Raw genomic sequence first — 288,358 nt, forward strand, 5'->3', positions numbered from 1 at the left:
TACAGCAAAGAGCTGGGAGAAGAGCGCAAGGTGCATCTGGAGGGGCAAACAGAAGGTATCCCGCTGAAATCATAGTCCATTTGTCAGCTTTTAGATTAACAATTATTTTAAAGTTTGGCATGTGGAAAAACAAGTACAGTTGACCTTTGAGCAATAAGAAGGCTATGGGCACCAGACCTCCACCCAGTGGAAAATCTGAAAATAACTCTAACAGTCACCACCCCTGCCCCTCCCACTCAACCAACCACCAATCACATAAAAGCCCCTGTGTAAGTGGACTGCGCATCTCAAACCCCTGTTGTTCAGGAGTCTACTGTACTCCACACACTATAAGCAGGAGTGTAAATTGGTGTACCCTTGAAGGCACATAAATTTTGACATAGCAGGTCTACTTCAAAGAAATTATCCTACAGATGTGCTTTCTCATGTGTTCAAAGAAACACAAAATTTATTGTATTGCTATAAAATTAAAAAAGGAGAGGAAACAACATCTATGTCCATCCAAGGGGACTGGTAAATAAAAGATGGTATAACCATGTAATAAAATACTATGCAGCTATTAAATAGAACAAGATAGATCCATAATGTTGGTAAGGAAAGATGCCCAATATAAGAATATTCTGGATAAATACAGTAAGCTAAACTGTGCTTTAAGAAGTGGGATTAAAAGTTTGAGAGTAAGAGAAATTTAAAAAAATTTTTCCTTATTACTCGTTGTATTGTTTGAATTTTTACTACTAATACATATTATTTTCATAATATAAAACAGAAAAAAGTTATTTTAAAGTATTATTTTAAACACACAAATATGTTAAAACATAACAGGAGGATAAGATATTAATATACATTTTATTTTCCTATTTCCTTCATATCCTTTTTTGAAAAAGACTCTGTAAGTTCAAAAACATATTTATAGAAAGAGGAGAAATTGAAATATTTTATTGGCAATAGTGATTTCATTATCCTCTTCATTAACACAACAATATCTGGATATTCTATTTTAGGAAAGATGCTGATGGGATAGCAAGATATTAAAGGTGGTGAGAACTAAGACAAGGCCCCATGAGGTGTGGATGAAGGAAGATGTTTAGTTTGCTGAAGCCAAAACCAAGGAGAGACATGATGGCTGACTTCATAGCATGTCTGTCCTAAACAATAGGTGATGGCTGTGTGAATATGTGTTCCATAGGACGGAATTCCTTGGCTGTCCAGTGGTTGGGACTAAGGTCTTCCACTTACGGGGTATGGGTCCCATCCCTGATCGTGGAACGAGGATCCCACATGCTACGCAGCCTAGCCAAAACTGTGTTCCATGAGGTAGTAAAAAAATCAATGGAAAGATTTATTAAAAGGTAAATGTTGGCTCACTATGAGAAATAGTTTAAAAACAATCAGATTTATATCAGTAAAATTGGTTGCCCCAAGAATAATTGGCTTACCCTTCCTTGCCATGTCTATTACAGTGCAGCCTGGCTATTTGACCAATTGGGGATGATGCTTATATTACATATCAGGTAGGAGTGTGGATGTAAGACTCGTAATTTTTTATTCAATGATTTTATGACTACTCAAGTCTGAGCTCATGCCAAAGTCATCCTCCACCATTAGCTTCTCTACACTGCCTCCTTCAGAAAACTCTTCCTCTCCTCTGATGTCACTCACTCATTGTCACTGCAAAGCTGTCAGCTCCTCATGTCCCTTGTCCCACTGGACAGCACGGAAACAAAAGGGGCCAAGCCACGAGCTGTGGGACACCCTATTGCTGAGGAGCTGATTCCATGCTGCAGAAAAGCAGTTTGACAGCCTGCAGTGATATGCTAAGAGGGGTGGTATTATATAATAAAGGATTTTGGCTGACATTTTTATTTCTGGTTTCTAGGAGGTAAACTCTAAATCCTTGGAATTTCCCAAGGCATAGAAGTGTCTTTGATATTCATGGTGGATATTTTGGACTATACCTGAGTCTTTTGCTAATGTAATGACTTGGGACAGAAACTTGTCATGCCAGAAAAACCAACCTTATAATTAGAGGGCTGGGGCTTTGAGCCAGGTGGTATCATTCCCAATCTCTGGGGAGGAGAGAGGGACTCGAGATTGATCCAATTATTCGGTCAATGAGTTAATTAATCCTGGCTTTCTTCTTAATAGCTTTCTTCTTTATACTTTGTAGAGGCAATTTAGGGAATAGTTCAGTGTGGACTCTGGGAATATCCTGCCTGAGTCTGAATCTCAGCTCTGTTGTTTAGCAGCTGCACGTCCTAGGGACCCACTACCTTTCCTCTGAGTCCCAGGGTTCAGATCCAGATTCTCCTAGGTGTGTGTCCACCCTCCCTTTACCTTCTTCATCTAAAGAGCATCATGTGGAACTTGATCATTTTCTTTCCTAAAACAAAGTTATAACATATGCATGGCAAGGCTCTAATTCATCAGCTTTGTTTTCTCATGAGAAAACTCAATGAGCAAATTAAAACCATGCCGTTTGCCGTGATTGTTTTCCTAGTAAACCAAGACTTCAAGCAAATTACTTAGCCCCTTGATGCCCAAGATTCTCATTTGCAAAATAAAGGCAGTAAATAATAGTCCTTACTTTATATTATGATTGTGAGGATTAAATGAGTTAATATAAATAAAACCCTTAGAATAGTGCCCGGCATATAGAAAGCATTCAACAAATATTAGCTATTTTTAATCTCTTTATGTGTCATTTGATTTGTATTTACTACATATTACATACTATATATATTATATATTACACATTATACTATACATTTACATATATATTATCTTCATAAATAGAAAAAAATAAAATTAAAACATGCAAAAATTCAAATTTTCTACTGTGTAAAAATCACGTTAATGTGTTTTCAATTCTCATCTAGACAAACTGGCCAAATTTTTGCTTAAAGTCTTAACATCTCGTAGTCATCATATAGAGAAATGGAATTAACTTTACAGAAAGTATTTGAAAATTTCAATGGCTATCTTAGATGAATATATACGTATACAAAATAGATATATGTATATTTAAAATGTACATATATATATAATTTTAAATTATTTTAAATTCTTCAACCGCCTTCCAAATAATCCACAATTCACATTTTGTTCTCATATACATTTAAAGGAAGAACATTAGATGCTTATCATGTTTTATCTGTGGAATTCTGGATACTTTTTTCTTTATACCTTTATTTGTGTGTGTGCTAAGTCACTCAGTTGTGTCCAACTCTTTGTAACCCCATGGACTTAAGCCCACCAAGCTCCCCTGTCCAGGGAATTTTCCAGGCAAGAATGCTGGAGCGTGTTGACATTTCCTACTCCAGGAGATCTTCCTGACCCAGGGATTGAACACATGTGTACTGCATTGGCAGATGGATTCTTTACCACTAGCACCATCTGGGAAGCCCTTACACCTTTATACATGGTCTAAATTCAGTTAAGTCATCATATATTACTTTTTGTAATTAGAAAAAAAAATTATACTTAACTATTAAATTATTTTCATCAGAATCCTCTTTGCATTATATGTAGAAGAAAGCAGAAACAGAAATCACTTGAGAATTCAGTGACATGAGAGATTGCTTTTAAAACATTCTGAAATTATATTTTTATTGGTTTTAAAAAGATTTACAGCCTACTCAAAAATGCAATAGAGAGGGCACCACAAAACAAATTTGTTCGAAATCACTAGAACCAGCACATGAATAGTCATGACATTCAGTGGCATGTCCCTTGTTGAAAAATAGTTTTTATAATCTTTAATGGTGGATACTTTACCAACAGGGTAAGCTGCAATATAGAATAAAATGAAAAGATTTTGAAGATTAAAGATATTAAAGATTAAAGATGAGAAAGTATTTTAAACTTCGTTCTACTGTGTTAATACAAATTGCAATCCTATATGGACTTGAAGAATATCAGCATTTATATATATGGATACTAAGAATATGGACTTTAGAATCAAACAGACTTTGAGTCTTCTTGGCCCTGCCAGATAGCCTAGATAAGTTACTAAATATCTCTGAGCCTCAATTTTCTAGTCTCTAAAATGTGAATAATAATACCTTAAGAGCTTGCTATAATAATTAAATGAATATAAAACACTGGTACCTTGCAAATGCTTAGTAAATTCTTTTTTTTTTTTTTTGTATGAAAGACAACTGTCAGTTTTTTGCTTCTTTTACTGGCATGAAAATTAACTGCATTCTTCCTACTCCTTTTATAATCAGCTGCATAAGAGGAACGGTATAAATGGAAAAGCAACATTAGACTATGTAAGAATTAGAGAAACTGACTTCAAAGTTGTTTCTAAAATGCATTCCTTTCCTTTAAAGCATCCAAGACCTTTGAGAGTTTTACACAGAGGGATACTAGGCCAACTCTGTGATCTTATCAAGTGTAAAAGGAAAGCAAAAACAGAGAATCTAACATACAAATACAAAATGTTTTCTACTTTGCCCAGTGATCTCCAAATCCTTCTGGACTGCAACACTGCAGTCTCTTCCATCCTTAAACTGGTCTGCAGCTCATCACTGACCTGTGGATTTATCACACAAGTGCCAGAGTAAACTCCTAGCATTCAAAGAGCGCCTTTTCTTGCATAAAAGGCTCACGTCAAACTTCAAAGGGTTTTGAAGATCTCAAAATTGACCTCAAAGGTTGCTGCATGAGTTAACTGAGGCCTTAAGAGCACATTGGGCTTCCCGGGGGCGCTAGTGGTAAATAATCCATCTGCCTATGCAGGAGACACAAGAGATGGGGGTCTGATGCCTGGATCAGGAAGATCCCCTGAAGAAGGGAATGGCAAATCACTCCAGTGTTCTTGCCTGGAGAATCCCATGGACAGAGGAGCCTCGAGGGCTACAGTCCATGGGGTCGCAAAGAGTCGGACACAACTGAGTGAGCACACGCACATGGGGTACCTATTACAGTTTTTAGCTTAACTTCCACAAAACATTTTTCCTTAAGGGGAAAGTCTCTCTTCATTGTTCTTCTGCACTTCTCATTCAAGAAGACTTCTCTGGAAGGACAGAACATCCCACAGTTTGGAGCCAGAGAGAAAGTGGTCCGCCTCTACCCTTTGCCCAGTATCTACTTCAGGGTGAACTCTGGGACTGTAGCTCTATGGAGCATTCCTCTATGACATTTCCTTACCTATCAGCATCTCGCTGAGACTTACCCCTCTAAAAAGGAGGTCAGCACTCCTGGATGTGAAGTGTGTAGAATGAGAGTTTCTGCCTTTCTGCCTACATACGCAAACTCTTCGGTTTTTCCTATCATTTCTCCCACAGTTATTATATTTTCTACTTGAAGGAACTTAGTATCATCTATGAACCTGATATTCTGTCTTCCAGATTGCTTAGACAAATTTCAAACAGGTTTTCCTCAGCACAGAGGCATCTCTGAAACCCTTCAGTTTATGCTTTTCCACCTTAAGCCATGTTTACTGATTCATATACTGTTTACTCATTTTAAACCTGGTCCCTATCCTTATTTTATTTTTAAAGTAGTGCCATTGCAGTGTTGACCTCATCAAAATTTCTTCTTAGATAGTAGGAAATGTCTCGGCATTTAAGGATTTGAGGGAAACCTTATAATTATAAATCTTACCCACTAGTTTTCCCTTTGGCACGATAGTCTTTACTTCACTCAAGACCTCAGAGTATTTCTTTGTGAATTTCCCTTGCAAGTTATGGTGCCTTTTCCACAGTAGATTGTTTATACATTTTTCATTGGTCCTATCATTTAATTACAGTTTCAACTGGTTTATTCAGTATGGTGTGATAGTATCTATAAGTTTCCACAGCTATGCCTGCAATTCTTCATTTAGATAGAATTCAGATAGGCAATCCATCAGTCCTTGGAAAAGTTTGCCATAGCAGGGTACACAATTCTGCCAGCAGCTGCACCATTTAACCCTTGATGTTCTTTAAAAACTAAGTAGCTCAAGTTCTGTTGATTCATTTCTTTTTGGTGTGTTAACCAGGTCTCGGGCACCTCAATATTTATTTATAAGAATACCACCTTGTATCTGCGCAGAGCTTTATGCTTTTCAATTATTTTCAACTTTTCAGTCGGCCCAGTAGTACTAATCTCTGTGAATCCAAAATAAATGACTCTAAAAAATAAAGCCTATTAATAAAAAAATTTTTTTAAGTGGGAGTCTTGGGCATGTTTCCTTAGTAAAGATGAAGGAGAAAAAAGAAAACCAATTCATTTACAGTTAGGACTGTCTATTGCATTCATTTCCACTCCAATTTCCCTTATTTTCCACTTTACTTCTTCTGATTGACTTAAAGTTTCTTTTCTTTGTTTAGAGTTCCCTGAACAGTGCTTCTCCAATTCTTATTGATCATCATCTATAAATAATTATCAACTGATTTTCAAAGAAAGCTACTGTATAGTAGCTTTTATTTATTAGACAAGTACTGATGCCAGGCATTGTACTGAACATTTTATATTTTTTTAGTCCACCCACAACAATTCTAATGGGGTGGATATTCACCCCAGCTTTATAGAAGAAGGAACAGCAGTTAAGTAGGAATTTATTTGTTATTTGCCTACAGTCTGACTGGATTTAAACACAAATCTACCTAATTCCAAACCTTTGCCTTTAACCGTTGTTTTCTTTTGCCATTTAATTGGAGCTAAATCGAGCATTTCTTGGTGGCTCAGAGGTTAAAGCATCTGCCTGCAAAGCGGAAGACCTGGGTTCGATCCCTGGATTGGGAAGATCCCCTGGAGAAGGAAATGGCAACCCACTCCAGTACTCTTGCCTGGAAAATCCTATGGACAGAGGAGCCTTGTGGGCTACAGTCCACGGGGTAGCAAAGAGTTGGACATGACTGAGCGACTTCACTTTCCACTTTCACTTTCCTAAAAATCAAGCATTTCTAGAACTATGGCCAGATTAGAATGTTGACAATCTGCATTCCAGGCTGGTTCTGCTGCAACCAACTATTTGGTCAAGGGCAGGTGACTTGTGGGAGCTTTTTATCCGTTAAAAGTGTTTGCAGATTACAAGACCTTTAATGTTCTATCATTCTATTTATGCAAATATTCATTAACCCTATGTGATCATGGGTGGGCACCAAACAAAAGGAAAAAATGATAAGATGTGACTCATAAATTTAAAGAGAACAGTTTGATATTATTCATAATAATTCTTCCACACAGGAGGATCATTTGTGTTCTATTATTTTACTTCACAGCTACCTCCCTAAAAAACCCAGAGGCACTCTCGTTAAGTACACCCCCCACTTTTGAGTGTAATGGCAGTTATTTAGGCAAATGAATTTTATTCATTGCTATGAGTGATGGATATATGCATTCATTGCTTGACTTGAAACTGCTATAATTGAAAGTTTGAATGTAACAGAATGTTTACTCTCTTATTTAGATTGTATTCAGAGTGATCCAGTGAAGAAAATTAACATCAGGACTTAGTTTTTCCCCACGTAATTTTTAGATTTCTCAGCTTCCCTTATTCTTTACATATAACTGAAACTTTTTTCCTATTTCCACGTATAATGAGAACTTTCTATGGGGATTATTTAGCATAACTGCCCTCCTAACCATGCCCTCCCAATCCTGCCAGAGTCTTTGCCACACAAATCTTTCTCCACTGTTCTCTGCCCTGCCTAGCAAATTGAAATTTGCTGACTATATTTCCATGACTCCTTGTGAGCTGGAACACATAGGAGATTTGAGGGTGGAAAGCAGGGTATTTTTCCCTGCCTCCTGCTGTATTTTTCCCACCTCTTGCTCATCACTCCTCAATCACATTTTCTGCCAGACTGGTCTTTTTTTCCCAGCTCCACTTCTCACTAGGTTCTGCTAACTCTACTTCCTTTCTTTGCTTCTTCATCCCAGGGAGAAAATGGCTCATTCTCTGTAGTTGACTCCAGGTGCCTCACCATACTTTCTTTCTTTTCTTATCCTTGCCTATATATAATTGTTTTTTTGTTGTTGGTTTGTTTTTAATTTTCAAGTCTTTATTTTTAGGGCATGCCATGTGGGATCTTAGTTCCCTGGCCAGGGGTCAAACCTGTACCCCTTGCATTGGGAGTATAGATTCTTAACCACCAGAGAATTCCATCCTTGTCTGTATACCTTTGAAGTAGTCTTTTCATTAAAGTCTCTTCATCTGAACTACCTAGTGTGATTTTATGTTTTCCCTAGGACCCCAGCTGATTCACCATCTCTCACCTAATACCCATTGATTTGGAATTTAAGCACTCCAATCTAAAGATGCCATTGACTTCAGTGAATATGTATTGAACATCTCAATATGCTCAGGATTATATTAAGTGCTATGAAGGGTACCAGAGTCATTGGTGATATGATTCTTATCCTTGAGAAGTTTATAATCTAGTCAGAATGTCTGTGGTCAATGTATTAAACAATTAACTTGTAACACAGGACTTTAAATTTTAAATTAGGTAGTTCATAAGACAAGATAAAATTATCACAGGATATGCTCACCCTCCCGATATGCCATACTTCTTGTATGTTTTAATTTTCTGCTTTGAAAACATTAAAAAAAATTTTTATTGGAGGATAATTGATTTACAATATCGTGCTGGTTTGTGCTATCACCATGCTATCGTGTCACCATGAATCAGTCACAGGTGTACATGTGTCCCCTCCCTCTTGCACCTCCCTCCCAAGTCCCACCCTATCCCACCCCTTTAGGTTGTCACAGAGCACTGGGTTGAGCTCCCATGTCACACAGGAAATGCCCACTGGCTATCTCTTTCACCCACGGCAACGGACATGTTTCCGTGGTCTCTCAATTCGCCCCGCCCTCTCCTTCCCCTGCCGTGTCCACAAGTCTGTGCCCTCTGTCTGCGTCTCCACTGCTGCCTTGAAAACAGGTTCATCAGCACTGTCTTTCTAGATTCCATACATGCATTAATGTACAGCATTTGTCTTCCTCTTTCTGACTTATTTCACTTTGTGCAATAGGCTCTAGGTTCATCCACCTCATTAGGACATTGTATTAGACTGATAAAGGATATTATTCTGAATGGGAAAGTATTAGTGGAATTTTAACTAGCCATGGAATATTCATGCATGAAATATCCTGAGTAGGTGAAATGTAGTCAGAAGTACCTGCTTTATAAACACCATGAGGGCCATGAGGTCATTCTTGTGTACACAGGAGGGATTTGTTGGTCAAGTAAGAACATGGTAGGGTATTTGGCACTGATCAGTTTGAAACTGTCCCCTATTCCCATACACTAATTGGGTAAGAAACGGATCGACTGCAGCTGACTCTGACTCTCAGTGGGACTCCTCTGGCAGGTCCAGAGGTCTGTACCAAAACCCAGCTTTGCTCATTGGTGTATCTCCTGAGTTGGTTCAGAGAGAAGGCCCCAGAGGTGGGAGAATGTACTTTGGTGTCTAATATGATTATTGCAATCCAATAAACAGGTTCCTATTTTAAGAGCTTGAATGTCAAAGTACCAACTTGATATTTCAACCACAGGTTGGGAAGGGAAAGACAGAATGTGCAGATAGGTGTTGAGTTTCTCTGGGTACAGACATCAGTGGGTTCTCTTATCATAGCAGGAAAGGATTTATCAGAACATGGGGGCTTATTTTAAAATTCAGTTAGAATTCGGTTAGGCAAGAGAGGAGAAAGACTTGTAGGAGAGAGGAAAAAAGCATAAGGTTGGGCAGAACAGTGGAAATGAACTAAGTATTACACATGCGACAATGAACAAAAAACCATCCTGACTTGACAGTCAAGTATACTTTGAGAAGTACAAAGTAATGTTGGACAAATGAAATAGAGGCAGATCAACTTCCTAAAATCGTGCTGATGAGAACAGAATAGTAGAATTTCAAAGCATTATCAGCAGTGTGATTTTTTAAAAAAATCTTTATTAAAATATAGTTGATTTACAACATTGTATTAGTTTCTGCTGTACAGTACAATGATTGTTATACATATATCTATTCTCTTTCAGATTCTTTTCTCATATAGGTTATTACAGAGTATGGGGTAGAATTCCCTGTGCTATACCAGATGTACGATTATCTGTTCTCCATATAGTAGTGTGTATGTGCTCATCCCAGCAGCCAGTCTACAGAATCATGGTTGGTTTGAAATGCTATCATTTTCAACAATCAGGGGTTGGAGTGGACATGATCTCATGAGATTGCAGACCTGGAAGCCGCTTTTGAGGTCCTGTGCATGTTACAGTAGATGTAGGAAGAGGAAATTCAGAAGTCCATTCTCAGCTACCTTAAGGGTGGGGATAATCACTAATGAGGCCACATACATTTGTAGCTACTGCAACAATAGCCATTCAAGATTGCTTCCTTTCCCCAAGCTGGAGGCAATATAGCAATGATTTCCTTTCCCTGCAGAGGAGCCTGCTCCCACAAGGAGTGTGGGAAAACAGAAAAGCACCACCATTTACTGCCAGCCCATCCTGATGGGTACTGGATAAAGGAAGGGTCGTAAACATACAGAAGTGATAATCAGTGGAGAATAGAACTTCCAAGTTTCAGCAACACTGTCTGATTGCTGCTGCATTCTGCAGACTTTCCTTTTCTCCCTTAACTCTCAGCTCTCCTGATTTCAAATGAGGTACAGTAGCACTGAGACTCATCCATCTTTAACAACGGCTGCATAAATGTCTTTTAAATTCTTGGTTTTGGAGTAGCAATTATTGGAGCACTTCGCTAATCAACGCCTGGTGAGTCTAATCTCTGGATATCAGACAATTAAATAAAAATGCCTGAACACTGGATGGTAAATTAGCAACACCAGTTATTGAAGTGATACATAAGTGTTTTTTCACATTAAGGTACAGTATTCCCTGGTGGCTCAGATGGTAAAGAATCTGCCTGCAATGCAGGACACCCGTGTTCCTTCCTTGGGTCAGGAAGATCCCCTGGAGAAGGACATGGCAACCCACTCCAGTATTCTTGCCTGGAGAATCCATCCCATGGAAGAGGAGCCTGGCGTGCTACAGTCCATGGGATTGCAAAGAGTCAGATGTGACTGAGTGACTAACACTATGATATAACACTTATTATGACAGTGGCCTTGATTCCTTGAGTTACCAGAACAAAGGACTGACACCATATGACTATTTCAAGCAGTGAAAAATTCCAGGTCTGCGCCATTTCCTCCTATAAACCTGCGCTGCACACATCACATTGATGTGAAATCAGATGAGATAATTATGTGAAGGTGGTTTGTAAACTGAAGTTATAAAATGCTCAAGAAAACATTATTACTATCATTCAATGAATCATAAAAGAATGTACTGGAAGGTCACTCATAGGTCAATATTTTCAAATTTTAGAAAAATATGCTTATTCTTTGGAACTAAATATACTGAATTACATTTTTGAAATGTTATTTATTACAAGTTTGGTATACTGATAACAATAATCTGAAGTGCCCACCAGAATGAAATACATGCATGAAAATAAAATTATTTATCTCTTTGTAATGCCTTGGAGAAGGAAATGGCAACCCACTCCAGTATTCTTGCCTGGAGAATCCCAGGGACGGGGGGATCCTGGTGGGCTGCCGTCTCTGGGGTTGCACAGAGTCGGACACGAATGTGCAAAACAGTGTGTATTGTATGATTAGTATGTTTTAAGAGCTATATAATTGTCAAGGTATTACTGGGGAAAAAGTCTCTGTACCATAATACATGCTAGTAAACAGGAAACCATTCTGGCGGAATACCTGCTACTCCTCTGGTAATAATGGCTCTCCATATTCCAAGAGCTTGACTTTCTACAAACAATTTCATAACGTTTGGACTTCTTTTTATAATGAGTTTATTCTCTTTTCATGAGCATAAACAGTCAAGGCTTTTACAAATGAATAAAACACCTGTGCATCAAACAAAACCTAAATACACTGATGAGCAGGTATGATTGACTTTGAATCATATATTGAAAGAAATATTGAAAGTTTGAATTGCTAACTCCAAATAGAGTTTAATTCCACTTCTTGAGACCAATTCAGAATTATGGGGCTTTGGAAAAAAATGTTTCAAAATATTGATCCCACTGCTCGAAGGCACCAGGCGATAAGTTCAAAATAAGCTCCAAAGTCTCCATGAGTCTAAAACATCTTTTCCTGCTAACATAAGCTGAAACAAAGATGAGCTTTATCCTCCTGGAAGAGTTTTAGGTTTTGTTTGTGACCAATAAATCAAAGGCCCACATGTCTGTTGAATGCACTCTAAGCGCTGAGAGAAACCGGCACAAATGGCTTGAACATAAGTTGAACAGGGTCCACTTGGACTTGCACAAAAGGAAGCACTGGTAGTGACCAAAGTTAGCTTTGCTGTTTGCCATCAGGAGCAAAGCTCCGAGAGTGGGAACTGCTTGCTAGGGGAGACATTTGAAAGATTCAGTCACTTTAGAGATGAAAGATTACATTTCCTTCGTTTGTCCATTCCCACACCTGTTAAAATGCCTGGTTGATGGCTGAATATAGAGAAAACCATGATTGCTGTTAAAATTTTTCTGGATATGTAGCAGTATTCAAAACAAATCTCATGCAGACACAGAAAACAATAAAATCTCAGTCTGTGAAGTCTGTGTGGTTGCACGCCATTAAATAATTTTCCCATTATGGTTTTTAAACTGGGCAAGCCACACACTTAAACACAAACATACTTTTGAAAAACAAGATGATTTCACAAAAGCTACGGTTTCCTTTTACACATCAAAGCATGCACATGAGGGAAAAATTTCTTCAAGACTATTTGCAAAAATAGTTTGGTTCTAGATTGACTCTTTGAAATCTTCAAAATTAGTTATAAATGTAGAGAGGAAATTATTCTTTCGGTATCCTGTGACTGCTTCAGCTGGTTCAATAGACTTTCATTATAGGCAAAGATTCACAATATAAAATGTCTTTTGGAATTTGGAAGTTAGGTTCCATAAATTCACTGTCTCCTCTGCATTATCATATGAAAATGTAAATATAGGGGAATTAAATAATATCTCTTTCTAAAAGGATAAAGATTAAAATAGAAAATGAAAGCTCATATCCTCTAATAAGTATTTACCACAAGTTCCTAGAAGCCTCCTAGGAAATCTGAGATCCAGGATCCAGTAATAAAAAATACTGTAAACACCAATATGTTTATAATTTAAACATCTAAATGAAATCACATCTAATCATCTTAGAATGGCATAAATAAACTTCAAACTTTAATTTAAAATACAGTTACTTAAGAAACCAGTCAATAGACAGCATAAGCTTAAGTTTTGCTTTAATTCAAGCTAAATAAGTAACATTTCTAACAGCTAAAATTACATGAATTGGTGGATTTGAAAAGCTGAAGAAATCGACTGCTAGGTGAGTTACAACATAATATGACAGAGCTATACTGGTTTTCAACTAATTTTAATTAAAGACTATTCAACGTAATTACTTTGCTTTCATCCTTGCAAAAAACAGTGAACTGTTTACATTATGTTGCATAAATGTATTTGCTTCTATGTGTATAATTGTGCTACAACACAGCACCCCTAGGTTATGGTGTTTATATATATGTAAAACACTTTATACTCTGTACAGTGACATTCACTTCATAGAATTATAATGAGGAATGACAGTGTGTAGAGAGCAAAATAAAAGAGCAAGGATACATTTGTTGATTTCGAGTTGATTTCACGTAACTCTTAAAAACTTTGAGTCAAAAAGATTTTAGAGTGAACAGTAAATAAACATGAATAGCCACATGGTTATTAGTGTTAGAAGAATGGGTGACAAATATGCCATGATACAAAGACTACAGTTCTTTAGAATAAACGCAGGTAAGTTACTCTATATGTTTTCATACTCGGTATTTCAAATAAGAGAAATTTTATAAGAAAATTAGTGTTCATGTAACTCCAGAAATTTCTCTCATATTAAATTTTCCTGATCAGCCAAAAAAGGCATTTCACATAAAAGAAATCTATTTAAATGTTTTCCTAAAATACAGTTCAATGAACATTTGTTCTTTGTTGACTTTATTACACAAGTGCACACATGAAGAAAAATATAGATCCTGTCCTACTGAGCAGGGGTCATAAGTGAGATACTCAAATAATCACAGTGCAGAGTGATGAGCGCAGTCATAAATACATGTATTGATGCAGGAGTAGCAGAGGAAGTAGTGAACTCCTGGGTTTTTAGGGATGAATAAGAGTACAACATGAAGATAAGGAGAGGAAAAGTATACCTCCTACCATCTGTCTCATTGTTTAGTCACAAAATAAAATATATTATAATTCTATAATAATTTTTGAAGGAACTAATAATTAATTAAAAAATTTTTTAAGCGTACAAATCACCTTAGCATTAAAATCAATTATTGTAAGTCATTTTGATTCAACAAAAGAGACTTTTAAATCTGCATATTTGGAAGTTCTATTGAAAAAGTTGGTCAAAATAAAAAGGCACCTCCTAACTTGTAGACAGGTGGAAGAGGGAAATAAAGGCACAGACTCTAGTGCCAGACTGCCAAGGGTTGATCTCATGCTCTGCCTTTTACTTGCTGTGTGAGTAATGTGTGTGTGGCAAGTTACTTAACCTCACAGCTCTTCAGTTTGCTAAAACAGGGATGATAATTACTGTAGCTGATGATTGGTTCAAAACCAACCTGCTATTCTATCTAAGGGGCTGAATTTTCCTTGATAAAAGTCCCAGGAAAGAACACCCAGGGCTTTCACCTTGGTCTCCGACCAATGATTCCAAATTTGTTGAGTTGAATCCATTCAGCAGAAAAGATGATCAATGAGTCAGCTGGGAAGGGAATCCACCTCTTCTCTGCTGGCTGCACAAATGCTGAAGGACTGTTTTATAAACTCTCTTGGTGCTGAGGGGCAAGTTTCCCAATATGGGGAGTAAGGCTGAAGCCACTTAAACTCTCACACACACACACCATGCTGCTGCTGCTGCTGCTGAGTCGCTTCAGTCGTGTCCGACTCTGTGCGACCCCATAGATGGCAGCCTACCAGGCTCCCCCGTCTCTGGGATTCCCCAGGCAAGAACACTGGAGTGGGTTGCCATTTCCTTCTCCAATGCATGAAAGTGAAAAGTGCAAGTGAAGTCGCTCAGTTGTGTCCAACTCTTAGCAACCCCATGGACTGCAGCCTACCAGGCTCCTCTGTCCATGGGATTTTCCAGGCAAGAGTACTGGAGTGGGGTGCCATTGCCTTCTCCGACACACACACCATATATATATATTTTTTTTTTTTTCCCTCCTCCTAGAGAGAAGGAAGATTAACCAAACCATTCTAAAGTCAGCTAATAAAGCACAAGCATATCAAAATGAAACACTGCCATAAAGAAGCAAAGCTCAGCATTAGAATTCTGAGACTTACCTAGCAGGTAACAAAAGCAAAACGCCCAGTGAGATTTCCGGGCACTGTTTCCTTCTGCCCGGTCACTGACCTTGACACATTAATAACACAGACCTCAGTGGGACTGCCAGACTACATCACTTTCTCTGCACACAATTTAATATGGACCAGCAAGGGACTTCCCCGGTGGTCCAATAGTTAAGAATCTGCCTTCTGATGCAGGGGACAAAGTTCGATCTCTGGTTGGGGAACTAAGATCCGACAAGCCACAGGGCAACTAAGCCCGGTTGAGGCAGCTAGAGAAGCCGGTGTCCTGTAGCTACTGAGCCTGCGTCCTCTAGAGTCCTTACTCCACAGCGAGAGGAAGAGTAGCCCCTACTCACTGTGACTAGAGGAAGCCACACGTAGCAACGAATACCTGGGGCAGCCTATATACATGTGTATGTGTGTGTGAGAGAGATAAATGTGGTAGAGCAGGCGGGAGTCACCAACAGCCACTTGCAGGCATAGCATAGCACACAGGTAGCTCCTTTCTGCTTCTTGAATGCTATTGTCAGAATAAGAATAGTAGCTAAGATTAACTGAGCATTAAATATATGATGCTCATTGTGCTAAAACCTTTTTCCGTATTGCCTCATTTAATCTTCAGTCCCACGTAGTAAGCACTATTATTATACCTATTTTACAGAGGAGGAAATTAAGGCACAAACGTGTGCCAAGGCCATATAATTTTTAAGGTCCCATCATTTTTGAAAGGAGCATCTGGGACTCATACCATGGTCTGTCTAACACCAAAGAACACACATACCATTTGCCCTCTACTACAATCTTCTCCGGAGAAGGCAATGGCACCCCACTCCAGTACTCTTGCCTGGAAAATCCCATGGACGGAGGAGCCTGGAAGGCTGCAGTCCATGGGGTCGCTGAGGGTCAGACACGACTGAGCGACTTCACTTGCACTTTTCACTTTCCTGCATTGGAGAAGGAAATGGCAACCCACTCCAGTGTTCTTGCCTGGAGAATCCCAGGGACGGGGGAGCCTGGTGGGCTGCCGTCTGTGGGGTCGCACAAAGTCAGACACGACTGAAGCGACCTAGCAGTAGCAGCAACAATCTTCTCCACTGTCTAATCCCAAAGGACACACATATCTTTTGCCCTCTACTACAATCTTCTCCAATCTCTGGAAGGAAAGAAAGATTTTTCTGTTGTGAGGGAGAGACAAGATGTGAGTAAGTTTAAAAGGAAACACCACTGGTTTTAGGCAAACATATAAAAAAGATCTATTTCTCTTTGGTTCCTGTCTGCTTCCATTTCTAAAACTTTCTCCTACATTGTTTTGTTTCTTTTCTGATTTGGAGTGCAAATTTAATACTGTTGATTCTGTTATAAAATTTGGTATTGCAAAATAGTATTTGATTTTCTAATCATGGTCACAGGTCTCTAATTTCCCATATGTTTTATACCAGATTCCTTACTGCCCTTCCTTCCTGTCGTCGGTGACAGACTCTGGTGCTGGTTAGCAGAGAAAGGAAATCTTCCTGCCGCCCCAGATGGCCCTAACACCAGTCCCTTCTTCACTCTTTCACTGCTCAGCAACAGCCTTCTTGGCTCATCTCCAAAATTTCTTGAGGACATAACATTGATGTTGTGATGGACTCTGTGCCAAGTGTATCAGGCTTTAGGCTTGTTTCTGATTACTGACAGGTATATGTGAATGGATGAATTATCTAAAATCCTGACCTCTAAAGACTTTAAGTTACAGTGACAACCTACATGGTCTTGAGTTCATATCTGCATACAGCTTCTTAGAAACAGAATTCTTGGGCAAAATGACTGCAATGTATTCTGATGTTCAAACCAACATGTTTGATGATCACATAAAATTAGAACTTAAAAGATCATTCAGTCCAAGGCTTTTAGAGATGAGGAAACGAAAACCCTGGGAAGTTAAGAACTATCTCAAAGTCACACAACTTATTAAAGCTTGTACCAAATTAGAAAGCAGATCATCTTATCATAGCTCTTCTAGTAAACAAACAGCAAGACTGAAAGCAGTGTGGTGCGGAAGGACCACCTGCCTAGGAATAAGGAGAGCGGGGCTTAGCTGATTCTTCCTCTATGTGACTTTAAACTAGTAACTTCTCTGGACCAATCTCAACTATAAACTGACGGATTTGGCCTAGAATTGTCCAGTAAGATAGTCATTAGCTACAGATGTGGTTACTGAGCACAAGTTCAAATTAAAATTATCTGTAAGTATAAAATGTCTGTATAATTTCAAAGACCTCATACTATAAAAATGTAAAATATCTCATTACGTCACTTTTATATTAATTACGCATTGAATACTAATATTTTTAATATTTGGGATTAAATGAGATGTATTACTAAAATTATTTTTGTGTTTCTTTTCCTTTTTAAAATGTAGTTACTAGGAAATTTGAAATTACATATATGGTTTCCTTTATCTTTCTACTGGGCACACTACAATAGGAGATCTCTCAGGCGGTTCTTAGATCAAAAGTCAGCACACTTTTTTGTTGTTGTTTGCAAAAGGTCAAATAGTAAACAATTTAGGCTCTGGGGACTATATGGTTTCTTTTGCAACTGTTCAAGTCCACCCTAGCAGCACTAAAGCAACCACAAGACAATACATGTAAGCTTGGCTATGTTTCAATAAAACTTTATACATACATACAAATGGGTGATTTATACAATCCATACACCAAAAAATGTGGCTGTGTTTCAATAAAATTGCTGTTAAAAAAAACAATGGGCCAGATGCGGTCCACAGATTTGCTGTAGCTTGCCATCCATAGGCTATGAGTCGATTCCGTCTTTCTCCCACCCAGCATTTCCTGAGAAGCTATTCTGTATGGAAGATAAAGATCCAGCCTCTGCCTCTAGTCTAGAGGAGAGCCAGGAGCATAAACACATTAGTCGTCGGATACAGTGAGAACAACACTGTAATCAAGGCAGTTAGAGAAGGCTTCTTAGGAGCTTCAGTTAGGGGCCTGAAGAATGAGAAAGGAACTTTCTGAATTAAAGAAACAAACCGGCATATCTAGGGAGGCGTGAAAATGTAAGGGGAAGAGTGTGTGTGCGCGTGTGTGTGTATATGGGGGCTAAGGAGACGTATTGTGGTGGTCGAGGCAAGTGAGGTGGGAAAGAGACCAGGGGCCAGATGATGAACACTTCTGAGAGTATCCTAAGACGCTGCTGCTAACAAACGTCGTCAGTCGTGTTCGACCCTGTGCGACCCCATAGACGGCGACCCACCAGGCTCCCGTCCCTGGGATTCTCCAGGCAAGCAAACTGAAGTGGGTTGCCATTTCCTTCTCCAGGGCATGAAAGTGAAAAGTGAAAGTGAAGTCGCTCAGTCCTATCCAACTCTTCGTGACCCCATGGACTGTAGCCTACCAGGTTCCTCCGTCCATGGGATTTTCCAGGCAAGAGTACTGGAGTGGGGTGCCATTGCCTTCTCTGTCCTAAGACACTACGACAGTACATATTCCACAGGAATTCTGAGGGCCAAAGCTTTCCACCTTGGGGGCCAGCTCTGTTGGAGCACCAGCCGTGGAGGGCCGCCAGGCTGGCGGGGGTGGAGACGGAACCACAGAAGCAGCTGCAGAAGTGATGAGTGGACAATCTGCAGGTAATTAGATCAGTGTGTTTTGCATCAGAGAGCTGAAAACCTAGCTCAGTGCTGGCCATCAGTAGGGCCAAACAACCTCACCAGGTACTGTTGGCTGGCCTGAGGCTGAAGCCGAAATGAAGGGGACAAGAAGGAAAGGAAAGGTAGGAAAGTAGTTGAAAGGAAGAGCAAGTGAGGTGAGAGCTGAGTCTCTGTGGAGATAATAAATAGCTAAAGACCTTAGAAGACCCTCTGAAGTGCTGAGGAGGAGGTTGCTAGGGGCTGATAGGTTAGTGCAGAGGTTCTTGACCCAGACTATGCATTAGAACCTCTTGTGTAATTGGAATTTATATATATATATATACATACACACACACATACATAACTATGTAAATACACATATCTATCTATATATATATTGATGCCTGGGCTCCATCCCCAGAGATTCTGATTTAATTGGATCAGGAGCCCATGCATTAGGAATTTTAAAAAATGATTCCAGTCACAGCCAGGGTTAAAAGCCACTGGTTTGGCTGACTGGAAGCTGAACTGAGGCCCTGTGACTATTTGGTTGTTAAGAATGATGCTCAAGAGAATCAAGGCAAAGCAAGACTGAGAACTGAAACCTATTTTCATTTGTGGGAAAACAATGCCAATTACTTGCTATCTGTGTATGTGCTCAGTTACACAGTCATGTCCGACTCTTTGTGATCCTATGGACTGTAGCCTGCCAAGTTCCTCTGTTCATGGGACTTTCCAGGCAAGAATACTGAAGTGGTTTGCCATTTCCTTCTCCAGGGGATCTTCCCCATGCAGGGACTGAAATCGCATCTCTCAAGTCTCTTGCAGGCAGGTTGTTTACCGCTGAGTCACCAGGGAAGCCCATTACATGCCATAAATGAAAAGTGAAGTCGCTCGGTCCTGTCCGCTCTTTGCAATCCCATGGACTCTAGTCTATTAGACTTCTCTGTCTATGGGATTTTCCAGGCAAGAGTACTGGAGTAGGTTGCCATTTCCTTCTCCAGGAGATCTTCCTGACCCAGGGATCGAACCCAGGTCTCCTGCATTGCAGGCAGATGCTTTACCCATAAGCCATACTAATACCCAAATATTTATAGATAATTAGTACCGTTGTTTGACATATATGCATGTAAGTTTTTTCTACATTTCCTGAAATAGCTAAAATCAAGTGGCTTCACCAGGTTGCTTTTGGGCTCTCTTTTTGTGGGATCATTGACTCTGAGAGACAGGTCTTCTGATGCCCGTGATTGCTATTTACTTCAGAAAGTGGAATGTTGCTATAAAGCAATCAATTAATGTAGCTGCAATCAGCAAATCATAAACTCTGGTTTAGGATTTTTTTCTGGCAGAAGATAGAACCGCACAAAAATAATTAATCAGTGGTGCATAAATTCAACAAAAGTTAAAAATAGTATTTCATCTTTTTATAGAGGGAGAATTATATAGAGGGAGAATTATAGAGGGACATTTCTTTGCTTTTAAAGTTAAGAGTAGAAAACAGGAAAGAGTTTCAAAGAACTCCACCTACCCGGTCACTTTACTTAATATTCCCACTCTCTATCAGCCTGCCTTTATTTTTTCCACAGCATTTCACCTTTTAACATAGTACGTAATTGTTACTTACTTTGTTTATTGTCCCGTCAATCCTCAGGAGGATTTACTCTCCATGAGGGCAAGGATTGTTGTTGTTGCCTGTTTTATTCAGCTGTATTCCTAGTAACCAGCCCCATCAGGGCTTCCCCGGTGGCTCAACTGGTACAGAATCTGCCTGCAATGCAGGAGGCCTAGGTTCCATCCCTGGGCTGGGAAGATCCCCTGGAGAAGAGAAAGGCTGCCCATTCCAGTATTCTGGCCTGGAGAACCCCATGGACTGTATAGTCCATGGTGTCGCAAAGAGTTGGACACGACTAAGCAACGTGCACTTTCACTTTCAGCCCTAGCAGGGGCTCAATAAATGTTTGTTAAAAAAATCAAATGAGTGGCTTCCCGGGTAGCTCAGTGGTAGAGTCTGCTGCCAGTGCAGGAGACAGGAGCTCAATTCCTGATCCGAGAAGACCCCACATGCTGCAGAGCAACCAAGTCCGTAGGGCACACCTTCTGCAGCCCAAGTGCCCTAAAGCCCGTGCTCCCCAAGAGAAGACACAATGAGAAATTCTCGCATCGCAACTAGAGAGAATCTCCCACTCCAGACAACCAGAGAAAGCCTGCCTGCAGCAATGGAGACCCAGCACAGCCATAAATAAACAAAAATTAAAAATCACATGAATTGTTTAAAAAGTCAGTTATCTAAACATACTGAAAATGTTTTTAGAACATGAGAGGGAAGTGTGTGATATTACTTTAAGAATGAGTTTCTTTAAGAAGCAAGTTAAAATGAGATTTTGAAATTCTACTAAAGCCGTTTGAAACGAGTTAATAATATGTACATGGCAAGTGAAGGTATGAAATCAATTATGAGGCTGGGAGAAATTGGATGATATTAGTCAATAGTTATAGAATGACCTGTTGACTGAGAAAGGATCATACTACGATTTTTTTTCAGGGGTGTGTGTGTGTGTACGCTAGACCTCATTTGTGGGGGACTCTTTGCAACCCCGCGGTTATGTCCCCTGCATTTCAGGTTCTTTACCACTGGCGCCACCTGGATTATGCTAAACGTTGTCTTTCTCTCTCACTGAGGCCCAAAAGATGAGGTCAGAAACACGGGAGAGAAAAAAAAAAAAAGAAACACGGAGAGTAAGAGAAATTAACTGATTGTTTTCTTTCTATAAGTTGTAAGCAAAACTTATAGAGCTGGGAAGCCCGGTGGTTCAGTGGTAAAGAATCCACCTGCCCATGCAGGAGATGTGGGAGATGTGAGTTGGCAAAAAAAAAAAAAAAAGTCTGTATGACATAGTATTCTTGTATCCCCTTGATAGGGCTGTCTCCTTCTGTCTGCTGGTCATCTCTCTCTTCCCGACCCAGATATCACACCTGCATCTCTTAGGTCTCCTGCATTGGCAGGTGGGTTCTTTACCATGGTGCCACCTGGGAAGCCCGTAGGGCAGGGTGCTTAGTTCTATCTATGTTAAGTGTTAATGAGAAAGCTTCTTACCTGTAGAAAGATGTTAGAATTCCTTGACATTGTTACACGTTGGCCTCTCTTTCTAAAAAAAAGAGGCAGGCCTTCACTTCTCGCCTGTTGATGGATGACTGAGTTCTAGGTCCACTACCCCATGGGAATCCAGTCTGGAGGTGTCTGTCTCCACACCCACTTAGGAAGTGGTGGCACCAGTATAAAGCGTTGACTTTAGGTCTATGTGTCACCTAAACGAGAGACAACAGACTCAGGGGCTGTGGGAAGAGGAGGGAGAACAAGATAAAGAGGCAGGGGAGAGAGAGAGAGAGGGCCAGCAGACAGAAGGAGGCAGCGCTATCAAGGGGAAACAGAGCACTAGGTCATACAGACTTGTTTTTTGGCCATACCCCGAGACGTGCAGAACTTCCACAACCAGAAATCACTCTTGGGCCCCTGCATTGGAAGCCCAGTCTTAACCACTGGGCCACTAAAGGAGTCCCAATGCCACATAGACTTTTGTGTACACACACACACACACCTGTACACATAAACATATTGATCTCAGAGAGAAAGGGAGACTCACAAAGGAAGATGGATTTGGGGCTTTTGAAGTCATTTCTTTCCCCCACCCCAACTATAGATATAAATGGGAATAACAACATCTAGTAATTGCAGAGTGAGCTGGTACACATTAAATCAAGAGTAGAAAGTTATCCATCCTCCCTTGGGTTACACTACTCAGGCATTAAAAAACATTACAGACCCTAGACCCTTTCAAGATTACACATACTTAGGAGATTTAAGAATGCATTCAGACATCATGGTGGCCTTGATGGATCAAAGAAGATCAGATCAAAAGAATAAGATTAAAACCACATATGAGATATTTAAGATGTGAAGGAAATAAGGGGATATGAGTAGGAAAAAGGAGGTTCAGACTAAAACCGCACCAAAGTCTCCATGCCTGCACATCCCTCCTTTTAGGGACTCTGCGATGCTCAATTTTTGGTGACCAGGTGGCCACATTTTGTACATGACCCTGCCTCCCGCAGCCAGCCACAGAGGATGGTGCTGAAATGTGGCATCTGATCTAAGGACAGCCGGCTCAGGGACTTGCCCGTCACCAACAGCAAGTGAGCTCTGTGGCAGCAGAGATTTTTTATGTCTCTTCCACTGCTTTTACCCCAGCACCTAGAAGAGTGCCTAGCATATATTAGGTGTTCCATAAAAATTTAACGACTGAATGAATGTGGCTTGGCCCAAGGAGATGAGCTATTAAGAGTCCTCTCGTGTGGATCTGAAATTTGAGAAAAGACAGAAAGTAGTCAGGGCAAAGGGCGAAGGGATGTTGGGGATCCGAATTGTAGCCAGAATTCAGAGACAAGTTATCAGGAAACTGAAAACAGATGGAGCTGGGAAAAAAGGACTACAGAAAATGTATGGGATGATGTGAAGACGAGACGCGAGACCGAGAATCTGCTCTGTTTCTCTTGAGGCTTCCTCTGGGATCCCCACGCTATCCCTGCAGAGTCTGAAGAACAACCCCAACCCCACCCGTTCCCTTGCCTTAGCTTGAGTAATCCTCTGTTCCTCCTAATTATAAAAACCCTAGCTTAAAGAGCAATGCTGTATTTGATGCAGTAATGCTGTCCCAAGATAAGCTTGTTGTAATTAGTAAGATGTATAAAGTGAAGTTGGTCCGGAGCTAAGTGTACTAGAAAGTAGTCATTCAAGCAACAACAATAAAATGTTACATTTTATTTAACAGGTTCAGGCATTGGGTAATATGAAAATAGGTGATCCATCCTCTTTAGGGATCCACATTCTGAAAGAGGAAGAGAAGTACAGTAAAAACTCTGAAAACCTCAACATAGAGCAAAGGGAGCATGTGAAAGGGAGAGTGTTTGAAATAAGAGGTGAAGAATAAGTAGAATGTTACCAGCAGTTGGTGAGAAGATTCTGCAGAAAAATAATTGTACTAGAGTCACTAGGAGGAGGAGGAGGTCCTGTTTGGCAGGAGAAATACATGTGCAAATGCATGGAGGCAGGGAAAAAAGAGACAGTTATGGAATTATGAACCTGCAAAGTGCCAGAAAGGACCCGCAGAAGATACAGTGCAGCAGGTAGGCAGGGCTGGGTGTGGAGGAATTGAGATTTTATTCCTCAGGGATGGAGCTTCCCAGGTGGCTCAAGTGGCGAAGAATCCGCCTGCCAATGCAGGAGATGATGGTTTGAACTCTGGCTAGGGAAGATCCCCTGGAGAAAGAAATGACTACCACTCCTGTATTCTTGCCCGAGAAGCACTGGAAAGGTGCAACCACATTTTCCCCGGAGGAATGTCACCCTGTTGGTGGAGTGGTTTCACTGGAGCTGGGAGAGAGGGGTGGGCTTTAGGGAGGCGTGGGGCCATGAGTAGAATGTTCCTGGTGAAACCCAAGGCAGAAGTTGTGGGAGTATAGGGGAAGAGCGGAGTGAGGGTAAAATCATCAAGACTTGATAAAGACAAGAGGGATAAGTTGCGTAGACAAATAATAACAAATAAAGCTATGAAAAAATCATTAACATTGGAAATAGCAGTCACTAAAGAGAATTTATGCACTCTTAATTACAGCACTGTGGGGGAGCTACTGCCGTTATCAAAGCTCTATTTTATAGAAAATAGAAAAGAGTGAGTCCCAGAGAGCTCAAGGGGCTCACCCAAGGTCACTTCTAATTTAAAGAGGTGGAGCCAGAGCTGCAGTGTAGCTTCTCTGATTTGAAGCTCATTCTTTCCCCCTCAATGGGGCCGTCTCTGTGAGAGTCAGGTGAGCAGATTAGAGAGAGCACAGACAAAGATTTCTTCAGGCGGCTCCACTGTTGAAAAGACAACAACAGAGAAACAAAAATTACACTTCTAAGTATCTTTATATAATTAAACTTATTTTCCATTTATTCATTACAATGCCAAAAGGACAAAAACATTCAGGGCTCAGAGCCTGATTCTTTTCTTTTATATATTGATTTGATGTTTAAATTCAAAGGTGAGAGTCTTCAGTCTTCGTTTTTCTAATTCTCCTCTCTTTGAAGAAAAATTACATTTTCTAGTTTTGTGAGCAGGGCTATTTTTCTTGTTGGAATTTTATACTCTATTTCAAAAATGACACGTAATACATTTTGTAGTGCCCTTGTAGCCAGTTTCTGATGTTACTGACCTGAGTCTTTACATAACACTGCTCTATAAGGAATATGATATTCTTTAATAACATTATATTTACTAATTTTTATGATGTCCCTGTCATTTCAACAAGCATCAGGAATTTTATTCCCTCCTTGCAAATAAATTTAGTGTTAAAAGTGGTTAAGTCTGTTCCCAAGAGTTTTACAAAATCAGTTCAGTTGAGTTCAGTCACTCACTCGTGTCAGACTTTGTAACCCCATGGACTGCAGCACACCAGGCTTCCCCTGTCCTTCAGCATCTCCCAAAGCTTGCTCAAACTCATGTCCATTGCATCGGTGATGCCATCCAACCATCTCATCCTCTGTCATCCCCTTCTCCTCCTGCCTTCAATCTTTCCCAGCATCAGGGTCTTTTCTAATGAGTCGGCTCTTCGAATCAGGTGGCTAAAGTATTGTGGCTTCATCTGAAGCATCAGTCCTTTCAGTGAATATTCAGGACTGATTTCCTTTAGGATGGACTTGTTGGATCTCCTTGCAGTCCAAGGGACTCTCTAGGGTCTTCTCAAACACTACAGTTCAAGAGCATCAATTCTTTGGCACTCAGCCTTCTTTATGGTCCAACTGTCACATCCATACATGACTACTGGGAATACCATAGCTTTGACAGGAGGGATCTTTGTTGTCTCTGCTTTTTAATATGTCTCTGCTTTTTAATATGCTATCTAGGTTGGTCATGGAGATGGCAACGGCCCCCTACTCCAATACTCTTGCCTGGAGAATCCCATGGGTGGAGGAGCCTGGTAGGCTGCAGTCCATGGGATCGCTAGGAGTGGGACATGACTGAGAAACTTCACTTTCACTTTTCACTTTGATGCACTGGAGAAGGAAATGGCAACCCACTCCAGTGTTCTTGCCTGGAGAATCCCAGGGACGGGGGAGCCTGGTGGGCTGCCATTTATGGGGTCGCACAGAGTTGGACACGACTGAAGTGACTTAGCAGCAGCAGCAGCAGCAGGTTGGTCATAGCTTTTCTTCCAAGGAGCAAGCATCTTTTAATTTCATGGCTGCAGTCACAATCTGCAACGATTTTGGAGCCCAAGAAAATAAAGTTTGTCGCTATTTCCATTGTTTCCCCATCTATTTGCCATGAAGTAATGGGACCGGATACCATGATCTTAGCTTTTTGAACGTAGGGTTTTAAGCCGGCTTTTTCACTCTTCTCTTTCATTTTCATCAAGAGGCTCTTTCATTCTTCGCTTTCTGCCATAAGGGTGGTGTCATCTGCATTTCTGAGGTTATTGATATTTCTACTGGCAAACCTTGATTCCAGCTTGTGCTTCATCCAGCCCAGCATTTCTCATGATGTACTCTGCATAGAAGCTAAATAAGCAGGGTGACAATATACAGTTTTGACGTACTCCTTTCCCTATTTGGAACCAGTCCATTGTTCCATGTCCAGTTCTAACTGTTGCTTCTTGATCTGCATATAGATTTCTCAGGAGGCAGGTAAGGTGGTCTGATATTCCCATCTTTTGAAGAATTTTCCACAGTTTATTGTGATCCACACAGTCAAAGGCTTTGGCATAGCCAATAATGCAGAAGTAGATGTTTTTCTGGAACTCTCTTGTTTTACAAAATAGATCAATGCCATTCTCTTTTACTTTCAATCCACTGGACAACTCAAGTTGCAGCTGGAAAGAAAAAATGTGTTATTGTTTTTTCTCAGTTGAAGATTCACACCCATTTAACCTGTATTGAATGTCTGCTATGGGCAGGGTACTATGTAAGTTATTTTCTTTAATCTTCAGTAACTTTCTGGTCTTTCATCTACTTAAATAAAAATTAATGGCATTAATTTAGTACAAGAGAGATGCAGTAACTGATTTCTTTTTACATCTTGGGGGATGAAAGCAGAACTTTTTTCTCATTTTGTATTTAAAGTTATTAAAATTAATGCAAAAATTTTAAATTTATAAATCAAGGATATTATTAATAAAACAAAATATTAATTCTTGTCAATGAAAACCTTTTTTATTTGTGTGTTTCAAAAAATTTGATAATTTCACAAAAAGCTTCCTTTCATTTTCATGCCTTTTAATTATAATGCCTAAAATATACTGTACAGGGATGTTTTTGAGAGGCGATCACCCGTTTTAAATCGGTTTCTGCAGTTGCAAGGCCAGAAGAAACCACTAGGGGGCGAGCAAAGCTGTCGTTTCCCAAAGAATTTAAACTCACTGAACCAGAATAAGAGCAGGAAGTGACCCAAAGGTCATTGAATCCAAACTCCATATTTTATGGACATGAAAATGGACAATCGGTGATAAAACCTAATTTTCTCAAAACCACATAGCCATCTATAGATAGAAGCAGCTTAGAAGTCAAGCTTTCTTAGTCCTATCCAGCCCATATTTCTTCCCCATAAGCAGTCAGTTCTTGTATCAATATTTGGCAAACATTTACCATCAACTGATAATCTCTTCATTAAGCCTTCCATCCTCTTAGCTCTTGTCTCTATCTGGGAAGACCTGGGGACTTGTGCTAAGTTTCTTGAAACTTCTTTCTGTGAGATCAGTGACATTAAGGACTGGAGCTGGAACTAGTAAGCAAAGTAAGGACTCTCCTATTTCTGTCATTATTCAGCAAGTAAATCATCGTCATCGAACGAATGTTCTGTGAATACTGTGGTTTGACATTGTTTTGATTTCTTCACCTATTTTGTATTTTGATGAATACTAAAACTCTTCACTTCTAAGTTTATACTCTAGAGAAGCTTATGCACGTGTACACAGGAGATGTGAATCTTAAAATCCCAGAGCAGCATCGCTCATAAAAAGGCAAAAACAGAAAAACGGAAAACGGTCCAAATACCCATCGGTAGTAGAATGGATAACTAGATTGTGGTCTACTCATACAAAGGAATACTGCAGAGTAGCAAAACTGAATGAATTGCAGCTTTGTGTATCAATGGATGGTAAATTTCAAACAGAAAAGCAAATCATACACAAATATATGTGTTAGATTTTTTTTTTACATCAGTTGGAAATGAAGGCAAAATTAGATGGTATATTGCTTAGGAATACACATATATGATAAAGCAAATAATAGAAACATTAGAATTATTAACAAACATAGAATTATTAACAAAGTTTCAACATATGGTTACTTGTGGTGAACAGGGAAAGGGGCATCACCAGGGAGAGGTAGAAAGGAAACTTCTAGGTATTGGGTATGTTCTATTTCTTAAGATGGATAGTAGATACATAGCTCTTCATTTATTCTTCTTCTCTGAATAACACGTATCCATATACACACTATTGTAAAGATATGGTATATTTTACACTAAGAAAGTTTAAACGGTAACAGGCTACATTTTAAAAAATAATTTGGATATTCTATATTGCAATTACAAAGATATATCTTAAAAACTGTTTTCTTTTTTATTTAGAATTAAAGCTTGCTTTTAACTTAAATCTCAGAACATATTGAGAATTAAACATAGTACAAAATATTGCAATAAAGACCATGTTTTAAGAAATACACTTTTACTAAGGGCGGGGAGACTAAAAAATGGCTAGGTCTGATGTTGTTGGAAATAGCTGTATTTATATTGGGCCAACCCATTTGAAAAACCAAACTTTCTCTTTTCATTGATGTTTCAGGAAATATGACATCATATCTAGTGAGTGTTACACTGAAAAACCAAATCAACTTTATACTATTTTCCTCTTGTTTTACATGTGATATTATAAAAGCTGAAGTTGGCAAAGAGAGCAGCAGATACAATCTATTATCCCATTTCATACTTCTTCAACCATTTGGATAACTGAAATTTGTTCTTACTGAAATTAACATGGCCTTAAAATAAGCAACAACTATATATGTGTGTATCTTAGCAACTTTAAAAGGAAATTATTTTCTATTACCATGTGTGTGTCTACTGTGTAGATTATTATATTATATGGATATCTAGTTATATCACTAAGCTCTGCAAAAGTAAAGTCAAGACCTCTTGGCTGAAGGGTGAATCAATTCTCTATGTTAGTTGCTAGAGGAAGACGTAGGCCCTTAGACAGGAGATGGGAACTGAAGGAGTAGGCTCTAGGTTTGGGGTAATAGGCCAGAGAGACAGAACTCTCTTTCTCTTTCTAGACTTTAAATATTCTAGATGCCCATAAGCAAACTCTGGGAGATGGTGGAATGGCAGTTAAGTATCTTGTTACATAGTCAGTATTTTGTGACACTTTCATAATCATTGAAAGTAGACCATCTTGAAGACCTGGGGACAGGGTACCTTTTCCACTTTGTACACATGTATGATGTGAGTATGGAGGCCTGTTGGACCAGTCCGTTGTTCCATGTCCGGTTCTAACTGTTGCTTCTTGACCTGCATATAGGTTTATCAGGAGGCAGGTGAGATGGTCTGGTATTCCCATCTCTTTCAGAATTTCCCACAGTGTGTTGTGATCCACATAGTCAAAGGCTTTGGTATAGTCAATGAAGCAGAAATAGATGTTTTTCTGGAATCGTCCTGCTTTTTTTATGATCCAACGGATGTTGGCAGTTTGATTTCTGGTTCCTCTGCCTTCTCTAAACCCAGCTTGAACATTTCAAAGTTATCGGTTCACATACGGTTGAAGCCTTGTTTGGAGAATTTTGGACATTACTTTGCTAGCATGGGTTTCCCCTGTAGCTCAGCTGGTAAAGAATCCACCTGCAAAGCAGGAGACCTGGGCTCGATCCCTGGGTTGGGAAGATCCCCTGGAGAAGGGAGTGGCTACTCACTTCAGTATTCTGGACTGGAGAATTCCATGGACTGTATAGTCCATGCGGTAGCAAAGAGTCGGACATGACCGAGTGACTTTCACTTCTCTTGCTACCATGTGAAATGACGGCAATTGTGTAGTAGTTTGAAAATGTTTGGCACTGCCTTTCTATGGGATTGGCATTGAAACTGACCTTTTCCAGTCCTGTGGCCACTGCTGAGTTTTCCAAATTTTCTGGACCATCTGTGAATGGCTGCAAAAAAAAAAAAAAAAAGAGAGAGAGATTAATGCGTCCCTTTCAAAGGCTGGCCCTTCCTGGAGATGTTTTGCTAGACTGAAGGCTCTTTTTGCTTTACTTCCTCACTGCCTCTCTCCCTCTCTAGTCTGCCTTTTGACTTTAGTTTCTCCTTACTTCTCTCTGGTTCTACAAAAGAATCTGGCACCCATACCCCCATAAGACGGTTATTTTAAGACATTATTTTGCCATCTTCTGGGTCAGCTGGCTTTCCAAATAGTCATATTCTTTGTCTTGTCTCTTGGAGGATTCATTGGCCTGCCGTGCAATGAGCAGACTAAGCTTATACTCAGTAACAGGAAGGTTTCAGAGATCCACTTGGAGAGCCTGGCGTGTGATTGGGAAGAATCAGAAATTAGTTCCTGTCCCACAAGTGAAAACTTTTGAGTGGAAAGAGACTTGTTAAGGGGGCTGTGGTGGGAGGGTGAATGGAGTTGGTGTGATGGTGAATTTTATGCATTAGCTTGACTGGGCTGTGGGATGCCCAGACTTTTGACTAAACATTATTCTGGTTGTGTCTGGGTGGGTTTTTCTGGATAAGATTAACATTTGAATTGAAGACTGAGTAAACTGGATTGCCGTCCTTAAAGTGGGTGTGTCCCACCCAGTCAGTTGAAGAAGAAATCCTGAAAAGATCAAAAAGTCTGACCCTCCCACAAGTAAGGGAGGATTTCTCCTGGCTGACTGCCTTAGAGCTGATACATTATTTATTCCTGCCTTCAAACTGAATTGAAACCTCAGTTCTTCCCGGGTCTCAACCTCCTAGTCTTCAGACTAGAACTACACCATCAGCTTTTCTGGGTCTCCAAATTGTTGAATGTAAGTCTGGGATTCATCAGCCTTCGTAATTGTGTAAGTCAATTCCTTATAATAAATGTCTTGTGTTAAATAGCGCCCTGGGAGTTCAAAAAAATAACAGTGGAGGTGAAACAGGAGGGAAGAGGGTAGGACACAATCTTTAAAATAATGACAAAACTTTTTAGAATTAACTAGATCCAAGATGGTGAAAGATTTGACTTCTAGTAGACCTTGAGCTTTGGTATACACTCATTGTAACACATAAGCAAAACAACACCCGCATGGGTGCTATGACAGTTTCAAGTGAAAGTGATAGTCACTCAGTCACATCCGACTCTTTAGGACCCCATGGCCCGTAGCCTGCCAGGTTCCTCTGTCCACGGAATTCTCCAGACAAGAATAGTAGAGTGTATAGACACTCACTTCTCCAGGGGATCTTCCTGACCCAGGGATCAAACCTGCGTGCTTTATGTCTTTTGCATTGGCAGGCGGGTTCTTTACCACTAGCGCCACCTGGGAAAACCGATGGAGTGTGGTGGTTTAGTTGTTAGGTTGTGTCCGACTCTCGCGACCCCATGGTCTGTAGCCCATCAGGCTCCTCTGTCCATGGAATTCTCCAGGCAAGAATACCAGAGTGGGTTGCCATTTCCTTCTCCAGGGGATCTTCCTGACCCAGGAATCAAACCCAGGTCTCCTGCATTGCAGGCAGATGATTCAATCACCAACTGAGCTATGAGGGAAGCCCTCTCATATTTAGAGAGAGTGTTTCTCTCTAAATAAGTCCACTTTCTACCTACCACCTTGTATCTCAGTGAGTTCTTTCTGTGATGAGACATCAAGAACTTCATTAAATCCTGAGACCAGGCGTGACCTCAGTTAAAAGACCACAGGTTCAAGTTGCAGGCTGGGTTTTGGCTAGGTTTGAGTCCTGGCATGTGGGTTCAAGTCCCATTTTGAGTAACATGTTTTCAAAGGGAACATTATATTTGAAAAGACATAAGAAATATCAAGTAATCACATTGTATGACCTTTTGTGGCTCCCCATTCAAATAAACCTTAAAAAATATAGGAAAATTAGGAAAAGGTAAATACTGACTGGGCATTGCACGGTATTAAGAATTCTTTTGTCGATTTTTAGTTGTAGCAATTTTGATTGTGTTTTTTATTTTAAAAATCTGTATCTCTTTGAGCTATATAATAAAAAAAAGTGATTTACATAAAAGTGATATGATAACCTGGGATTTGCTCAAAATAGTTCTGGGGTAGAAGGACAGGGATGCTGGTGGCTACGGGCCTAGATGAGACAGAAATGACAGCATGTTGATGATTGTGGAAGTTGTATACATCAGTTCATTTTAAATTATTTCCTCATCTTTCATATATGTTTTTAAATGTCTATAATAAAGTTTTTTAAAATGTGAAAAAATTTTCTGTATATAGCTACATTTATCTTTCTCTCTCACACTGTTTCTGTTTGTTTGGAGAACTCTGATTGATGCAATTAGAAATAAGGGTCTGAGGACTTCCCTGGCAGTCTAGTTGTTAAGACTCTGTGATTCCACTGGTTCGGGAATGAAGATTCTGCTTGCAGTGCAGTGTGGCCAAAATATAATAATAATCATCTTTTTAAAATGTACCAGCAGATCTTGTGTCTGGTGAGGTGCTTAAAAAAAATTCACTTTGAAAGAAAAAGAAAGAAGGATTTGAGGGGGGTAATAAAGAGGTTGCGTGGGGTGCGGCTATGGTTTAGTCACTCAGTCGTGTCCGACTCTTGTGACCCCATGGACCACCAGGTTCCTCTGTCCGTGGGATCTCCCACTCAAGAATACTCGAGTGGGTTGCCATTCCCTTCTCCAGGGGATCTTTCCGACCCAGGTATCGAACCAGCTGAGCCACCAGGGAAGCAGCATGTAGGTTACATCAAAAAGAACTGGATTTGGGTCATCTTAAAAGAGACTCCACCACAATAGTTTTTCTAAAGGCAGGGTCGTGAGCCATCTAAAGCCTCAAGCTGAGATGCAGTGGTTGGAGTGGGAGGTGGTGAAAATCCTGGTCATCAATCTGAAATACTTTTCTGTGAAAGGAAACTGGAGATTGGAGGCCCACCATAGTAAGAACTCACAAAGTCAACTGTACCAGGCAGAGAACACTGCCTTTGTCCTGGAATCACCTCCTCCATTAATCAGACCATAGTGGAGCCACAAAGAGCTGCTGCTACTGCTGCTAAGTCGCTTCAGTCGTGTCCGACTCTGTGCGACCCCATAGATGGCGGCCCACCAGGCTCCCCCGTCCCTGGGATTCTCCAGGCAAGGACGCTGGAGTGGGTTGCCATTTCCTTCTCCAATGCATGAAAGGGAAAAGTGAAAGTAAGTCGCTCAGTCGTGTCTGACTCTTCGCGACCCCATGGTCTGCAGCCTACCAGGCTCCTCCGTCCATGGGATTTTCCAGGCAAGAGTACTGGAGCGGGGTCAAAGAGCAGATAGAAAGTGTAAAATTCAGTGGATCTAGGAAGAACCCCCTCCATCACCCAACCCTGCCCCATTTCACACAAACCCACCGAGCCATTTCCCATTCAGGGCTTGTAAGCCTGGTTCAGGCCTGAGGATGGAGGCAGCAGGGGTGGATAGGGACATAAAGTGAAACTTAGAATCGAATGAGACCATAATGTTTTAATATTAAATGGTACTGAGCTTTTAAATACATGAAATGACCAGAAAGACCCGAATCTCTGCCTCAGATTTCATCCAAGGTTGGAGAAGAATAATTTGACAGAGGAGATTTGAAAGAGCAGCGGAAAAAATGAACAGAGTGAGTTTCCTTTGCCCCTGAGTCCAGCTCATTCACGTACCCAGTAACATGCACTTACTCCAAAAAAAAAAAAAAAGACAGAAATTTTGGGCATGCCATTTTATAAGACTCCCTTATGCCTACCCTCACTATTTTATTCCTGAAAGTACAGTGGAAAGCCAAGAGTTCCCTTCAGATTTAAGCCCCAGGGGGTTCACTTTCCCTTTTGTTCTTCCAATGACTGTGTAACAGGCCAGGGAACTCATTTCCTGAATCAATCGGATGATTCAGTTTCTCATCTCCAAAGTATAGCCTTAACATCCTTTAAGCCGATTGAATATTGTAGCTTTGTATGTATTGTTGTCATAATATATGCATCAAAATGACACTGAGACTTAATGAGCAAACAAGGTGTGTGATTAATTCAGGGTGGTAAGAGTCTGTTGAAAAGGAAGGGGTGGTTCCTGGCTGGAATCTAATTTTTTTCTTTTTTATCGAGGAAAGATACCTGCTTATGAGATGCAGATCCTGAAAGTTTTAGGGCTACAGCCTTCAAACACTGCCCCCTTTTCCAGGAAATAATGCCTTCCCCCTTCAGTGTTCATAACAATTTCTCAGTGTTTAGCAACTCACTGCTTTTTGCCAGTCAGCAAAGTTCTCTGCTAAATGTTGTCAGATCATCAACCCACAAGCTATAAACCACCTACCCACTAGCTCTGTTCTTCAATACTAATTTTCTTTTAATGCCTGTTTGTTTGCCCGGGAGGTGGGGGAATAGGGAACTATTTTGATGATTTATAGCATCTGCTTGATCTCTAAGATTTGGTTTGTTTAAATATGGAGTCTGGTATTCAGAAAGCACTTGGAAAGTTTTGCAAATAAATGAATATCTTTTTCTTGAAATAAAGCCAAAGGAATGATTTAACCTTTTGGTTTCTTCTCGTTTGCCTAAAAGTGGAAAATTAGAAACAAGCATCAAAATGGAGGACGACCTTGATTTAAATCCTCAGAGTATAAAACCTCCTGCATTATTAGTAGTCTGGTTTTCCAAAGCATCCTTTGCATTCTCAGGACCTAATGAATGGGAAGAATTTTAGGACCACCAGTCTCATCTTGAATTTTCCACATTATGGTCCTTTCAGATTTCCACATCCTATTTCTGTTCTTTCAAGAAAATCTTTCTTCTGCTTCTACTCTGAAGTTTCAAGTCTCAGGGAAACTTCCCTCTACACTTCTGCACATTGATAAAAAGCTAACATCTCCTGGTTATAAGTCCTTTTTTTTTTTTTTCTCAAAATGGGAACAAGAGAACATTAGTATTAACAGTAATGACTAGAACCTCATCAAGTGCTCAGTGGCTGCTATCTCCAACATATTGGAAGCTCAAAGCCTGGAAAGAGCATATGACTTTATCTCTTTGGGTCACATTATACTTTGTTGTGACTCAGTTAGTAAAGAATCTGCCTGCAATGCAGGAGACCTGGGTTCAGTCCCTGGGTTGGGAAGATGCCCTAGAGAAGGGAATGGCTACCCACTCCAGTATTCTTGCCTGGAGAATTCCATGGACAGAGGAGCCTGGAGTGCTGCAGTTGATGGGGTCACAAAAAGTCAGACACAATTGAGCAACTAAGCACACACACACACACACTTTGTCATAATTCTAGCTCAGGAACTAAAGGAAGTCTTTCTGCTTACTCTTACTTCAGTTTAGACATGCCATCAGTAACTTTTTTGGCTTAGCAGGTGACAATGAAGCTATTGATGGGCTTAAGAGGCAGGCAGAGAGAAAAATGAAAAAACAGAAGGAAATGAGATGAAGAGAGAGCAAGGAAGAGAGGCAAGTCCAGAGAAAGAGAAGAGCAAGAGAGGGAATGAAGAGAGAGATGGGAAAGGAGTTTCGGAGGAAGACTGGCACATTAAGAGTATCAGACATGAGATGCGTGACTAAGGATGACCCATGACCTCATGTAAGTAATAAGAGGCATGTGTATTGTACCAGCCTTTTGTACTTCCTAGTAACACAGAACTCACCAGAACATTTTATTTTCCTTGGTATATTTGATATTTTTGACCCCAGTCATTTTATTTTTGAAAGAGCAGGTGATACCTACTCTAGGTTTTGAGGAAAATTATATTAAATGGATAAAGTAGAGGTAGCATTTAGCTGAATGCCTGGCATCTTGCAAATGCTTGATGAAATGTTAGTGTCCCTTCCCTTTAAACAATAGGTAAAAGTTTTCTTGCGAAAGAAAAAGAGCATGAAGAAAAAGTAAAAATAAGGATAAAATGTATAAATAATTACATAACCTCTTTTATGTATGACTTCTAACTCTTCCTCCATGACTTCTTCTACTCAGGCTGTCAGTGAATAATTAGTATCGACTGATTTGTGTATCTCTTCTTCTGCTTCCTCTATTAGACGTGGTGTTTGTTTTGCTTTAAGGGTAGGGGAGAGTTATTTTCACAGAACATTTTAATGCTCTGCTAAGAAGAGTGGACTTTATTTCACAGGCAGAGGAGCCAACTGCATTTTTCAAGCTGGAGAAGAGGGTGACAGGCTTTTCACTTAGAAATCCTCATCAGGTGTAGGCATGGAGAGTGAGGCTGAAGGCTAGAAATCATTGATTCAGTCAACAAATATGTCCCAAGTGCCTGTTTTATGTTAGGTCCTCGGTCCCTGATCTCTTGGAGCTGACCACGTAGTAGGGGAGGCCGACCCACAAATAATTAAGAAATATGTACTTAGGTAAATGTTATGAAGGAAAATAATAGGTGCTATGGATGAAAGGAAACGCTTCTCTGAGGAAGTGATGTTTGTGCCTGAGGATAAATAAGATTAAGTCAGATGGAGGAGCAAGGTCTCAAAGGAAGGCCATATTTGGGAAGGGAGGACTTCAGCCTGTCAAGTGCTGAGAAGAACAATGAGGTGCGAGTGGAGGGAGCAATTAAAAGGTGGGCAAAAGAGGGGGCCATTTATGGTAGAAGTGATGGAATGTCACCTCCAAGATTAGGAGAGTGGTTGAGACAGAAAACTTCAGCTTCCATCTTGGGTTCTGTGTCTTTCTCTCAGATTTCCCATTCTAAGCAACCAGCTACCAAGTTTTATGAGGAGAAACTGAACTCTCTTAGCAATAGCCACGAGTGAACGTGGAAGCCGACTGTCAGCCCCTTCACATGACTGCAGCCCTTGCCCACGACCTGACTCCGAGTTCATGAGAGACCCTGACCCAGAACCACACAGCTAAGCAGAAATAACATGAGATAATACATGTTTATTGTTTAAGCTGAAAATTTTGGGGGTAATCTGTTATGTAGCAGTAGAAAAACTAATAAAAGTTTCCATTTTAAAATTTTTTCTCAAAAAAGGAAAAAGCACCTCCAAATAAATTTATGTCAATAAAGCTTTGAAATAAAAATCATACAATAATAGTAGTGCAAGCCTCATAGTTTTACTGTGAAGATAAAATGTTAATCAACATACAGAAAACAATTAGAAAAGTGCCTGTTCTAACACAGTGAACATGTTTCACATGTAGCTATTATAATTTTGACTATTGTTTGATTAAAAGGGAACTTAAAGATGATCTAATTCAGTCCCTTTATTTTGGAGAAGGAAATGGCACCCCACTCCAGTATTCTTGCCTGGAGAATCCCATGGATGGAGAAGCTTGGTGGGCTACAGTCCATGGGTCGCAATGAGTCAGACACGACTGAGCGACTTCACTTCACTTATTTTGCAAATGAGGAAAATGTAGGCTTTTACTCACAGACCAAGCGGTAAAGCCAGAATTGAAGCTTGGGTCTTTTGATAACAGAATGAGGGACACAAGAACTTTTTTAATTGTTAAAGATATTTTACAATGGAATCTTTTGACTACAAAGGTCTTACGGACTTCTTTGCCTATGACCTTATAGGATTCTAGAGCAGATATTTTCTTTGTATTTCTGTTTTTGAAGTTTATTATGGTCACTTTCATGCTTTTCTAGGGATAATCAAAACTGGGATCTGAATTCATCTTTTCAAAGAATAAGTCTTATTTCCACAGGATGCAATGATCCGTCTATTTGATTTCAATAATACTCTTCTACTTGGTTCCCTATACTGTGTTCAAAAGAGGAACATTTCAGTCACTACTGAAAATTGGAAGTCATGTAATGAGATTCAGCAAATCACAAAAAGGCTCAAGAAATACCCCTATTCAGCTAAAACTAAACTGAAACCTAATATTAAGCAATTGTGATGCTTCAGTTTTGCCATTTGATTTTCATAATTAACCCTATGAAACACACTGAGATTTTTCCTTCTCTTACAGATGAAATAAAATAATCTCATGGAGTCAAAGTGACTTGCTCAGAGTATTATAGATTAGAAGTGGCAGAATCAAGCCTAGTATTTTGACTTTCCTAACTGAATGTCCTTTTCAAAACATCAGTATAAGTTTCACAGTAATTCTACACTTGGGTCCCTAACCTTTAAAAGTATCACCAAGGTGTGCAAGAATATATGTACCAGGGTTTTCATTGTAGCATTATTTATAACAGTGAAGACTTGGAGACTATCTAAATATTCAACTATAGATGGTTATTTTAGGAAATTCATCCTATGGAAGGGACAATATGGAAGCAGCCATCTAAAACAATGAGGTACATGCCACACACAGTGACGTGAAAAAACAGACCAAAAAATTGTTTGAAAAAGGCATGTTGCAGAACAATGATTCATTTTTATTCATTTCTTCAAATGAACAAAATTTTTCATTTGTTCATTCATAATTGTTCAAATGAACAATTATTCATTTTTATATGATTCATTTTTAAAATTATTTAATTTTTAAATTTGTTTTTAATTGGAGGATAATTACTGTACAAAATTGTGTTGGTTTCTGCCATACAGCAACATGAATTAGCCATATATGATTCACTTTTATGTAAGGAAAAAAACCTTATAGATGAATATGTCTGTGCAAGTAAGAGGTCTGAGAACACACAAAAAAAGTGTTAACAATTATAATCCTTCAGCAGAGGTAGTTAAGAGTGTGGGAGGAAAAAAAGCACATGAATTCCAACTTGTATTGTTTACATTTTTATGATGGTTATGTGTTCCTTTACACTTAAATGTTTTAGGTTGGACTATTAACAGTTTTTAAGAAGTTATTCAACCTCTCAAATATTTACTGAATCCTTGTTATGTGTGTGTTCAGCACTCTGCCAGGGGTTAAAGAATTCACAAGGAAGTGATCTTGAGGAAGTTAGCAACTGGTTAGAGAGAAAAAGCAGAACTTAGAAAATGACAGGAGACAGTTGATACTTAGAAGTAGAGGAAATGACCAATTAGTATAAGGAAGAGTCACACAGATTTCATTCTCCATTGGACGTTGTATACAAGGGAAGTTGCCTCAGGCCCCAAATTTCCCTACTTGGGACAAAGTGCAACTCTGAGTATCACTAAAAATCAAAATTTTCTCACTATTACTTAGGCTCATTAAAGTGGAGTAATTTGTCCTTTACTCATCTGTCATGTGTAGGTCTCAAAGAGACGGTTTGATTGGCTTCTCTTTTGTCACTTGACATCCACAGAAATTGGGCCAGTAGACAACGGTTGGGTGAAGCCACAGCAGAGGCACCTGGTATCTTTCACTGCTACCCCACGGAGGTCGTTTCTGGCTCGTACACCAGTTTTACATCCAAGCCAAGCTGAATCATTATGGCTTGGGTGTCTGGGTTGCTTTACTGACAAAGCATGAATTTGAGCCACAGAACTTAAAAGAATTGACTGGTGCCACTTTTCTTCATGGCAAATAGTACGGACTTCTCCTACAGTCTGTTTAGTGCAACAGATAAAAGAGAGAATAACAGAGGTGAAGGGAGAGCATCTTTGAGTATAGCCAGGTTCAGAGAGAGTTCAAGAGAAATTTGCATCTATCAGCTAGCTCTCTGGGGCAGGGCTGCTCTATACAGTTGAACAGGTTGTCCCTGCAAAGGAGTGTCTGCTGAGGCAGTGAGAGGACTGAAATACAGGCTGAGCTCTGCTCACCAAGGACCACGCAGTGCCGGCTGTGTACAGCCCTGTCATGTGATTGGATACGTTTTCCAACTAGCATAAAAGCACATTGTGGGCTGGCAGGGGCCTTATTCTTGGGATAAGACTGGCTTGTAAAGTATTAATAATAAACTGAAGGATCAGAACTAAGGGCCATTATGTAGGATAGGGAGGGAAGAAATTTCAGAGGAAATCTCAAGGAAATGTTTCCAACTTGACCTTGGTACATAGTAGGTACTCAATAAATATTTGTTAGATGAATAAATGGTGCTGGGGTGAGTAGTGAGAAATATAGAAGACATCTTTGAGCTTTTGTAATATATTAAAGACGTAGACGGAGAAGGCAATGGCACCCCACTCCAGTACTCTTGCCTGGAAAATCCCATGGACGGAGGAGCCTGGTAGGCTGCAGTTCATGGGGTCGCTAGAGTCGGACACGACTGAGTGACTTCACTTTCACTTTTCACTTTGATGCATTGGAGAAGGAAATGGCAACCCACTCCAGTGTTCTTGCCTGGAGTATCCCAGGGACGGGAAGCCTGGTAGGCTGCCGTCTGTGGGTCGCACAGAGTCGGACATGACTGAAGCGACTTAGCAGTAGCAGCAAAGACGCAGAACAATATGTACTCTTTGGCATGATTTATATAAAAGGCATAATAAAATAAAATTGAGATATAGAAACTCTGTTACTCAGCAGATCTACTTCTAGATATTACCTAGATAAATTTGTGTAATTTGTACACCAGAAGACTTGTTTAAGACTATGCTTATAATAGCAAAAACAGAAAATGCAAACAAAACAAAATCTCCTAAACTGGAAATAACTCAAGTGTCCATTAACAGAATAATGGATACACTGTAGTATATTTGTAGAACAGAATTCCATGCAATGGTGAAAATTAACGATCTATTGCCACACACTGATTTGTGAATGATGGATACCCTGCTTGGAGCATGGCAGCCAACTTGACATCACTAAACCAAAGCTAACAGCTGCCTTGTTGTTGTTCAGTCATTAAGTTGTGTCTGACTCTTTGCAACCTCATGGACTGCAGCACTGCTTCCCAGTCCTTCACTGTCTCTTGGAGTTTGTTCAAACTCATGTTCACTGAGTCAGTGATGCCATCTAACTATCTCATCCTCTGCTGTACTCTTCTCCTTTTCCCCTCAATCTTTCCCAGCATCAGGGTCTTTTCCAATGAATCAGCTCTTCACATCAGGTGGCCAAAGTATTGGAGTTTCAGCTTCAACATCAGTCCTTTCAATGAATATTCAGGGTTGATTTCCTTTAAGATGGACTGGTTTGATCTTGCTGTCCAAGGGACTCTCAAGAGTCTTCTCCAGGACCACAATTTGAAAACATCAATTCTTTGGCAGTCAGCCCTCTTTATGGTCCAACTTTCACATCTGTACATGACTACTGGAAAAACTGTAGCTTTGACTGTGTGGACCTTTTTTGACAAAGTGATGTCTCTGCTTTTGAATACACTGATTAGGTTTGTCATAGCTATCCTTCCAAGGAGCAAGCACCTTTGATTTCATGGCTGCAGTCACCATCCACAGTGATCCCAAAAAAATCTGTCACTGGTTCTACTTTTTCCCCTTCTGTTTGCCATGAAGTGATGGGACCAGATGCCATGATCTTTGTCTTTTGAATGTTGAGATTTAAGCCAGCTTTTTCATTCTCCTCTTTCACCTTCTTCATCAAGAGGCTCTTTAGTCCCTCTTCACTTTCTGCCACTAGAGTGGTATCATCTGCATATCTGAGGTTGTTGATATTTCTCCCAGAAATCTTGATTCCAGCTTGTGATTCATCCAGCCTGGCATTTAGCATGATGTACTCTGTGTAGAAGTTAAATAAACAAGGTGACAATACACAGCCTTGTCATACTCCTTTCCCAATTTTGAACCAGTCCATTGTTCCATGTCTGGTTCTAACTGTTGCTTCTTGTCCTGCATACAGGTTTCTCAGGAGACAGACATGTAGGGTGGTCTGGTATTCCTATTTTTTTAAGAATTTTCCACAGTTTGCTGTGACCCACACAGTCAAAGGCTTTGGTGTAGACAATGAAGCAAAAGTAGATGATTTTCTGGAATTCCTTTGCTTTCTCTATGATCCAACAAATGTTGGCAATTTGATTTCTGGTTCCTCTGCCTTTTCTAAACTCAGCTTGTACATCTGGGAGTTCTCAATTCACATCCTGCTGAAACCTAGATTGAAGGATTTTGAGCATAACCTTACTAGCATGCAAAATGAGCACAACTGTATGATAGTTTGAACATTCTTTGGCATTGCCCTTCTTTGGGATTAGAATGAAAATTGACCTTTTCTAGTCGTATGGCCATTGTTTTCCAAATTTGCTGGCATATTGAGTGCAGCACTTTCACAGCATCATCTTTGAAGACTTGAAATAGCTCAGGTGGACTTCCATCACCTCCACTAGCTTTGTTCATAGTAATACTTCCTACGGCCAGGATGTCTAACTCTAGGTGAATGACCACACCATCGTGGTTATCCTGGTCATTAAGACCTTTTTTTGTATAGTTCTTCTGTGTATTTTTGCCACCTTTTAAAAATCTCTTCTGCTTCTGTTAAGTCCTTGCCATTTCCGTCCTTTATTGTGCCCATCCTTGCATAAAAAGTTCCCTTGATCTCTACAATTTTATTGAAGGGTTCTCTAGTCTTTCCCATTATATTGTTTTCCTCTACTTCTTTGCATTGTTCATTTAAGAAGGCCTCTTATCTCTCCTTGCTACTCTCTGGAACTCAGCATTCAGTTGAGTATATTTTTCCCTTTCTCCTTTGAATAGCTGCCTATCAAACTCAAATTAGCTTAGGTCATTGATTGTCAGGTTTTCTTATTATTTGTTGATGTAAACATTCTGAATACATAATAACTGAGAGGAAGTTTCAAGAATTATTAAGGGTGATTAATCAGGGGAACTTTCCAGTTTGCATTGTTGAAAATTTTTATTTTAAGAATATATTCATATATTATCTGGATAATTTAAATTTTTAAAAAGTTTAAGTGCAAGTCTATTTACAGTAGCCAAGACATGAAAGGAAGGCAAATGTCCATTGACAGATGAATGGATAAAGAAGATGTATATATACACAATAGGATATCACTCAGCCATTAAAGAGAATAAAATAATGCCATTTGCAGCAACATGGATAGACACAGGGATAATCATACTAAGTGAAGTAAGCCAGAGAAAGACAAATATCATGTAATAGCACTTAATATGTAGAATCTAAAAAAAAGATACACATGAACTTAAATACAAAACATAAATAGATCTACAGACATATGTATAAAAGGGGAAGGGAAGGAGGGATAAATTAGAAATTTGGGGTTAATATGTATACACTTCAATATATAAAATAGATAACAAACAAGGACCTACTGACTAGCACAGCAAACCATATTCAATATTCTGTAATAATCCATAAAGGAAAAGAATCTGAAAAAGAATATGCAACTGAATTACTCTGCGGTACATCTAAAATAACACAATACTGTACATCAGCTATACTTCAATTTTTAAAAAATTCAATGCAAGAAAGCCAAGAAATAGAGTGAGACATAATAAATCACATGGGCCAGCTTCTCAACCCTTCTCAACCGAGATTTTGTAATATTTACTTAACTTGCCTTCCAACCATCCACCCTTTCTTTACTTAGGATAAAGACTGAGCTCCTTAATGTAACCGATGATGCTCTTGTTTTCTCTGATTCACAGCTCTGTCTCACAAACCATTCTCTCTTTTGCTAATAGAGCTCTGGTTACATTGGCTTTATTTCAGTTCCACAAATGTTTCAGCTTCCCACTTTTTGAGCCTTCGACATGTTTCTATTTCTTGAAATGCTCTTTCTTTTTCTCCTCCTCTCTGGACATGATTTGCATCTGCAGCTACCACTCCATTCTTTACTCATCTTCTCTGCCTTCTCTTCCCATTCTTTCCCCTTCTCACACAGGTTGAGAAGAAGGTCTTTTAGTAAAATAATACACCCAAGTTATACAATACTATAATAAGATAGCAATATTTTCAGGTAAAAAAAAGTCACTTTAAAAATGTGTTTTGTGTGTTTCTTTTGTAGGTCCTTCACCCTAAAGACCCTGAAAGGCCTTGTGAATTAAAATGAACGTTTCATGGGTCTCACAAGTGCCTTCCTAGGACTGTACTAAGGACTGGAATTTCCAATTTCCACACTTGATCACTGACTAGATAGAGAGGATACTGGGATATGGCAGAAAGGAAGATAAGGGAAGATGAGATGAGAGGAAAAAGGGACCCTGCCACATCTACTGCTGTGTCTATATGGAGATAATTTCATGGAAAAAAAAATGAAGAAATAGTCCCACCATCCTTTGGACACTGCTTATGATTGGCTAGTTGGAGGGCCTCTCTCTGGGGAGAGACTACACAATTACTCTTCCAGACATTCTGAGAGCAAAAGCAGGTTCACAGGGTCAGGATTCCATGCCATGCAGCATGTGGGATCTTAGTCCCTGACCAGGGATTGAACTCACATCCCCTGCGTTGGAAGCACAGAGTCCCAACCTCTGGACCGCCTGGAAAGTCCTACAAGGTCAGATTCTTTGACAGCCTGAAGAAGTGAGGGAAAGAAGTGATCATTGGAACACACAGATGGAGAAGGCTTGTGGAAAAAGCTGCTTGAGACCTCGGTTATGAGCACAGTCAGCCTACATTAACAACAGAGGAAGAAGCCTGAGGAGTAAACAACCCAACCTCTCTTTCCTCCCTTACTCTAATCTCCTAAGGCTCTAAGGCATTGATCCAACTCAGTGGGAAGCCCAGTGGGCAAGGGAGCCAGGTAATAGAGGCTATATAGGTCAATGTCTCTGGTAGAAAGTGGGGTGGGATGGGTGGACTGGATATGCAGGTCCAATGGAAAATATCCAGCACAGTGCTGGTAGGTATGGTCATCCTCTCCTTGCAGGGAAGCAAAGCAGGAAGTCGAATTATAATCACAAAGTTGCTTAAAGAGTAAGAAATCACAGCAAGGAAAACTAGTTGGCTAATATTAAGTCTGATAGCCTCATATATACATTCCTGAGATTAGTGATCTTGCTGGGAGCTTGAATAGGTATATCAAGAGAATTGCTGCTTCGTAAGCACAGTCATGAAATAATCTTTCTATAATTTCTTCACTCTTCATTCTTAGGGTACATATCTTGGCGCCTTTAGAAATCTTCAAATCACAAGTATTTCAGTAGTATGTCCTCTTTTTGGATAAAACTTCGAGTTAGGAAACACTTCTTAGTTAGACTGTTCTCTTTTTCCACAGATCCAAACCAGCACAAAAAGTTGGCTTTCTGGTGGGATCATTTTCATAAACAATAATTTAAAAAAATTAATTCACAAGTTTCCTCTTTATATACAGATAAGAAGAGAAAAACAAAGTTAATTTTTTAGGTATATTCCAAGCCATCCTCAGTAGGCTCATTCAGTAGCCAGAAATTCTGTGAAATTAGAATTTCTGTGTATAGAATTCAAGTTCTTACCACAGAAGAATTACACATCATTGAAAGACCAAGGATCTACTGAACAGGTTATGTTCATATTACTTTGGCTGGATTTTGGATGTTTGTAAAGCTTTTAAATTTCACGTTAATTTAATATCTCTTATAATGTATAAGTTTTGACTTTTAAGAATTTTGTCATTATTTATAACATATATAAAAGTATTATCATTTATCACAATAAGTAAACACCCAGGTACCTGCCACTTAGTTTAAGGCATAGAATATTATCACTCTAAGTCCTCTTCTCTGTCCTTCCACTATTTCATCCTTGTCTTTCTTTCTTTTCCCCAAAGACATCTGCTACCCCTGAATTTTGTGTTTATCATTTCCTTGCTTTTCTTTATAGTTTTACTATATATGAATATATTACCAAATAACAAATTATTTAGTTTTTCAGATTTTGAACTTTGTACAAATGGAATGTGCTTTTTATTTTTCCTCAGCATACAGATTTCTGAAGTTCATCCATGTTGACATATATAGCTACACTTTATTTTCACTGCTGTATTTAGTTTATAAATAAACTGCAACACACTTTCTTGTCAATAGATATTTAATTTTTTTTCTGTTTGAAACAATATTGGGATTAAAATAATTGTATAGATTTCCTAGGTAAGAATTTCTTTACGGTTTATACTTAGGAGAGGAATTGCTGGATTGCAAGATATATACTTCTTCAATTTTATTTGAAATGCCATAGTGTTGTCCAAAGTGTTTTTAAACAAAGTGGTTTTAAATACCAGAAGTATTTAAGGTTTTTCATTGTTCTGCATCCTTGTCAACACTTGGCATTGGCATATTTTAAAATTTTTGCCAGAGAAGTCATTTTACAGATGGCTGAACATATCTTCATATTTTTATCTTTATATAATTCATTTTTGAGTTAAATTTAACCTCAATTGAAAGGTAACTTGTCCTTCCTTGCATCACTTATATTTCTTATTTATAATTTAAAATAAATCTACTTTGTAGCTGCTAAATAAAGAGCTGGATGATATTCAGATTGATTTAATAAATAATATTATTTATCAGAGTGGTACCATCTGGGTAGTGCATTGGTACATTCTGATATATTCAGCATCCTTTCTATCCCTTTTCCCTCCCACCCATCCAACCCCCAAGAACAACAAGTCATGGTGTGGGGGAATCAAGCTTCTGTGATTTTGATGCTGAAATACCTAAAAGAGGTTGGCCTCTAAAGTTCGTAAGTGTAATTTTAATATCATGATACATAACTCTGTTACGTGTTTGGAATTTGGAGCTACCTGCTGAATTCTGTGACTGCTAAAACTAAAATCTAAAAATTCAATAGATATTTCTTACAGACCTACTTTATTATTATTAATGCTGAAGTTCAACGTAGGGTTCTCTCCTTATGGTAGCAACCAAGTGTTTAGGTTGCAGGGTGAATCAGAAAGTACTTCTTATTCAGCGATCCTCAGTTTCATCTAAACATATTCTCAGTTTCACCTAAAACAAAGGGTCTGGTAACTTTGTTTCAGGGCAGGTGGAGGTGGGAGGGAAGGAGTCCTGGCTATTAGTAGTAGTTAGGGCTAAAGATGATGATACTCAGGAAAAGATGAAATGGACAAGAATCTGAGTTTAAATTGAACCATTTTAAATAACTACTAAGAATCAAATCCTCACAACCAAGAGGCAGGCAGATAAGGAAACTGAGATGTGGAGATGTTTAAAATAATTTGGCCAAGAATCTCATGGGACTGGAAAGATGTAGCTAATATAGAAGCAAAAGAAAGAGAGAAAGGGTAGTAGCTCTGTTGTGTCCAACTCTTTGTGACCCCATGGTCTGTAGCCCACCAGGCTCCTCTGTCCATGGAATTTTCTAGGCAAGAGTACTGGAGTGGGTTGCCATTTCCTTTTCCAGGGGATCTTCCTGACCCAGGGATCGAACCTGGGTTTCCCGCATTGCGGGTAGAGGCTTTACCATCTGAGCCATCCTAGAATCCCATGGAAGCAAAACACATAGGCAAATAGACATTTTGTTTTTGAAGAATACCAAGACTTATAAGTTATTTTTCTTTTAATTACATTTCTATTTTCTGTAAACCAGAAGCCCCACTCCAAAGCTTTATTCTTAGATTTCTGGCAGCTTGGACATCTACCCAGATGATTGGAATTTCAGTCATTTTTCTTTTCAAAGTACTTACTTGTAGGTGGCGGTGTTACTTTCAAACCCTACTTTGATTTTATTTTCCCCCAAGGAAGATTAGAAAAAGCCATCTGGTTAACATTTCCCTGAAAAATTCTCTGACTGGAGCTTCCTAAGAAGAAACTGCAAGAGAAGAGAGTATGGTATAGAGCTAGTTGGAATGCAAACGGAAAAATTTAGAAGCTGAAGCATTACATTCTGATACCTATGAGAAATGATCAAATCAGTCAATCCTAAAGGAAATCAATCCTGAATACTCATCGGAAGGACCGATGCTGCAGCTGAAGCTCCAATCCTTTGGCCACCTGATGCGAAGAGTTGACTCATTAGAAAAGACCCTGATGCTGGGAAAGATTGAGGGCGGGGGGAGAAGGGGACAACAGAGGATGAGATGATTGGATGACATCACTGACTCAATGGACAAGAGTTTAAGCAAGCTCCAGGAGATGGTGAAGGACAGGGAAGCCTGGTGTGCTGCAGTCCATGGGGTCGCAAAGAGTCAGACATGACTGAGTGACTGAACAACAACGAGAATTAGCTTTTTGGACAATAAGTGCACTTTAAAAAATAACTTCTTTTTGGTTGCACTGGGCCTTTGTTGCTGCTGCATGTGGGCTTTCTCTAGTTGTGGCGAGTGGGGGGGCTACTCTTCACCGTGGCGCTTCTCGTTGCAGAGTCCTCTTTAGTTGCAGAGGACAGGCTGTAGGCATGAGGCTACCGTAGTTGCAGCACAGCCTCATTAGTTGTGGCTCACAGGCTCTGGAGCCCCACAGACTTAGTTGCCCCAAGGCATGTGGTATATTCCTGGAGCAGAGATCAAACCTGTGTCTCCAGCATCGGCAGGTGGATTCTTATCCACTGTACCACCAGAGAAGTCCAATAAACTCACTTCTCTTCTAGCCCTCATCTTTACTTTTCCTTTTGAGGAAAGACTCTTTTGAATGAAATCCTGTTTTTCGATAACGTTTTTTTTTAGCTTTTGTTGGCACTTAATCTTGCTCACATACTGCTTGTTTGGTCTTGAAGTTTGGCTCTTTTTCTAATTAGCTGTCTATTTTATTCAGGTTTTCATTACTACCATACTCAACCTCCCAAGTATTGACATTCTTATTGTAACTATTTACCTAGAAGACAATGGGTGATCAATAAATATTTGTTGATTGAAAGACTGATTAGATGAATATACAAATGAGTTAGTGACTGAAACCCTCCCAGGAGGGAAAGAAACAAGATTAAGAGAGTAAATGTGAAACAAATCCTCAGTGATGAACTACGTAAAGAAGTGTTTGCAATATTGATTTTATTCTTTTACATGTCCCTAGAATTTGTCAACCTTTACATATCTTTGAAAAGTCTACATATCTACATAATTTCAGGACTCAGGTTAGAAAAATCAGATGCTATTTTTAAAATTACTCTTGAGTCAATAAAAAAAAGGAGTTTTGGGGTTCTAATTGACTCATTTAACTGTTATGCTATTGAATTATCTGGAAAATATCACTGAGATTTTTTTAGATCCTCATTGTCTAGTAAATTACTCTTCCATTCACAGAAATTCTTTTACTTTGAATCTCTTACAATATTATTTTAGGTTGTTCAGTTCTTTTGTTTTCAAAGTAGTAAAAGTTAAAGAGTGTGATATTAGTCTGGGCCATATTGAATTATATCTGTTAAACATTTATGATGATGAAAATTGAGATTCTGATTGGCATTTCATTCTTATATTTGTCTTCATAAAATTAGCCTTTTAAAAGCCAGCTTTCAGGTCATACACACAGTTATACTGTATCCCATCAATTTTATTTTTTACTTCCTTCTTAATACATTTCTGTATTTTCTAAAATTTCTCCAATAAGCTTTCATTACTTGTATAATCATTGAAAGCAGCAAATTTGGTTAACTCCTCTCCCCACTCAGTTAACCTCTCCCCACTAAGTTTATTACTCTGAGCAAATTGCTACTCAAATTTATATTTTACTAGAGTAATTTCTGAAGGCATAAGAATGAATGGCAGTAATTTCAACTTGAAATTTCCAAGAGCTTGATCCAGGTGAATGAATAGCAAACTACGTTCACAGTGTATTCACGTAGAGTTTGCAATTGTCTTGATTGTTCTGTCTATTCTCAGGCAATATCAAAGTTGAAATTACATGCTTATATATTCTAGATGATTTAGTACACATGAATTTATTTCCTTTTTCTCCATTGTTTTTTTTCATGTAAAATGAGGAGCATGGATAATTGCTAAATTTCATTTTAGTCCTAGTTCTCTACAATCATCTGCAAAGGTTATTCTACAATGACTTTATTAAGAGATAGAATGATGGACTAGTGTATTTTTGAGTTCCCAAGAATACTGTTCAGTAGTCAGTACATGTTCTCTGCTGCTGCCGCTGCTGCCGCTGCTGCTGCTAAGTCGCTTCAGTCGTGTCCGACTCTGTGCGACCCCACAGACGGCAGCCCATCAGGCTCCCCTGTCCCTGGGATTCTCCAGGCAAGAACACTGGAGTGGGTTGCCATTTCCTTCTCCAATGCGAGAAAGTGAAAAGTGAAAGTGAAGTAGCTCAGTTGTGTCCAACTCTTAGCGACCCCATGGACTGCAGCCTACCAGGCTCCTCTGTCCATGGGATTTTCCAGACAAGAGTACTGGAGTGGGGTGCCATTGCCTTCTCAAGTTGCACCCAAAAGAATGCACTTTGAAAGTGTCCCCATGACACATAAAGGATCACACTGGATAGTGAGAAGTTGATAAGTTTGAAGAGTTTTAATACTATAAACAATCATCTAACTCTATCCTGTATCTCTGGTTTCGGTCACTTCTTCCTAATCAGAAAGACATCTGTGTATCTCCATGTAGCATTACTTTAAGAAGAGAAACTTCCTAGGGTTTCTTTCAACCTCTGCTTCTCCAACTATGGAACTCAGTTTACAACATGGACTCCATTAATGACATCCTATCCAGTTACTTCATGACTTTCATACACACCACCAGGGCAATTCAGGATGTCTCTGGCCCTGTTTTTAGAAGAGGCAGTGCCCTTTAGATGGATTATGAATTTTAAAAAAATTTATGCATATTCTTTTCAAAGCCCTTTTCAACTCCTCTGAGGAGAGTCAACATAACTGGGTAGCTAAGCAGTTAAAAATAACAGGCTTGGAGACAAACAAACCTCAGTTTGTCTCCTAGGTGTACTTTTCAACTGCTGCCTGACCTTGGGCAAGGTACTTTACAGTTTTGCCTCAGTTTTGTCATTTGTAATAGCGGTGATAATAATAGAACTCCCTTTGTAAACTTGTTTATAAGGAACAATTTCTTGCTCTACACAAAGCACTTGCACTCCATTTAGTCAAGCAATGTCTACTGAGCACTAACCAAGTGCCAGGCATTGTGCCAAGTTTCTGTCTAATTCAGGGCTCTTCTCTTTCTTCCTTCAAATTTTCATCTAACTTCTATTCCTTTGTGTGCAAGCTCAGTTACGTCCGACTTTTTGTAATCCCTTGGACTGTACCCCACCACGCTCCTCTGCCCATGGGATTTTCCAGGCAAGAATTACTGGATTGGGTTGCCATTTCTTCCTCCGGGGTCTACTCCTTTAGATTTCGGCTTAAATGGCACTTTCTAGGGAAGGCTTCTATGTTAGTTCAGGTATTCCAAGAAGTGAATGTCAACACAGGATTAGACATGAAAGAGATTTACTAGAGGATCCCTGTGGAAGATAAGGGAGGAAGCAGGAGTAAGCAGGGAGAGCCTCAGGTTCCAATGCACATTTGACATCTATTGAAGGAGAAGAAGGAAGGAGAACTGGGTAGAAAAAGACTGCAGCACTCTTCTAAGAGAGTTCTGGCTAGGCAAAGGGGGAGTTTTCAACTCAGAATTGCCCTTTACAAGGGTTCTTTGTCCTACAGGAAGGCTGGCTCTAACACGTCTGCAGTGTTCAGTCACTGGCTGGCTGCAGTTCAGGAGGGGCAAAAACAGAAGATGCACTCAAGCCCCAGTTTTGGGGCAGAGTCAGGGAAGAAGGAAAGCAGAAAGGGACTTAGGGTGTTTTGATGATGTGGTTTTCATGATTGTTAAGGCTTCCCAAGCAGCTCAGTGGTAAAGAACCTGCCTGCCAACGCAAGAGACGCAGGAGACACAGGTTCCATCCGTGGGTCAGGAAGATACCTTGGAGGAGGAAATGGCAACCCACTCCAGTATTCTTGCCTGGGAATTCTACACTATCCCTGTCATTACAAATGACAAAACTGAGGCAGAACTGTAAAGTTCTTTGCCCTGGTATTCTTACCAAATGTGATGGTAGATCCACAGAGGCAGCAGCTGGGGTTGTCAGTCAACTATACTCTCCCTCCAGGAGATCTGAGTAGCACACATCCCTAATCATCATGCCCTCTGGTTATTTGCTCATATAGAAACACGCATTTTCTTTTTCTTGGTTATTATTATTAAAATTACATTTTTGTTTTTTTAATTTGCAAAGGCTTTTTTTTTCTCTGAAATATATGCTACAGGAGAGTATGGACTGATGGACTGTGTTGTTTACTACTCCATCCCCAAGAAGCCCCAGAGGAGATGGCATGTAATAGGTACAAAATACAACAGGCTTGTATCCATTCTCTCTATTCTATTCCACGTTACCATATCCACATGGAGAATGTAGAGAATATGCTACACACAGGCCTGTGCTATAATTAACAGGGCCTCTTTGAAAAATAAAAATGACTTTCTCATCACCCCCAGGCGAAGGGCTGGGAGCAGTAAAAAGTACATCCTGGAAAGACATCTTGCAAACAAGATGCTGAAGTACTGATGTGACTCATGGAGAACTATTAGTGACTGTTCGGTAACCAGAGCCTTGAGGGAGTTGCTTGAGAAAGGGTGTTACTAGCCAAAGGGCTAAACAAAGTCATGAAAGGCCTGAAGGTTTGACATTGAGGACTGTGCATTGTATATCTTTATCCCCAGTCTGAGATTGTAAAGAACAGATATCTCTGAAGTGAAGTGAAGTCACTCAGTTGTGTCCGATTCTTTGTGACCCCATGGATTGTAGCCCACCAGGCTCCTTGGTCCATGGGATTTTCCAGGCATGAATACTGGAGTGGGTTGTCATTCCCTTCTCCAGGGGATCTTCCTGACCCAGGGATCGAACCCAGGTCTCCCACATTGTAAGCAGACACTTTACCATCTGAGCTACCAGGAGAACACGAATAAGGAAGTAGAAGTTAACAATAAAAGGCACGAAAGGATGAGGATCTGGGCTTTTGCCTGCGAATGGCATCAGCCACCTCACCCCCACTTTATTTCTGAGTCTCATTCTTCATTCTTCTGCAGCACGGCTCCCTCAGGTCGGTTCGTTGTTGGGATGGTACCAACAGTAGAAGTTGCAGATGACTCCACATGACAGAACAACTCATGATGCCAATCACATGCCAAATATAAAATTGTGTTGTGTGGTGTTGCATTCAGTTGTGTCTGATTCTTTGTGACCCTATGGATTGTAGCCCTCCAGGATCCTCTGTCCATGGGATTTTCCAGGCAAGAACACTGGAATGGGTTTGCCATTTCCTCCTCCAGGGGATATTCCCAAACTAAGGATTCAACTCCTGTCTCCTGCACTGGCAGGCAGATTCTTTACTATTGAAGCACTTGGGAAGCCGTAACAATCTCAAAACCCACATCATCAAAACACCCTAAATCCCTTTCTGCTGTCCTCTTTCCCTGACTCTGCCCCAAAGCTGGGGGTTGAGTGCATCTTCATTTTTGCCTAGTCTTTTCATTTTCTTAAGTGTCTTGAAAAGAAATACTTAATTTTGATGAAGTTCATCATTTTTTTCTTTTAAGGATAGTGCTTTAGGTATCATACCGAAGAAATCTTTGTCTAGCCTAAGATCTCAAATATTTTCTCTTGCTTTCTTTCAAAAATTTAAAGTTTATATCTATAATCCATTTTGTGTTTTCACATACAGTATGAAATTTACTTATTTTTTATATGTATTTTTAAATCAAAAGAGAATTGCTTCACAGGATTGTGCTGGCTTCTGCCAAACATTAACCTGAATTAGTCATAGGAAATTTACTTATCTGTATTTACATATGCATATCCAAATGTTCCAGCATCATTAGCTGAAGTCTTTCTTTTCACCACTGAATTTTCCTTGGCCTTTGTTGAAAATCATTTGGCCATACAGATGTATGTGACTTTTAAAAAACTTACTATTTAATTTCATTGATCTGTTTGTCTCCCTTTACACTAATTCTATACTATCTACGGGTTAATGCAGCTTTATAATAAATATTGAAATCAGGTAGTATAAATTTTCCAATTTTGTTCTTCCCTTTTAAAGTTGTTCCAGTTATTCTAGCTCTTTTGAATTTTCATATACATTTTAGAATCATTTGTCAATTACTTATGAGATCCTCTGGGGATTTTGATTTGGGTTGCATTGAAACTATAGATCAACTTGAGGAGAAATTGACACTTTTACTGTATTGTCTTCTAACCCATGAACATGGTGTCTTTTTCTGTTTATCTGTCTTCTTAAATTTGTGTATTTTGTAATTTTTAGTGTATAATTTGTATAAACAAATGTATATTTATCAAACTCATCCATAAGCATTGGTATTTTTAATTTCAATTTCAGCTTGTTTGTTGCTAGTATAATAAGATGTTTACTTTTGTATATTGATTTTTATATAATGTAATCTTGCTGATCTCATTTGTGTTCCAGTAGCTTCTTATAGATTCTATAGAATTTTGACTGTATATAATATCAGTATATAAAACTGTATATAATGTCAGTATATAATGACTGTATATAAAACCAGTTTTACTCCTTCCTTTACGATTTGGATGCTTTTTATCTCTTCTCACCTTATTGCACAGGCTGGAAATTCCTCAGTACGGCATTGAAGAGGTGGTGAGTGCAGATATTCTTGCCTTTTTCTGATGTTAGGAAGAAAACAGTTCTTTCCCATGAAGAACTACTTTTTACAGATGTTTCCATCAAGTTGTATGTATTCTCTTGTATTCCTAAGAATGGATACTGTGTTTTTCCAATTCTATCATTGCATTTATTGAAATGATCATGTAGTTCTTCTTTCTTAGTTTTAGTTAATGCTGTATTATATTGTTTGATTTTCCATGTTAATTCAGTCTTGCATTCCTGTGATAAGCCTTCATCTGGACATAATGTACTATCCTTTTCAAATATTGTGGAACTAAAATAGGCAGAATTCTGTTAAGAATTGTTGCATCTATGTTTATAAGGCTATTGGCCTGTGGTTTTCTTTTCTTGCAACATCTTTGAGTTTGGGTACCAGAATAACGCTATCCTTACAGAATAAGCTGGGAAGTATTTACCTCCTTCAGTTTCCTGGAAGACTTTTGTAGAATTTGAATTATGTTTACTCTTAAAATTAAATGTTAATGTTATAAAAAAGCTGTAGTGAGTATATTACCACCAGACAGAGTACAACTAGAGAAAAGAATATTACCAAGAAAAAAAAGGGTGATTTATAAAGTGAAATTATTTAATGACAAAGTAATTTTCATATTAATTTCATTAAAGGTAAATTCACCTAAATAATAGAAAAATTCTAAATGTTTATGCGACTATTCGCGGAGCTTCATAACACATAAAGCAAAAACTAATAGAACAGCAAGAACTAGAAAAATTTGTAATTACAGTCAAGGATTTCAGTGTTCCTCTCTTAAATAATAAAATCAGTAGACAGAAAAATCAGTATGTTCTAAATTCCTTGCTCCACCCCACCCCACCCCACCCCACCCCAGGATTTAGATTTAAACATGTGGACTTACTAAGCTGCTTCAGTCGTATCTGACTGTGCGACCCTATGAACTGTAGCCCGCCAGACTCCTCTGTCCACGGGATTCTCCAGGCAAGAGTACTGTAGTGGGTTTCCATGCCCTCCTCCAGGGTACCTTCCTGACCCAGGAATCAAACCCTGATCTCTTAACATTTCCTGCATCAGAAGGTAGCTTCTTTACAGCTAGCTCCACCTGGGAAGCCTAGTATCAGGCAAGTTGGTGTGATTGACGTTTGTACATTTCATCCAACAGCTACAGAATAAACTTTTATTTTAAACGTACACAGAGCACTTACCAAGACAAACCCACCACACTGTGGGCCACAAGACAAATTTCAATAAATTTAAAATGATTTAAATTATATGAAGTAAATTCTTTGATGATAATGGTATTAAATTAGAAATCAATAACAGATATTCTAGAAAAAAATCTGATACTTGGAGACTCAAGAACACACAAATAACCAAAGGATCAAAGAAAAAAACTCATAGGGAAATTAGAAAAGTATTCTGAAATGAAGTCAAATGAAAACACAATATATTAAAATGTGTGGGATGCAGCTAACAGTATTTTGAAGGAAACCTGTACTACTGAATTCTTGTATTACAAAGGAAGAGATATCTCAAATCAATGACGTCAGTTTCCAAGAACCTGGCAAATTATTTTAAAAACAACAACAAAAAAGAAAGGAAATAAACATAACAGCAGAAATCAATGCAAAAGAAAAACGGAGAAAACCTACGCAACCAAAAGCTGATTTTGAGATTTGAAATCAGTGAGGTTAATATGCCTCTTACCAGATCGATCAGAAAAAAACAAACAAGACATAAATCACTAATTTCAGGAACCAGGGAGTGAGGTCCTGTGTATTTTAAAAGGACAATAAATACTGTTAACAGCTTTATACGAGTAAATCCGACAGCTTATATTTTCACAACTATTAAAGCTCACTCAAGAAGAAATACTAAATACTTTTTGAATTAGTGAATGCTAGCTACTACGGACAGGGACTAGTCCAGGCTTTATAGATAAATAAGGGTCCCCAAGCAGCTCTCAGATCATTAACGAGAAAAAAAAGAAATAAAGCTTAATACTGATCGGTGAAGAAGGGTGAGGGAAAAACTTGGTCAGGAGGCCAAGAAAAGCTTCTCTGGCAAAGAGTCACTCCATGCAGACAGGAAGGACCGGTAAAAAAAAAAAAAAAAAAAAAATGCTTATCAGAATGTTAGCTTAGGGATGGGGTTCAGGGAAACCCTCTGCCTTTCTCAAGGAAGTCCCAGCCTCAACGCGCTCGCAGCTACGACCTTCCTCCAGCCTAACCGTGACGCCCCCAGCCGCGCGCCTGCACACTCGAGCGCCTGCGCATTCGAGCCAAGAGCTCGCAGGAGTGAGCGAGGCCGTTGCCGGAAGTATGACCTCCCGCTGCCTGTTCGCTGTTTCCATCCGGGTCACGTCGGTCTTCCGGGTATTTCCGATAGGGCTTTCTACGCCTCTTTTTTTCGGTTTCTTTTTAGTCTTCCGTCTCTTGCCACCGCCCCTGAGCTCCCACACCCTTGCCGGCCCTGCCTTTTCTTGTGTCGCTCCTCCCTGCTGCCGAGGCCGAGACTTGGCGCTCAGCCCGAAGCCAGGCCTATCCATTCCGCGTGGGCACTACCTCCTTTGGCTCGGGAGGAAGCTAGGACCAAGCGCGCCAGGCCGTCGCTCCTGGAGCTCCTGGGCTGGGGGTGCCGGTCGACCCTCCTGCGCAGTCCTTTCCCGAGGACACTTGTGAGTTAGCGGGTTTAAGAGAGGGAAGCCTCCCTGTAGGCCCGTTTGGGGGGCGCGGGGCGGGGCGCCGCGGCGCGCCGGAAACTTTTTCGAAAACTAGTGTTTTGTGTGGGAGGTTCCGGCGGTATCTCCTCAATATCCCAGAGGTCTGGGCGGCCCCCGGACTGCTGAATTTGCTGAAGCATTTTAGGAACTGTGACATTCTTCACTCATTTGTCTTCCTCGCGTCCCGTCCTCAAGTCTAGGACCAAACGAGGAAGAGCGTCTCGAGACTCTGCATGGGGTTTCAAAGGGTGGTGAAGAGCTAAGGTAAATACTTTGAAACTTAAGACTTTTCACTGAGTGGTTGTGAAATTGCCTCAGTTCTTCGAGTTACAGGAAAATGCACAGATTAGGACTCTGTCCGATTGTTGTGTACCCCCTGTGTTCTGTTTTTGCCCCCTCTTCAACTCTCTAGGCCAGAACGCGAAGGGGTACATGTGTCTCCCAACTTTTGAATCGTCCACGTTCCCTGCCTTGTTTGATTCTGTCTCACCTCTTTGTCTGAAATACCAGTTGTTTGTTTATATTGGTATACCAGTGAGGGGAACAAAAAAGAAACTGAAACTCAAGCTAAATTGGCAACTTAACAGGTGTGTGGTGTGTGGTTTTCTACGGAAAGATCATAAGTGAATACTAAGTTCTATGTGTTTGTATTACAGGTAACATGCTACTTTTGTAAATACTCTCGTATGTTTCATTTCCGTAAGGCTTTTTAACATGGCATCGACAGCCTTGTACTGACAGTAACAATACTTTAAACAGTAGGAAATGTCCCGTAACGGGCTCTGTGTGGAATAGGCACTGAAGAAATGTTCCTTTGGAATCATGTGGCTCGATTATTTTTCAGCACTTGGATGCGATCTAATTCTTAATCAAATGGACGTCTCTTTCACAACCTATGGATGGGTTGACAAAGGGTGAGCAGGATTTAGGAGTTAGACTTTTTGTATTGTGAAGAAGAGTAGTAAGTTTAGGGGATCAGAGGCATTTGGACAAAGTGGACAGATAACTGCAGATTCCACTTCCTAGGAAATCTTGATGAAGGAGTTTATGTAATCTTGAGTGTTCTGTAATTCTTTGGAGGAGGTCAAGTTTAGGATAGAAATTCCGATTTTTAAGTTACAGGACCAAAGGTTATGTCACTAGGAATTACTTTGAAAACTACTCCATTACAGCCTTGTTTCATGTATGATTATTTACAGATAGACCTGTATAATTTCCCAGTAGGCTTGCTTAGTCAAGAAGTAATCCTTAAAAGTGTCTCTTTAATCTCTCCTTAAGGCAGGAACCAATGCAACAGTTTTAAAGCAGTTCAAAATTTATTCCATTGTGTAGTCAAGACAGATTGAGAAGTTGATAACTTTCAAACTAAGAAAAATAGGATACCACTAACATCTGCATTTTCTTTATCATAAAATTTCTTATACCTGGTACTGTGGATAATGTGGAGTAATCTTCTTTTTCTCTACTTGCTGAAAAAGCCTTTTATTCAGAATATAAGAAAAAAATTTAAAATTTTGTGGAAGTCCCCTTAAATCCGGTGTGATAGTAGTTTTGCTGGATTTTATTCTCAGAAACTTTGTTTTGTTTAAAAAATGATCCCTTATATTGTCTATTGTTTGTGTTTTTTTTTGTGAAGTTGCTTGGTAGTGTTTGACTCTTTGCGATCCAGTGGATGCTTTACCATCTAAGCCACCAGGGAAGCCCGATATTGTTTATAATAGGTTATTATTTTGGTGTCATTTTTATCTTCATCAGAATTAGTGTTGGAATGTATTAAGGGAGTAGATTTCCTTGTGGCGCGGGTGGGAAAGAATCTCCCTGAAATGCAGGAGACCCAGGTTCGATCCCTGGATTGGGAAGATCCCCTAGAGAAGGGAATGGCAATCCACTCCAGTACTCTTGCCTGGAGAATCCCACAGACAGAGGAGCCTGGTGGACTACAGTCCTTGGGGTGGGTTGCAAAGAGTCAGGGACGACTCTGTGTGTGTACCTTAATATTACTATCTTTGCGTGTCTGTTAATATTAAGAGAAATATTAGAAAGGAATAGAAATCCATGGGCTTTTGGTTTACTTCCTTATCTCTAGATGATTATGCAGGATACCTATTGGAAAGCATTGAATGTCATTGGTTAAATTCCCTAGGAATGATTCTCCCCACTTCCAAGGTGGGCCTAAATAAGCTGGACTTGAAGGCCAAAATTCATCTGAGGAGAACTGACAGATTCTTTGCTTTGGTGGTGCTCCAAAACCTTTGATGCTTATCTGGAATTTGGGATACACTGATTTAGGTAACTGCTCTAAAGTAACTAAGTATGCAATCATTCTTAGCTTTTAAGAGTACTTCTTTAGCTTTGAAGAGTACTTCTGGGCCACAAGACATCTTTTGACTTATTCTGTCCTTATTCTGACCTTATAATAGGATAGAAGTAAGCCCATAATCTGGGCTATTATGTCATTTTGGGTCTCAAGCATGAAGAAAATACAAACATATTTATACACATAAACAAAATATCTGGAGTTTTACCTATGGACTGGTTTAAATAAATCTGAATATAGAGTATTTTAATTCTAGTTTTTCTGAATACAAATTCCTTCTCTTATTTGATCAGATCCATATTGTATTGTCTGTATTACAGTAAAATTAAATATCAAGCACAGTTCTTTATAATGAATTGTATTTAATGTCATTTTCTCATGAATCCTATGACATAGTAATTGTTTTTTGGGAAGTTGGATCAGAGAAGCAGAGTCAGGGAGGCCAAGAAAGAGTATGAACCCAAGTAAAGGGAGAAGGTGGCATTAGTGACAGCCTTAGATCTGGCATTCTACTGTTATTGAGAGTACTTTTAATAAAGAATGCTGTGCAATCCTGCTTGGTTCAAGATATTGTCTCTAAGCAGCAAACAACAGGCTGGAGAAGGAAATGGCAACCCACTCCAGTGTTTGCCTGGAGAATCCAGGGACGGAGGAGCCTGGTGGGCTGCTGTCTATGGGGTCGCACAGAGTCAGACATGACTGAAGTGACTTAGCAGCAGCAGCAGCAAACATCAGAGAGTATAGTTTGGCAAACATTATAGGAATTAAAAAAAAAATCAGTCTCCTATAGCTGGAGAAAGGCATTCTGAAGAAAGCTGACAAACTCTCGTTTTCTGGAGGTAGCACCTTGTCTCTGGCACCTGGGTTGGGATCTGATGGTGGCTTTTCTGCACAATCTCTTATGAACTTTAAACTGGTGAGTCTCACTATGTATGGCTAGCCTAGGAAATTTTAATCTTTCAGAATTGAAAAGGAATAAAGTTTCTGTGAGTGGTTTATTTGTTTCTTCCCAGAGCTTTCTTTTTTTCCCTCTCCTGTTGTCTCCTGTTCTAGTTTTTCAAGCCATCTGGTCCCAATCTCCAGAGGCAATTATTATTTCTTTTAGTAGTATATATATTGTTTTCCTCTGTTGTTCTAAAAAAAAAGAAAACACAACTTTTATAACTTGTTTTTTAGATTGACATCTATTGAAAATGAGGATTTAGCACTTTTATGTAGCCTCTCTCATCATAAATTATGATGTATATAAACATGTAAATAATATGTAAAATATAATATAATAACATGTAATTATAAATAAATACAATGTAGTAAGTAATATATAAATATATTATAATTTTGGGCTTCCCAGGTGGTGCTAGTGGTAAAGAACCTGCCTGCCAGTGTAGGAGACATAAGAGATGTGGGTTTGATCCCTGGGTTTGGAAGATCCCCTGGAGGAGGACATGGCAACCCACTCCAGTATTCTTGCCTGGAGAATCGCCTGGACAGAGGAGCCTGGTGGGCTGTAGTCTGTAGGGTCTCAAAGAGTTGGACATGACTGAAGCAACTTCACCTGTATACATGTTATAATTTCTGTTTAAATCAATATGTTAAATATTCATGTTATTTTAAGAACTAGGTAACTGACTATATTTTCTTTTTTATATGACCTTTTGAGTGTGTTTTGTCTGTAGTTTCAGTAATTTATTTTTAACTTATTGCATTTCTTTCTAAGACTTTATTTCTTTATTGACTGGTGGGTCTTCAGTGCTGCACACAGGCTTTTTCTAGTTGCTCAGAGTGGGAGCTACTCTTTATTGTTGTATGCGGGCTTCTCATTGCAGTGGCTTCTCTTGTTGCAGAGCACAGGCTCTAAATGCACCAGCTTCAGAAGTTGCAGTGGGTGGGCTCAGTAATTGTGGCGCATGGGCTTAGTTGCTCCAAGACATGTGGGATCTTCCAGGACCAGGGATTGAACTGACATCCCTTGCATTGATTGTAAAGTTGATTCTCAACCACTGGGCCACCAGGAAGCCCCCACTTGCTACATTTCTGTTCCTGTAATTAATTTTTTCTGCTCTGTTGGCCAAACTCTTCTCTGGTCAAATATATAAGGTAAACTATCAGTTCATTTTTTTTCCACCTTGGGTGTCTTCTTGTAGCCCTCTGTTTATGTGTTCTATTTTAAGCTGTTGAGCTTCCCTTCACCACCATCCTGGGGAATTTACTGTCTCTGACCTGTGTGAGAACTCCCTTTTCCTAGATCTGGGATTTTCTTTTACTTTTTTCAATACCTTACATGTCTTGAAAGGGTTTTTATTCTCCTTTTGCACTGATACTATAATTGGGTATAGAATTATAGCTTGAAAGCATTTCCTACAGAAGCCTTGAAGGCATTCACTTCTTTGTCTTGTTTCCACTGTTGCTATTGAGTGGTCCAAAGCCATTTTGATTACCATCCCTTTGTGTGTTTCTTTTTTTTTAATTGTACAGTTGACTTACACTGTTGTGTTAATTTCTGCTATACAGCAAAGCGATTCAGTTATACATATGTATATACATTCTTTTTTTTTACATTCTTCTACATTATGGTTTATCTCAGAATGTTGAATATAGTTCCCTGTGCTTTACAGTAGGACCTTGTTACCTATTCACCCCATCCCTTTGTTTATAACATTTTCTTTCTCTGTAATATTTATAAGCTTCTTTTACCTGGTATTCTGAAATTTCACTGTAATATGCGCTTATATATATATGTGTATATAGACGTGTGCGTGTGTATCTTGTGCTCTTTACTCATTGGATCCTTTCAGTCTAAGGCTTGGTGTTCTTCAGTTCTGACCATGTTCTTGTTTTATTTTCTTGGTAATTCCTTTTCTGTTCTTTCTGGAACTTAAGTTGTGTTGGATGTTGGACCACCTGGTTGCTTATATTTTTCTCTTACTGTTTTGCCTCCTGTCTGCCCTCACCAGCTTTTCTTTCTTGTTCATTCCTCAGTGTTCTTTTAGCTTTCTGCTGGATATTTCTGCTTTTAATTTTGTAATTTCCAAGAGCCTTTCTTGCTTTTTAAACAACACATTCTTGTTTTACATATACAGTATTTTTTTCATTAATTATGAAATTAATGAGTTTTTTTTTCCTCTCATCTTTCGTTTGTTCCAAGTGTTTCTATTTATTACTAGGCCTTTTTAAAATTTTTAACTTCTGATGATCCATGACTGTTGTTTTTCTAGAAATCTAAATTGGAAGCTTCTGTGTGCCTAGGTAGGCAGTTCCGTAGTAGACTTCATTGTAGGTTTCTAGCAAGCTTAACATTTTCTTGGTGAACGACTGCTTCTATGTTACAGATTTCTTTGTTACCATATTATATGATTTCTCTTTCCATTATTTCATAGATGAATTTTTTAATTGCTTGTATTGGGAATATAAGCTGGGAATGCTATTTTTACTTTGTAGACTTTAATATTTGTTTTCAGTTTGTTTTTTTATCCCACTCTGTGAATTTACAGCCTTTTGGGGTCAGTCATTGCAAAGAATACATATCTAGTCTCTTGGCAGGGGCAGTGAACGATTCTGATTGCGTTTTACATAGGTTTTCTCGGTTCCTGCAGAACAAACTCTCTTATTGGCTGTTGTTTTTATAAGTTGTTTAGAATTTGAGGGGAATCTCAGAGTTTTATAAATAGTTATTAGGTAATAAAATTCCATCCCTTGTTTGATCAGATCTGTAAGCTCTAAATCCTGGGACTTGGGTTGTCATATGAAGAAGGCTTATGCTTTTGAATAAATTAAAATGGGGATAAATGTAAGAAATTGTAGATTTCATTAAATACATCTCTTGGGTGGTTTCTTTTTATTATCAAAGTATAATGGTGTTAACTTGATTTATAAGAGAGTTGTTGATAAGTTTATGACAGTAATTTATCATGAAGTTAGAAATTTGCATAGATTTTAGTGTCATTTGAATAATAGAGTTAATCTAGATTTAAAATTCATCATTATTATTTTGTTATGTATTTTGTGACTTAAGAGATCTATTTGAGAAAATAAATTTATAAATGAAATTTGTAACTTGGTAACTTTATTAAATAGTAGATACTGGTTATCAAAAAGTTCAGTGTCTTTAATCTATAATAATTTGTCTTTAAAACTATTCTAGGTAGAAGAATACATGTTGTCTTTTAGTGAACAAGAGCATGTTCCCAAACTCAATTTTGGGTCGCCCGCCTTTCACTCCAAACCATCAACAACATAATAACTTCTTTGCCCTGTCACCAAGTCTTTACTCACACCAGCAGCTTATAGATGCACAGTTCAGCTTTCACAATGCAGAGTAAGTGCACTGCTGTTTTGGCCCATGGTATTTGTAAGTTTCAGTTTGTGCTTGACACAGATCCTTTTTATATGAAACATTTGGAGTTAGAGGAAATGTTATCATGTTCTTTCTTTGTTTTTGGTAGCTTGTCTAGAGCTGTGTCATTACAACAGTTGACGTATGGAAATGTCAGTCCAATACAGACCTCAACTTCCCCATTATTTCGAGGAAGGAAGTAAGTATTTCTTACTTATTTGAAAAGAAAAATGTGCAGTTTTGGGAACTGTTTAACACTGTATCTTGTATTAAGTTAAATGGACACTAACCTACATTTTGTTTCCTGGGGTCTGTGCAGTCAGTCATGTAACAGCATTTTCAAACTTCTAAGTATTTAAAAAATTTTAGGGGTAACTATCTTCAAATAACTACTTTTAATTGTGTTTTTAACTAAAGTAGATGGGTTTCTGTATATTTGCTAGGGCTGCCATAACAGTACAACAGATTGGGTGACTAAAATAACAGATTAATTTTCTTAAAATTCTGGGGGCTAGAAGTCTGAGACCAGGGTGTTAGCAGGTTTGATTTCCTCTGAGGCCTCCCTCTTTGGCTTATAGATGGCTGCCTTCTTTCCTAATACTGTCATCCTTCTCTGTTTTCTGTGTCCTAATTATTCTTCGGAGGATACTAGTTATGTTGGATTAATAACCCCAGTTTAATTTAATTACTTCTTTAAAGGCCCTGTGTCCAAATAGATTTTGAAGTACTAGGGGTTAAGACTTAAATGTGAATTTGAGAGGACGTAATTCAGCTTATAACTCTATTAAAGTTTACTGTTTAATTTATCTTACACAGGTTCCACAATAAATATTATTATAGTGAAAGTTTCTATATGACATAAAGCTTTCTTTAGAGAAGTCAGGACTCAATTCACTTGAACCAATTTGATTAAAAGAAATTGATGTATCACAGGGTAATTTTGATAGAACTTTAGGGGTGAGTATTAAAATAAGCCTTGGCAATATTAGCAAGATACTGCTTTTTAAAGCCTGTATAAACATTCCATAACTTTTATGTACAATTAGAAATAACACTAGATAAGAATTACTGTTCACCCACTATGGCCTTCCCTCATACCTCAGTTGGTCAAGAATCCACCTGCAATGCAGGAGACCCCAGTTCCATTCCTGGGTTGGGAAGATCTGCTGGAGAAGGGATAACCTACCCACTCCAGTATTCTTGGGCTTCCCTTGTGATTCAGCTGGTAAAGAATCCGCTTGCAATGCGGGAAGCCTGGGTTTGATCCCTGGGTTGGGAAGATCCCCTGGAGAAGGAAAAAGGCTACCCACTCCAGTATTCTGGCCTGGAGAAGTCCATGGACTGTACAGTCCATGGCATCACAAAAGGTCGGACGTGACTGAGCAACTTTCACTTTGCTATTGTGTTAGTTTCTGCCATACATCAACGTGAATCGGCCGTCGGCATACGTATGAGTGAGCTCCCTACATCACAGAGCAAATTCCCACTGGTTATCTATTTTATTCTTTACCCTGATAGCTAAGTTGGTAAAGAATCTGCCTGCAGTGTGAGACCTGGGTTCTATCCCTGAGTTGGGAAGATCCACTAGAGAAGGGAAATGCTTCACACTCCAAAATTCTGGCCTAGAGGATTCCATGGACTATACAGTCGCAAAGAGTCAGACACAACTGAGCGACTTTCAGTTTGCAGCTTCCTTGGTGGCTCAGTTGGTAAAGAGGCTACCTGCAATGCAGGAGACTTGGGTTCGATCTCTGGATCGGGAAGATCCCCTGGAGAAGGGAATGGCAACCCACTCTAGTATTCTTGCCTGGAGAATTCCATGGACAGAGGAGCCTGGAGCAACTAACTCCTGGAGCAACACAACTGAGCAACTAACACTTTCACTGTGTTCAGTTCAGTCTCTCCTTTGTGCCCAACTCTTTGCGACCCCTATGGACTATAGCATGCCAGGCTTCCCTGTCCATCGCCAACTCCCGGAGCCTACTCAAACTCATGTCCATCGCGTTGGTGATGCCATCCAACCATCTCAGCCTCTGTCGTCCCCTTCTCCTCCCGCCTTCAGTCTTTCCCAGCATCAGGGTCTTTTCCAGTGAGTCGATTCTTTGCATCAGGTGGCCAAAGTATTGGAGTTTCAGCTTCACCATCAATCCTTCACTGTGTAGAGTAGGCATTGTTCTAAGGACTTTGCAAATAATGGTTTGACAAAGTTTTACAACAATTTGTGAGGTAAGTACTGTTACCCCTCTTCTGTTGAGAAAGTTGAAGCACACAGAGGTAATGAATTGGGTGGAAAACTGTATCATGATGCTTAACATACTGACTTCATTTAAATTTTTGTGTTCTAGAAATTGTCTTGATAGCCCCATTTGTGAATCATGAGTGAAAATAAATTCCATTAGTTCATAATTATATATATATTTAAACTTAACATTGACATTCTCAATAGAAATATTCATTATGTAAAGCTCTGAATTTTATGTTTAAAAATATTAAATGTGTACTTATGTTTTTAGCACTTGTATACCTTTATTGTAAGTAGGAATTCTAGTTATTTTGTGGGTCTGTCAGAGAGAGAGTAATTGACGTAATCCCAAAAGAATATTAAAAACCTTCAGGTGGCTATGACCCATAAAATTTTAGAGTTAAACAAAAGGATAATTTCTTGTGGTTTAAACAACTTAGTAATATTCATTTAAGTAAATACTATTTTTCCCAACAAATAATTACTTTTAAGTTGTTTTCTCTTTTTTATTTTGAATATTTTTAAGCTTCCAGAAAATTTTGAAAAATAGTACAGCGAGCACCTGTATGTGGTTTTCCTAGATTCATCAGTTTTGCTAAATTTTGTTTTATTCTTCCTGTTTGCTTCCCTACCCCACCACTTTTTTCTGAACCATGTGAAAGAAAGTTGGTGACATTGTTTCACTTTATCCCAAAGCACATCAGTGCATTTCTCCTAAGGACAAGGACATTCTCTTGTATAACTAAAAATATATCAGTCATGACCAAGAATTTAACATGAATACAAGACTGTTATATTGTATATAATACTGTTATATTGAACTATATAAGTAGAGTTCGTTTTCAGACTAGTTTAGTTATCTAGTGTTTTTATAGTTAAAAAAAACAAAAAAACAAAAAACCAGCTCTCTTAATTTGGTCTTTCCTGCTGATAAACCAGAACATAGGTGGACTCCCAAGATCCTTTTTTTATGTACAGCACTCAGTTCACTTAATCTTATCCTCCTTATGTTAGAGTTTGGATCTTTTATTGTTAGTGATTCTATAAATAGAGATTTTCCTACCAAGTTTTTGTTGCTGATATGAAATATTGTGGTAGTTCAAATGCAAGAGACTAATCTTGATATATATATTGGTTTGTTTTTTTAAAAATATGCATTATTATACATTTTTTCTAAAGGTGTCTCTTTTAAAAAAAAAAAAGGGCGGGGGAGGGAGAGGCAAAAAATAAATAAATAAATAAATAAATAAATAAAGGTGTCTCTTTATACTGACAATATTTTATGGTTCATTTAGAGCTAATAACATGGCCTTGCTGAAAAAGTCAGTATTTTCATCTATTATTTATATATTTTAAATTTTTTTCTATTTGTTATGAGAAAGTTATATCTTTAATCACTAAGGTATGTTGCTTGTTTTCAGGAGATTAAGCGATGAAAAGAATCTTCCTCTTGATGGTAAACGGCAGCGTTTTCATTCACCCCACCAAGAGCCAACTATAGTTAACCACATAGTGCCTTTATCAGATGAAAGAAGATACTCAATGTCACCATTGTTTCATACACACTATGTACCAGATATAGTCAGATGTGTTCCACCTTTTCGAGAAATATCAATTTTAGAACCTAGAGAAATCACACTGCCTGAGGCCAAAGATAAGGTAATTTTAATATAGACTTTAGTTTTATCTTTTGAGAAGTTAATATAAATAGTATATTAAAAGTGTCAGAAATATCTAATGTCTTGGATTAGGTAGAACATGCCCGTTTTCTGTACTATTTAAAAGACTATTCAACATAGTTTCCTATCTAAATTTGATTCTTTGATTTTTGTGAGCTGTTCTTTGGAAATGAAGCTTTCATATCAGGATGTCAGATTTTCTCTGATTCATAAAAATCTGGGATAAGAGCCTAAAAGAGTTGATTTCTTAGTTTAGAGAATTCTCTTGTTACCTATTCTCTTATAGTAAAATAAGCTTTCATATGGATACTGTAGTAAAGTATTAAAAAGCATGTTTTTCCTTGGTATATATATATATTTTTTTTGGTATATTTGTTTTTATCATGAGGTTTTTAATGTCAAGAATAGAGAACCCAGGAGTCAGTGAGAAAATAATACTTTCTTATATTACTGATATGATATGTGATATGATCAAGGAAGATTTATCAAAAACATTATTTGGAAAACAATTTAAAATAAATGAAGCTATTTCAGTAATACTTCTTGGAAAATGACATCAGCATTGGGGAATAATGAGTTAATACCAATATTAGAAGCATGTCTCTTCTGCCCCCCCCATATTTAGTGAAACTCTTAAAAAAGCATTCTGGCTAATTTAGAGGAGTTTATAATGTAAAAATCTGCATTCTTTTGAATTGTCTGCAGCTTATATTTGTTGTTTTTGCATTTTCAAAGCTGCTTTACCTTTGAGAAATACCACATTTGTAGACTAAGGAGAATGGGCCTGGAGAGTGTAGTGATTTTGTTTTACTCATCTTTCCATTCCTAGCAAGCAGCATAGGTCTGAAACATAGTAAATGTTCAGAAAATGTTGGGTCAAAAAGGGAATACTCTCTTCATTCCTTGCTTGTGCCACTTTTTATTCTGCTATCATTCTTTTTTTCTTTAATTGAGATGCAATTTTATCATAAAATTCACTCCATCAAAGTGTATAATTCAGTGGTTTTTATTATATTCAGAAGGCAGTGCAGCCATTACCAATTTCTAATTCCAGTACATTTTCATCACCTATAGAAGACACTTTGTACCCAGCAGCAATCGCTTTCTTATCTCTGCCTGTCTCCCCCAGCCTCTGGCAACCAGTACTGATTTTTTATCTCTATGGATTTGCTTATTTTGAACATTTCATATAAATGGAATCATACAGTACGTGGTGTTGCTTCTTTCAGTTAGCATGTTTTCACGACTCATCCTTGTCATAGCAATTCTCAGTTCTTTATTCCTCCTTATAGCTGAATAAGAGGACACTTACCTGGTAGCTCAGTTGATGACGAATCTGCCTGCAGTGCAGGAGACCTGGGTTTGATCCCTGGGAACAGAAGATCCCCTGGAGAAGAAATTGGCAACCCACTCCAGTATTCTTGTCTGGAAAATCCTGTGGACAGAGGAGCCTAGTGGACTACACAGCCCATGGGGTCACAAGAGTCGAACACAACTTAGTGACTAAACCACCACCATAGGGGAATACTATTCCATTGTATAGATATACCATATTTTATTTATGCATTCCTCAGTTGATGGGTTTCGGAGGTATTTCAGAATATTGCTGCTGCAAGTATCTGTGTATAAGTTTTTGTACATGATGTTTTCATTTCTCTTGGGTCTATACTCAGGTGAAATTGCTGAGTTATGTGGTAGCGCTATGTATAACTTTTTGAGGACTTGCCAAAGTGTTTTCTAAAGTGGCTGCATCATTTTACATTTCTACCAGCAGTGTGTGAGTGATCCAGTTTCTCTTCATCCTTGGCAAAACTTAATATTTGTCTTCTTGATTATAACCATTGTAATGGGTATGAAATGGAATCTCATTGTGATTTTGGTTTACATTTCCCTAATAACTAATGATGCTGATCATCTTTTCATTTGTGTGTTAGCCATTTGTATATCTTCTTTAGAGAATTGTCTATTCAGATCCTTTGTCTGTTTTAATTTTTAATTGTCAAGTTGTAATAGTTCTTTATATGTTCTGAATACTGGACATGTACCAGATATATAATTTGCAGATATATTCTTGTGTTCTGTGCTTTGTCTTTTTACTTTTTTGATGATGCACTTTGAAGCATAAAAGCTTTTCATGTTAATGAAATCCAATTTATTTGTTTTTCTTTGGTTTCCTGAGCTTTTGGTATTATATCTAAGAAAACGTTGCCTAATCCAGGGTCACAAAAATTAATGCCTCTGTTATTCTAAGAGTTTTATAGTGTTAGCTCTTAGATTTAGGTCTTTGATCCATTGAATTAATTTTTATATATGATATTAAGGTAGGGAAGTATAAGTTCTTTTTTGCTCTTGGTCCAGTTGTCTCAGGACTATTTATAAAAATGGCTGTCATTCTTTATTCTTACTATGAAGTAGGAGAAGCATTTAGGCGATATCAGTGGGAGGAAAGAGAAAGCAAACTAACTTCAAAGTTTTGATACCCCATTTCAGCACCTCTCAGTTCTTTGTCCTTTCTTTGCTTTCTCATTTTAAAGAAACTTACGTAATATTGTATTGTGAAAGCCTGCAGTAGAAATCAAATCAGGGCAATACTTTGAATGGAGATATAACAACCTTTTACTCTATGTGGGTTTTTGATATATGTATGTAGATAGGGCCATATAAAAATTTTTAATAGAAGGATAATTACTTTACAATGTTGTGTTGGTTTCTGCCATACATCAACATGAATCAGCCATAGGCCCATTTTTTATGGAATATATTATGCATAAGTATTGAAGCTCTCAATTTCCACTCCAGTATTCTTGTTTGGAGAATCCCATGGACAGAGGAGCCTCGCGGGCTACAGTCCGTGGGGTCACAAAGAGTTTGGACACGACTAAGCAACTAACACACACACATATTTGTAAATAGTTAAATATTGGAACTGACTTCTGCATATGGATAAGGTTTATTAATATATTGAGTCTCAGTAAATTTAATAACATTAGTCAGGATAAATCATCTAGTAAAATATGGTTCCATATCAATAACCTTTTCTTTGCTTAGTAGCATAGAAAAAAATTCCCCTAAATCTTATGCTTTTGGCATAAGCATTTAACCTCAAGGGATAAAGATTATTAGTAGTATTCTATTGTTAAGCCAGCTTCTTTGAGTGTTACTCTTACTTGCCAGTTCTGGGAGAAAGAAGGCAAGTTCATTTCTGTGTTCATTCTTTAAATGAACACTTTTTATGAAAACTAACATTTATTAATGTCTCTTCTCTTCCAGGCATTCTACATATGCTATGTCATTTAGTCTTTTCAACAACCCCATGACATGGATATTATCCTAATTTTACTGAGGCTCAGAAAGCTAAATAACTTGCTCAAGGTCACAGCTAGTAAGTGACACAATGAAGATTTGACCTTTGTCTCTAATAATATAAAGGGAAGGAACTTAAGATGCTTAAAATGAAGGGTAGGGAGATGACATTCTTAGAATTGACTATAAAAGTAGGTCATCTGTGAGAGTAAAATCTAATATTTACTGAGTGTCTTTCTTTGTCAACAGTTTGTATGGTTTATCTCTGCTGGATTTCAAGATGCGTGGGAGGTTCAATGAGAGATAAAGTGGAGCAGCAGTTTGAGACCTTGAATGCACAGTAGAAGACCATTGAAGGTTTATGAGTAGAGGACTAGCACAATTAGATTTGCATTTGGGAGAAGATAATTCTTGCAGTTTAGTGGAGTTTGGTTTGGAATAAGGAGGGCCTGGAAAGAGGTATAATTACCTTGAAGGCTATTAATTGTTAAATTTTTTTCAGATGAGAGATGCTGGAGATTTCGGTTATGGTGGATGGTGGTAAAAAAGATGTGAGAGACCATGCATAAGGAAAATTGATACCTGTGTGGAGTGATTGTGGGGGAGAGGGAGAGAGAGAGATCAGCGGCTTTAATGATTTGGACTGTTAACAGAGATGAGGAACCCAGATTTTGAGTGTTCAAGCTGATTGAGGAAGTAGTAGTCAAGAGTTATGTTCCTCAGCGCTTGGAACTATGGGAAATCTGCTGTAACATTTGTCTTCTTGAATGGCCTCATGTTCTGCAGATTGCATGCTAAGGCCATGGGAAATAGGGCTTGAGAGTACACTATGCAAAACCTAAACAGTTTTGGAACCAGAACGCTCTGAAGAACAATAATCAGTCCCTTAGAAAATGACCTGGATAGATCAGGTATGTGGCTTAGCCTGGTTGGGTGCTATTGCAAGGGATATTAAAAAATATACAGTACACAGTTGACATATGCTGCCTTGGGGGGGTCACTGAGACAAGGCAGTTAAAGTGGAGCTGTGAGTGAGTGAGTCAGCTGTTAAGTAAGTCTCTGAAGGAAATATACCAGCGGAGAGCTCCGTGAGGGTTGGGGTATGTTTAGTGCTTTTCGAGTGGGGATCCTAGATGTAGACACTTAGCTTTAGTTGATTTAGATCTGTAAGGACTCCTTCTTGTGAGCAGCCAAGCTAAGGGTTTTTGTTGTTTTTTTTTTGTAAAGGTTACAATTCCACAATTTCTGCTCCACATACAAATCAGTCCAATTAATACATTAAATTGATACCATTGCCTTATTTATCCATCGTCTGTAAGCTAATTGGTATTGAAGAAAAACGTGTTGTAGCTGAGCTGTCCGTATATATTTCAGAAGCACGGTTGGGGCCCGAGATATGAATACCTGCAATAAAAGTGACAGTTGAACTCCTGAAGTAGATTAGATTCTGTATTTTTTTTTTTTTTTAAGTAATCAACAAAAATTTATGAGTGCTGGCTATATGCTAAAATGTTGTTACAGCATTTTTCTAAATATTCATGGTCTCTTTACCATGCACATACATCATAGTGAGAGGGAGAGCCATTAGAAATAGTCATGCGAATTGCAGCTTTATATATTTATAAGTGTTATAAAGGACAAGTGCAGAGTTATCTCCATGATGGTGTGGAGATAATATTTGAGCTGAGATCTGAAGGGTGAGTAGGAGTTAATCAGTGAAGAGTGTTGGAGGTGGAGAGAAGGAACAGTGAGTCTGAAGGTTTACTGTGTGATAGAAAGGAGCATGCAGTCTGCGGAGAATTGAAAGGAGGCCATATGGTGGCTAGAGTTTGGTTGATTTAGGGGGAAAATTGCTGAAGTGTGGTAGGAGAAGTGGGGAATCAGGCAGATCATGCAGGGACTTTTGTATATCATTTTAGTTTTCACCTAAGAACTTTGATAAGCTATTCAGGGTCATCTTTTAAGCAAGAAAGAGATGAGTTAAAAATTGTTTTGACTTCATTTTAAGCAGTTGCACAAATGCGGAAGTAGGAAGTTATTATTGGATACTAGGTAAAAGGTAATGGTGCTTTGAATTAGGAAGTGCTGATAGTTAAGATGAACAAAAATTGATGGGTTTAAACTGTGTTGGGGAAAGTGAAATTGATGGGATTTCATGATGCGTTATTAGATTAGGTCATCTAAGCCTGTGTACTGTTGATGTTTTAGACCAACTTTGGTATGGAGGGACTATCCCCTGCATCTTAGGGTGTTTTAGCCACATTTCTGACTTCACTCACTAGATGCCAGTAATCCTTGGTTATGAGAACCAAAAATGTCTTAAGACATTAACAGATGTCTCCTGGGGGGCAGAAGTGCCTCTAGTTGAGAGAGAACCACTGGTTTAGATAGAGAAGATACTGAGGATTACTCCCAAGTTTCTGGCTTCTATAACTGGGTGTATGGTGGTACTGTTCACTGAGACAGAACAAAAGGCAAGAGGAGCCAGATAAAGGAGTATGTGTGTTTAATAGGAATTGGAGGGTGAGCAGGTATCTTTTGAGTTCTGTGTACATATTGTTTTAAACATACATTTGGAACATCAAATTAGATATTAGGAGTTGATAGTTGAATGTATATTGATCTGGAACTCAAAGGAAAGGTATTGACCAGAAGTGTACATTTGGTGATCATCGGCATATAGATGATAATTGAAGCTAAGAGTATGGATATGATTGTTTAGGGAGAGAGGAGACCGTGGATCATTGAAATAGGTTGAGGAAAGAGTGGGAAAATAAATGGAAACTAAGCATGTTTACAACTGTTTGGGGAAGTTTGGCTGTGAAGGGGAGAGCCAGAGATGGAAAGGTGGAACAAAGGAGTTTTTTTTAATTTTGTTTTTGAGGTGGAAGAAAGTTTAAGCACATGTAAATATTTATTGGAAAAATTCAGTCAAGAGAGAAAAATTGATTACTGTGGGAAAAAAAAGTATAATTATGAATAAGATTCCTTAGAAGGTGGAAAGGGTGTGGGTCCCGCTTATATGTGGAGACATTGGCTTTAGGCAAGAGAGAATTTTTTTGAAACTGGAAGATAGGAGGAAAGGATAGGTGTAGTTACAAGAAAGTTTGTAGATATGGTATGGAAGAGTTCCCATAGTTGAATGGCTTCTTCATATTTTCTCTTTGAATTACTGTTGCAAGGTCATCTGTTGAGAGTAGAGAGGATGAAGTGGGATATATGTGGTTTAAGAACAGTGGAGATGGTTTGAAGTAGTGTTTACTACTTCAGGTTAATCAGAGAAGCAGAGTGGAGAAGGTTTGACACAGTATTTGCTAGGTAGTGTAGAGGGCTCACTCAACATTGGTGATAATGAATTTATTATTAATAATAATGAATCAGCTGCTTTAGTAAGTTCTAGGGGAATGTATTAAAAGTTTTGATTAGTTTGAAAATTAATTCTGTTTTGAAACCTAAAAAATTAAGATTATGAAAATGAATATGTTTTAAGTTTAAATTGTTTCTCCATTTTAAAGTCTTCTCTATTTTTGAAGTCATTGTATTAGCAAACAAAACTTTTAAAGTAAAAAAATTCAAATACTTTTCTGAATTTTAACTTTTGTTTCATAGTATCTTTAGATGGAGATGTAGTTGCCTGGACAAAAAAAAATGGAGGTTTAGAGGAATCAGAGTTATCTGAGCTCCTGAATTTCATCTATTAAAAATGTTCTTCAGAAATTCTGGGTAGTTCGAAGATAACAATGTGAATTGAAGTAATTGATTCTGAATTTTGAGTTGAGATGAGGATAGGCTGAGGTTTTCTTGGTACTGACTGTAAAGTAAAAATATAATTATGAGTGAATTGTTTAAGATATCTTGTGTAATTTTAATTTTGGAAAGGAGTAAGTTTTATGGAGCCTCTTGGCACCCTGGGGAAACATTTGTTTGGGGACAGTTACCTTACAGATTTCTGAGAGGCTTTATCTTTAAAAATTTCAGTATTTGACCTTATTTAGAAACAACAAATTGAAAAAGGGGATAAAATATTTGTAAATTATTGGTTCACTGAATTTCAAGCAGTTGAAGTATGTATTTGCCTGCATCTATCATTTTTTTTCCCAGCATTACTTAGATATGAGTAATATCTAAGGCAAATAAAAATCATAAATATTTAAGGTATACATGATGCTTTGATATATGTATACACTGAAATGATTACCATAATCAAGATAATTAACATTCATCACCTCACATTTTTTTTTTGTGATCAGAACATTTAAATTTATTCTCTAAGCAAATTTCAAGTGTTCTGTACATTGTTATTAACTATATTCACCATATTGTACTTTATGTCTCCATATCTAGTTTATCTTATAACTAAAAGTTTATACCCTTTGGTCAACATTTCCCCGTTTTCCTTATCCTGCTCCCTTCCCTAATAACTACCATTGCACTCTCTGCTACCATGAATTTGACTTTTTTAGATTCCACGTGTGAAATCATACAGTGTTTATCTTTTTGTGTCTAGCTCATTTCATTTATCTTAATGTCTTCCAGATTCATCCATGTTGCAAGTGGCAGAATTTCCATTTTTTTTAGGCCAAATAATATTTCATTGTGTAGGTGTATACAGACACCCCACATTTTCTTTGTCAGTGGACAGTTAAGTTTCTGTATCTAGGCTACTCTGAATAACACTGCAGTGAACACGGGAGTGCAGACTCCTTGTTGAGATAGATACTCTTTTCCTTTGGATGTGTACCCAGTCCTGGGGTTGCTGGAACACACGGTAGTTCTGTTTTTAGTTCTTTGAGGAGGCGTCGTGCTGTTTTCCGATATGGTTGTCCGATTTACATCCTACCCGTGGTGTATAAGAATTCCCTTTTCTCTGGATCCTTGCCAACACTTACCTTGTGCTTTTTGGTAATTGCCATCCTAACAAGTGTGAAGTGATATCTCATTGTGGTTTTGATTTGTGTTTTCCTGATGCTTGGTAACGCTGCACATCTTTTCACGTACCTGTTGACCATTTGTATGCCTTCTTTAAAAAAAATGTCTCTTTAGGTCTTTTGTCCTTTTTTAAATTGGATCATTTGTATTTTTGTTAGAGTTGTGTGAGTTTCTTATGTATTTTGGATATTAACCCCTTTTCAGGTACATAGTTTGTAAATATTTTCTCCCATTCTGTATGTCACTTTCTCTTTTCTTTCTCGCTCTTTTTTAATTGTTATTTTACAGAAATATTTTTGTTTTACATAGTTCCACTTCTGGTTTTTGCTTTTGTTGCCTGTGTTTTTGGTATTAAAATCCAAAAAATCATTGTCAAGACAAACATCATGGAGCTTTCCCCTTATCTTTTCTTCAGGAGTGCACTGTTTCAGGTTTTGAATTTAAGTCTTTAATTCATTTTGAATTAATTATTGTGTATGTTGTAAGATAAGGCTCCAATTTCATCTTTTTGCATGTGGATATCCAATTTTCTCAACATTGTTGAAGACTGTCCTTTTTCTGTTGTATAGTCTTGACACCCTTTAGTTAACCATATGTGTGTGGGTTTCTTTCTTGGACTCTCTGTTATGTTCACTGGTCTGTGTGTTCATTTTTATGTCAGTACCATACTATTTAATGATTACTACAGCTTTGTAATAGAATTGGAAATCAGAAAGTGTAATTTCTCCAAGCTTTGTTCTTTTTGCTCAAGATTGCTGTAGCTGTTCTGGGTCGTTGGTGGGTCCATAGGCATTTTAGGATTGCTTTTTCTATTTCTGCGAGAAATGCCATTGGAATTTTGATAGAGATTGCGTTGAATCTGTAGATTGCTATAGATACTATGGACATTTTAATAATTTTAATTCTTCTGATCCATGATTGGGTATCTGTCCGTTTATTTATAGTCTTTAATTTCTTTCATCATTGTTTTATAGTTTTCAGTGTACAGCTTTTTTACCTCAGTGGTTAAATTTATTCTTAGGGCTCTATAATGTATGTGTCAGTCAAATTTTTAAAGCCACTGAGATGTAGATTCACGTAAAAAATTTAGACCAATGTCAGCCCAAGAGATCCTCAAATGAAAGCTTGCTTTGTTTTCTCCGTCCTCCTTTTATTAGGCAGTTTTCTCTTGACTAAGGTCAGGTGATTGTATGTGCCTAAAAACAATCAGGCTTCAGGGAAAAAAATCAGTTATTCAGACTGCCTAATCATTGTATTAGTTGATGAATTAGGAAGGCTCTAATTTGTGGCCATACAAAAAAACAGTACTTTAACATGCTAGTGAGGAGTGGGTTGTTTTCAATATGATGTTTTCCTGATTCTGTTTTACTTACTTTGAAGAGAAAAGGAATTCAGCATCAAGAATGAATTTAAACTTTTAATTCATATCTAGCTTTATTTTACTCAGTAATTAGTACCAGCTTTTCCTACAGTTTCATGTGTAACAAAGAATGAGACAATGAAGAACCTGAGGAATTGTCAGTTTTTGTTGAAGTGTTTGTGACCTAACGGCCTGTTTTTTGTACCATATTTAACTTTATTTCTTCTGTCTTGAAAGCTCATTGCTATTTTGTGTTTGTTGTTTGTAGATAGCACTTACGTTTAGCCAAAACCTGTTGCTCTTTTTCATGTATTGTAGAAAATGATCAAGTTTTGATACTCCCAGCTGAAAGGTTTATTTACTTTATTTTATATGCGGACCCAGCTTCTAGGGACAGATGGAGAATCTACTGAGAATACCATGCAAAAGTTATACCTGAAACTTTACTGGCTCATTTAAAAACTTTTCTGACTCTAAATCAATACCTAACTTGTCTTTAGTGGCTTGTGTTGATCTCAGACAGTGATAGCCTTATTCGTAATTTGGTTTGAGTTTGAGGAGCTTCCCTGGTGGCTCAGATGGTAAAGCGTCTGCCTGCAATGTGGGAAACCTGGGTTCGATCCCTGGGTTGGAAACATCCCCTGGAGAAGGAAATGGCAACCCTTGCCTAGAAAATTCCATGATGGAAGAGCCTGGTAGGCTACAGCCCATGGGGTTGCAAAGAGTCGGAGATGACTGAGTGACTTCATTTTCTTTCTTTCTTTCATTTGAGGATAGGTTATAATATTTTTTAGGAAAATTGAATATTGATATTTGGAAAAAATATTTTAATATTTTAAATCTGTATTAGGAAACTTATTTTCTTATGCAATTTTGCAAAGATATAATTTTTACATACAGTGGGAAATATATCTTGTACAAGTAATTTAAAAGTAATAGATCTGGCAGGCAGCCTAAACTGTAGTATTATAGAGATTTAAGCAAATTTAAGAATAATTTGTTTTACAGATACTTTGTTGCAATAGGTTTTTTTTAAACTAAGGAAAACAAGGAACGTTTTACTTTTGAATGAAACAAAAGTTTTTGAAATGCCATTATGCATAGTCAGCTTGTTATTACATATACGATCTAAATATTTTTTTGCTTGATTTTTAGCCAGGATTTCATATCAGACATTCTTCTTTTTTTCCCGGTTATAAGGCCATTGAGACATCTTTTGAAATATTTCTCTAAGTCTTGTTTCAGCATATATGTACATTTCTTTTTGTGTTTTTTTCTCATCTGGACTCTATATATCTGTTCTAAGATACAGTAGCATAATTTGACAATGTGAATCCATAATGTGACTAGACAGGAAGGAAAATTTATTTGTATAAAAATCTGTTAGATCTCCATTATAGTACTTGAGAGAGAAGAAATTTTCCCAGACCGTAGAAAAGGGAGAGGAGCAAATATGTGGAATTTCATATTTTCTACCTAATAATAATTTTTTTCATATGTGAGTGTTTCTACATGAACATAGTCATTCTAATGAAAGAATTTTATTTTTTGGCTGTGCTATGCAGCTTGAGGAATCTTGGTTCCCTGACCGGGGATTGAGCCGAGCCCTGGGCCCAGCCATGCAGTGAAAGCACCAAGTTTTAATCACTTGATCTCCAGGGAATTCCCAAGAAATTTTTCTCTTTGTTATTCAACAGATGTAGAGTATATGTTCTGACTTATAGCAGTTTTGATCTGCCTGATTCTCTAGATCAAGGAGTTGACACAACTTTTTTGATAAAGGGCCAATTAATAAATTCTAGACATGTGAACTACGTGGGCCCTGTCTCCTTTTCTTTCTTTTTTAAGCAATGCTTTAAAAATGTAAGAATCAGTTGGTTAGTCCTACAGAACAGTCCAGAGGCAGTTTTTGGCCTACAGGTCAAGGTTTGCCAACCCTGCTCTAGGTAGATAAAACTTGATTATTTAAGTGCCATTTAAAATTTTAGATTAACCAGTTTAACTGGAGACCTTTTAAAAATCTCTTTGTAAATATGAATGCCTTAAAAAGCTTTTTATTATGGAGAGTATCAAATATATAAAAAAATAGAATGTAGTATTGTAAATCCTCATAAGACCAAGCTTGAACAGTTACCAACATTTGACCAATCTTTTTTTATCTATACCTCCCTCCCTTAGTAGTTTGAAGCAAATTCCAGGTATCATAGCATTTCATAAATATTTCAGTATTCTCTTTTGTTATCTTTTTCATCTGTCCTTTTCCTAGTGCCATACTGTTCTGATTACTGTAGCTGTATGGTTAAGTTTAGAAGTGTCAGGTATGTTAAATCCTCTTAACTTTTTTCTTTTATCTGTTTATTTAGATGTTTTAATTTCTCTCAATATTTATAATTTTCAGAGTATAGGTTTTACATATCTTTAATATATTCCTAGGTATTTCATGTTTTTGCTGCTTTTGATAATTTTTAAAAATGTAAACTTCCAATTATTTTTTTCAGGTATGTATGCTTTATAGTCAGTTATCCTTTTAGGAAATTAATAATGAGAGAGAAAACCTTGGTTCTGCATATTATATTAAAATATTCATTCGTTTTGTGAACATGTCTTTCTGGTGTGCTTCATGATCTGTAGGAATGTTACTCTTTGCATTTTTCTTATAAAAACTTTGTATAAGAATTGAATTGAATCCTTTTTAGGCATTATTTCTTCAAGTATTTTTTCTGTCCTCCCATTCTCACCTCTCTTTTTGAGATTCCAATTCTTTTCTGTTAAGTTTAAGGAAGATGGCTTTAGGGAGGCCCAGGTGGCTTGGTGGAAAGAATCCACCTGCCAAACAGGCGATACTTGTTCAATCCCTGTGTCAGGAAGATCCCCAGGAGAAGGAATGGCAGCCCACTCCAGTATTCTTGCCTGGGAAATCCCACGGACAGAAGAGCCTGGCTAGCTCTAGTCCATGGGGTCTCGAAGAGTCGGACACAGCTCTCAGTGAGTAAACAGCAACAATATACTACTTTTAGATGAGGGTTGGGTAAGCTAGCTTTTTGCTGGGTTTGTAGCTGGGGGGAATCCTCTCCTGTGATGTAGTGTTCAAAAATACATCTTTTGAGACCTTTCCTCCTTTACTTCTCTGCCTTTATCTAGATCAGGGTTTTTCACTTTTGGCAGTATTAGCACTTTTGGTCGGATATCTTTGCTGCGGGGAGTTGTCCTGGGCATTGTAGGATATTCAGTGGCCTTCTGGCCCACCCTGTGGTGCCCACTCACCCAAGTATGATGACTGATAACCAGAACTGTTTCTCAGCATCGTCAAATGTCCTCTGGAGGGGCAGAATCATTCTTGTTCTAGATTTTCTTTCCTTTACCCCAGTGACTCTGTACTGCTTCGTTTAGATACCTCTTCCTGGCAGTTTCTGCTTGGTATGTTGCTGTGTCTTAGAAGGGAGTTTCAGTTAGTTTTGAGATTCCTGATGTTTGTGTGATTTTCTTGCTTTTCTTGCCTTGTGAGTTGTCGCCTATGAAACCCCTTCCGAGTTTCAGTTGCTGTTTTACACTGAATTGGAACTGTCCATTTAAGGGAGGGGGTGGGAGGTAGTACTTCTAGGGAATTTGATTTCTGTTTGTTCTGGCTCCAGGGCTGTCCCAGATCCCTTTCCTCTTCTTGTTACGTTTCTGATACCGTGTGGGTCTTGCTGCTGTTGGTATTTGGTCCTAACTTGCAGTATTTTAGAATTCATGAGTAATATGTAGTCAATTGTGCTGTATTTTTTGGCCATTTTTATTTTGGACGGTTTGATCTGTTTGTTTTCTCCTAGTTGCTTAGTCTATTTTTGTCAGTCTCTCAGTCGTGTCCGACTCTTTGCTATTCCCTTCTGCAGGGGATCTTAATGACCCAGGGATCAAACTGGGGTCTGTAGCATTTTCGAGGGATGGTTATTCAGGATATTAAAAAAATATGTCTCTTTTATTGCCATGTTATCCTGACTGCCTCTGCTTTCTTAAAATTAGTGTTCTAAACATGATAAAATATTTTAAATGATGAGTGAGACTTGTGCCTGGTCATGGACTTGGAGAAAGACTTGGAGAGGGAGAGGTTGAAAATGCAAAAGACAGGTCAAAAAACTGATGGAGTATTTGTGCCCCATAGGTGACCAAAAGGGGTGGATACAGAAGTATTTTTGATAGAGGGATTAGCTTTGGACCAAGAAACAGGACAGTTTATCTGACAGGAGAGGTAGGGAGATGAGGTTTCATTCAGATAGTAGTTGGCAGGTTTGTAGTTGGAAACTGAGGAATGTCACATTTGGTTTCTTCAGTTTTCTTAGTAAACTTTAATGTGAAGTTATCTGCTGAAGGAAGTGAGATAAGTATAGGAAACTTGAGGAAAGGTATAAACATTTTGGAATGCTGATGGTGGAAAATGGAAGCAATATCTAACCAGAGACATTGAAGTAATTGCTGAGAGATGCTACGGGTTAAATCTTAGGTTCGTTTTTAAATTGTAAATTTGCAACATACCAATTTTGTGATTTTTAAATTTTTTTCCAGTTAGCAACTCACAAAAAAAGAGCAGAGACAGTGGTTGTTTATAGTGAACCTAAAATTAGGATTTTGTTAGAGCATGACAGGGGTATAATGTTAAGGTATGATAAAAGAGAATGGTTCAAGGGATGCATTGTGGAGTATAGACTGGGTAGGGAAGGAAATCATGCTATTTCAGGTGCTGTTGGGTTATCCAGGTTTGTGTGGTTCTCAAGAAGATGTGAGAATTGGACAGGAGATTGAAGCCTATCTTGTATATTGGAATTTAAAATTTCAAAGCTAGAGAAGTTCTGTTTTATTGTAATAATCATGTTATGTCTATGTAGCACTAATGAAAAATAATAGAGTAAAAGAAGTTAAAATGGTGGGAGTATGTCATGATACTTACCCACTGTAGGTAAGGGAGTCACCTATGGTGATGGCAAGAGGTCATTTGGAGGGGAAAGTATGAACTGGAAAGGGGGATAAAGAGGGAGATCTGTCCGTAGATGGCCACAGGAAAGCAGGGCTCAGGGCAGTGCTATAAGCTGAGGAAAGAAGGTGGTTTGCATGAGCATAGACAACCAGGGACTTCTCTTCTGAAGTCTGTTTTATTTGGTATTTATGGTATGAATACCAGGGGTTGGGTAACCTTCTTTAAAGGGCCAGAAAGTAGATTGTTGTAGACTTTGTTTCTGTTGCATATTTTTGTTTTGTTTTGTTTTTATAACCCTTTAAAAATATAAAAACCATTCTTAGTTCATGTCCCATGTAAAAACAGGCAGTAACTGAAGGTTATAGTATGAGGACCTATGAATTATACTCATGAATTCTCTGATTTGTCAGTGATACTTTGTATAAATTGTAAACTATTTCAGATACTAAGTAATTATTATTACTTGAATAGTGGTCATTTTGTATTATAAAATGTTAAGGAGATAATATATATTTATTTTAAAAATGCTGTCAGTAATTTTATACTTCTCAGTATGCTAGTAACTTCTACATTTCTGAATGAAATTTTTACCTTTTTTGTGGTGCATTCAAGTTGAGTCAGCAGATACTGGAGTTATTTGAAGCATGTCAGCAGCAAGTAAGTGATTTAAAGAAGAAAGAACTCTGTCGAACAGAGCTGCAGAGAGAAATTCAACTGTTATTTCCACGTATGTTTCCCTATTTTGCGTGCTCTTTAATTATATGCATTCCTATTTTAATTTTAACTAAAACCTTATAATTCTCTTCTGTTTCTCTAGAAAGCAGACTTTTTTTAGTTGGGTCTTCTTTAAATGGATTTGGTACTCGGAGCAGTGATGGTGACTTATGTCTAGTTGTTAAAGAGGAACCAGTAAGTAATGAAACTTTTATTCTAAGTGTGCTTTTCATGTTAAGTCATTTAAGAAATTTCATATAAAAGTCATTGAGGGAAAAAACCCTACTTTGTTTTAATTGCTTCTTTAAATTCTTTGTTTATAGTAATTCAAGGAAAGTCAGGAAATGCTGCTTCTATGTTTTTTAAGGCATGTACAAAAAACAACAAATTATAGTATTAATTTATTTCTAAATTGTTAAAGGGAGGCAGTTTCACTGTGTGTTTTTAAAGAGCTCTATCTTTATTTTGAAATGCCATTGGGTTGGGTATGTTACCAGGATGCAGCAGAGGAAGAGCTTGTCTTATATTTGCTTGATTTATTTCCTTCTATTTGAATTCTCAATGATTCTATTTTTAATCTGTATTATTTTTCCCTTGGAAGTACTATGGGATTTGGAGTTCTTATTTTGGAAATTAAAAAAGAGAGATTTCTCTGAAATGTAAAATAAGACTATTGTGATTTAAAATAATTATCTCTGATATTTTGACTTTGTTTCTTCATACTTAGCAACCAAATTTTATTTTTTATTTTATTTATTTGAATTTCCTGTTTACTGATACTCTTGTATGTCCTTAGTTCCACAAAAATCGCTGTTTATTAAACTCACCTGAACCAGGGAAGAGCAGCCTCTTGAATATGCTGAAGTCTCTTCTGAATTATCAAAGATTAATTTCAATGTAATTTTAATATGCCTTGTATTTCACCTCTTAAAAAATAAAAAAGCCTCTTTTGAATGGTAATATTATTCCTATTAGTCCAGTAACAAAAGTGACTTCTAGTTACTGCAAATCAGGAAGAGATTTATTCCAGGAAAGAAACTCCTGATACTTTCTAGGCTTTGAAATCATATAAAGGAAAACTGAAAAAAGAAAAGCCTCAGAAATAATAAAAATAATGAAGAATACTAGAGTTTTAATTAAAACTTTCTCTCATGCAGTTAGATTATACTTCAGTTCAGTTCAGTTGCTCAGTTGTGTCTGACTTTTTGCGACCCCATGGACTGCAGCACGCCAGGCTTCCCTGTCCATCACCAACTCCTGGAGTCCACCCAAACCCATGACCATTGAGTTGGTAGTGCCATCCAACCATCTCATCCTCTGTCCTCCCCTTTTCCTCCTGCCCTCAATCTTTCCCAGCATCAGGGTCTTTTCAAATGAGTCAGCTCTTCGCATCAGGTGGCCAGAGTACTGGAGTTTCACCTTCAACATCAGTCCTTCCAATGAACACCCAGGACTGATCTCTTTAGAATGGACTGGTTGGATCTCCTTGCAGTCCAGGGGACTCTCAAGAGTCTTCTCCAACACCACAGTTCAAAAGCATCAATTCTTCTGCACCCAGCTTTCTTTATAGTCCAACTCTCACATCCATACATGACTACTGGAAAAACCATAGCTTTGATTAGACGGACTTTTAATCCTCCATTCTATTCACGTGTCTGAATCATGTTTGTCTCAACTTATAACGAAACACCATGGATTTGAACCTTATTTTTAAGCAACTCGCAATCTAGATAGGGAAATAAAACATGCTACAGAAAGTTAAAATTCTGTTTATATTGCCTTGCAGATTATTTTTTGTACATTTATACTAAAGGAAAAAATGACATATAGCTGTTAAAATATTTCTTTTAAAGTTGTGCTTTTAAGTTTAAAATCAGAAATTGATTTAGAAATATTAATGTTAAAGATAGCATAAAGGTTGACTTTTAAATAGTGTAATTTACTGTATATTGAAAAATAACTCCAATGAAAAGTATACTTTATATGTGTTCTTTTTGTTGAGATACATTAAGAAAATAAAACATTAAGTTTAGAAAGATAATGAAAAAACTTTATTTTTAACTTTTCAGTGTTTTTTTCAGGTAAATCAGAAGACTGAAGCACGGCATATACTCACCTTAGTCCACAAACACTTCTGTACTAGACTTTGTAAGTCTGACATGCCTCACGTTCATATGTCATTTGACATAACTTTATTTAAAATGTCTCTCACTGTGCTTATTTTCTGATAAGAATTGTTTTATTTTCTGGTGAGATTAGGTATAATGCGGATTCTTTTTCCCAAGTGAATTTAACTTTTAATTAAAGTAACCATTTATTTGACAGTTCTTTGTAGTTGCAAGCTGTCCCACTGAAGGTAGTCAGGAATTCAGAGATGTGTAAGTTTTAGTTTATCCTCAAACAGCTGAACGCTGTTAGGAAAGTTAAAGCATGAATGTAAGTAACTGCAGTGCAGAGTATCTCAAAAGCCAAAAGAAATATACAAGTCTTACTTATATGTGAGGAAGAGAGCATCTCATCTGTTTGCAATGATAGACATCTTTACTTGGTTTAAAAATATGATCACTGAACCCAAAGCCCAAATACATCACTCCAACTGAAAGCAAAATTAGTGACTTAGGCCATTTTATTGTAAGATTTTACTCTTTGAATAAGCTGACAAAGCAGATTTTAATCCACAAGTTAAGCCATCTCAAATAATTTAAACTTGCGCAGAATATTGTGGACATTTGAAGTCACACTAACTGTGTGATGTTGGATAGACTATTTGTCCATTTATTTAACAAATATTTCTTATGTGTTAGACTTTAAGATGGAAAATACAAAGTTACTTAACAGGTTATTGCCCTTGAACAACAACTTTTATCAGTTGTAGGAAAGAAATCAAGAGATTTATTTCAATGGACTTGAATTTTGCATTTGTAAAATAAAGGAGAAATTTGTACTTTAAGTGGATTTTTAATAATTATTATTAAAATCATAAAATATAAACAGTGAAAAGGACCTTAGAGATCATGTAATTTAAATGAAAGGTTTCTTTTTTTTTTTATTAGTGTTTTTAATAATAGAGTAATCAGATTAAGGGGTAATCAGTGAGTTTGGTGACTTGCTTGAGGAGTATAGCTTGTTGGTGTCTGAGCCTTTACTATTTTTAACTCTTAATCTTATTTTTCATTATACCTCATTGAATTCCTGCACATAATTGTATTTGAAGCTTGATGTATATTATAATTTTGGTGGTAAAAGCATTATAACAAAATTTTTAGTTTTAACACGTGATATTTAAGTTTGGTGGAGTACAAAAATTTGATACATGTTTTTTTCATACTTATTTGAATTTTTCACTGTCCCATGTATTATGTTGCCAGCATTTCTACGTTTAACATTTTTTGTAAATATGATTCCATGACTGCCATGGTATCTTCCATGTGCTGTAGCAGAATTTAGCTATCCCCTTGCTGCTGGCCTAGATATTTCTCCTATAATGCTCTGATGAAATTCTTTATAGGTATTATTAGGTATTAGACCACATTTCTAAAAATAACATATTAATACATAAAACCCTCTACATGGTATTCGAAGTTCCAGTCTTTGAAGAATTTGATAATGTCCTTTTGTCTTTGCTTTCTCTCTCAAAGACTGTATTTTCTTAAATTGTTTTAGCTAAGTAAAATACTAATTCTAAGAAATGTTCATTGGAATACTGTGAATTTGAGAAGCATTTATAGATACCCATTTTATCTTTTATCCTTCAGCTGGTTACATTGAGAGACCTCAGTTGATTCGAGCAAAAGTGCCAATTGTGAAGTTCAGGGATAAAGTCAGGTAAGTAATTACTGAATTTTTTCAGTTGCTTTAGATAATTTTTAGGTATTCTTTTGAGGTAGATAATTAAGGAGGGTGTGCTGTTCCCTAATAGCTTCATTAGTTTTTGGAAATGATTTGTTCTCTTAGATGATTTTTTGAAATAATCTGAGCAGTTGTTCATGTTAACTCTCTTAGCTATTCTGGTTGACATTTTGAATATTTGAGACTGTTCGTAGCTGAAAGAATATAGTATTTTAGATTTTTAAATGATCTCTTCCTTTTGGAAATGTAATATGCTCTGAGAACATATCTTAATTCATGAAATTTGATGCATATTTATATCAAAAGAGGTTGTTACTAGTATAATTATATCTACATGTTCTACTATTAATAGTTTGGGTTCTGAATTTCTTATAGGCATTACTATTAGAATTTGTATAGGTATATACACTTGATCCTCATTATTCATGGATCCCATATTTATGAATTTGCCTACTTGATAAAATTTATTTTGTAACCCCCTGAATTAATACTTGTAACACTTTTATGATTTTATAAAGAGTGGGAAAATTTTGAGTCACCTGATGTACATCTTCCCAAATGAGTGTAACAGTATGATACACTTGTCTTTTTGTTTCAACTCTCATACACTGAACAGATTGCTTTTCACAGATTAGTTAGTGTGTTTTTCACAGTTTTGTGCTTTTGTGCATGAATTTGCTGTTTAAAATGACCTCCTGTGCTGAGGTGTTGTAGACGTTTTGTGCACAAAACTGTGATGTGCCTTAATGGTGTGTTAGATGTGTTTTATTTTGGGATGAATAGTGCTCTGCAATGGAGAAGGCAATGGCACCCCACGCCAGTACTCTTGCATGGAAAATCTCATGGACGGAGGAGCCTGGTAGGCTGCAGTCCATGAAGTCGCTAAGAGTTGGACACGACTGAGCGACTTCACTTTCACTTTTCACTTTCATGCATTGGAGAAGGAAGTGGCGGCCAGCTCCAGTGTTCTTACCTGGAGAATCCCAGGGGCAGAGGAGTCTGGTGGGAGGCCGTCTTTGGGTCGGACAGAGTCGGACATGACTGAAGCGACTTAGCAGCAGCAGCAGCAGCAGCAGCAGCAGTACTGCTCTGCAATGACTTCACTTTTATTGAATGAACAGTGTATTAAAGGTCGTTAAATAGAAAGTTACATAAAACAAAGTTACATATTGATCAGTTGATGAAAATGTGACTGTAGGCATATTGATAAATAGGCTGATGAAGATGTGACTGGGGGCTCCTGGAAACCTAACCCTTTATTTCCCCTAGGAGCAGTGGCTTAGTAACCACCAATTCAGTGTTTGTGATCACTATGTAGAAAATAACTACGGTAAATAATCAAAACTGACTGAATATATATATTTTTTCTTTTTTTTTTTTTAAACAAATCTTTAGGTAAGTGGTGGCTCAAACTTTGCCCTTCCTTCATCCAAACATCCATCCAGTCTATAAAGATTTACTAAATTTCTCTCAAGTAACAGTGGAACTTTATTTTTCCATGGTGGAGTGTTTTTAAAGCGCAAAGATATAGGGAGATAAAACATGTAAACAAAACTGTTTAGCTGATTATAATCATTTTTTTAAATGGTGTAGTTGTAATATAAACAATAAAACAAACAGTAAATATAAATAAAACTTAACTGATTATAATTGTTTTTAAAAATGGTTGTAGCTGTAACTATATAAACAATTTTATTCTTTTTCAATTTAAGATTATCATACATGGTTTTTTCGTTGTTAAATGTTCTTTATAACCACCATTTTATCTTCCTTCTATATATGCATCATTAAGAAAAAGGAACAACTGCATTTTGATCATTCGGATATAACTGATGTTAATGTTTTGGTGTAAACCTTTCAGTCCCTTCTTTATGCATATGAATGCATAAGAGCTTTTAAAAGTAAAATTGAGCTCATACTTTATTACTTAGCAATATGGCATGAATGGTTGAATCATTGAATATCTTCTGGCTTAATTTTCAATCACTTTACAATATTTCACTGAGTGGATTTACTGTCATTAACTTAACCATTCCCTGTTTAAATAAGCATAAAAATTCTTTCCATGTTAAGGATTACTTCAAGTAGAATTGAAGAAAGCACTGGATATTTTTTAAGCTCTGGATTCATATTTTTGGAAAGTTTTTAATTGCAGACTAGTTTCCATCTAAGTGTTTTTTTCCTCTTTAAGTTACATAGAGGGAGTGCAAACTGGTTTCAGTGTACATTTGTGCAAGCACAATTAAAGAATGTAACTCTACTATTACACCATAAGTTTCCCAAAGCCAAATACATCTGAAATTTTAATATCACTACCCATGTTTATTAACATGCATGGATATGAAAGATTATAGGATTTCTTTTCCCATAACAAAATCTGAAATGGTATATTTCAGATTTTGCAGTTAAAAGCTATAGAAAGGAATTTTATGCTTTTTTTTAAGGCACTTTTCACAAACAGACTCACTGTACAGAAGTTTGACCTGATAGTATATGAGCCTGTTACTTATGCATTAAGTAGTCATTTTGAGTTTAGCCGTTCTTTATATATACCATTGTTATTGCTGTGTTTTCTAAATTGTGAATTGCATGATACCCTTGGTTTCAAAGAAGTGTCCCTTCTGTTATGTGTTTGGCTCTTACTGTTTTTACTAGACATCAGTAGCCAAATTTGTTGTGATATTATAATTGAGTAACCCTTTTGGAGAGAAAATAAAGTAGACAGAGCTTTTATTTTTTTTTCACCTGTACTTTATTTGGCTTTTCATTCCTATTGTTTTAAAACAAATGTTGCTGTCATTCAAAATTGATTCAGAATTTATAACAGTGGGATAACTTGCCCAGAAATGTGTTTGGTCATACAGTTTTGTTTATCTGGAGAGTATTACAAAATGAAAACTTTTTTTTGTTAAGAGTAATTGGAGCCTTATTGGTATAATACGTATCTTTCAGCATCAGATCATACTAAAAGTTGTCTTTGGGCCTGTGACGTTTTGTATCATTGGATGAATAGATGGATATAAATTTAGTTACTAGGGAGTTAGTTTAATTTGTACTTGAGCTGAAATTTTTATCTTTTTTTTGAAAATAGTTGTGTGGAGTTCGACTTGAATGTAAACAATATTGTTGGAATAAGAAACACATTCCTTCTCAGAACTTATGCATACCGTAAGTTTTCTTGTGTTTATTTTCAGATAATTATTACCTTCTGTTTATCCTTTATTCCTTTATAAAGATGTGTGACACCTCTTTAATTATGTTTGTGTACAATATGTCTCACTTTCTTATATATGTAATGTGTTACTACACTGAAATCACATACCACCAGAGTTATATATAGCTCAGTAAAATGAATTTTGATAGTTGGTAATTTTAAAAAAGTAAAGTATGTTTTATATAGAAATAAGACATATTTATGGTAAGCAAAATGTTTAATTGTAGGAGGGATTGCTCTTTCTATTGGCATGGAGTTGGGAAATAATGTAAACTTTTAAGGAAACTTGAAAGAAGAAATTCTTCTTACCATTTTTAAGTTTTAATTTTACTTTCAGTTGAAAATCGAGTTCGTCCGTTAGTACTGGTGATTAAGAAGTGGGCCAGTCACCATGATATAAATGACGCCAGTCGCGGTACTTTGAGCAGCTATAGTCTTGTACTGATGGTTTTGCACTATTTACAAAGTAAGTATTATGGGTTTTTTTCTAATTTAATTAAAAATGGAAATGCAGTTAAACTTGATTATATTGTCTTTCCTGTTGATCTTATATTCAGATATCATTTTAAAAGGTTTTTTCTAAGGCACATAAAAACCTTCCTACTTTCCTGCTTTGAACAACTGTTTTAGGTAATGTTACCCCTGGAAAACATTATAAAGAAGTTTCACTGTATTTTTAAATTTGACAGTTTTCCTATATTTTCTTTGGTATTCAGAGAACTTTCACCACTGTATTGTAGACCCATTGTCTTAACCCAGATGAATGTGTAGAGGCCTGTAAAAATAAACTCAAGCACCATTCATGATGTTCTTTTTATTTTTCACTTGAGCCAGGAATTAAATTATTTTCCTTTTTTTTTAAAATGATTTTCTTGTTGGTTTAAAGGAGCTTTTATTTCTATGGGCTGTCATGGAGATTGGATGAAATACTTGATATTAACGTAAGACCATTTACCAGTATGTCTAGGCTGTGATGTGTTCTGGCTTAATGTTTCACAGTTTAGAAAGCAGTGTTGTAATATTTATGTTTATACCCTTTCACTCAGTGATTTCATATCTAGAAATTTATCTTCAGACAAATAATGAGGGATGTTTATATGAATTTATATAAGGCTATTTTCATGGTATTTGTTGAAATACTAAAAGATTAAAAATAATTTAAGATTATTAAAAAAACATTAATTTAATGGTTAAATTAATTATGATATATCCTAATAGTAAATTTATATGAACACTAAAAGTCATGTTTTAAAGTTGTTGAAATAGGAAACTCATGATATGCTGTCATGCACAATAAAATGCCAATTTTATTAAAAAAAATAGTTGCTATGAATGTGTATATATTCATATGTATACAAATATTAAAAAGGTATATGCCAGAAATTTGGGGTTATTTATAGACAGTAGTATTTATTTTCTTTGTATATTACTATACTTATAGATGTTTTATAATATATATTAAGTAAGTATATTTTTAGCTGAACAATGAAATCCAGTGAATTTTTTTCAGATTCTGAGAGGGACTTAAAATAGTTTAAATGGGCCAAAATTTTGTGATTCAGTGATGATCCGAAAGGTTAGATATTCTTAACTATTTTGAGCTAATTATAATATTTTTGTTGCTGAACAGTCTTGGATATATACTAGTTTGATGGTTGATTTGCCACGCCAGAGCGATTTGAAACATGATGTTGGCTGTTTTAGATGCTACTTTACATGTCACCAGTTGTTTTTGTTCAGTTTTACAGTTCAGTGTGAAACATACTACCTTTGATGCTTTTATAGTGAACTCTGTTCTTTTGTGGGTTGCAGTTTACTTTCATGAAAAATGGAATTGTTTAGAAATAATTCTTTTATAAAATACATGAAGAATAATATGGTTAACACTTATGTATTACCACCTAGTGTCTATTCATTTTTTAGTTTTAGTTGTGGTTTAAACATTAGATTTGACTAAAACATACAACATGCATGAACATTCACAGTATGTGCCCTATCCCGCCATTCTTTGGGGTTACATTAGAAATTTTAATTTGATTGCTTTTTTAGGAAATGTGCTTTAATCACAGAGGCCCCATGGAGGTTTTGTAAGCAATAATTCAAATATTAGTGGGACTTCCCTGTTGGTCCAGTGGTTAAGACTCCACACTTCTGCTGCAGAGGACCTGGGTTCCATAACTGATTGGGAAACTAAGATCTTTCATGCTGTGCAACGTGGCCAAAAAAAAAGACAAATTCAAATATTAGTATTTTACCAGTGTAATAAAATCATGTTAAAATTTGGTATAGATTTTGTTAAATATATTTTATTCTTGACAAAGTGGTTTTATTTACTAAGGTGATTAGTAATTTATGGTACTCTAATCAGCCATTTCTAGGTATTTGTTAATAGACATCAGCTACCCAGATATACTGTGTAATTCTGTACTTTGGCAGATTTAACCCATTCCTCCCTAGAAGAAATTAGAGAGATTGAAATAAGTAATTGCTTTCCTGTCATGTAAGAAAATACACCTGCTTCAGGTGTATTGAGCAGTTCTAGCTCTGCCACAGTTAACTAATTTTTGTGCTTTTGGCCAAGTAATTCTACCTCGCTGGCCTTAATATTCATCTGTAGCACTAACAGTTAGATTAGATGACCCTTAAGTTTCATTTAACTTTAAATGCTTTAATGTCTTTTCTGCCATGAACAGAGAAAGGAAATGGGTCCTCTCTATGTAGAAAGGATGAAAAGGTTAACTAGTGCATTTCCTAGCACAAATTTCAACAATCAGGACTGGAACCTGCCAGGCTCTTCTGTCCATGGAATTTTTCAGGCAAGAATACTGGAGTGGGTAGCCATTCCCTACTCTAGGGGATCTTCCCAAACCAGGGATAGAATCTGGATCTCCTGCATTGCAGGCAGATTCTATATTGTCTGAGCTGCCTGGGATTGTCTGAGCCCCAATTACAAACTACGTATGCTTGAAAATGTGACTCATGAAAGCATGAGGGGAAAACTCATTGAGAAGAGAGTTTACTAGCAATCTAATATTAAGAGTTAATAGTAAAGGCAAAAGTGTCAATTGGTTAGAAACAATGATACGAGTGAATGAATAGTCGTGGACTGTTTACCATGCTACCAGGTATAGATCTATCTTTAGGCATTTTTAAATTGTTCTTGCATTTTCAGAATTAGTGGTTGTTTAGTGTTGATGAAGATCTGCTTTTTTTTTTTTTTTTTAAGTAGTGTAATCTTTGATGAATTAGCATGGAATGTGAATGTGTATAAATTAGTGAAGGCCTGACAAGAAAGCTCTCATTCGAAATACAGGCAAAGTAAAATTGTATAGATTAAATCTGTTCAAGGTATTATCTATTGATCATATCTTTTAATAATAAACTTGTCTTATTTTGCTTTTGAGAGAGCAAAATGTTATGACTTCAACATAGATGTCATAATAGATGTTACAGAGATTCTTCCAGAATCTATATTGCTTTGGAATAAAATATTTAGAAAAACTACTAAATGTTTTGAGGTTACTATCAGGATAGCATTGATAAATAATTGCCAGAGTACATTAATTGCTTCTTTAATGACTAGTATTTTTATATCTTTAAGGCAAGGAATTTATCGAACGATAACCCTGCCCTCAAAAACTTCCACATTGCTTAGTTCTAAAGACTCTTCATCTATTGAAAGACCCTATTCCAGTGGTTTGTGTTTATTTTTCTCTCCTAGCATTCTAGTTATGATTCTGTCACTAGAATGAGATAATATTTTTAAAAATTTTTCTACGGTCTTTTATTTTACTGGGAGTATTCAGTGGGTATAGAATTTAGATCTCTACACTTAAAACTTAAACTATTTTTTAAATTTAATTTTATTTTTTATTATTTTTAAATTATTATTATTATTTTTTTTACTTTACAATATTGTATTGGATTTGCCATACCAAAAAAAAAAAACTTAAGCTAATTTCTAGTAAGAGTTTTCAATTTGACGTCTGTGTTATAATGAAAATTATTAAAATGCTATTAAAATGTTAGACAAAGACAAAGACTTTTAAGATTAAGTGACTGGGGCTTGAGTTTATTTGTAGGGTCTTCTAGAATTTGAGCATTTGAATGCCTTTAGGGAAAGAAAATATGTAGCCTTACTTCCTGAGGGTGATTCTGGTAAGTAATGAGTGAGTTTTTTTCCCCTAATATTCTTAGTCATATATTGTGATCGTTCCATACTATCATGGAAATTTATTCTAATTTTATTTTATTTATTATTTTGTTCTAATTTGCAACTTGGGAGTGAAGTGTGATACAGAAAATATATTTAAATAAAGCATCCTACATTGTACTATGTGGTAAAAATTTAAACATTTATAATCATAGTTGGAGACCGTGTAAATTGATCATAATGGTTGATTTTGTGTTCATTAATGTATTCCAGTACTTATTTAAAAATTTTTGCTAAACAGCAGGTTAAAAGTGAATTAATGATTCTTTGTTACTGAATTTATTTAATAACAGTTGACCCTTGAACAGCATAGGTTTGAATTGTGCGGGTCTACTTACAGATTTATATATATAGAGAGAGAGCAGTATTTATTACATGATCTATAGTTGGTTGAATCTGTAGATTTAAAACCTCAGATATGGAGAGCCAACTATAAAGTTATATGCAGATTTTCAACTGTATAGGGATTGGCAGCCCTAACCCCTGAATTCTTCAAGGGTTAGCTGTATATATAATGTATTTATAATTCTTAAGCACATAGGTTACTGTGGAGTATTGTATTGGTCTTTAATCTTAAAGAAATCTTATAAATGTATTATTTGTATCTTACCATATTCAAGACACTGTATTTGATAGTTATTTCTTATATTGTAAGTATTAAGCATTTTGCCTTTTGTGTTATTCTATCTACATTATAATGATGTGAAATTACAGTTAATGTATTTAATGAAGTTGGATTTGGGGAAAGCTATTGAAGGGTGAAGAATGGCAGTTAAAAACTACAGTGACATATGAAGATAGTGATTCTTGTGTATAAAATTTTATTTTATAGTGGATTGGTACAGATCTCCTGATTTAGATTTCTAAACTTTGCTGAGGTTTTCTTTTTTAAAACATATAAATGAAGTTGAAGATTTTTTTCAGTTGTTTTTTCCTCAGTAGATCAATTTTCTAAAACTATCTCAATTTTGATATTATTGTTAGAAGAAATTAAATAATAAAGAATTATGATAGAGCTGTTATTCTTACGATGTAGTGCCATTGGACTGCACTTTCAAAGTTTTTTTTTGATAGTTACAACCATCTGAACAGTGTCTGTTTAATATCTGTAGCACAATCCTTGTCTTGCTTATTTTGTGTGTGTGTCTAATGTTGGACCAAATGTGTGTCCATTTATTGGTGATCTATTTTTCTAAAACCATGTAAGGAACATTGTTTTACATAGAAGTATACATGACTTATTAATAGACCTTAAAATGTCAACTTTGATATATTTTGAATTTTAATTTTTAGGGATCAGAATTAATTTCACAAAATATGTGAAAACTGTTGAGTTTTAACATAAACCCTTATAGTCTAGTCTTATACCTGGGGGTAGCTGACAAATTATTGCTTTGTAAAATGAATTACATGAATCACGGCAGCTTTAAACTTTTTCTTTTTATAGCCTTACCTGAACCCATCCTTCCATCCATCCAAAAAATTTACCCAGTAAGTGTTTCTTATAAATTATTATAATACCTGTTATGACAGTGTATGTGGAACTATTATGTGCAATATTATTGTGAATATAAAAGTAGAAATAGTTACCATCTAAGTTATGATAATATTTTCTACATAGGCTGAGATAAACATTGACCACTAGAATGTTAAAAATGTTTCATACAATTTTTTGGAAGTCTCTGCTATTTTGTTTGATTATTAGCAGACAGTCTTGTCCTTTATGTTAATGATGGAACTTTTTGTATAACAGTCATGATTATCATTAATGGGAATTAAATATGCTTAGTTGGTGAGGGCACATTTGGACTCAGACCAGTTTTTTTCATGTTACCTTAAAATATAATTTTAGAACATTTCTTTAGTAGCTCAGAAGTTTTATAGCCCAACATACGTGTAATTTGAAATCAGGGGAAAAAATTTCACCTAGAGCCAGACATCCCGGAATGTGAAGTCAGGTGAGCCTTAGGAAGCATTGCTACAAAGCAAGTTGAGATGATGGAATTCCATCTGCGCTAAGAAGTTGAACAACTGGATAACCTTTTAATGTTTCATTTGATCTTATTAAGTAACATTCTAACAGGTAACAGGCGCACTGTCCTTATGTGTACATTATTAAGAATCCCGGTGAAGTTAATTAGAAACCCTCAAGAAATGAAGTGTGCCTACTAGAAAAAGTTTAATATATACTCAGTTTGAGTTTAGAGAAACCTAGGTAACGTACATATTAATAATCTATATGAATATTTTTGTTTCTTTTCTAGTTTTTATGTTCTTTTCTTTTTTTCCAGATTTCACTGTTTCTTTGTTTTATTTATATAAGTCTTACCATTTCTGTTTTCCTCCATAGTCATTCTTGTTCCTGGTTTTTTTGGAAATAATATTTAAGCTGCTTGCATAGAATGTTTGACCAGCCTTTTAAAACCACATTTTTTACCTGTTAATTTATAAACTTTTAAGAAGAGTTTTCTAAACTTACTAGTCATGCTGTATAGGAAACATAACATCCCTGTTGAGTGATCGAAGTTTTTCAAAGAACATATTTTATATGTATGAGAAAATATAATAAATATATTGACATAGAATCTAAATTAAATGTAACATAATCTTTGATGATTGAGAAGTGATGTTCTTGTTTTTGAACATCAGTTATTGCAATGCTCACATGTGAGGTGCTGGATAATGGGTTTACTGTAAATAGAGTCTTGCTGCAGTGGGGGCCTCTCAGTTCATCGGGGGTTGTCTACGAGAAGAGACCATTTAACAGGAAGAACCTCTGGAATCTGTCTCTATCTTCCTCCTTTTAAAAATAAATTTCTGCTATGAGGAACTATTATAATGAATGTATAGTATAGCTGGGTATCAGTATTTATGCTTTTTTTTAAGTAGTATGACAAGACTTCAGAAAGTGTAGAAATGTAAGTTACGTGAACTTTTGGACCTATTCTTGAATGTTTTCTTCCCTCTGTAAAGTATTAATTTTTTAGTTCATACTGAAAAGTCAAAGATAATGACTGGGTGTTTACTATTTCATTTATTGTCCCAACTTTATTGTTCTTTAAACACCTAGGTTTCAGTGTAGCAAGAGCTGCATATATTGTTCAACAAACAAAGGATTTAATAGTTTTAACTTATCCTTTAAAGAATCTATTATTGTGTTTTGAAAGATGCTTCTGTGGAAATCTTACTTAAAATGCTATACTACATGGAACTCTTTTTACTAATATAAAATGCTGATTAAGTTTCAGTTTAATAGCATTATGCTGAGAAACAGAAGCATTACTTTTATGATAAGATACTCAAATTCTTACTAGTATATTCTAGTTTGAAGAGCCTCATTTTTATTTCCGTGTTTATTTTTCTAATCACCTACCTTTCTCCCATCACTGGGTCCTGATTTCTGTTCACATGCACTACCTCTAAACGTATATTCTCCATCCTGTTTTGCTAATAATCTTATTTCTACACCTGTAACCAGGAAATAGATTTAATACTAGCTCAGCTCCAGGGCTTTGAAAAGTATTAATATCAAGCCCTGCTAGACTCAAGAATATCTAACTTGCTTTCATGTGTGGTTACATTGTCCTAAATATTTAAGCCACATTACCTTTACTATAAGATTGATACTTACATGGATAAGGACTTAATACCCACTCTTCCACAGGTTTTTTTGTATTGTATGAAACTTGTAAGTCAATCAGTGAAGCATTTTTTTCCGTGGTCCATCTGATGGAGCAATTAAATTAGCTTGTTTCTTATTACTAGTAGTAACTATCATTTATTTATTATCTATTTTATATCAGAGGGCTTCCCTTGTGGCGCAGTTGGTAAAGAATCTGCCTTTAATGTGGGAGACCTGGGTTCAATCCCTGGGTTGGGAAGATCCCCTGGAGAAGGGAAAGGCTACCCATTGCAGTATTCTGACCTGAAGAATTGCGTGCACTATAATCCATGGGGTCACAAAGAATCAGACATGACTGAGCGACTTTCACTTTCACTTATTTATATCAGAAAATATAACTTTTATGTACAATATCTTCAGTCCTAAGCAAATATATTCTCCTTAGAAAGGTTACATGATTGATCCAAGCTTTTTAGTCACGAATTATGAATGCAGGAACTGGTGTTTTTTCCATTATACTATGCTTGCTGGGGAAAGGCAGAATGATAGTAGTAGTCAATTTGTGTTGCTTACAACATTTTATTTATTTATTATCTAATTGTTCCTATACAGATGTATTTGTATACCTTCAAGAAAAGCTGATATGACAAAATTTCAGCTGGTAGTTTGAGAATAATTTTAAAAACTTTACAGTGACAGAAAAACTTTCTTATTACTTTACAAGGGAAGAACGTTTTAAATTTTGAGCTTCTCTCATATAGTTAAAATAGGATTAAAAACATATTGTTCAATATATTTTTTTGTCATTGTCATGCTTTTTTCAAAATTTAGAAAATATTAATAAAAAAGTTAGTGTAATATTTCAATTCAGTTGTGATATTGAATTATGAAAGAAAAGGATTAAACAGACATCTTTATCTTTAAAAATTATATCATGATATATAGCATTATTGATTATTACTTCTTAATTATTGACTTAAAAAAAGCAACATCAGTGATAGAGGACAGAGTGTGTTGAGTTAAAGAAATGAAGTTGAGAAGTTTAAATATATAAACTCAAATTAAGTGTATGAAGGGATTTTTATTTTAATGTAAGCATTTTATGAGATTTACCTACACTTACGCTAGGTAGATTTATCAAGACAACTTATATTTGTTTCCTTCCCTAGTGATATCTTCTTATTTTCAGAAACCAAAGTTAATTCCAAAGTAATACATTGAAAGTTGCCAGAGGTAACCATAGTGTGTTATTGTAGATGTGCAGTTAAAATAATGATGATGCCTGGCATATACTGAATAATTAACTTCCCTGGTGGTTCAGATGGTAAAACGTCTGCCTACAATGGACCCGGGTTCAATCCCTGGGTCGGGGAGATCTGGAGAAGGGAATGGCAACCCACTCCAGTATTCTTGGGGCTTCCCTGGTGGCTCAGACAGTAAAACGTCTGCCTGCAATGCAGGAGACCCGGGTTCGATCCCTGGGTTGGGAAGATCCTCTGGCAAAGGAAACGGCAACCCCCTCCAGTATTCTTGCCTGGAAAATCTCATGGATGGAGCCTGGTAGGCTACAGTCCATGGGGTCGCAAAGAGTTGGACAGGACTGGGCGGCTTCACTTCACTTCAATACTGTTGTTACTTTTCTTTCCATATACATTGTATTATATAATTTGTATAACAGCCCTGTGAATGCTATTATTTTCCTTGTATTATGGATGAAGGAGCTTAACCTTTGGAAAGCTAGGTAACGTGGTTAAGTTCATGTAGTTAATGGAAGAACAAAGTTTCATACTTAGGCCTGAATCCAGAAGTCAGGCTCTTCACCACTTGATAATAGTACTTCTATTTTGTGTTAAATACTTTAACTCCTTTCAAGAGTTGGAAGATCTCAGATCAAGTTTAAAGGCAATTTAATTATCAGTCTTTAATATATATCACTAGATTAGTGATGATCTGCATATAGTTAAATCCTGATAGAACTTCAGTGTTATCATTTAGTTCTGTATCTATTCCTGTATAACTCCACTTAAATGCTCTGTATCAGTTATCCTTTTCTTTGAGATCTTCCTCAACATTTCTTTCTAGGCTTTAATAATTCATATTCTTAGAAAATTGTGCAGCTTAGATTTCTTTGCCTAGAGATGGGAAACAGTCATCTTTAAGCTATACCTTTCTTTAAAGAACAGTTACCAAGTAAACAAGTTAACCCAGTTTAATGTAGTCCAGAAAGTGCTTAATTGCCCACGTTTTGGACTTTGAAGATTATGACACAGCCTCAAAAAGTGATGGAGTCTGGCAAAAGGTGTTTTTGTTAGGCAGTTGTATGGACAGAAACAGACTTTTCAGATGTTTAAGAGATTACTTATTTAAATTTTTCTTAACTTGGTATTGTGAAGAGAAATGGAAGATATGTGTCTTCAGCATTTAAATATCATTTGGACAATGTTTTTAGGAATTAAGTCTTTGCATATCTGGGTATCAGAAGCCCAAAATAAGAACCATAAAAAATAATATATTTTCTGTGTTAAAAAAGTTAAACCAATAAATATCGATAATCCAAAGGAAAAAAATGCTGTAAGAAACAGGTGTTATATTGTATTGGTTAAATTGTTTTTTCTGTGGATCTAGATTGTAGGTTTATAGGCTGCTTTTGTTTCTTTGGCTTTTGGATTACTCTTTCTGTGCTTTCTAATGTGTTAGCTTAAACTCTGCCCACCTTTATCCTAGCTGAAGTAACATACTCTGTTTCAGTACATAAATGCAATTGGGGAGTGCCTTTTAAAGAAATAACTTGGACGAAATTTTTCTTAAAGCAGAAAATCTTTCTGTAATATGAATGATTACCAAAAATGGGGATTACTTAAGGTTAAATAGAATTCCGTTTTACTTGTAGCTTCTTTTAGCTGGAGCCTATTTTTTGTTTGTTTGTGTTTCTCCTTTAGTTCTCCCTCGGTAGGTGTGATATGACCCTTTTTATATATGATCTTGAAAAAGAACAGTGGTGCTAAGAGAACACTGACCAGGGTCTTTCAGCATTTTAATACAATAGGTCTTACAACTCTGCAGTTTTAATCTCACAATTACTGATGTATTTCTTTAAATTACTGAAAAAAACAGAAATTTTAAAGGAGGTTCAAACAGTTTTCAACTTCAGGTAAGAAAATGGCTGCTCTGTTTCAGCATCATTTTGTAAATTGAATGTTTATTGTGCTAAGTGCTAGAAATCAAAATTAATAAGCTTTCAGAGCAGAAATTGTTAAACAGTGACCCACTTTTCTTTTTCCTGTCATTTGAACTTACAGCTTTTTGTTTAATTTGCTGGAGAATATTATTTAAATTTTACACTTTAAAATAAAGTCATAAGCCCAATTTTATGCTTAACAAGTAAGAGAAAAAGTAAGAGTAAGAACGACTGAGCGACTTCACTTTCACTTTTCGCTTTCATGCATTGGAGAAGGAAATGGCGACCCACTCCAGTGTTCTTGCCTGGAGAATCCCAGGGACGGGGGAGCCTGGTGGGCTGCCGTCTATGGGGTTGCACAGTGTCGGACACGACTGAAGTGACTTAGCAGCAAGACAAGTAAGAGACCTGCTCTTCCTTCTGCTATTACAAATCAGTGCTTGTCTCCTACTCCCCCTAGTCTTTGGGATAAATACGATTTCTACTTGGGTCATAAACTGTAATATTAAATCTATTAGACATGTAAGGCAAGTCCCACCTTTAGGAATGCCATCTTTGTGAATTGTGGTTTGAGTAGGATTTTTCTTCTGGCAGAAAGATAATCACTTCTTGGTAGTTATTGATAAAATTATAGGTTATGGGGCAGGAGGAGATGTTTTTATTTTCTTGCCTCTTGTTTTTACTGATGTGTTTTGAGACTACCATTAAGTAGGTGCATTACCCTATTTCTCCATGTTACTGAGGTTATTCAGATTTTACTAATTGAATTAATATCCATAAACCCAAGTTTGATCTGTTGGGTAGTTGACAACCTTAAGTGTAGTTGTCATTCTGATGTCTGGTTAACCAATTCATCTTTTTGTTTAGTTTTTTTGTTTTTAAATCTGTTTCTACTCAAGTGGCAAAGGAGAATATTGAAAACCTTTTTTGAGGGCACTGTGAAAATTACCTGAACAAGTATTTTCTAACATAATGTATATGTATTACTTTCTCATTTCTATAGATCAGTTTATTTTAGAGCCATAACTTGCTACTAATAAGGGAAAGATCAGATACGAAAATGAATGGCATTCCCTAAGTACTCATTGGTGTTCTTTCTAATAGGTGACTTCTTTGGGCCTGGAATGCAAGCACATGATATCCTTCTTTATGAATATTGTACTAAAAGTGAATAGCTCAATATTGCTTGCTGATTTGATTTTTCAAGTTCAGTTCATGTTCAACATTATTTCTGTTCCCTCTAAAATGCAACATACAAAAATGAAATAAAATTGTAAAAAATCTTAAATCAGTGTCAGTACTATTTATATAGTAAACTTTTTTGACCTTTGTGAGAAATTTTAAGTGGCAGTTAGAAAAGGCTCTTACCGTGAGATATATTTATAAAGAAATCTATATTTATTGGATGGAATCTTGGTATGTACTGTAAGGTTTTATTTATGAATTAAAAAATCTTTTGCCACCGTAAGAATTCATTTGGTTAACTGAGTGATATACCTCAGTTGAAGATTAGAATATCTTAGTTTTTCAGGTTCTTTCTGGCTTAGTCCATACATTGTTGAAATCTTTACTGGGAGAAAATCTTCAAATTTCCAAGTTGCCAACATAAAGAAAATTCTCTCTTCTCCAGACAGCCTTATATTAGGATTTATAAGGTTTTTTGGGGGGTGTGTTTTTAAATGGCCTCACACATTTTTCCTTTTTCTTTTTGATAGGAATCTTTTAGTCCTTCTATACAGTTGCACCTTGTACATCAAGCACCATGTAATGTTCCTCCTTACCTCTCAAAGAATGAATCAAACCTTGGGGACCTCCTACTGGGCTTTCTGAAGTATTATGCTACAGAATTTGAGTAAGTGAAACTTCAAATTGTGTATATTTGTTTGTATATAAGTGAATGCTACAAATTGGGTCAGAAACTGTATCAATTTCATTGTTATAAACTAGTTCAGAAATGTGTAGTTTATAAAATGTAATACCTAATGATAATCCTGTTTCAAGCTAATAAAAAAAATTATAGTTTAGTAAGCCTATTTGAGAGTCCCTTGGACTGGAAAGAGCTCCAACCAGTCCATTCTAAAGGAGATCAGTCCTGAGTGTTCTTTGGAAGGAATGATGCTAAAGCTGAAACTCCAGTACTTTGGCCACCTCATGCAAAGAGTTGACTCACTGGAAAAGACTCTGATGCTGGGAGGGATTGGAGGCAGGAGGAGAAGGGGACGACAGAGGATGAGATGGCTGGATGGCATCACTGACTCGATGGATGTGAGTTTGAGTGAACTCCCGGGAGTTGGTGATGGACAGGGAGGCCTGGCGTGCTGCAGTCCATGGGGTTGCAAAGAGTTGGACTTGACTGAGCGACTGAACTAAACTGAACTGAAGCCTACTATTAGTTGATTTCAGTAGTGATCCCCATTTATATTTAGTTGTTTCTTTACATAGTAAGACCTGAATAAATGTGTTGATCCTGTGTCAGTTCAGTTCAGTTCAGTTGCTCAGTCGTGTCCGACTCTTTGCAACCCCATGAACCGCAGCACACTGGGCCTCCCTGTCCATCACCAACTCCCAGAGTTTACTCAAACTCATCTCATCCTCTCGTCCCCTTCTCTTCTGCCCTCAATCTTTCCCAGCATCAGGGTCTTTTCAAATGTCAGCTCTCTGTATCACGTGGCCAAAATATTGGAGTTTCAGCTTCAACATCAGTCCCTCCAGTGAACACCCAGGACTGATCTCCTTTAGGGTGGACTGGTTGGATCTCCTTGCAGATGCTATATAATTTGGAATATATATTTTATAGGAACTTAAAATTTGTAATAAAAAAACAAGCTAAAGCAAACTTGGAAAAAGATGTAGTTAATACTAGATACCTGGATAAATAGTTGTGTTTGTATGGTATGTACATCAAAGAATACTTCTCATTTTTTCCTCTTTTGGTGAGAGTGATACTTAGACATGAAATAATAAAGTGTATGATTGTGCTGGCCATAACTGGAAGTTCTTATGGGAGTTCTTAGTCCAGATAGAGTGGAATTGGGAGTTGTGTGCAACTCTTGTGATCAGTTTGGGAAAGCTTGAAGGAAGGAATGAGAGAATTTAGTAGTGGTAAAACATTAGAGGGGGAGAGTACAATAACCATAGGATACTGTTTTGGAAAGGTTTGGAGAGGGGAACAATAATAGAGTAATAAATTGCTTTTACTTGGTGGGAAAAACTGTTCTAAGGAGATCATACACATTATTGGATTGAGTTTACATGAGTTGGTGTTATTTTATGCCTGTTTTACCAGTGGGACATATGGAGTGGTAAGGAAACTGGTCGAAAATCTCATAGGTAGTAAGGGGACTATTTCAGATCATTTTGAATGCGAAATTCACTCTCTTAACTATGATACTTTATTGAAATGTTGATACTGTCTGCTGTCATACAGTAGTTTTGAAGAAACCTGACTCATATAAGATGAAACATAGGGCCTGAAGAAGTGTTCTTTAAATTCCTTCAAATAAACTTCCATTTGTTTTGTTAATGTTTGTGTCTCCATTACCTTGCCCTATGCCAGATAATTGGTACTTGGAAAATACTTGTTATAGAATCATTTTGAAGGATAACGATTATGGATATAAGTCAAAGATCCTTAAGGTGACTTAAAAATTACTGAGTTAGGTTAACAAAAGGAGTAAGAAAAGTGCTAAAGGAAAGTAGTTCAGTAAGAATGAGGTTTTAATAATTCAGGTTAAAATGATTAGGACCTGAATGTAAGTCTAGGCAGCAAAAATATAAAGGAAGGAGGAGCCTTTGTTTATATAAAGGAAAAATTTAAGTCTATATGGGACATAAGAGACTATAAACATCATTCTGGAGTTAAGACTTTTTTAAGATGTTGCAATGATAATAGCTAATGTTTCATGAATGTTTACCTAGTGCCCTGCAGTATGCTGAGTGATTCCCATGTATTACCTCATTTAATCCTCACAATAACTCCCTTTCACGCTTTGGGAATTTGTGAACTTTGTCCTCTGATGATATAGTTAGGTAACCAGAGAACCAAGACTCGGATTCCAGTGTCTCCAAATGCTTAATGTATCTCTCACATGCTTAATTGTTAGACTGCATCAGCATATCTGTGGTGTCATGTCAATTAGATATTGGGGAAAGTTTGTAGAGAGGGAAGGGATTCATAGAAGAAAGGTATTTTTCTGCCATGTTGAGTTTAGGATTAGAGCATCTAGGGAAATGCCTTGAAAATCACTTGCTTTTCAAGTGAAATGACTGAAACAAAATGATAGACGTTCAGATTTGTGTGTTAGTTCACTTTGAGCTTGCTGTGTGGTGTGACATGGCACTAGAATGCTGGTGCTTGGAGAGAGGTTTTGAGCTTTTAGATACACTTGTTATTACGAAGCATGATTCACGTGACATATTTATCTCCTGTTTGATCATGTAGCGCACTGTTGTTTCATACCAGATATTTTCAGAAATTTGACGATAGGGAGCATAGCCAAGAGTTAGTCATGGTAATGAACTAGGTGCCTGTTGTAGGAATCCTGGCAGCCATTAGAAGGGTTTGTAAGGATTTCTTCTGAAGTTTGAGATACTCAGTTAAAAAATTCCCTTTACTGAGAGACAAAGAATTAAATGCCTGTGAAAGGATGCTAGAATACATGGTATAAATGTTGCAGAGATTTTTATACAGCCATTTAAAAATTGCTAAGATTTTCTTACCTTCTTGACTCACAGCTTTCTCCTTAAACCTTGCTGCTGAAAATTACAAAAATGAAGCCAAGTTTCTAGAAATTTACCCCGCAGCAGGGAACTGACAGGATAGGAGAAAGGGGGTCAGGTGGCTCAGGGAATCTGGGACATGTACAGTCAGTTTAATCATTTATATTTTAGGAAAAAGAAAAATTTATATTTAAAAGTTTTAAATATCTTATAGACTCATAGATATGGAGATTCTAGGAACCTTAAAAGGTATCTATTTTATAATCGCCTTTATTTTTTTGATGTCTAATCACACGTCATTACTGCTAGTCTGTCTGTTGAATTAAAAGTACATACTTATATACTTAAATACATACTTTAAAAAAAATACAAAGATCCAATTTTTTTAATCTCCGTCTTATTCTTACTTATTCTTTATTTTATTTAGTCAGTAAACCACTGAGTGCCTACTGTATACCAGGCTATTTTCTATACACTGGGGATATGGCAGTTAAAACTGTCTTCATGGAGTTTATGTAGAGAGTCATGGAGAGACAGACAATAAATAAAATGTATACTATGTTAGATGGTGGTAAGTGGAGAAAAAAAATTTTTTTAAAGCAAAAAAGATTCTGATGTGTGTAGTTGTTGCTGTTTTAATACCTGTATTGCCATTTAATACCTAGCATAGAGAGAGAATATTCTCACCAAAAAGGTGACCTTTGAAAAAAAGATCCAGTGGAGTGGAAGTTGTGAGTTACATGTCTACATGGGAGAAGAACAGAAGGAAGAGCAACTGCAAAGACCCTGAAGTGGAGGTTTGCTCATGTTCAAAGAATAGCAAAGAGACCAGTGTGACTGGAACAGAGTGTAGAAGTTAAGAATGTCAGAGAATTAAGAAAGTCCATGTCATGTAGCGTCTTGTAATGAATTTTGATAGCTTTGAGTTTTTCTCTCAAAGTGGGAAATCACTGAAGGGGTTTCAGTAGAAAAATTATGTGATCTGATTTAGTTTGTAACATTTTGCTGGATGAAAGTAAACTGAAGGGGGAGCCAGAGGCAGAAGCAGGGAGACTATTTAGGAAGGTATTGTGGTAATCGAAGAGAAACCATGTGACTTAGTTAGATAAAAGTGGTTGCAGCGGAAGTGGATGAGAAGTGGTCAGATTTTGCTTATGTTTTAATTTGCACCAGATTAATGTGACATAGAGAAAGAGAAGAGCCAAGAATGACTTAAAAGTTTGAGACCTAAGCAACTGAAAGTATGGAGATGCCCCTAGGTGTGATGCGAAAAGCAAGGGAGAAACATTACTGATTTTTAATGTTTTAGGATTGAGATACCCACAAAATATTCAAGTAGAGATTTTAACTAGAGAGTTGGATATGTATTTCTAGAGTGCAGGAGAGAGGTCACATTTTTAGGGGTTTTTAGGGGGTTTTCATCTGGTAGATGGGATTTAAAAGCTAGAAAACTTTTTGAGAAAACCAAGGTAGAAGAGAGAAAAGGTCCAAAGACTAATAAACCCTTAGATACTCCGATGTCTTAGGTATACAGGGTTAAGAAGATACATGAATGTTTTAAGTGATGCAATGAAGAGAGAGAGACAGTTTAGAAGGTAGATATTCTGTGAAACAACTGGCCTAATTTCTCAAAAAGTCAAAGTTTTAAAAAAGTGGAGGGAACGTTTCCAGATTAAAGAGATGGAACAATCAAATACAATGGATGAAGCTTGATTGCAGTCTGATTGGGGTGGTGAAATTATAAAAGGCATTTGAGTTACATTAATGTCTTAATGCTGCTGATGTTATGAAGGAGAATGGCCTTATTCTTAGGTATATGCCAAAGGATTAAGAAATGAAGTTTCTCTCTGCTAGAGCTTAATAAATGGTTTAGTTCAAAATATACACGTATAGGTACACACACAAGCAAATGTGGCAGAGTATTAACAACTGTTGAATTGCTTTTGAATTTTATGTTTTTTTCATTTTTTAAAAATTATTTTATATTGAAGGATAATTGCTTTACAGAATTTTGCTGTTTTCTAATTTTTTTAAAACATTTTATTTTGTATTGGGGTATAGCTGATTAACAAACAGCTGTAATAGATTAACAAAAATCTGTAATAGATTCAGGTGGATAATGAAGTGTCTCAACCATACATGTACATGTATCCACTCTCCCCCAAACTCCTCTCCTGTCCAGGCTGCCGTGTAACATTGAGCTGAGTTCCATCTGCTATACAGTAGGTCCTTGTTGGTTATCCATTTTATATATAGCAGTGTGTACATGGCCATCCCAAACCTAACTATCCCTTCCCCCATACTTTTCCCCCATATGCTTTTCATTTTTCCATTTGAAAAGTGTCATAATACAAAGATGAACTAAAAATGAGATGTAGGTATGAGAAGGAACTAATATATAATGTAGTAGTCTAAAAAGGAAGACTCATTGAGAAAGGAGGGAAGCCAATAGAATGTTGTGTTTTGGAATCAAAGTGGGGAAAACATTTTGAGGAGGAAGGAGTGATTATTTGTGTTGCATTTTTGATTGATCAAGTACAAAATGAGAACTAAAAGCTGACCATTGAAGCATTGGTCAATGTGGATGCTACTGGACCCTTGGCAGGAGCAGTCTTAGCGTAACAGTATGGACAAAAAGCCTTATTGGTGTGAGCTAAAGAGAGAAAGGGAAGGGAGGATTTAGATACAGGTGGTGTAGCGAATTCTCTTGGGGGATTTACATACTTGTAAAGGGGGCAGTTGGTGATGGACAGGGAGGCCTGGCGTGTTGCGATTCATGGGGTCGCAAAGAGTCGGACACGACTGAGTGACTGAACTGAACTGAACTGAAAGGGGGCAGAAACAATAGGGTAGAAATTGAAGGATTAAGTGGAGTTGAGTATTTGTTTTTAGAAAGGAGAAATAACCCATGTTGATGGTAAAATTGGTGATACCAGAAAAGTTGTAAATTTTTAAAAATAGTTTTATTTGTTTATTTATGACTGCACTGGGTCTTGGTTGCTTTGTGTGGGCTTTCTCTTGTGACTGGGGGCTACTCTTCATTGTGGTGCTCAGACTTTAGGTGCAGGCTTCAGAAGTTGCAGCACATGGACTCAGTAGTTGTGGTACTAGGGCTTAGGTGCTTCACAGCATGTGGGATCTTCCTGGACCACAGCTCAAACTCGTGTCCCCTGCATTGACAGGTGGATTCTTATCTGCTGTGCCACCAGAGAAGTCCAAGTTGAAGCAAATTGTTGAACAGTCTTCTTGTTTGAATAGAGAAGAATTGGAATCTGTACCACAAATGGAGTAGAAGCACTGATGATTCATTATAATAATGGAAAATTATGTACGGACAAGTGTGGATTGATGTGGTGGAAACTAGTGGATACTGTCTTTTGACTGCTTTACTTTTTTAGTGAAACGAAGCCTGGACGTCAGCGTCAGCAGGGAATGAGTGTGAAGGAGGAGGTTTGGGAGGTTTGAAAGGTAGGGACAAGGCAGAATTGTTATGTAGAAGAGTGAAGGAGTGAGTGAACCGGGGAAATACAGGATGACTGCTGGGCAGTAGCATTTAGGATTCTTTTGAGCTAAGTCATCATGAATTTAAACTGATCATAAATTCAAAGGTCAACATGGTTGCATTTTTTTTTTCCAGTCCTGTTTCACTCCTTGGGAAAGGATTGGAATAAAGATTTAATTATAGTTGTTCAGTGCTGCAAGAGCAGGTAGGAGAGTTGAGGGATGTACAAGGAAGGGATTTTAATAGTTGACCGTGGACAGGGTATATTCAGTCTTGAAAATGTGGGCCCAGTGTTGTCTGCAGGACATCTTGTTGTAAATTTTGGTCTGGGGCTTAATAACTGGAGAAAAAGACAGGAAAAGAAACATCAGAGTACGGAAGCCTGGCCTGGGATGGGTGGTCTAGCATTTGAAGAAGATTGAAAAAGACAAAGTCTTGATACTGGCATTTAAAGGGTCAGGCAGAAGAGAAGCCAGTCAAAACAGAACTCTAGGATTCAAGTTTTTCTGTGTACAGGATTTGAAATCCCTAACAAAGTGTTTGCTTCTCAGCCCTTAGTAATTACTAAGACCAAAAAAATAACATTTTTTCACTTAATTTAACTAGTTTTAGTATATATGTAGCCATGTGGTATCAGACCCATCATTTTATCTTTGCCAGAAGAATTTTTCTTTGTAATGTTGTTGAAGACTACATTTCCAATTTAATCAGTTGTCTCAAAATAAACTTTGTCACAAAAAAATGAGTACCAGTCCATTACCATTACTGATGAAAAAAGCCAATATCTTACCAATAAAAAGTCAGAAATCTGTTTTGTATTCAAAAGATTATTGTTATCTAATCTGTTTTAGATTAAATTAAGTCCCATATCTGTTGTTTTCTTCCTGAAACATCACTCTTTTATAGATTGTCTTATTTTATACTTTAATTATTGAGTGACAATAACAAATTTTCATATGGCAAGGAAGTTACAGTAGAGAAATATGGTATGACAAAAGGCTTACTTTAGAGCCTGTTTTAAAGAAGGAAATGTGTAGGGAAAATATTTCTAAATAACCATTTGAATTCTACATTGAAATTCACCTATAAGATTAAAAATTGTATAAAAGTTATATATCATGTTTTATGATTTGAAATATTTAATAATGTAGACATATTTAAAAGTTCTTTAAAAATGCGGTAGTTTTAATCAGTCTAAATAGTAGTGATTCAAATATTCTTTTTTCCCCTCTGTGAAGTACTTCAGATGATACAGTCATTTAAATAATAATTTGGGCTGATTATAGGTTGAAGATTAAGTAATATCTGGTTAGGGGTGAAAAAGTGAATATGAATGTGTCACATATGTTTCTGTGATCCAGTTTAGAATTCAGGGTTGAGTTTAATAGAAGTAAGGAGAGTCCTTTGACTTAAGGAAGTAAAAGTTTTAGTTTAACAGCAGGATGTGGTGTTTCAACGTTTTAAACTTGTCTGAGAGGAAAAAATCAGTCCACCTCTTTTTTTTTTAACATAATGTTTCCAATATTAATTCTACTGCAGATTCACCTGTCCTGTAAGTTGACATTTGAAACAAGGAGTCTCAGGAAAAAGTTCATTTTTTAGTAGTGAAAGTTGTCTTACATGTAATAAAGTTAAGTAGCACAAAGTGTAATTCTGCTGTCCTCTTGTTTGGTTTGGCAATGTGGTTATAGAACTCTCTCCCCCTTGAAGATTTTGGAAACACACTTGGACCAGTAGAACAGTACTTCTTTTCTGTGTGAAGTCCATACTAATGGAGCTGCTGTACATTTAAGGACCTAAAAAACATCTTACTGTAACCAGTACTAAGTATTTCTTTTTGACAGCCCACTTACTTTTAAAAAGCATAAATTCTGACATATATTTTTAAAGAACTTAAAACTGTCTTTGCAAGCTATTCCTAAACTGTACTCTGAATAAGAAAAAATAGTCATACTTTGAGGATCATTTTCAATTATGAAACTTCACAAGATGCAGTGTTTTCTTGCATGTTTAACATAGAAATTGGTCAGTTTTCCAGAAACAAATGCCATGTTGGATCCACGGTTATATCCTTATGGATTCTCTAATAAATAGAGAAAGAGTAGGATGAGTGTTGCATTTGGAACGTCCCAAACTATCATCTTCCTCCTCCTGGAATGATGGAAAAGCTGAACACAACTGAAAAAAAAAAAAAGATACCAGCTTCCCCCAGACTCATTTTTTTCTTGAATACAAGCTGAGTAGTTTTATGTTTTTAAAATGTTTTTTGAAAAAAGGAAAGTTATACAAAATTATTATAAATTAAAAAAACAACAGTGTAAGGTTAGGCCTTACTAAAGACTGGACAGTTGACCTTCAAGCATGCTGATAAAATTGCTTTGCTTGACTAAAACTTCACTATAAACAGCTACATCTGATACACAGCAATAACAGTAAGTTTTCATAGAGTATTCTTTTTCTAAAATTTCTACCATAAATCGTATCAGTAGAGGTACACCTGAACAAAAATTAGTTAATGATACTAAAAAACAACACAAGAAGATTACCTCTCTTAAAAAATAAAAAATTCTTACTGGGGTTTAACAAGAAACAGTTGTTTGCCTACTTACAGATTATTTTTCTTATTACTTCATTTATTAAAAAAATATTTATTGAATACCTAGTTGATACTAAGCAACTAAATGAACAGTAAAAGAACAAAACAAAAATAAATAGCTCAGCATCTTGGAGCTCTCATCTAGTTAGAGGAGACACAATAAATAACATACATAAGCAAATGATTAGAAACCTAAGTTTTATGGAAACAAAAAAGTAGAGAAGGGGAAATGAGACTTGAGGTGCAGAGAGCTGAGGCAGATTTCAGTTCTATGAGAAAATCAGAGTATGCCTAACTATTGATATAATAAAAATAGTAAAAGGGAAGTTAAGAAAATAGTTAATATGATTAATGTTTTTCTTTTCTTTAAAGTTGGAGTATATTTGCTTTATGATGTTGTGTTAGTTTCTGGGGTACAACAACATGAATGTTTTTCTTTTTACAGCTGGAATAGTCAGATGATTTCAGTTCGTGAAGCCAAAGCCATTCCCAGGCCTGATGGTATTGAATGGAGAAATAAATACATCTGTGTAGAAGGTAGTTTTCCCACAACTAGTTTCTGTTTACCATCCAACTTATCTAGTACTGACAGAAGCACTTGAATAATTTCAGCTTATATTTCATGTAAAAGTAATACGTTTATGTCCTAAAGTGGTTTATAAGTTTTTTAATCATAAGATTTTAATTTTTAAAACATGGTTTAAGCTTCTTTCATTGTAAGAAATAATAAACAAATTTAGGTGGTAAATGTTTCTAGTCGGTAAGATTTGAGCAGTCTACATGCATCCCTCATGCTTGTAGTTGGCTGAAATTTATTTTCATGAGTTATAGGTGGAAGAAAATACTTTCTTCATGTGATGGTTCTTTGAAATGAAATTAGTTTTTTTATGCTTAAATATTGATAATTGATACAAGCTTGAGCTTGATTTTATGACTATAAATTGATTTTTCTTTTAAAATTAAATGCTGTGAGATATTCTATTCTCTAAAATTAATTTACATGTAGTTGAATACTTCTTTAGGTTGGTGGAAACTAACTTCAAGAGGCAATATTGTTCTCACAGATTCCAGGTTGATGACATTTGTAAATCTTGAGATAAAAAGGAATTAAAGGGTTGAAATATGGCATTTGTAGGAAAACACTCAAATTTAAAATATTTTAATCTTGAATTATAATGCAACATTTTAAGAGTTTATAAATGTGAAATTGAATCTCCTGCTTTGGTGTTTGGTTTGCTAAATTGCACAGTGTGTTTATATTTTAGTTACTTGGTTCTTGTGAATATTAAATACAATTTTAAAGTGCTATACACTATGTGATTTGATAGTTTGGCATATGGCATTATCTGTTCTAAGAAGTACAGTGATAATAAACTCTTGTTTGAAATAGCCTTTCCGAGCAATTAAAAAAAGGAATTTTAAAAATTGTGGACCTGATTAGATTATATGACATACCTAAAGTTAACCTCTCCATCAGATTCACACTTTTTTGAGGTCTTCCCCTTCATTCTAACAACTTCATTCTCTTTCTGTTCAGTCCCTCCTTTCAACTTTATAGCATACATACATCTTCTTATCTTTGAAAAATACTCTTGACTTCATCCTACTGATTGAAAGTAGATTCTGCTGGATCTTTCTGTACTTTTTTTCCCCTCTTTTTTAGTGCTAAAATTCGTAAACTCTAGTTTTAACCTGCTACTGGCATTATTTCAGCCCCCATTTCATTCCTAATGCCTTTAGTTATCCTCCCTTTCTCACTTTTATCTTCAGTTTCCTTGTTCTCTTAAATAGAATCAGTTTGTATCTGTATATGAACTATTCTCTTATTTTGTGGGTGAAGGGTGAGTAGAGTAAGGATAAAGACTTGGAAGGTAATGTTGGAAACACACACAAAATTTCTTCTTCTGTTCTCTTGTCTCACTTGCTGTCCTGTTTTTCTCTCTTTCACTGCCAAGTCACTGTTCTCACTGCTTTTTTTAAAGCCATTTAGTCACCCCATAATTCTCTGTACTGTCTGCCGTCCTCCCTGGTATTAAACCTCTACTTTCAAAGGCATTGACCTTTTTCCTACTAGACAAATCAGTGGTCTTCTAAGTTAAATTTAAAATTACCTTTCTGTGATATTTGACACTGTATCTCTTGGTATAGTGGCTTTTATTCCTTTTGATAACTCTTTATTCTTTAACTTATATTTATTCTTTTCACAGTAGGTTCCTGACTTGCTAATTCTTCAGAAATCTTGCCTACTTTTGTGATTTAGACTTAATATTTTTGTTATTTAGACTTAATACCTGTGCTGGTTACTTCATTTTAGATATCTCACTTTAATTGTATTTACTTTGATAGTTCATAGTTACTATAAAACTGTTTTCTGTAAGCATAAATCTAAGAAGATGCAGTTGCTATTATGTAGGTCAAAAACTGTCAAAATATTGGCAGTTTCATGTAATTAAATAAAAAACTGAAGTTCTCATTTTAATAATATCTTGTTTATATGTGCATTTAACATTGTAGAACCTTTTGATGGAACAAATACAGCAAGAGCTGTGCATGAAAAGCAGAAGTTTGATATGATCAAGGATCAGTTTTTAAAGGTAAATAATGCATCAGATTAACTCTAGAAACATTAGTGCACTACTGTGCTTTGAAAATTAAAAAAAACAAGTATGTAATAGGAAAGAATAGCTCTGGTTCCTGTGCTGTGGAGCAATCAGTAGGGCACAGTGGGGACTTTATTACTTGAATTTAAAAATACTTTGCCTCTACAGAGATCTGACTCTGCTTTTACTCACATGGCTTTCACTTTGTGGATATAAGCATTTTCACAGTGAGCTTATTAAGCTCTCAAAATGAATGAATAAAATTTAAAGGACTCCCTTCTCTCCTTAAAATGTCAGGGAACCTGTAGCTTTAGAAGACAGCCATGTCTGTTCCATGTTTTTCTTCTGTATACCAATTGTAACAAGGAACGAGGGCTCCATTTTATCTTTATTTATATTCTAGTTAAATATAGTTAAACAAGATGTGTGTGTGTTTCTGTGCACACACATTTTATGTATATACACTTTAGTCATATATATGTAGACTGTAGTTTATTCCTTAGCTCCCTAGTCCGCAGTATGAATTTATTCATCAGTGATTTTGCTAAGATTGATTGACTCCTAGCTTCAAGTAATTCAACAGTACACAGTAGAAACACACTGATAGAAATATGTACTTTGAGACGTATAAGAGAGTGCTTCACAGAAGAAAGAGATCAAGGAATTTTAGAGGTTTAGTTTTTTTGTTATCAAGATAACCAAGTAGATTGTATTTTGATGATAATTAAAAATGCAAGTGTATCATATTACAAGCTGTCCTTCAAATTAGGCCCTCTCACAGTTTGTCAACCAGAATAGAAAATTTTTAATGAAATGGAATTCTGCAGGGCAAACCAAGTATCCAAGAGGGAATATTTTGTCTATCAGATTAAATTGAGAACTCAAAAATAGCATTTCTACATTGTCATTCTTATTAATGAGTGGGCCTGCATGCATGCTACGTCGCTTCAGTTGTGTCTGACTCTGCAACCCTGTAGACCATAGTCTGCCAGGCTGCTCTGTCCACGGGATTCTCTGGGCAAGAATACTATAGTCAATTGCCATGCCCTCCTCCAGGGGATCTTCTGACCCAGGGTTGAGCCCGCATCTCTTAAGTCTCTTGTTTTGGTGGGTGGGTTCTTTACTACTAGCACCACATGTCTTGTGATTGTTTAGGTATAAAACCAGTATTTTTAGTCAGTTGAACAGTTGAAGTGAGAACAGCCTCAAAGATTGCAGCCACATTTTTTGGTAGTGGGCCTAATTTTTAGCTTATAAACAAGAATTTCATTTTCCTTCTTTTTTTTTCTTTTTAAAGATTCTATTCACTCTTCTAGATTCATTGTATAAAATGCTTTATTTACTCTCTCCTTTATAAATAAAAATTTTAATTGACAGCTTTCTAGATACAAAATAAGTCAATCAAATAATTGAAGTAGTCTTTCCCTACTCTCTCAAACCCAGTTTTTGTATTAATTACTTTCATATTTTAAATGATGTCTAAATCTGTGAATAAATGTTAATGTTGTCAGTTGCTTGTTTTTTGTACCACCTGTGTGTGCACTTCTTTATGAATGAATTCGAACTATACAGATGTAAATTTTTTAAATAACATTTTGTTTCAGATGACAGAAGCAATACTTTTACTCTTGCTAAAAACTTGGGAGATTAAAAGCATACACAAAAAAGTCACCCCAAATTTTACTGCTTAGGAAAATCACTGTTAACATTCTAATAACTCCCCTTTCAGTCCTTTGTTTCACATATATTTTAGGTTTTAAGAATGATTTTTTCTTTCTCTTCCAGTCATGGCACAGATTGAAAAACAGAAAAGATTTGAACAGTATACTACCTTTAAGAGCTGCTATCCTGAAAAGATAACTGGCCTCTATTTCTTAATAAAGAGCAGTAGTAACATCATAATACGTTTTGTCTACCTTCATCGTGGTTTCTTTTTAATTGTTCTTGTTTTCATGTTTTATTCTTAAGACATACTTATATAAAGAGTGCATATTTTATTATGATGTTTCCTAATAAAACCCTTTGATTTAAAGATGTATTTTTGAAAATGTTTACATTGATGGTTAGTAATATTATGGCATGAATTTTCAGGAGATCAGATAAAATATTTTTGGGGGAATTATCGAACAAATAAAAGGTTTTTGCTATAACTTTAATTAATTGTACCACATGCTAACACTGAAGAGACATGTGGACTTTTTTGGAAAGGGTCTGATTCCTACATCCTTAAAGTAGGACCTTCAATAGATGGTTTGTTGCCTACGTCTCTTCTAGTGAAGTGAAGGTTTGAGTCAGTTATTCAGTTACTTGAAGCAAAATGACATCTTTGATTTCATTGAAAGAACTACAGAGGCAGGAGATAGTGGACAGTTGCCCTAAGCCCTCACTTGACTGATCAGGAAAGACTGAGGCTCTGGCTGTGTACAGAATAGTGTTTCATCAGTACCTCACATGCCTTAGGTGGACTCAAGATTGCTTTAAAGTTTGTGTTGAACAACAGTACATTTTGCACTAGTAATATGAGCACTAACTCTGTATTATACAGCAGTTAGGGAATTGTTTTGAAGAATTGGTTCAGTGTAGACATTTCGAAAAGATGAAGTTCTCTGTGCTTTATGATAGCTTAGTGCAATATGCCCGTTTGCTTTACTTCCCATTTTCCTGCTTTTATTTTTCCTGTGATATGAAGCAACAGAAACTGAAAGATCAAAATTGAGATTATATCCTATTGATAGATTCAGAGTTTTATCTGTGTATAATTATAGGATTGTAATCTAAACTGGAAGTTGTCAGTAGTAAGCCACTATAAAATGTTCTAGATAAGACATAAAATTACTATAAATAAAAGCATAGCATTTGTAAAGGTTTCTTTTTTAGTATTTCTTTTCCACAAGAAGAAATAGTGGTGGCTGCTAAAAAAGCTACAGTGTTTATTAAGGTTGTTTTTGGTGTAAATATTTGTAAATTGGTCAGTGCCTGTAAATTTAAATATAAATAATCTTAAAAAACAGTTCTAACTTTTTCTAAAGGACTGTGTACAACTTTTTTTAAGACCTGCTGAGGCACAGTTTGTTACCTCTAATGTATTTGGATTTTTTGCAGACCAATTCAAATGCTAAGACTTGCTTTTTGACTTGTAAAAGGTGCATATTTTCATTTTTTTCTTTAAGTTTAAAATTTTGTATGATCAAATGGAATAAAGTTTATATATGAAAATTGTTGATATGTTTTTTTTTGGGGGGGTGGTTTGTTTTTTTCTGTGGAAGTCTTCGCTTCTGAGATGAGATTGAGGGTGTAGTTCTCATCTGGAACTGAACTGAATCCGGTTATTGTGTGTAATTATTTAGATTATGCAGAGAATCTTGAAATCAAGTTCATTTTTGGTTAAGCCAACTAGCCACATCAGCACCTATTTCTCTGGCATTATTAGGAATGAAGCTTTCCACACAGATGAATTTTTCAGTTTACTAGTGATTAATGCTTTTGAAGTAATTAAGCTTTAATATACTAATTTTTTTTTCTGGAAATTTCTCTTAATTGTATCTTATACTGTGCAACTCTTCTTTATCAGAATGTGTTGTATTTAATTAATATTCTAGTAATGACTCCAGGTAATAATTATAAACAATAAATAATAGCCATAGTACTCCATAATCCTGTGTAGCTCTCGGGTGTCTAGGGCATTCTCCCTCTACAGTATTACATTTCCTAGTAAAACCCCAGAATTTATCATGGACATCTTCACTGCCACTGTTTTCTCAGCTTTCAGTGACCCCTGGCAGCCCCATCTCAGTGCTCCTGCTTTTCAGCTGTATTGCTGTAACAAATAGATCAAAATGTTAATAAATTTATACCCAATTGTAAATCAATACAAACTGGGTATCAATACCCAGTTGTAAATCAAAGCTAAGATTATGCACTAGTGACTGCTAAATATGTCAGATAAGTGGTATGTCAATATATGAGAAGTTTTTAGGCTTTTAAATTGTTTTCAATATGAATTACTTATTTGTGTTGTGAATAATACATTCTCTTATTTTCTGTTTATATTGATCTGGCTATTTCTGTTTATTTGCATCGTTAAGAAAGTAGTGCCAGAAAGTTTAAAACATGCAGTTTGTACTGCAGTTCTAAATTTTGGATTGGTTTGAGCTAGGATCTTCACAAGTCTTGTTGACTGTAGTTAGTGTTCATAACAAATTTTGAGTTAAATGGAGGGAATACACAATGACTACCTGTGGTTTTGATTAGTATTTAATAGATGCCCATAGCTGTAATTGGTTCCTTTTTGTCCTAGTGAGCAGACATTTGGGGTTACTAATGCAAAAGCCTAGCTCCTGTAAGAGAAGGCATATTTCTGATGTTAAACCTGATTTAGTGAACGCTGGAAGACTGGACTATGCTGTCTTCCCTCACATGGCCCCTGGCTGATGCTTCTGAACTGCGTTTCAACTAGCTGCAGGTATTTTCCTCACAGACCTAATGCACACACACAAGCTCATGTTACTGGGGAATACTGCCTAATTTACATTTATCATATTTAACAACTCTATGAATAGAATTTGCTGTAATTAAAAATCAGTGTTAGCTCTTCTAGCCATAAAATCATCCTTATGAAAAAAAAATATGTATTGCAAAGATACCTCTACTTGTACATAGTTGGTCTTGGTCCTGGTCTCTTCAGTGCAGGGGACATTGATTAAGCACCTAATATATGCTAAGTACTTTGCTAAACTTCCATGCTTGTAAGAAATGGGGATAGTGGGACAAAGATGAGTAACAAACTTACGGTCTAGTCAGGGAAAGAGACACAATTTTAATACAGGATAATGTGGGAACTTGAAGCAGGAGTATTGAGCTTAAGCTGGGGATTCCAGAGCAGGGTACAGTCTTGAATCATGAGTATACAGGTAAATAAAGGCCGGAAGAAAGTTTCAGGGGAGAGGAATTTGTAAATAAAGACAGGGTGGTGTGACTTGATACATGTTAGAACTCCTGACTTCTAAAGAAGAGAGGAGGCAGCTATGATGTGAGTTGTTAAGCGTTTATCTTCCCAAGGAGCTTGGGCTTAGTCCTAGAGCAGTGGAAAGCCATTGAAGTATCTTAAGCATGGGCACGGCATGATCTGGGCCTTTGGGTTGAATTTCAGACAAAACAGACTTTGGCCAATGTAGGGGAAATTATTCCTCTTCATAGTTTAAGATCTGTGGAGATAAAAGTTTCCTATCTGAATAATCCAAGGGTCACTCACTGAGAAAGAGAACACAGTTTATTGATTTGCAAATATAAAAGGAGACAGGGGTTCAAAACTGGGCTTTTGAAATGGGCAGACTTTGTCTCCCATTCGGTCGCTTTGCTAGCAAGGAGACCTTGAGCAAGCTAGGTAGCCATCCGAGTTCTTCAGAGCCAAACCAGCATCAGTTAAACCTACCGCAGCAGAGCTGGCAGGGGATAATTACGAGTGCCTGAACTAGTAGGAAGTGCTCTGCTCTGTAAGAGAATAGTTGTTAGGTTGGGATAAGGGCCCATTGAGTAGCTCAGCTCGGCCCCAAACCTAAAGCCTACCGAACCCACTCGAGCAGAGGCAGGGGCCGGGTGCCCAAAGGCCCGCCAGGAAGTTGCCTGGACTGGGGCGGGGAGGGCTGGGGAAACTGGCAGACGCCGGGGAAGACAGAAGCCGAGCCCGGGCCCAGCTCGGTGGCGAAACCTCTTGACGCCTTCTATTTAAAGTCGCGGGGCCCACCCGCCCCCGGGAGGGAACCCGAGCCGCCGAGCCGGGCCGGAGGCGCCGTCAGAGGGAGAACAGCAGGCGCGGCGCGGGCGGCTCCGGCTCCAGCTCCGGCCCGGCAGGCGCGATGGCGAGCAGCGACGGCAGCCACGCCGCGGAGAGCGCCCTCGGCGCCGACGAGGAGGAGACCCGGGCGCCGGACGCCGAGGAGCAGTCGGGGGGCGAGGAGGACGAGTCGGCCGTGGAGTCGGAGTCGGAGCCGGACGCCAGGTACGCGGGCCCTCGCTCAGGCCCGGGGGGCGGCCGCCGGGGGCGGGCAGGCGCTGCGCGGGCCGGTGCCGCTCCCTGCCTTCCTATCTTAGGCGCCCGCGTTCGTTTCCCTCGAGCTAAGCGCTCCTTCTCTGGGGGCGCTGCCTTGTGAAGAGCTGGAAGGCGCTCGCTGTCAGCTGGAGTGACAGGCTCGCCTGCAGCGCCGAGTTCATCCCTCCCCACCCCTCCTCCTTCATTACCGAACCCTCAACCCAGCCAGCTCCTTGTGACGTGCGGCTCTTGTTTATTCCCGGGGATTTACTTGGGTCCTGCCTCACTGCACAGTTGTGCAGAACGTTTGTATTTGTCCCAAAGCCTAGGAACAATCTTTAAAGCCTAAGCTAGAGGAGAAGAGAGTGTGTGTTGCGGGGGGAGGGGCAGGCGGAGAAGGCTTTTCTGGAAACTTCGAATGACTGGAGCTCTCCTGAATGTCTAGTGCTGGCCTAAGTCGCTGGAAGACGACTTCGTTTTGGTACAAAGGCTCATATATTCTCTGGAGAAAAGAAGTTTGAATTTTTGTCACCCCTGCTATTAAAATACTGTTTTTGTCATTGTTGTTTGATTTTTTGGTCGCAAACATTTCAACACACATGAATACAATTAGGAAATACTATATACAGATATAAGTCTCCCTCTATTTCCGTCTCACTGCCTTCTTTCTTGTAGCCTCTAAAAATGAGAATAGCAGGAATCATCTCTTGATTTGAATTTGGTTTTATTCTTCCTTGTTCTCTTTGAGTATGGGGTTTTATTGTTTGTTTTTAGTTTTACGGTTTTCATTTGTTTGATTTTTGGTTTATCAGTCAGTCGTGTCCCTTCCTAAATCTGTTATTTCAGTAAATGGTTTGGTAGGTGACAGATGGATGTGCATCACTGCAGAGAGCCCCAGAGAGCCCATGTCCCCCAAAGGTGAAAGTGCTCCCAACGGAGACCAGCAGCGCTGGAGCTGAAATCGCCCACAGAATGGCGCTGCTGAGGGTGAAGTGTCCCCAGATGTCTGGAATGTCGGTCGCATGTTTACCAAGTGGGGAGCAGGCCCAGTCCCTGCCCTCAAAGACTTTCTGGAAGAAGTTAGGAAACACTATGGGGACCGTGAGACGATGTGCTAGATACACGAGAGCGGTGGGAAGGACAGCCTGGGTGCTGTGGAAGGTCAGGAGGGTGTGTAGGCCTGTGACTGCCTTCCAGATTGGTAGGCATGACGTGGGCCCTGGAGAATGGGCAAGAGGTGCAGGAAGGAACAGCAGAAGAGAAGGCATCTGGGAGATGGAGCAGGAGGAGGGACGTGTGGTTCCCGGGTTGTACTGGGAAGGCGCGTCTGTCCATCCCAGCTTTGATAGCCCTTTTCCCTTAGTGGTGTCCAGGCTCCCGCTGTCCTTGCCCAACCAAAATTGGCCCGCAGAGAATCTGAAAACTTGTTTACGCTAAAAAGTGAGCAGCTGGGACTTCCCTGGTGGTCCAGTGGTTAAGATTCCACTGCAGGGGCTGCAGGTTTAATCCCTGGTCAGGGAACAAGATCCCACATGCCATGCGATGCACGTTCCCCGCCCCCCCCCCAAAAAAAAAATTTTTTTTTAAATGTGAGCAGCTGACAGCAGTTCAGAGTACCACTTTGGGGTTGCATTGCCTTTTGACAGAGGTCAGGGTCTTCAGGTAAAGAGTTGATTTATCCACAGTAAGCTTCAGCCTGCTGTGACTACACATGGTAAGGTGGACACCAAGCCAAACAGAATGAGTGGAGTGGAGGAAAGCATGAGGGAAGAGGTAGATGATGATGGAGGTCTTGAAAACCATCCCATTAAAAAATTTTTGGATTTGATGACGTAAGTAACAAGAAATCAGTAAAGTTCTGAACAGGATTTAGGAGAACAGAGTGGTATTAATGAGACTCACTGGCAGATTGAAAAGTTGGGTTAGGGCAGGGCTCAGATCAGAGAGGCAGAAGCAGAGAGAAAGGAGATGTGTAGGGGTTGCTCCACGGTGGGGGCCATGGGTAAGGAAGTGGCAGCTATAGCTCCTTTCAGGAGAGAGACGCCAGGCAGGAGGAACTCCTGGGAATTGGGAGTCCCTAAATTTCTTCTGCCTTGAAGTGTGATCAAAACCCAAACCATTTTGATGGGCATGAGTTTGCAAATGTGGCCTAAAGTTCTTCTTTCTTCTGAGACTAGAATTGAGAGCTTGGGATATTCTCTAATTTATGGCAAGAATAAGGAGACAGTCTTCCTCTCAGCTCCTCCATTCAAGTTTTAGAGTTAAGAGAGGGCTCCCTTACTCTTTATCAGGCTAGGTGCTAGGTGTTTGCATATGCTTTCTCATTTTATCTTACCTATTTTAAAAAATGTTTTATTTTAATTAATTAGTTAATCCACCTATTTGGCTGTGCCAGGTCTTAGTTGTGGCGTGTGAACTCTTGGTTATGGCATATGGGATATAGTTCCCTGACCAGGGATTGAACACCGGCCCCCTGCTCTGGGACTGTAGAGTGCCAGCCACTGGACCACCAAGGAAGTCCCTGTTTTCTCATTTTAAACCCTCCCAGCCACACTGTGAGGTAAGTGCCCTGCTACATGTGAGAAAACTGAGGCTTTACATATCTACTGAGGTATAAGGCCTGAAAATGCTGGGTCTGTTTACTGTCAGCCACTGTTAGACTTCCGCCACCTTCTTTCTTTTGGAGGAGAGATACTTCCTTGCAATAAGGAAACTTGAATGGCTCCAACTAGCTTTTACGTGAAAAGATTAGAGGAAAAGGAAAGATCTCTTCTTTTGGAATAACAGTGGAAGTTTTTCTCTTCTTGAGCGGAAACATTGTCTGCATTTCTTTAAGGGAGAGTCCTGGGGAAACATTGTCTGCATTTCTTTAAGGGAGAGTCCTGGGGAAACATTGTCTGCATTTCTTTAAGGGAGAGTCCTGGGGACGGCGGAGCCGGGTGGGCTGCTGTCTCTGGGGTCGCACAGAGTTGGACATGACTGAAGTGACTTAGCAGCAGCATAAAGTACATTATGTATTGGACAAAGGCTTAAAGGGTTAGTAAAGGTTAACATAATAAATAGCATAATAAAGGTTATGGTAACTTATTAACCTTAAGGTTAAAAAAAGTTAGTAGTGGTTGTCTCTGAGTGATGAGGTAATGTCAACTAAACTTTTGTTTTTACCTGTATTTTTTGTTGTTTCTCTAATGAACAGATAGTGCACTTTATTATAAGAAAAAAAAAACTTCATTTTTTTAAAATTTGAAAGATACAAAGCATCATCTGATTGTGTATCTTTTCTTGGTCCTTCCAGGAATAATATATAGAATTATCTATAGCCACCTTTGAATCCTGGGTGGGGGGGTGGAATCACCTTTAATTTTAAAGTAGAAAAAGATAACCATTACACACACCAGGACTTATACTGGACCAGAAAGTTATCTTTCTGATGTATCATTCAGTGATACGAATATTGTTGACAGGGAGAAGCCTGAGTGGAAACTCCGTTTTGCCATTCCATCATGGGCAAATTCTCTATCCTCTCTGAGCACCGTACTCCTCATCTGTAAAACAGTATAATTTTACAGATGTATGAAAAGGGGTAGTTAGTGATAATTCCTAATTCATAAAGTTGTCATAGAATTAAATAAACTATATGGACATGTGTAAGAGTGCTTTGCCTTTAGTAGGTTCCCAGTAAGTTGTAGTTTCTTACATTATTGGCAGTAAAACTACCTTCTCTCCACCATTCATCAATGAGGGGAGAAAGATGTCTCTATTTTCAGTATAAGAAATGGTCCTATTCCACTTGGCTTTCCTGTATTCATTCATTCACTAAACATTCATGGAATGCCTACTTAGAGCCATGGACTGTGATGGGGATACAAACATTACTAAAATTCCGTTACTGTCCTCAAGATAGTCACATTCTAGGTGGAGAAACAGATGAACATAATTATGTCATTAACTGTTAAATGAAATTTAAAGAAGGAAAGGTCTGTATAAAATACCTCAGAGTAGGTGGGAAGTCCTGGGGTCTGTCTTGCCTACAGGGATCGGGAAAGGCTTCATCCTGGGCCTTTGGAGCAGCATCTTCAAATCATAATGAACTGCCCAGAGGGCTCATTGATTGTGGGTGTTAGAAAAAGATTTTCATATTGCTAAAACTTCATACAAAATTCGTATGTTAAAAGCATCTCTATAAAACCTGCAGGATTTGAGAGCTACGAGAGGCTATAGACACATCTTTTCCCAACCAACCCTTTTACACTCAGAAACTGAGTGTCAGGGGATATTTGTTTGAAGTCACACAACTTTTTAGCCTCAGAATTAGACTAGATCCAGGTGTCTGGACTCCAATGTTCATTTGTTTATTCATTGAACGACTATGTATTGAACTCCTACTATGCACCCGGCACTTACCAGGCGTAGAGGATACAGTAGTGAACAAAAGGAGCCAAGTAAGTCCCTGCCTTCCTGGGAGTGGCTTTCCAGGTTGGGGAGACAAATAAGCAAATATGTAGTATATCAGGTGGCATTAAGTGATAGGAGGACAAATACAGCAGAGAAGGGTTACGCTGTTTTGGATCAGGTGGTGAAGAAAGCCTCTGTGAGGAGGTGACGTTTGAGTAGAGACTGAAGAATGAGTATTCTAGTCAAAGAGGAGAGCTGGTGCAAGGGTGCTGGGGCAGGAATGTTTGTGGCTTGTTTGAGGAACACAGGGAGGTCAGGTTGCTGGGGCAGATATATATGGGGAGAGTAATGGGAAATGGGCTTCCCTGGTGGCTCAGACTGGTAAAGCATCTGCCTGCAGTGCGGGAGACTGGGGTTCGATCCCTGGGTTGGGAAGATCCCCTGAGAAGGAAATGGCAACCCACTCCAGTACTCTTGCCTGGGAAATTCTGTGGACTGAGGAGCCTGGTAGGCTATAGTCCATGGGGTCGCAAAGAGTCGGACATGACTGAGCGACTTCACTTCACTTCACTTCACTTCACTTCAATGGGAAATGAGTCTAAAAGGTGGTGGGGTTGCAGATCATGTAGGACTTTGTAGGCCATGGTAAGGTCTTCAGATTTTGTTCTGAGTAATATGGGAAGCTGGGTTCTCCCTACCATACCACTCAGGGTTCAGAAAAGAAGAACATAGAGAGGGCATTATCCCATTAAATAGTAAGCATCTCTGTATATTCATATACTCACTGAACACCTGCTGTGTGCCAAATGCTATACTAAATGTTCGAAGTTTATGGTCTCCAGTGTGGAGGGAGATATGTAAATAGACATTCATGATTTTTTTATTTTTCTGACTGTAGTCTGACGAAGCCTAGCTTTTGGTCTTTCTCACAGATCCCTGGGACTTCCCTTGTGGCTCAGGCGGTAAAGAATCCGCCTGCAATGCAGGAGACCCAGGTTTGATCCCTGGATCAGGAAGATCCCCTGGAGAAGGGAATGGCAACCTGCTCCAGTATTCTAGCCTGGGAAATCTCATGGACAGAGGAACCTAGCACGCTACATGCCATGGGGTCACAAAGAATTGGACATGACTAAGTGACTAACACTTTCATAGATCACTTGGACATTTTTCAGAATTTTTGTTTTGGATCTTTTTTGTTGGTCAGTTTTAATTTCTGTATTTAAGCACAAAGGATTTTTGTTGTAGCAGTACCAAAAACTTAAAAATTACCTTCATTTGCAGCTTGAAGTGAAGTGAAGTGAAGTTGCTCAGTCGTGTCTGACTCTTTGCAACCCCATGGACTGTAGCCCACCAGGCTCCTTGGTCCATGGAAGTCTCCAGGCAAGAATACTGGAGTGGGTTGCCATTTCCTTCTCCAGGGGATCTTCCCAACCGAGGGATCGAACCCGGGTCTCCTGCATTGTAGGCAAACGCTTTACCATCTGAGCTACCAGGGAAGCTTAGTGCCTGTTTAAAAAGGTCTGCAAAGCTGATAGAATTAAAATTATTAGTGACATTTATGTTGAATTAATCATTATAAGAAACAACCCTATCGGAAGGTGAGGCGAGTTTATAAATGGTTTTATCAGTGTGGAGCACTCTGTTGCCATGTATCTATTTATATGATGTCTCCCACTGCTGTGCTTACCTAGGTGTTTTGACAAGGGTGTTATTTGAGACAGCCCTCTTTTGAGGTCAGTGGAAAGGGCTGAGATGGGACGGGTGACTGCTTAGGATGCCAGAGACTGAGGGAGGAGAGAAGATAAAACAGAGGCTCTTGAAGCCAGGAATTGAAGAGCTATTTAAGTGTTGGCTGCACGGGTATTACATGCCCTTGGTGAGACTTTGACTTAGTATAGGGGACTACAGAAAGAGCTGGATTTTTCTTTTCCTTTGAAACAGCAAACCTACTAAAATGTAGCACATTAACTGATAGAACTTTCCCAAAACAAAAGGTATCTTATCTTCCTGACATATTCTGAACATAGGCTCAATTAAAGCCTTGACTCATTTTAGACAGTGTAACCAAATCTCCCTTCCTTCCTACTCCAAAACTTAGAGAATCCAATATTTCTATTGGATAATAAAATCACTATAATGTGAACCACATGTATAATTTAAATTTATATTAAAAAGTAAAAAGAAAAAGGTGAAATTAATTTTAATATTTATTTAACTCAATATCCAAAGTATTATCATTTCAACATGTAATAAATATAAAAACTCTTAATGGGATAATTTATTTTTTTGTATGCAAAGTCTTGAAATTTGTGTTTTACATTTATCACACATCTCAATTCTTGCCCCTCCAACTCCCCCAACCCCAGAGTGACATTTCAAGTGATCAGGAGCCGCAGATGGCTAGTGGATACCATACTGGACAAGAATGAGCCGGATAATACCTAGAAACCCACTAACTTCGCTGGGAATCAAGAGAACTGTTCATTAATAACAAATTCTATATGCTTGACCCTGTGATAGGCATGAGGGACCTACGTCATGTGATTGGATGGCACAGTTCCTTCCAAAGAAGCTCACAGCCTGGTGAGAAGAAGCAGTTAATTCCAACATAATGTCATAAGCACTACACTAAGGGCATTAACAAATGAAGGCAATGGCACCCCACTCCAGTACTCTTGCCTGGAAAATCCCCTGGGCGGAGGAGCCTGGTAGGCTGCAGTCCATGGGGTCGCTAAGAGTCAGACATGACTGAGCGACTTCCCTTTCACTTTTCACTTTCACGCATTGGAGAAGGAAATGGCAACCCACTCCAGTGTTCTTGCCTGGAGAATCCCAGGGACGGGGGAGCCTGGTGGGCTGCCGTCTCTGGGGTCGCACAGAGTTGGACACGACTGAAGCAACTTAGCAGCAGCAGCAGAGAAAAGACATATATTCTTCTTAAAATGAAATGTAGAAAGATTCTGCCCAGGTGAACCTGAAGCTAGGCAGAAAGATATTCCAGACACAATATGTGATTACATATCCTTTAGTTCCTGGTTCTGGCTCTTGTGCTAATTCCTGCTCTGTCTCAGCTTTCTTTTTTTCATCCAGAATCACTTAGGATCTTCAGGACTGGGAATATTTGTTGAATTAATAAGTTAACATTATGAATAATGAGTGAATGGATGGATGAGTAGGTGAATGCAAGTCATCCAGACTCCCTCAAGAAGCACATTTAGTTGGGATGTTGAACCTGTTAGATTAAATAGACTTTCATTACTTGCTGACCATTCATTTTTCAATTGACAATAGCCAAGGACTCTGGAAACACAATAGCTTGGAGGGGACAGTGATAAGTACCAAGGATTGTTCAATTAGGATGTCTGTGGTTATCATTTCCCCCTTCTGTGACTTGTTGGGAAACCTCCCCTAGACTAACCTTTGAGCCAGATCATAGATGGATGGATAAGAATAGGCTTTACTCTTTGCCCAGAGTAAAGTCCTCTATTAAGACAACTGGAATGTACTCAGTTCCAAAATTCCATGTCCTGGTCTGATAAAGTCTAAGATATATGGGAAGATTAATTGATGCTGCCAAACTCTAAACACTCAAAGCCCTCTCATGGAGTCACTATTGTGTTTTCTTAGTTTGGGTAAACTTCTCTTTACAAAAAAAAAATACACAGCTAAACCGAAAGTTTCATTGATCACAAATTTCTTCTTATTGGCTGAGTTCACTAGGGCACTTAAAATCGTTGAGTTGTAAATGAAATTAATTTCCTCCTATTATGAATTTGTAAAATTAACATTTATTAAGAGGAACATAGAGTGCTGGATGGTGAGCAGCAGTTCAGCAAAAAACTGCAAGAGAAGTCATGGAGGAAGTGCATGGCATACCTCAAGAGACCACATGGGGAGGTCAAGGTAGAGAGAGAGGCAGAATCTGAGATACATGCCTTTATTAGGCCTATGAATAAAATGGTGTGGGTTCTTGGGCTAAGGTTGGAGCTGTCAATTTAAACCAAAATGAGTGGGACTTTGGTTAACTTCCAGGGGTCTTTTCTAAGGTGTGCATAAAGGAGAAGGCCCTGGAAGGAGGGGGTGATGATTGATCACAAGAACTGTTGGGAAAGTCATGTCAGAAATTTACTCTGAGGACTATCTCCAGGGTATGTTCTTGCATGAGGAGGTTGTTATCAGTTTAAGGCCCCTTCAGGCCACTTGGAACAAAATGGATGCAGGAGGAGCAATGCCACAGGTTAGCTTTGCCAAATTTGAGGCACCTTGAATTTCAGAAATGTATCTACTATAAGAAAAGGCTTGGGGTTGGTGCACTGGGACGACCCAGAGGGATGGTATGGGGAGGGAGGAGGGAGGAGGGTTCAGGATGGGGAACACATGTATAATTTTTTTAAATTAAAATTGAAAAAAAAAAATAAATAAATAAATAAATTCTAAAAAAAAAATAAAAGAGTTCACCTGAAAAAAAAAAAAAAGAAGAAAAGGCTCATTCATTCAACAAATAATTTTTGAGGGCCTATTGTGTGCAAAGCAAAGTAAATTAGACCTGGAATGGTGTTGGAGAAGACTGTTGAGAGTCCCTCGGACGGCAAGGAGATCAAACCAGTCCTAAAGGAAATCAACACTGAATATTCATTGGAAGGACTGATGCTGAAGCTGAAACTCCACTACTTTGGCCACCTGATGTGAAGAACTGGCTCATTGGAAAAGACCCTGATGCTGGGGAAGATTGAAGGCAGGAGAAGAAGGGGACGACAGAGGATGAGATGGTTGGATGGCATCACTGACTCAGTGGACATGAATCTGAGAAAACTCAGATCTGAGCAAACTCAGGAGGTAGTGAAGCACCAGGAAGCCTGGCGAGCTGCAGTCCACGGGTACAGAGAGTGAGACCTGACGTAGTGACTGGACAACAACAACGACAACAACTGGAAGAGTGAAGAGAACAGAGTTCCTAACCTTTAGAAGTTGGTCTCTGGAGAGGGCAGACATTAAACAAATAATTTCACAAGTACTTAGTTGAAGTGAATGTGTTGGTAAAATGAATTGGACCTGGAGAGTAGAGGCAGGATTCTGATAGGATACTGGTCCTTCAAGTCCTAGTCTCTGAAGCCTCCTTGCTCATTTCCCTGGGAGTTTTCTGTCAGTGTCCAAGTCATCTTGCTAGCAACTTCTCTATCTGCCTACAGCAGAAGGTGTCATTGCCCTGTGGTCCACATATTGCAGGAAAGCCTGGCTGCTGATGATGCTTACTCTAGACAGGACTTTAGCACCATTTCCCTGACCTGCTTATGCTTCTGATGAGTGAACAAGAGACCCAGAGAAGGAAGGGAAACCAACATCAACTCAAGGAATAGATAGTCTATTCCACTCATGGTCACTTGTTAGTTTGGGTTATTTCCACAGTAGCTCTATGGTAGGGTACTGTTTTCACCCCCATTTGATGGACGAGAAAAGGGAATCTTGAGTAATTTACCTAACGTCAGATGGCTAATAAGTATACTAGGATTATGACCTTAGTCTATTGGCAGAGCCAGTGCTGGAACTCTCATGAGTTCAGTGCTCATCTCAAGACTGTACACACATCTGTTTGTATTAGCTAATTTCTTTTTTTTTATTAGTGTATAAAGTTACTTTTAAAAATATTTATTTCAATTTATTTCTCCTTTTATAAGCAAAGCATGAAAGTCCCAGATAATCTATGTAGTAGCTAATCCTAACTAGCACCTCAGCTATATTAAGTTTCCTAATATGTAATAGGGAGAGTAGGACTTAACGTTTAAAAATAGATGTTAGGCAATACTGTGTGCTTGAATTTTCGTAAGGTCAAACATAGCAACACCAAAATAACTTTGCTGCATGCTCTACGGGATCGTATGATAAATGTTCAATAGATGTTTACTTGTAATATCTATAAAATTCAGATTCTCTGTTTAAAAGACAGAATTTGTATTTGATTTAGCATGATACACTCTGAATTTTTCATATCTAGTTTCTTTTTTTTTTTTTAATTCAAGAGAGAATGAGGAGAGAGAGTGAGACAACAGTCTGTCTCTTCTTAGAGTTTTAGGATCTCCATGAAGGACTTCAGTAACCTCTCTTCATCCAGCACAATTTTGGGCATAACCCAGATTACAATGCAGAAACACTTGATATGATTGAAAAGACCTGGTTTACATTCTGGCTCTGCCATTTATCAACCATGTGACTTGGGGCAAGATAACCTCTCTTGGAACCCCATAGCTTCCAAGGCCCTACCTGACCTGCTTACTTATTGGCTCATCCTGTACCCTTCCGCTGTGTTCACTGCATTCCAGCCACGCTGGCTTCTTTCTGAACCTCCTGTGTGCTGTGCTAAGCCTGTTCCTGCCTCCTGGAACTTGCTGTTTTCTCTTCCTGGGACCCGTCTTCCCCAAATCCATTTCAGTGCAAATGTCACTTTCTTCAAGAGGCTTGCACGCTAGACAGCCTGCCCAGCGGGCTGTCTTCCCATCTTTTGCTATCCCTCCGCTCACTGGTTCACATTCCTCTTCACGGCGCTATCACTGTCTGAATGGTATGTTTTTGTGTATTTATTGGGTTTTGCTCCCGCTAGAGTGGAGACTGCATGAGGGCAGGGTCTTGCTTCTCTTCTCTGCTGCATCCCCAGCAGCTCGAGCAAAGTGTCAGGCACACAGTAGGTGCTTAAGAAATGGTGGTTAGGCGAGGGATTTGCACAACAAACTGTTTTACTCCAGGATCTCAGGTTTCCTCCTCTCAGATGGATACCACTTAGGTGTGGAGCATCTTGTTCTTAGGCACCCAAACAGGGCCATGGAGAATGAGAACTGAGAGTGGGCTTTAAATTTGGAAGATGAAAGTCAATAGAAGAGGTTAATGGTGTAGAAATGCAAATGTCTTTGAGAAAGTTGATAGTTTAAACCTATCAGCATCTATTTTAGATTGAATTCCCTTTGGGACAATTCCCTTCAAATGTAGAATCTCAGAGACCCTGCTGAGAGAAGGGGGGACCAGGAAGGGGAAGGAGAGCACGTGGAAGAGGAGTGAGAGGGCACTGCAGGCAGACTGGCACTGTGGCTGTGCCCCTGTCTGTCCTGCTCAGAGGGGAGAGCTGAGGGGACAGGTGCAGAAGGCAGCTTTCTCCAAACTCCCAGCCCTGAGAGGGAGCCATACTCTTACTTCCTTGACTCCTTAGAGTCAGGATACAAGAGAGGCATGGGGGTGGGGGGAAAGCATGCACAGAATTAGCAGTGTTGATATCTGAACTAAAATTGCCTGATAACCAAATGTGTAGTTCACTTGGCCTGAAACTGTGCAACTCACATTGGGGCTTGAACATGTGGGTCGGGACTCAAACACAGCCAAAACTCAGATTGGGATTTGAACCCCTGTCTTTCGTTGAGACACATTTGGTCTCAGGACTTGCTGAAGTTCAGGTTCTTTGTCTCACTCAGTACAGAAGGAATTAATCGAGATACAAAGTGATAGGTAAGAAGTAGATTCATTTAGAGAGATACACAGTCCATACACAGAATGCAGTGCATCTCAACGGTGAAATATGGGGTGGTTGGTTTTTGGGGGTTGGATAATTTCATAGGCTAATGAGTGGGAGGATTATTCTAGCTATCTTGGAGAAGGGGTGGAGATTTCCAGGATTTGGGCCACCATCCACCCTTTGGCCTTTTATGGTCAGCCTTGAAACTGCCATGGCATTGATGAGTGTGTCATTTAATGTGTTAATGTATTACAATGAGCATATAATGAGGCTCAAGATCTACTGGGAGTCGAATCTTTCTCCATCTTGGACCTAGTTGGGTATAACGTTTATGTTGCATCCTCAAGGGCTATGTCATTCTTTTAAAGATTATGCCCTGCCCTCTTTCCTCCTGTTTCAGGCTGATAGAATCTGGACTCTTATTTTATTTACATATGGATGCTTTGAAGGAAAATCCTCATGGAATCCCTGGATAGCAACCTAGATTGTTGACAGGGAGATGCAGGACCAAGGCAGAGGACTACCAGCATCAGTCAGGGCCTTATCATCTGAATAACTTACAATATTCAACAACCTACTTTATCTTGGAGGAAAATGGCAAGAAATGGCAGCCACTTCTTAAGGTTATTCTCTTTCTCTTTGCTGCAGTTCCTACTTGCTGCTCAGCCTGCTAAAGTTTCCACTTGTCAATCCCCTAAATTGCTGTGGAACTGAGTTTGCATAGTTTAAGAATTTAAAATCATGGATTCAGAAACCCAAGCTTTAGTAACAATACTGCCACTGAACAAATGCCTTACGTAAGCAGAGCCTTAAGTAAGTGATTTTCTCTAGGTGAAGGTGCTGCTTTGGGTTCCAGAGTCTGTCAGTCAGGGTTTTCAGTTGCAATAGAAACTACCTGTGACAGATTTAAGGAGAAAATGGTTTTATTCGAAGAGTATTGGTAGCTCACAGAATCATGAGAACTGTGGAAAAGTAGGTTTAGGTAGTCAGGAACGACCTATAAAACCATGCCTTAAAACTGATCCAGTGAACTATACAACATAATTATAAAAAAGACAAATAATCCATCTTAAAAATGGGCAAAGGATCTGAATCAACAGTTCTCCAAGGAAGATATACACATGTCCAATAAGCACACGGAAAGATGCTCACCATCATTAGCTATCAGGGAAATATAAATCGGAACCACAATAAGGTACTACTTCATACCTGCTTCACTTCAGTTCAGTTGCTCAGTCGTGTCTTTGCAGCCCCATGAACCGCAGCACGCCAGGCCTCCCTGTCCATCACCAACTCCCAGAGTCCACCCAAACCCATATCCATCGAGTCGGTGATGTCATCCAACCATCTCATCCTCTGTTGTCCCCTTCTGCTCCTGCCCTCAATCTTTCCCAGCGTCAGGGACTTTTCAAATGAGTCAGCTCTTTGCATCAGGTGGCCAAAGGATTGGAGTTTCAGCTTCAACATCAGTCCTTCCAATGAACACCCAGGACTGATCTCCTTTAGGATGGACTGGTTGGACCTACTTGCAGTCCAAGGGACTCTCTAACACCACAGTTCAAAAGCATCAATTCTTTGGCGCTCAGCTTTCTTTTTACTCCAACTCTCACATCCATACATAACCACTGAAAAAATCATAGCCTTGACTAGACGGACCTTTGTTGGCAAAGTAATGTCTCTGCTTTTTAATATGCTATCTAGGTTGGTCATAACTTTCCTTCCAAGGAGTAAGCGTCTTTTAATTTTGACAGCAGTCACCATCTCCAGTGATTTTGGAGCCCAGAAAAATAAAGTCAGCCACTGTTTCCCCATCTGTTTGCCATGAAGTGATGGGACCAGATGCCATGATCTTAGTTTTCTGAATGTTGAGTTTTAAGCCAACTTTTTCACTTTCATCAAGAGGCTTTTTAGTTCCTCTTCACTTTCTGCCATAAGGGTGGTGTCATCTGCATATCTGAGGTGATTGATATTACTCCCAGCAATCTTGATTCCAGCTTGTACTTCCTCCAGCTCAGCATTTCTCATGATATACTCTGCGTATAAGTTAAATAAGCGGGGTGACAATATACAACCTTGACGTACTCCTTTTCTTATTTGGAACCAGTCTGTTGTTCCATGTCCAGTTCTAACTGCTGCTTCCTGACCTGCATACAGGTTTCTCAAGAGGCAGATCAGGTGGTCTGGTATTCCCATCTCTTTCAGAATTTTCCCCAGTTTATTGTGATCCACACAGTCAAAGGCTTTGGCATAGTCAATAAAGCAGAAATAGATGTTTTTCTGGAACTCTTGCTTTTTCGATGGTCCAGCGGATGTTGGCAATTTGATCTCTGGTTCCTCTGCCTTTTCTAAAACCAGCTTGAACATCTGGAAGTTCATGGTTCACGTATTGCTGAAGCCTGGCTTGGAGAATTTTAAGCATGACTTTACTAGCGTGTGAGATGAGTGCAATTGTGCGGTAGTTTGAGCATTCTTTGGCTTGCCTTTCTTTGGGATTGGAATGCAAACTGACCTTTTCCAGTCCTGTGGCCACTGATGAGTTTTCCAAATTTGCTAGGGTGACTATAATCAAAAAGACATATAATAACAAGTGTTGGTGAGAATATGGAAAAATCATAATCCCCATATACTACTGTTGCAGAATGCATAATGCAACATGGTGCAACTGCTTTGGAAAACAATCTGGCAATTCATCAAACAGTTACACATAGAGTTACCATATGACCCAGCAATTCCACCTCTAGATAAATATGAAGAGAACACATATATCGCATAAAAACTTGTACCCAAGTGCTCCTAGCAGCAGTATTCATAATGGTCAAAAAGTGCAAATACCTGAAATGTGTAACTATTGAATGAATAAAGAAAATGTGGTATATTCATCAATGGAATGTTATTCAACCAAAAAAGGAATAAAATACTGATTTTTGATAAAACATGAAACAATGAACTTTCAAAACAGTATGCTATGTGAAAGGAGGCAGACACAAAGGATCACAGATTGTATATTTCCATTTATGTGAAATGTCCAGAATAAGCAAGTCTTTGGAGACAGAAAGTAGGTTAGAGGTTCCGTAGAGGGAGATCAGGGAGGAATCATAGGAGGACTTAAGGGATGTGGGGTTAATTTTAAGGTAATGTAAATGTTTAAACTTGATCGTGGTTATGGTTGCACAACTCTGTGAATATACTAAAAACCAGTGAATTACACACTTAAGTGGATGAATTGTATGGTACGTGAGTTTTATCACCATAAAGCTGTTGTTTGTTTTAAAACAGTTTCCTGGTAAGGATGCATTTGTCATTACCATTGGGCACTAGGCGGCATGGTTTGTACTGTTGCTGCTTCCATCCCAGCAGCTTTATATGGCCCCAGCTCTCACCTTGGCATTGCTTTTTTCTTGGGGATAGTCTTGATCCCTGTCTTCTGTACAGTGTCACGAACCTCCGTCCATAGTTCATCAGTTACTCTGTCAGACCTAGTCCCTTAAATCTATTTCTCACTTCCACTGTATAATCGTTAGGGATTTGATTTAGGTCATACCTGAACGGTCTCGTGGTTTTCCCTACTTCCTTCAATTTAAGTCTGAATTTGGCAATAAGGAGTTCATTATCTGAGCCACCGTCAGCTCCCGGGCTTGTTTTTGCTGACTGTATAGAGTCCATCCTAAGGGAAATCAGTCCTGAATATTCATTGGAAGGACTCATGTTGAAGCTGAAATACTTTGGCCACCTGATGCAAAGAGCTGACTCATTTGAAAAGACCCTGATGCTGGGAAAGATTGAAGGCAGGTGGAGAAGGGGACAACAGAGAGTGAGATGGTTGGATGGCATCACTAACTCAATGGGCATGAGTTTGAGTAAACTCCGGGAGTTGATGATGGACAGGGAGGCCTGGCGTGCTGCAGTCCATGGGTTCCCAAAGAGTTGAACACGACTGAGCAACTGAACTGAATTGACCTGACCTTTTTCCATTAAATATCAGCTGCATCTGACTACCCCTGTGTATTCCAGCTTTAACTTTCCATTTTATGATAAAGACAAACACTTCTTTCATTTAGGCCTTAGCGTGGCCTATCTTGATACCTTGGTATCTATACTTTGGGGTCTCAAAGCCCTATTAAAATCTGTTAACTATCTGTTTACTATTATCAGAAAATTAATTGCCTTCTAATTAATTTAGAAGGACTGACTTCTAGGTCAGTTCTCCTCTGGACGGTTGTGTTCTGACTCACAAGTTGGGCTACTCTGACCCTGGTCAGGGGGAGAAATGAGACTCAAGTAATGTCAGATTCTCTTTTCTGGTAATTTAGAAATGGAGACATGGATTCTGTTTAGCTAGTTTTTGAAGGGAAGGGTTTGAAGACAGGTTTCAACCTTTTTGGAGGTCTATTCGATGTTATTTTGATCTTTTAAATAATATTTTGTCATAGAATATTGATTGTTATGTTTTTGAAGATTATTAGTTTATTTTTCTATTAGTCAAAAAGAAAGTTTTTAATTTACATTTGTAAGCTGTCCAAATTGCTGAGCATAATTTGGTGTCTGGGATGGTATGCAGAAAAAAAAAAAAAAGGTATTTAATGCTAAATAAATAAAGCTATCTGTCGGGGCAGGGATCCAGAGTACAGTAGTCCATTCTTATACACAGATATTTTGCAGGACCCCCAGTGGTTCCCTGAAATCACAGATAGTACTGAACCCTATTACATGCTATGTTTTTTCCGATATACACATATGTACCGTAAAGTTTAATTTACAAGTTGGGCACAGTAAGAGATTAACAACAATAACTAATAACACAAACAGAACAGTTACAACAATATACTGTGATAAGTTGTGTGAATGTGATCTCTTTCTCAAAATACCTTTTTTAAAAACAAGCGTGTGGCTGTTCAGGTCTTAGTTGCGGCTCGAGGAGTCTCCACAGTGCCCGGCAGGATCTTTTGCTGGGGCTCATGGACTCTCTGGTGGTGGCGAGCTCCAAGCGTCTTTACTGCATTACATTCACTCTTCTTGTGCTCCTGTGAGATGGTAAAGTGCCTGCGACGTGAGACAAAGGGATGTAGATGCCCTGACACTGTGACGTAGACTACTCTAGACCTGACACTATGTCAGGAGGAGCGTCGTCAGCTTTGGGTGGCCCTGGGTCTGGAGTTGGGGTGATGGTGGCGGTTGGGTGCCAGGAGCAAACGATGTCCACGTGGGGTGGGATGGAGCAGCGTGCTGCAAAATTTGATCATGCTGCTCTGAATGGTATGCGGTTGGAAACCCAATTCTGAAATTTTCCTTTTGATATTTTTGGACCATCGCTGACTGTGGGTAGCTGAAACATAGAAAGGGAAACTGTGGCTGAGGAAGGACTTCTGTATGGAGGATTGATTTTGAGGAGACCCTTTACAGAGAGGAAGGCTAGGTCTCTGAATACAGGATCACCTAAATGAGTTTCCAAAACCTTAAAACAATCCACCCAAAACAGAGCACCCACAAGGAATGACTGGCTCAGAATTCTGTGAGTACACCTTATTGTCTCCAATCTGTGCTTCCCTGGTGGCTCAGATGTTAAAGAATCTGCCTGCAGTGCAGGAGACCTGGGTTTGATCCCTGGGTTGGGAAGATCCCCCGGAGAAGGGAATGGCTACCCACTCCAATATTCTTGCCTGGCGAATTCCACGGACAGAGGAGCCGGTGGGCTGCAGTCCATGGGATTGCAAAGAGTCAGATACAACTGAGCGACTAACGCTTGCACTTCACTTTCACACCTTGTTGTCTACCCATCTGTAAGAGAGTGAAAGCTGCTTGAACCTGTTTGTTACCCACGAGGGCTCCGTCCTTCTTCAAAGCAGGCTAGGCCAACAGCCAGAGGGGAGGTCACGTCACTTTTCCCATCCCTCTCTCTTTTTTCCTCAGAATCTAGAGATGGGAAGAGGGAGAAGCAATAAAACACATTTTCAGAAAGCCAGGAGCCTCTGCTTTTGTTTTTGGTGTATCTCTTAATCTCCTTGGGAAAGAATTGTCTGTTACAAAGAATTAAGAACTCCAGGATAACTTTGTAGACTCTGGAACTGCAGGTGCCATTTGGTGGCAGCTGTGTTGAGCCATGTGCAAGAGAAACAGAAGCAGCTGTGCTAATGGGGAGGGAGACACACACAGAGAGACAGAAATACAAGGAGTTTCCTTGTTCCTGGTGGCTTTCCTTTTTCCTCCTCCCTGTGAGGCCTGGACACCTCTCCTGCGTGCCTGCGATTTCATGAGACATCTCTGTTTCCTAAAGATAAACCATCTATATAAGCTACCTTGAGGGCATTTGCTTCTTAACATGCATAGTCCCTCACCTCTTCTTAACACTTCTAACAGCCTTGTCCCCCTACAGACCTTGGCTACACATGTGCTCTTTTCTCAGGGCTAGTCAGAAAAACCCGTAAAGGTGGAGTCATGACCCACAGTCCCAGAAATACTTTTTTCTCACCATCAGTACACCTTTGAATATTGATAGCCATGCCACTGAAACCCAAAGCTGCCATTGGTGTATCATGACCACCAGCATATTCTTTTAAAACCCATCTCAGATCTAAAGGTAATAATCCTTCCTATCCACGTGTCTTCACATTGCCTATATTTTAAGGTCTACTAACATAGAGTTATAGGCCTGAAGAGAGGTTTGTGATGAACTAACACCAACTTTAGCATATACCATTCAGGTACTGGGAGAAGGAAATGGCAACCCACTCCGGGATTCTTGCCTGGAGAATCCTGTGGACAGAGGAGCCTGGAGGGCTGCTGTCCATAGGGTTGCACAGAGTTGGACACGACTGAAGCGACTTAGCATGCATGCGTGTATTGGAGAAGGAAATGGCAACCCACTCCAGTATTCTTGCCTGGAGAATCCCAGGGACAGAGGAGCCTGGTGGGCTTCCATCTATGGGGTCACACAGAGTCAGACCGACTGAAGTGACTTAGCAGCAGCAGCATTCAGGTACTGGTATGAAAAGTTCCTAAACAATCTCAGTTTGACCTCAAGCATCAGAGCCTCAGAGTTTCTCTGTGTCTCCCCTGGAGTTGTTAATGCCTGAGCACGCACAGTTCTCCAGAATATACTGCTGAGAACCACTTGACCTCTTTGAGCCTCAGACTCTGAACATTGTATATGTGTGAGGATGGGGTAAATGAGAATGTAAACACAGGGAAATCACGTGGGCCTGGAACAGAGCAGAGTGTGAACAAGTGTCAGTTCCCCTTCCCTCCCTTCATATAACTTGTCAGGACCTCCTGGCTTGAGTATTTTCTTGGGTTCGTACTGCCATCTCTAGCAATGCTATTCCGCAGAGAACACTCCTCACCCCACACCTTAGTTAGGGTGCACGCCCAGATGCACAAACAACTCTCCTTGACTTGTGCTTTGTTTAAATTTTGAGGTAAAACCAGGAGTGAACTTCAACCTGGACTGCACCTATCTCACCAGGGTCTTTTCTCAATTTCCTTGACCAGGTTATCAGAAAATGTCACAGCTTTCTTGTTCGTATTTGGATACATTTCAAGGCCACATTAAAATATCCTAGTCCTAAAGCCCCACTGCAGTAAGTGTCAGCTTTGAACCAGAAGAGGTCTTGGGGTGACGTCCCCGCACTCACCGAGACGCACGGTTGGCCCAGCTCTTTCAGCATAACTTTGTGAATGGCTTTTCTCCAAATTCAGGTTTCGGTGTGATCAGAGAAGTAGCATTCTGGCACTAAAAGGGATTTCCTTTTACATTTCTGTTTTGTTTAGGGACTGGGTGTAATCTGTCTTTGGAACACATGTTACACACTTCTAGGTGCTGACTGACTGAGAGACTGAGTAACAATTGAGTGATGCAGGGGAGAATAATGAGAAAGCTCGTCAGTTTGGCTTAGTTACACTTTCCAGAGCTAATCAACTGTTAACAAGATGCTGTCTGTCTGTCTTAAGAGATGCCGTCAGTTTGGCTTAGTTACACTTTCCAGAGCTAATCAACTGTTAACAAGATGCTGTCTGTCTGTCTTAAGAGATGCCGTCTGTCTGTCTTAATTATAGCCTTGTTCAGAAAGCAGTGAATTTGCGGATCCTCAGAGTTCGGATTTCACAAGGTTAATTCAGCATTGGAAAGGGAAAGGAAGAGAACAAACGAATGGCACATTTGTTATTTGCCTAGTGTGGTATAATGCATTTTACACATAGCATTGCAACACAGCTGCCTTACGAAGTGCGTGTTAGTCTCCCTGTTACCATGATGACCTTCAAGCTCAGGGAAGGACAGGGAAGTCATTTGCCCAGTTCGCACAGCTAGTAAGTGGGGAGGCCACGATTAAACCCAGGTCTGTCTGCTGAGGTGAAAAATGTTCTTTCCACGATTGCCCACTACTGTCTCTTCCCCATGTGTGTGGCCCTGTGCTGTATTCTGTGATAATGAGGCATGGCTTCGTGTCTCAAAAAACCTGTTGTCAAGTGGAAGTATTACATGGGAATACTAACATACTAATTCAAAGTGGCAGTAAATAACACCACAGTAGAATCATCAGAGAAGTACTCTGCGAGCAGAGAATTCCAAGAAATCTCAAGTATTATATTTCATCTAAGAGGGAGCTCGCTAACAGCCAGTTCAGTCACATTTTGATTTTCTAAAAACAGCCCTCAGGATGGGATTCACATGGTCTGCAGTGTGGATAGGGATGCAAATTAATAAACCTCTCTGGACGGAACACTGACAGTGTGTATAAAAAGTCTAAAAAAATAACTGGTTTTGATTCTTAAATTCTACTTCCTGAGGTGTTAATATTAAGGAAGCGAATGTGCAGTCGGGGCTGTCTATAAGGATGTTTGTTGTGGCTTCTCTTGTAATGGTGGAGACTCGGAAATAGTCTAAATGTTCAATGACATGGTGTTGGGTAAAGTGTTATATCCTGTGGTGGAATGCTGGCTTAACCATTAACTAGGAGGCTTGATGACAGTGGTTCTCAAAGTGCGGTCCATTTCAGAGCGGTCCTCAAGGTCAAAATTGTTTTCCATGTAATCCTAAGACGTTTGCATTTTCCACTTTCATTCTCTTGTGAGAATGTAGAATATGTATCAATAGGAATTGTATTCAATATCTTTCTTTTTCCCTCTGGAATTTGAGAGACTTCCTTTTATGGAGTTGGTTTTTTCTTTTTAATTTTTAATTGGAGGATAATTGCTTTACAATATTGTGTTGGTTTCTGCCATACATCGACGTGAGTCAGCCACAGGTATACACAGCCCCCTCCCTCCTGAACCTCCCTCCCACCTCCCACCCTGCCCCACTCCTCTGGGTCATCACAGAGTGCTGGGCTGGACTCCCTTTGATGTCCAGCAACTTCCCCCTAGCTACCTATTTCACACGTGGTAGTGTATAGATGCCAATGCTACTCTCGTTTCGCCCTGCCCTCTCTGTCCCCCGTGTCTACAAGTTCATTCTCTGCATCTTCATCTCTATTCCTGTCTTTTAAATAGACTCATCAGTACCATTTTTCTAGATTCCATATATATATGTTAATATAGAATATTTGTTTTTCTAACTTACTTCACTGTGTATTGGAGAAGGAAATGGCAACCCACTCCAGTACTCTTGCCTGGGAAATCCCATGGACGGAGGAGCCTGGTAGGCTATAGTCTATGGTGTCGCAAAGAGTTGGACACGACTGAGCGACTTCACTCGCTCACTCACTCACTCTGTATATGGTGTTGGTCTTACCATCTGCATTTTGTGGTATATAAAAGGCTCCTTGTTTCTTCCTAGTGGTGGTGTTTGAGCCTGATGATGAGACTCTCAGATAGGTCTTCACCTCCTAGTTCTCAACAGGCTGCCCCTGGTCTATTTTCTACTTTCTAGGAACCAGGTACCCTACCGCCAACCTAACATGACAAAGTATATTAAAGTGTTCAGTTCAGTTCAGTCACTCAATCATGTCCAACTCTTTGCAACCCCATGCATTGCAGCACGCCAGGCCTCCCTGGCCATCACCAATTCCCGGAGTTCACTCAAACTCACATCCATCGAGTCAGTGATGCCATCCAGCCATCTCATCCTCTGTTGTCCCCTTCTCCTCCTGCCCCCAATCCCTCCCAGCATCAGAGTCTTTTCCAATGACTCAACTCTTTGCATGAGGTGGCCAAAGTACTGGAGTTTCAACTTCAGCATCATTCCTTCCAATGAACACCCAGGACTGATCTCCTTTAGGATTGACTGGTTGGATCTCCTTGCAGTCCAAGGGACTCTCAGGAGTCTTCCCCAACACCACAGTTCAAAAGCATCAATTCTTCAGCATTCAGCTTTCCTCACAGTCCAACTCTCACATCCATACATGACCACTGGAAAAACCATAGCCTTGACCAGACGAACCTTTGTTGGCAAAGTAATGTCTCTGCTTTTGAATATGCTATCTAGGTTGGTCATAACTTTCCTTCCAAGCAGTAAGCATCTTTTAATTTCATGGCTGCAGTCACCAACTGCAGTGATTTTGGAGCCCAAGAAAATAAAGTCTGACACTGTTTCCACTGTTTCCCCATCTATTTCCCATGAAGTGATGGGACCAGATGCCATGATCTTAGTTTTCTGAATGTTGAGTTTTAAGCCAACTTTTTCACTCTCCTCTTTTACTTTCATTAAGAGGCTTTTTAGTTCCTCTTCACTTTCTGGCATAAGGGTGGTGTCATCTGCATATCTGAGGTTATTGATATTTCTCCCGGCAATCTTGATTCTAGCTTGTGCTTCTTCCAGCCCAGCGTTTCTCATGATGTACTCTGCATATAAGTTAAATAAGCAGGGTGACAATATGCAGCCTTGACGTATTCCTTTTCCTGTTTGGAACCAGTCTGTTGTTCCATGTCCAGTTCTAACTGTTGCTTCCTGACCTGCATATAGGTTTCTCAAGAGAAATCTATTAAAGTGTGATAACCACTAAAAGGAGAAGAATGTAAGAATGTAGAATGCCCAGATAATTGCTTGGAAACTTGAAAAGGAGAGACACAAAGTTATCAATGTAGATTTTATGAGCAGACTTTGTAAACTGTGTTCTTGAGAGATGAATCTTTCAGATTGCAATTCTCTAGTGTTAGGGCTGCATTGGAGAGGGAAATTAAAAATGCATTTTTAAACAGGTAAAGCATCCCACACAGTCTTTATAGATCATTGATTTGAGAATAAAGAAAAATGGAGATTGAAAAATTTTCTAAACATTTTCTTTGTGCACAAAAGAACAGACTCCCTAATATCACACTTGCAGAAACTAGCAGAAAATGTCTAAAGATTTGTCCTTAACTGTAATGTCATGGATTAATTTTCCTTGAGGAATTATTGGCAGCATTAGTTTGGGGACTAGATCAAAAGTCCATGGAGGAGCCCTTGGGAATTAAAGAGGAGGTGTTTGGTTGTCACTCAGTCAGAGTGTTCTGGTCTGGCTTCTCTCCCTCTTCCCTCTTGTATCCCTCTGATTCCCTGGTGGCTCAGCTGGTAAAGAATCTGCCTGCAATGCAGGAGACCTGGATTCAATCCCTGGGTTGGGAAGATCCCCTGGTGAAGAGATAGGCTACCCACTCCAGTATTGTGGCCTGGAGAGTTCCATAGACTGTATAGTCCAAGGGGTCGCAAAGAGTTGGACACAACTGAGCGACTTTCACTATAGGTAGCACACAATATTGTCTGTGATGGTCTGTCCATGGGTGGAGGGCGCCCTCCATATGCCTCTGGGGGTATAGCTCTGTGAGATTCATCCACATAGCCCCAGGACAGCCAGCCCACTGGCCCCAAAGCCTCTCTGCTGATATGGGCAGAAGTCTCCTCCCCTGGAATCTCCAGAGCTGGGAGGATTTTCACCTAGCCATGCTCGTCTCACTTCAGTTCAGTTCAGTCGCTCAGTCGTGTCTGACTCTTTGTACCCCATGGACTGCATCATGCCTGGCTTCCCTGTCTATCACCAACTCGCGGAGCTTGCTCACACTCAATCTCCATCGAGTTGGTGATGCCATCCAAGCATCTCATTCTCTGTCGTCCCCTTCTCCTCCTGCCTTCAGTCTTTCCCAGTGTCAGAGTCTTTTCCAATGAGTCAGTTCTTTGCATCCAATCCAAAGTACTGGAGCTTCAGCTTCAGCATCAGCCATTCTGATGAATATTCAGGGTTGATTTCCTTTAGGATGGACTGGTTTGATCTCCTTGCAGTCCAAGGGACTCTGAAGAGTCTTCTCCCACACCACAGTTCACAAGCGTCAGTTCTTCGGCACTCTATTTATGGTCTAACTCTCACATCCATACACGACTACTGGAAAAGCCATAGCTTTGACTAGACAGACCCTTGTCGGCAAAGTAATGTCTCTCACTAGCATCTGCTGGAGTGAGGCTTTTGTGTATTTTATTACTGTTATTTCCTTTTAAAAAAACAACAGAGAAAAGAAAAATATTGCCATTATATGCTAGGCCTGTGGACAAACCCTCATTTCATCTAATAGAGGAGCTGAGTTTTATTTTTACATATATTACTTTTATTTTCAAGGCCACAATCTAATGGTTCTTTCTCTGTTGCAAACTTAAGAAAAAATTCAGAAGGATAACTAAGGAAATGAGGAAACGTGATCAGCTTTCTCCTACTTATTGGACCAATTAGCCCTCATCCTCTGTGCTTTTATGGAGTTATAATTGTAGTTAAAAAAAAAAAAGTTAAAAAAAAAAAAAATGTCTGCCGAACAGCAGGGGAGATGTCTGTCCTGACTCACTGGTTTATTTTAAAAAGATCTCAGCCTGACATATTCTATTCAGATGAAGTGCTCTGTCTCTTAGTAACCACCACTCAACCCTCACAGGAATTTGACAGCAGTGGCTGGTGGGGCACAGTTTCTGTTCTGTGCTAATACTCAGTAGCTGTTGAAGAATTCTAGTGCTAAAGAGCTAAGCCTGTATGTAACTCCTCAGCTGGGAATCCCAGAATATGGAATGTTCTTCACCTCCATGGTTTTTCCTTTATATCCTCAGCCAAGGTTAATGTTGCCTGTAGTTGATTATTTATTTTCTATTTCACTCTGAGGTCTGCCTATACCAGTGATCCTCAACTAGTATGATTCTGAAGACATTTTTGGTTGTCGAAACTAGAGGTGGGATTCTATTGGCATCTAGTAGGTAGAGGCCAGGGATACTGCTAAACATCCTCAGCACACAGGCTAGCCCCCCACCCCAACATGTACCCCCAAAATGGCAGTGGTGCCACTCAGGAACTCCCACCCTTGAGGAGCTCCCTGGACCACAAACAGTTGACTTGCCCACGTTCTGCTCTGAATTAGTCACTGACCTGTGAACTAGCCCTGTCACACCGTAGGTCATTGATTTTGGTTCTCTAGACCTGGCATCTTTTGCCCTTTGTTTTCTAAAATAATGGGGAATTTAGTGGGTGAGTTTTTATATTTCTCTTTGGGGGATCCAGATGGATGTCTGCCTGTAGTTTGTTCAGTTGAGATATAACCCCCAGCTCTTGGCCAGACTCTGACCGGATAGATACTCCTTAAGTTTTTATAAATTGATTACTCACTCCAAAATTCAGATTACTCTGTTAACACTGGGCAGATGCGTGACGTCTGTAATTTCATTGTTCTGACATGTCCTGTAACACCTCCCATAGCAGGTAGACATTCTCTTACTCTTCTAAGATTCCCATTACTTTGCACAGTATGAGTACTTGTTAGAATTTAAAAGTGAAATTTCCACTATTTATTTTACTAGGCTCAGTTTTTGTTTAATTTTTTTATTTGCAAAATGTTACTGATTAACTGCATTATCTCTGGTTATAGGACTGGAATAGGGGTTTTATGGTAGTTATGGGAGACTTTTTGTCTATCAATGTTAGATTAATTTTTAATGACAAGAGTATTTTCATTTACTTACATAATAAAAATTAACTTTATATTTCTGTATATCTCAAAAAATATTTTCTGTGCCAAGCAGTACAGATGTTTAATGTTGGAGTGAGATGTTTAATGATGACTGAGAGGTGTAGTTAGGGTTTAGACAAGAGGTATTAGATAAGATAGCCCTGGCTACTGTAACAAACCAGATGTCAGTGACTTAGTGTAATAAAAGTTTCTCTTGAGCTCAGTTAAAAGTACACTGCAGGTATTCCTGGCTAGGCAGCTCTCCTCCAAGTAGTGACTCAGCAACTGAGGCACCCTAGCACTTATAGCTCTGGTTTCTTCAGTATGTGGCATTTAAGGTTGCCATGCTTCAAGCTGTGCATGGGAAAAACTAGAGGATCACTCCTGGGAGATCTTAGCTTAGAAATGGCATACATTACTAGGGCTCACTTTGCATTGACTAGAACTCCATGACTTGGCTGCCATCTGGCCACAGCTACCTCAAGGGAGGCTGGGAAATGGAGACTTATCTTTAAGCCCCTCAAGAGCAGTAGAAAGTTAGCCATCACTCATAGTGAGCAAAGAAACAACTTTTTGTATACCAACAGAAAATGGAATCTATTAGAAGAACTTTAAAGAGCTCACAGGTAGACTGGAGAACCCGGCAGGAGCCAAGGGAGTGCTGGGTGGAGTCCAGGGAACAAGAAAGACTGAGTATCTGGCCCAGGTGCCATTCTAGTCACTCTGCTTAAGATTCAAATTCCTGCTTGAGGAAGGGTAGGAGGATAAATGAACCTCAACCAGCCTGAGTAGCTGCCCATCTCTAAGTTGCTAGAAGATGGCAAGGCTGACAGTCCAGTGGCTTACCATCTAATTTGGAGTGAAATTGAAACCCTTTCTGTGGACTATAAGCTCAAGTGAACTAGCTCCTGCCTACTTTTCTGACCTCATCTCTCCTTCTGCTTGCTATACTCCAATACATTCCCATTTTTACTGTTCAAGTTTGACAAGCAGTCTCATCTTAGCAACTTTAATGCTGTTGTTTGCTCTGCTCTTTCTCCTACTATTAATATTTACATGCTCACTGCCTTCAAATCTCTGCTCAAATATCTCTTTCATTGTGAGGTCATCCTTGACCACCTTCTGTATATAATATAGCATTCCAAATCATAATCATTGCCCTCTATCCCATTTATCCTGTTTTATTTTCTTCATAGCATTTATCACCACCTAACATTTGTTCATTCTCTGTCTTCCCCTCTGATAAAATTTAAGCAACATGAGATAGAGACTTTGTTTTGTTTACATGCTGAAAATCAAGACAGTGGGTGAGCATCCAAGCAAGCACTAGAATTCAGGTTTCCTTCTTCCTGTTAACTGGTGGCAGCAGAATTAGCCTCAGAGCTAACATGGCCCTAAGCCAGATAACCTGAGGTATTTAAGAATACCAGCTATTATCTTATTGCATTGTTGTTGCTCAGTTGTTAAATTGTGTCCAGCTCTTTGCAAACCCATGAACTGCAGCACGCCAGGCTTCCCTGTCCTTCACTAGCTCCCAGACTTTACTCAAACTCAGGTTCATTAAGTCGATGATGCCAGCCAACCATCTCATCCTCTGTCGCCCTCTTCTTCTTTTGCCCTCCATCTTTCCCAGCATCAGAGTTTTTTCTAACAAGTCAGCTCTTCACATCAGGTAGCCAAAATACTGGAGCTTTAGCTTCGGCATCAGTCCTTCCAATGAATATTCAGGACTGATTTCCTTTAGGATTGGCTGGTTTGATCTCCTTGCTTTCCAACGGACTCTGAAGAGTCTTCTCCAACACCACAGTTTGAAAGCATCAATTCTTCATTGCTGAGCCTTGTTTATGGTCCAGCCCTCACATCTGTACATGACTACTGTGGTTTTTTTTTCTTTTTTGTATAATCTGAGTCATATTGTCAGTCCTTATTCTTTCCATCTCATGGACATTTTTTTTTTTGCCATGGCTGTACCATGTATACCTGTGGCGGATTCATTTCGATATTTGGCAAAACCAATACAATATTGTAAAGTTTAAAAATAAAATAAAATTAAAGAAATTTGTCTGTGTTGCTTATAAAGCATTGTGTCAACTATTGTAATTACAAAGTTCTTAAAGCTTGTTCTTATAAAGAGACACATGCCTGTGTGCTTGTGAAGGAGATGGCTCTGCCATCAGGGTGTTGTGTTTCTGAGTTCTGACTGGCGAATTCCTCTGTCTGATAGGTCCCCATATCAGTTTATGGTGGATACTGACAAGCATATAGGTTATCTGTCATATCTGTTCTTGCTGTCCAGTGATGTCCTTTGGGCTTTACCAACTGCTGTACATGTGTTCATTTGTTTATATTGGACTTTGGTAAGTCTAATTACCTCTTTTCCCTGCCTAAGATCTGGAACAAGTGATAAGTAATCAAAGGAATAGCAGATAGAGATCAGAACATCAGCTTTATTACTGATAAAGCTAATATCAAAGAATGTGGCTTAGGTGTAGGACAACCGTGTGCTTTCTAATACCTAATCTCAGAAATGCATGGGTTTATATACCCAGTCATCACCTCTGAAAACGTACAGGCTTCTGCACATGAGAACCTACCTTGTGTATTTAATAGAATTAACAGTGTAGAATGGGGAAGAGATAGAGGGAAGCTAGCTAGGAAGGGGTGTTACACTAATAGATGTCCTTCCAAATGGAAAGAAACACCTGGAGTGAGAAATTAGTTCCCAGCTAATAAGTTGAAATAAATTGCTATCATGTATTTTAAGATATTTTGTAGGTTGAAAGACTCCTTTAAAGAAGCTAAAAAGATGTGAGTAGAGTTTACTCGTACACACTTGTGTAGATGAAGCAGGAAAATATTCACATACTAAGTGTTCTCAGGCTAGACTGGGGAATGCTGATGGTGTCTAGCGGTGCTCGTGTACAGGTGAGGGCTGAGGCAAGCACCTAACTTGCTTTCCTGTTGAGCTTCCTCTAGTAGTGGCAACATTGAAATCATCATAGGTTTCAAGAGAGCAAAGTAAGAAAATATTAACTTATAGTTTGGTCTATAGCTCAGACCAAATTGGTTAATGCAAAGTGACTGTAAAGATCTTTTAGAAAATTTGCACCAAATGGTTGTCTTGCTGTAAAAAAAATAATCATGTCTAACATAGCAATTAGTACATAATTGTGGCTCAATAAATAGTTGGATGAATGAATCTTGACCTTGGGCTTTAATGTGAAATCAGTTGAAACTGAATGTTTCATAGTTTTCAAATTATCTGAAGCAGAAATGTCATGGGTATAGATGAATGGAAACCAGAAATGAAAGAGAAAGAAATATGAGCTTTTTAAAGTTACTTTCCATTAAACCTAATTGGCTGGTGTAACCAAAGCACCCTCATTTCTCTGTAAAACAGACTGGTGCCTAAGGCAAGTTAACCATCCCTCATAGCAGACTCCTATCTAATAATTCCAATTATTTAAAATTTTTTTCTTTGTTTTTAGTTGGAGGATAATTGCTTTACAATGTTGTGTTGGTTTCTGCTATACGACAATGCAAATCAGCTATAAGTATATACATATATATCTCCTTCCTCTTGAGCCTCCTAATACCCATCATTTTGAATTGCATTTTTACTAAGGATCAGCTGTGATTATTCCAAAGCTTTTTATCCTGGTTTCAGTTGTTTTTCAGATCAGTTGCTCAGTTATGTCCAACTCTTTGCGACCCCATGGACTGCAGCACATCAGGCCTCCCTGTCCATCCCAACTCCTGGAGTTCACTCAAACTCATGTCCATAGAGTCGGTGATGCCATCCAACCATCTCATCCTCTGTTGTCCCCTTCTCTTCCTGCCCTCAATCTTTCCCAGCATCAGGTTCTTTTCAAATGAGTCAGTTCTTTGCATAATGTGGCCAAAGTATTGAAATTTCAGCTTCAGCATCAGTCCTTCCAATGAATATTCAGGACTGATTTCCTTTAGGATGGACTGAGTGGATCTCCTTGCAGTCCAAGGGACTCTCAAGAGTCTCCTCCAACACCACAGTTCAAAAGCATCAATTCTTCAGCGCTCAGCTTTCTTTATAGTCCAACTCTCACGTCCATACATGACTACTGGAAAAACCAAAGCTTTGACTAGACGGAACTTTGTTGGCAATGTCTCTGCTTTTTATTATGCTGTCTAGGTTGGTCATAACTTTCTTCCAAGGAGCAAGCATCTTTTAATTTCGTGGCTGTAGTCACCATCTGCAGTGATTTTAGAGCCCCCCCAAAATAAAAGTCTGTCACTGTTTCCACTATTTCTCCAGCTATTTGCTATGAAGTGATGGGACCAGATGCCATGACCTTAGTTTTCTGAATGTTGACTTTTAAGCCAGCTTTTTCACTCTCCTCTTTCACTTTCATCAAGATGCTCTTTAGTTTTTCTTTTTTTTTTTTTTTTAAATTTTTTTTTTTTTTCTTTTCTTTTTGCTCCCCATCCTGAACCCTCCTCCCTCCCCGCTCCCCATACCATCCCCCTGGGCCGTCCCAGCGCACCAGCCCCAAGCATCCAGCATCGTGCACTGAACCTGGACTGGCATCTCGTTTCATACATGACATTTCACATGTTTCAATGCCATTCTCCCAAATCTTCCCACCCTCTCCCTCTCCCACAGAGTCCATAAGACTGTTCTATACATCAGTGTCTCTTTTGCTGTCTCGTATACAGGGTTATCGTTACCATCTTTCTAAATTCCATATATATGCGTTAGTATACTGTATTTATGTTTTTCCTTCTGGCTTACTTCACTCTGTATAATAGGCTCCAGTTTCATCCACCTCATTAGAACTGATTCAAATGTATTCTTTTTAATGGCTGAGTAATACTCCATTGTGTATATGTACCACAGCTTTCTTATCCATTCATCTGCTGATGGACATCTAGGTTGCTTCCATGTCCTGGCTATTATAAACAGTGCTGCGATGAACATTGGGGTACACGTGTCTCTTTCCCTTCTGGTTTCTTCAGTGTGTATGCCCAGCAGTGGGATTGCTGGATCATAAGGCAGTTCTATTTCCAGTTTTTTAAGGAATCTCCACACTGTTCTCCATAGTGGCTGTACTAGTTTGCATTCCCACCAACAGTGTAAGAGGGTTCCCTTTTCTCCACACCCTCTCCAGCATTTATTATTTGTAGACTTTTGGATCGCAGCCATTCTGACTGGTGTGAAATGGTACCTCATAGTGGTTTTGATTTGTATTTCTCTGATAATGAGTGATGTTGAGCATCTTTTCATGTGTTTGTTAGCCATCTGTATGTCTTCTTTGGAGAAATGTCTATTTAGATCTTTGGCCCATTTTTTGATTGGGTCATTTATTTTTCTGTAGTTGAGCTGTAGGAGTTGCTTGTATATTTTTGAGATTAGTTGTTTGTCTGTTGCTTCATTTGCTATTATTTTCTCCCATTCTGCAGGCTGTCTTTTCACCTTGCTTATAGTTTCCTTTGATGTGCAGAAGCTTTTAAGTTTAATTAGGTCCCATTTGTTTATTTTTGCTTTTATTTCCAATATTCTGGGAGGTGGGTCATAGAGGATCCTGCTGTGATGTATGTCAGAGAGTGTTTTGCCTATGTTCTCCTCTAGGAGTTTTATAGTTTCTGGTCTTACGTTGAGATCTTTAATCCATTTTGAGTTTATTTTTGTATATGGTGTTAGAAAGTGTTCTAGTTTCATTCTTTTACAAGTGGTTGACCAGATTTCCCAGCACCACTTGTTAAAGAGATTGTCTTTAATCCACTGTATATTCTTGCCTCCTTTGTCAAAGATAAGGTGTCCATATGTGCGTGGATTTATCTCTGGGCTTTCTATTTTGTTCCATTGATCTATATTTCTGTCTTTGTGCCAGTACCATACTGTCTTGATAACTGTGGCTTTGTAGTAGAGCCTGAAGTCAGGTAGGTTGATTCCTCCAGTTCCATTTTTCTTTCTCAAGATCGCTTTGGCTATTCGAGGTTTTTTGTATTTCCATACAAATTGTGAAATTATTTGTTCTAGCTCTGTGAAGAATACTGTTGGTAGCTTGATAGGGATTGCATTGAATCTATAAATTGCTTTGGGTAGTATACTCATTTTCACTATATTGATTCTTCCAATCCATGAACATGGTATATTTCTCCATCTATTAGTGTCCTCTTTGATTTCTTTCACCAGTGTTTTATAGTTTTCTATATATAGGTCTTTAGTTTCTTTAGGTAGATATATTCCTAAGTATTTTATTCTTTTCGTTGCAATGGTGAATGGAATTGTTTCCTTAATTTCTCTTTCTGTTTTCTCATTATTAGTGTATAGGAATGCAAGGGATTTCTGTGTGTTGATTTTATATCCTGCAACTTTACTATAATCATTGATTAGTTCTAGTAATTTTCTGGTGGAGTCTTTAGGGTTTTCTATGTAGAGGATCATGTCATCTGCAAATAGTGAGAGTTTTACTTCTTCTTTTCCAATTTGGATTCCTTTTATTTCTTTTTCTGCTCTGATTGCTGTAGCCAAAACTTCCAAAACTATGTTGAATAGTAATGGTGAAAGTGGGCACCCTTGTCTTGTTCCTGACTTTAGAGGAAATGCTTTCAATTTTTCACCATTGAGGATAATGTTTGCTGTAGGTTTGTCATATATAGCTTTTATTATGTTGAGGTATGTTCCTTCTATTCCTGCTTTCTGGAGAGTTTTTATCATAAATGGGTGTTGAATTTTGTCAAAGGCTTTCTCTGCATCTATTGAGATAATCATATGGTTTTTGTTTTTCAATTTGTTAATGTGGTGTATTACATTGATTGATTTGCGGATATTGAAGAATCCTTGCATCCCTGGGATAAAGCCCACTTGGTCATGGTGTATGATCTTTTTAATGTGTTGTTGGATTCTGATTGCTAGAATTTTGTTTAGGATTTTTGCATCTATGTTCATCAGTGATATTGGCCTGTAGTTTTCTTTTTTTGTGGGATCTTTGTCAGGTTTTGGTATTAGGGTGATGGTGGCCTCATAGAATGAGTTTGGAAGTTTACCTTCCTCTGCAATTTTCTGGAAGAGTTTGAGCAGGATAGGTGTTAGCTCTTCTCTAAATTTTTGGTAGAATTCAGCTGTGAAGCCGTCTGGACCTGGGCTTTTGTTTGCTGGAAGATTTTTGATTACAGTTTCAATTTCCATGCTTGTGATGGGTCTGTTAAGGTTTTCTATTTCTTCCTGGTCGAGTTTTGGAAAGTTGTACTTTTCTAAGAATTTGTCCATTTCTTCCTCGTTGTCCATTTTATTGGCATATAATTGTTGATAATAGTCTCTTATGATCCTTTGTATTTCTATGTTGTCTGTTGTGATCTCTCCACTGTCATTTCTAATTTTATTGATTTGATTTTTCTCCCTTTGTTTCTTGATGAGTCTGGCTAATGGTTTGTCAATTTTATTTATCCTTTCAAAGAACCAGCTTTTGGCTTTGTTGATTTTTGCTATGGTCTCTTTTGTTTCTTTTGCATTTATTTCTGCTCTAATTTTTAAGATTTCTTTCCTTCTACTAACCCTGGGGTTCTTCATTTCTTCCTTTTCTAGTTGCTTTAGGTGTAGAGTTAGGTTATTTATTTGACTTTTTTCTTGTTTCTTGAGGTGTGCCTGTATTGCTATGAACTTTCCCCTTAGGACTGCTTTTACTGTGTCCCACAGGTTTTGGGTTGTTGTGTTTTCATTTTCATTCGTTTCTATGCAAATTTTGATTTCTTTTTTGATTTCTTCTGTGATTTGTTGGTTATTCAGCAGCGTGTTGTTCAGCCTCCATATGTTGGAATTTTTAATAGTTTTTCTCCTGTAATTGAGATCTAATCTTACTGCATTGTGGTCAGAAAAGATGCTTGGAATGATTTCTATTTTTTTGAATTTACCAAGGCTAGATTTATGGCCCAGGATGTGATCTATCCTGGAGAAGGTTCCATGTGCGCTTGAGAAAAAGGTGAAATTCATTGTTTTGGGATGAAATGTCCTATAGATATCAATTAGGTCTAACTGGTCTATTGTATCGTTTAAAGTTTGTGTTTCCTTGTTAATTTTCTGTTTAGTTGATCTATCCATAGGTGTGAGTGGGGTATTAAAGTCTCCCACTATTATTGTGATATTGTTAATTTCTCCTTTCATACTTATTAGCATTTGTCTTACATACTGTGGTGCTCCCGTGTTGGGTGCATATATATTTATAATTGTTATATCTTCTTCTTGGATTGGTCCTTTGATCATTATGTAGTGACCTTCTTTGTCTCTTTTCACAGCCTTTGTTTTAAAGTCTATTTTATCTGATATGAGTATTGCTACTCCTGCTTTCTTTTGGTCCCTATTTGCATGGAAAATCTTTTTCCAGCCCTTCACTTTCAGTCTGTATGTGTCCCCTGTTTTGAGGTGGGTCTCCTGTAGACAACATATGTAGGGGTCTTGTTTTTGTATCCATTCAGCCAGTCTTTGTCTTTTGGTTGGGGCATTCAACCCATTTACGTTTAAGGTAATTACTGATAAGTATGATCCCGTTGCCATTTACTTTATTGTTTGGGGTTCGAATTTATACACCATTTTTGTGTTTCCTGTCTAGAGAATATCCTTTAGTATTTGTTGGAGAGCTGGTTTGGTGGTGCAGAATTCTCTCAGCTTTTGCTTGTCTGAGAAGCTTTTGATTTCTCCTTCATACTTGAATGAAATCCTTGCTGGGTACAATAATCTGGGCTGTAGGTTATTTTCTTTCATCATTTTAAGTATGTCTTGCCATTCCCTCCTGGCTTGAAGAGTTTCTATTGAAAGATCAGCTGTTATCCTTATGGGAATTCCCTTGTGTGTTATTTGTTGTTTTTCCCTTGCTGCTTTTAATATTTGTTCTTTGTGTTTGATCTTTGTTAATTTGATTAATATGTGTCTTGGGGTGTTTCGCCTTGGGTTTATCCTGTTTGGGATTCTCTGGGTTTCTTGGACTTGGGTGATTATTTCCTTCCCCAGTTTAGGGAAGTTTTCAACTATTATCTCCTCAAGTATTTTCTCATGGTCTTTCTTTTTGTCTTCTTCTTCTGGAACCCCTATGATTCGAATGTTGTAGCATTTAATATTGTCCTGGAGGTCTCTGAGATTGTCCTCATTTCTTTTAATTCGTTTTTCTTTTATTCTCTCTGATTCATTTATTTCTACCATTCTATCTTCTAATTCACTAATCCTATCTTCTGCCTCTGTTATTCTACTATTTGTTGCCTCCAGAGTGTTTTTAATTTCATTTATTGCATTATTCATTATATGTTGACTCTTTTTTATTTCTTCTAGGTCCTTGTTAAACCTTTCTTGCATCTTCTCAATCCTTGTCTCCAAGCTATTTATCTGTGATTCCATTTTAATTTCAAGATTTTGGATCAATTTCACTATCATTATTCGGAATTCTTTATCAGGTAGATTCCCTATCTCTTCCTCTTTTGTTTGGTTTGGTGGGCATTTATCCTGTTCCTTTATCTGCTGGCTATTCCTCTGTCTCTTCATCTTGTTTAAATTGCTGAGTTTGGGGTGTCCTTTCTGTATTCTGGCAGTTTATGGAGTTCTCTTTATTGTGGCTTTTCCTCGCTGTGTGTAGGTTTGTACAGGTGGCTTGTCAAGGTTTCCTGGTTAGGGAAGCTTGTGCCAGTGTTCTGATGGGTGGAACTGTATTTCTTCTCTTTGTTCAGTCGCGCTGTGGGGAGGGAGGGAGGGAGGGATGCTGCAAACAAATAACACTGGCGTGCGCTCGCAGTGCCTCAGCCACACTGGGTCTGCCCCCGCTCACGGTGCGTGTAGCCTCCCTGCCCACACTGCTCGGGCTCTAGGTTGTTCCGCCGGGAACAATCCGAGGCTGGCCCTGGGTTGCATGTACCTCCCAGCTCCAAGCCGCTCAGGTTCAGGCACTCGGGTAGTCCTCAGAGGTGCAGACTCAGTTGGGCCTGAGTATTGTGCTCTTCCCAGGTCCGAGCAGCTCAAGTGATGAGGTGTTTGGCGAGCACCAATGCTGCGACTTATCACCTCCCCGCCACTCGGTTATCTGGGCGTAAAACCGGCGCACCTTCTTAGGCAGATGTTAATCGTCCAGACCCCCAAGAAGTTTTAGTTAGCAAAGAAGCCTGCTTACAGTTTTATAGATAATGTCTCTCTGGGGCTGCGATTGCCCCCTTCCGGCTCTGGCTGCCTGTCACCGGAGGGGGAAGGTCTGCAGCCGGCTATCTCTGTTCAATTCTTTGTTCCGTGCGCGGGCCTGGCGGTGTCTTAGGTTGGGGCTGGCTTTTCGCGTGGTAGATATCCCACAGTCTGGTTTGCTAGCCCAAATTATTTCGCTCAGATAGTGCTCAGGGTATTCAGGCCAGATTCTTACTCTAAGCGATGCAGCCCGTGCTGCTCTTTAGTTTTTCTTTGCTTTCTGCCATAAGGGTGGTGTCATCTGCATATCTGAGGTTATTGATATTTCTCTCAGCAATCTTGATTCCAGTGTGTGCTTCTTCCAGCCCAGCGTTTCTCATGATGTACTCTGCGTATAAGTTAAATAAGCAGGGTGACGATATATAGCCTTGACGTACTCCTTTCCTGATTTAGAACCAGTCTGTTGTTCCATGTCCAGTTCTAACTGTTGCTTCCTGACCTGTATACAGATTTCTCAAGAGGCAGGTCAGTGTTCTGGTATTCCAGTCTCTTTCAGAATTTTCCACAGCTTATTGTGATCCACAGAGTCAAAGGCTTTGGCATAGTCAATAAAGTAGAAATCGATGTTTTTCTGGAACTCTCTTGCTTTTTGGATTATCCAATGGATGTTGGTAATTTGATCCCTTGTTCCTCTGCTTTTTCTAAAACCAGATTGAACATATGGAAGTTCACGGTTCATGTACTGTTGAAGCCTAACTTGGAGATTTTTGAGCATTACTTTTAGCGAGTGAGATGAGTCCAATTGTGTGGTAGTTTGAACATTCTTTGGCATTACCTTTCTTTGGGATTGGAATTGCAGTTGTTATTGCATGATATAATTAAATATTACCAAAGATGATGAAATGAGTGCAAAATAAAAGAGTTGTTCCTCTGAAGATGAAGGTAAATGTTTTGGAAAGACTTCACAGCAGGAGGGCTCCTAAAAGAATCGCTATAAGATATGATCCCTGCTCACAGGTAGTTTACAGCCTTGTAGAGTAGCTAAGATATATGACAAATAACTCTAATGTATGGTGGTAAATGCCATAGAAGATTACATGAGGATTCTAGAATTTCAGAGGAAGAAAATTACTTTTGTCCTGAAGAACCATTGACAGCTACATGGAGAGGTTGATATATGAACTGGTCTCTGACGGCTGTAAAATTAGAAGCAGAGATGATTCATTTCAAGTGAAGAGAAGGATATAAGGAAAGCATGAGGGCTAAGGCCAGTGTTTGGCTGGAGCACAGGATTCATGAAGGGGAAGAGAAGGTAAAGCTTGGAAGATGACTGCGCTTCAGATAGTATGAGGCCCTAAATTACAGTCATAAAAGTTCTGGTCACTGGGACAATAAGCTACTTATTCTTCTCATCCACAATGAACTCAAGTGGTCTTTATTATGTTACAAAATAAGCACTTGGTATTAGGGCATGATAAGCTGTATAATAATTTTTTCATCCATGGTTTAGTGGTTTTTATTTAACTCTCTAATGGCTTATAAGCTACTTTTAACCTATGCTATTTTATATTACTTTTGTTCAGCAATGCATAGGTTAATTTTCTGCTAAGGACATGGTTATTCCATTAATTCTTAGTGAAATATTGTAGAGTTAGTGATTATGCTTTTAAGACCACTTGGTTCTTTTTTCAGGACCCACATAAAATGCTAACAAATCATATTATAAGATCACACACTTGCTTAGCATTTTAGGCTTTTAAAAGCATGTTTTCAAAGTTTGAAACATAAGCAAGATCATATATGACTTCATTGCTGTGTTATAATAATTGATACTAAGTGCATTTTAGCAGAGTGAGTAGGAGAAAATCCTATCTATTACTTTCTTTCGTTTGATACACTTCTTGTGAGTGTACTGTGAGTGCCGCACCTGAGGTAGAACAAGACATGGTAAAAAGCCAAGGTACTGTTCACAGTTACCCTCCTATAAGGAACGCTAATGCCACCTGCACTGGTGGTCAGAGGAAGGGACTACCAGTTCCCAAAATACAAATCTTTAGTCTAAGAAAAATAAAATACAAAAGTTATAAATCCCAGCCTTCAGATAAAAATAGTTTGAGGACCTGTTTCTCTACTTCAGAAGAGTAGTTTTTATTTCTTTTCATGAAAAAGAAAGTGCCAATTCAAAACAAAGATGATGATAAAATAAGGAAAATTATTATTTTGATAGCTCCTCTTTGATAACCATTTTCCTCTTTAAAAGTTTCAGTTTGGATATATATATGTATTACCTTTCTTTGGTTCCCTCACTTGTAAAATGAGAAACAGTATAAAACTACAAGGCTTTTTCCATTCATGATTGATTATTAATTTTCAAAGAGTTACTAGTTGCAGTTTCAGCTAAAGTGAAACTGCTTAAACAGGAAACAAGGACTTTCAGATATGGTCATATTCCAGGACCTTATCCTTCATTTTGAAACTTTAGAAGTTAGATTTTCCCAGCACATGTAATGAAATTCATCTTTTGAGAAATGATTTATATTAATACAACTGAAAATAATTTAGAAAACATAATGTCAATTAAGCAGTGGGATAAAAGAGTATTATTGGCAAGCATACCAAAACACTATTAAGGAATTATCACATTCCATCCTTACTATACAAAGGGGCATGAACATATACATACTACTGTGCCACACAATGCAAATATAGGGTTTATGAACAAAGCTAGTGGAGGTGATGGAATTCCAGTTGAGCTATTCCAAATCCTGAAAGATGATGCTGTGAAAGTGCTGCACTCAATATGCCAGCAAATTTGGAAAACTCAGCAGTGGCCACAGGACTGGAAAAAGTCAGTTTTCCTTCCAATCCCAAAGAAAGGCAATGCCAAAGAATGCTCAAACTACCGCACAATTGCACTCATCTCACACGCTAGTAAAGTCATGCTCAAAATTCTCCAAGCCAGGCTTCAGCAATATGTGAACCATGAACTTCCTGATGTTCAAGCTGGTTTTAGAAAAGGCAGAGGAACCAGAGATCAAATTGCCAACATCCGCTGGCTCATGGAAAAAGCAAGAGAGTTCCAGAAAAGCATCTATTTCTGCTTTATTGACTATGCCAAAGCCTTTGACTGTGTGGATCACAATAAACTGTGAAAAATGCTGAAAGAGATGGGAATACCAGAACACCTGATCTGCCTCTTGAGAAATTTGTATGCAGGTCAGGAAGCAACAGTTAGAACTGGACATGGAACAACAGACTGGTTCCAAATAGGAAAAGGAGTTCGTCAAGGCTGTATATTGTCACGCTGCTTATTTAACTTATATGCAGAGTACATCATGAGAAACGCTGGACTGGAAGAAACACAAGCTGGAATCAAGATTGCCGGGAGAAATATCAATAACCTCAGATATGCAGATGATACCACCCTTATGCCAGAAAGTGAAGAGGAACTAAAAAGCCTCTTGATGAAAGTGAAAATGGAGAGTGAAAAAGTTGGCTTTAAAGCTTAACATTCATAAAACGAAGATCATGGCATCTGGTCCCACCACTTCATGGGAAATAGATGGGGAAACAGTGGAAACCCAGTGTCAGACTTTATTTTTCTGGGCTCCAAAATCACTACAGATGGTGACTGCAGCCATGAAATTAAAAGATGCTTACTGCTTGGAAGGAAAGTTATGACCAACCTAGATAGCATATTCAAAAGCAGAGACATTACTTTGCCAACAAAGGTTCGTCTAGTCAAGGCTATGGTTTTTCCTGTGGTCATGTATGGATGTGAGAGTTGGACTGTGAAGAAGGCTGAGTGCTGAAGAATTGATGCTTTTGAACTGTGGTGTTGGAGAAGACTCTTGAGACTCCCTTGGACTGCAAGGAGATCCAACCAGTCCCTTCTAAAGATCAGCCCTGGGATTTCTTTGGAAGGAATGATATTAAAGCTGAAACTCCAGTACTTTGGCCACCTCATGCGAAGAGTTGACTCATTGGAAAAGACTCTGATGCTGGGAGGGATTGGGGGCAGGAGGAGAAGGGGACGACAGAGGATGAGATGGCTGGGTGGCATCACTGACTCGATGGACATGAGTCTGAGTGAAGTCTGGGAGTTGGTGATGGACAGGGAGGCCTGGTGTGCTGCGATTCATGGGATCGCAAAGAGTCGGACACGACTGAGCGACTGATCTGATCTGATCTGATCTGAAGGGAAATATTAAGGGAAATTTTAGAAATGAAGAAGTAGCATAGCACACAGTTCCTTCAAGTTCTTATCTTACAGAGTCATACTTATTAGTGCATAGCTGGACTTTTATGGAAAGGGAAGGGCTCATGAATGGGGATTGTACTTATTTAATGCTTAAGTTATTTGTAGGGACGTGGATATAAAAGGCAAGATTGAGAACTCTTGTCAGAGAACTGGAAACAGTAGAATGGAAATCCTAGAACTTAAAAATACAACATACCATATATATAGAAATAAAAACAGAGAATTAGGCAAAATGAAGTGACAGAGAATATGTTCTGAATGAAGGAATAAGGTAAAAAAAAAACCCAGAAGAATAACTAAGTGGAAGGGAGATAAGCAATATGTCTTACAAACAGTTCAAGGTAATGATCATAATGATGTTGAAAGAACTCGGGAGAAGAATGGATGAACACAGTGAGCAGTCAGAAGCTTCTAAGAGTTAGAAAATATAAAGAAAAAACAAACACAGTTGAAGAATATAATAATTGAAATAAAAATACACTAGAGCTAATCAACAGTAGATTAGATGATACAGAGGAACAGATCTGCAAACTGGAAGACAGAGAAGTGGAAATCGCTCAACCTGAACAGTAAAAAGAATTTTAAATATAGGGACAATTTAAGAGACCTCTAGGGCAGTATCAAGCATACTAACATTCACATTATAGGAGCCACAGAAGAAGAAGAGAAAGGATCAGAGAACATAATAGTTGGAAACTTCCCTAACCAAGGAAAGGAAACACATCCATGTCTAAGAAACAAAGAGAGTCTCAATTAAGATCAACCTAAAGAGGACCACACCAAGATACATTATATTCAAAAAGGCAAACATTAAAGAGAGAATACTAAAAACAGCAAGGGAAAATCAACATGTTATATACAAGGGAACTTGCATAAAGCTCTCAGATCACTTTCAGCAGAAACTCTGCAGGCCAGAAGGAATGGTATGATATATTTAAAATGATGAAACAAAAAGCATTAAATGTGTGTGCTGGGGGGAGGGGAGTAAAAATGTAAGATTGATAAAATGTGATTGAACTTAAGAGATCAATATCTTAAAAAAATCATATATCCTCAATAAAATTTTAGTAATCAAATTCAGCCATACTTTAAAAGGATCATACACCATGATCAAGTGGGATTTATTCCAGAGATGCAAGAATGGTTCATTATCCAAAAATCAATCAATGTGATACACCACATTCATAAATTGAAGAATAAAAATCACATAGATGCAAAAAAAGCTTTTGACAAAATTCAACATACATTTATGATTAAAAAAAACCCTCTCAGTAAATTGGGTATAGCAAGAGCATACCTCAACATAATAAAGGCTACATATGACAAGCCCACAACTAACATCATCCTCAACAGTGAAAAACTGAAAGTATTTTCTCTAATATTGGGAAGAATACAAGGATACCCATTCTCATTACTTTTATTCAACATAGTATTCGAAGTCCTAGCTACTGCAAATTAGAAAAAAGAAAAGGAATTCAAATTGGAAAGAAAGAAGTACAACTGCCACTGTTTGTAGATGATGTGATGCTGTACATAGAAAATCCTCAAGATGCCACCAAAAATCTAGTGGAATTCATCAGTGAATAAAATTGCAGGATACAAAACTAATATTCAGAAATCTATTGCTTTTCCATACACAATGAACTATCAGAAAGAAAACAATCCCATTTATAATTGCATCAAAAAATAAAATACCTAGCAATAAATCTAACTAAGAAGGTGAAATACCTGTACTCAGAAAACTATAATGTACTGATGAAAGAAATTTAAGATAACACAGATGGGAAAGATACACCATGCTTATGAATTGAAAGAATAAATATTGTTAAAATGTCCATACTACCAAAAGCAACCTACAATGTAATTACTATCAATATTCAGTGTAATTCCTATCAAAATACCAATGGCATTTTTCACAGAACTAGAAAAAATAGTTCTAAAACTTGTGTGGAACCATGAAAGACCCTGAATAGCCAAAACAATCTTGAGAAAGAAGAACAAAGCTGGAGATATCACATGCCCTGGTTTCACACTATACTACAAAGCTATAGAAATCAAAACAATATGCTACTGGCACAAAAACAGACACACAGATCAGTGGAATAAAACTGAGAGCCCAGAAATAAACTCATATGGTCATTTACTCTATGATGCAAGAGGCAAGAATATATAATGAGCAAAAGACAGCCTCTTTAATAAATAGTGTTGGGAAAATGACAGCTACATGCAAAAAAATCATACTGGACTGCTTCCTCACACCATATACAAAAATAAACTCAAATGGATTAAAGAATTAGATATAAGACCTGAAACCATATGTCTTCTAAAAGAAAACATAAGCAGTATGCTCCTTTGACTTCCCAGGTGGCAATAGTGGTAAAAAATAGTGGTAAAGAACCTGCCTGCCAATGCAGAAGACATAAGAGATGTGGGTTTGGTCCCTGGGTCGGGAAGATCCCTTGGAGGAGGGCATAGCAACCCACTCCAGAATTCATTCCTGGAGAATCTCATGGACAGAGAAGCCTGGCAGGCTGTGGCCTATAGGGTCGCAAAGAGTTGGACACGACTGAAGTGACTTAGCATGCAGGCATGCTCTTTGACAATACTTTTTGGTGTGTCTCCTCAGGCAAAGGAAACACAAAAATAAGCAAATGCAAAAACAAAAATAAACAAAAGCAAAAATACATCAAACTAAAAATCACAAGGGAACTGTCAATAAAATGAAAAGACCACCTAGTGAATGAGAGAGGATATTTGTTAATGATATATTTGATAAGAGGTTAATTTCCAAAATATATAAAGAATGCATACAACTCAACATCAAAAAAACAAACAGACTATACAACTAGCTTAAAAAATAGGCAGAGGGGACTAACCTGGCAGTCCAGTGGTTAAGACTCTCTGCTTCAACTGTGGAAGGCATGAGTTCAGTTCCTGCTTAGAGAACTAAGATCCTGCATGTTGCATAGCGTGGACAAAAGAAAATGTGGGCAGAGAATCTGAATAGGCATTTTTCCAAAGAAGACATTCAGATGGTCAGTAGGCTCATGAAAGACGTTCACCATTACACATCATCAGGGAAATGCAAATCAAAAACATAGTGCGGTGTCACTTCACACCTATCAGAATGGCTAGTATCAAAAAGACTATAAACAAGTGCTGGTGAGGTTGTGGAGGAAAGAGAACCCCTGTGCACTGTTGGTGGGAATGTAAATTGGTGCAGTCACTAAGGAAAACAGTGTGGAGGTTCCTCAAAAAATTAAAAATAGAGTTATCATACAATCGAGCAGTTCTACTCCACAAATCCAGGAGTATTTATCTGAAAAAAAAAAAAGTAACACCAGTTCAAAAAGATATCTGTACCCCTATGTTCATTACAGCTTTATTTACAATAGCTGAGATATGAAAGCAACCTATGTGCCCATTAATGGATGAACAAATAAAGATGTGGTATATGTGGTATACATAATGGAATATTACCCAGCCATAAAAAGAATGAAATCTTGCCATTTGCAACATCATGGATTGACCTAAAGGGTATTATGCTAGATGAAATAAGTCAGACGGAGAAAGACAGGTACTGTATGGTTTCACTTATATGTGGAATCTAAAAACACATGAACAAACAAGACACAGACCAAAGTTACAGATACAGGGAACAAAGAGGAGACACAAATCAGAATTGAAAAAATGGACACAATTTTAGATCTTACAAAAACTTAAAAGAGCCTGAGAGGATACTGTGAACAAATTTAATCCAGTGGTTTTTAGAATTTAGGTTAAATATGTCAATTCTCAGAAAAATGCAGCATATCAAAACTGACACAAAAGAAATTCCATGTAGTCACATAACTATTAAATAAATTGCTAATTAAAACCTTACCGTAGCAAAGACTACAGATTCAGATGACTTTATCAGTAAAGTCTGCCAAACACTCAAGGGAGAAATAATATAATCTTCCATGAACTCTTCCAGAGAATAGTGAGAGAACACTTCCCAATTTGTTCTTTGAGGCAGCACAATATTTTTGGGGGGTGGGGTGGGGAACGGCGGTTATCCTCAGCCTTTGTAAAACCAGACACAGGGAAAGAACTGGATCTGGGGACACGTGTGGTCCTAACATAGCAAATGTTTAGCCTGTTCTGATTATTACAAGAGGCAGCGCAATCTTGATTAAAAAAACCTGACAAGCACATTGTAAGGAAGGAGATTACAGGCCAATTATTCATGAACACAGGAGCAAAATTCTTAACAAAATTCAGCTTTTTAATATGAAAAATATGATACATCACAACCATATTGAAGTAATTTCAGGAGTTCAGGGTTGCTTTGATTATCTGGAAATCAATCATTGTAATTCACTACATTAACAGAGTAATAAATATGGTCATCTTTATAGTTGTATTAAAGTTGTATAATATAACATTCATTCATTATGAAAAATTTCTGTTAACAAATAAGAACAGAAGGAAATCAGATAAAGTTTATCCTCAAAAGGAAGGAGTCTTTGGCACTCAGCTCGGGTATCAGTCTGTTCTTGGCCTGGATCTAACTCAGATCTGTTGAACCTTCTCCTTGCACAACTCTGAAAGAAGGAAGGACGTGAGCTCCCCAGGTCATTAAGATATATTTCTTCTCACTCTCATAGATAAATCTGCATGGGAAGCTGAGTAATAATCAGAAGGTTGATTTGTGAGAATCAGAGGAGAATGAATAAGATCATGTTCATAGCCAATACTGTTAATTATAGAACATTGTTGTATATATTATCTTTGCACAGATGAGAGCACTTGTGTTCTTGAGTAACAAACCCTTCTGAACTCTATGGGAACCATTGATCTCCTGTTAAGAGAATAGTTTCTTCATGCTGAGTGTAATTTGAATACTTAACTATGACTTTACACATACGAATATAGTTATTCTCTGATCCTATTGGCTCTATTATCCTTCTGTTCCTTTGTTCCTGTCCAGTAATCCAGACATCCCCGAAAACTTTGGGTTTCTTGGTTAGCCAAACTGCTTTATTTGTAAGTATGCTTTTTAATATTCTGTGACATTTTCCTGGACTCACCTTCCCATCCTTGTATGACCACCACTCCTCATCCGTTTGGCAAACTCCTATGTCTTCTTAAAATTCCAATATAAGTATCTTTCCTCTGTGGTCTTGCCTTCCTTATGGTCTTGCTGTATCTTGCCTATCTTCTGTAGGTGAACTAACACCACTCTATTAAAATGTTTAGTTCTGTCTCCGTGTTAGACTCTGAATTTCCTGAGTTTTTATGTATTTCTAGCACTTAGACTCAATAAAATAAAATTTTATTACTTTGCTAGCAGGTGAAATGAGTGTAATTATGCAGTAGTTTGAGCATTCTTTGGCCTTGCCCTTCTTTGAGTTTGGAATGAAACCTGATCTTTTCCAGTCCTGTGGCCACTGCTGTATTTTCCAGATTTGCTGGCATATCAAGTGCAGCTCTTTAACAGTCTCATCTTTTAGAATTTGAAATAGTTCAGCAGGAATCCCATCACCTCCAGTTAGGATTTCAAATCCTAAAAGATGAGGCTGTTAAAGTGCTGCACTCAGTTCAGTTCAGTTCAGTTGCTCAGTCCTATCGGGCTCTTTGCAATCCCATGGACTACAGCATGCCAGGCCTCCCTGTCCATCACCAATTCCCGGAGCTTACTCAAACTCACGTCCATTGAGTCGGTGATGCCATCCAACCATCTCATCCTCTGTTGTCCCCTTCTCCTCCCACCTTCAACCTTTCCCAGCATCAGGGTCTTTTCAAATGAGTAGGCTCTTCATATCAGGTGGCCAAAGTATTGGAGTTTCAGCTTCAACATCAGTCCTTCCAATGAACACTCAGGAGTGATCTCCTTTAGGATGGACTGGCTGGATTTCCTTGCAGTCCAAGGGACTCTCAAGAGTCGTCTCCAACACCACAGTTCAAAAGCATCAATTCTTTGGCACTCAGCTTTCATTATAGTTCAACTCTCATATCCGTACATGACTACTGGAAAAACCATAGCCTTGACTAGACAGACCTTTGTTGGCAAAGTAATGTCTCTGCTTTTTATTATGCTGTCTAGGTTGGTCATAACTTTCCTTCCAAGGAGTAAGCGTCTTTTAATTTCATGGCTGTAGTCACCATCTGCAGTGATTTTAGAGCCCCCCAAAATAATGTCTGCTGCTGTTTCCACTGGTTCCCCATCTATTTGCCCTGAAGTGATGGGACCGAATGCCATGATCTTAAGTTTTCTGAATGTTGAGTTTTAAGCCAACTTTTTCACTCTCCTCTTTCACTTTCATCAAAAGGCTCTAGTTCTTCACTTTCTGCCATAAGGGTGGTGTCATCTGCATATCTGAGGTTATTCATATTTCTCCTGGCAATCTTGATTCCAGCTTGTGCTTCATCCAGCCCAGTGTTTCTCATGATGTACTCTGCATAGAAGTTAAATAAGCAGGGTGACAATATACAGCCTTGACGTACTCCTTTTGCTATTTGGAACCAGTCTGTTGTTCCATGTCCAGTTCTAACTTTTGCTTCCTGACCTGCATACAGGTTTCTCAAGAGGCAGGTCAGGTGGTCTGGTATGCCCATTTCTTTCAGAATTTTCCACAGTTTATTGTCTGGTTCTAGGTGAGCGATCACACCATCGTCATTATCTGGGTCGTGAAGATCTTTTTTGTATAGTTCTTCTGTGTATTCTTGCCACCTCTTCCTAATATCTTCTGCTTCTGTTAGGTCCCTGCCATTTCTGTCCTTTCTTGAGCCCATCTTTGCATGAAATGTTCCCTTGATATCTCTAATTTTCTTGAAGAGATCTCTAGTCTTTCCCATTCTATTGTTTTCCTCGATTTCTTTGCATTGACTGCTGAGGAAGGCTTTCTTATCTCTCCTTGCTATTCTTTGGAACTCTGCATTCAAATGGGTATATCTTTCCTTTTCTCCTTTGCTTTTCACTTCCCTTCTTTTCACAGCTATTTGTAAGGCCTCCTCAGACAGCCATTTTGCTTTTTTGCATTTCTTTTTCTTGGGGATGGTCTTGATTCCTGTCTCCTGTACAATGTCACGAACCTCTGTCCATAGTTCGTCAGGCACTCTGTCTATCGGATCTAGTCCCTTAAATCTATTTCTCACTTCCACTGTATAGTCATAAGAGTTTTGATTTAGGTCATACTTGAATGGTCTAGTGGTTTTCTCCACTTTCTTTAATTTCAATCTTAATTTGGCAATAAGGAGTTCATGATCTGAGCCTTAGTCAGCTCCCAGTCTTATTTTTGCTGACTGTATAGAGCTTCTCCATCTTTGGCTGCAAAGAATATAATCAATCTGATTTCGGTGTTGACCATCTGGTAATGTCATGTGTAGAGTCTTCTCTTGTGTTGTTGGAAGAGGGTGTTTGCATTGACCAATGTGTTCTCTTGGCAGAACTCTATTAGCCTTTGCCCTGCTTCATTCTGTACTCCAAGGCCAAATTTTCCTGTTACTCCAGGTGTTTTCTTGACTTCCTACTTTTGCATTCCAGTCCCCTATAATGAAAAGGACATCTTTTGGGGGTGTTAGTTCTAGGAAGTCTTGTAGGTCTTCAAAGAACTGTTCAACTTCAGCCTCTTTACTGTTCCAGGGTATAGACTTGGATTACCGTGATATTGAATGGTTTGCCTTGGAAACTAACAGAGATCATTCTGTCACTTTTGAGATTGCATCCAAGTACTGCATTTCGGACTCTTTTGTTGACTATGATGGCTACTCCATTTCTTCTAAGGGATTCCTGCCCACAGTAGTAGATATAATGGTCATCTGTGTTAAATTCATCCATTCCAGTCTATCTTAGTTCGCTGATTCCTAGAATTATTGGTAAGAAACCTGAATTTAATCATGTATGTTTTTTTGAAGTGGTTTAATTTAATACTTACGCTTAGTGGTTTTTGAGCATAGATTTTTTTGTTGTAGAAAACTTGTGTTTAAGCCAGTCAGTAGTTTTCTATTTATATCAATCTTTAACTTAAAGGAAATATAACTGCTGAATTGGTCAGGCTGCTGAATTGGTCAGGGTTGGTAACACTGGAGATTTTAAAACTAAGCCTTGAAGAGTAGATAGAATTTAAATATGCAGGAAAGCTAGTTTTTGGTGGGGAAGAATTATAGATGGAGGAATGGCATGAGCATGGGGAGGTGGGGTGGTGTAAGAAAATTCCAGAAAAGAGTGCTGTGAAGTCCGAGACAGGCCCAATGGCATTTCAAAGGGAGACCCAAAGCCACCTACCTCTTGAGGGTTAGTCCAAGAACACCATCTCTCCAAACCAATTGAGTATGACCATGCCTAGGCTCCTATGATGGAGAAAGAAAAGGCAATCCACTCCAGTATTCTTACCTGGGATATCCTGGGACAGAGGAGCCTGGTGTGCTGCAGTCCATAGGGTCGCAGAGTCGGACATGACTGAAGCAACTTAGCAGGCTCCTTTGACCCAAGGATTGTATGGAAGACATGATACTTTGGCCACCCGATGTGAAGAACTGACTTATTGGAAAAGACCCTGATGCTGGGAAAGATTGAGGGCAGGAGGAGAAGGGGATGACAGAGGATGAGATGGTTGGGTGGCATCACTGACTCAATGGACATGATTTGAGTAAGCTCCAGGAGTTGTTGATGGGCAGGGAAGCCTGGCGTGCTGCGGTCCATGGGGTCACAAGGAGTTGGACATGACGGAGCAACTGAACTGAACTACATGCAAGGCACATTTTGTGTGTGTTACTGAATTAAATCCTCACAGCAATCCCATAAGGTAGATTCTATTGTGACCCCTGGTTTACAGATCAATCAGGTACAGCACAGTAGGCTGCTGTTTTTTTGTGGTGTATCTGTATTCACTATTTTTCCTCATGGCCCTGACTCACAGTTCCTATGATATACTAGACAGTGAGTTATCTAATTGAAACAGAAATGTATCAGGTAGGCGTAGGGTGGAAGTGGATACTTGGAAAGAAGGGCAGGTAAGGATCAGAGAGTTAAGTATCTTGAATTAATTTTTCTACAGGTATGAGGCATTTACTGACATTTTTGAGCAGGAAGTGGCATGATGACCATTTTTAGTAAAATTGGTCTGAAAAGATAGGCAGAATGAATTGAGGGTGTGAGGAGGGTGGGAGGTAAATGTGATATCAGCTGACCAGTTAGGAAGCTAATGAAGTAGTCCATGGCAGAGTGATGTGATAAAAAGCTGGGTCACAGTAGTGATAACAGTAACACGGAGCCACAGATTGAAGAGCCATTATGAAGGTCCTGGTGACTGTTGTCATGTAGATAATAGCAAGTCTGAAGGGCCGGAGGAGTCACAAGAGGCTCACTGTCTGATAGGGTGATAGGCGAAGGTGGTGAATTTATTTTTATTTTTTTATTTTTAAATGTTTGTTTATTTGGCTGCACAGGGTCTTAGTTGTGGCATTCAGGATCCTTAGTTGGAGCATGTGGGATCTAGGTCTCTGACCAGGGATCAAACTCCAGGCCCCCTGCATTGGGAGCATGGAGTCTTAACCACTGGAGGACCACTGGGGTAAGTCCCAAAGGTGGTGAATTTAGCGTTAGCTTTTTTTTTTTTTTTTTTTACCTTTGCAGAATATTGATTTCATTCCAGTTTGGGATGTGTTATTGTATTTGGTATCCTGACTTCAATTCTTAGACTTTATTTTGTGTGTGTCCCGGTTTTCAGTATGGATGGCATCATTTATCTGTATATTTTAACTTCACATTAATCCTTTACCTAGTAAAAATGGGATCTTTACTTATTATTTAATATGTAATTAAGATGTTATTATTATTACTATATGTAAATTGTCAATAATATTATCATTTACTGCAGGTTATCAGACCAGGATGAAGAGGGCAAGACCGAGAAGAAATGTATCATATCTGACCCCTCCTTTTCCATGGTAACAGTTCAACAGGAAGATAGTGGTATCACCTGGGAGACCAGTTCAAGTAGGCCTTCCACTCCTTGGGCCTCAGAAGAAAGTCAGACGTCTGGTGTGTGTAGTCTGGAAGGGTCGACTCTGAATTCTCCTCCAGGAAATGTTTCCTTTATCTTGGATGAAGTTAAAAAAGTTCGGAAAAGAAAGCCTAAGTCAAAGCATGGCTCACCATCTCTGCGTCGGAAAGGCAACAAAAAGAGAAATTCTTTCGAATCCCAAGATGTTCCTGCAAACAAAACAAGTACTCCTTTAATTTCAGAAAGTCAGGAACTAACCACCCAGAAAGACAAGTCATCTACTGGCGCTTATGATAAGATGAGAAAAAAGAAGAGCACCTCAAGTACACCTCCCATTACGGGGGCAATATACAAAGAATACAAGCCCCTAGTGTTAAGGCCAGTCTACATAGGAACAGTACAGTATAAAATCAAGATGTTCAATTCTGTTAAAGAAGAATTAATTCCTCTGCAATTTTATGGAACATTGCCAAAGGGTTATGTCATTAAAGAAATCCATTATAGGAAGGGGAAAGAAGCATCCATTAGTCTAGAGCCAGAGTCAGGCAATCGTGATCTTAAAGTAGTTTCCAAAACAGGCAAGTCAGTAGCCCAAAGCATAGAAGATGTTAAAGTAAAAGAGCTTGCTCCACCCTGGAGAGATGCGTTCTCCAAAGGATCAAAGTCCCTGACCTCCTTATTCAGTCATGAAGATCAGAAGAAAACTTACGATGATTTTCCCTTAAGGGCTGCATCTGCCGCCCAGCACACAGCTTCCTCTCATACAAGTCATGCCATAGCAGAACGGGAATCACAGCTCAGCCCTCCTCGGGTAGTGCCACGACTGCTGGTTGATGAAGCAAAGCCCCGTGAAATGAAGCCTTCCTTTCTCACACCCGATACATCTGTAGCCGCGTTCCTGGAAACTGCAAAGGAAGAATCTGAGGCTGATTCACAAGAAATAGTAATTGCAGAGCCTGACTCTTCAGCCTCACCGCCTGTACTGGATGAAGTGAAGACGGAAGACATGTCTTCGGTTGACCATTCCATTTCACTAGAGGCTGAGAAGGGTTCTCTGGAATCAGGTGCACCAGGTCTGACAGCCTCTATCCAGGAAGATTTCAGCCCTGAGAGAGACAAGCTGGATCTGACTTCTCGGGAAAGGGTAGAACCAGTCACTGACCAACTGACCCCTCCTCATCTCATCATCAAAGGAGGGAAGGGAGAAACTGTGCCCGAGCCATCCATTTCTCTTTTTGAACCTCTAGTGTTAGAGGAACCAGAGAAGGAAGAAATAGAAATGCCTCTACCAATGGCTGCTACCCCTGAACCTGAAGATTCTAACTTAGTGGAAGAAGAGATCATAGAACTTGATTACCCAGAAAGTCCATCAGTTTCTGAGGAGCCCTTCCCACCACGCTTGGCCCCTGAAGTGGAGGAAAAAGAGGAGACCCCTCTGCCATTACTGACAACTTCAACACCTGAACATGTCACCTTGCCTGAGGAAGAAAGAGAGGAAAATGAGTCTGTTTCTACTGATTCTGCTTTTGTGTCAGAGTATTCAGCCCCACGGGATTGGAACTATGAACTAGAGAAGCAAGAAGCTGAGCCAGTTTCTTTACCTCATGTGAAAGCTGTATCTGAACATGCAGTTTTGTCAGAAGAAGAGGACGATAAATTTGAGCCTTCTTCCCCAACTTCAGCTTCTATATCTGTCTCACCCTCCACAACTGAGAAAACTCTTGAATGCCAGTCCCCACTGTTTTCAGCAGTTACACCAGAACCCATGATCCTGTCTGGAGAAGAGGCCTCAGAAAGTGGGCATTACACGCCGGATTCCACATCTGCTTCTGAATATTTAGTTCCCTCTCAGGCAACAGAAGAGTCACCAAAGAAAACAGTAGACCTTAAGTCCCCATTAAAGTCACAGGGTGTTTCTGAGCCCCTGATTCTGTCAGAAGAAGAGAATGAAGACCCTGGGCTGTGTTCCCCAGAGGTGGCCTCTCTTTCTGAACGTTCTGTCTCACCACACACAACTGAGGGGACTTCTGAAGGCCAGGCCCCACTGCTTTCAGCCGTGACATCTGAACATGCCATCCTGTCAGAAGAAGAGAACCTAGGAAATGAGGGTGTCACACGAGATTCAGCACTGACCTTCCAAAATGCAGTCCCACCAAATGTAAGACAGGAATCCCCAAAGAACATAATTGATGATGTCTCCCTTTTGAAATCAGAAGGTGTTTCTGAGCACAAGACTGTGTTAGAAGAAGAGAAGGAAGACGCTGGATTCTATACCCCAGAGGTGGCCTCGTTACCTGAAGGCTTCCTCCCACCATCCACAACTGAGGGGACTCCTGAATGCCAGGTCCCACGACTTTCAGCTGCCCCACCTGATCATGTGGTCCTCTCGGAAGAAGAGACGGTAGAAATGGAGCGGTACACACCCTCCTCCACCTCTGCTTCTGAACTTTCAGTACCACCATATGCAACACCCGAATCACAGGAGGAAGAAATTGTCCACACATCCCCTTTAAATCTAAAAGGTTCCTCCTCCCCCATGATTTTCTCAGAAGAAGAGCAAGAAGACATCGGACCTTTTTCTCCAGACTCGGCTTTTGTGTCAGAATTCTCATTTCCACCCTATGCAACAACAGGGAAGAGAGAATTTGAGTGTGATTCTCCAATATGTTTAACATCACCGTCTGAACACACTATTTTGTCCGATGAAGACACGGAGGAAACGGAACTTTTTTCTCCAGACTCAGCGTCACAGGCTTCCATCCCACCATATAGGATCCCAGAAATGAACAAAAAGGAAATTGAGCCTGATTCACTGTTAACTGCAATGGCTGCATCAGGATATCCCCGCTTCTCAGAAGCAGATGAGGAAGAAATTGCGCCAACGACGACTACACCTGTTCCTGAGCATCTAAGTTCATTACAGAAGCAAAGAGCTGAACCTTCGGTGTCTGCACCTGAAGACTTGAGTCAGCTCCCTTCAACAAATGAAGCAGAGAAAGCAGAAATTAAGCCCGATGCTCAAACAACATCAGCATCTGTATCTGAATATCTCATTCTGGCACAGAAGCAGAGAACACAAACGTATTTAGAACCTGAGCCTGAAGACTCGATTCCACCAAGTTTAACCAGTGATTCAGAGAGGGGAGAAACCAAGTCTAGTTCATCGCTAGCTGCAGCACCTGCAGTAAAGGAAGTACCCACAGTAAAGGAAGAAACCAAACCTGTTTTGCCAGCATCTCAGTGTTCAGTTTCACCTGATTCAGTACATGCAATTAAGAAAGAACAAGAACCCCAAACATCCCTCACTCCAAAATCTGCAGATGAACAGATGGCTTTGTTAAAAGTTGAAAGTAAGGAAGAAATTGTGCCTGATTCTCAAGAAGCTATAGCACATGTATTGCAGGATCAAGAAATGGAGCCTCAGCCTCCAAATGTCCCAGACTCTGGGATGAAAGATTCAGTTCTGCCTGACTTGGCAGATGAGCCAAAGAAGGATGTCAAACCCAATTTAGCTCCAACTGTGACATCTGAACTAGAACAGAGAAGGTTGTCAGAGAAGGAGCCTGAAGTAACAAAGCCATATTCACCTCTAAAGGAAACATCTTTATCTAGACCTGAGATTTCATCAGTGGTAAAAACAGAAGTGAAACTTGATTCTAAAGTAACTGGTACACCTAGAGTGCTGCGTTCAGCTTCACCAGGAGTGGAACAGGAAGTTGAGCATGGACCACCTGTACCAGAATTTGAATTTTCAGCTTTGTCAGAAGAAATAAAGAAAGAAATCGAACCCAGTTCTTCAATAACCGCAACATCTGAGACAAAGCATGATTCAAACTTAACCAAATTAGCAAAAGAAGAAATCCCAACAAATTTACCTCTTACCACCCCTATAGAACATCCAGTCTTAACAAAAGGAGAAAAGAGTGAATTAGGAAGTGGTTTACCACCTGTAGATGAGCATTCACTTTTTAAAGAAGACAAGGTAGCAATCAAAGCTAGTCCGTCTCCCACTGAAACTGCTGCATCACAATATCCAGCTTGGTCAGAAGTCGAGAAAGAAATTAAATTTGATTTACCTGCAAGCATATCCTCTATATCAGAGCATTCTGTTTTGTCAAAGGTAGAGACTGAAGACATTAAACCTGGGTTGGCAATAACCAAGACTTTGTCTTCTCAGCATTCAGATGTATCAAAGGAAGCAAGGGTGGAAGACAAACAAGATCTTTCATTTCCCACAGTTCTCGACTCTGAATATTTGGATTTATCACAGAAAAAAATTTCTGTGTCTGCCTCAGAGATGTCAGGACCTGAACATGTGCCTTCGCTCAGCCTAGGTGGTGAGATAAAGAAAACAGAAACTGAACTTCCTTCCTCACAGAACATGTCACCTGCACCCAAATATATAGTCCCAAAAGGCAAAGATGAGGTGACAGCAAGTTCTGTTCCTGAGTTGAAACATTTAACATCAGAAGACTTAGCTTCAACATTCTTAACCTTCAGTGGTGATAAGAGGGAACAGGCAGTAGAGACACCCTCTGTAATTCAGGGAGATTTCCGGTCAGAAAAAGCAGGTCTTGCTCTGGCACAGCTGTCTTTGGAACCTGAGAAGAGAGACAAGACACATCCAGTATCAGAATTCCCTGATACTGGAAATGCTGGCTCAGAATTCGCTGGTGATGTAAATAGGCAAAGTGGATCCATACAGACAGAACATATAAAATCTCCCCTACCTGAAACAGAGAATTCTGCCTTAGAAAAGGGCCTACCCGAGCTCAGGAGCAGAGGAGAAGGAAAAGAGGAAAACAGGGAACTCCATGTGTCAACTACAGTTCCCGAAATTTCGGAGGTGTCTTCATACCTTAGGGAGGAACCTCAGATTCAAGAAATGAAATCTCTCTCTGCTAAGGTAGTTAGCTTAGGATCAAGGGAAGCATTTACCTCTCAACTTGAAGGAGACAGCCTAGAAGAATTTCAGTCACACACTTTATCCTCAAAAGGATTATCAGAAGAGCTAAACCGTTCAGCTGACTTTAAAAAAGAAGAAAAACAAGAAATAAGCCCATTACAGCCAGCAGGAAATTTGAAGGCGCAAGAGACAGAAGATACTGTAACTAAGCCAAATGAAACTGACCAACCAAATTCATTTCATGTACTGCAGAGTATAACAGAGCCATCAAATATCACTTCTTCTGACCTCTTCGTGCAACAGAAGCCTGAAGAAGCATTTGTTTCAGATCAAGCTGCTACATTACCTGAAATAAGCAGGTCTTTTGCAGATAAACAAGACCTGGGTATTAAACAAGTTTTGTTTATGAAAGAAAATTTGCCTTTGGAAGAATCAAAATTATTTATGACAACTGAACCTACAAATGTTAGAGAAACACACATGAAAGAGGCCCTTATTTCTCCAAAGGATGAAAACTGGATGCTGAAAGAGCCAGAAGGAGACTTGGTAAGTCATCATGAAGAAAGAGCCATGGAATCTGTGCAGCTGGATCATTCTGGTACCAATGATCTGATGACAGGGCAGCTCAAACCTGCTCTGCCAGAGAAAGATCACATGCCTGAAATCAGAAAGCAAATTCTGCCACCTTCTGCAGAAGAACCTCACATAGCATTCCAAGAACCAGTGTCTACTCTCGATACCTCCCGTGATAATGTAGAGACCTTAGCAACTGAAACTTACTCTTCTGAAGACATAAAGCTGGCCCCCAAACCAAAATCTTTAGTTCCAGCTGGAAATGTGGAGAGAAGTGAGGCAGAAGGGAAGCAGACCCTTTCTTTTGTTGGGGGTGAAAGTTTGGTAGTGGAGAAAGCAAACACAGAAATTTCCAGGCCTTGCAAAGAAGGCAGCCAGGAAGAAATCAAAACACCTTATGAAGGAGGCCTCCAGAAACCAGTGTCTGGCCCATCAGTGGAACAAGTCAAATCAGAAACTCCTCCCTCTCTTGTCAAAGCTGCCCGTGCCTTGGCTGAAGAGGCAGAACCTGCACTGGGCGTTGAAAAAGAAGCACATGGCCGTATATCCCCTTTGCCTGGAGAGAAGCCATTAGAAGAATCCAACGTGGTTCAGCCAAAGGTTGCAGATGATGCTAATGAGAGAGGGAAACCACCATCCGAAGTGAAAGCACCCACACAAATAAAACCACTCTCCTCAACCCAAGAAAATGAAGAACCTCAACCCCTAGAGTCACCTGAGGTGATACAAAAGCCGCCCAAGCAGCAGAAGGCAGTGGAGCCAAGCATCTCTGAGGAAAAGGGAAAGAAAGGAATTTCATCTTTCACATCATGGGTGTCCAGTTTCTTTTTTAGATCAAGCACTCTAGATAACAAAGTTGCTGAAAAAGAAGATTTAGAAGCTCAGCCCAGCCCATCTGAAGAAAAAACAGTGACTGTGATAGATTCTGAAGGTCCTGCTCCAGCTGACGTTCATGGAACTGAGAAGCCAGTGAGTCATCTATTCCTAGAGGCCAAACGTGAAACTGCTTCAGAATCCGCAGGTTCTTTAGTTAAATCTGGTGAGCATCAAGATTTTAAAGAAAAACCTGCATTGTTATCAGATGTAGAAGTTTCGCCACAGCCAAAATCCAATTTTGAGGCATCTAGTGATGATTATGGGAAGAAAGAAGTCCTAGACTATTCAGGAGAAATGGACCTGACCTCAGTAGTTACTTCTGCTGATGGCGAGGGACATCTTAGAATTCAATCTGATTCTCCCATGGGTGAAAAATCCATTATGGAAGAAGCCAAAAATGCTGTTCCTCTTCATGTCACTGACAGTAAAAGACTCCAGAAGCCAGAAATCTCCCCTCGATCTAAATGGAATATTTCTATTCTTAAAGAAGAGCCAAGAAGTGATCAAAAAGAAAAAACACTCTTTTTAGTTGATGCAACAGATAAGGTACCACAACAGCCAGAATCAGGTTCATCTAGCTTTGCAAGTAAAGATATCACAGAGGAATCAGAGAAGCTGGAGTCAATAATTTTGCCAGGCGAAGAACCTAAAGGCAGTTTAATTGATCTCGGTGAAGACAGACTAGGGAAAGAGATGCCAAAACCCGTTTCCTTGAAAATTTCTGAAGAGGAAGTAAAACTCAGATCTGTTAGCCCAGCTGAGGAGAAAGGTAACTTGGGAATGAGATCATATTCTTTGGCAGAAAAGAAGGTGCTGGCAGAAAAACAGGAGACAGCAGCCCCATTAGAACATAGAGATATTAATGAAATAGAGAAGGCAAAAATTATACATGGGCGTAGCCCTGTTAAATTGGAAGAACCAAAAGCTGCTACTGTGCTGCAGCAAGTCTATCAAAATGAAGACCACAAAGAAAGATACAAAATTATTGAGGAGGAGAAAGGAGAAGAAAAAGAAGAGCGGTCACATGCATTTTCAGAAGGGAGGGAGCAGGAAATTCAGCTATATTCCATAAGTATAGCCGGGCATCCGCCTGAAGAGTCAGATATCTCTTTCCATCTTACTTTGGGTGAAACCCAACCATTTTCATTAGTTAAAACTACAGAAGCTGCTGAAACATTAGAAACCACGATCTCAGAGGCTTACTCTGAAATCAGGGAAACAAAGGCAGTAGGAAGTCAACCACATCCATTAGAAGAACGTGAAGTTTTGGTGGAGGAAACCAAGGCTTTCCTTCCCGTGGATCTTCCTTATCATGATGAAATAAATGAGCCCTCTTTACCTAAGGAAGGAAACCTGGTACTGGAAAAGTCAAGCAGGGATGTGGTGACTCACAGTGAAGAAAAGGGACAGGTCATAGTGTCAGAGCTGCCAAAAGCTGGCTCAGTTGGTACCACAGAAGAAAGTAAACAAGGCTCTCCATCTAAAGAATCTGAAAGGATTTTAGATCGTCCTTTTGGCGAAACAAAGAGCTTAGAAACACCTTCATATCTGTTGTCATCTGTGAAACCTCAAACACTCACTTCAGAAGCATCTCCAGAAGTTAGTCCAGAGAAGAAACAAGAACTACCATGGTCAGAAGTGACTCCACATAGGCCTACAGTCCATACTACTCAAACATCTAAAGATCAAACGTCTGAAATGTTTGAACAGCCTGTTCTTGTTTCAAAACACCACTTGGAGGCTGTAGAAGATTCCCAAGTATATGAACCATGCCCTTCAGCAAGCAGTAACTATGCTCAATTTATTACTAATGCATCAACAATCAGTGCTGATGAGGTGGTTTCTAAGGAGCCTGAAGACACAAGCGTAAGAGATGAAGAATTTACAGTGACTAGTAAGCCAGCTGGACTTTCTGAAGAGCAAAAGAGTGCCTTCAGTATCATTTCTGAAGGTTGTGAAATACTGAATATTCATGCTCCTGCATTTATTTCTTCAGTTGATCAGGAAGAAAGTGAACAAATGCAAGATAAGTTAGAATATTTGGGAGAGAAGATCTCATTTAAGCCTATACTCCTCCGTGATGAGAGTGAGGAAGTTGCTTGCCATAAAACACTACAGAGTAAGTTAGAAGATTCTGATATAAAAGTTATATCATTGAAAGAAGACCAACAAAAGGAAATTCATACAACCAAAGAGGAGATACCCACAGACTCAGAAACTGGTGATTTAGCCTTTAATCAGCCCACAAGTCCTGATGAAGAGGATTACTTTGAAAAATATACATTGATTGATTATAACATCTTCCCTGACCCAGAAAAACAGAGCGCTCCATGGAAATTAGAGGCAGGACTATCAAAAGAAGTTCCAGAAGAAACTGTCTCTTTCCCAGAACATTCAGAGGAAGGTGCCCTAGAACATGAATATGACTTGGTGAAATTAGATGAAAGTTTCTATGGACTCGAAAAGGACTACAGCAAATTATCTGACCCAGAGACCCAAAAGTCTTTGGTTATCCAAAAATTAACAGACAGAGATGCTCCAAAGAGCACAGACAGAGACGTGGACTCAAAGTCACCTGGGATGCCTTTATTTGATGAAGAGGAAGGAGTTTTGTCACGAACCCAGATATTTCCTACCACTGCAAAAGCTATCAATCCTGAACTTCTGGAGGAGCCACCTGCACTTGCATTTTTATACAAAGATCTATATGAAGAAGCAGTTGGAGAGAAAAAGAAAGAAGGGGAGACAGCTTCTGAAGGTGACAGTGTGAATTCTGAAGCTTCATTTCCAAGCAGAAATTCTGACACCGATGATGGAACAGGAATATATTTTGAGAAGTACATACTCAAAGATGACATTCTCCATGACACATGTGTAACTGAAAAGGACCAAGGCCAAGGTCTCGAAGAAAAGCCAATTGATAAGGATGATTCATACCAACCAATAACTGCAGAAGGGGAAATTTGGGGCAAGTTTGCAACTATTGGCAGGGAGGAGAGTCTGGAAGAGAAACAGAAAGCAGCTTACAGGGAAGGAGAATCAGTAGGCCACATGGAGACCCTTGACAATGTAGCCATGCAAAGGAAAGCTCCCATCACTGAGGAAGTGAGAGTGGTTACCCAGAGGATAAGCTATGCGGTTCCATTTGAAGACACTCATCATGTCCTGGAGAGAGTAGATGAAACAAGCAGTCAGACTAATGAAGCAGCAAATGCAAACCCAGAGGTCAGTCTGAATGTCCCAGTGCAAGTGTCCTTCCCAGAGGAAGAATTTGCATCTGGTGCAACTTGCATGCAAGAAACACTGCAAGAAGAACCTCAAATAATGGTTCCCCCTGAGCCGAGTGAAGACTGGGTCCGCAGTAGCCCTGTTCAGGATGAGTATGAATTTGCTGAATCCCTGAATTATGAAGTGGTTACTCAAGACACTCTATCAGAAGACCTGTATTCAGAGTCCACCCCTGAAGATGTGTTATCTCAAGGGAAAGAATCCTTTGAACATGTCAGTGAAAATGAACTTGTGACTGAAGCAGAACAAAGAAAGTCTGCTGAACAGAAAGAGTTGGACATAGAGATGGCAGAACAAGACCAGTTACTATCAGAGTTGGTCACGGAGAAGGAACAAAAGGAAATGAAAACATCTCAGATTGACACATATTGCTACACATGCAAAAGCCCAATTTCTGCTGTTGACAAGATGCTTGGCACTCACAAGGACCATGAGATTTCAACCCTTGATACAGCTATAAGTGCTGTAAAGGTAAATAGATTTTAAAGTGTAGAAGTGTGTAATCATACGTAGACAATCTGTTTTCTCATTTTCTCAATTTACAAAATGACCAATATTTGATACATTCATCTTTAGGCATAATAGTCTGAAAAAAACCTAAGAATATTTCCCTAGTTATTTAGTTAACATCACTTTGACAGGCATTTATTGGGTACATAATATGTGCCAGTTTTTTTCTACATTCTCTGTATACCAGGATAAATAACTGGCATTCCCAGTTAACTGTCTTTGAGGTCTCTTATTTTATAAAAGTAACCCTTAACATTATCCAAAAAAGAAATAATTTCAAATACAAAAATACATGTTAGAGTACAGAATGCAATTTATTTTCTATTATCTACAGTATGATCCTTTAAAAATACACATTATATCATATTAAACAATTTTATTGCAAGTTTTATAAAATGTTCAAGATAGACATTTAAAATTTTTATTTTCTCCACATTTCTTCTTTATTTATAAAATTGATGGTAGAATTGGAAAGTTTTTGCATTCCTTCTGGCTATGTCTATAGACTCCCAATGTTAGAAAGTTAGTCATAACACCTATCCTTATAAATATCTTACTTCTTAGAAATACTATTGGAACTCAAACACTTAGTCTTTAAGATTCTCACCTACCTTTCAGTAGCCTTCTAACTGGAATCTCCACTCTTACCTCATCAATCTACTCTCCATGCAGTAACAGAATGATCTAAAATTCCAAGTAATAGCAAGAACTGAGCACTTACTATGGGCCAGGCAATGTATTAAGTTCTTTATATACAGGATATCTTTTAATTCTCACAAAAACCCTGTCATTGTCTTTGATTTGCAGGTAACAAAATGGGCTCAGAGAGCCCATCAAGTCCAAGGTCGTAAAAGACAGAACTAGGATTGGTGCCCAGATCTGTCTGATGCCAGAGCTCGTGCTCTTGATGTGCGCCTTTGTTACTCTGCTCAGGGCCTTCGTAACGGTGGCGGTTTTCAATACGATCATTCAGTTCGGTCACTGATCACTGTCAGATTCATTTTGATTCAGTAGGATAACACATTTGAATCTTAGATTTTTTGGTCTTTTTTCTGGAAAAGTAATCCTTCTCAACTTGTATTTTGTTGAAACTTTACCTAGTCAAGTTTGGGAATAGGCCGTGGTTCAATTTCTTTTTGGACTCTCAGGCATTCAGATGCATCAGCACCAGTGAAACATGCCCCGTTCTTTGATGACACTTGGTTTTGTTAACTAACAACTAGTGGGTACTGTCAGCAGAAAGAAGACTTTTTTTTCAGCCTTCTTAATTATGTTCTGTTTATCTCTGTGAGTTTTAGAAATTAAAAAAATAATTCTGTCTAAATCCTGTCAATTTAAACAAATTTCAGAAGCAGAGAGATATGATGTCTCCTGCTTTAAAAGCATTTTAAAGTTCTTTTTATTTTTTTCCGGACTTTCTCCAAAGAGTATGAACAGAAAGTGCAAAACAAATTGACTAAGCCAGAGACTTGCTTCGTTCATTAAATGGACTGTGAAGATTGAATTGGTTGGCACTTTTTAAAAATTAAAAATAAATTTAAGAAGTTGTCACTTGAGAATTCTGTAGCATCTTGTGAGTGGCCATCTGTGATTTTTCGGGAACTGACGGCTGCATTTGTAGATTGTCCAGGTCCTGGCTTCTCCCTCCACTCCATCCCTGTTTTGGTGGATTATCTTTTATCTGTCATTTATTTCTTCCATCACTCTCTTCCTTCCCTCTTTCTCTCTCCCTTCCTATTCCATGTTAAGAGCCGTGCTCATCATAGGGAATAAAAACAAAAATAAAGGAACCTGGACTTGTAGCTCCCCAAAATCAAACAGCATCATGGGAATGCAGTGTTCTGAGCGAGAAACCCTCTGGGAGTGAGTGAAATGCTGGAGGGGGACTGGAGAGATGGGGAAGGTATCTTGAGAAGGTGCAGCTTTGGTGAGCCTAAATAGGATAGAGTTCTTCTAACAAATCAGGGCAGGGAGGACATTCTAGAGACAGGGATTGCCTTCTAAAAAGGCACGTAGGTGAGAGAATCCTGGAGCCCTGTGAAGAAGAGGCAGGGGCGTGAGCAGGAAGCAGAGAACCAGATCCTGAAGGGACTTCCCACAATGTAATCTCTCCATCATTCTTTGGATAGTGAATCAGGCAGATGGAAGCTCTTTTATTCTGTGGTGTTAAGCTTTGCAGGATGCTGCTGCTGCTGCTGCTAAGTCGCTTCAGTCGTGTCCGACTCTGTGCGACCCCATAGACGGCAGCCAACCAGGCTCCCCCTTCCCTGGGATTCTCCAGGCAAGAACACTGGAGTGGGTTGCCATTTCCTTCTCCAATGCATGAAAGTGAAAAATGAAAGTGAAGTCGCTCAGTTGTGTCCAACTCCTAGCTACCCCATGGACTGCAGCCTACCAGGCTCCTCCATCCATGGGATTTTCCAGGCAAGAGTACTGGAGTGGGGTGCCATTGCCTTCTCTGCTTTGCAGGATAGATTACAGCTAACTTTATAACTAAGAAGTACTGTTGAGGGTCATTAGAATCTTAAGATCTCTTTAGTAGATAGTTTTCATTGTTGGGTATGCTAGATTTCAGGCCTGGTGACTTCTCAGGGTCATGTGAGGCAAGCACACCTGAAACCATTGGTGCAAATGTGAGGAGGTTTCTCAGATATGTTGGACCAGTTCAGAGAAAAGTCTGCTATCTAAGAAGAAAGACAATGTATAACAATTCAGGCCTTACTAAGGAGAAAGAATTCAATTCATAGTTTACTAAAACAAGTATACTTTGAATTCACCAGCTGACCAAGAAGGACCTTCCTCTTGCACAGGATAAAATAAACTGTTTATTGCTCTCACTCATAAGCGTCCTAATTGTTTATCAGACATTACCTATAGAGTCAATTTAGATGAAGCAGCAAAGAAAATTTAAGTTGATTTGTTTGTGAACATGATATAGTGTATCTCTACCAAACATACAAAATTTATAAGGAAATTGGAACTCTCTGCTTGAAGTTCTTTTCTCAAATGTCATATACTAAGGATAGCTTCATTCTTTTCTTCAGGTTCAATTAGCAGACTTTCTAGAAGATTTGCAAGAAAAATCCTTGAGGATTGAAGCCTTTGTTAGTGAGATAGAATCCTTTTTTAATACCATTGAGGTAAGTTACCTTTTCCTTTTTACTTTATCCCAATTTGCTTACAACATCACAAGTAAATAAAGCTAAAATGACCTGAATTGGGGTTTGTGTGTGCATTTGTGGTTTTGCCATTGTTGGTTTTGTTCCATTAAAAGTAGTCCTTAAATCTTCCTTCTGTGTTATCAGTGAGATTACTTCCTGTCTAAGGATAAATGATGTGCCCTTAAAAACACATACACATATATAAATAGGGTACCAACTATGATAGGGCAAACGCTTTACATGCTTGTCCAATTTGATCCTTACAGCAACCATATGAAATGGGAGTTATTGTTGCTCCCATTTTATAGACAAGAAACTGAGATTTAGAGTTAAGTATATTACCCAAGTCATAGTAAGTTGATAGCCAAGATTGGAACTTACTTGCTCTACCATCCTGCCTTTCACTGGGTTGGCTCTGCAGAGATGTTCTAAAGCATTGCCTGGTGTTCCATGCTAAGGACAGATGAGTGTCTCTCATGGTACCGCTGTCTTTGATGAGTTCATGCTGACCCTGCTCTCTCTTCAATGAAGGAAGGGTATAGGAACGCTCCTTTGATATATGAACACAGCCCAGACATCCTTACTTACCTTACATCCTTTTACTTACTTACATCCTTACTTACTTACTTACATCCTTACTTACATCCTTACATCCTTACCAATCAGTCAGGATTGACAGGCTTCTGTGGGAGGCTGGAGTGCAGTTTCCCCATCACTCCTCATTCTAGCTTGCTTGTGAAAGGTCTGCTTAACTCCTGTTGTAAATCAGTTAAGTGAAAGTGAAGTCGCTCAGTCGTGTCGGACTCTTTGCGACCCCATGGACCGTAGCCTACCAGGCTCCTAAGTCCATGGGGTTTTCCAGGCGAGAGTACTGGAGTGGGGTGCCCCTGCTGGTTATTTTTAGTGCTGTTGCTGGCCAACCTCCACTGCCACCAAAGTGTTCCTTTTAGACAGTAAATAATATGATCACCTTATCACTAGCCCTCTAGTCAGGAAAATCCTGTGGATGGAGGAGCCTGGCGGGCTAAGTCCATGGGGTCGCAAAGAGTCGGACACGACTGAGCGACTGTCACACACACTGGTCAGGACAGCTAAGCATCTGAGTTTGTCCAGACGGGCCGTGTGGTTTCTCTGACTCTGGCAGAAGGTGCCCCTTCCCTGGAGAGCATCTGTGACTGTGGCACCCTGTCCAGTATCCTCGCTGTTCCCTCCTCCACACTTGATTTTAGTAGAGTGGGAAAGATGGCACCGAACCCTCTTGGCTACCTGATCTTCATTCATCGTGATGCCAGGTTTTGTCACGTGGGAATGCAGGTGGGCAAGACTTCCCTACAGATATTTTTGTGTGTGTTTCATTAACTAAATCCTTCTCTATAGCCTTCTTACAGTGAATTCTGTTGCAGAGACAACTATGGCAAAGGAGGTTGATAGGCTGAAAATTCAGATTGTGTGCATCGTCTGTGATTCTCTTACCAGAATGCCCAAAATTAATTCTTTAAAAGGCTAGTATTTCTCGTAAAAAATACATGTACTTCTTTTTTCACTCAGAATTGGTTTTTTGTTTTTATTTTTTTTAGGAAAACTGTAGTAAAAATGAGAAACGGCTAGAAGAACAGAATGAGGAAATGATGAAGAAGGTTTTAGCACAATATGATGAGAAAGCCCAGAGCTTTGAGGAAGTAAAGAGAAAGAAGATGGAGTTCCTGCATGACCAGATGGTCCATTTTCTGCAGAGCATGGACACTGCCAAGGACACCCTGGAGACCATCGTGAGAGAAGCCGAGGAGCTTGACGAGACCGTTTTCTTGACTGTAAGCACCATTTCAAACAGATCCAGACACCTTGAACCCAGTCTGACCCAAGTCTATTTTTTAAAATTCAACTTTTGCTATTTCCTGAGATCATATATATCTCTCTGGGGAGTTTCTATAATTCTCATTTAAAAATTATTAGGGCATGCCAGATGCTCATGGAAGAGGCCCATCCAGTCCTTAAAGCCATAACACCCAGATCCAGCGAAAGGGTGCATGGAAGCCAGCCCACAGCATCATCTGTCCGTTCTGTCACAATGGATTGGTCGCCTTCTAAGAGGGAGGGAAAGCAGCCTGAAAACTTTATTTGTGCTATGCTGCCTGTGGGTACAGGCCTGATCTTGCAGTGCCCGTCCCCACTTCATGCCCTAATCTGAAATGACCTCTCAACCATGCCCTCTGAGCCTCACCAAGTGGAGAGTAACATTTTGGTACACTCAGCATGCAAAAGGATGAGATAGTATGACACCTCTTTTAGGTATCATGTTAATCTTTTTACAAGGGTCTTCCTGGGGACCAGATTCCTTAATTCAGACAAGTACCTTGTGCACAGGGAATCCCTTGGGTGCTCCTCCAATTTCGCCCAGAGGCAGCTCTTTGCTCTCCCAATTCCCTAAACCTGCAGTAGAATGCTGGTTCTCCTCAGAGCCAGGATTAACCAGGAGTGATGGCAATGTTTTCCTCCAGGGCAATTCCAGACCCAGTTGTCAACTCTGAGGAAAGCACCTTTCTATGATGAGCTGTCAAAGCTCCTCCGTCCTCCCAGCCCTTTAGTGAAGACTGGAGATGGAGCAAGGCAAAACCGGGCAGAAAATTTGGGTGGGATGGACGTGGCATCCTCAGAGGAGGGTGAAAATCATTCAGTTGCATTATGCTTAATTAAGGCAAAGCTTTAGTATTTTAAAATTAAGTACCTCATGTGCAGTATAACATTAATAAAGTGCTTTGTGTTCCCTAGGAACCTCACCTGGGTTTGATAAGAATATTTTCTTCTCTCTAGAAGAACAAGTTGTGAAAAAGAAAGCATGCTTTTCCTACTTATAAAAGTGATATATATCCAGTTTAGAAAATTTGGAAAATATAGAAAAGAACAGAGAAGGTATCATCTAGAGATAACTACTGATTACATTTTGTTCTCTCTCTCTCACACACTGAACACATTTAAGTCATTTTTCTTGCTTCAGAGAATTCAGTTCTGGAAACTAATCCATTTGTTAAAGAATAGAGAGCAGCAGAGCAGAGGCAACTGTTGCCACTTTGCTGATGGTAGAGAGTAGACCTAAAGCCCCCTCCATCCGAGACCCCGCTCCCCACCCCTTCTGAGCACTAGTTCCTTTGCTGCGTGGAATGAAGCCCCCCAGAGGAAACAACCTCAAAGGTAGCTGAGGAGTGTAATGATTATTAGAACGTACACAGTCTTAGCGCTCTAGGTCGGTTTTTCTTTATGGTTGTTAACTAGTTTCTCTCTCTCTCCCCGCTCCCCTTCCCCTCTCTCAATCTCTCTCTCTGTCTCTCTCATTCCTCCGTAAGTCGTTTGAGGAAATCAATGAAAGGTATAGAAAGCGTGGCTCAATGTAGTGGTGGCCGAGAACAGCATGACTGTGTGCTTTATTTTTAATATTTTGATGCTTTATAGAAAATGAGCTGCCAGTTAAAAAAGACATACATTTAGTGAGCTCCTGGGTTTGCACTTTTAGCTACAGCACTTTTAAAAGCTAAATGAAAGCTTTTGAAAGAAAACTGCATGTGCTTTAGTTAAATAACAATTATCATAATGTAGATTTTTAACTGCTTCCTTGAGATGTAGTCTGTATTTCCAACCTAATCTAGACTAGGCTATCTTTTCAGTCACTGCGTACAGAACATTTTGTATATGCTTCGACTTAATTGGTTATATATGAGTATTTGAAAGGATCATTCATATCTGCCTTGAGCAATTTGATGACTTATGTAATCTTTAATGGAACGTTCTCTCATTTTCTCTTCAAAAGACAGGCATGCGTTTATCTTCTCTTTCTGTTCCGCTCACCTAAATGAATCTTCTCTTGATTTTTGTTTCATGTTTGTTGTTGTATTTAACACTCAATCTAAGAGAAGTTCTTCATTCATTTAAAAGGCAAAACACTCAACAAGAAATCAGGAAGTGTTGTTTATAAAAACACATAACAATAAATCTTTGTTTATCTTCTGAGCATCTGATAATGAGATGCTCATACTGATCTGACTCATTTTCCTTTCTGCCCCATAAACAGGCTTGAGGTCTTTCCTACAGGCTGAGCCTAATGTTTTTTTTGTTTTTTTAAATCAATTTTACCCTTTTAATGTAAATTTCTAAAATTGTGAATATCATCTTCAGTTTGCTTCATTCAGTCTCAAATTGTAAAATAGCATAAAGTGAAAAATCAGGAATTTGTGATATGTTAAAATATAGAAAAATGGTTTTCAGTTAGAAACCTGATTTTTTAGATGAGAACCACACAGATGAATCCTATTTACCTGTTAAGGAAATCTATTCAACAGAATATTGCCAATATGTACACATTTCTTCCATAACTTAATCACAATTAGTAGGAATAAAAAGATATGGGCAAGGAAATAGACAATGAAAAAATTGATAACAAGTGTATAATGAAACTAAAACTTCCCCCTTAACATTTATGTTTCTTATCTACATTAGACTATATTTACAACTTCTGGGGAAAAAAGAATATTGCCAAAATGCTTCAAGAAAACAATTTGTATATTAATATTGGCAATAATCAATAAGGGTTTTATTACAGTGGCTCTGTTATAAATAGAAATACTCAGGGAGCTTTAAAAAATGCTGATGACTGAGTCTTCCCTCCTGAGATTCTGGCTTAACTGCTGTGGGGTGTGGCCAGGGCACTTTTAAAGCTTGCTAGGTGATTTCATTGCACAGGCAGGATTGAGAACCTCTGGTTTATAACAGCCTGTCCTCTGGCCCAGTGGCGCCACAGACTGGCTGTGCCTGAATTGCCTGTGTGGTACTTCCTGGAGCTCCAGCCCAGATCCACTACAGGAGTATCCAGCAGTGGGCCAGTTCTGGACCAGAACTGAGACCAGTTCTGACACACGAGCCAGAAGCACACTGTGCAGGTCTGAAAACTGATACCCAGGCCTTGCTCCAGGTTTTCTTTTTTTAAAATTACACACTTCTTCTAAGTATTATTGATGTTTATTTTTACCCACCAAAGTATATGGATTGAGAATGCCATTCTGTATGCATTGGACAGCATACAGGCATTTTTGCTTATTTATTATACTTCATCCGCTTGTGGAAGATACTAATCAGCAAGAAAATTTAGTGAATGAAAATTTGCAAATGCATTTGCCTTCAAAAATGCTATAGTTTCACTTTTTTTTTTTTTTTAGTTTCACATTTTTTACTTTTCTAAACATTAGAATATTAACTTGCTAATATGCATTGACATGCGTTTAATTCTAAATACCATTTCTTCGGTTTTGTGCTTGAACTTGTTCATCTGTGTGTCTTTTTAATTAATTTTGATCTCATTGTCCAATTGGCAATGAGTTAATCTTTGCTAAAGCTGCATGTTGCCAAAAGGAAAGTATACCTGGGATAACCATTATTTTTCTGTAAAGAAAAAAGATAACAAAATTCGAGATTTGATGAAGAAATATGAGCAATTAAAGAAAATCTTGTTAAATGTGCACACATGTGATGAAGATTGATTTTTTTCACTGAAATGAAACCTTTCAGGTTCTCATGATAACTTGTACCTTAAAGTCTCAATGTTATTGGTGTTCCTGTCTATGAGAAATGCTAATTTTCTAGTTTCTTCCCCTTGCTGCTTTTTCTCCCTCTCATCGTATTATATATCTAAAGGCAATGCTTGCATATTAAATGATTTTTCACAACACCAAAAATGCTTAAATTAAAGAATGCTGTCAAGCATATTTAGACTCAAAATTTGCATATTCTGAAAAACACATTTGCTTAGAAAATGCTGTTCTGTTAAGAGGACGCATGTTTTTTCTCTGTTTTGCTCTTTTGTGTTATAATAATGGAAGAGAGTCTCAACCATTTGTAGGACCTGCTCATAAAAAGACATCGGCTTGCCCTTAAACACACTGATAAATTTGAACAGATCAGTGCATAAGGGAAAATTCAAACATTCTACATGCTTTATCTATAGCTACAGCTTCTGTGCTGCGAAGAGCCCTCCATGTAGTCAGTGACACGTCCTGAGAGGGCTTAGTATATGCACGCGTAACCCCTCTTTGTTCATTTTGAGTCTATCACTTCCGCCCTCTGCATCCCTAAAGCCTTAATTAAGGTTCACGTTGCCTTCCCTCATCTAGAGCATCCTGGGGCCTCCCAACTGGCTTCACCACCTCTCCAGGTGCTGGAGATCTTCCCTCAGACTCATGCCAAGGTGCTCTTCTAAAATTCCCTTGTGTAAAACCTTCTGTGACTCTCCCTGCCTTAAAGGGCAAAATGGAAACTCTTGGTGGTCGTGAAAGACTTCCCAGTCAAGTCACAAATCACCTTTCTAGTTCATCTCTAATTGTCTCCATTTCCCAGTTCTCAAGGTCCATGGTCCCCTGTGGCCCTTGAGTGCGTCTTACTTTTTTATAGCCCCATGCCTTCATTTATGCTGTTCTCTCAGCAACACTCATACTCTCTTTGTTGCCTAGGAAACTCCTAAAGATCCTTTAAGACTCAGCAAAAGTTACCTCCTCTTTGAAGCCCCTGATGGAGCATCTCCCTCAAATCAGAAGATAGTGAATTTTATTATCCCTAACACTTGTAAGCATAGTGAGCACTCTTTAAATATTTCAGTTATATTTTATCATTTTTTCCACTCATACTGATAAATTTTCCAGACCTAAGATCCTGATATTCTTACCCGAAGGAAACCTTGTCCTCTTACTGATTCACATATATTTATGGAAAGCCTACTATGTGCCAAGAAACATGATACTGTAGTGAAACCAACAAGTCCTTTTTTGGCATGTAGATTATACTCAGGTGAAGTAGACAGACAAAAACAAATAGGTTGTAATGAGTTTGAGGAAACAGCACAACAAAGTAAGAAGCAGCAGAGGACTGGCCTCTCTGAGGGGCTGACATTCTAATAGAGATCTAAATTAAGTGAGGTGGGAGCCACACAGGTGGCTAGGAGAAGAAAGTTCCAGTAGCAAGTGAAAAGGCTTAGAGGTGGGTGTGTGCTGCCCAAACCCCAAAGTCCATGGAGTTCCTAATGGTTGACTTAATTTCTGGAACGTATTTTCCGTCCTCTTGAGTAAGGTACACAGAGGAGAGCTCCTCACCAAAGTTTAGGCCCTCATGCTAAAGATAAATGCTTCTGCAGTCCTTCCTTCCCCTGTTTCCCTCTTCAGAATCAACCCTTTTTTTAAGTCCATATTTCACCTGGATGCCAATGCTGAGTGCATCCCTCCTAATAGGGTCCTGAATATAAAGAAAAGTTAACAATTTATATACTGTGGCTTATTTAGTCTTTCGAGAATAGATAGACTTTATCCTTCTTTGTTGCTGACCCATAGCAGTGCCTGACACTTAGCAGATGTGTGTATTTTCTTGAAAGACTAAATGGCTAGATGTATAATATTGAGAGTTGAAAACAGCAAAGACATCACAAAGTATGTGACTTTCCAGATGGGCTCTGAATCTTTTTTATCTTTAGGGAATAAAAACAATCATTCAAGTGTAATCATTTTTAGAACTAACTTTATAGAGGCAAAATTAAGACTGTATAATTCAATGGAATCTGTTCAATTTAAGGATATAGGAATGAAGTTTCTAATATTACCAGTTGCACTAAAGAATCCTATGAATAGATTTTAGACATATCTTTCCAGATTTTGAAACATTTAAAAACCTTTTTGGCTACAATGCCTCACAAAAACCACCACCACCAAATACCAACAATAGCTTCATTTTGAATAATTGTTCTTAGCTTTCATTATGTATATGTTAATAATTTATTGACTTATACAGAATTATTTTCCCAACAGGTTGCTTTCTGCAATGGAGAACACTGCTTCTTTAGAGAAAATGCCTGCTGCGTTTTCACTTTTTGAGCATTATGATGACAGCTCAGCAAGAAGTGACCAGATGTTAAAACAAGTGGCTGGTAGGAACTTCGATATATTAATTACCTCACTGAAATTTGGCAGTTATTTCTTGTTTGTTTTGTAAAGTTTTTGAAGCTAAGGAATTATAACTGGAAAAGGAAAAATCTTTCTTGTAAGAATTTAAAGCTAGATTCTGAAATAAACTGTGAGACTAGCATACCATTTCAGTTATAAACGGCATTTCCATTTGAAGCTTTGTGACTGTGCTGGAATACTGAGGAGGTGGAAGGACGGAGCAGTGGAATCGAAGGGTCTTCTCTCTTTTTTTCTCAAAAGAAGATTTCTCTCTCTTAGAGATTATTTGCTTCACATCAGCAGCCAGGTATAGAAGGAAAGAGAAATCAAATATTTTCATATATGTTGTACAGGTTTTTCTTTCGGAGTGGCTTTCTCCTTTTCAGTTGAGTTATTTTTCCTTTTTTCCAAACTAAACAGATTAACGTAGAGAACTAACAGCTCAGCATCATGCTCTGTAGCCAGGAGCCTCCTCCTGCTCAGCTGTCAAAAGCATCCTGCCGACTCTTCAAAATATTTTTTAATGTGCTATTTTAACAAACAAGACAATGAAATTTATTTAGATTTTTTTCAAAGCTGCTGTGTTTCATTGAAGTAACCAAGTTTCACTAACTGTAAAATGTACTTAGACGCCCTCTTTAAAAGATGCTATAATCTTGCAAAGCAAACCATAAAGACAATTTCTGTTTTTAAATTGAGGATTAACTTTTATTCCTGTTGGGAGAGTTTTAATTTAGTAACTAGTAAAAATCTACTGTGTCTTCAAAAAAACTGAAAAACAAAAAAGCCCTCCCCCCAGCCCCCAACACTATATAAAATGAAAAATTCAGTTATTTGTCCTAATGGATTTTCTTTAGGTATGTCTCAGAACAAAGGGGTATTTTCTTATCATGTCTTTAAGAAGCATTTGAATGGAGCCAAGATTGCAAACCAAGAAATTCTGGTCAACAGAGTAGCTCTTTTATTTTTAAGGGATTCTTTTTTTTTTTTAATTTATTTATTTTAATTGGAGGCTAATTACTTTACAGTATTGTAGTGGTTTTTGCCATACAGTGACATGAATCAGCCATGGATGTACATGTGTTCTGCATCCCGAACCCCCCTCCCACCTCCCTCCCCATCCCATCCCCGAGGGTCATCCCAGTGCACCGGCCCTGAGCACCCTGTCTCAAGGACATTCTTTTGAATCTGATGGGCAGTGAGGGGGCATTTGTACATGGCAGAGGTCACAAAGTGTCAGTGGTGCATTCACAAACAGTACGTGTGGCCGTCCCAGTAGTTCCAAGCTGCTGGGGGGCACTGGTCTCTGAGATACGAACACCGCACATTGCGCCTCTGCTTCAGAGAGTATAGTGAGAAACAGAGCGGCCCTGACGGTTCTTCCCTGCTTACGTGATGCTGGGCAGGGTGGACACTGTTTCTGGTTGGACTGTCCCTCTAATCTCACAACTCTAGGAGACAGGTTTTATTGTTATTCCCATCTGACAGGTAAGAAGATAAGACAGAACAGAGAATTGTTTCGCTTATTGCTCTAGATACACAGCTGTTGAGGATGTGTGTGGCGGGGGTGTTTGGCTTTCAGAGTCTCTGCACTTGATCCACTGGTCTGCACCAAAGAGGCTGAGTGTATTGCTGTGAAAGGGGGGATAACCATAGATTCGTGACACCCCAAGGCTTCTTGACTCTGCTAAGAACTTTAAAAAAAATCATGTAAAATGAAATTGTCCATTTTAACCCTGCTGAAGCCACCATTGTACAACCATTACCACTAATCCAGCTCCAGAATTCTTTTCATTTTGCAAAACTGAAACTGTGTATCTGTTAAATAACAGTTCCTCATTCCTCCCACCCACACCCCCAGCCTCTGGCAACCATCATCTACTTCCTGTCTCTATGGATTTAACTACTCTAAGGACCTCATCTAAATGGAATTCTGCAGGACCTGTCTCTTTTGTGACTGGCTTATTTCACTGAGCATCATGTCCTCTGATTTTACCCCCGTTGAACCATGTGTCAAAATGTCCTACCTTATTAAAGCTGGATAAATCCCATTGTATGTCGACACTGCATTTTGCTTATCCATTCACTTGTTGATACCCTTCTGAGTTCCTTTCACCTTTTGGCTACTGCAGATAATGCTGTTCTCCTGGGGACTTTCTTGAAAGCTCAGTTGCGTGGGACTCTGTATCCACTACAAGTACTGAAATGCAGGCTGATCTAATGCTTAGCTCATTGAGCATGACAGCTCTTTATGGGCGTGCTCTGTCAGGCAGAGGGAATCCATGGGGGTGATGCCTTTGCCCAGTTCCTTAGCCTATGACTGGAAGCCTTAAAATCATTTTGCATTTTTGGCATCACTCTTACTCAAGTTTCTTACTCTAGAAGTGTAAATAGTGTTGATAATGTATAAAGTCTGAGCCTCTGATGTTCTTGTGCCGCATAGGAATTGTAAATTGAGCCACTGTTCGTAGTATTACATACATGGAATATTCATACTCCCTTTTAAATTTTAGAATAGTTTAAACAATAAAAGTGGTTCTTGTTTTGAAATAATATGTTTTAGTTTCATTGTTTTTAAAGGAGTAGGTTAGGTACAAAATTATTTCTAGCCTACATGCATTGCCTAATTCCCTACAACTGCCTATTCCTTAAAATTTTTTGATTGAGAGGGGGGCTCAATTATCAATTTAAAGTTTCCTAAGCTACCTGATATAGAGATTTCTGAAAAGATGTTACCATTTTAAAAAGCAGGTAAAGCTCAATGTATAATTCATAGAGGAAAAGGGAGCATTTTCATTGTTTGTTCTTTAAAAAGTTCTCTAGCACTACTTCAAAGATGATAGACAATAGTCAATCTGCTTGGCTCTTCCATAAACCAGGGCAACATGAAAATTTACTGAACTACATTTATCTGGTGGACCCCTTTAGAATGTGACACTGATTTTCTGCTGGGAAGACAAACAGAAAAGTCAAGGATAGTGTAAGAGCCTCTGAAGCACTATCAGCCCTTGGGGAGGGGCTCTGACAGGTGGGCTTCCTGCCTTCTCATGCAGCCTCCCGGCATGTCTTACGTCTGTGGTCCCTTTGTGTTTACCAGATGAAGGGTGTCTACTTCAGCTCCATCATCAGGGGCTTCCTGCCCTCTCCCCTCCATTTTCTGTGCTCCTGCAAAGGCCGTGTTTCTTTCTGAATGTTAACACTGGTTATGTGTCAAGTACTTTGCTAAGCACTTGATATGCATTATCTTGCTTTTTACAACAATCCTGGGAGGAAATAGTATTATTGTTGTTTTCCTGTTTTAAAGATGGAGGAACTGAAGCTGAAGTAACAAAGCTTACAAGTAGGGGATCTGGCGTTTAACCTTAGGCCAGCCTCTGCCCTCCGAAGCTCATGAACTTGCCCATTCTCTTATCTTCCTTCTCATTTTTCATAACTATGTATTTCCTCAGCTCTTTATTTCTGTATTGAATCTCTTCAGTGTGTCTCTTTTTGTTCCATTCTCTAAATTTAGAACCATTTATTTCTTTTAATTTCCACTTTCCTATTGAACTAACCTTTGTTTTCTTTCCCTTCATTGTTGACTTTTAATAAAGTAATCACATAAAATTTAGCCTATATTATTCAGCAAGCTCATCTCTCAGGATTGTTGACTGGAAAATAATAACCACAAAAATAAATTTTAAAACAGTTCATCTGTTCCACTATGGGAATAACCTTTTCCTCTAATTTGTAAACTATACTCAATGCTTTTGTATGTTAAAAATTTTGGAGAAGAATTTCATAGGAGCTTAATTTATGGCATTGTATATACATAAATGTTCAATATGCATAATTATAAACTTTTTAAATCTCTAGTAAAATACTCAAGAATGTTGTTGCCTTTAAAATGCAGAACAATGGATTTATACTAGATATCTAAACCTGATATTCATTTTTTTTTTTTTTAAACCTGATATTCAAATCAATTAATAGGGTGCTTTTTCCTCATGTAATTTTTACATTTTTTAAGAATTAAAAAAAATTGTAGGTATAGTCATGTTGGATATGGGAAAATGGGATAGTAGTTTCAGAAAGTGTATTTTGATGTTTTACTCATGCAAATCTTTTGCAGCCTTGATGATAAAGCAACTATAGCTAAAAAGGGTTTCATCGATCTCTATCTGAATATAGATTCTGTATTGACATAGAAGGATATGATATTGGTTACTAGCAATGCAAACTCAAGGTTTTGTTTTGAAGGAAAACCAAATCATTTGGTACATCCTCTAACTAGTATAAGTTTATTACTCTCAAAGTATAGGACTGCAGAAGAATATTACCAAGTGATCCCATTGGGAGATCCATTTTTTTTTCTATGTGTATCATAGTGTATATGTATGCGTGCAGAGAAGACATTTTGGAGAGAGTTACACACAACTATAATAACAGTGGTTGCTTCTAAGGGAAATCCTTGGGGTTGGGGGGCTGTTGAGAACAAGATAGGCCTCGCATTTTTCCTCCATGTACTTCTATATTGTTTGTATTATTGTCAATAAGCACAGGTGACTTTTGCAAAAAGAAAAGAAATCAATAAAACAGCATTAGTTATAATAAATCTTGCTTGTACTCCAGTTCCACAGCCTCCTAGATTAGAACCTCAGGAACCCAATTCTGCCACTGGTACAACAATTGCAGTTTACTGGAGCATGAACAAAGAAGACGTCATCGACTCATTCCAGGTGTACTGCATGGAGGAGCCACAAGAGGACCAAGAAGTAAACGGTAGGACTGCTAACACATATTCAGATGCATATGTACATTTCTACATCTTAATTGTAGTATTTAAACATATACCTATTATCACTCTTTCCACAAAGCATTTGTAGCCACTTAGAAAAGCAACAATGAACCAGCAATTATATAATGAAATGACATATAAGCAAAATTTGGAAATCAGGACCAAAGAAAACTAGAATGAATAAATATTATCCTAATGATGAATACTTTACCATGAATAAAGGTCATGAATGAATACTTTTCAACATGAATATTTTAACTGAAGTTCAAATTTGGCTTTGAGTTCTCAGGTTAACAAGAGCAATTGAGTGATTCTCATTTTCAGGCATGAGGTAACATACCAAAGTGTTGAAAACAAAGTTTCGATCAGAACTGAAGTCTAAAACACAAGCATAAAGTGTCCCACTTTGTAGAGGAGAAATGAGCTGTATATAGGACACTGTCTTCCACAGTAATTTTAGTGCAAACGCAGCGTTGACGTTTTCATGGCTGGTGTTTTCATGGTTGGTGTTGTCTCAGATCCCCCTTTGATAAAAGCTGCAAACAAACTATGAAGGTAAATTCAGAGTTCACACTTCTCAAGGCATGAGAAGACTGTATGGTGTAGTCTTCTGGTGTCCCAAATTAACGTGAAGATAGAGGTAAAAGTGCTTGGGAGGGTGAATGGATCGCATGTCTTACAGTTGAGCCTTTCGTAAACATCTCTCTGTTCAGTAAGACCTCTAGTAAGTCCTGGCAGTCAGGCGGTTTGATGGATCAGAGTTGGGAGTGCTGACATTCTGTGTTGCCTGTTGAAGGTAGACCCATATTTTTGGAAATTAGATGAGCATGTGACAAGATTGACATGGAATAGGAACCAATTTGTAATAAGAAATGAATTATAACTTATTTCACTGTTAATCAGTATTTAAGTCTTTTGGGATGTCATGTGATACTTAAATTAGAAAAAGTAAGAAAGCAACCATAGGCATATTGTAAACTTGGCTAAATTTGTCTGTAAGAACTCATATCTTATTGGGAACCTGTTACCATACACCTGTCACAGCACAACAAGAAAACTGCTCTTATTCGCATTTGCAATTGAGAAAATGGATGTGAGATTAAATAATTTGCCCAAGACCACAAAAATTACTTGGGACCAGGACAGGTTTTAAATAAAGATCTTTCAGACTTCAAAGCTTATGTTTTTATTTGCTTGACTCTGTGTTTGTTTTGTTATACCACACTTCACCTCCCTGTATATCCAGTTATATCAAAGAACCTCATGGCTCTCCAAGACTCCTCTTAACGACTGTTTATTTCCTGGAGCACTTTATAAAAGCGCTCCACCTGCCTACCTTCCCCTGCCATGCCCCAAACACATACCTGTCTTGTGTCTCATTCCTTTGATGCCTTGAACTCTGCTGATGCCAGTTCAATAATATGATGGTCTAGACTGTGGTACTGTGCTGTGTGGAATAGGTCCCCAGTAACATATATTATGTGCTTTGTTAAAAGGAGTACCAGGCTAAACGACTTAGTCTAAAAGGAGAATTCTCTTGAGAACTGCAGTCCCGGGTTCTAGGCTAGGGGGAAATGTTTTTCAGTGTGTATGTCTTTATGATGTTATTTAAGCCAAAATTTCATCCAGAAAGTATATCTCACTGGTAAAAGAGATGCAGTTGAAGAAACCTGCTGAGTTGAAGATTTCCTAAATTTACTTTAAAGGGAATAATCTGGGTTTCTTAACTGCAGGGGTTTTGAAGATATGACATCCTAGAGTAATATCAGAGGATACTTGGAATTACCAGGGGCTAATTTAGAAAAGAAATTGTTCTTTTAAAAGGAAAGAAATTTCAGTAAGAATAATCAGATTGGCCCAAGGAGCAGGTGTTCAGAGTGTTACTGAGTAATATTTACTACTAAAATACTTAAAGTAAAAATAATTTTAGGAAATGTCTTGATTGAACAAAGTTATTTCTTAGAACAGTTTATGTTCTATCAACGATGTTTAAGTATTTCTATCAATTATGGAAATCTCTAGTTGAAAGAATTCTGGAATTCATGATAAGGAATCAAGATTTGAAACTTTGAAAATCATACTGAATAGTTTGCTAATCTATAAAGATGCTTTTTAACATTGTACATTTAGGAAACACGGGATTGTCCTTATTTTATTACATACTCTTTTAAAATATTGCCATTGCTTAAGACTTTTCTTGAGAGTGAATTACTGAGATTAACATAAATTCCATGCAATTTTAGTATTTGCTATTAAAACAAGTTACTTTAATTGTGGTATATGAATCTGACTAATGTGCTATTACAAGTAATACTATGTCATTCTACTTATCTTTTGGAATGTTATTGCTTGAATGTTCTTAAATGTTATCTACCACATAGTGATATCTGTAAGTTTATCAGTTTGTATTTCCCACTGAAAAATGTGTAGTTGAATTTTTCCAAAAGCTATAGCTTTCAATTAACTTAGGAAGATACCTCAGAGTTTATGATTGTGTTTTATGCTAGATTTGGTAGAAGAATACAGAGTGACCGTGAAAGAAAGCTACTGTGTTTTTGAAGATTTAGAACCTGACCGATGCTATCAAGTGTGGGTAATGGCTGTGAATTTCACAGGATGTAGCCTGCCAAGCGAAAGGGCAATCTTCAGAACAGGTAAGGAGATGGTAGGGGCTTCCCAGGTGGCTCAGTGGTAAAGAATCTGCCTGCCAATGCAGGAGACATGGGTTCGAACCTTGGGTTGGGAAGATCCCCTGGAGAAGGAAGTGGCAATCCACTCCCGTATTCTTGCCTGGAGAATTCCATGGACAAAGGAGACTGGCGGACTATAGTCCAAGGGGGTCACAAAGAGGCGGACATGACTCACCAACTAAACAACAATACGCAATGACAACAAAAAGGAGATGTTAAGGGGGTGTTAAGAGGCAATACTCAGTTCTTTACAGACTATTAAGATCAACCAATAAGTGTTTGTTAAGCACCTGTTGCATGCTGGGTATTGTGCGGTGCTGCATTTGCAACAGTGAATAAGACTGGGCTCCTCTTCTCAAGAAGCTCATACTCAAGTGGGGGAGATACAAAACAAAAAATCATAGAAATTGTGTGGTAAGGGCCGTGATCCAGAACACTCTAGAAGGATATCCAAGACTGGCTGGGGCAGGGACAGGATCAGGAATGGCTTCCTAGAACTTATGCCTGAATGGAATCATTAAAAGACCAGTAGGAAGTAATATGTTAAAGGAGTGTATTCCATCTGAAGAAGACATATGAGCACAGGTGTCAAGGTAAGAAAGAGTAGGGAGTGTGCAGGTTGCAAAAAGAATTTTGGTATTATTTCTTTGACTTAAAAACAAGGGGAAGAGGACATGAGCTAAGAAAGGCTAGTACATAGAGTTCACACTTGCTAAGGTAAGAAGCTCAGGCTTTCTCATATGGGTGCTAGGAGCCCCCAAAAGACTTTCAGTAATGGTATTCAGCTGGAAATGCATTCTCGTGACGGAATCTTTTCACAGGTGCTTAAGCACGTGTGTCATAAGCCAAGTTTGCATTATATTTAAGATAATTGTAACTGCCTTAGGGAGAGAAATGACTTACTCCCTCTGTTTTATCCTTTCTTCTTGCCTTTTAAAACAACTTATTGAGTACCTATTGACGGCAAGATCATGGCAGCTAACTTGTGTGTAAAGGAAGGGGCAAAAATCTTCATATTCATTTGCTTGTATATGTATGAAGAAACCATGGTAGGATTTATGGAAGAATTTATAGAAAGCTACTATTAGAAGCTGTTTGGGGGTGGGTGAAAACTGGGCGGTTTGAAAGCAAAGATGAGAGGGAGACCTTTCAGTGTGTATATTTTTATACCTTTTGGGTTTTCAACTCAGGACATATTAAAAAAAAAAAAAATTAAAACCATCCCCAAGCCCAGCGACTAGGGAAGCAGAACTGCCACAGACAGCTCCACAACTGCCCTGTTCTGTCCCCGCAGCCCCCTCCACGCCTGTGATCCGGGCTGAGGACTGTACTGTGTGTTGGAACACAGCTACCATCCGATGGCGGCCCGCCAGCCCGGAGGCCACCGAGACCTACACTTTGGAGTACTGCAGACAGCACGCTCCCGAGGGCGAGGGCCTCAGGTAAGGACCGCTCTGCGTGGGAAGAGCCTGGGGTGTCAGAAACCCAGCGCAGGGCTCTCGACCAGCCTCTAAGGTTATGCTCACAGAGGGAGAAACGCTTCCTAAAACCCTGCTGTGCTAGTGAAGCTGTTGACTTGATTTGCAAGTCTATCACTATTCATCAATGAACTCTAAGTTTGTAATAAAGCACGCGCTACAGTGCAGAATGGTGGCTCCCTTGTAAGAAAAATGTATGTGAATTTTAATAAGATAGAACATTCTTTGAGGTATATTTAACTTGAATCATTAGACAGGATATTGCATATGTTCTGTGCTTTTTTAGTAGTCATACAGAATAGGTACCACCTAACTCAGGAAACTAATAGTGAGCACGTATATAATGTAAATTTGAATGTCTCCATAATATATTGGTAATAAAAAGGAGCTAATTACATTTATATTATCACAGACATACTTGCCTCTTTTAGAGCATGAAAAATCTAGAGATTTTCCAGGAAAAAAGAAATGTAAAGCTCTCTCAATAAAAACTATGAAGCTAAAATTTATTAATAAAAGGCTGTATATCCAGTGGGTCTTTGTTAAATGTTAATTTATTTACTGAGGTGGTGTTTTGTTAACCTCCAATCTGTGGCAATAGGGAATGATGTTCCATGATGAATATTTATATTATTATTATTAATATCCATATTTTGCTAGAGACATTTAAAAATCAGTAATTTAATGAGGTAAATTATTTTGGTAGGATATGGAACTTGGAAATAATGGTATGAAATCAGACAGCTTTTTAATAAAGTCTATTATTTAAGCTCTTGATTATCTTCCTGATCAAGCCACAGCTATTTATTTACTTATGATGTGAGGTTTCATTCAACTGAGCAATAATTATCATTTCTTTCAAGTATGTGAGGATAAGCTTCACAAAATAATGATCAAAGGATGAATTAATGCTGAGTGGAGTGTGTAAGGGTGAGATGTAGGCATTTCAGCTGAAGTGAGAACACAGTAAACATACAAGAAACAATGTCTCTGTTAATGTGCCAATTGCTGGAAGGCAGGACTTGATGATTAGCAAATAGCTGAGTGGTTAACTCAGAGAGAGAAACACACACACACACACATACACAGAGACAGAGAGACGTAGGAAGAGAAAGAAAGAATCGAGGAAGGAAGATAGAGCGAGACAAAGACAGAAACACACAGATGGATTATTACTGGCTTCTATTAAGCATTTACTGTATACCAAGTCACTGTCCTAAATGCCTTATGTATGTTGCTTTATTTAATCCTTACATACACTCTGAGAGCTAACAGATGCTTTGAGAGCCTAGCAGCTAGTGAGTGGCAATCAGGACTGAAATCTTGTTTTATTAGATTTCAGAGTCCAAGCTGCTAACCACTGTTGAATGTCACTCATGAGAGTCCTGGACATTCTCTGCATAGAAACTCTTGATGCTGTGAGAGCATCTGATCAGAAGTGCCCAAGTCCCCAGGCAAGCTCTCCCATCATTCTCCATCATCAGTGAGGAAAACCCAGTTCTTTCCAAGGCAAGACCAGACCATGAAGGAGTGCTTTGGAGTGACTCATCCCTGTTATAGCATTGGTCCTCAGCCAGCATTTGCATAAATAATACCAACACAGTTGGGTTCTAAAATCAGCAGAAATCTGGAAACCCTGAAACCTAGTAGCCGTTTCACTGAGGGAACTGTGATGTCATCTCCTAAGTGATGTCATCTCCTAACCCTCTCGACAGTTCTAGAAGGGAGGTCATGACTTCCATTAAATGAGACTCAGGGAGGTTAAATAATTTGGCCGAGGTATTAAATGATGGAGTGAGAGTTCAGAGTCAGGATGCAAACTCAGGTTCGTCTTATTTTTTCTACTAGTTCTAAAACTTGCGTCATTACACAGACTGCGTTAACATACCTAAACAGCCTGACAACTTGGAGTTATTGTATATCCTTGGTTTCTTTTGTCATATGAAAAACATAGATGTAAAGAGAGAACCCCTTTAGTTAACAGTTTTCCTTTCTCTGGTCATTCTGAGGCTCTCAAAAAAAGTTGATTTGATATCACTGATGAAGAATGCATTCCAAACAAATCCTTCATCAAAGCTAGAGAAATCAATGACAGTTTCATTTCTAGGGAAAAAATGGCCTTCCATCAATCTCATTAAGACAAAAGTTGAACTTATTAAAACATGACTAGTCATTCATTTATCCCTTTGAGACTTTGCCAGTGGGTTCCCTTAATTTTTCTTGCCAAAGGAGAACATCTGAGAGGCTGGATAAGCAGAAGTTTATAGAAGTTATGGACCAGTACAAGAATCCTTTGTTATTGAATGGACCTGGTCCAGCAAGTTTAGAAGTGAAGGGAAATTCTGCATTCTGAGCCTTGTTGATAGCTTGGGGCTGTGTTGGAGATGGACCTCTTTCCCAGTTGGGTGTTAAAAGACCACTCAGTGCCAGGAGGTAGAATGGTATGTTCAATCCACAGCTCAAAGATGACTCTCCAGGCTCTCTGGACACCTGATGAATCTCACAATAGGTCGTTTTTAAGGCAACCACAATTTTGTTGGCCGCAAATCACTACCCTGTTTGATAAGTCACATCAGAATGATCCCTCACGAATACAAGAAACCTCAGTGCTTTATATCTCTGGTTGGCATCAACAAACTATGAAATAATTCATCCTTAATTTCAGAGGCCCAGGGCTGCAAAACTCATTTGTATCTCTTTTGGTTCTCCAATTTAAGAGTTCAGGAGGGAGAGAAAATTAGACTCTTTCGGAGTGGTCATGTGTCTTGTGTCTTTGACCATCTGGTTCTTAAAACCAACTTTAAAACAATTCCTTACAATGTCTGATGGTTCAAAACTCTACTAAACATTAGCTATTTAGCAATCATCTATATTGCCAACCTCTAGAATGTCAGCTGTAGACAGCTAGTCAGACAGTGGAACTGATAAACAAAGAATCTCAACATTTTATCACCCCTAGCTAAAAAACCGAACCATCCCTAGTTTTCCATTTTATTAGAGACACATTCTTCACTTTGGTTTCTGCATAGCAGTGCATAATTGAAGTTATTTTGTGTCTTGGAAAGAACAGCAAGCCAAGGATTGTCTGATCCCACTCACTTGTTGGCTCCATAAAGGGATTATTATGTAAAGTTGCAGCCTCAGTGCTTGGGACAGTATCTGGCATATTGTAGCTACTCAATACGCATGTGTTACCTGAATGGGTATATATCATTAGCATGGAATACATAATACTGACAACAACAATAAAAGTTAGGTCAGTTTTGAGGATAATGTCATTCAAAATCAGAAAAAAAAAAAAAAAAAGCAAATTGTGCCCACAGAGTAAAGAAGAATGGTGAATGAGTTAGTTTTAGTGAATGGATATTTAATTAGGAAATAGGACTAGTCTAACTTGGAAGACTGGATACCTTTTCATGGATCACTTACAGGGAAGAACACTTATAATCTTATTTATCCATTGGTTACATAACCCTTGCATACATTCTAGGTTCTTTGCAAAACCCCTATGCTAAATCAGATGTAAAAACAAAACACATACAAAGACCCCATAAAAAAAAACTGGGTAAGAACAGGAAGCTTTTCTGTGCAGCTCTTCATTACAGGTCTGTTTAATGAGTGAATGAGTAGATAAATGATGGCATTAGCCAATCTCCTTTTGTCCTTGCCAACTCCAAGTCATCCCACTGACTGGAATCTCTAGCAAAGAAAAGATGGAGAACTAAACAGAACTAAGAACTAAATGAATTTAGATATTTCTCACCCTCAATCCCTGAAAAGACAGACAGCCTTAAAAGCTCTCGTCTGGAGTAGGAAGAGAAATTGAAATGAAGAGGGGAAAAAAGGATGACTAATATGAAATTGCACATACGCACACGGGGGGCATTGATTACCCTTTAGATTAGGGAGTCTAATTTTGGTTGCCAGAACAGAAACACATCCATCTTCAGACTGGCATTCACTCTCCCAGAACGATGACCTCTAGAAATTCCAAAAAGATGCTGGTTGACCTCTTAGAGGAGGTGTTTAAATGCAGTGAGCCCATTGCGCTCCAGAGCTTCCTGACGTGGTGTCTGAAACAGCCGAGCAGTTGTCTCCATGCCATCATCCTCACAGAAAACACATTTGCATACTTCTGTGTGTGGGCACTGTGGCTCCAGCCCAGCAGTCGGCCCCTGTTGGGCTCGGGGGTAGGCGGGAGTGACAATCCCTGGCTTGTGTGTGGGGGCTGAGGGAGCTCCTACTCAGCCTTTCCTGTTTTTCTTTGAATGCTCTCCTCAGGTTGGGTGGGCTCAAAACACTTTGAAAAATTTTCCACCGCTCGGCTGTTTCCTCAGCTGTTCTGTCTCTCCTGTGTGGAGAGAAGTCAGCAGAACTGTGGGTGGAGGAGGGAAAACTGAGAGAAATATAGTACAGGGATTAGCCGTGTGGGCTGTGCAGAAAGAAGCTGTGTACTGAATGACAAATCTGTGAGACTCAATACGCCACGAAAGTGGTTGGTAGTGCACTTCCTGCTCCCCCGCCCCGGCCAAGGTGATGGGTGGAGAGACCCTCCTGTGTGGGCTGGGCTCTGGGTGCTGGATCTATGAGCTCCTGTTTCTCCTGCTTCCAGCTTTTGGGGTCACACGTGGTGGGGCAGAACAGGATTGTCTGTCACAGCTGGGGATCTAGCTGGGGACACCTGCCACTTTGTCCCTATAAGGAAAAGTGAGGGTGAATTTCCTAATGAACTTAATGCCTGATCAGGAGACGAAGAATCCCAGCATTTGAAAAAAAAAAAAAACCAAACATTTTTTACTAAGCTTTCAACTGAACAGGTGATGACTGACCACACAGTCTAGGGCAAGTGATTTGACCTTTTGCACAGCCTGTGGGTAAAGGAGATAGTCATTCCTCCCCCATGCTTGCTTCATAGGATGACAGGAGCACCACTGACATGATTGGGCCAAAATTCACAGAGTAATTAAGAGGTAATAGGATAACCTACCCCCCCACAACTCCACCTCCACAGAAATTCTTGGCATTCAGCTTTTGCTAAATGAAATCTTTCTTCCCAAATGAATCTGATTTAACTTTGATCATTTAAAATTCTATACACCTCCTGCTTGTATAGTAAAGCCTCAGTCAATGGAAAACCAACCTCTTCTTTTACTTTTAACTTATGATCTGTCAGTTTTCAAAACGATTCCAGTTGTTCACAATGAAAGACTCAGTCATACTAAAGCCACTAAAAACAACCCTGTAAGGGCAAGAGCCAGATAATGCAGAGGTAAGGAGGTTGTTTCACAAAGCGCAGGTTAAGAACAATACCTCAATGGAACATGCAATTTAAATATGAACTTCCTGGCAGCTAAAGTGAAAACAGAAGAGTGGGGGAGAGAGCAAGAGGGAGAAAGAAAGAGATTACATAACTCATCTCTTTTAAAAAAAGGAAGCACAACGCTTCACTGAGAGAGACAATTCTATTTCTTGACATTCAGTTATAAGATGAATTTTTCATGTAGATCTTTATATAAGGGCTATTGAACAAGATAATAGTGATTGTCTTTAAGAGCAGTTTTACAAAAGATGCAAAAGCATTCCCTATGTAACCCTTTTTTAAATGGGCTCTGAAAGTATAATTTAAATCACCATTCTGTGCAGGTAGTTCTGTGGGACCTCAGGTAATTGTCCACCTGTGTGACCTTGGAGTGGTAAAGGAGAGGTTGGAGAATCCAGAAGAATGAATAGATGTTACTAGGTTCTTGGGATTCTCTGCCTGAAATGTAAATGGTGTCATTCAAACTTTGGAGGGTAACCAACTATGGAGAAAACTAAACTCTAGGATCCTTCTGCTGGAAAGATCTCTTTGATTGACTCTCTGATTTTGTGAGAGATTCTAATTATAGGAAAGCCTGAGTTCCATGGGTCATCAGGATTCTGCCCTCATGTTACGTTTCTACACTATTATGAACTAATAGTGATGTTTAGTTAACACTGAGTCTTATAATAAGACTCATTTATCAAATAAAAAAAAAGGCCTGTTGAGAAATATTTATTTACTATGTTTAAAAAAAAAGTCAACATATAAAGAATTTACGTCTTAATCCTGATTTAACAAAAATTTTCATCTTAAACAGAAAATTCCGTGTTTATGGTTAATTAAGGTTTTATAAATGGCTTCCAACAGCGGAAACTGTTTAGTTGTTCTTGTATTTCATGTTGCTTAAGCACAAGCTGGAATCAATATTGCTGGGAGAAATATCAATGACCTCAGATATGTAGATGACACAAACTTATGGCAGAAAGTGAAGAGGAACTAAAAAGCCTCTTGATGAAAGTGAAAGAGGAGAGTGAAAAAGTTGGCTTAAAGCTCAACATTCAGAAAACTAAGATCAGGGCATCTGGTCCCATCACTTCATGGGAAATAGATGGGGAAACAGTGGAAACAGTGACAGACTTTATTTTGGGGGGCTCCAAAATCACTGCAGATGGATTGCAGCCATGAAATTAAAAGATGCTTACTCCTTGGAAGGAAAGTTATGACCAACCTAGATAGCATATTCAAAAGCAGAGACATTACTTTGCCAACAAAGGTCCGCTAGTCAAGGCTATGGTTTTTCCAGTGGTCATGTATGGATGTGAGAGTTGGAATGTGAAGAAAGCTTGAGAGTCCCTTGGACTGCAAGGAGATCAAACCAGTCCATTCTGAAGGAGATCAGTCCTGGGTGTTCTTTGGAAGGAATGATGCTAAAGCTGAAACTCCAGTACTTTGGCCACCTCATGTGAAGAGTTGACTCATTGGAAAAGACTCTGATGCTGGGAGGGATTGGGGGCAGGAGGAGAAGGGGACAACAGAGGATGAGATGGCTGGATGGCATCACCGACTCGATGGACGTGAGTTTGAGTGAACTCCGGGAGTTGGTGATAGACAGGGAGGCCTGGTGTGCTGCAATTCATGGGGTCGCAAAGAGTCAGACATGACTGAGCGACTGAACTGAACTAAACTATGTTCTCATAGATTTTTCTTCTTATTCCTATTTCTCCTTCCCACCCCTTCTCACCCTGTGCTATCTTACAATTATGTTTTTCAAACCTAACAGATCATTAAAACAACAACAACAACTGGGATACTCGTTAGAGTTTAGAGTCACAGGCCCCTCTTAAGGATTCCTGTTCAGAAGGTCTAATATGCCCAGGCAGGTATGGGAAACATACTTTACTAGCTGGTCCCCATAGAGCCCAGCAGTGTGCTCTCTTCACTGTTCACATTAAATGGTGTTGATTGACTGGCTGAATGTTGGTGCTGCCAACCATAAGAGCCCACTGTGTTTTTAAAAAACAGTTCATACTTAGCCATCTGTTTGCTCTGCAGTGACAGCACCATCCGTAGGCTGCTTCCAGGAGTCATGGCACTGGGTTTCTCCATGTTGTTTGTACACATGCCGCCCCCTTTTCCTGGGAGGAAATATGTTCAGATCCGGGTATTGGACATGGCGGTGCAGGGGACCACCACTCCTCGCGGTGACCAGCCCTCAACTTACCTTGAGCACATGCACACCTTCCATCCAACACAAATTGTTGCGTTATAAAATTCCTAGAGAAGTTACTTCATAGAATTCAAACTAATGTGCATTTTGCAAACACATTTAACCAGCTTCTGAACTTGTAATATAGCTCTGAAAGTAAACTGTTTAATCAATTTCAGATAGATAATACATAAATATGGTACAAATTCAAAAGACACACAAGAGAATACAGTGAAAATTGTCTCCTTTCTATCTATACTTCATTTCCTCATATCTCCCCGCCCCCAGAGGCAATTACTGTTATCTGATGCATATTTATCTTTTTAGATAGTCTGTGCATATATAACAGCTATATTTTTTCAACAAATTGTAGCATACTATATATATTTCTTCCACCTTATTTTTCTTATTTAAAAATATTTCTTGGTATCTCATGGCAATACAAATGGAACTGCATAGGTTTTAAAAAAAAATTTCATTGTATTCTAAGAACATAATTTATTTGACTAATTGAGAGGCACTTAAGTTGTTTCCATTGTCACAAACAGTACTGCAGAAAAACCCTTGTGCATATATCATTTCATACATGTGCAAGTATATCTGCAGGGTAAATTCCTAGGAGTATCAGGATTGGTTAGAAAGTAAGAATATTTTGAGTTTTGATAGATATTACCAAATTGTTTCCATAGACGCTGTAGCTGTTTGCACTCAGGCAAGCAGCATGTAAGAGTGTTTCGTTCTCCATACTTTTGTCTACACAGGGTGTGATAAAACCTGATCTTTCACAGTTTGATAAGTAGAAAATGGAATCTTATTATAGTTTAATTGTGCATTTCTGTTATTGGGTGAACATCTTTTTGTATGTTTCAGAGTTATGTACTTCCTTTTCTATAAACTTTTCATTTCCTTTACCCATTTTTTTCCTATTAGAGTGTAGTATTTTTTCTTATTGATTTGTAGAAGTTCTTCGTTTTTAAAGGACATCAGTCTTCATCTATGATACAAGCTGCAATTAAAAATTTTTTTTTGCCATATATATATTTTTTTAAATGTTAATACTAGTTAATTCATACTTTCAAGAGGAAGTGTGGAGTAGGGAATCCAACTTTATTTTTTCTAATATGGCTATCCAGCTTTGCCAACATTTTCCTTTCTGATTTGAACTAGTTCCATTATTATATATTTAAGAACTTATGTGTTTGGTGCTAGTCCCAATCTTTATAAACTGTTCCATTGACCCATCTGTTTATGCCCTGGTACCATGCACTCTTTATTATAACTTTATAATTTTAGAAGTCATGTAGATTAGGTTGCCCTTTCATGACCTTTTTTTTTTTTGGCTAGTTTATTTCTCACACGACCTTTAGAGTCAGACTGTGTAGTCCCCTCTACTCCTCTGGCCCTGATAATTCGGTATTTGTAGAGATCATGTTTGGAGAAGGCAATGGCAACCCACTCCAGTACTCTTGCCTGGAAAATCCCATGGGCGGAGGAGCCTGGTAGGCTGCAGTCCATGGGGTTGCAAAGAGTCGGACACGACTGAGCAACTTCACTTTCACTTTGCACTTTCATGCATTGGAGAAGGAAATGGCAACCCACTCCAGTGTTCTTGTCTGGAGAATCCCAGGGACAGGGGAGCCTGGCAGGCTGCCGTCTATGGGGTCGCACAGAGTCAGACACAACTGAAGCAACTTAGCAGCAGCAGCAGAGATCATTTTGGGTTGATAGATTAATTTAGGGAGCATTAAAGTTTTTATGATTGTTTCATTTTCCTTTCCAAGAACTGATCTGCCTTTCCTTTTAGTCACGTCTTTAGTGGGCTTTCCTTCATTATCATTTTCAAAAATAGTTTTCATATAAATCCTACACACTTTTGCTATGTTTGCCACTATTCTAAATAAGGTCTTTATTTTGCTTTATCTTCTATATAGTTGTTATTTGTATATGAAAGATTTTGATTTTTTATATTAGATTCACATCTAGCTATCTCACTAAATTCTGAGTTTTTCAGCTGAGTTTCTTCGGTTTTCTAGATAGCAGTCATATTATCCTCAGGTGATAATAATTTTACCTCCTACTTCTCAATTTTTTTAACCTCATGTCTCTCTGATTTACTAGGAATGCTTCTAGTATTTTCTCATAAGCATTAAGTCCCTAATGGTTTTCTACTTCATAAAGATCCTTTTCAGTTCTCATGTGAGATATTTCTTGCCCCATTGTCTATGGATAGTTGTGGCAAACTTTTCAGTCATCCCCTGCAAAAACTAAAGAATGAAAGGGCTCAAACTAGAGAAGCCATTGTTACATTGGGCAAACATCGGCCTTCTGGGGTCTTCCACTCATTTCCAACTGAAATAGCAAGAGAGGGACCAGTCTCATTCACATGGCAGCCCTTCAGACTTCTGAAGAGACAGTAGGTCTTCTTTGAATATTTCTCTTTGCCTTACAACATTGGAGTTTAACAATATTCACATTCCCAGAACTTCCAATATAAAGCCTTCCCTTCCCACAGTACTATGGTGCTTGTAGAGAGGATCCCACACTTATGACCCAGAGTGAAACTCTTCGAGTCATATTTCTTATTGCGTTTTGGATTTTATTATTGGCTCTGAACTTCTAAAATCATCAGACTGGTCACATTGTTGATAAGACTGAAATCTCTTCTTACCTAAGCACCAATAACTCGCTGGGGTTCCATGTGCTATCTAATCAATTACCTCAATTTGGATATTCTGTGAATTTGAATCCTACTCCAGACTATGTGAAACTCATTATAACCATGTGGATTCAGTTGCAATTATGACAAGTTTTTGGTTTTGAAATAAAAATATCATAATCTATGGAGGAGTGCCACTCTTCAGATTTCAAATTGCAAAATTTGTGAAGTTTTCATTTGGCTCAACAGTAGGGACAGCTGACATGAAAACTTTTGTGGCATTCAAGTGAGGTCAGACAGAATAAATAGACATAGGGTTGAACCATTTGTATCTGAGCTTTTTTGCTTTCGTCTTGGTGTTCGAGCATATGATAGCAACTTATAAACAATAAAACCCTACCATATTTCATATTACTTTCATTTTCATGCCTGGTGCTTTTATAGATTCAGCGAGGGCATGGTGCATATTTGTCACGTCCACATGGCCTGTTTGCACAGTGATCCCATATATTGGATTCTGTACTGTGTAGACTTTTGTTCTTTAAATGACTAATAAGACAGCATGTAATCGACTCTCTCTCTCTCTCTCTATATATATATATATATATAGAACAGCATCCTTGGCATTTAACAACTGCATTATCAGAAAATGAAACCCATATGTTCTATCCAATTTCTAGAGATGAAATTTCCTCACCTAGTCCTGTCAAGCAGGGGCAGGACCTGAGCATATGATAATTGATCAATAAATATTTATTTAATGAGTAGATGAAGCCTGAAATTCAGTTCAGATCTGAGTGTGCTTATTGAGACAATAAGCTTGTTATAATTAATGTACACTGAAAACATATCTTCAGTCATCAGTTCAAACAAGATCAGCAATACATTTACCCCAGAATAATGATGTAGATACTAGTTTAGAATTGTATTTTTAGTCATAGGACCTGGTGTTTTGTTAATTAGTTGAAGCATAATTAGTTGTCAGTGGACATGTAGCTCAATTTCATCCATCCATTCTCCCCTGCATCTAAAGAGAGTCCCCTCCAAGGTCCTGGTCAGGTGGTAGGTTCTGAAATTACAACTAATAAGGTTTGGGGAATTTACAGGGACCTTTTTCAGGGGCAAGTACTAAATAGCAAATACACAAATAGACCCAGGCTTCTCCCCTCTGTGGCCCCTCCAGCTGAGAAACACATGGAGTTTCCCTGCTTTTAGACACAGGGCTGTTCTGGTTGGGGAGGGATTGTTACTCTGTACAGATTTTCTGCTTTGGAAAAGTCTAAATTAATTTGTTTTCTGGATCAGTGATACTTTTTCCTTTTCATGGTCCTTCATGGTATTCTCTAAGGTAGGTATTGAGAATGAAATAAATCAACAGAAGGAGGAATAACCTGAAAGAGAAAATCAATCTGAGAATGAACAGTGGCCACTCTCTGATTCTAATGATTGTGTGGAACATTCATTAATAACAAAATAAACCCAAAGAAAATAAAAACAAACAAAGCAAACAGTTAAAAAACAAACAAACAAACTCTCTCTCTCTGAGAATGGATTTGAAGGTTGTTGTACTGTTTGTACTGTCGTTTTCAATGACTAGTATCCAGTGCACATCTTAGAGGGACAGGATTCTGATTCTGTAGCACTCAGATTAGAACTTCTTCTCTTAGCAAGGAGCCTAACTTGTCAAAGTCTCCCCAAATGGAGGCTAAAAGAAGAGCACCTGTATACTTTGTATAAATGCCCTAGGATATGATAATCACGCAGATTAAAGAGAATGGAAAAGAGGCAGAAAAATTATTCCAGCTCATTTCAAGTTCAGAACTCCATCTTCAAATCCAGCAAGTCCATTTAGCGAAAATGCTTGGGATGTGACCGTGTACTTGCCGAGTCTACTGCCATTCCAGTACCATGACCCGTACATTTCTTTCGTTGTAAATGGGAGGTTTAGGAACAACAACTTTGGGGATTTTACTTGGCAATTAGAATTCTCCTTTCTTGCCAGGATTAAGTTTTCTCTAAAGGATGTTGTCTTCTTTAGAGATCCTCAGTTTCATTAACTTGGGTGGCTTTGACATGATGGCTATGTACAAAATCATCACTTCAGGTTTTCCACTGTTCAGGATCTGTTAATGAGATAGTGTTTTTTTGCATTATAGGATAGTTTAACATCATCTTAATCCACAAGTGCCCTCTTGGCCAGAATTTCATAAGGAAAACAATGTATGCTTGGAGACTCATTAACCACAAAATTAGTCTATTTTCTGAATTAAAAAAAAAAAGTTTCATTGACTCTATTCCAAAGAGCATTCTGGAAGGCATAATATTAGACAAAAGTTGACCAAGGTAGAAATGATTTGATAAAGTAAACTTACTGGAAGATGGCCATTTTATAGAATCTGACTTGCTAACTCCATGGTCATAAAAAGGGAAAAAATAAGTGATTTGTTAATAAAAGATGTTCATGCACTGCAGGACTGAAATATGATGTATTGTTTAGCACGTAGCATTATATTTAAAATTATTATTTTCCTTTCATGTTTAGATCTTTCTCTGGAATTAAAGGACTCCAGCTGAAAGTTAATCTCCAACCCAATGACAATTACTTTTTCTACGTGAGAGCCATCAATGCATTTGGGACAAGTGAGCAGAGTGAGGCTGCCCTCATTTCCACCAGAGGTACTTCCTTTGCACACAGAGAACTATTGCCAAGCATTCCCATTCCTTCCCTCCCACCACCCAGGGAAAACATCCTAGAGGGCCACTTCTTAAGCTCCCAGACTGCTGGCAATGCTAGGTTTTTGGCATAAGGACCCAGGGTTGGCCAAAGGTCAAGGTGTTTCTTTTATTTTTCTGGTTTAAGACATTCTCAACCTTGGCTACCCATTAGCTATCAGTCAGGTGCTTAAAAAAAAAAAAAAAGATGCTGGGGGTCCACTCCCGAAGATCCTCATCTAATTTACTGAGATATGGGCTTTGACATGTTTTTAATCTCCTCAGATGATTCTTGTTTGGTTTACAATTTGCTGTAGATGGTGGGTATGTTTTGAGTCTGTGACTGTGTGTGTGTGTTGGGAAGAGTGGGATGAAGATATTCTTGCTACATGACACTGTGAACTCCATGAATAATCTTCCAGTCTTATTCTTCTAATTATTTTCCATGCCTAGCTCATGATTGGTGCCGATTTATGTTTGTTGAATACATGAAGGTATGAGTAACTCAAGAAAATGATAACTGTTCAAGGGCCTTTTGGGGAAAATACCCTGATGATCCCAATAAAAAATACTGGGCTGTTCTCAATTATTGTGAAAAGAAATGAGTAATGGAAAGGTGATCATTTTTTATCTTATCCTAGACCCAAAGATTGAGGCAGAAACTTGAGGGTGGCCCATTAAGTGACTTGCTTAACCAGCAAAAAGTTGTGCACGAGCCATGTGTGTTGTGTTGTGTGGTTAGGGACAGCGTGATGTTTGTAAAGAGAGAAAACGGGGGGACTGTCTGTCCAAAAGTGTGTTCCCTGCAGTCCCAGAGTGGTGCCTGTACCTTCCACTGTTAGAAGCACTCCTGGAGGTTACACCAGTGCGTCTTCAGACTTGAACGTGCACATGGGTCTCCCGAGGAGCTTGTTAAAATAGAGATTGTGATTCAGGAAGCCAGGGGGAAGGCCTGAGATTCTGCCTTTCTACCTAGTTTCCAGGTGAGGTAGGTGCTGGGTGGGGAGCATACTTCGTATAACAGAGTAGGTGCTAGATTTGGGCTGAGGGGCGTTTCACACATCTGTGGCACCAGGCAAGGTGACAAGTGACTAGCTCACAGTCCTGATCACAGATAGAGTTTTGCCATGGACCTGAAAACACCCTGGGGGGGATTTAGATGTCAGAAGCAAGGGAGACTAAGATCTGAAAGGTGGGGCTTGGCCTGGGACATTGTGGTAATGTTATAATCCTGTTTTCTGATCGCAATAGGAACCCGATTTCTCTTGTTGAGGGAAACGGCTCATCCTGCTCTGCAGATTTCCTCAAATGGGACAGTGATCAGCTTCGCTGAGAGGAGACGGCTGACAGAGTGAGTAGAAGGAGAAGGCACAAGAGGCCTCACGTGGTCTCACCCGCCACGTCCTTGGTTCGGTGCACATGCTGTGTGACAGCAAGCCCGAATTGCAGAGTTCGGTTATGGTTCGTTACTAAGGGAAAGTGATGGAGATAGTTCAAACATGGAGCAAGTGTCAATATTTTTATTGGAAATACAAGCACAGATGGTTTTGTTTAACACATAGACTGTTTTAAGGCGTTAACTCTGGTTCAGTGAAAAAAGAGCCTGGGTTCATTCTTCTATTATTTGCAACAGCAAATCAGATTTTGCATCAATCCACTTGAAAAGGAATAGAGGAGAATGACATTTTGTTGAGTTTCTGGAGCTGGGCACATGCAGGACTTTCAAGATCTTGCCCCCTCTCCCCCAGAGGGGCCCACAAAAGGAGAGTGAACATGTTAGTCATTCAGTCCTGTCTGACTCTTTGCAACCCCATGCACTGTAGCCCCCAGGCTCCTCTGTCCATGAGATTCTCCAGACAAGAATACTAGAGTGGGTTGCCATTTCCTTCTCTAGGGCTGACCCAGGGCTCAAACCAGGGTCTCCTGATTGCAGGCAAATTCTTTACTGTCTGAGCCACCAGGGAAGCCCCCCACAAAAGGAAGCAGCAAAGTAAAAAGAAGGCAGAAGCTGAAGGCATAGCATGGAGAGTGCTCTGCAATTTGTCTGCAATCACTCATGGTTATTTTGAGGGTCCAAATGGAAGAAAGTGAAAGACTTTCGAAAATCATAACCCACGTGAAACACACTCCTGTAGGCACTGATGTGCCTGGGTTGGACAGCCAGCAAGCTCTCACTACCGCCCTGAGCCCACCAACAGCGACTCACACTGTTTTCTTCTTAAGCTGCTATTCACCTATCTGTGGCTCGGCTCAGGTGTCACCTGCTCCTGGAAATGGCCAAGCCTTCTCTGGGCTCTGGCGCCCTTTGATCGTATCTACAAAAAGGTCTGAGCACCTGTGGAATCATTCGTCAGCCACTCCATCTTGACTGGTCCTCAAGCAGCCCTGTCTTCCATATCTTTGAATCCCCAGAATCTATCCTAGGGTCCAGAACACTGGAAGTGCTAAACATATACCAATGATTGAATTCAGGCGGGGAAAAAAGATTTAAGAAATAGATTGAGCTTTTCTGTCTCTCTTGGATTGCTTAAAAAATCAAAGAGAAAAGAAGTATATTGGAGGTTGGTTCATAGATGACTGATGATAATAACTGTTCAGTTCAGTTCAGTTGCTCAGTCGTGTCTGATTATTTGCGACTGGGAAGCACACCAGGCTTCCCGGTCCATCACCAACTCCTGGAGCCTACTCAAACTCATGTCCATTGAGTTGGTGATGCCATCCAACCCTCTCATCCTCTGTCATCCCCTTCTCTTCCTGCCTTCAATCTTTCCCAGCATCCAGGTCCTTTGCATCAGGTGGCCAAAGTATTGGAGTTTCAGCTTCAGCATCAGTCCTTCCAATGAATATTCAGAAATGATTTCCTTTAGGATTTACTGGTTGGATCTCTTTGCAGTCCAAGAGACTCTCAAGAGTCTTCTCCAGCACCACAGTTCAAAAGCATCAATTCTTCGGCACTCAGTTTTCTTTATAGTCCAACTCTCACATCCATACATGACCACTGGAAAAACCATAGCTTTGACTAGACGGACCTCTGTTGGCAGTGTCTCTGCTTTTTAATATGCTGTCTAGGTTGGTCATAGCTTTTCTTCCAAGAAGAAGTGTCTTTTAATTTCATGGCTGCTAATAATAATAGATAATAACTATAATGTATTTGATAGAATTATGTTAATTATTAATCTGAAAATTAGTTCATACATAGCAAGCAACCAAGTTTTGCTCCAGAGAACAAGCACCCATCAGTAGCCACCGCTCTGAAATGAAGTTGTTGGGTAAAGACACAAGAAAATGAAATACATTCCCTTGTGTAATCATTTCCTCACCTGTTAAAGGGGAGCGGGAGATTGTGCTGACTGAATATTAATGCTGCTTAAATTAAAAATGCTTCCTTGCTGTCTCAGCCATTTCAAAGCAAAATTGAGCAATTCACGCAAACAAGGTCACCCATCAGCAGGAGAAAGTGCTTTGGTTCACTTCACCATGCCTGTTGCAAAAATAGCTGAGGTGAGACAAAAAGAGACCTTTCAACAACCTCTTAGGCATACCTGCTGCCATCTAAAGAGGCCCCAGTCCCCAGGACTGTTGACCGCAAGCCTCTCCAGAGCACGGACAACACGCCCGCTTCACCTGCACCGCCCTCTGCCCAGGCCTCCCCAGACGCCCGCTGTCAGGAGCAGCACCTGGCTTGGTCTGTGTGCCCAGGAAGGTCCTCAGGCACGGGACTCATGGTTAGAGGTTTTAGAGACTCCATTTTGTGTGCGTGCAAGTTTTGGGGGAAAAACTTTCCAAGTTATACTCTCTTACCTCCTCTTGCCTCCTTTACATTTCCTCACTCCCTTTGAAAGCGGTGCATGCTGTCACTTCAGTCATGTCCGACTCTTTGTGACCCTATGGACTGTAGCCCACCAAGCTCCCCTGTCCATGGGATTCTTCAGGCAAGAACACTGCAATGGGTAGCCATTCCCTTCTCCAGGGGATCTTTCTGACCCAGGGATTGAACCCATGTCTCTTACGTCTCCTACATTGGCAGGTGGGTTCTTTACCATTAGGGCCACAGATGGGTGCCATTTCTTTTTATCCTATGCGTGTGTGTTCAGTCGTTCAGTCACGTCTGATTCTTTGCAACCCTATGGACTACAGCCCGCCAGGCTCCTCTGTCCATGGAATTTCCCAGGCAAGAATACAGAATGGGTTGCCATTTCCTTCTCCAGGGGTTCTTCTCTACCCAGGGGTCAAACCTGAGTCTCCTGCATTTCCTGCATTGGCGGACGGGTTCTTTACCACTGAACCACCCGGGAAGCCCTCTTTTTTTTTTTTTTGGAAGCCCTCTTCTTTTTATCCTATCCTTATTCTAATTATTTTCTAGTTCCCAGTTCCTCTAAGAGATGCTATGTGTAATACATGCGTGTTGTGTGTGGCAGTAGAACTATGTTAAAAGCATGTTGAATGTTTGGGGAATTCTGTGGCCCTCAGGTCAAGGTCAGGGACAGCATGAACAATGAATATCTTTAGTCAGATTCCAGCAAGGATATTCTAGCAAGGATATTCAGCAAATTCTCCAAGGATAGAATCCTGCTTAAACTGTGGGTGCACTTATGAATGTCGATGTCTATGAAATAAAGGTTGCCAATTCCTGATCAACTTTGCCTGCAGAATCCCATCAGTCCTGGGTGAGGAGCTGCCTGCCTGTGGCCAGCACTACTGGGAGACCACCGTCACAGACTGCCCAGCTTACCGACTGGGCGTCTGCTCCAGCTCAGCTGTGCAGGCTGGTGCCCTGGCACAGGGAGAGACCTCATGGTACATGCACTGCTTTGAGCCACAGAGGTAAGCTGGGGCCTGCCCCTCTTCACCTAATCAAAGTGTCTAGGCCGAGGGCTCTGAGGGGCCCAATAAGTAGCGTCTCACTTCCCTACCCAAGTTCTGAGCCAACTGAGAAAGAAGAGAGTCAAGTATTGAGTTGGCCCAAAAGTTCATTCAGTTCATTTCTGTAAACGAACTTTTGGGCCAACTGATACATGGAGACTCAACTATTACTCTGATTACTGAGGAAGCCAGTTTTAGACAATGTGGTTCATAAGTGAGAGCAAAACTGTTTCTTATCTCGAATCCTCTTTAATAGATTTGTACCCACCCAAAGTCTTGGCCAGGCCAGCTTCCCGTACTGCAGGACAGAGTAGGGAGCTGGAAAAGGATGTGTGTCTCCTCAGGAAGCTCAAAATGAAAAGTTAGGAAACTGGGTGTGTGGCCAGGTTTTCCTTTGAAGTCCACCCCAGGGTGGGGAGAGACCACAAGGGTAATGCTGAAAGGGCTCCCTCCATGGAGGAGTCAATAGGACTAAGGAAGAAGTGGATCCCAGCACCCCGTCTCCCCCACGTCTCTGGTCTATATTAGGGGTTGGCAGACTACAACCCACAGGCCAAATGGGGCTGACTTTTTTGTAAATAAAGTTTTATTGGAACACAGCCAAGTTCATTTGTTTACATATTGCCTATGGTTGCTTTTGTGCTACAATGGCAGAGTTGTCTAGGTATAACAGATACCAAATGGCCCCCAAAGCCCAAGATATTTACTCTCTGGCCCTTTACAGACAAAGTTGACCAACCCCTGGTCTGTATTATTGGTGTGACTGACCTGGGTTTCTTGGACTCTCTTTTTTGCTGTTCTTTTTAAAAATCTTTTGTTGTTTTTATGTTTTGGTTTTTTGACCATGAGGCATATGGAATCTGAGCTCCCTGACCAGGGATCAAACCCACACCCTCTGCATCGGAAGGTGGAGTCTTAACCCCTGGACTACTTGGGAAGTCCCCTTAGACTCTTTAGTCAGTTTCCATTGATAAGAATCTAGACGAGGAATTCAGGCAAGGCTTTACTGGGACTCGTGCTGTAACAGGAGCGAGCAAAGACAAGGAACGGGTTCCCTTGCTCCCTCCCTGAGGAGGGGTGAGCTGGTCCCTTAAATGGAATGAGGGTAAAGGTGGATTGGTGGGTCAGGCTGGAGCAGTGGCTTAGGGGGTCTGCTCACCCCCTTGGCGGTGCCGTGTGCATGTATCCCGGGCAGTACCCTGCTTTTGCTCCCAGCACCTCAGAAGTGGCAGTCGAGTTTGGGCTTTTTGTATCTTGTTCATAATTTGCCCCAACTGGGCATCCACGTGGTTATTTTTAGTTTCTTTGTATTCTGTTGCTCAAGGAGACATCTGTCCAGGTGCAAGTGCTGCAGTAAACGGTCCCAGGTTGTAGACTGTCTCATTAGGATTGTCTAATTGGTTGATATGAAAAAGCCATAAACCTGCGTTAGTCTCAGAGAGAGAAGGCAAGCATGCTATGAACTGAACATGTGCACAAGACGGTCTAATAAACGAGCATGAGACTGGAGCCAGGAACCTAATTTGAGTCCTGGCTCCATTCTTGACTAGCATCCTATTGACTACTCACCAGAAGTTGGTTAATCCTGTGAACAGATCGGTCTTGGTTAATCTGTGCCTCATGTGTCTTGTCAGGGGACAGTGACACCTAGACTACTCCATTTGGGGGCTGTGAGGGTCACATGAAGTCAGGTACAAGGAAGAGCTTTGAAACTGTAAAGACTCAAACGTGAGGCATTATTCAAATGGAATGCTTAAAAAGGAATCAGTGCTTGCAAGTTCCCAGAAAAAGGCCCACAGATTGGATTTTGCATATTTCTCGCTGCACATCTCTCCCTGTATCCTACTTGACAGAGTTTGATTCCCTGACAAGGTTCACAAGGACACCATCTCCAAGAGCTTTTCAAAGTCACATTCCATCAAATCAGAGCAATTATGATTAAATGATGTTCAGTGCTGTGTGATCCTTGAGGACCCATCCTCTACCCAGAGTTGAAAAATCATTCAAACCCAGAGTTGATGATCGGTAGAGTTGGAACTAGGTATTGATTTCATGAAGATTTCCTTAGACAACTGAACCCTTAAGAACATAAAGGCAAGCCTCCAATAACAAAGTTCTAGACTCTAGAGAACAGAACAGTTAATTTCATTCAGCAGGTTCAACAGCTTTGGTCTTTGGCTTTTGTCACCCAGGGTAGGTTCTGTGGATTCTGGGAGAAGGGACGCGCCTGCCTGTATGATCACAGCACAGAGAGGTCAGGTCTTAAGTGCCTCATTCCATGGTCCAATCAGAGCACGCTGGCCATCAGGCCACTGAGAGTGCTGCTACAGCAGAGCCTCCTGAGTTTTTCCATTTTTCTGGCTTCATGATTTAAATGAAGCAATATTACTCTTGATTCTACTTACATCTGGTGTAAGACGTCATGGTGGGATAGGAGAAATGAAGAGTCTTAAGGAGAAAGAATCAGTTGCATTTCTTCCTGTCTGTCCCTAACTTACTCCTCTAGTTCAAGGCTTCACTTTACCAGTTTCTCCCACAGCCCCCGGGCCTGTGCTCTTCTTCTGGTCTCTAATCACTCCAAGCCATTCTAAGTGTCACCACTGCAAATGTTTCTAAAATGTCATTTACATCATGTCCCTTCATTTTTGCTAAAGAAATCTATAAACATGAACAGTGGTGTCAGCACTCTGGGACCACAGTGAAGGCGGGAAGCCCGGAAGAATGGAAGCAGTCTGGGGGATGGGAGTCCTAAGGGAAGCAGCCACCGGGGTGGAAAGGAGTCTGGGCTCATTCTCGGCCAGCAGTGAGATGCACCAGGATGGGCTACACAGGTAGGGACCCTCGCCCAGGCAGTTCCAGGGTCAGGCAGATGTCAAGAATCAGGCTTCCGAATGACCCTTGTCTGAACAAGAACTAGCAATCCAAAGGATGGGGAGGGAGTCAGGCCACAGACAGACAGGCCTTGTTTCAGGCCGGAGTGCAGCTTGGAGAATGAAGTGATGTGCTCAGTGGGAAATGGGGCAGAAGCAGGACAGGGTGAATTCCAGGCCCTGCAGAACGGTTGGGTCCAAGGCTCCATGGAATGTCTTTCCCTCCATGGTAGCGACTTGCTCAGGGACTGACTGGGGCTGGGCCTGTAGGCCCTGGGGATCTTCCAAGTAGGGTAGGGAAATAGCTCAGATGGGCATTCAGAACCCTCTCGACCAGCCCTGTCCAGTCACACATTCTGAAAAACTAGAAAAAACGGTAGATGTGGCTATTGAGCACTTGGAATGTGGTTAGCAAGACTGATGAACTGCATTTTGAATTTTACTTAATTCTACTGTAAGTAGCCATATGTACCTCTTGACTACTATATTAGACAGGGCAGGCCAGTATAGAGCCTGGCCTCTGACTTACCTATCCAGGTAATACTCTCAAAGTCATTCACATGTCCCCTCCTAAGTGGTCAAGCAGATGACATACAGGTTTATTCTGCCACCTCATCATTGCCTCTGCTGCCCCCACAGCTTGGATCACCTCACCCTTTCCCCTCTTATCCAGTCCTGACCTTTCTTTGGCTGAACGTGCACCCATCTGCTCCCCAAGCCTTCTGTAAGAACGCCAGCTACACTGCTGTTCCCCTCATTGCCACTCACAACCTCTGTGTGCTTTACAGGTTCTAAAATTTCATAGTGTTCTGCCATATCTCACATTGGCAAGGCACTGAATAGGTCCTTTATCATTGTGGAAGTCTCGCTCACCTTCCATCCCCGTAAACCTCTGCCCTTTTGAATGAGCTTCGTTTGGCAAGGAAGTTGCCAACTTGCCATTCCCTGCGCTCAAGCTCCTAGGCGTTTAAGAGAGACACCACAAGTCTTCAAGGTCCTTCTCTGTCTTGTATGCAGGTTCTATGGCCCCAGTCTGTCCAGTGTCACTCCCACCCTCAGACCTGTCAGATCCACAGACCACACACCTGTCCCTCAGCTCTTCTCTTCTCCTGCTTTCAGGGCCCCAGCCTCTAAGATCGTCAGGAGAAAACTCCCACCGTATGTTACTCTTTTGCACAGAGCAGTTTCGCTTTTTCTGTTCAGCAATTTCTCACTCCCAACCTGTCCTTGAACCTTTCCTTTCACAACCAAACCAAGTCCATGAAATGTGTCATAAAACACTTTCCCCGTCTGTGCCCGGAGCTGGAGTCTGAGCCCCAGCCTATGCTCAAGTCTTAAACGGTTTTCCTTCTAGTTCAGTAGAGTATGGGTTTCCTTGAAGGCAAGGACAGTATGCTGTGGTCCTTCATATCCGCCAGAGGTGCAGAGGTCTAACAAAGTGTGGGACATACACATATGCCCAGTGAAAACATGGTGAACTGAATGTATCTGAACTTAAGAGAGAAATCAGAGGTAACCCCCCTTGGCTGTAAGGCTGCAGAAAACATGGAGAAGATGAAAAGGAAAGTTGGTTTGGGCAGGGGCATTGTACAAAGGATGAAGTTGGACAGAAATAACGACATATTTCTTAAACTTCATTAAGGCCCTTATATAAGTTACTTACAAATTTTTTAAACAGTAAAATTAATGCATTTTATGGAAGGCGAGCCTGCAGTCCTTTTTACAATACATGGCAGCCTCGAAGGAGTTTTATTCAAAAGAATGACACACCATGAATGCGGTAGTTAAAACATGTGGGCAGCTGGGAAAGAATTAAAATGTGGAGAAAATCACAAGGGAGGCATATGTTGGTTATTCTGGGCCTGCCTCCTAATGTAGAAGTAGCAAAAGTATTAAAAAACACTCGTCTGTTGGCAAGAGCTATGCATGTTAGCATCTAGGAGGGATCTGGCTAAGGTATTTGGGGCACTGTTACTGCAACCCTTATTGTGAACTGAGATCAATAATCGCAAAATCGGTTGTCTCCAGGTGATTTTCTTTATCGTCGTTCAAGATTTTCAAAGTTTTCAATTCCCATTCTGTTCCATTTCAGATACACATTTTTCTACAGTGGCATCGTGAGCGATGTCCACGTGACTGAGCGTCCCGCCAGAGTGGGCATCCTGCTGGACTACACCACCCAGAGGCTGCTGTTTATAAACGCTGAGACTGGACAGATGCTCTTCATCATCAGGCACAGGTTTAACGAGGGCGTCCACCCTGCCTTCGCCCTGGAGAAACCTGGAAAATGTACTTTGCACCTGGGGATAGAGCCCCCCGATTCTGCAAGGCAAAAGTGATCGTGGGCTTTCAGAGTTTCCGAGAGGAAAATTCAAATTTTGGAGGAGGGGGGTGCTCTGTTCTCTCCTGTGGGTGCTAGACAGCATTCAAAACATTTGAACACAGCATTCAAAAAACACTTGCACCAATGATAGCTCCATGCACAGTGATCAACACGTGAGCCAAACCACCAAGAAAACCTTGAGTTTTTAGTGTCGTGTGAGAAGATGGAAAAAGCAACCTCCGCCCTTCAGTTTATATATGTTTGAGTTCTTCCCTAAGTGAAAAGGATTTATACCTGACTTGGGAATCGAAATAGCGAAATGGACTCCCACTTATGTCGCTGGTGAAAGAAATCCTCGAGGGACAGGTCTGTGTCCCTTCCTGAGTGAAGGGAAGGTTGTGCTGGTAATATATCTCCTCCGACAAGAAACAACTACTTTTTCCATAAGAGATATGTCACCTCACTTCACTAAAGAATGCTGAGTCCTAATCAGTAGAGAAAATGTTTTAACCATTCTAAGCTGATAATGAACTCTTTTGTAACCATTATATACTGTAGAACACGAGTCTCTTTTCCCTGAAATTTTAAATGTAGAAAAACGCTAGATGTTAGAGATTTCCTTTTTGTTAAATAAATGGTTAGAGTCTATAAAACAAAACATGTTATGTGAACTTACTACATGTGACTTGCGAGCCTGGCATCTCTGGAGGGGACAAACTGCGGATAAAGAGTCACCACACTGCAGTGGGTGGTACTACCACTCATTTTCATGTGAGAATTTACACATGTAAGCTTTAAAATCTAAACATTTTCAGCCTATAGTTACAGACAACTACCAGAAACTGAGAATCTCTTTTTGCTAAAAATAAAATGGTTGGTCATTTTAAGATATATTGAAATCTCTCAAAATCTTCCTAAAATATGTGTGTGTAGAGCTGATAAATATAAAATGCATGTTGAGATGATTGCTCTTGTTCTCCACAAGACAAATACTTCATTGTACTTGTAGATTTCTTTAACATTACGAATTCAATTGTTTTCTTATATCAAGAAATACTGTCCTACTTTTGGTACATACCCTAAAATCTATTGTTTAATAGCTGGAAAAGCCAAATTGGGTGTATAACTACATTAACAGAGTGACTTCAAAGCCTTCCTCATCCTGCTTTGAAATTAGGGCAACTGCTGGCAAGAAGGATAGTTAATGAAAACAAGGATTAACGTGCTGCTTTGTGGGAAACACTGTCTTCCTTTTTAACAAGCCTTAAAATGATAATCAGGTTCTGACTAATCAGCAACTCATGGTCATTATTACTTTTGGGGGTGGGAATATAGTGTAATTAAAAACAATAACAAAAGGAGCAGCAACCACGTGGATTTTAGAATTTGACTCAGTTTGGATTCCTCCAAAAGTAGACCGAAGAGATAAAGATTTAGTACAAGTTATTTACATAGGAGGCAATTCTAGGAAGCACAGGAGAGGAAGTGGGGAAAGTGAGAAAGGAAGAGGCAAGAGCGTCTAGAGGACATGTTTTATGGGTGGGTTATTACAGTGTGGACAGCTGGGGCTTGCCCGTGTTGGGGGCACCCTCCGAAACCACTAGGAACATGCCAGAGGTTAACGTGTAAGCACTCTTGTCCAACCCAGTTGGGTGAGCATTGCCCCTGGAGACCTCAGGGAACATTAAATTCCCTTCCCTACCTTGCCAGGTTGTGTTCCTTGAAGCCTCTTGTGGCCACAAGAAACCCCTCAAAGGACACAAGAAACACAGGTGCCTGACACAGCTGACAGCAGCCTGAGCACCCTCTACCGCAGCTGCTGGTGCACTCAGGGGAACCATGGGGAGCCGGACAGGACGCCAGCAGCGTCCGCCGTCAAGATGGAAGCAGCTGCGGTATTACGGCGGAAGCCGTGTAGTAATGGGAGGAGCTAGGATCAAATCGTGACTCAGCCCTTTACGTCATGACTCAGGGCAGCTCAGATGCTTTAGTGATGCCTTTTTCTCAGGATAATTGTAAACAAAAGGTTAATAAGCACGTGAAACAGCCCAGCATTTTTAGCTAACAACGTCCTGAACGAGGATGCCAGAGACCCTCTGTGGCGACCTTCCACCGCATCCCCGGTAAGGGGGCCCCTATCTCTGACCCCGTAGCAATTGGATGCTGGCAGGGAGGACACTGGGGTTGGGAGCTCATGGTTTAGCTGCCTTCGTCTGTTAACCGACAGGCGGTGGTTCCTAGGGGACTGGTCCCGTGCAGACAAGTAGAGTGAAGCTAATGCTGTTTCCCCCACATCCTCCTCCTTGGCCCTTACTCTCTGAGCTCCCTTTGCGTTCTTGTCTTTCCTCTTCACACAACACAGATCCTCAGCGAGAGGAAAGAAAGGCAGCAAATTTCCGTCCAAATTTCTCCTCTGGAAATCTGTTGATGGTCGATGTATAGTCTTAACGCTCATCAGGTCGTTGCACAATAAAAATTTCCATTTTATGGATGAGGAAACCAGTCTCAGAGCAGTTAACTAACTTGTTCATAGCTGCAGCTGGCAGGGAGCAGAGCATGGATTTAGATATAGCTTGCATCCAAAGCTAGAAGAATAAAATGATTATATTTTGTTTCATTTTTAATCACAGATCATTTTTCTACATATACACTGTACATGAAAATTACGTGTCTATGCATACTCATATGCACACCACACATGCACATATGAATATACATATATACACACATATTTATTCATACATCCACTTTCTCTTCCCTCCTGAATTGACTTCCTTCCCAAGCCTTTCTTTTGTTATCAGTGCTGTCCTACTCGCAGCAGACATGGGATACTTTAATTCTTTCTTCAATACCTTTGAGCTTATTTAGGATTCAGAAGTATGTATAATATTCTATTTGTGCAAAAAAAAAAAGTGAAACCACATGCATGAAAACATAGTGTTGCCTCTAACAGATACAGGGCTGAAAGAGAGGAGTGTGTGGAAAAAAGATTACAAAATGAGGATGAACCCTGTGGTCCTTCTCTATCTCTTTGCACCTGGCAACTCTGCTGGATATATTCTTTGTCAAAATTAGAACTATTTTTCTGTTGGAGCAAACCGGAATATGTCCCTGTTGATTTTATAGAAGTGCTTCCCCAGCGTCCAACAGAATTGTCTTGTACTTCATCACACTCACTTACAAAACTGTGCTTTCAGCGCTGAAAACTAACACTCTCCCATCAGAAGCATCTTTCGGGCCTCAGAAGGGCCAGTATCTGAGGTCCCTTCTCACCTTTGCTGTGTTTATTACCCATTAATCATCTCAACTGTTTAATTGCTGAAAGAACTCACAGGACTCAGTTTATGCTCATGGAAGAGCTTTATCACAGGCAAAGAGTACGGTCCAACTGCACAGAGGAAGGGTGAGCACTGAAAGGGTCCTCCTATACGTCAAGCGCAGGTGACCTTGTCCACCCGTGAGTGGGATGCCCAGCGCGCACACATCTCCAGGCCTCGAAACACGCACCATCAGGGTGTGTGTGAAGCACCTGGGTAGCAGGAAGCCCAAGTTTTGTTTCAGGGAGTTTGGTGCGGAGGAGGGGGGCCTCTCATATTTAGCTGGTCATGTTCTTTCTAGCTGTGAACCTAGCCCTAATTGTTCAAACTTACCTCCCTGCCCCCTACAGGTTCTACCAAAGCCAGTACCTAAGATAAATCCCATGATTACTACTAAATGATGCTGACAGACTGATACAGCTTGCTCCAAAAGAACTGATCAATCCATGGTTACAGAGTATCACTTCTTTTTAGTTAATAGATTTCCATGGCATTAGGCAAGGATCAGTAACTATGTGGATACACAGGTGGTCAATGAAGATGAGTGGAAATGAACCAGTGCTAGGCAATTACTGTCCTGAATTCCAGAGCCCAACTGCTGGGGGTGTTTCATGAGTAATAGTAATGAGAGCTGACTGCCTCTCCTGCCAGTAGCTATGCCCCATGTCCCTAATTCAGTGACTGCTAGGCAGTGATCAGGGCTCATCCTTGAGCTGAATAAAGTGGGACCTGCTTTCCAGCCCCCTCCACAGTGGGCAGGGGTGAGGGAAGGGAACGTATTTTCTGTAGTTTTCACATTAGACGAATGGCATCTCTCATTTTGCTTTTCTACCCCCAGAGTGTGTGTGGTTGTGCTCCGCTTTTACGTGCCCCTGTTTTGGTCTTAACTTTGTCAATATTGAGTTCATTTTCTCTAATCAGTATCAGTAACTTCAGGGACCCAGATAGTATATGCACTGTCAGAATTGCTTGAGGATAGTTGGAGGGTTGAAAATGTTTAACCTGGAACAAAGACAAGTTAAGAAGGAAATAAGAGTTCTTCAAAGACTTGCTGCTGTTTAGTCCATAAGTCGTGTCCAGCTCTTTTGTGAATCCATGGACTGTAGCCCACCAGGCTCCTCTGTCTATGGGATTTTACAAGGAAGAATACTGGAGTGGGTTGCCATTTCCTTCTCCAGTGGATCTTCCCAACCCAAGGGTTGAATCCTCACCTCTTCATCTCCTGCTTGGCAGGTGGATTCTTTACCACTGCACCACCTAGGAAGCCAGAGACTTGAAAGGCTGTTTTATGGAAGGAATTAGGCTTATTTTGAGTTTTGCACCAGGACCAGTGGATAGAAGTCCCAGGGTTGAGGAATTTGGTTCAAGAGAAGGGAGAATACCCAATCAGTAACAGCTGGCTAAGAGACATACTGCTTAACAGGAAATGAGCACTCAGAGTCAGGCTGAAAGATCAACCATCTGAAATTCTAAAGAGCATATTCTTGCTTTCAGTTCCAGATCCATGGTTTTTAAGCTGTATTCCTGGGGTGCTGGGATTCCCCAGAGGGGCCTGAGGACAACATGGGATCCAGTAGGAAAGCCAAGTGGGCATAAATTCAAACCCCTGCTCTTCCATCACAGTGGCTCGGTTTGGATCTGGATTCCATATAATAGTTTATTTAATAAACAGGTTTCTATGGTGAGATAAAGTTTTAAAAGTAGCTAACCACTGAGATTAAAGTCTGAACTCTGTGATGCTGAATTCACTTTAAGGACCCCAAAGTCCCTAAATCTTTAATTTTCTCCAAGTCCCTTGTCCTTTACTATTCAAATACTGATGTCATATTGATTGTAAGAAATTTTGTTTCTGATTCCAAATTTCCAAGAATTTCTCCAAATGATCGCTTTCTCCTTGTTGACATCTCTGCCCTCCAAATTCCCCTCCACCACCTCTAGCCACCTCTTCTTCATGCGTCCCTGGTCCCTTTTGACTTTCACAATCCAGAACATTGACACAATCTCCATTGATTCCTTAAGGCAGTGCTAACACAAGGCTGACATTGGTAGCAGTTAACATAGGTTTTGTTGAAGACTTGGAGTTAATAAGGGAAATTTCTTCTTAGATAATAATGCAAAGTAAAACTGATTGTGAAGCATCCCATGTTGCCAGGAGCTGCCGTCTGAACTCCTTTAGCCTGGCCTTCCAGATGTACTGAACAGACAAACCTCTCCATTCCATTTTGTTCTTAAAGTTTCTAGCTTCTATTCAAGCTTTGTTTTTCTCAGATCAGCCAATGGAACTAGAAAACATAAAACTAAAAGACACTTCTCTTACCAATATAGACATCTTTTATAATAAACTGAGAACAAAACTGTGCCCTCCTGTCTCAGCCTCTTCTATCCTGCCCAGACTTTAGGCCTTTCTTTGCAGAACTAAAAGGCCCATTAAAAGCAATTCCCTAAACCTGAGAATACTTCCCAAGATGAATTTGGCCATTACTTCTTAGAATGGTTTTAGACTCCCCTTAGTATCTTTCCTTTCATGGATTTCTGTACAACTAGCTAATGATGGAAAATCCTTTTGCAAACTAACCCAAGCTCCCAGACTTCATGTTGGGCTGTCTCGACACCACAAAGAATCTTACTGCATGCTCGGCACTTTAAGGAGCAGTCAGCAGTCCTCAAATCAGAAAAAGTCCTTGCTTTCAAGGAGCTTATATTTTAGTGGACAATAAATACATACATGCATCCCTGGTGGCTCAGACAGTAAAGAATCCACCTGCAATGCAGGAGACCCAGGTTTGATCCCTGGGTCAGAAAGATCCCCTGGAGAAGGGAACGGCTACCCACTCTAGTTTTTTGCCTGGAGAATTCCATGGACAGAGGAGCCTGGAGGGCTATAGTTCATGGGGTTGTGAAGAGTCAGACACGACTGAGCGACTAACACACTCAAATACATACATAGTATGTCAGTGGGGAATAAGAACTAGGAAGAAAAATAAATCCAGGTGAAAGAATGAGAGTGATAGGAGGCAGGGAGTGCTCTGTATTGTAGGTATGATAGAAAAGTGTCTCTAATCAGGTGATATTTGAATAAAGACCTAAATAAGGGCTTCCCAGGTGGCACTAGTGGTAAAGAACCCACCTGCCAATGCAGGAGACTCAAGAGACATGGGTTCAATCCCTGGGTTGGGAAGATGCCCTGGAGTAGGAAATGGCAACCCACTCCAGTATTCTGGCCTGGAGAGTCCATGGACAAAGTACCTAGCAGGCTAGGGAACAGGTCATGTGGATACCTGCAGTGGAAGATTATTGATCACAGAAGGAACAAGAGTATAGAGGTCCTGATGCAGCACATGGGAGTGTGTTAAAGATCAGTAAGGAGGCCATGGGACTGGAGTGGAATCAGCAATGAGGAGAGAATGCTACACATCCAGACAGTAGCTGGGGGCCAGTTCATAATGGCCTTAAAGGCCAAGTAAGGACTTCAGGTTATATTCTGGGTGAATTAACAAGAAGTAAGGCATTAGGAGTGAGGCAATGGCAGTCTCAGAGAATTGGCTTTTTACATGTTTGGGTATTCTGTTTGTGAGCATTAAACAGTATGTTTCATAAAGGCTCCCTGGGCTGGCCTTTGCCAGCTCTCAGCTCCTGCAGAGAGGACCTGATGTAGGTGGGAGAGAAGAAAAAGTGTTCCTTGTCTCCCTCTTAACTCTGTCCAGGAACCCTGTGGTCCTGCTCACTTCCTGCTTCTAGGGGAGCAGCACTGCTGACTGGTTGCCTTTAGGACCAGCCTTGTGCAGAAATGTGGGGGAAACTGCTATTGTACCTGGGCTGGCTTGTGTTGAATTGAGTTTGTTTAGAAGCCCCAGTACTTTGGCCACCTGATGCAAAGAGCCAACTGATTGGAAAAGACCCTGATGCTGGGGAAGATTGAGGGCAGGAGGAGAAAGGGGTGACAGAGGATGAGATGGTTGGATGGCATCATTGACTCAATGGTATGAGTTTGAGCCAACTCTGGGAGATGGTGAAGGACAGGGAATCCTGGTGTGCGGTAGTTCATGGGGTCGCAAAGAGTTGGGCACGACTGAAAAGCAATAGCAAACAACCTTTGATAAGTTGGCAGTCAGCAGAGATGGAGAAATACAAGCACATTTGAAGGAGTATTTTATATTTTTCAAATCCATGAATTTGCAGTTATCGGGAAGAGGAGACCATGATGTCATTTGGGGACTATGTGGCCAAACAGGGCCTCGGACAGGCTGATGGGTGTATATTTGTGTGTGTAAGTGTGCTCATGTGTGCATCAGGATGTTGTGTATATTTCATGTCTGTGTGTGTACGTGTTCAAGTGTATGGGTATGTGTGTGTAAAGGGGGAAGGGTGGTTTTTCTGAGTTAACATTGTCGTTAAAATTCAGGGCTGGTTTTCCCACAGAAGACCTAGGAAGTGGATTGGTCAGAGCTCTCAAAGGTTGACAGGTCCATAGAGATTCACCCCCATTAATCAAGCCCACAGAAGACTCATTAATAATTTAGAATGTCAATCCCTTAATCTACAGGGAAAAATTAAATTGCCAAAGGGGCTAGAGAGCATACACCTCTGGTCAGAGGACTCCCTCTCCAGGCCCCTGAGCCCTAGGACCTGCAGTCTCCCACCATGGTCAGCGTTGGCCACTCATACTCCTCTCAGGTCCCACATGCTCAGGAGAGCTGACAGATTTCCACATGGGAAGCTCTGTGTGAGTTTAAGGATCGTTTGGTGATCAAGGCAGGTTATGTGGAAGACCTTAATGGCCAGCATTATTAAACTGCCATGGGCCCAAATATTTGGGTTTGCTTCTCCAAGTACTTTCTCCTGGCATCAGCCCTGAGTATTTTTCCCTGAGAAAATCCTTGTCCATTGGGGGTTTTATTTATTCAGTACAAATTTTTACACTCACAATTAAAAAAAAAAAAACCTTAAGACCCTTTTCCAGGCTCTGTTTTTTCCTTCACTTAGTGAATGATTAGGTTTCTAGGCCAAGTTCCTTCTGTTTTTGATCTGAATAATAGCATGCCTGTTATGATGACCCCTGCAGATGATAGAACATTATCTATTATGTGAAGATATTACCAATTTAACAGAAGGAAACCACACTTGCAAGTTCTTACGTGACATCTCATTGTCTCTCCCATGGACTGACTGTCGGGGGAGGAGGAGGAGGATGCTTTTATTCAAGGATTTGTTGTAATTGACGAGAGTGGGTTAGAACCAGATTATCATGTAGATCTGGGTTGAGAGAAACTGGGCTCTGGTAGCTGTGTGATTTGGGGCAAATTGCTTAGTCTCGTTTAGAGTTCTCATTGTAAGGAAGGCATCAGTTCAGTTCAGTCGCTCAGTCGTGTCTGATTCTTGGCGACCCCATGGACTGCAGCACACCAGGCTTCCCTGTCCATCCAGCTCCCGGAGCTTACTCAGACTCGTGTCCATCAAGTCAGTGATGCCATCCAACCATCTCATCCTCTGTCATCCCCTTCTCCTCCCGCCTTCAAGTACTAGTTATTATGTCATAAAGTTGTTCATTTATTCATTTGAATACTAGCTAAGATGCCAGCCACTGCCATAGGTACTAGGGATCCAGCAGTGACCATAACTAACAAATAGCCCTGCCCACAGAAGGTTTACATTTAGTGAAGGACATAAGTAAACTGTTGAGTATCGAAAGTGATAAATGCGATTAAAAAGAATGAAACAGGGAAGGGTTGTTGTGACCTGTAAATGAACGAATTAATGTGTGTAAAATTCTCAGCAGCATGCCGGCCATATGACAAAAGCAAACATTTTAGCCATTATTAATTCAGCTATAATGCAGGGACTTCTTACAGCCAAAGAGCCTAGTGTCCCCCTCAGCAAAGCACACTGTCCTCACACGCACCTTGGTATGTTGTTATACTATCCATGGTCATTGTATCTCCAATGAAAGTTCAGTATTTTCCTGTTTTTACTCATTGCAAATATTCAGGGAAAGTATTTAGCACAAAAGATAATTACCCTTGATTTCACCACTCATAGGGAAGCAGTGTTAACATTCAGTGTGTGTCCTCCCAAATGCTTCGCTTTCTTTCCTTTGGGTACACATACACACACATGCACACGTGTGCACTTTTTAAAATGTAAATAAAATCGCTGTTACATAATCTGCTCTTGTTACTTAAGGCTATGTCATGAACATCTTCTCACATCAACAAACAGATTCACATCACTATTTGATGAATGCCCAAATGCAGTCCACTGGAAAGATGGATTGTAGACTACTCAACCAGTTCATTATGAGAGATATTCAACTGACTTCCAACTTTTCGTTTCTAAAAGGCTGGCACTAAAGACATCACCAGATGGTCAACACCAAAATCAGATTGATTATATTCTTTGCAGCCAAAGGTGGAGAAGCTCTATACAGTCAGCAAAAACAAGACCAGGAGCTGACTGTGGCTCAGACCATGAACTCCTTATTGCCAAATTCCAGACTTAAATTAAAGAAAGTAAAAACCACTAGACTGTTCAGGCATGACCTAAATCAAATCCCTTACGATTATACAGTGGAAGTGACAAATAGATTTAAGGGACTAGATCTGATAGACAGTGCCTGATGAACTATGGATGGAGGTTCATGACATTGTACAGGAGACAGGGATCAAGACCATTCCCAAGAAAAAGAAATGCAAAAAAGCAAAATGGCTGTCTGAGAGGCCTTACAAATAGCTGTGAAAAGAAAAGAAGTGAAAGGCAAAGGAGAAAAGGAAAGATATACCCATTTGAATGCAGAGTTCCAAAGAATAGCAAAGAGAGATAAGAAAGCCTTCATCAGTGATCAATGCAAAGAAATAGAGGAAAACAACAGAATGGGAAAGACTAGAGATCTCTTCAAGAAAATTAGAGATACAAAGGGATCATTTCATGCAAAGATGGGCACAATAAAGGGCAGAGATGGTATGGACCTAACAGAAGGAAAAGATATTAAGAAGAGGTAGCAAGAATACACAAAAGAACTATACCAAAAAGATCTTCATGACCCAGATAATCACGATGGTGTGATCAGTCACCTAGAACCACACATCCTGGAATGTGAAGTCAAGTGGGCCTTAGGAAGCATCACTACAAACAAAGCTAGTGGAGGTGATGGAATTCCAGTTGGGCTATTTCAAATCCTGAAAGATGATGCTGTGAAAGTGCTGCACTCAATATGCCAGCAAATTTGGAAAACTCAGCAGTGGCCACAGGACTGGAAAATGTCAGTTTTCATTCCAATCCCAAAGAAAGGCAATGCCAGAGAATGCTCAAACTACCGCACAATTGCACTCATCTCACACGCTAGCAAAGTAATGCTCAAAATTCTCCAAGCTACGTTTCAAAAATACATGAACCATGAACTTCCAGGTGTTCAAGCTGGATTTAGAAAAGGCAGAGGAACCAGAGATCAAATTGCCAACATCTGCTGGATCATCAAAAAAGCAAGAGAGTTCCAGAAAAAACATCTATTTCTGCTTTATTGACTATGCCAAAGCCTTTGACTGTGTGGATCACAACAAACTGTGGAAAATTCTGAAAGCGATGGGAATACCAGACCACCTGACCTGCCTCTTGAGAAATCTGTATGCAGGTCAGGAAGCCACAGTTAGAACTGGACATGGAACAACAGACTGGTTCCAAATAGGAATAAGAAGTACATCAAGGCTGTATATTGTCACCCTGATTATTTAACTTATATGCAGAGTAAACCATGAGAAATGCTGGGCTGGATGAAGCACAAGCTGGAATCAAGATTGCCAGGAGAAATATCAATAACCTGAGATATGCAGATGACACCACCCTTATGGCAGAAAGCGAAGAAGAACTAAAGAGCCTCTTGATGAAAGTGAAAGAGGAAAGTGAAAAAGTTGGCTTAAAGCTCAGCATTCAGAAAATGAAGATCATGGCATCTGGTCCCATTACTTAATAGCAAATAGATGGGGAAACAGTGGAAACAGTGGCAGACTTAATTTTTGGGGGGCTCCAGAATCACTGCAGATGGTGACTGCAGCCATGAAATAAAAAGACGTTTACTCCTTGGAAGAAAAGTTATGACCAACCTAGAGAGCATATTAAAAAGCAGAGACATTACTTTGCCAACAAAGGTCCGTCTACTCAAGGCTATGGTTTTTCCAGTAGTCATATATGGATGTGAGAGTTGGATTGTGAAGAAGGCTGAGCGCCGCAGAATTGTTGCTTTTGAACTGTGGTGTTGGAGGAGACTCTTGAGAATCCCTTGGACTGCAAGGAGGTCCAACCAGTCCATCCTAAAGGAGATCAGTCCTGGGTGTTCATTGGAAGGACTGATATTGATGCTGAAACTTCAGGACTTTGGCCACCTGATGTGAAGAGCGGACTTATTTTAAAAGACCCTGATGCTGGGAAAGATTGAAGGTGGGAGGAGAAGGGGATGACAGAGGATGAGATGGTTGGATGGCATCACCAACTCAATGGACATGGGTTTGTGTGAACTCTGGGAGTTGGTGAGGGACAGGGAGGCCTGGCGCACTGCAGTTCATGGGGTCGCAAAGAGTTGAACATGACTGAGCAACTGAAGTGAACTGAACTAAAAGGAACCAACTTCACTATTTGGCTTAGAATTTTTCTTGCATTTGTCATGGAAAATTGTGTATTGTTTCCATATTTACCATGAATGTGAACCAGTTTTCAAGTCTTGTTGGGAAAGCCTAACAGAAACTCCTTGATAGTGCAAGCTTGCCACCCAGTTTTATTTAAAGTCAATTAAATATATTATATTTAACTGTGTTCAATTTAAATGTAGATTTTTTTTTTAATCTACCATGTCAAGATACCCTACTGATTCCTGCTGGGAACCAAGATGAGTAAGACACAATCTCTACCTTTAAAGAGGCCATGGCAGAACACAAGGATCGAATCAGCATATAGGGTGAAGAATCATGGGGTACAGAGCTGAGAAAGAACGTATGTGTTTGTTATGACCAAATGATTCTGGTTTTACATCACTAGTGTGTTGAATAAGCAAGAGTCTGGAGATACAGTCATAAAAGACATTTTATTTTTGTCTCCTTGTAACTTTTTCTGTTTATTCAGTGAAAGAAAGTGAAAGTGTAGGCAGAGGAACTTGGGAGGACTTAGGTGGGCTTTCTTAGAAAAAATGTCTGCTGAGACCTGATGGCCGAATAAGAGTTGACCAGATGGAGGGGAGTGGGTTATGGAGGCAGGAGGTGGCAGAGAAGAGCGTTTCTGACATAGAGCAAAGGTGAGGAGGTGACAGCCTGATGGATGAGAGGGGCTCGAGGTCACTATAGCTCTATGTGTGAGAGGGGTGGGGAAGTGGGGAAGAAGTGGCCGCTGACGTGACTCTAGGGTACGGCTGTGGAGGGCTCCTGCAGTGGAGACATTTTTTCCTGAATACTCTAGGTTTTAGCTTAGGGCCTTGAGAATTTGGGCAGTAAATAAATATTATTGAAAGTGAAGTCAGAAAATCATACAGATTTTTGGTTCTTTAACACAGTTTCCCTTGTCACCATTAAGAATCCCTATGTGTCAGCTTTCTACTTCTCTCTACTGGAAAACTTAAGGGCTCTCTCCAAACAGTACTTGGATTGTAAGTCAGAGGGAGAAAAACAGAAGTTCCAAATGGAGTCTGAGTTTCCTCTATGACTGGACGTGAGTGAAGGATCTGAAACCTCAGGATCAAAAATTATCACAGATGGGGTGAGTAAACCTGACTCGTCCAAAGGTCATTTTCTTAAGAAAACCTGTTGATCAATGGTATATTTCAGGAAATCATCTCTGTTGAAATTTATAATGCTTTTCACCTTTTCTTCTTTCAGTGAATTAAACTATAACTAAGCTTATTTCTTGATTTGCATTTCTCCTTAATTATTCTGAGCTAAGTTCTACCCTGCAGAGCTCCAGAAAATGGATAAAATATGCATTTGAGTGTTGAACAGCAGTGGCAGACACCTACACACCAAACCCTGGCTGTGTGGGACGCTGCCTTTTTCCCCAAGTCATTTCAGGTCAGAAACACCTCTGCTCCCAAAGAATAGCATTTAGGGGCCCCCACACAAAGTCTTTGTGTGCACCTTATAATGTGAGAGTCAGGGAGCCATGCATTGCTCTGCATCATCCCAAGAATAAGCTCGGGGCTATTTCATCACCTCTATAGGCATAGAAATGAGTCCCCAGTTATTCAACCCAATGGGAAACCCTATGGATTACCTGTATGGGGCTTGAAGTTCAAAAATCAGAAAATGATTTTGCCCTTTCCCTATTCAATGAACAGAGCTTTCTTTTTAAAAAGAATCACTATGAAACTTTTAGAAACTATGGAAAATGATGACTAAAATAAACAGTATCCACATTCCCGGAGACCTAGGCTCAGGTAGTATGTTCTGTGACTTTGGGCCTTTTGCCTTCTGCCTTCCTTGTGTATAGATGCAATGCCTTGAGTTATCAAAGGCATCTTGCAACCTTGAGGATGAAATTCACATGCTGAGCATGAAGGAGCATCAAGATGAGAGCCCAGATCCTCGGTGACATTGTTGAGACATTTCTGGTCTCTAATGTCTACTTCTAAACTTTGTGTGGCTTGAATCATGTAGGAGACGCAGGTTCAGTTTCTGGGTCAGGAAGATCCCCTGGAGAAAGAAATGGCAACCCACTCCAGTGTTCTTGCCTGAAAAATCCCATGGACAGAGGAGCCTGGTGGGCTACAGCCCAAAGGGTCACAAAGAGTCAGACAAGACTGAATGACTGAACACATGTGTGTGTGTGTGTGTGTATAAATGCACACATATAAAACTCTGATATATATTTATAGATATAATAGATATATATCTATATATATATTAGATATATATTTGATATGTATTTGATATATATTTATAGATATAATTATATATCTATAAATATACATAATCAGTTTTTTTATGTATGGTGCACAGTAGAAATCAAAATGTAGGTTTTCCCTCATGGAAAAAAGTTGGTCCGATCCCATTTCATGAATCTCTTTACCATTGTCACCTTTTTAAGCCTAAGTAATTTCAAATTGTTTTTTGTTGTTACCAACAGCCAGAGAATCCCATCTGATGTATGTGTATGAGTATGTATGCACATATTTTCCTTCATATCCTTAAATATTCGTTACAAATATGGTTTTTAATATGTGCTGAATATTTCATTATAATGATATAGCATCATCTATTTAACTAATACTCTGATGCTGGATATTTGTTTACAACTTTTGGTTATTATGAATGATTCTAAAGTGGGTATCCTTGTCCATAAATATTTGCATGTACATCTCATTATTTCTTTCAGTAAGTTCCTAGAAATACAATTATGAGTTAAAAAGTACAAATTATTGAGTCAACAGAGTGAAACACGACCTGAAAACACATGTGGAGAATGTGCTTTTGGAGTACCATAATCCTGCAGTAGATAAGCTGATAATACCATCTTTAAAATACAAATATATTTATTTAACTTTTCTTTAATAGACTTGATTTTTTTTTCTATTGTTTACCTTCTTAATGACAATAGAACTCAGAAAATTGAAAATTACTTGCCCTAAGTGTGAGATTGGCTGTGTAGGGCTACAAAAAAAATTTCAGCATAAAAGCCTGCCTATTTATTTCTAGTACTTGAAGCTGAGAGTGCAAGCAATAGAGTCAGGTAGTTCTTACGTTCATCACAGCATCCCTGCTGTCTCTTTTCGTTCATAGAGTCGTTTCTTCCTTTATTTGGCTGTTGCCATTTTCTTTTCTTTTCTTTGTAGGCTAGAGAGGATCCAGGAATGACATGGAGATAATACGGTGTTTTGGAGGACTTGATTGGTGGAGGGAAGGGAGAGTGGTGGGAGGAAACTGCTTCTGAATACACAATTCTTCATGTTTTGTTTTTATAGCAAGTCATGGAAATGGAGGAGAGAAGTAGCCCCAGGGGAGGTGGAGCTTGCACCCCAAAGGGATTAAGAAAGACTTAAAAAGGCTGCAGACTAATCGTAGTCCTCAGACTAAGCAAATGGTGGCAAAGGTGTCCCCATGGCTATTTCTGCAGTTTCACAGAAGAGACCCTTCTGAGGTAGAGAAGGGGACCCTCAGTTGCCATGGTCATTCAGAGTTTAGTGGGAAGGCTCTGACTTACCTTTACAAAGTGGGGGTTTATTCTTCCAAACAGTCAAAACTGTGTCCCTTCTGGTTCAGGAATAGGATCTTTGTGAAGTCAAACTATGGCCAGATGTCAACAATCTTTGAATAAACATCTCCATTTTTATGCTTTTGTACTTCTATTATGTTGTTGCTATTATTTGGTTGTGTTTATTTTCTTCATAATGTTCCTTTAGAAAGTCTTTAATTTTTGTGTTGGTCAAAAGAATTGGAAGAAAAAGATAGTTTCAGACTATTATAGACTGAATTGCATCCACAAATATGTACGTTACTGTCCTAAGCCTGGTGCCTGCGAACATGAGCTTACTTGGGAGTGGAGTCTTGGCCGATGTCAACTGGAGTATTGTGAGCCCTAAATCCAGTGAGTGGAGAGATTGGGAGACAGAGGTTCGTTCAGAGGGAAGATGCTCACGTGAAGATGCAACACGGGGTGGAGTGGTGCAAATAAAACTCAAGATGTGCCAAGGATTGCGGGCAACCAGCAGCCACAAGGCGCTCAGAAGAGGCAAAGAGAAAATGTCCTCTAGAGCATTAGGAAGGAGCGTGGCCCTGCTGACACCTTGGTTTCAGATTTCTGGCCTCTAGACTATGAGAGCGGAGAAGGCAGTGGCACCCCACTCCAGTACTCTTGCCTGGAAAATCCCATGGATGGAGGAGCCTGGTAGGCTGCAGTCCATGGGGTCGCTAAGAGTCAGACACGACTGAGCGACTTCACTTTCACTTTTCACTTTCATGCATTGGAGAAGAAAATGGCAACCCAGTCCAGTGTTTTTGCCTGGAGAATCCCAGGGACGGGGAAGCCTGGTGGAATGCCGTCTATGGGGTCACACAGAGTCGGACACGACTGAAGAGACTTAGCCGTAGTAACAGCAGCAGACTGTGAGAGGATGAATTTCTGCTGTCTTTCGGTTGCCCAGCATGTGGGAATTTCCTATGGCAGCCCTAGGACCCTTATCACAGGACATGGGGCTTTCAGCGTCCCCGCTGTGGTGACTGACCCAGGAGATCTGAACAGATATGTGGGTGGAGCAAAGACAGAACTGCACGTGGCTGCCAAACGGCTCTAGCCTGTGGTGTTCCCTCACAGTGTGACTCACCCCAGTCAATATGGGGATTCAGGGGTGCTGAGACCTTCCAAGACACATTACATAGATACAGTTGTAGAAGGAAATGGCAACCCACTCCAGTGTTCTTGCCTGGAGAATCCCAGGGATGGGGCAGCCTGGTGGGCTGCCGTCTCTGGGGTCACGCAGAGTCGGACACGACTGAGGTGACTTAGCAGCAGCAGCAGTTGGACTTGAACTTTTTAAAAATTGTGTCAAAGAGCACATAACATGCACTTACAATTGTAACCCTCTGTAAATGTGTGGTTTAGGGATAAGCATATAGCAGTCTTCCCACTCATCTGTGGTTTCTCTTTCTGCAGTTTCAGTTAACCTTGGCCAATTGTGGTCTGAAAAGGTTAAACAGAAAATTGAAGAAATAAACAATTCATACATTTTAAATTTGCATGCTTTTCTGCAGAGTGTGATGAAATCTCATGCCGTCCTGCACCATCCCTCCTATGGCAACCATCCGATGGACTGTCAAGGTAACACTTACTTTACTTACTAATGGCACAAAGGGCAGAGGTAGTGATCTGGAAGTTCAAATATTCTTTTACTGTGCCAAATATATAAATTAAACGTTATCTAGGTATGGCTCTATAGGAAAAAGCATAGTAGGTTTAGGCAGCCACTGGGGATCTTGGACTGTATCCCCCTCAGAAATGGGGGGACTAATTGTATTCACTTTGCTGTGGTTCCCTGAACATTTTTAGGGTAAAAAGATAAACACTTTCAAAAAGTGAATGAAATACAGTTATTCTTACTCTTCACTCCCTAAACACTGATTACAAGCCTGATTCTTAGTAATGATTCTCTTTCTTAAGGGTACAGAGTTTACATTGAATCAAGCAGGTGAGTATGAGGTTCTGGATTTTGAAACTACAAAGAGGTCATCTCTTAGCAACTAATCTTAAAGCTAATGTCATGCTTCATTTGAAATTGTTAAATTGGCTTTGGTCAATCAATGCTAGGTTTAAAAAATAAGAGGGAGTACGTGGGACGTTCTTGCTCCATTATGATAAATGTTGTGACTGCTCAAGGGCGTTGCTGTGGACGATGGGATGTAGAATTCAGCCCGTCTGGCACAGTGCCTGCTGCTTTCCAGAATGAGGAGAAAGTTGACAGTTGGAAGAACAAAGGCTTTGTGGAGGAAGTGTCATCAGAGCTGACCTTCAGGAGCAAGTCCAAGGTTGTCACAGGCAACCCTGGGTTAGTTATTGCAGAAAGGCCAGAGGGGATCATTGGATCAGAGGTGAAGAGCACAGGAGGCACTCTGGAGGAAGACGGTGTGTAAACTGCCCCAAAGCTGGGAGGGGTCTTCCAGTCTGTCCTGAGCTTAACCCCAGTCTGCATAGAAAGCCTCATCACCAAGGTGATGGTGTGGTGATGGGAGGTTCCTCTTGGTCCCCTGGCTTTAAACTCGCCCATCACTGAGTCTGATCTTTCTGGGATGAACCAGCTCAGGTTGGAGAAGGGGTGCATCCCAGTTCTTTCCAATGCTAAGCCACCTGAGCCAGTGGCTTCAAGTTTTGACAGCGAGGCTCCTCACGTGGGAGCCTGTTGGAAGTGGGGAGCACAGACACAAGCCCCCTCTTCCACCTTCCCCTCTGCTAGGACATTTCCGCAGATGAGGCTCATCTCCTAGATGTGACACTGGTGGGTAGAGCAGTAATGACCCATCTAGACTGGGGGGCGGCTGGGCTGAGGTTCTATCTATTGATGATCACTTGCCCCAGGGAAAGGCCAAGACAGTCAGGTCAAGCATCTTCTCCTTACACAGAACACTCCCACCCTGTTGGCCCAGTATGACTTCTTTTGGTGTCAGAAATGTAGACTAATTGATTCCATTGAAAGAAGATTTGGGGGGAAAATCCCTGTTTCTTTAGTAAGGATAGTGCCTCAATAACAAAACCCTGGAAAGCTCCATAGCTTATAAACCAAGGTTGATTTCTTGTTTTTGCTGTATGTCTACGGTGGGTTGGCTGTGGCTCTGTCCCATTTTATCTTTACTCGGGGATCAGGCTGATGCAGTAGGCTATTTCCTGCTGGGGAGGAGTCCAGTGAACCATCCATTCACTCTTTAAACTTCTGCTTGGAAGTCATGTAAGGCTCTTATGCTACAATTCCACTGGCCAAAGTCAGTTGGATGGCCAAGTCTGCGGTCAGTAGTACAGTGAAATGTACAGTGAAATGATCCGCCCCCAGGGAGTAGAATAAGATATTTGTGGAAAATAATATAATATGCCACACCTGGTCACCGAGGGAGTTACTTCTCAATTTTATTGTAAATTTACCACCTTAACTTACACATACTGGTGGGATCTGTATTTGACATCCTAAGAAACAGTGGGAGAATTTGAGTGGTAAGTCCCACTGCCTGGATGGTTGAAGGTTTCTCAGGTTGGGTGAGGAGTTGAACAACAACAGGTGCAAAGTGCAGGATGTGATTTAGGTTGAAGGAACAGGGTGGAAGGTAAGCTTGGGGAAGAACGTGGAGTTTGGGTGTGGAGGACCATAGGCATTAGGGGGTTAGAATTATTCCTTAGGCAGTGATGTTGCTTGGAAGATTTTAGAGTGTTGAGACGCCTCCTCTTCCTAGAAGGATATCCCAAGGCATTATTAAGGATTAATTGAAGACCGGGTACCAGTTAGAAACCATCACTAGAAGAGTAATGATGATTTAAGAGCTTTGGAAGAAAAAAGAGATATGGGTATTTAAAATCCAGAGCTTGATTTCAGTTTCAGCCTTTATTATTTGTTTGTTTTAATTGAAGTATAGTTGATTTACAACGTTGTGTTAATTTCTGCTGTACAGCAAAGTGATTCAATTATCTATATATATTATATATATAATATATATACATTCTTTTGTAAAAATATTCTCTTCCATTATGGGTTATCATTAGTTCAGTTCAGTTGCCCAGTCATGAACGATTCGTTGTGACCCCATGGACTGCAGGACGCCAGGCCTCCCTGTCCATCACCAACTCCCAGAGTTTACTCAAACTCATGTCCATTGAGTTAGTGATGCCATCCAACCATCTCATCCTCTGCCATCCCCTTCTCCTCCTACCTTCAATCTTTCCCAGCATCAGGGTCTTTTCCAATGAGTCAGTTCTTCGAATCAGGTGGCCAAAGGATTGGAGTTTCAGCTTCAGCATCAGTCCTTCCAACGAATATTAAGGACTGATTTCCTTAAGGATTGACTGGTTGGATCTCCTTGCAGTCCAAGGGACTCTCAAGAGTCTTCTCCAACACCACAGTTCAAAAGCATCAATTCTTCAGCACTCAGCCTTCTTCACAGTCCAACTCTCACATCCATACATGACTACTGGAAAGACCATAGCTTTGAGTAGACAGACCTTATGGGTTATCATAAGATATTCAGTATAGTTCCTTGAGCTATACAGTAGGACCTTGTTTATCCTCTCCATATATAATCACTTACGTTTGCTAACTTAGCCTCCTATGCCACCCCTCCCCTAACCCCTTGGCAGCTCCAAGTCTGTTCTGTATGTCCTTGATTCTGTTTCTGTTTCACAGAGAGGTTCATTTGTGTCCTATTTTAGATTCCACATGTAAGTAAATCATATGGTATTTGTATTTCTCTGACTTACTTCACTTAGTATAATAATTTCTAGTTGCATTCATGTTGCTGTAAATGGCATTATTTTATTCTTTTTATGGCTGAGTGGTATTCCATTATAAATATGTATCATATCTTCTTTATCCATTCATCTGTCAATGGACATTTAAATTGTTTCCATGGCTTGACTATTTTGAATAATGCTGCTATGAACATAGAAGTGCATGTATCTTTTTGTATCTAGTTTTGTCTGGATATATGCTCAAGAGGGAGAAGGCAATGGCACCCCACTGCAGTACTCTTGCCTGGAAAATCCCATGGATGGAGGAGCCTGGTAGGCTGCAGTCCATGGGGTCACGAAGAGTCAGACATGACTGAGCGACTTCACTTTCACTTTTCACTTTCATGCATTGGAGAAGGAAATGGCAACCCACTCCAGGGTTCTTGCCTGGAGAATCCCAGGACGGGGGAGCCTGGTGGGCTACCATCTATGGGGTCGCACAGAGTCGGACACGACTGAAGCGACTTAGCAGTAGCAATATGCTTAAGAGTGGGATAGCTGGATCATCTGGTGATCCCATATATGGTGATTCTATTTTTATTTTTCTGAGGAACCGCCATACTATTTTCCATAGTGGTTGCACCAACTTACATTTCCATCAACAGTGTAGGAAGGTTCCCTTTGCTCTATACCCTCTCCAGCATTTGTTATTTGTAGACATTTTAGTGATGACCGTTCTGATTGGTGTGAGGTAGTACTTCACTGTTGTTTGGTTTACATTTCTCTAATAATTAGCAATGTTAAGCATCTTTTCATGAGCTTCTTGGCCATCTGTATTTCTTCTTTGGAGAAATGTCTATCTAGGTCTTTGCCCATTTTTTGATTGCGTTGTTTGGTTTTTTGTTGTTGAATTATATGACAAACATGTTTGCCTTTCAAATATCTGCCTTTGAAATATTATAGCTGTATGATTGTGGAGAAGTTTCTCTGCCCATCTAACCTCAGTTTCCTCCATGTAAAATGGGGATGATAATAATAGTATTACCTTCCATGGTTTGCTGTAGGGACTAAACAAATGAACATGCAAAATGCTTAGCAAAAAGCAGCACACCTTGGAAACCCTTCATATGGAAAAGCAGGGACTTCTTTAGAATCAATAGAATTTGGTCTTTGGTGAGGATGAGGGAGGATATGATGAAAATATCGACATTTCCCAGCTAGGGCATAGCAGTGCCATTCATCTACCCAGAAGCTGGTGCTGGTTAAGGGAGAGGAAACACTGAATCTGAGATCCCAGGAGGACATCTGTGGGGAAGGCTCCCCGCTGGTGCTTAGAAATCTGAGCTTGGCCAGGAGATCCGACTTCTATAGCTAGTCATTTGCTGATTGTGTGGACAGATGTTTTCTGGGGGCTTCACTGCAGAAAACACTGAATTTTCTACATTTGAGCATACCTGTATACTCCCAAGAGCTAGGGGAAGAGACTGTTGTCCAGGATGAAGATTGTTTAGGATGGTGGTTTTCAAACTTGAGTGCATCAGAATGATTGGAGGGCTTCCCAAAGCCCAGAGCTTCTGGGGACTTCCCTGGTGGTCCAGGGTTTAAGACTCCACACTGCCTATGCAGAGGGCACAGGTTTGATCCCTGCTTATGGAACTAAGATCCCCCATGCCACATGGCCAAAAGATTAAAAAAATAAATAAGACCCAGAGTTTCTGATTTAGTTAGGTCAAGGGTGGGCCCTGAGAAGAAGCATTTTCAACAAGTTCCCAGGCAGTGCTGCTGCTGCTGACCAGGATACTTCAGGATCTGCTGCCTTAGGCTGTTTGCTCCAAAAGGAAGTGCCTCCCCTGTGCCCAAGAGACCTTCACAACCTGTTGTCCTTGTTCAGATACTTCCCTTATCAGTGAACTCTTATTTTAACTGAGGGTTACTTCTTTCCAAAGGATGGTTTCTTTCCAAAGATGTTGAGAAAATAAATCTCTGGTGTTCCATTTCCAAGCAGGGAAATGTCTCAGGGAGAGGAGGTGTCTGGAATCAAGCAATGGAAGCATCACAGTCAAAAAAGCTACAGTCAGGAGCCTGTGTGTGTGGGGAAGACAAGGGCTCAGGGCTGCTGCTCCAGAAATGACGTCCAGGTTCACAGGCTTGGTGTTGTGTGCAAGAAACACAAAGCCAGCAGCCTCGTGCTGGCTGAGGGCCTATGGAATGGACCTGAGTGCACAGATACTGACCTTAGATCAGTATCTTGAAATATCATAGAGCTAGTTCTGATGTCAGTGTGGAAAGGATGGCTAGTCAATAAATGGTACTGGGCCATTTGGCTATCTATGGGGGAAAAGTTAAATACTACAGATTTCTTATTTATACTTTCTGTAAGTAAGAACAATAGCCTATATAACCATGATAGAACTACCAAAATCAGAAAATTAGTATTGATACATAACTATCATCTAATTCTCAGACTCCCATTTGAGTTTCATTAATTGTCCTCCCAAATGCCCTTTATAGCCAGAGTATACAGTTCTGAATCACAGGTTGCAATTAGTTATGTCTCTTTAGTTTTCATCAGTCTGGAACAATTCCTCTGCCTTTTCTTGACTTTCATAATCTTGACTCCTTTGAAAATTGTAGGCAAGTGATTTTGTAGATTAGTCATCAGTTTGGCTTTCCTTGATGTAACCTTATGATTTGATTTGGGTTGGGACTTTTTCTTTTTTTTTTGTAGGAACAGTGCAGAAGTACTGCTGTATTCTTCTGAGGCATAAGATATTAGGCAGAAAAAAATCCTATAAACTACCTACCAAATGATTTCTGCCATAAGTGTGATATCATATGCATATCTGAGGTTATTGATATTTCTCCTGGCAATCTTGATTCCAGCTTGTGCTTCATCCAGTCCAGCATTTCTTATGATGTACTCTGCTTATAAGTTAAGTAAGCAGGGTGACAATATACAGCCTTAACGTACTCCTTTCCCGATTTGGAACCAGTCCCAACCATGTTCCATGTTCAAAACCAGTCCAGTTCCATGTCCAGTTCTAGCTGTTGCTTCTTGGCCTGCATACAGACTTCTCAGAAGGCAGGTCAGGTGGTCTGGTATTCCCATCTCTTTCAGAATTTTCCACAGTTTATTGTGATCTACACAGTCAAAGGCTTTGGCATAGTCAACAAAGCAGAAGTAGATGTTTTTTGGAACTTTCTCGCTTTTTGGGTGATCTAACGGATGTTGGCAATTTGATCTCTGGTTACTCTGCCTTTTCTAAAACCAGCTTGAACATCTGGAAGTTCACAGTTCATGTGTTGCTGAACCCTGTCTAGGAGAACCTTGAGCATTACTTTGCTAGCATGTAGGATGAGTGCAATTGTGTGGTGGTTTGAGCATTCTTTGGCATTGCCTTTCTTTGGGACTGGAATGAAAACTGACTTTTTCCAGTTCTGTGGCCACTGCTGAGTTTTCCAATTTTCTGGCATCTTGAGTGCAGCACTTTCACAGCATCATCATTTAGGATTTGAAATAGCTCAACTGGAATTCCATCACCTCCACTAGCTTTGTTCATTGTGATGTTTTCTAAGGCCCACTTGGCTTCGCATTCCAGGATGTCTGGCTCTAGGTCAATGATTATCAGATCAGATCAGATCAGTCGCTCAGTCGTGTCCGACTCTTTGCGACCCCATGAATCGCAGCACACCAGGCCTCCCTGTCCATCACCAACTCCCGGAGTTCATTGAGACTCACGTCCATCGAGTCAGTGATGCCATCCAGCCATCTCATCCTCTGTCGTCCCCTTCTCCTCTACCATTGTGATTATCTGGATCATGAAGATTTTTTTTTGTATAGTTCTTCTGTGTATTCTTGCCACCTCTTCTTAATTTTTTCTGTTTCTGTTAGGTCCATACCATTTCTGTCCTTTATTATGCCCATCTTTGCATGATATTTTCCCTTGGTATCTCTAATTTTCTTGAAGAGATCTATAGTTTTTCCCATTCTATTGTTTTCCTTTATTTCTTTTTTTTTTTAATTTTATTTTAAAACTTTACAATATTGTATTGGTTCTGCCATATATCGAAATGAATCTGCCACAGGCATACATGTGTTCCCCATCCCGAACCCTCCTCCCTCCTCCCTCCCCATACCATCCCTTTGGGTCGTCCCACTGCACCAGCCCCAAGCATCCAGTATCGTGCATCGAACCTGGACTGGCGACTCTTTTCATATATGATATTATACATATTTCAATGCCATTCTTCCAAATCATCTCACCCTCTCCCTCTCCCACAGAGTCCAAAAGACAGTTCTATACTTGCACTGATCACTAAGGAAGGCTTTCTTATCTCTCCTTGCTATTCTTTGGAACTCTGCATTCAAATGGGTATATCTTTCCTTTTCTCCTTTGCCTTTCACTTCTCTTCTTTTCGCAGCTATTTGTAAGGCCTCCTCAGACAGCCATTTTGCTTTTTTGCATTTCTTTTTCTTGGGGATGGTCTTGATCACTGCCTCCTGTACAGTGTCATAAACCAAAGCCTCTTGATGAAAGTGAAAGAGGAGAGTGAAGAACTTGGCTTAAAACTCAACATTCAGGAAAGTAAGATCATGGCATCTGGTCCCACACTTCATGGCAAATAGATGGGTAACAGTGGAAACAGTGACAGAGTTTATTTTTTGGGGATCCAAAATCACTGCAGATGGTGACTGCAGCCATGAAATTAAAAGATGCTTGCTCCTTGTAAGAAAAGTTATGACTAACCTAGACAGTATATTAAAAAGCAGAGACATTACTTTGCCAACAAAGGTCCATCTAGTCAAAGCTTTGGTTTTTCCAGTAGTCGTGTAAGAATGTGAGAGTTGGACTATAAAGAAAGCTGAGTGCCAGAGAATTGATGCTTTTGGACTGTGGTGTTGGAGAAGACTCTTGAGAGTCCCTTGAACTGCAGGGAGATCCAACCAGTCCATCCTAAAGGAAATCACTCCTGAATATTCATTGGAAGGACTGATGCTGATGCTGAAACTCCAATCCTTTGACCACCTGATGCAAAGAACTGACTCATTGGAAAAGACCCTGATGCTGGGAAAGATTGAAGGCAGAAGGAGACGGGGACGACAGAGGATGAGATGGTTGAATGGCATCACCGACTTGATGAACATGAGTTTGAGTAAACTCTGGGAGTTGGTGATGGACAGGGAGGCCTGGCGTGCTGCAGTCCATGGGGTCACAAAGAGTCGGACATGACTGAGCAACTGAACTGAACTGAACTGACCAAATGATTATTCCATTTTAAAGAAAACCTACAAAACTAAATAACATATGTTTAAAGATACATATATCTCTTGTGATACTATAAAGAAAATTAAGGGAATGATGAACACAAATTTAAGACTCAGGATAACAATAAACATCTAGTAAAGAGGGAGGGGGATGTGACAGAAGTTTATAAGACTTCATCTATTATTTTATTCTTTATGCCTTACTTATATACATGAAATATTTCATAAATTTAAGAAAAACTTATTTGAGACTCTCCTTTTTCTGATTTTGTAGTGTTCTAATGGAAATTTCTTCTGATCTTTGAGCTAGGGCTTGGAAACCGTGTCCTAGCTCACAATGATGGTGCAGATTGGCAGTCTTTAGATGTATACCTGTTGCCGAGCCTAATTATTAATAGTGCTTTCAAAAGTGTTCCAGTTTGGAGGAGAAATTTTATTAAGTACTGCCTACATGTCTATAGCACCCTCATTTTCAAGAGTTCAGAGAACTCGAAAAACTCTCTTCTTTTCGGACCTCACCCATTTTATAGATGATGGGAAAGCACCCCTGGAAGAATCAGTGACCGAACTTGGTCTTGCCTTTGGCCAATTCTAAAGCTGAACAGGGCAAAGATCTGGAACGGCTGGGTCACAGGAGCAGCACTTATATTTCTATAGGCAAGTCCATGTGGGAAGCCAAATTGTTGGAAGACTGATTAGAAAGTACGCAATAAGATCAATCAGAGTCAGTTGGAGTTAGTGCTGTCAGAGTTTTACAAACTAATCAAACCCCATATAATCTTTGTCTCTCTAAACTGAGAAGTCTTGATTTTTCTCTTTTCCCTTTACAGAAACTTCAGATTATTATTTAGTGGGGTTCTTGCCTCATTGTTTCAATTCCTAATGTGCTTTCGTTGGCACATACATATGCTTGGCACAGAGTAGGCACGATAAGGACTAGCTTCTCTTCCCTTTATTGTTACCGTCATTATTACTACTGGTGTTATCATCATTATTGAACACATACTCTGGTTTCCAAAATCCTCATTAAACATTCAAAACCATTCATTCTAAGTTTGACCCCAGCAGTTGAACCAGGTTAATTTTTAAAGTAAACCTACAATGGCTCCTAGGTTCCATACAGACTAGTGTAGCACATGTATTGCAGTACATGTACTGAGGTGTCTCACTGTGGTTTTAAATTCTATTTTCTGATGATGTTGTGGGTATCCCAGGTGGTGCTAGTGGTGAAGAACCTGCCTGCCAAGGCAGGAGATGTAAGAGATTCAGTTTCAGTCCCTGGGTTGAGAAGATCCCCTGGAGGAGGGCATGGCAACTCACTCCAGCACTCTTGCCTAGAGAATCCCATGGTCAGAGGAGCCTGGTGGCACACAGTTGGATATGACTGAAGTGACTTAGCATGCACATGTGGTGTTGTACACTTTCTGGGACATCATAGAAAATTCAGATATTATTTGATAAGTATAATTTAAATTCATTCTCCCTAAATATATAACTGAACACTTTTTCTCCTTGACTTTTTAAAAATTTATTTGGTTACACTGGGTCTTACTTGCAGCATGTGGAATCTTTGCTTGTGGCCTCTAGTTCCTTGACCAGGGACTGAAACCATGGCTCCTTGCATTGGGACCATGGAGTCTTAGCCACTGGACTGCTAGGGAAGTCCCTCTCCATGATCTTTTATTAAGGTCCTTGTCAATTAACCTCTCATTGAGAGACTGCTCTGTGCTTTGTCCTGATCAGATTATCATTTAATAACCTGAAAAGATTTCTGAAAACTGGAGGTTTCCTGAGTGTTTCTTACTCTTCATTTAATTTTAAAATTTAAATGAGTGTTCCCTAGAAACTTTATTGTGGTTCCTCCTCTATTGAAAGATCAATTGACTTATCCCTAGCCTTTGTTTTCTGTTTTAAATCAGTGCTGTATTCATGACAATATTTTACCAATCTCTAACCATATCCCTAAAAATACATTTTCTAGGAGTGCTGTATGTGTGTGTGTGTGTGATGTATTTATGATTATGTCCAAAGTTTGGGAAAAGGCAGATTATGAACTCAGTGACATCAGGCTTATGCCCCCACCTCCTTGCTTGATGAAACCAATGAAATATTGATTCAAGTTTCGGCCAAATTCTACTCCGAGTGATGTGATAACTGTAAGTGGGGAAACTCCTTTCTGCTCTCTTATTGCATTTCAGCATTTTAGAGAAAAAGGAAGGGTGGTTGACAGGCAGAGTTGTTAAATTAAAAGCTGAAAAAGTCATTGAATGCCAAATAATTCAAACTCCAAATGAGAGAGTTCAAAAATGTCAAACCAGCAGTAATTAAGGGAAGAGTGAAAAGGAGGAAGGAAGTCTCCCTGTCCAGAAGAAAGGGCCACTTAGTCTATATTGCTTTCCCCTCTCTTCCTTTTTCAAATTAGGGATGAGGAAGGTGACAAACTCTAGAGAAGACAGATGAAGAGAGAATAGAAGACACTCTGGCCGGGTGAGCTCTGCATAGGCGGAGGGTGAGGGGCCCCATCTCGTGCTTAGAAGGATCTGAGAACTGGGTGAAGAGCTGCCAACAGCAGGAATATGAATTAAGGAAGGTGACCTTACAGAAATAGAAAAAATGACCTCTCTCTGAGATCTACAGGGAAAAGACAAGGATGGTAACTAGTTAGGGGAAAATGTCATTTCATATTGGAGTGTGAAAAGACCTTAGAGGTCATGGAGACCAAACCCTGGATTTTATAGATGCACCAACAGCTGAGAAGAATGACGCGTTGGAATCCAAACAAATCCACCACAGTATAATACGTTTGCATTTGAACTAATAAAAAATAAATAAAATTGACAAACCATTAGCCAGACTCATCAAGAAACACAAGGAGAAAAATCAAATCAACAAAATTAGAAATGAAAATGGAGAGATCACAACAGACAACACAGAAATACAAAGGATCATAAGAGACTATTATCAGCAACTATATGCAAATAAAATGGACAACTTGGAAGAAATGGACAAATTCTTAGGAAAGTACAACTTTCAGTTTCCAAAATTGAACCAGAAAGAAATAGAAAATCTTAACAGACCCATCACAAGCATGGAAATTGAAACTGTAATCAGAAATCTTCCAACAAACAAAAGCCCAGGACCAGACAGCTTCACAGCTGAATTCTACCAAAAATTTAGAGAAGAGCTAACACCAATCCTACTCAAACTCTTCCAGAAAATTGCAGAGGAAGGTAAACTTCCAAACTCATTCTGTGAGGCCACCATCACCCTAATACCAAAACCTGATAAGGATGCCACACAAAAAAGAAAACTACAGGCTAATATCACTGATGAACATAGATGCAAAAAATCCTTAACAAAATTCTAGCAAGCAGAATCCAACAACATATTAAAAAAATCATACATCATGACCAAGTGGGCTTTATCCTAGGGATGCAAGGATTCTTCAATATCCACAAGTCAATCAATGTAATACACCACATTAACAAATTGATAAGTAAAAACCATATGATTATCTCAATAGATGCAGAGAAAGCCTTTGACAAAATTCAACATCCATTTGTGATAAAAACTCTCCAGAAAGCAGGAATAGAAGGAACATACCTCAACATAATAAAAGCTATATATTACAAACCCTCAGCAAACATTATCCTCAACGGTGAAAAACTGAAAGCATTTCCCCTAAAGTCGGGAACAAGACAAGAGTGCCTACTCTCACCACTACTATTCAACATAGTTTTGGAAGTTTTGGGCCACAGCAATCAGAGCAGAAAAAGAAATAAAAGGAATCCAGATTGGAAAAGAAGAAGTAAAACTCTCACTGTTTGCACATGACATGATCCTCTACATAAAAAACCCTAAAAACTCCACCAGAAAATTACTAGAGCTAATCAATGAATATAGTAAAATTGCAGGAATTAACACACAGAAATCCCTTGCATTCCTATACACTAACAACGAGAAAACAGAAAGAGAAGTTAAGGAAACAATTCCATTCACCATTGCAACGAAAAGAATAAAATACTTAGGAAAATATCTACCTAAAGAAACAAAAGACCTATATATAGAAAACTATAAAACACTGGTGAAAAAAATCAAAGAGGACACAAATAGATGGAGAAATATACCATGTTTGTGGATTGGAAGAATCAATATAGTGAAAATGAGTATAGTACCCAAAGCAATTTATAGATTCAATGCAATCCCTATTGAGCTACCAACGGTATTTTTCAGAGAACTAGAACAAATAATATCACAATTTGTATGGAAATACAAAAAACCTCAAATAGCCAAAGCAGTCTTGAGAAAGAAGAATGGAACTGGAGGAATCAACCTGCCTGACTTCAGGCTCTACTACAAAGCCACAGTCATCAAGACAGTATGGTACTGGCGCAAAAACAGAAATATAGATCAATGGAACAAAATAGAAAGCCCAGTGATAAATCCACGCATCTATGGACACCTTATCTTTGACAAAGGAGGCAAGAATATACAATGGAGAAAAGACAATCTCTTTAACAAGTGGTGCTGGGAAAACTGGTCAACCACTTGTAAAAGAATGAAACTAGAACACTTTCTAACACCATACACAAAAATAAACTCAAAATGGATTAAAGATCTAAACATAAGAACAGAAACTATAAAACTCTTAGAGGAAAACATAGGCAAAACACTCTCCAGTGTTAACCACAGCAGGATCCTCTATGACCCACCTCCCAGAATATTGGAAATAAAAGCAAAATAAACAAGTGAGACCTAATTAAAATGAAAAGCTTCTGCACAACAAAGGAAACTATAAGCAAGGTGAAAAGACAGCCTTCAAAATGGGAGAAAATAATAGCAAACAAAGCAACGGACAAAGAATTAATCTCAAAAATATATAAGCAACTCCTGCAGCTCAATTCCAGAAAAATAAAAGGCCCAATCAAAAAGTGGGCTAAAGAACTAAACAGACATTTCTCCAAAGAAGACATACAGATGGCTAACAAACACATGAAGAGATGCTCAACATCACTCATTATCAGAGAAATGCAAATCAAAACCACAATGGGGTACCATTTCACGCCAGTCAGAATGGCTGCTATCCAAAAGTCTACAAGCAATAAATGCTGGAAAGGGTGTGGAGAAAAGGGAACCCTCTTACACTGTTGGTGGGAATGCAAACTAGTACAGCCACTATGGAGAACAGTGTGGAGATTCCTTAAAAAACTGGAAATAGAACTGCCATATGACCCAGCAATCCCACTGCTGGGCATACACACTGAGGAAACCAGAGTTGAATGAGACACGTGTACCCCAATGTTCATCGCAGCAGTGTTTATAATAGCCAGGACATGGAAGCAACCTAGATGTCCATCAGCAGATGAATGGATAAGAAAGCTGTGGTATATATTCACAATGGAATATCACTCAGCCATTAAACAGAATACATTTGAATCAGTTCTAATGAGGTGGATGAAACTGGAGCCTATTATACAGAGTGAAGTAAGCCAGAAAGAAAAACACCAATATAATATACTAACACATATATATGGAATTTAGAAAGAAGGTAACGATAACCCTGTATGCAAGACAGCAAAAGAAACACAGATGTATTGAACAGTCTTTTGGACACTGTGGGAGAGGGCGAGGGTGGGATGATATGGGGAAATGGTATTGAAACATGTAAAATATCATATGTGAAACGAATCACCAGTCCAGGTTTGATGCATGATACAGGGTGCTCGGGGCTGGTGCACTGGGATGACCCAGAGGGATGGGATAGGCAGGGAGGTGGGAGGGGGGTTCAGGATGGGGAACACATGTGTACTCATGGCGGATTCAAGTCAATGTATGGCAAAACCAACACAATATTGTAAAGTAAAATAAATAATTAATTAAAAAAAATCCCCCCCAATCTTCAAAGAAGTTGTGTTAATATAATCCTAGGAGATACTAGTCAAGGCTATAGTTTTTCCAGTGGTCATGTATGGATGTGAGAGTTGGACTATGAAGAAAGCTGAGTGCTGAAGGATTGATGCTTTTGAACTGTGGTGTTGGAGAAGGCTCTTGAGAGTCCCTTGGACGGCAAGGAGATCCAACCAGTCCATTCTAAAGGAGATCAGTCCTGGGTGTTTTTTGGAAGGACTGATGCTAAAGCTGAAACTCCAATACTTTGGCCACCTTATGCGAAGAGGTGACTTCACATTGACTCATTGGAAAAGACTCTGATGCTGGGAGGGATTGGAGGCAGGAGGAGAAGGGGACGACAGAGGATGAAATGGCTGGATGGCATCACTGACTCAATGGAAATGAGTTTGGGTGAACTCCGGGAGCTGGTGATGGACAGGGAGGCCTGGAGTTCGTGCTGCAGTTCATGGGGTGGCAAAGAGTCGGACACGACTGAGCAACTGAACTGAGGAGATACACTCATTTTACCTTGGGGCTTTTTGTGCACTTATCACCATCATACCCTGATTAGAGAGGGATCAGATTAGAGGGAATTGCCTAAGAGCTACAGCTTGTTCCATGAGATGACTACAAATTTTATTTTTAAGTGTTTGGATAGATATGTCATCATCATATTTGGTGCCTAAGCAATAGTTCCATACGTTTTGATTATTTCAATACATACGGTATTTGAACAATTCTGTGGTTCACATTCAGTGCTGTACACTTGGTGGCTGAGGGGATCAGGACCAAGGAAGATGAGGGGGCTTGTCCCCCCTACCCTCATACCCAGCCTTGACCTGGCTTAGGCTAGTCTCCCATGGGTCTTCCTGCCTCCTGTCTTGTCCATTCTGACCCATCTCTGAGCCAGTCTTCAGAGTGACTTTTCAAAGATGCAAATTAGATCACATCATTCTTGGAGCAACTCATGGGCCACAGGTTAGATTCTAAACTCCTTAATCTCCAGATCTTCCCCTGCCTTGTCCCCTCACTTGTTCCCCTCCTATCACTACGCACTCAAGTTTTCATTTTTCTTAGCTCCTCAGGCCAGCTTCAAGTGGCTATCCCTTGATAGCCAGCTATCACCTTGCTACTTGTAGTTAGCTGGTAGTTAGCCAGCTAACTACCTTGCTAGTAGTTCTCCTCTGCCTCGGACGTCTTTCTCCCCTTCTTCCTCTCTCTGGATAACATCTGTTTATTGCTGAAGATTCAAAGCAACACTTACCTTGCTCTCGGTAAAAATAAACTATCCCTCTGATAGTGTCTCACTCCTTCCTGAACATACGTTATCATAACACCTGTGATCTGTCAATGCACTTATTTGCATACATATTTATTTTAGAGAAAGTGCACATTAAGAATCATCTAAGGAGTTTCTTTACAATTAAAAAATGTCCTGTCTTCACCTTCACAGATTCTAAGTCTAGTTAGGAGGTCATCAGAGGGGGTTCATGTGCATCTCTGAGCCTAAGGAGAGCCTCCTCTAAAGCAGGTGACTGTTTACTTGCCTGAAGCATCATTTTTCCAAGGGCAGAGGACACTGCTGATTTGTTCCACCTGCTTCTCCCCAAGCACTGACTCACAAGAGTATCAGCTTGAGAGATCCCCACAGCCCCTTCCTCCCCTCCCACTCTCTTGGGGGTAAAATATGCAAAACTCATTTATATTCCTGCAAGTAGGTGAGAATAATCTGGGCCATCACCATTCAATAATGGAAGCTTTGTGCAAAGTAGTGACAGGTGAGAGGAATGATTTCATTTTTCACTTTGACAATTGGGTGAAGCAGATTCCTGGCAGTTCTGCAAAGGTTTTATGCCCACATAGTTACCCAAGGGATCTGCTTAGCAACCAAGAGATGCTGCAAGGAGAGAAAAGCAGATTCTTCTTTCAGTGACATCTTGTAACTGAGATGGTGAAGCACTAAGAAAGAGGGGGCAACTCTGACCTAGGGTTCCCACTTGTTCTCTGGTCTCCAGAGAGGCCTGTCCCAAATGCCCTGGTCCCTATCCCCTCTCCAGAGCCCAAGCGGAGCTCACCATGCAGGGAGCATCATCCCCTATAGTGCTTGGCTGGGCTTAACTGGGTTTCTTCTTTGTGGAGTGATTTTATTTGACTATAAAATTCAACCTGTTGGTTGAAGGTTTTGAGAAGGTTCAATATAGCTGGTTCGATCCCTGGGTCAGGAAGATGCCCTGGAGGCGGGAATGGCAACCACTCCAGTATTCTTGCCCAGAGAATCCCATGGATAGAGGAGCCTAGCGGGCTACAGTCCTTAGGGTCTCACAGAATCGGATGCGACTGAAACGACTTAGCACACTTGCAATATAGCACTCCTCTTCATGCTTGGGTTTTGAATTGAGAAATAAGACAAAAAAGTAGGCAAAAGACAAAAAAAAAAAAATATGACCAGTTCACTGATAAAGTTAATATTAGAGAATGAGGTTTACATCTGCAGGCAATGGGCTTCCTAATATTGAATCCTAGAGCTTAACTGAATCCCCCAAATGACAACCACTCCAGCCTTCCTCCCATGAGCTGGGGCGATCTAGAGGATGTGCTCTGGGCTGGTAGGTGGGCTTCCTGAAGGAAGGGGATTGGCAGGGGCTGGGCAAGTTCAGGGTCTCTTCTAAACCCACTCATCTGGTTAGGGTTACAGTGACTTCTTTGGCCTCCCTGGATGGAGGGAGTCGGGGCAGGGAGAAACCACAGTGGCCCTTGCCTTCATATGGCAGCAAACATCAGACACGGATACAGGCATTCCTACAACCCAATTATGCTTACTGTTAAAGATTTGGGAAATACAAAACAGTAAAAGAATAAAATAAAAATCAGCAGTAATCCCAGAGATACACTATATTTCTTCTATTTTAAGACATATATTTCTCACTTTCTAATGTTCCTTAAATTGGGATGTATTTTACGCATGTTTTGTGTCCCATTATCATTTCTTCCTAAAAGACTTTTGTTAAGCCTCTAGTGTCTTATTCAGCTGTTAATATCTCAGAAATGAGGAAATATGGCAAATTTCAAGTGGTTTTCAAAGATAAGGATTATGCTAGAGCGTCTTCCCAGGCCAGTAGGTAGTGAGAATCTGATGTATAATGACTACAAAATAGTCCATCATCTGAATGTACTAGAATGTATTTAACTAATCTCTACCTCTTGGCATTTAAGTGGTGGGGTTTTTCGTTTGCTTTTTTTTTTTTTTTTAAGGATTATAGATAATGCTGTGATAGACTTCCTTTTGCCCAAGTCCTTGCTCCAGATATGATTTTTTACCCTTTAAGGGCTGGTCCTCAAATTCAGGATAATAATTTTTTTAAAAGCATTTATTTGCTGTGACCAAATTGTCCTTCAAAAAGGTTATTCAACTTAGCCTCCATCAGTGTTGTCACAGCACTCACCTTTCAGCATAGCCAGTAGCACTGAATGTTATAGGTCACTGTCATCAGGTGGATGGTGCTTTTCTGAATTTGAAGATTGTCAGTCCTCAATGCTTTATCCTGTCACTCTTTTCCCTTCCTCTTTCCCTCCCTCCATCCCAGTCCAGCCCAGAGTCTCCTGGGAGAAGCAGAAAAGCACAGAGGATAAGGACATGCACATTTAGTCTCCTCATTGCCACAGACCTTTGCTGCCACAGCCCACCTACTGCAAGATGGGTTAGGCTCTTAGGGGAAAGGAGCACCCCTGAATGGCCACAGGCCTTCCCAGCTCCTTTGCCCTCTGTCTGCAATCATAGCTCCAGGGGCAAGGTGGCACCGCAGCCAAGCACTGCCCAAGGTGATGGCAGGCCTGGAGCAGGCTGACTGAGGCTCCTCCCTGCACTTTCTCCTCTCCTCTCCCTACCCTGGGGCTCAGGGCTGGAGGAGCTTGGTGCCTCCTCGGGAGGCCAGGAAGAACCACTGATGTGGAGGTTTCCATCTAACCAGAGGCAGCAAGGGAAGCCCGTGGCCCGGCTTCGATGCCAGGCAACACGTTTTAATGAACATCCACTGTGGGGAGGGCAGTATTAAGTGCTGTAGGAAAGACAAGGTTTTATTGCTGTAGAGAACCGTTCTTGGCACCAGTTCTGTGGATCCCCGCACCACTCAACCCATCTGTTCACTCCTTGGGTACCGACTGGAGACTTTTCTGGGTACAAAACTACAGAAAGGAGCAAATTGGACTGTGGCAAATGCAAGCCTGGCATGTTTCCTGCAGGGGGCGAAAACCTTTTCTCAGCTCTTGGTTCCCCAGAGAATAACGTACCCAAACAAAGTGATATCTTATGAACATTCCTCAATGGGATGATTTTTATACAGGTTAAGTAGAGAATTCCTCAGCCTAAATTTGGGCCTAAATATGCTCAAGTTGGGGCTTATCTGGTAGCTCAGCTGGTAAGAATCTGGCTGCAATGCAAGAGACCCCGGTTCAATTCCTGGGTCGGGAAGATCCTCTGGAGAAGGGATAGGCTACGCACTCTAGTATTCTTGGGCTTCCCTCCGTGGCTCAGACGGTAAAGAATCCACCTGCAATGCAGGAGACCTGGGTTCAATCCCTGGGTTGGGAAGATCCCTTGGAGGACAGTATGGCAACCCACTCCAATGTTCTTGTCTGGAGAATCCCCATGGACAGAGGAGCCCAGTGGGCTACAGTCCATGGGGTCATAAAGAGTTGGACATGACTGACCGACTAAACACAGCACACAGCACATGCCCAAGTCACACTGTATTCTTTATCTGCTTCTTTACTGAGGTACAGATTCTCTCATTTAATACTCAAGGATAACTCTGGGCTGTTCAGTTCAGTTCAGTCACTCAGTTGTGTCCGAATCTTTGTGATCCCATGAACCGCAGCACACCAGGCCTCCCTGTCCATCACCAACTCCCATAGTTTACTCAAACTCATGTACATTGAGTCGGTGATGCCATCCAACCATCTTATCCTTTGTCGTCCCCTTCTCCTCCTGCCTTCAATATTTCCCAGCATCAGTGTCTCTTCTAGTGAGTCACTCTTCGCATCAGGTGGCCAAATGATTGGAGTTTCAGCTTCAGCATCAGTCCTTCCAATGAATATCAGGAGCGATTTCCTTTAGGATGGACTGGTTGGATCTCCTTGCAGTCCAAGGGACTCTCAAGAGGCTTCTCCAACACCATAGTTCAAAAGCATCAATTCTTCAGCGCTCAGCTTTCTTTATAGTCCAACTGTCACATCCATATACGACTCTGGAAAAACTAAAGCTTTGAGTAGACAGACCTTTGTTGGCAAAGTAATGTCTCTCCTTTTTAATATGCTATCTAGGTTGGTCATAACTTTTCTTCCAAGGAGTACGTGTCTTTTAATTTCATGGCTAGGCTGTAGGTCAAGCTTTTTAGAGTGGAATTTGGTTGGGCTTTCCTGGTAGGATGGGTCATCAGATCTGGCAGGCCGAATTCCTCCAAACTGTGACAGTTTATGCTTAGACACTTTTTAGAATTGAGGGGCTCATAGGCTCCCTGAACCATGTGGTCTGCACTGGGGTAGCTCACCAGTTATAGGGCCAGTGGAGCCTTCTCAAGGAGCACTACCAGTGATGGTGGGTGTAGACAGGAGAGAAGGGCAGTTGGGACAGCCAGTTTCTGTCAGGGAAGGTGGGAGTCCCCAAACAGGTGGGAGTGTAGATTGCAGAGTATGCAGGAGTGGGGCAGACCCTGTCTTGGGAAAGCAGAGCCCCTGGAGGATTCCTCCAAGGACATTCAAAGGAGATTTGGAGTCAAATCACACAGTGTTGGTATCTCATTGATCCAGTAGGGCTCTCAGAGTTAAGCCAGGCATCCTGGGTACCCTAATTTCTGCTAGTCTCCTGAGAATGGCAGCCTGTTCCCCAAGGCAGTGCAGGAGTGGGGAAGTGTGGAGTCAGACACATAGATCGTAGCCAGGCCCCTCAAACCCTCAAAGCATAGGAGAGGCAGAAATGGAGGCCCATAGGAGCCAGATTCCATCTGTACAATGAAATTTACTGCCTGGGACAGGATGGACTTTAAGTCTTAGAGCTCTACAGCTGGTTGAGGAGAGGGTCTTTGTCAAACAAACCCGAACTGGGGTGGTTTTTCTGTCAAGAAAACACGGTGGAGCCTGTAGGGCCAGCAGGAGGGAAGCGATCTCTAACCTGTCTGTGTGTGTGTGGTCTCCCCACTCTTAATACTCTTGGGACTACACTTTCTTCTGACCTTTTGAAAAACAAATCATGGAAGATACATACATACATAAATATACATGTATGTAATAATAGAAAGGCTTTGATCCTTCTAAAGATTTAATTCAAAAACAAGGAAGACTAAAATATTAAGTTGGGCTTAAAAAGCAAACATATTAAGCATAAAGTTATGTCAAAATAGGTTAAAAAACAAGCACTTTGAAATTTCAAAGTAAATAAAGGAAATTTCAAAATAAATAAAATTTATTGGGTTGTCTAAAAGTTCATAAGATCATACAGAAAAACCTGAGTGAACTTTTTGGCCAACCCAATAAATTAGGCTTAAAAGTGAAAGAAGTAAAAGTCTTCAAGTTCAAAAAATAAGATTTAAGAAAGTATGTGTCTAGGAAATTCGAAGAAAAGTTACAATTCCCACAAAAGAATATTAAGGATTTTTTTAATCCAAAGGAGACACTCCAACTAGATGAGATTTAAAATAAGACAAAGGACTGAACTCAACAGGAGATTAAATACATAAAAAATGAAGTGATACATGATTAAAATAAAACCCAAAAGCCATGAGGTGAGAAGTTAAAACATGTTTGTATGTGAAGTTAATGATAACATGGGATTTATAAACACCATGTAAAATAAAACTATACATATGTAGGATAGAGTGAAAATAGAGTTTTAAAATTTAGAGTTGTTGGGCGAAAGACAAAAGGGGATGAGGAGAACACCGGTCAGGTAACTTCCTGTGGATACAGCTTCTCCCTGTAAATGGCTTCCACTTCAAAAAGCACCATTTATTTTAGGGGGTGAAGAGCCAGGGGGCAGGTAGTCAAAACCTCCTTTCCTCCTTGTTCTGACGTTGCCAGGCAGTCCTGGTTTGGTCTGACCCCTCTTTAGTTCACCTCACCCTCCTTGTACAAGAGGCCCTGAAGGAAAGTCATGTTCCAGGCCCACTGCAGCTGTGGTTAGGGTTAATAGCCCTCCATCTTCCTGGGCCCCCACCCTCAGCCCCACTCACAGGAAGAGGACAAGGAAATGGGGGAAAAGAAAGTATCCATTGAGGGTACAATGTCTAGAACTGTGAACTGTTACCAACACCTCCTTTTGATGTCTTCCGCCTCAGAACATAAATACCAGTGGCAGGAAGTTCATCTTCTGTAAAGTTGCTAAAACCACTCCATATGTAATTATATAGTCTTACTGTATTGGCTCAAAATTGCATAGAATAAAGTGTAACCTAAAGCAAAACCAAAAATAGGTACTTGGTTTCCTTTGCCAAATTTCCTTGAAAAATGTAAATGCGTGAGAGTTTAAAGTTAGGTAATCAGCTGACGAGTATTTGTTGAGGATCCTGTGTTTGGAGGCCTGCAAGCCTCCCCGGAGGCAGTGGGGCCAGACCGCCTGGCTTTGCTGTGCCTCCGAGGAGCACAGGGCCTGAGCTGGGCTGTTTGTCCTGCCTGTTCCTCCAAGGTCTCTTCTTGGCCCGCTACTAAGATACCCAGGTGTTTTCTTTCTTTGTTTTTCCTCTTCTCTGAAAAGATATTATTTCTGCAAATAAGTGAGCATTTTGTAAAGTGCTGTGCTCTGTTTACTTCCTCTACTGACTTCCTTCTGCCTCAGAGCCTACTGCTGGCCTGAGCACACTGCCTAAGCAGGGAAACATTCTCTGTGAGAGCTGGGATCACATTTTACGATTAATTTTAGACTTCCATGTTTCTGTTTGTAACTATATAACCTGCTTTCTCCCAGCCTGCAGAGGAGTCCATTATCACTCAGTAACAACCTAATAAATGCACCTCCAAGTCATCTATATTTCAGGGGGCAGTTGATGGTGGTGCCTGGGAGGACTGTGGAGCAAGAGAAGATCAAGAGAGGAAGACAGGGTAAAAGGCAGCCTAGCACCACTGACCTCTCCTAAAGACTCCCTTAACACACACACACACACAATGAATCCCCTAAACTGTGTCACATATCTAAATATTTAGCTTTAGATTTAAATCCACTTTTAAGTGAAATAAGTTTAAAAAAATTCAGTTCCTCAGTTGCACTAGCCACATTTCAAGACCTCATAAGCCAGACGTGACTGGTGGCCACTCTAGAGAGCAGTGCAGATGCAGAACGTTTCCGTCATCACACAGAGCAAAGGCTACGGTACTGTCTACACAGAACACTGCTCAGCCTGGCATCACAGGGCTCATCCTTGCTAGTGGGAGTTGGTCACACACAGTACTGATAGAAGCTCAATTTTAATGCCCTCCCTTACCTTCACCTATGCTGAAAGAGGGAGCCAGGCTGGAGGAAAGACAGAAGATATACAATTTCAAGAATTGAAATTGTTTTCCTTCAACGTGAAAGTTGCAGAAAGAACAGATGGCACTTTTTGAAAAAATAAGAATCTGGGATCAAAGAGAAGGAAAGAGCCAAGCATGAGCCCCAGGGCTGCTGTGGATTTTCCCTGATCACCCTGGCCAACTCAATAGGATCATTGTTATTTCTGGGAGAAACATAAATGTTCTTAGTTTCAAGATTTGGGTTACAGAGAGAACTTGGACTCTTACATTCAGTTGAAAAGAAGATGCTTGCTTTTACCCAGATTTCTTATAGTTTCCCATCTTGCCTGCTTGCTGGCTGTTTTGTGTATGAAGCAGAACAGATAAGCTTTGACCTTGGAGCTGCTCCGTGGGATTTTCTGCAGATGGTTCTCAATAATAAGGTGTTTGTTCATTTGTTTCTAGGTTCTTTTATTTCAAAATAAAAGTGCAGCCAAATTGACCCATGGGGAGAAAACAGATTAGGCAGAAAATAGCATCTCTTGAGATTTCTTACTCTAACACTTTCTGATTCCACCCATGAAATTGTCCCACCAGGATGCTGGCAATAACAGAGCAGGGCAGGCCAAGGGGAGGTCAAGAGGAGACCTTGGTTCTGGGCAAGCACATGTGAGGGCCAGGAAAGTCAGCTGAGGCTGAGTGGATGGGCAAGGGCCATGGGTTTCGAGTGAGAGGCCAGAGTCCTGGAGGTCAGCGAGAGGGCAAGCCCAGCTGTTCCAGCAGGCACCTCAGACCTGGGCACAGGCCATTCCGCACCAGCCTGGGAGGAGTGGCCTTGAACCCAGAGACATTATCTGAGTGGGGCTCCTGACCCTGATCGAGGCCGAGGAAGAGGTGGGATCCTGGCCTAGTAGAGCTGAAAGGTCTCTCGGGGTCCTCCTCCAGTGTCCCCCTGCTGCTGCTGCTGCTAAGTCACTTCAGTCATGTGTGTGTCTGTGCAACCCCATAGACAGCAGCCCACCAGGCTCCCCCGTCCCTGGGATTCTCCAGGCAAGAACACTGGAGTGGGTTGCCATTTCCTTCTCCAAGGCATGAAAGTGAAAAGTGAAAGTGAAGTCGTTCAATCGTGTCCGACTCTTCACGACCCCATGGACTGCAGCCCACCAGGCTCCTCCATCCATGGGATTTTCCAGGCAAGAGTACTGGAGTGGGGTGCCATTGCCTTATCCCCAGTGTCCCCCTAGAGACCTTGAAGGTAAGCAGAAGCCTGTGTGCAGCTGAAGCACGGAGCCTGGGGACTTGCACATATCGCCTGCAGTTTGGTCCCCTGGGTGTCTGGTCAGACCTCTGGAGACTCTGATCTCAGAAAGTCTGGGAAACACTCATCTGTCCATCCAGTGGTTTTCGGGCTGATCCCCTGAGGTCTCTCCATGCTTCTTTGGAGCTACAGAAGGATGCAGTCGAATGAGGGGGAAGGATTGAACCGCTGAAACTCAAGTCCTCGTCACCCACTAGAGTGCTTATCCAACTCTTCATTATGAAGTGCTATACATGCATCACTCCTTATAATCACTCTGTGAAGTAGGTGTTGTTAAAATTCCTATGGTAGGGATGAGAAGACTAAGGCTTAGCAGATTAGCAACTTGTTCAAGGTCACAGAACTAGTAGGTGACAGAGCTGGAATGTGAATGACAAAACTCGTCATCATCTCGGGACCCCAAACTTGAAGAAGGTCTATTTGAAATTGTTTTATGCATTATTGAGTGTCTTGTAGTATTTAGTCTATAGAGGTGTGGCAATACATGTCTAGTCTGATCCCTAGCTTTTTAAAAAAAAATTTTATTTATTTACTTTTGGTTGTTCTGGGTCTTTGTTGCTTCACAGGCTTTTCTTTAGTTGCAGTGAGCAGGGGCTACTCTAATTGCAGTGGTTTCTCAATGAGAGGCAGGGGCTTCTCACTGCGGTGGCTCTGGGGAACACAGACTTCAGCAGTTGCAGTTCCCAGGCTCTAGGGCACAGACTCCATAGTTGTGGCACAGGAGCTTAGTTGCTCCAGGCAGGGGACGCGGGACCTTCCTGAATCAGGGATCGAACCCTTGTCACCTGTGCTGGCATGTGGATTCTTTACCACTGAATCACCAGGGAAGCCCTGATCCCCACCTTTTATACAAAAAGAATCAAAGGCCCAGAGAGGTGACCTTGTCATCACAAGGTCACAAAATGGGGACGCAGAGTTTGGTGATCTGGCCTGAACAAGGCTAGTGGCTTCCCTGAGGGGCTGGCTCTGGACTCAGCTGTCTCAAGCCAGCAGCGTGCCCTGAGCCAGCAGTGTCTGCGACCTTTCCACCTGCGACAGCATCTGTCGCAAGAAAGAGCTATGCCTGCAGAGGGGGACTGGATCAAGTACTAGGGACATTTAGCCTAAGGGGAAAGCAAAGGTCACGGTTTATTCATCTCCTTACGAGGACCATGGCTCTTCTGTTTGCACACCCTCGGTCCGTACTATTGCAGTGGAATCTGATCCTCTTTCATTCTCTTCTGATTAATGTCCATGTGTCTTGGGGCTTCCTGAAAGGGTGAAATATTTTCTTCTAGAGGTGGCTGTATTTCAGGTGCTGGTGACTTATTTCTTCTTCCCTGGGGCTGGTTCATCAATCACTTGGAGATGTTTTGCAACCGAACAGCAAATGCATTTCTCAGAGCAGCAGCCTCCACCCTGGTCCCCAAGCCAAAGTCAGGCAATCAAGAAAGGACTTGGGAAGTAGCCAGCCCCTGTCTTCCAAAGCCCACCATCTGGGAAGTGAATGAGCTGCCTGCTGCTCTCCCTGGGGAATGGACACAGCGCAGGAGGCCTTCGAGGCCTGCTCCTGGAATGTTTGGGTGTCTGTTTGCTTACCATCCCTCTGGGGGGAAGAAGAATGGTTTTCAAAGCTGCACACTCTTTGCTTGGGGAGTGCAGCTGAGCCTCCAAGTTAATTTATTTGACTAGGTGTCCAAGAAAGACCTGGTGTTTTTTCCAGGGCTTCTGTCAAAACTCTCTTTCCATGCTGAGAAATCAGTTTTCCTCACTTGGCTGAAATGGTTTTACAACATGTACGTTTGAGAGAGGCCTTCATTCTGTGAGACATTCTTGAATGATGTGCCTCTAGACACAGGCTCTCTCTTGGAGAGAGTTAAGTTAGATAGGGTCATGACCTAACTTATGGCCACCTTGTCCTCGCAGGTTTCTAAACAGGGTGCTTCAACCAGGTAACCTCTCACATCCCGTTTTTGCCACCTAGCACATGGATTGCACACACCTTCTGCTTGCATTTTTCACAGTGGTAATATCCCTGATATATCTCAGCAGAAAGTCCCATAATAAGCAAACCTGCCCAAGGAAATCTGCTGTTTACACAGAATCCCCACTGCAGTGCCACCTGTCCATAGGAAAGCCTGGGAAGGCAGATGCATAGATAAAGTGAGGGCGGGAGAACAGGGTGAATTTGGAAGGCATCAGCTGTAGGGCAGGCAGACTTTGGCCTTTACCCTCTTAGGGTTCTTTTCAACTGGGCCTATGAACTAAATGGACATAAGGCAGATCAACAGGAGAACAACATACACATTTATTTAACACGAATTTTATGTGACATGGGAGCCCTCATAAGGAAATGAAGACCCAAGAAGGTGAAACCTACTTGCTTTTACATTAGGTTGAAAAAAGAGAAGCAGTTATAAAGTGAAACTATGTAAGGTATGTGGGGAGGCGAATGGAAGATAAGAATTTTTTATCAAGATCTTTTTGCGTAGAATTCACTCCATCCCAGCTTATCCTTGGTGACATGAATGTTACTTCCTTCTGGTGTAGGGAAGACATCTTTCTTTATTATTATTATTTTTTAAATGTTATTGAAATGTAGTTGATTTACAACAGAATGTTAGTCTCAGGTATGGAGCCAAGTGATTCAGATATATGTTTCAGATTCTTTTCCCTTATACTTTATTACAAAATGTTGAGCAGAGTTTCTGTGCTGTACAATAGGTCCTTGTGGGTTATCTATTTTATATATTGTTGTTGTTCAGTCGCTCAGTTGTGTCCAACTCTTTGTGACCCCATGGACTGCAGCAGGCCAGGCTTCCCTGTCCTTCACCATCTCTCAGAGCTTGCTCAAACTCATGTCCATTGAATCGGTGATGCCATCAACCATCTCATCCTCTGTCGTCCCCTTCTCCTCCTGCCTTCAATCTTTCCCAGTATCAGGGTCTTTTCAGTGAGTTGGCTCTTTGCATCAGGTGGCCAAAGTACTGGAGCTTCAGCTTCAGCATCAGTCCTTCCAATGAATAGTAGTGTGTATATGTTGAGCCTAAGTTCCTAATTTATCCCTCCCCATCTTTTCCCCTTTGGTAACCATAAGTTTGTTTTCTATGAGGAAGACATCTTTCATGTGGAAATTTCATCTCCTGCTTTTAAGAAAAAGGACAGTCAGAGTGTCCTTCTTGTAGTTTTTCAAGTGCCTTTACCTCGAAATAGTTAATTTGCCAAAGTGGCTGGTTTGAGGGTGGCATGTTCTGAGCCCCTTTCCAATCTGGCATGAAGAGAGACAGTGTAGGGGGTAGTTAAGAGTGTTAGACTTCTGACCAACCCGGGTTGGAATCCTGGCTCTGTCAGTAACCAGCTGTGTCTGTGTGAGCAAGTTCTTTTCCTCTCTTCTTGGCAGCTTCCTCTGAACATAGAACTTACCTCATGGAGTTGTTGGAATGAAATGAGCTCATGGATATAAAATGTCTCGCACTGTGCCTGGCGCATAGTATGTGTTCAATAAATGTCAGCTGTTATTATTCACTCCTTCTTGGGAAATACCAGCGACCCCCCAGCTCAGCGTGGGGACTTGGCGGTAAGGTCTGGATTCATGCCTGTCTGCTTTCTCAACCACTTGGGCAGCCATGCTTACTGGAGAAGTTGGTGAGTAAAGTGGGCTCCTCCAGCCTGCCACGAGACCTTGGGGTCAGCTTCCTCCAAGCAAGGAGGCTGGAGGGCAAGTGATTTACTCAGAGGGGACGTGCTCCTCAGTCTCCTGCCACCTCGGTCATTTCAGAAGGGCTTTTTCAGTTAATTAAAGAAAGGGGAGACCAATTACATTCAGCTCTGCCGTATGGAGAGAAGACTTGCTGGGATCTTCACAAGCTCTGCCCTTCCCAGAGCCCTCCTCCCTGCCCTCCCCCAGGCCCCAAGGCAGAACGCGTGGATGAATGCCTCTCAGATATGTACACAAATGGCAAGAATAATGAAATCCGGTAGTGTTTGAAGCCAAACCCTGGCCTAATACTGTCCTTCTACCCCCATGGGTCTCTGCTTCCTGGCCCCTGCAGAGTCCTTGAGCGGAAAGAAATAAGAAATGCTCCTGGGGCAAGCTGAGGTGCAGTCAACCATGTTTATGAGCTGCAGGGAACGTTCCCCAGCCAGCACCTCCAGGGCCGTCCTTTGGGTTGAGGCAGCTATCTAATAAAAGACCGTTTTCGTAATCAGTGTTCAGTGAAAACTGTTTTCATTTATAGAAACAGTGAAGCCACCTGCTATTTAAAGACACCCCCCCCTCCTCTTCTTCTTCACCCCAGGGTGGAATCTTCCAGCTCACTCCCTCAGCCAGCTGTGTCTTGTCAAAATTCCAATCTCCTCCCTCAGAACCATAAATCTCTCTGACTGTCCATCCCATGAGCCTTGCCTTCTTATCCTCAAGTCTGGAGTCTAGGATTCTGGCCTCACCTACAAAAATAGGTTCACCCAAAGCGGTTAGTTAGGGAGGCACTCGGGGCACGCTAGCAAGTGAGGAGTAAATGGACGGTGCATCTCCTTCTGAGTCTCAACTCACTGATTCACTCTCTGCCCGATCCCACACATCTCCGCTGAGTCAGGCACTGACAAGTGAGAGGGCGGAGAGGAGAGAGGAAGGGAAGAAGGTGCTGCTGCAGAGATGGGAGCACAGGCACCCAGAGGAAGGGCCTTGGAGCCAACAGGAGGAAGAAAGCAAAACAGAGAGAGGCCGCCAAACCTCTGTTAGCCAGCCGGCTTGGGGAATGGGGCATTTGGGTTAGTGGAAGTTTCTAGTTATGTGTGAACACAGCCAACATCTTTCTGTCTTAACCCTTAATTGAGAAAAGCTTTTTACTTAATGTTAGTTCACTGTCTTTCTGAAGGGGCAGCAGTCTGGAGTGAACACCAACTGCAAGCCGGAGAGTCTGTGGATGGAGGTGCCCCAGCCTAGAACCCTGTTTTAATCCTGAAAGTGAGGTCTCTGCTATAAACTTGCCTTTTCATGCTTTTGACTCTCTTTCTCATGGATTGCTGGGAATTTGTGTTCAAGTTTAACTACTGGTACACTCGAGGAGAAGTGGGTGGCGGAGGATGAGATGGTCAGATAGCATCACCAACTCAATGGACATGAATCTGCGCAGACTCCAGGAGATAGTGGAGGACAAGGGAGCCTGGCCGGCTGCAGTCCACGCTGTTGCAGAGTTGGACTCGACTTAGCAATTGAACAACAACAGTCCTATTCATCTTTCAAATCTCAACTAAAAGGTCACTTCCTCTGTAAAGGCTTTCTAATTACTCCTTCCTCTTTCCCCTTGGGCCCTCCCAGTTACTCCCTCTTTGCTGAGTATACTGTGTTTAAATACTTTGTTAATATGAGATGCAATGGGCAGGAAATTGAGGAAGAGCTTTATCTATGTATGACCCTGCTTGTTAAGGAGCTGAATTCCAAGTCTTTGCTTTGCTTTTAGAATAGTAATAAACTAATTACATGTGAATTCCCAGAAGGCAGAAAACCCCAGCTTCTGGCCAGAAACAAGGCAGGGAAGGGAGGAGAAATTCTATAAACAGATAAAAGGAGAAAGAAATCATTTATAAGCTTGGTGATTTTTATCTTAATTCTGAGAGTTATTCCATGTTGGTTTCCCTATGATCTGTAAAAACAGAGTGCTTCCTACAATGTTTCTGAGATCTGAAACAACTCAGAGAGATGATATTTCTCTTTCTATAAACCAATCCACTCTCTGAATGCCCTGTAGGGGATTGGGTGGGGCAGGAGTTTAAGGAGGAAATCAGTCATCTGTTCAGTTCAGTTCAGTTCAGTTGCTCAGTCGTGTCCTACTCTTTTCGACCCCGTGAATCGAAGCACGCCAGGCCTCCCTGTCCATCACCAACTCCCAGAGTTCACTCAGACTCATGTCCATTGAGTCAGTGATGCCATCCAGCCATCTCCTCCTCTGTCGTCCCCTTCTCCTCTTGCCCCCAATCCCTCCCAGCATCAATGAGTTGCCATCCTCTTGCCATCAATCCCTCCCAGTTGACCAATGAGTCAACTCTTCACATGAAGTGGCCAAAGTACTGGAATTTCAGCTTTAGCATCATTCCTTCCAAAGAAATCCCAGGACTGATCTCCTTCAGAATGGACTGGTTGGATCTCCTTGCAGTCCAAGGGACTCTCAAGAGTCTTCTCCAACACCACAGTTCAAAAGCATCAATTCTTTGGTGCTCAGCCTTCTTCACAGTCCAACTCTCACATCCATACATGACCACAGGAAAAACCATAGCCTTGACCAGACGAACCTTTGTTGGCAAAGTAATGTCTCTGCTTTTGAATATGCTATCTAGGTTGGTCATAACTTTCCTTCCAAGCAGTAAGCATCTTTTAATTTCATGGCTGCAGTCACCATCTGTAGTGATTTTGGAGCCCAGAAAAATAAAATCTGACACTGTTTCCACTGTTTCCCCATCTATTTTCCATGAAGTGGTGGGACCGGATGCCATGATCTTCATTTTCTGAATGTTGAGCTTTAAGCCAACTTTTTCACTCTGCACTTTCACTTTCATCAAGAGGCTCTTTAGTTCCTCTTCACTTTCTGCCATAAGGGTGGTGTCATCTGCATATCTGAGGTTATTGATATTTCTCCCAGCAATCTTGATTCCAGCTTGTGTTTCTTCCAGTCCAGCGTTTCTCATGATGTACTCTGCATATAAGTTAAATAAACAGGGTGACGATATACAGCCTTCACGAACTCCTTTTCCTATTTGGAACCAGTCTGTTGTTCCATGTCTAGTTCTAACTGTTTCTTCCTGACTTGCATACAAATTTCTCAAGAGGCAGATCAGGTGGTCTGGTATTCCCATCTCTTTCAGAATTCTCCTGAGTTTATTGTGATCCACACAGTCAAAGGCTTTGGCATGGTCAATAAAGCAGAAATAGATGCTTTTCTGGAACTCTCTGTTACTAAGATCCAAATAGATACAGTACCAGATATGTGGAGGTTGACTCTCAGGACAGGTTGGAGACCAACCAAGAGGCAGATGGTCAGCGGCACTCATCATTTTCCAAGTCTCTATTCTTGGGCCTGGATAGAAAGTCACCACAGCAGCCCTGTTGGGCCATGACTTGGGTCTGAGAACAGAAGATCAGGAGTAAAGCAGAAAGAGGGCAGGATGCTGTGTGGTGACACGGGCCCGGCTGTGCCACGTCTCTGGGCAAGGAGACAGTTGCCTGGCCACGGGCCCCAGAGGGCTGGGGATGGAGCAGGTGGTACTGAAACCTGGGGATTAGCTCCATCTGCCCTGAGCTCAATGAAAACCCTGCATCCTTCTCCCCGTGCTGGCCCCTGGCAGGTTCTGGCAGCCTCATGTCCATCTGGCCATGATATCAAGTTTAATTTACATGAGGGGCCTGGTGATCCTCTTAACAGCCCTCTGAGAAGGGCTGTGCTATGCTGTGCTTAGCTGCTCAGTTGTATCCAATTCTTTGTGACCCCATGGACTGTAGCCTGCAAGGCTCCTCTGGCCATGGGCTTTCCCAGGCAAGAATACTGGAGATCTTCCCAACCCAGGGATCGAACCCAGGTCTCCTGCATTCCAGGTGGATTCTTTACTAGCTGAGCTACCAGGGAAGCACCTAAGAAGGCCTACATGCTGCTTAAAACCAACCAGCCCACAGCCCTCTTACACTGTGGGTTTTACAGACAAGGGAATGCACAGTGAAGTTCTCTCTCGGAGGTGGTGATGCTGTTCGCTAGGATCCCCAAGGTAGACGGGGTGTCTGCCACCCCAGCAGACACTGGGGTGTGTGCAGGGTTCCACCCAGGGGATGAAGCAGGACGCACACGGCAGGTTCCCTCAGCGTGCCTTGCCTCCTCTGGCTCCCGGAAGGCAGGGCCTGTCCTTACTTCTTCCCTATTCTCAACATCCAGCACAGAATCTGCCAAAGGGCAGGTGCTCAACAGATGCTCCCTGAAGGAATATAAGAAGTCTGTTTTCAGAATTCCATTATGACTGGATCATGGCTGGCCCATTGTCTCTTTTCTCCTTTATAGGGATGAGCTCATGCAATGTTCCCCAGTCCTCAGCAGCTCCCCGGTTACTCAGCTGCCACCACCTCACTGAGAAGGTGGGCTTCTCCCATGCCAGGCCCACTGGACCTCCTTTAATTCATTCCTTCCTCCCTCTTCCTTGGCTTCCTTCCTCCCTCTCTCTTTCCCTTCTGGCAGAGTGACCGGTTGTTTTGTTTGCCCAAGTCTGAGGGGTTTCCCAGGACACAGGACTTACTATGCTAAAATCAGGAAAGTCCCAGCCAACCTGGGCAAGTTGGTCATTTGACCCTCCCTTTCCCTGGTGGCTCAGAGGGTAAAGCGTCTGCCTGCAATACGGGAGACCTGGGTTCGATCCCTGGGTTGGGAAGATCTCCTGGAGAAGGAAATGGCAACCCACTCCAGTATTCCTGCCTGGAGAATCCCAGGGACGGAGGAGCCTGGTAGGCAACAGTCCATGGGGTCGCAAAGAGTCCGACACGACTTCCCTTCCCGTCTTGTCCCATCCCTTCCCTTCCCTTCCCTTCCCTCAGCATATAGTGGACTTATTCTGGGAAAGCACAGGCCCAGGCTGAGTTGAGATGCGTTGACTGGTTTGGGGAGTAAAAGAGCTAATTAAAGAGCCGCACTCCCTTTGTTCTGGAATGAGGAGACATTAATGACATTTCTACTCCCTTCTCATCAGCCTCTTCCTCCCATCTGTATCCTATTCCTCTTCTCTACATCTAAAACATTTCAGTTCCTTTCTTATCACACCCCCAGCCTTGATTTCTATCACAGCTAGAGTATAGAGACCAGATGAAGCTGGAGTTGGGGGTCTAGTGCCTTTTGGCCTAGGATTCCAAAGTTTGAGGTCCACGTTGACCCCACTGGGCAGCTGTTGAGCACGCTGAGGTCTCCCAACCCCTCTTCACATCCACCTTTCAGATTCTAGGGGCAGGACATTGGCGATTCAGTGGGGGTGTCCTCACAGCCTGCTTTTTGGTCAGTCTTAAAATGGGGTACCTTCTGTTCTCTGATTTTTCTGGTCTTAGTGACTCAATGCCCTGGGAATCTTTGTTTCTCACAGAGGTTGCTGAGACCAAGGGTGATGACAAGTGTGAATGAATCAGAGCCTGTCCCCGTCCCCTCAGATTCACGCTGGACCAAACTGTGTGAACACACACCCACAGCACATGTAGTGGGCTCTCCTGATGCCTCAGCTCCTTGTTAGCCTGGCCGTCCAGTGGGGAGTGCTGCAGGGCTCAGTGGTGAGTCCATTCATTTCCATACAGGAGTCTGTGTTTCCTGAAGGATCCAGGCCACTTGCATGCATGCATGCTAAGTCACTTCTGTTGTTGTCTGACTGTGCAACCCCATGGACTGTAGCCCACCAGGCTCCTCTGTCCATGGGATTCTCCAGGCAAGAATACTGGAGTGGGTTGTCATGCTTTCCTCCAGGGGATTTTCCCGACCCAGGGATCAAACCTGCATCTCTTACATCTCCTACATTGGCAGGCATGTTCTTTACCACTAGTGCCATCTAGGAAGCCCAGGGCACTTTGGTTTCTCTAATTTGATTGGGTACATTATTTCTCTCCAGCACTGAATTAGAGGGTAATTGAAAGTGATGACTTGCAAGTTAGGGTTTTTATTCTGTTCCTTTAAAAGTAATGTTTTTATTTATTTAAATGGGATTTATTTTTTAAAATTACTTAATTGGAGGCTAATTACTTTACAATATTGTGGTGGTTTTTGCCATGCACGTTTTTAAAAAGTTTCATTTTGTCTTACATCTGCCCTCCACTTACACCTTCACAACATATTCTTTTCCAGCTTGTATACTGGAGATGCCTTGGCGTGAGCCTAGGGTAGAAGTATTCATCTGGCTGCAGTGGAAAGAGATGCTCATGAATCTACTTTAGGAGGGCAGGTGGCCTTGTCTCTGGCCCACCAGCTTTGACAACGGTATTATCACTTCCCTTGTGGCTCAGAATCTGCCTGTAATGTGGGAGACGGGAGGAACCCCTGGAGAAGGGAACAGCTACCCACTCCAGTATTCTGGCCTGGAGAATTCCGTGGACTGTATAGTCCATGGGGTCGCAAAGAATCAGACACGACTGAGCAACTTTCCCTTTCACTTATCACAGCCTACTGAGCTGCCTTAAGGAAGCCTGCACTAGAGGAGGTGGAAGCTGGTCCCTGTTTGCCTGTAGGCCCCTCAGGAGCCTATTCTCATCTGCTTTATGATGACAGGTACAGAGGTGACACTGATGATGAAGATGAGAAGGAGGAAGATGTGATCTGAGTGTCTGACCAAGTAACATCATGCATTGATTTGGTAACTGAAACCGTCATAGCAATTAACATCCTGGGTTGATTGGTAGCAGCTGTGTAAGCTGAGTGGCAAAGGATTCTGAAGTTGCATCCAGGGTCACCTGCAGACAACGTGATGACCACTTAGTGATGTCAGGTGTAGCCACAAAAGGGTGTGAGGAGTGAGAATTTCATATGCTCCTCATCCATGGGGTTTTCAACCAGGCTTTTTGTCTCTCCTCATTCGTGGCAGCTGAGTCACCTTAGCTCTTTCAGTTTGTACTGGGATATTTATGGGGGTCCCAGACCTGGTTGGTTGGAGAAGGCAATGGCATCCCACTCCAGTACTCTTGGCTGGAAAATCCCATGGATGGAGGAGCCTGGTAGGCTGCAGTCCATGCAGTCGCTAAGAGTTAGACATGACTGAGCGACTTCCCTTTCACTTTTCACTTTCCTGCATTGGAGAAGGAAATGGCAACCCACTCCAGTGTTCTTGCCTGGAGAATCCCAGGGACGGCGGAGCCTGGTGGGCTGCCGTCTCTGGGGTCACTCAGAGTCAGACACGACTGAAGAGACTTAGCAGCAGCAGCAGCAGCAGACCTGGTTGGTTACCCTTCACTGCTCTCCTCCTGTACTCTGGGTGCTCTGTTGAGTTTGTTGACTACCTTATTGCTAATACTTCAGGAGGGCTAGGAAAGCGATTTTTCTTAGAGTAAACCTTGCATCCCAGCCCCCACCTTTCCCCTGCTTCCTATGGGGCACTGCTGGTCTTTCAGTAAAGGGGCTGATGTCATGATGATTTCAAGCGATTTGGCCTAAAGACAACACCTACTCCCTGAACAATATCCATGAAAACTTAACACAGTTACTCGAGTGAGTCACATTTTCCCTGTGAATGTGATTTGCAGATGTCAGAATGAAGTCTCACCAGGACCGCCTTCTGAAATGGAACTTCCAGAAACAGCAGACAGACTGCTGATCAGCCATCCCAGAAAAAGAAAAGCCACCCATAGACCAGCCAGGGCTCTGATCACACAGATGAATGCTACGTTTCCAAAGAAACCGAAATCAGCATGAAAAATTTCTCTTGCAGAAAGATTCGAGCTCATAGTATACCTGGTTGCCTGATGAAAAGGAATCATTCCCCCTCCCCGCAAACTATGTGATTTTCATAATGACCCGAGGTTGTGGGCTGTGGATACAGGCTCTGAAAACGTCCTCCCGCATTTTCTGGTTGGGCATCGAGAAGCCCACGGGACCTTGCATCTCGGTGCGTGTGGTAGTGAGTGATGGAGGCAAGCTTGGGCCTTCTGGTCACTCCTGGACAGTGCTCTGTCACCCCACCCTGCCTTTACAACCTGGAGGGAGCCCGCCTAAGCAGCAGTCCATTTATTTTTCTTTCAGAGAGAAATGTGTCTTTAAAAAAATAAGAATGAAGGCCAAAAATTCATCTCAATAAACATGAAGAAATTAAGTATTTTAGTTTTATTTTATAATAATTCAAAGATATTTTTAAAATGTAAAAACACTGAGGGACAGAGGAAAGTAGAGACACAAAGAAATAAAAAAACACACACCCAGCACACCATGCATGGCCATGATTTATGTGAAATCACAGCTCCATTGTGTGGCTTTTCAGGATGTCAAGGTGTGATTTGTTGTTGTCATTTAGTCATGCCCAACTGTTTGCGACCCCATGGACTGTAGCCCACCGGGCTCCTCTGTCTGTGGAATTTCCCAGGCAAGAATACTGGAGTAGGTTGCCATTTCCTTCTCCAGGGGATCTTCCCCACCCAGGGACTGAACCAATAGCTTCTGGTTGGCAGGCAGATTTTTTTTACCACTGATTATCCTGGGAAGCAAAATGTGTGATTAGGGTTTCACAAATAGAAGCAGAAATATTGGCAGTACTTCTCCTGGGACCTGGTGACATAGAGGATAGAACTTGGGCCCAGAACCAGAGGTCTCTTAACCCTGGCCAAAGCCAAGGGAGATAAATTCTTTCAATGGTGTCATGTTGAACTTCCAGAACTAAGCTATTGCCTTGGTTTCTGCTCTCTTTATCATGATGAGCAGGAAGAATACAAAGTGTAAGAGAAGGCCTGGCAAGAGAAACCAAAGCCCCAGCCTTTTAGCAACATCTGAGAGTCACCTGGGAAGCTCAAAACCCACGTGCCTGGGCCCCGCCCCAAACCATCTGAGTCAGAGCCCAGGCGGCTGGACCCGGGCGTCAGCACTGGAGGCCGGGCCAGAGGGAGAAGCCCAGTGTTCCACATGCATCCCCAAGGCGCTGACTTAGGGACGGAAGATGCACGGAAATAACTGCAATGAGACGCGGGATGCCCATGCAAAACCTTCTCGCAGGAAAGAGACTGCGAACAAAAGCTGGGGGTGACTCCAGAGGGGTCCACAGAGCAGGGCCTGCAGTGGTTGAGATGCCGCGTGAAGACAAGGGGTGCGCTCTCCGGTTGACCTTCTGTGGGACTTCGCTGGAGAGTTTGATGTTACAACATTTCCCCTCTTTTGCCTTAACTAATTTTATTCCTAATGAACTACTTTGAGCCCTGGGAGAAGGGTGCTAAACCCCCCATGCATGTGGTCTTGGCCCTCTCTGCCTCACACAGTGCCGGGGTGCGGGAAATTCGCAGGTAGGACACATGTACTCTGTCTTGTTTAAATGCTTAGAATTATTTTTTTATTGATATATAAGTAGTATAACATTGTTAGTTTTATGTGTACAATATCATGATTTGACACACATACCTATTGTGAACATGTAACATTTGTCTTTTTCTGTCTGACTTATTTCACTTAGCATAATGCCCTCAAGGTCCGTTCACATTTGTTGCAAATAGTTGACATTTTTGAAAGTTGTTTTTTAAGTTTTTTAAAAATTGAAGTATAATTGATGTATAATATGTTACAGGTGTACAATATAGTGATTCACAAGTTTTAAAGGTTATATTGGCTATATTCCCTGTGTTGTATAGTATATCCTTGTAGCTTATTTTTATACTTAATAGTTTATATTTCTTTTTTTTTAATAATTTTTATTTCTTAATCCCATACCCCTGTATTGCCCCTCCCTACTTCCCTCTCCCTAGTGGTAATTACTACTTTGCTCTCTGTATCGCTGAGTCTGCTTCTTTTTTATGTTCACTGGTTGTTATATTTTTAGACTCTACATATAAGTGATATCATACAATACTTGTCTTTGACATATTTTTCTTAGTATAATACCCTCTACGTCCATCAGTGTTGCTGCAGGTGGCAAAATTTTGTTCTTTTCTATGGCTGAGTAATGTAATATTCCATTATGTGTATATACCACATCTTCTGTGTCCGTTCATCTGCTGATGGACTCTTAGGGTGCTTCTGTACCTTGGCAATTGTAAATAATGCTGCTGTGGACATTGGGGTACATATATCTTTCTGAATTAGTGTTTTTGTTTTGGGGGGATATATACCTAGGAGTGGAATTGCTAGGTCATGTGGTAGTTCTATGTTTAGCTTTTTGAGAAACCTTCGTACTATTTTCCACAGAGACTGCACCAATTTAGATTCCCACCAGCAGTGTATAAGGATTCCCTGTCCTCCACACCCTCACCAACATTTGTTATTTGTGTTCTTTTTGGTGAGAGCCATTCTAACAGGTGTAAAGGGGTATTCGTTGTGGTTTTGATTTGTATTTTCCTGATATTAGCAGTGGTTAGCATCTTTGCACGTGCCTATTGGCCATCTGCATCTCCTTGGAAAAAATTCTATTCGGTTCTTCTGCTCATTTTAAAATCAGGTTGTCTGATTTTTTTTTAAATGTTGATTTGTATGAGCTGTTTATACATGCTGGATGTATCCTATATGTGTGCTATTTATGTATCCTTTATTGGTCATATCTTTTAAATATTTTCTCCCATTCAATAGGTCATCTTTATTGACGGTTTCCTTCGCTGTGCAAAATCTAATTAGGTCATATTTGTTTATTTTTGCTTTTATTTCCTTTGTTGAGGAGCCATTTTAAAAAACATACTGCTACGATTTGTGTCAAAGAGTATTCTGCCTATGTTTTTCTTTAGGAGTTTTATGGTATCCAGTCTTACCTTTAGGTCTTCAATTCATTCTGAGTGTTTTTTTAAGGTGTTGGAGAATTTTATAATTTCATTATTTCATATGTAGGTATCCAGTTTTCCTAGCACCACTTATTTCTTTAACTTTTTATTCTGTATTGAGATACAGCCAATTAACAATGCTGTGATAGTTTCAGGTCAACAGCAAAGGGACTCAGTAATACAAATACATGTGTCTATTCTCCTCCAAACTCCCCTCCCTTCCAGGCTGCCACATAACATCGAGCAGAGTTTCATGTGCTATACAGTAGGTCCTTGTTGGTTATCTGTTTTAAATACAGCAGTGTGTACATGTCCATCCCAAACTCCCTTAACTATCCCTTTGTGCCATCCTTCCCCCTGGGAACCAGAAATTCATTCTCTAAATCTGTGGGTCTCTTTGTCTTTTGTAAGTAAATTCATCTGTATCATTTCTTTTTTAGATTCCACATATTAGGGATGTCATATTATATTTCTCCTTCTCTGTCTGACTTCACTCAGTATGACAGTCTCTAGGCCCGTCCACATTGCTGCAAATGGCATTATTTCATTCTTTTTAATGGCTGAATAATATTCCATTGTATACATGTACCACATCTTCTTTATCCATTCCTCTGTTGATGGCCGTTTTGGTTGCTTCCACATACTGGCTATTGTTAACAGTGCTACAGTGAACACTGGGGTGCATGTATCATTTTGGATCATGTTATTCTCCAGAGAGATGCCCAGGAGTGGGATCACAGGATCATATGGTAGCCCTAGTTTTAGTTTTTTAAGGAACTTCCATGCTGTTTTCCCTTTCATGCAGAGATGGGCACAATAAATGACAGAAACAGTATGGATCTAACAGAAGCAGCAGATATTAAGAAGTGGCAACAATAGACAGAAGAACTATACAAGGAAGATCTTAATGACCTAGATAACAACAATGGTGTGATCACTCACCTAGAGCCAGGCATCCTGGAATGCAAAGTCAAGTGGGCCTTACAAAGCATCACTATGAACTAAGCTAGTGGAGATGGTGGAATTCCAGTTGAGCTATTTCAAATCCTAAAAGATGATGCTGTGAAAGTGCTGCACTCGATATGCCAGCAAACTTGGAAAACTCAGCAGTGGCCACAGGACTGGAAGAGGTCAATTTTCATTCCAATACCAAAGAAAGGCGATGCCAAAGATTGCTCAAACTATCACACAATTGCATTCATCTCACATGCTAGCAAAGTAATGCTTAAAATACTCCAAGCCAGACTGCAACAGAATGTGAACTGTGAACTTCCAGATGTTCCAACTAGATTTAGCAAAGGCAGAGGAACCAGAGAGCAAATTGTCAACATCTGTTGGAGCATAGAAAAAGCAAGAGAGTTCCAGAAAAACATCTACTTCTGCTTTATTGACTACGCAAAGTCTTTGACTGTGTGCATCACAACAAACTGTGGAAAATTCTTCAAGAGATGGGAATACCAGACCACCTTGCCTGCCTCCCGAGAAATCTGTATGCAGGTCAAGAAATAACAGTAGAACTGGACAGGGAACAACAGACTGGTTCCAGATTGGGAAAGGAGTACATCAAGGCTGTATATTGTCACCCTGCTTATTTAACTTATATGCAGAGTTCAGTCCAGTCACTCAGTCGTGTTGCCTCTTTGTGACCCCATGGACTGCAGCACGCCAGGCCTCCCTGTCCATCACCAACTCCCGGAGTTCACGCAGACTCATTGAGTCGGTGATGCCATCCAACCATCTCATCCTCTGTCGTCCCCTTTTCCTCCTGCCCTCAATCTTTCCCAGAATCAGGGTCTTTTCCAATGAGTCAGTTCTTTGCATCAGATGGCCAAAATATTGGAATTTCACTTCAACATCAGTCCTTCCAACGAATATTCAGGACTGATTTCCTTTAGGATTGACTGATTTGATCTCCTTGCTGTCCAAGGGACTCTCAAGAGTCTTCTCCAACACCACAGTTCAAAAGCATCAATTCTTCAGCTCTCAGCTTTCTTTATAGTCCAACTCTCACATCCATATATGACTATTGGAAAAACCAAAGCTTTGACTAGACAGACCTTTGTTGACAAAGTAATGTCTCTGCTTTTTAATATGCTGTCTAGGTTGGTCACAGCATTTCTTCCCAGGAGCAAGCATAATTTAATTTTCTTTTAATAGCTGCAGTCACCATCTGCAGTTATTTTGGAGCCCACAAAAGTAAAGTCTCTCACTGTTTCCCCATCTATTTGGCATGAAGTGATGGGACCAGATGCCATGATCTTCGTTTTCTGAATGTTGAGTTTTAAGCCAACTTTTTCACTCTCCTTTTTCACTTTCATCAAGAGGCTTTTTAGTTCCTCTTCACTTTCTGCCATAAGGATGGTGTCATCTGCATATCTGATATTATTGATATTTCTCCCAGCAATCTTGATTCCGGCTTGTGTTTCATCTAGTCCAGCAGTTCTCATGATGTACTCTGCATATAAGTTAAATAAGCAGGGTGAGAACCCCATGAACAGTATGCACAGTATATGCAGGTTTTACTTTAATTTCTCTAATAATTTGTGATGTTGAGCACTTTCTCATGTGCCTCTTGGCCATATGAATGTCTTTTTTTGGAGAAATGTCTATTTAGGTCTTCTGCCCATTTTTTGATTAGGTTGTTTTGATGCTATTAAGTGTCATAAGCTGTTTTTGAATTTTGGAGACTAATTCCTTGCCAGTCACATCATTTGCAAATATTTTCTCCTAATCTGAGCTCCACTTACTGAAGAAACTGTCTTTTTTCCATTGTATATTCTTGCCTCCTTTGTCACAGATTAGTTGACCATAAATGCATAGGTTTATTTCTGGGCTCTCTATTCCCATTGATCCATGTGTCTGTTTTTGTGCCAGTATTGTGCTGTTTTGATTACTGTAGCTTTGTAGTGTAGTCTGATGTCACGAAGTGTGATTTTTCCAGCTCTATTCTTTCTCAAAGTTGTTTTGGCTACGCAGGGTCTTTGTGTTTCCATACAAAGTTTAAAAATTATTTTTTTTAGTTCTGTGAAAAATGCTATTGGTATTTTGATAGCGATTTCACTGAATGTAGATTGCCTTGTGTAGTACAGTCATTTTAATAATGTTAACTCTTCCAACCCAAGAACATGGTGTATCTTTCCATCTGTCTGTGTCATCGTCAGTTTCCTTTTTCAGCATCTTATAGGTTTGTGAGCACAGGTCTTTTATCTCCTTAGGTAGGTTTATTCCTAAGTATTTTATTCTTTTTTGATGGAATGGTAAATGTGATTGTTTCCTTAATTTCTCTTCCTGATAGCTTGTTGTTAGTATAAAAATGCAACAGAGTTCCATATATTAATTTTGTATCCTGCAACTTTACTGAATTCACTGATGAGCTCTAGTAGTTTTCTGGTGTGTCACGTGCAAAGAAAGTGTGAAAGAAAGTGAAGTTGCTCAGTCGTGTCCAACTCTTTGCGACCCCGTGGACAGTAGCCTGCGCCAGGCTCCTCCATCCATGGGATTTTTCTAGGCAAGAGTACTGGAGTGGGTTGCCATTTCCTTCTCCAGGGAATCTTCCCAACCCAGGGATCGAACCCAGGTCTCCTGCATTATAGACAAACGCTTTACCGTCTGAGCCACCAGGGAAGTCCTAACAGTGACAATTTTACTTCTTCCTTTCCAACTTGGATTTCTTTTCCTTCTTTTTCTAATCTGATTGCTATGGCTAGGACTTCCAAAACTATGTTAGACAAAAGTGACAAGAGCAGGCATCCCTGTCTTGTTCCTGATCTGAGAAGGTATGCTTTCAGCTTTTCACCACATACCTGTGGGTTTGTCATATATGGCCTTTACTATGTTGAGGTATAGCCCCTCCAAGCTCAACTCTGGAGAGTTTTTTAAGCATCAGATCAGATCAGATCAGATCAGTCGCTCAGTTGTGCCCGACTCTTTGCGACCCCATGAATCACAGCACGCCAGGCCTCCCTGTGGTGATTAATTTTGTCAAAGCTTTTTCTGAATCCATGGAGATGACTATACGGTTTTTCTTTTTTAAGTTGTTACTGTGGTATATCACATTAAATTGCTGATACTGAAAAAACCCTTACTTTCTGGGATAAATCCCACTTGAACATGGTATGATCCTTTTAATGTATTATTGAATTTGGTTTGCTAATATTTTGTTGGGAACTTTTTCATCATGCTTATCGGTGATACTGGCCTGTGTTTTTCTCTTTTTGTGATATCTTTGTCTGGATTTGGTATCAGGGTGATGCTGGCCTCATAGAGCGAGTTCAGAAGAGAACACACATTCTTACATAGAATCCCTACAGCTGCTCTCTTCTTAAGGACAGGACAGACATACAGAAAGCCACACCAACCACCACTAGAGGTCTCCTACCAGGACAAACAGAAAGTTGGCCACAGTGTCTCAGTGAAGGACTCAGACTATACAGGATAAGTTTCCAAACTTTTCTGAGATGGAATCAGGATGAGGAATTTCCCCTTTGTAAGTGATCTTAATGAAGCTGTGAGACATCATTTTAGATCAATATCAGTATCACAACCCTTGATATTGCTGCCCTCCTCCAGGAACCCTAGGCATCGTTGGCCTCCCTCCTGTCTGTTACAGAGAAGGTGCTCAGCTTTGCATCCTGTACGATATGCAGCTTAGCTCCTACCTGGCATAATAGAAATGGAGTGCATGTTGGTGGAATGAGCCATTAGAGTGCAGCTGGTGCTGTGGGGGCTTCATGGACTAGATTCCCTGACTCCCCCAGGAGAGCAGATCCCACCTCCTGTTGCTGAAGGGTAGACAGAAATGCTCTCTGTGAACACAGGCTCAAGGCAAGCATTTCTACTGTTCCGAGCTCCTTCAAAATGAGGGCTGAGAAGAAGAGAATGGACTAGAGGTGGTCTAGTGGTCTTAAGAGGGTGAGACTTGGAGGCAGGAGGGCTGACGGCAAAATGGGGTCAGATGGCCTGATCTCACCCCTCAGGGCAGGGCCGATATTTTGGGGAGGCAGTTGAGGGAGCAGAGCCCCAGGTGTCACTGCTTCCCAGAAAACACAGCTTGTGATCAGGTGAGATTTTATGATGCCAAAGTCCTTCTGGGAGGCCCAGACCACTCTGACATTGGGTGTCCAAGGGGATTCACGAACTAAATTTTTGTGTTGGTGAGAAAGCTTTTTGTTTATTTCTCAACAAGAGAGCTGTGTAAGCTCCCAGAGCCCCTCTGGAGCCTTGAAAGACTTGCCACGTTCTGAACACAGCATCCTGCCCATACCCTTAGGAGGCAATTATGTGGGAGCTTACATCTCCATTGCTCAGTCTTGCTTTATTTTTTGCCTGTAGCGTATAAAAGTTTCCAATCTGTGTCTCCCGTGCACTGATGCTCCGGATGAATCACATTCTGAGGTAGAGCTTGGAGCCCAGCCGTGTCTGAAATGTTGGTGAGAGGATGCAGATATGTTGGTCAGAGCAATTTCAGAGGGAGGTCAGGGCCTGAGAGGTTTTGGCTGCAGTGCTGGCGGTTAGGTTCGAGTCATTTGGACAAACGGATTCATGCTGGCTGAATGGGCCCGCTCAGACAAGGGGAAATAAAAGACTACTACTCTAATCAAGGCTAAGTCGCATCTCCCAGCCAGGCAGCTGCTGTCAGGGCCTAGGAATGTCTGTTCTGGGATGCTAAGGCCCAGCCCGCCCCTGTCAGCCGAGACCCTGCACCTGCCCCGGCCAGGAACAGTGGTCAGAGATGGAGGCTGGGGAAGAGAAAATCTAGGTCAACCTCTGTTGCCTTTGAAGATTCTGGGTTTGTGATCTGAAATGTATCAGTACTTCTCATTTGGTCCAGATAACTACCGGCCCCCGAGTTTATGAATGCAGGCAGCGAGTCAGGTGGCTGCGAAGAAACCTAGGTTTGGTCCAAGACTGAGGTGCCCTTGGATTGACTGCCTCCATCTCCCAGGCTGGAGAATGGGCCCTGCCTTTCTTCAGGGGCTGCAGTGTGCTCACTGTCCTGCCATCTCCTCCTCCTCCTGTCCCTTCTGGAAAGGGGGACTTGGTCTGAAGTTTCCTGGTTGTTTCTTTCATGGAAACACTTGGACCCTTGAGAGTCAATAATATCTATTCCTTTTGGCAGGGGCAGTCAGGGAGGGCAAACTGACCTTTGTGTTTAAGAAGAGGTCGTTTGGATTTCCCTGGTGGTTCAGTGGTTAAGGCTCCTTGCTTCCACTGCAGGATGAACTTAAGATCCTACAAGCCATGCGGTGTGGCAAAAGAAAAAAAAAAGCATTTAGGCCAAATTTTCTCAAATCTGGTTGCACCTTAGACTTATCAGGAGGCAGGGGTTAACAATATCCATGCCTGGATTCTACCCAGATATTTCTCATTTAATTGCTTAGCATGAGACTCAGTCGTCAACAGTGCTCATAACACGTCTCGGGGACACTAACGTGAGACCAGGATTGGGAACCTCTGGTTTCAAGCTCTCAGCTGAAGCAAAATCTGAGGGTGTAGGGATCTCTGTGATTAGATGATAAACGCCCAGAGAGCAAGAACAGTGCTCCCGTTTTGGCCTCTCCTCCCTTGGAGTTTAATAGAACGCAGTACACAGTGGGTTCTCAGTAAGCATTTACATATGAATTCTTGGATGCATAGACGAACCAACAGTAACATTCCTTTAAAAAAACCTCATCCACTTGAGGCAGTGACTACTATTTTAAACATCCCGCAATGAGAGGCCCTTGCAGGGAAGTCTGGGCCAGCTGGACCTGCCCGCCACAGTTACACTCAGCACCATTCTAACCACTTAAGAAATGTCTGGATGGAAAAACTTCCCAGACAATGGAAAGCAAAAAGTGTCTAGGGTATTCTTTTCTTTTTTTTTTTTTGAGGGGGAGGGGTGGGGGGACAGTGTCAAGGCTCTGATAATGAAAACATAGATTATTTGCTTCTGTAACCCACTGGGGAGGATTATCTCATCATCTAGTTTTCCTTTGAGAAGTTAGACAATAGTGTCTAGCTTGTCTGAATACCTCTGGAAGGATCCTTTGCCGTTATGCCCCAAAACACCATTAAGATCCAGTGTATCAGCTCTGGGTCTGGGCACTTCACTCTGATAAGGAAGGAAACTAAGAAAATCATGAGACAGTAGAGAGTTGAGCAGGAAGATGAGGTCAAGAGAGGGTGACAAAGGCATTTAGAATAAAAGCTTCCGCTGCAGGTGTTCTTGCTACATGGCAGTATCCTTGGTGGATTATATTTTTTAAATTGACCTGAAAGCATACAGGTTTCAGATTAAAATTTAATTAAAATTCAGATTTTAAAAGGTAGTAAATACGAGAAGGAGGGATTCTGAATCGATGATTAAGAGACTAGATGGAGTTTCACAATTAAGTGCTTAAAATACCATGAACAGGAGATTTCTTGCCTCCCTTTCCTTTTGTTCCTTTCTCTCTCTCCTTTTCTTCCTCCCTTCCTTCCCATAAACACTGACCAAACTAAGAAGAAAACTCATAGCCTTCACATCCCCTCAAAGAGGTCCTGCGTTAGTAGGGAAGATTGGAAAGGGCAGTTCTGATGAACGAGGAACGTGAGACATGACGTGGGAAGGAGTTGAGAGAGGAGGGGCTGTGTTCTCAAAAGGGAGGAGAAGGTTCACAAATGAACCCAGCGCTGGTTCTCAGCCTGAAAGAATATCTCAGGCCCTCCCATCCAGATCCTCCTGGGCCCCGTAACGAGCCGGGGGTTGTCTGGCCTTTCTTAAATGTCTGCAGTCAGCTCCAGCATCCTTGAGACAAGCAACAGACAAAGTCTGTGTCAGTTTTACAGGAGGGTTATGAGAGAAAATTGGCAACCTGGCTGAACCAAAAAAGGTAATTTTAACAGCTCATATAACTGAAATGTCCAAGGCTTATGTCTGGTTTCAATCAAGGCAGGATGCAGGGGCTCAAATAGGACCATCCAGAGTCTTCCACCTTCCCCTGCTCTCAACCCTGCTTCCCTCAGGCTCAGCTTCACTGGCAGACAGGAACAGCGACCCCCCTTAACTCCAATCAGCCCGGCACTCAGGAAGAAGAGAGCATCTCTTTTCTACTAGTCTTGTAGGAAAGATTTCCCTTGTGGTTCGGCTGGTAAAGAATCTGCCTGCGATGTGGGAGACCTAGGTTTGATCCCTGGGTTGGGAAGATCCCCTGGAGAAGGGAAAGGCTACCCACTCCAGTATTCTGGCCTAGAGAATTCCATGGACTGTATAGTCCATGGGGTCCCAAAGAGTTGGACACAACTGAGCGACTTTCACTTTTCACTTTCTCTAGGAAAGACACTCTCTTTATCCCAGCTTGAGTCGCGGCTGATTCCCAAGCTAAGAAGAAAGGGATAATGAAGGATAACTCCAGGGTTTCAGAAGAGGGGAAACTGGGAAAGATGAATACCTGGATCAAAATCATTGTATAACGTTATATATACTATGCTTCCATAAAAGGAGAAAAAATAATCAGAGCACTGGTTTGGGAAAAAGAAATCGGAGAGGAAGAATTGGGTTCAGACAAGTCAGAGGAAGTGGTCGGATGCTAATGAGTGGGGCGAGGGGTGGTGGTTAGAAGCATGAGGATGGGGGTTTTGTGGAGAAGCTAGACTTGGAGACGAGGAGTTGGGTCCTACAGAGAGGAGAGCCAGAGCTACAGAACTGGTCATGTTTAGTAGGGAGAGTGCGTGACACCTGGTGAGGGCTCTCTCCAGGGGGCTTGTGAGCTCTAAACATTCTGCAAATGCAAATTTCTGTTATCATCAGGATTATGTGTGAGATAGGAGGAAAACAAGACACCAGTGATAAGGAAAAGAGAGTGTAGACGGAGGCTTCATATACTATAGGTCATAATAATCATCATTA

General features: G+C 40.0%; 2 protein-coding genes and 1 pseudogene across 7 annotated transcripts; 2 read left to right on the forward strand and 1 right to left on the reverse strand.

Moving 5' to 3' along the window:
• The first annotated feature begins 56,866 nt into the window (after positions 1-56,866).
• On the forward strand, positions 56,867-117,798 carry TENT2 (terminal nucleotidyltransferase 2). 6 transcript variants are annotated; one of them, XM_027552951.1, is made up of 17 exons: positions 56,867-57,213; positions 57,454-57,522; positions 59,402-59,547; positions 63,717-63,890; positions 64,018-64,107; positions 67,572-67,809; positions 82,988-83,102; positions 83,193-83,284; positions 85,159-85,237; positions 86,845-86,914; positions 90,030-90,106; positions 90,490-90,618; positions 95,813-95,856; positions 102,881-103,017; positions 112,428-112,519; positions 114,497-114,576; positions 116,368-117,798. In XM_027552951.1, the coding sequence occupies exons 4-17, from the start codon at positions 63,754-63,756 to the stop codon at positions 116,440-116,442; spliced, it is 1,455 nt and encodes a 484-aa protein (XP_027408752.1). In that variant the 5' UTR covers positions 56,867-57,213; positions 57,454-57,522; positions 59,402-59,547; positions 63,717-63,753; the 3' UTR covers positions 116,443-117,798. The 6 variants fall into 6 exon arrangements, with proteins under 6 accessions (XP_027408752.1, XP_027408754.1, XP_027408751.1 ...); XM_027552953.1 differs by having other exon boundaries at positions 57,459-57,522; XM_027552950.1 differs by lacking the exon at positions 59,402-59,547.
• A 2,545-nt stretch (positions 117,799-120,343) lies between these two features.
• On the forward strand, positions 120,344-224,472 carry CMYA5 (cardiomyopathy associated 5). Its single transcript, XM_027552949.1, has 13 exons — positions 120,344-120,580; positions 170,641-180,880; positions 183,964-184,059; positions 185,658-185,891; positions 187,422-187,444; positions 191,913-192,031; positions 196,659-196,808; positions 199,332-199,478; positions 200,809-200,956; positions 213,699-213,832; positions 215,120-215,219; positions 218,519-218,692; positions 223,694-224,472. Exons 1-13 carry the CDS (start codon positions 120,438-120,440, stop codon positions 223,938-223,940), a joined length of 11,955 nt encoding a protein of 3,984 aa, XP_027408750.1. The 5' UTR covers positions 120,344-120,437; the 3' UTR covers positions 223,941-224,472.
• LOC113900531 lies at positions 164,830-164,945 on the reverse strand (annotated as a pseudogene).
• Positions 224,473-288,358: the final 63,886 nt, after the last annotated feature.

Source organism: Bos indicus x Bos taurus, chromosome 10, assembly GCF_003369695.1.
Source record: "Bos indicus x Bos taurus breed Angus x Brahman F1 hybrid chromosome 10, Bos_hybrid_MaternalHap_v2.0, whole genome shotgun sequence".
NCBI lineage: Eukaryota > Metazoa > Chordata > Mammalia > Artiodactyla > Bovidae > Bos > Bos indicus x Bos taurus.

What these genes read in the sequence shown, in the direction of transcription:
- TENT2 (XM_027552951.1), top strand. Translation starts at nt 63,754, where the DNA reads ATGTTCCCAAACTCAATTTTGGGTCGCCCGCCTTTCACTCCAAACCAT. An exon ending in TGCCTGAGGCCAAAGATAAG is followed by an intron (nt 67,810 to 82,987) that starts GTAATTTTAATA and finishes GGTGCATTCAAG; the next exon opens with TTGAGTCAGCAGATACTGGA. An exon ending in AAGTTCAGGGATAAAGTCAG is followed by an intron (nt 86,915 to 90,029) that starts GTAAGTAATTAC and finishes TTTTGAAAATAG; the next exon opens with TTGTGTGGAGTTCGACTTGA.
- CMYA5 (XM_027552949.1), top strand. Translation starts at nt 120,438, where the DNA reads ATGGCGAGCAGCGACGGCAGCCACGCCGCGGAGAGCGCCCTCGGCGCC. An exon ending in CCTTTTTTAATACCATTGAG is followed by an intron (nt 184,060 to 185,657) that starts GTAAGTTACCTT and finishes TATTTTTTTTAG; the next exon opens with GAAAACTGTAGTAAAAATGA. An exon ending in CCCGAGGGCGAGGGCCTCAG is followed by an intron (nt 200,957 to 213,698) that starts GTAAGGACCGCT and finishes TTTCATGTTTAG; the next exon opens with ATCTTTCTCTGGAATTAAAG.